Raw genomic sequence first — 288358 nt, 5'->3', positions numbered from 1 at the left:
AAGGATCAAAGAAAAAATTTCAAATGATTATTGATCCTAGAGGTGGACATATAGAACACCTCAAAAAGAGTTCGATCGGTTATTTAATTATATTGTGCAATCAGTAAAAAAAAGGTACAATTATCTATGCAATAATATAAATGATTTATTATACAATAATTTAAAATACAATCAAAGATTAATCAATTTGAAATTCAATAATCTGCAATGATTCACAGTGACAGTACCAAAATTAGCCGCTAGATGGCACCAACACAAATACCAGCGTGTACACAGTACCTCTCAGACAGAAGAATATAATACAATCCGTCTCGACCACAATTATTAGATATAAAAACTTAATAGTGTTCAAGGATAGACACGAACCCTTGCTCTGCACAAACCATGACAAATCTCGGATAATTGGGTAGGATAGTCACACAACTTATAAATTATCAAGCCTGGTATTGACTATGGAATGAAATTATTCCAATCATAGAGTTACCTCTGAAATCAATATTTAGATATTTTATTTAGTAATATGCATCTTCACTGAATAGTGACAATATTGATGTAGCACTTTTAACATACACATCCGCAATAAAGCGGGGAGTTTGCTAAATATCAGGCTGATTCATTTATATCAATACTACACAAAATAAAGTTATACATTACCGAGAATGCAGGGTATGTGCAGAGACTAAGGGAAGTCAGCTCTAAGGTACGATCCTTTCCTGTTGCTCTTTTTGTTTCCATTCTCCTACTCTTCCTCATGTGTGTGTGGTTTATGATCACAAACTTATCAGTTAGACACACCTTCCTAGTTTGGAGTTTTCCAATCATTGTCAGCTAGGCGTGTACATATAATAAGGAATGTGATGTCAATGTATTACCCAAAATGCACTTCTGCTGTTGGTGGAATGTTACTCATTTACCCCTAGGTGACACTGTAAGCTATTAGTATCATTCTATTAAGGGTTAAATATCCAAGTATGACTTTATCTCACATTCTATACACATGACCTCTGGAACCTAAATCAAAGCTAGAGGGAATAATTTTGACACTTCTACCAATTAAGCACAGACTTTTAGGCACCATTTGAATGTTTTCATACTCCTAAATTTATGTTATAGATAATAATGATGAGCCTTATTTTCTCACAGAGATATCTGTGCCTCCTCTACTACACCAACGGGTGATTGATGGTTAGTTAAAATAACACATATTTACAGATACTCATTAACAAAGTCCATACTTAAACAGTTTTTATCATATAATAGGAATATATGCGTTCCATTTGAGAAATATATATGATAACAAATACATAAACATCCTTAATAATAAATACGTAACAATATAAAACTATACATATGTCTTATTGATTTTCACGTGTATATAGATATTACAGATTTTCTGCTTCATTAATAAATATCAAACTATAGGACTAATTAGCACCAGCTGCGTCTAGAAAATATTCTTATCTCAGCCATAAATCCATAAGGAGACAAGAATGCCTCTTTTCAGACTGGTACAGCCATGAGAAGAAATGTTTTTAACAGCGTCCCTCCCATGACCCTCTCTCGGCCATCTTTAACCCCTTAAGGACTCAGCCCTATCTGACCAGTGTCACTTTAAGTGCTGATAACTTTAAAACGCTTTGACTTATCCAGGCCATTCTGAGATAGTTTTTTCGTCACATATTGTACTTCATGACACTGGTAAAATGAAGTCAAGAAAAGTAATTTTTATTTATAAAAAAATACCAAATTTACCCAAAATTTGTAAAAAATTGCAAATTTCCAAGTTTCAATTTCTCTACTTCTATAATACATAGTAATACCTCCAAAAATAGTTATTACTTTACATTCCCCATATGTCTACTTCATGTTTGGATCATTTTGGGAATGATATTTTATTTTTTGGGGATGTTACAAGGCTTAAAAGTTTAGAAGCAAATCTTGAAATTTTCAGAAATTTTCAAAAACCCAATTTTTAGGGACCAGTTCAGGTCTGAAGTCACTTTGCGAGGCTTACATAATAGAAACCACCCAAAAATTACCCCATTCTATAAACTAAACCCCTCAAGGTATTCAAAACTGATTTTACAAACTTTGTTAACCCTTTAGGTGTTCCACAAGAATTAATGGAAAATAGAGATACAATTTCAAAATTTTACTTTTTTGGCAGATTTTCCATTTTAATAATTTTTTTCCAGTTACAAACCAAGGGTTAACAGCCAAACCAAACTCAATATTTATGGCCCTGATTCTGTAGTTTACAGAAACACCCCATATGTGGTCATAAACCGCTGTACGGGCACACGGCAGGGCGCAGAAGGAAAGGAATGCCATACGGTTTTTGGAAGGCAGGTTTTGAGGACTGTGCGAATTACTCATATAGCTTCCTGCCTGTGAGATCCAGGGGGCTGGATCTCACAGGCTCGTCACCGGAAGGCAGCGCGATGCCTTCCTTAGACATCGCGCTGCCTTCCATGCCATCGGGTCCCCCCTACAGCCGCATGGGGACACGATGGCACCGCCGACACCCGCCGCAACCGCAGGTAAAAGCCGCAAACCGCAGGTCTGAATTGACCTGCGGTTTGCGGCGATCGCCGACACGGGGGGGGGGTCACATAAAGTCAATAACTTTGAATGTAAGTTGGTGGTGACGATAGTGTCCTCCACAACGGAATCTAAGTTCGATAAATGTTGCTTCTGATTTTCCATCTCTGCATGAATAGTCATCAGGTTCTTCTTTACTGAACCGATCTCAAGTTTCAATGTCTTAATAGAGATGGAATCTGATACACCGTTGGCAGCGACAGCGCCTACTACGCCAAAGATTATGGCAGCTGCAATCACAGAAATGAAACACTTTGGTCGTTGACTCGTTGAAAACTGTTCCCTGGTCAGGGTTTTTCTTGCCTGCTCCAGGATCTGTGTAATCCGTTCTTGGGAATAACCGACGTGCATTTGATACCACATCTTTATCTCTAGAGACTGAATCTCAGAAACGTTGAACTGTCTTTCAACGGAGATGCGTGGATCCAAACTGATGTAGATCTTCTGGGATAGAATTCTATTATTCGTCAAGATGAATCCCGTGGTATTCTGCAGCATGATCCCAGATGAAGGGCCGGGTACAGCGATCGGTTCAGTGTGGAACTCCTTCCCCAAGACCAGGACGATGTAGATAACATCAACGATCTTTGATGCCATCTTGCCGCCTGTAATATATTGTATGACAAATATAAGCACATACATCTTTCCACTTTTACTTTTATCAACCCTATGCTGAAAGAAATCATACTACCATATATCTTCAATTTGGCATAGTTTTCTTTCTTGAACAGAACAAGTTCAGAAGTGAGTTAATTAGTTACAGAGGAAAAATACATGAGGATAGGTTAGTACACTTGTATGTTTATACTATACCAATCCTGGGTTTCTGCCTTTAGCTGGAACCTTGATATCTCTTTACTCCTCATCATCCAGTAATCCTTCCATTTTGCGAAGCTGCAACCTAGGATGACAAACACGTAATTAATTAATATGCACCAATTTCTCTATAAATCCATCCCCCTTAGGAATTTTGATCTTGTAGACCGCAGGTGACAATTTGTCAACGACGACATAGGGTCCCTTCCAGGAAGGCAGGAACTTCCTTTCCTTCACCTGATCCCGGGCAAAGTTATAGAGATAAACCTGATCGGAAATCTGGTACTCCTTTTGAGTAGTCTTCAGGTCATAGTAGGTTTTGGCGCTTACTGCTGCTTTCTCTATATTCTTCAGGGAAAACGCAAAAGCATGCTGAAGATGCTTGCATAGATTCTTTATATACTGATGAGCTGTTGAAACATTTATCAAATTGTGGTCTGTTGTCCGGTAGAGTAAATGCGGGGGTAACACCATCTTCCTTCCTGTGATCATTTCGAAGGGAGATAGCTTGGTTGCTGCGCTTGGGGTGGCTCTGATGGCCATGAGAAACAAAGGCAACTTCACATCCCAGTCTTTACCGGATTCATTGATAAATTTCTTTAGAATGTTGACAATGGTTTGGTTGTAGCGTTCTACTCCACCACTAGAGGCTGGGTGATAAGCTATATGTAGCTTTGCTGTCACATCCATAACCTGTTGGAAATAACTATATGATAATATAGTGGCTTATGATCCCGTGTCAAGTAAACCCCTAATCGGCCCGATAAGTATATCTTGGAGATAAGAATCAACAAAATATCGGCCTTCAACCTGAAATAAATCACATAAGAAATTAGGATGTTCACTCATCTGACGCTTTTTGAGGATTTGATCCTTTTGCAGCGATGCGACTTTTGGAGAAACCCGGACATTCTCACTGCACGCGGCAGCAGCCCCCACCTTTGGGGAAAACTGGATTATATCACAGTTTACAGCCGGCGGCTCACAGATTGACACTGAGATGATGGGATCACTCACTGGAGAAGACACATTAGTGCACGAACCTACATGGTTAGGCTGCAAGATAGACAACACGTTGGACACCTCCTCTTTGGCCTCAAGTTTAGGGTCAGGAACACTGCAAGGCAATATAGGATTAGAAATCAGATTAGATTATTCTACAACAAGCTCGGTAGCCTTGCGTTGGCTTGGGCTCTGACCCCGCCCTGCCTGCTTTATAGGGCTGAGCTGGGACCTGCAGCCGCCCCAAAAAAAAGCTCAGGTTGTTTTACGATGGACACCTGGGACATCTTATTAACTATTTTAGTTAATTTAGCCACTTGATCTGCCAACTGATCAAACCGATCATTTGATTTGTGCACAGTTTGGTTTTGTGGTATACCCTTACTAGAGGTGGGTGACCTGACTTCTAGATGAAGTAGAGGGTTCAGGCTTACCTTCTCTCTGTTGTCTGGGCCTGTTATTCCAGCGTCTGCATCCCGGGGGACCCCTATTGTAATATTGGGGACAGTAGTTAGACCTTTTGTCACCATTATTATCCCCCTCTGACCCGTTGGGGCTATGAGGCTTTGTTTGCTTGGGTCCTACCTGTTGTCGCTGGGTTTGTTGGGAAGGTCCTGTAGACTGAAGGTACCTGCGTGGTTGCATTTCAAATCCCAGGTTGGGGTTTATTTTAGCTTCTGCTACGTTTTGTTCTGGGGACCTTTTGTATCTCTTCTCACTCGTAGCATGGCACTCACTGATATTATACAGGGAAATTGCAGCCGTCACCAATCTGTCCAAGGGAGCTTTAAGATTGAGATCTCTAGCTAGGCTAAATTTAATTTGCATAGGCATTGCATCATAAAACAGTTGCTTGAATTCCCCAGATTCCCAATTTGGGGACCTATACACTAACCCATAGGCATTTTTAAGGATAGAGAGAAATTCCTGGGGACTTTGATTGGGTCTACATGTGATTTTATAAATATCAAGTTTTGCAGCAGTAATCGTTTGGTAAGGGCCAAATTCTAATTTTACATCATGCAAAACATCCTGCTAATCCCGGATCCCCCTGTCCTTAAAGGAAATAAAGTAATGGCGATACTTATTTTCAAATGCCCATGGTAGGAATCTGATACTGTCCGCATCAGAATACAAGTTTAAAGAATCCATGTCGGACTGGTACAGTTCTAAGTGATCAGCAATTTCAGGAGAACCTTTCTTAGAGAATTTAGGTACAGTGGCATTGAGAAATTTAATGATACTCGAGGAACTCTGATCCCCTTCTGCACACTGAGCTTTTTTCTTTCCAGAGACCACTTTAGCATATGATGGTCGCCTGGAACTCTTATCCCCCTTTTGGGCAAACTCATGCCTGCGCGATAAGAAATAAACCACACGCTTTTCCACATTACTGTCATTATCACTCATACTCCGATCACTTCCATCGTACCCACTTGGCACAGGTGACTTAACCCTAACATCCCTTTCTAGGGGAAGGTGTGAGGGAACACTTCTGTGGCCTTTGGCGTCGCTCGCGCCTAGAAAGGTGGTTATAGCTTGAAACGCCTGATTTAATTGGGTTAAGGCCTCCTGAGTAATCATGCCATCACCCTCGGGTGGCTTAGGGTCTCAGATGGATTCCGCTTTAGGAGCACGTGATGATGACATATCTATATTTTGGGGTGCGAGAGCTGGAGGATCCAAAAATCTCTCATTATCAGACAGATCACTTTCAACATTGATTCACTTAGATATGATAGTCTTATAGACGTACTGTTGAGAAATTATGTTTACTGCCTATCTAAAGTACGTTAAAAACACTTTTATTTGATAATGTTAAAAATAATAAATCTCCACATGAATAGGCTGATAGGGTGAACTGGAATTTTTCAGACTAATTGTATACCGGTTCCTAGTAACACCCTACCACAAGGACTCCTTTATATTTAGGAGTATATAGATGATGGTATAAGTCCTCTAGTGATCCTAAAAAGATATTTCATAAATAGGGCTGTGCACCCTTAGCTAAGTGTTATATAGGATCTCACACTTAGAGGACTAATCAATAATAGGCTCAATATGGAAGCGAGAGTCAGTCTGCATGTATGCCTATACTGCAGTCTAATGCTTGACGCGTTTCCCTATCCGACTCTTGTCGGTATTTCATCAGGAGCATTAGACCTAGTGCTTGGCCGGCATCATGTATTGCGACCCTGATGGTGGGTATGCAATGATTTTGCCAAGCACTTTTCGGTCTGCTGACTAGAAAGACGCTGCACGCCTGACAAGGGGGAGTCATAGCGACGAATGATGTTTAGGAGCAGGCGGAGTCGACACAGATGACTGTGCAATGGACTGTCCGTCCCTTGGTGATGACGACAGTAGCGGGCGCGGCCATCCAGCGATCGTGCACCTATTGGATGCCTGTTAGAGGCTTGGCAAGAGAAGGGAAGGATCCTTCTTCATTTAAACAGCGCACATCTCTCGCGCGCTACGGCCACTATAATGCCGGGAGGCTCGCTGCTGCACGCACGATATCAGAGGCGTGCAGCGTCTTTCTAGTCAGCAGACCTAGACATATATAACACCTCAAAAAGAGTTAGATCGGTTATTTAATTATATTGTGCAATCAGTAAAACAAGGTACAAGCATCAATGCAAAAATATAAATGATTTATTATACAATAATTTAAAATACAAATAAAGATTAATTAATGTGAAATTCTATAATCTGCAATGATACACAGTGATATACAGTACCCAAAATTCACCACTGGATGGCACCAACACAAATACCAGCATGTACACAGTACCTCGACCACAATTATTAGATATAAAAACGTAATAATGTTCAAGGATAGATACAAACCCTTGCTCTGCACAAACCATGACAAATCTCGGATAATTGGGTAGGATAGTCACGCAACTTATAAATTATCAAGCCTGGTATTGACTATGGAATAAAATTACCTCTGAATAAAATTCAACCATATACTCAGTTACCTCTGAAATCAATAATTAGGTCTTTTATTCAGTAATATGCATCTTCACTGAATAGTGACAATATTGATGTAGCACTTTTAACATACACATCCGCAATAAAGCGGGGAGTTTGCTAAATGTCAGGCTGATTAATTTATATTAATACCACACAAAATAAAGTTATACATTACCGAAAATGCAGATGATGTGCAGAGACTAAGGGAAGTCAGCTCGAAGGTACGATCTGGTCATTAGGATCTTTCTCCTGGGTTTTCTTTGTTTCTTTGTGTTTTCCTGGTTCCCCCTTGTCTTTTTCTTGTTGCTCTTTTTGTTTCCATTCTCGTCCTCTCCCTCATGTGTGTGTGGTTTATGATCACAAACTTATCAGTTAGACACACCCTCCTAGCTTGGAGTTTTCCAATTATTGTCGGCTAGGCGTGTACATATGATAAGGAATGTGATGTCATTGTAATGCACTTCTGCTGTTGGTGTAATGTTACTGTCACGGCCTATGGTGTGCTTTGTGACATTTTCCTTCACTTGGTTGCCCGTGACTACGTTTGGTGTTGTATGCATGTGGTGGCAGTGTCTCGGCCTTCTGGCTGATCCCCAGGACATGGTTGCCACGCATGCTGTTGCCCGCGGCAACAGGTGAAGTGTGTGTTTATGTGTGTACTTCCCCTTTAAGTGGCCGTCTTTCCTTGCCTTGTGTTGGAAGGGTTAACTTCCTTCCTAGTATGTGTGCACATGGGTTCCAGGCTTTGTTGTCTGTGGCAGGTGAGTGTGGTGCTTGTTGCATTTACCTGCCATTGCCATAAGTTGTTTCTGTTCCCCTTGTAGCTTGGCCACTTTAGACTCCTGTTTCTCCGCGTCCAGGAGGAACGGGCTGTCTACCCAGCTCCTAGCTCAGGGATCGGCGGAGGGTCAGTAGGGATCCAAGGTTCCTGAGCATGAGCCTTCCTACCTTCAAGGGCGGCTCATGCAGCTAGGAGTCAGGGTCAGATTAGGGAAGCTCTAGGAGGTGACCTGCTCCCTAATTCTGTGGTTCTGGCCAAGTAGCGACCTTCCATCTTCTGGCACCGCACGGCTGAGGGTTTTCCCTATCCTCAGCCGTGACAGTTACTCATTTAACCCTAGGTGACACTATTACCTAAGCTATTAGTATCATTCTATTAAGGGTTAAATATCCAAGTATGACTTTATCTCACATTCTATACACATGACCTCTGGAACCTAAATCAAAGCTATAGGGAATAATTCTGACACTTCTACCAATTAAGCACAGACTTTTAGTCACCATTTGAATGTTTCCATACTCCTAAATTTATGTTATAGATAATAATGATGAGCCTTGTTTTCTCACAGAGATATCTGTGCCTCCTCTGCTACACCAACGGGTGATTGATGGTTAGTTAAAATAACACATCTTTATAGATACTCATTAACAAAGTCCATACTTAAACTGTTTTCACCATATAATAGGAATATATGCGTTCCATTTGAGAAATATATATGATAACATATACATAAACGTCCTTAATAATACGTAACAGTATAAAACTATACATATGTCTTATGGATTTTCATATACAAAAACTAAGGTTGATTACACGTGTATATACATATTACAGATTTTCTGCTTCATTAATAAATATCAAACTGTAGGACTAATTAGCACCAGCTGCGTCGAGAATAGAGAATATTCTTATCTCAGCCATAAATCCATAAGGAGACAAGAATGCCTCTTTTCAGACTGGTACAGCCATGAGAAGAAATCTTATTAACAGCGTCCTTCCCATGACCCTCTCTCGGCCATCTTTAAAATACATACATATAACAATATGGCCTCTTGTAGGTCTAATCAAATCCACTATAATTATGATATTTAGATAAATGTTTTATACACTTATGAAAAAGCACAACTATCTGTGCAAAATATTGTCGCATGGCCATTAAAAAAATGGACTTGAAACATTTTATTTGCCTAAAAAAATTGCAAAGTCCTTAAATGTGCCCCAGTGTCTAAATAGGGTTTGCCACACTTTCAAGTTTGCCCAGGTGTGGATCATAAAAAGAGAGAAACTATTAAGAACAAATATTACTTTCCTTTTTTAATCCACTTCTGGTTTTGGCTTCAAAAACTGCATCTATGAACCTGAGTGCTTGACTGTACCCTAACAGATTTTTAAACCTGCCATGAAAATCCATCTTTTTGGATGCTGGTAACATTTCCTAAATTCAGTATACTGGCAATATAGTCATGCTCTATGAAAAAGGTCATACTTCCTAACTAGTGTTGATCGAGCACCAAAGTGCTCGGGTGCTCTGGCCAAACACATCGGGATGCTCGGGTGCTCTACCGAGCACCCGAGCATAATGGAAGTCAGTGGGAGAACCCGAGCATTAAACCAGGCACCCCCTGCTATGAAGAGGAGAGGGTGCCTGGTTCATAGGAAAAGTTCAGAAAATGATGGAAACGCCACCTAAATGGTTCGGAGACAGCATAGGGAGGATGTCTGGATGCATCTTGGACTCCCAGGTCGCTGCTGGGAGCGATGTTGTCCAAGTAGTACGCCACTTTTACAGACTGACAATAATACGCACCAAACCGAAGATAAAATCGATTTTAGAGGAAAAATTGTTAGGAAACATTCTTTCCTGTATATTTACTTGTATATAAAGTGCAAGCGCTGCCAAAAATTACAAGGAAGAGGCACTCCGATACAACCTGTATATCACATAAAGGAGGGCCTCATTCACATTGTGGTACAATTGTTCAGGTAGTGGGACTCCTACACTCATAAAGCCTATGCACTAAGTGAAAGGGCTGCAAAAAATTACAAGGAACCGGCACTACAATACACCCTTTGTTACACATAAAGGGGGGCATCATAGACAGCCTTGAAAAATTGATTGATGGCCTGCTGGTAACCCTCAAAAACAGCCTGAGAAACAGCTACGGCTACCACATCCAAGCAAGGCATTAGGTGAGGGCCTGCAGGTGAGCTGACCCTGTAAAAGATTTTAGGTGCGGGCCTGCTGCTGAGCTGACCCTGTAAAAGATTGTAGGTAAAGGCCTGCTGGTGAGCTGACCCTCTAAAAAATGATATGCAAGGGCCTGCTGGTGAGCTGACCCTGTAAAACATTGTAGGTGAGGGCCTGCTGGTGAGCTGTAAAACATTAGATGCGAAGGGCATATACACTCACCTAAAGAATTATTAGGAACACCATACTAATACGGTGTTGGACCCCCTTTTGCCTTCAGAACTGCCTTAATGCTACGCGGCATTGATTCAACAAGGTGCTGATAGCATTCTTTAGAAATGTTGGCCCATATTGATAGGATAGCATCTTGCAGTTGATGGAGATTTGAGGGATGCACATCCAGGGCACGAAGCTCCCGTTCCACCACATCCCAAAGATGCTCTATTGGGTTGAGATCTGGTGACGACTGTGGGGGCCATTTTAGTACAGTGAACTCATTGTCATGTTCAAGAAACCAATTTGAAATGATTCGAGCTTTGTGACATGGTGCATTATCCTGCTGGAAGTAGCCATCAGAGGATGGATACATGTTCTCATTCTGTTTACGTCAAATTCGGACTCTACCATTTGAATGTCTCAACAGAAATCGAGACTCATCAGACCAGGCAACATTTTTCCAGTCTTCAACAGTCCAATTTTGGTGAGCTCGTGCAAATTGTAGCCTCTTTTTCCTATTTGTAGTGGAGATGAGTGGTACCCGGTGGGGTCTTCTGCTGTTGTAGCCCATCCGCCTCAAGGTTGTGCGTGTTGTGGCTTCACAAATGCTTTGCTGCATACCTCGGTTGTAACGAGTGGTTATTTCAGTCAACGTTGCTCTTCTATCAGCTTGAATCAGTCGGCCAATTCTCCTCTGACCTCTAGCATCCACAAGGCATTTTTGCCCACAGGACGGCCGCATACTGGATGTTTTTCCCTTTTCACACCATTCTTTGTAAACCCTAGAAATAATTGTGCGTGAAAATCCCAGTAACTGAGCAGATTGTGAAATTCTCAGACCGGCCCGTCTGGCACCAACAACCATGCCACGCTCAAAATTGCTTAAATCACCTTTCTTTCCCATTCTGACATTCAGTTTGGAGTTCAGGAGATTGTCTTGACCAGGACCACCCCCCTAAATGCATTGAAGCAACTGCCATGTGATTGGTTGACTAGATAATTGCATTAATGAGAAATAGAACAGGTGTTCCTAATAATTCTTTAGGTGAGTGTATGCAAGGGCATTATATGCAACGAATAAGCATGTGTTGATGTTCCCTTATAGAAAGGAAGGAGACATCGGGATAACATTGATGTCCACAAGGGTGGCCCTCACTGGACAGATGGAACACCCTGGACTGGAGCAGAGCTCCAGCACCAACAACAGCTGAAGTACAACTCACTCCAGCCAGGAAACCACAGAAAAATAAGCCAAGTGACCACACCCAGTCAGGGAGTTAACCCTTACAGCACCAGACAGAGGAAGGCTACAACTTAAAGGGGAAGTGCACACACAAGCATACCAAACACGTAACCACCGGCAACAGCATGCGTGGCAACCATGTCACGGCAATCACCCAGAAGGCCGAGACACTGCCACCGCATGCTCTCACAGCAACACGTTGTCGTGGGCAACCGCAAGTGTGGCAACAGTGTCACAGCGGAAACCAAAGGCCGTGACGGGTGCCTCCTGCTTTGCGCTTCTTGCCTAAAGGATTATTAGTCTGCTAGCAGCTGCTTCTACATGATGCCTAGTACTGTCTGCCGTATGGAGGGTCTTCATGGCCCCTGCAGCTTCATAGAGCCCCATGGCCCCTGGTGCACATGGCTGTGATAGAGGAAATCTTGTGGTGGTCTTTTCTATCATTTCCTCTAGAATGACAGCTGGATCTGTTCCAGTGTTGCCCTTCAAAAGGCCTCTGTCCCTGGTGCCTAAAGGTGGCAACCATGCTTGAATGAACATGTGACTGCCCATCGTGAGTCACCTCGCTGTACTGCCTGAGGGTCATCAATTACAGTGATTTGATGTGATTGTCACCTAGTAAGTGAGGCTCCTTTTACACGTGGCCAGGGACGAGTGCCGATCGATGATCTACTAGTTGATCACTGTTCTCTAAAAGGTACACAAAGGGCAGGACATTATGGAATGGAGGGACACAGAAGGGATGACATTATGGAGTGGAGGGTGAGAATAGACAGATGTAGCAGAGCTGTATAGGAAGCGGTTCATCCACAGTGCTAATGGGGGAGGGGAAGACAGATGTAGCAGAGCTGTATAGGAAGCGGTTCATCCACAGTGCTAGTTTGGGAGGGGAAGACAGATGTAGCAGAGCTGTATATGAAGCGGTTCAGGGAAGACAGATGTAGCAGAGCTGTATACGAAGCGGCTCATCCACAGTGCTAGTGGGGGAGGGGAAGACAGATGTAGCAGAGCTCTAAATTAAGTGGTTCAGGGAAGACAGATGTAGCAGAGCTGTAAATAAAGCGGTTCAGGGAAGACAGATGTAGCAGAGTTGTATAAGAAGCGGTTCATCCACAGTGCTAGTGGGGGAGGGGAAGACAGATGTAGCAGAGCTGTAAATGAAGCGGTTCAGGGAAAACAGATGTAGCAGAGCTGTATATGAAGCGGTTCATACACAGTGCTAGTGGGAGAGGGGAAGACAGATGTAGCAGCGCTGTATATAAAGTGATTCAAACACAGTGCTGGTAGTATAGAGGAAGACAGATGTAGCAGAGCTGTATATGAAAAGGTTCATCCACAGTGCTAGTGGGGGAGGGGAAGACAGATGTAGCAGAGCTCTAAATGAAGCGGTTCAGGGAAGACAGATGTAGCAGAGCTGTAAATGAAGCGGTTCAGGGAAGACAGATGTAGTAGAGTTGTATATGAAGCGGTTCATCCACAGTGCTAGTGGGGGTGGGGAAGACAGATGTAGCAGAGCTGTAAATGAAGCCGTTCAGGGAAGACAGATGTAGCAGAGCTGTATATGAAGCTGTTCATCCACAGTGCTAGTGGGGGAGTGAAAGACAGATGTAGCAGAGCTGTATATGAAGCGATTCAACCACAGTGCTGGTAGGGGACTGGGGAAGACAGATGCTTTTGGGCTAATGTATAGTAGTAAATTATTGTTTTGCTGCACAGAATGGGTTTGTAAAAGATAAGACTGAGGTTTTGTGTGTAAAACTGTATTAGACAGCAGGACAGAACATGTTACTGTCTACTGAGCTCTCTGACCGTTGCTCTCTGAGTGATGATTCCCCAGCAGGGGGGAAGGGACTCACAGACACTGCAGGCTGCCAGAATGATGACTCATACTATCCACATGAATGAGCACGTAAGGACTGATTTCTTAGTGTGGATGTCACTCAAACTGCCTAAGCCCGCCCAGCCTTAGAAGCAAGAAACCAGGAAGTGAACAGCAGAGCTGGCTGCAGGTGAGGATGAATTAGCAAGATGAGAAAATCCCTTTAAAGTGCCTTTATGTTCATCAGCTTTACTCTGGTGGAGTCAAGAAGTCATGGTCAATCCAGGCCTTGTTCATTTTTATAAGAGTCAACCTGTCAGCATTTTCAGTTGCGCTTATCTGTTATAATGCCACCAGCAGCACTGAATACCCGCTCAGACAAAACGCTGGTGGCAGAGCAGGCCAGCACCTCCAAGGCGTAGAGCGCCAGTTTGTGCCACGTGTCCAGCTTGGATACCCAGTAGTTGTAAGGCACTGAGGGATCATTGCGAAGGCTGACACTGTCTGCTATGTACTCCTTCACCATCTTCCAAAATGTTTCCCTCCTTGTGACACTAGGTCGCGCATCAGGGTGAGGGTGCTAGCGGGGTGTCATGAAACTGTCCCAGGCTTTGGAGAGTGTTGCCCTGCCTCTGTTGGAACTGCTGTGCGTTCCCCTTGTCTCCCCTCCTTGGTTGGCCAAGGAAGTTCGGACTCTGCCTCCAGCGTTGTCAGATAGAAATTTTTGGAGCAATTTTTCAACAAGGATCTTCTGGTATTGCACCATTTTGCTCGTCTTCTCCACCAGAGGAATGAGAGATGAGAAGTTCTCTTCGTAGTGGTGGTCGAGAAGAGTGAACAACCAGTAATCCGTGTTGTCTAAAATGCGTATAACGCGCGGGTCGCGGGAAAGGCAGCCTAACATGAAGTCAGCCATGTGTGCCAGAGTCCCAACAGGCAAGACGTCGGTGTCGTCATCAGGAGGATGACTCTCAATCTCCTCATCCTCTTCCTTCTCTTCTTACCACCCACTCTGAACAGATGGAATTAAACTTCCATGAGTACTACCCTCTGTAGCGGAGGCAACCGTCTCCTGCTCCTACTCCAATTCGCGCTGAGAAGATGAACTGAGGGTGGTCTGGCTATCACCCTGTGTAATGTCTTCCCCCATTTCCACCTCTTCCACATGCAAAGCGTCGTCCTTAATTGTGAGCAGCAAGCGTTTGAGTAGACACAGAAGTGGGATGGTTACGATGATAATAGTGTTATCACCGCTTACCTTCTGTGTTGATTCCTCAAAGTTTCTTAAAACCTCACAGAGATCAGACATCCATGCCCACTCCTCGCTTGTGAATAGCGGAAGCTGACTGGAAAGGCGATGACCATGTTGCAGCTAGTATTCCACTACTGCCCTTTGCTGCTCACAAAGCCTGGCCAACATGTGGAACGTGGAGTTCCAGCACGTGCTCACATCGCACAACAGCCGGCGATCTGGAAATTTCAAGTGCTGCTGCAGCGTTGACAGACCGGCTGAAGCTGTCGATGACTTGCGGAAATGTGCACACATGCAGCGCACCTTCTCCAGTAGCTCAGGCAAATTGGGTTAGGTTTTGAGAAACTGCTGAACCACAAGGTTGGCTAGGCATGGGATGTGTCTGAGCTTGCCGAGCTCCAAAGCCGCCACCAAGTTACGGGCATTATCAGACACAACCATGCCTGGTTGTAGGTTGTGTGGCAGGAGTAGCTCAGTCTGGTCTCTTTTCCCCTGCCGCAGCTCTGCGGAGGTGTGCTGTTTGTCCCCTAAGCATATCAGCTTCAGCACGGCCTGTTGCCGCTTCCCCACTGCAGTGCTACACTGCTTCCAGCTACCGACTGGTGCTGCATGCGGATAATTCGGAGGTGGAAGTGGAGAAGGAGAAGTGGGGGTTGGAGCCACTAAACTAGGTGCTGGCGAAAACCCTGATGGAATTAGGGCCCGCAATCCTCGGCGTCGGTAGCACCTGTGCCATCCCAGGGTACGACTCGCTCCCGGCCTCCACAACATTCACCCAGTGTGCCATCAGGGAAATGTAGCTTCCCTGGCTGAATGCACTTGTCCATGTGTCCGTGGTTAAGAGGACCTTCCCAGTAACTGCGTTGGTCAGGGCACATGTGATGCTATGTGACACATGTTGGTGTAAGCAGGGCACGGCGCACCATGAAAAATAGGGACGGCTGGGGACTGTGTAACGCGGGACGGCCTCCCACATTAGGCTGTGGAAGGCCTCAGTGTCCACAAGCCTAAATGGCAACAATTCCAGGGCCAGTAATTTGGAAAGCTGCGCAGTTAGTGCTATGGCCTGTGGGTGGTTGGCTGGGTATTTTTGCTTGCATTCAAAGGCAAGCAAAATGGTAAGGACATTTGGATGCTGCGCTGAGACACGGAAGTGGATGTGGTCGCTGATGGTGCTTGCGAAGGTCCAGTTGAAGGGCGGGAGGCATCTGGGCCTGCGCCTTCAGCAGGGGATTGGCCAGCATGTAGCATAGTGGAAGAGGAGGCAGTGGTGTGACCGCAGGCACAGATTGTGGACCTAGGCGTTCGTCCCACTTATTACGGTGCTTGGATGCTATGTGGCGAATCATGCTTGTGGTGGTGAGGTTGCTAGTGGTCACACCCCGGCTCATTTTCGTATGGCACAGGTTGCAAACTACTATTCTTTTGTCGTCCGCACTTTCCTCAAAAAGCCCCATACTGCGGAACATCTAACCCTTGGCAAGGGAGATTTCCGCAAGGGGGTGCTCCGTGGGACAGTTGCAGGCCTTTTTGGTGTGGCCCCCCCTTCTCCCTTTTGGCGCCCCACTGCCTCTTCCAGCCTGTTGTGATGCTGCAGATCCCTCCTCCTCTGTACTGCTGTCCTCGCTCGGCTTTCCAGGTTGTGTCAGTGACCTCATTGTCCACCACCTCCTCTTCCACTTCCTCAGATCATCCTCCTGATTTGTTGACCTAACCACAACCTCAGTGATTGACAACTGTGTCTCATCCTCTTCATCAACCTCTTGAGACAGTAATTGCGGTTGACTCATTGGCAACTGTGTCTCATCATCATCCACCTAATTAAACACCAATTGCTGTTCCCCACCGTCATGTTCTTGTGACTGTGTATGCTCAAGAGGTTGGGAATCAGGGCACAAGATCTCATATCCCTCTTCAAGCGTGCTTGGCGAGAGGGCCAAATCAAGTAATATAATATAGGAAAATATGTGGCGCACTGGAGTGACAAAATCGAGGTAGAAGTGCTCACAGTAAAGAGGAATCACCCTTCCTCTATTGGGCTAGTAAATTGTGAATAAAGATACTGGGCACTCTCAATATACATGAAACCATACAGTTTATTTTTAAATAAAAACAATAGTATAAGACAGTGGATAGGTATAGACGTGGCTATCCTAAAATCACACAGTTTCTAGATCTAAGACTATCGCTGTGCTATTCAATACGGAGGCTCTATCCTACACCATCCCAGAATATATAGAGCACATTATGGTTTATACTCACTAATATATAGTATATTTATGACCTGCACTTATATGGATTTAATATTTTTCTGCATTGATTTTAGGTTCAAGCACACCATGCGATTTTAGGACAGCCACGTCTATTCTTATCCATTGTCAGATATTATTGTTTTTATTTAATAATTTATTATCTTAGGTACAGACACACTATGCGATTTTAGGATAGCCACGTCTATACTTATCCACTGTCTTATACTATTGTTTTTATTTAATAATAAACTGTATGGTTTCATGTAGATTGAGAGTGCCCAGTATCTTTATTCCCAAATCAAGTAATGGCGATGAAAAGAGGTCCTCGGAATATCCGAGTGTGGGATCACTTGTTTGGCCACACTTTACATGGTGGGAGGAAGGAGGATCAGGGCGAGGATTGTGTTGACCAGACTCCTGGCTACTGAGACTGGACTTGATGGAAGACAGGGTGGTGCTTATTGGAAGCATTATCTGCTGCAATCCAACCGACCACCTGCTCACACTGGGCTGACGTTGCGAGCATTGTCCTGCGCCACTCTGCAAACTGGGACATGAAGCTAGGTATTGTGGATGACTGTTTTTCTTGTGCTCTGGCAGCGGGCACAGTTTCTCTGCGCCCAGGGCCACGGCCTCTGCGTGCACCATCACGGCCACTTCCCCGTCCCTTACTGCTCGCCTTCTTCATTTTAAATGTGATATATGCTTCAAAGTATGTCACACGTACAGTAGCGTAGGATTTGGAAGTGTATGCGCAAAATTTTTTACAAAGGTTTTTGTGATGAGGAAACGTTATACAGGACAGGTACCTCAGGTAATGTCACTGTTCGCAGTGTCTATGGAAAAAGTACACTGGACATCACTGATATTTTAGGGATGTTCACCCTTTAAACAGGAGATGTGGAGCGGATAATTTAACTGTCCGCAGCGGACACCATCTACAGAAAAAGTGCACTGGATGTCACTGATATTTTAGGGATGCACACACTTTACACAGGAGATGTGGCGCTAATAATTTAACTGTCCGCAGCAGCCTATTACACGGTATTTAGAGCAGGATGCGCTAAAAATATATATTGATACTGTCACACACAGTCCTTAAAAGGACTTTTGGGTCTCTGAAAAGTTTTTTGTATAAAAATCTTCCTATTACACTCCCTACACTGTATGTCCCTTCCTATGCAAAGCTCTCCCTAACACTGAGCAATTTAGCGCAGGTTGCACTACAAACATATATTGCTGCTGTCACACACAATAGTCCTTACAAGGACTTTTGGGTCTCTGAAATGTTTTTGTACAAAAAAATATTCAATTAGATTCCCTACACTCTCTGTCCCTTCCTATGCTCAGCTATCCCTGACTACGAATGAGCCGAACATGCGTCATCGGGTGCTATATAGCACCCGATGAAGCGTTCCGGCCCGGGCCAGTCAATCACTGTAATGCCAGTAGCCAACATGGCTACTGGTATTACAGTGAGGGCAGTACTTACCTGCACGTTTATTGGCTGCGTAGCCAAGAAATGTGCGAGGAGGAGACTCGAGCATGGCGCTCGAGCACATGCGGTACCAAGCCGAACAGGTGTTCGGCTGAGCATGCTCGATGAACACTATTCCTGACGAATAATCATTTGGCTATGCTGCTTGCAAGCACTGGCCAATATTAGGTCCATTGCATGGAGCAGGATGTATCACTTACATTCAGAAGTATTGTCAGTGTTTGGTGTATTGATCATACCTCCTGCAGTGCCAGGGATGGAGCAAGATGAGTATTGCTCCTTATAGCTTGAAGAATTTGCGCATAAGGACAAAAAGCTACTCCATCTAGTCTGATCCCACAGAAGAACTACTGTAGCCCAAATTGTAGTAGTTAATATTGGCGATGACAGAAAGATGTCAGAACACATAGGACATCACAGACCAGTCAGAGGACCCATGCTAAACACTGTCAACGGCCAAAAGTGCCTACAATGGGCATGTGAGCATCAGCACTGGACGACGGAACATTGAAAAAAAAGGCACCTGGTTTGATGAATCACACTTTCTTTATATGATGTAAATGGCTGGTGTATGTGCATCACTTAACTGGGACAAAGATAGCACCAGGATGCACAATGGGAAGAGGACAAGCCAGTGGAAGCAGTGTGAGACAGCAATGTTCTGCTGGGAAAATTTGGCATTCATTTGGATGTCACTTTGAAATGTACCAACTACCTAAATATTGTACGGACCAAGTACACTTCTTCATGGCAGTGACATCCTTCAGCAGGATAATTCCCCTAACCTTACTGAAAAAATTGTTATGGAATAGATTGAGGAACTGTAATGGTCTAATTCATCTGTTTTAAAAATAGAGCTTCTATGGTCAGATTTTGTGCTGGCAGAATCTAAGAGACCCTAGATTTTCACTCCCTAACGTCTGTTTTGGGATCTGGTCTTCACTCTCAGGTTGCAACTGCAGAGTAATTGCTAACTGGTATAGTAAACAGGAGTGGAGCAAAACCAAATAGCAGAAAGAGTGTCTAAGCCAGGCAAGGTCCAAAAACAGTGTCAGAGGCACAGCAGTGTGAAACCAGAGGGAACTTCAAGTGATAGAACTGTTAACAAATGAGAAATCGGATATGTCAATATCTATTCAGAAAAAGAAGAGTTAATCCAAGAGTGTCGTCAAGTAAGAGCCGGGTCAGAAAAGCAAGATACCCAGTCACAATGTAGTTGCACCAGGTTGTGGGACACAATAACTGGCAAAGGTAGCAGCAGAAGCCACATTCACATAGGTCACCCTATTAGCCCCTGATTGGCCGGCAGGATGGCCCTCCTAACTGGTGGTACGGCACTGCCCAGTATGTCCACCATCTCCACTGAGAAGACCATATCGGTGGTGGCTGGTAGGGACAGGCAACACAATAGAGCTGAGAGGTAAATACATTACTGGAACAAAGAATTCAAGGCGTTGATTAGTTTTTTTAATTCCTCAAATTTCATTCCAATCGAGCATATGTAAGATGTGCTGGAAAACAAGTCCCATCCATGGAGTCCTCAATCTGTTGCTAACATGTCTATAAAATGTGACTGCAACCTCTGCTCCCTCTATTGTTACGTTCCTGCTCATATGCAACCAGTCTTTAGGATCAGTTTGCCAGCATTTTAATGTTGGAGACATATAAAGTACATCTCACACACATCCCAGAGTACATACACATGGACTGCAAATACAAAGTGACCCACAAAGTCAATACAGGAAGGAACAAAAAATTTGTATTTAAGAACTGTGCCATTTTATCGAAAGTACCTTCTGCACCCAATCCCTGGTGGCTTTTTATTGCAACTCGTAGCAACATGTACAAGGAACTTTACTATTACAGTAATGTATGGTATGTAGTATTAAATCATTAGATAAAAAAAAAAAAATCAAGTACATTATACCTGGCACCTTCAGGATAGTAAATGAAAAAAATCCAGAGTGGAACAGTTTGTACTAGAAAGAATGAGTCATGTTGGTTTGAACTCTTGCCATTTCATTATTATATCGTAAAAAAAAAATTGTCAGGAACTAAACTGTAAATGCCAACCTTTTTTTTGTTGGTGCGGGGTTAAATTATGGCTTTTTCACACTCCTTACCTTCTTAACGCCTTGAGTCACACATAGTTGATACTGGCAGAGATGGAGGACAGTTGGCTGATATCACAGCGTGAGATCCCAAAACATTGATAAATGACTTCATTTTGGCTAATCTATTCAGAAGATGCCTTCCAAAGGCCAAGGAGCAGCACATGTTCAGCAAAAGCTTCAATGACTGCCTCAGTTGATTACCCTATGAACTGAGATTTCATCTACTTTGGTTAAGGCTTACAGAGGACACACATAATAATCCTTTGTGTCATGCCGGATCACTCTTCAGCACTTTCTGGCTTAAAGGGGTTCCGCCACGAAACACATTTTTCAAACCAGCACCTGGGTCTGAATACATTTGTAATTGCATGTAATTCAAAATTTTGTATAGCCAGTGAGTTATTCAATAAAATGTATCAGTACAGGGCCACCTGATGTTTGTTCTTATCCTTATTTCTTGTCCACCTCACTGAGGTGGTCGCACGCGCTCAGTTTTTTATCTTCAACTGTCACCAGCCATGTCTTCCGTTAGAAGCTGTGTCAGTATTAAGAAAAGAGCTACAGCAGAAAGGACATGCCCACTGAACAGCCGGCTTGAAATAAATCTAGCAGAGCAGTTGGAGCATTTAATGGGGAGATCTCTGGATCCATGTGAGGTACAGGGCTGCTTCTAGCTTTGTTGGCATGGTTGTCAGGAGTGAGACCCCCGCCGATCTGATATTGATGACCTATCCTGAGGATAGGCCATCAATATCAAATTCCCAGATAACCCCTTTAAAAGTCAGGGTGGTCTTTGAAGACAGTATATACTGTAGGCTGCTCTCTGGGCAGATCTCCTGGCGCATGCAAAAGATTATAAAATGGTTATGCTGAGCATTATTCACTGCTTCACCAAAAAGTGATTCCTTTGAACTTGTCCCTAAAAAAAGCCACTGTTTTCACACCCATTTTTTTTGCATTTTTAAACGCTTGTAACCTCAGCCACGCGCTTCAAGCTTTTTTCAGCTGTATTCTTAATTTTATAATTTTTAAACCTTAGAGAGAAGCAAATGGGAAAAAGTGGCACATGTTAGGTTTGTATTTCCGCTGCAACTGATCTAAATTGGTTTAATAATTGAAGACAACTTGACAAGTCCTCATTAGCTCTCTTCAGAAATGTGAATGAGATCTCAAAGATAAAATCAAAAGGAACATAGAACTCAAAAGGGGGGGGGGTTTATCACAATTAGTGAAAAGGAAAACAGGCTTAGTCGCCCAGAGCAGCCAATCAGATTTCACCTTTCATTTTTCAGAGCTCCTTTGGAAAATGAAAGGTGGAATCTGATTAGACAACTAAGCCAGTTTTCCTTTACACCAGTTTTGATAAATCTTCCCCCAAAACTTTGGGGTATATTTATTAAGACCGGCGTTTTTAGATGCCAGTCGTAGGAGTCCGCTTCTTTATCATCTTTACCTGGTTTCGGAATGAGCACAATGACAGCCTCATTCATTGAGGCAGGTAGACGCCCCATTTCCTTCGCCTCCTTACAGACCTCCAGCAACCGCGGCAAAAGTATGTCCGAGAACCGTTTATATAGTTCAGGTGGTAACCCATCTCTCCCTGGCGCTTTATTATTAGACATGGACCCCAAAGCCTCCTCTAATTCCCTAACGGTTATTGGGGCATCTAACATATTTCTATGATCTCCCGACAGAGTACGCAGAGGCAACTGTTGTAGAAATTCACGAATTTCTGTATCTGAGGCAGTTATTTTAGATTCATATAATGAGGAATAAAAGGATTTCATAATATGAATTATCATATCAGGGTCGTCCCTTAGTATTCCCTCTGAATCCCTAAGTGTCGCTATATAGGATGTCTGCTGTTGGGCTTTAGAGATTAAGGCCAGCAATCTTCCCGCCTTTTCGCCCTCTTCATAGTAGGACTGCTTCTGAAAGAATCTCTTATTTTTTGCGTTTTGCATTAGTTTCTCATTCAGTTTTTCCTGAGCCTCTTTCCACTGCGCCTCAGTGTCCGCTGTTGGAGCAGCAACATGTGCTGCCTCCAAGAGCTCCACCGCGGTAGTCAGTTTTTGTACTGTTAGTTTAGTTTCGGTCTTTTTAGCATTAATATCCCTTATTAGTAGTCCCCTGAGATAAGCCTTCATGGCGTCCCATACTACTAATTTTGATGCCGATGGAAGATTAATGACAAAGTATTCCTTAACCACCTCAGGACCGCCGTACGCAGGATTGCGTCTTTGCGGCGGCCCTGCTCTTCTGGGTGGACGCGCCGGTGCGTCCTCTCGCGAGACGCGAGATTTCCTGTGAACGCGCGCACACAGGCGCGCGCGCTCACAGGAACGGAAGGTAAGAGAGTTGATCTCCAGCCTGCCAGCGGCGATCGTTCGCTGGCAGGCTGGAGATGTGTTTTTTTTAACCCCTAACAGGTATATTAGACGCTGTTTTGATAACAGCGTCTAATATACCTGCTACCTGGTCCTCTGGTGGTCCCCTTTGTTTGGATCGACCACCAGAGGACACAGGTAGCTCAGTAAAGTCCCACCAAGCACCACTACACTACACTACACCCCCCCCCCGTCACTTATTAACCCCTTATTAGCCCCTGATCACCCCATATAGACTCCCTGATCACCCCCCTGTCATTGATCAACCCCCTGTAAAGCTCCATTCAGATGTCCGCATGATTTTTACGGATCCACTGATGGATGGATCGGATCCGCAAAATGCATACGGGCGTCTGAATGAAGCCTTACAGGGGCGTGATCAATGACTGTGGTGATCACCCCATATAGACTCCCTGATCACCCCCCTGTCATTGATTACCCCCCTGTAAAGCTCCATTCAGATGTCCGCATGATTTTTACGGATGCACTGATAGATGGATCGGATCCGCAAAATGCATCCGGACGTCTGAATGAAGCCTTACAGGGGCATGATCAATGACTGTGGTTATCACCCCATATAGACTCCCTGATCACCCCCCTGTCATTGATTACCCCCCTGTAAAGCTCCATTCAGATGTCCGCATGATTTTTACGGATGCACTGATAGATGGATCGGATCCGCAAAACGCATCCGGACGTCTGAATGAAGCCTTACAGGGGCGTGATCAATGACTGTGGTGATCACCCCATATAGACTCCCTGATCACCCCCCTGTCATTGATTACACCCCTGTCATTGATCACCCCCCTGTAAAGCTCCATTCAGATGTCCGCATGATTTTTACGGATGCACTGATAGATGGATCGGATCCGCAAAACGCATCCGGACGTCTGAATGAAGCCTTACAGGGGCGTGATCAATGACTGTGGTGATCAACCCATATAGACTCCCTGATCACCCCCCTGTCATTGATTACACCCCTGTCATTGATCACCCCCCTGTAAAGCTCCATTCAGACGTCCGCATGATTTTTACGGATCCACTGATAGATGGATCGGATCCGCAAAACGCATCCGGACGTCTGAATGAAGCCTTACAGGGGCATGATCAATGACTGTGGTGATCACCCCATATAGACTCCCTGATCACCCCCCTGTCATTGATTACCCCCCTGTAAAGCTCCATTCAGATGTCCGCATGATTTTTACGGATGCACTGATAGATGGATCGGATCCGCAAAACGCATCCGGACGTCTGAATGAAGCCTTACAGGGGCGTGATCAATGACTGTGGTGATCACCCCATATAGACTCCCTGATCACCCCCCTGTCATTGATTACACCCCTGTCATTGATCACCCCCCTGTAAAGCTCCATTCAGACGTCCGCATGATTTTTACGGATCCACTGATAGATGGATCGGATCCGCAAAACGCATCCGGACGTCTGAATGAAGCCTTACAGGGGCATGATCAATGACTGTGGTGATCACCCCATATAGACTCCCTGATCACCCCCCTGTCATTGATTACCCCCCTGTAAAGCTCCATTCAGATGTCCGCATGATTTTTACGGATGCACTGATAGATGGATCGGATCCGCAAAACGCATCCGGACGTCTGAATGAAGCCTTACAGGGGCGTGATCAATGACTGTGGTGATCACCCCATATAGACTCCCTGATCACCCCCCTGTCATTGATTACCCCCCTGTAAAGCTCCATTCAGATGTCCGCATGATTTTTACGGATGCACTGATAGATGGATCGGATCCGCAAAACGCATACGGACGTCTGAATGAAGCCTTACACGGGCGCGATCAATGACTGTGGTTATCACCCCATATAGACTCCCTGATCACCCCCCTGTCATTGATCAACCCCCTGTCATTGATCACCCCCCCCTGTCATTGATCACCCCCCTGTCATTGATCACCCTCTGTAAGGCTCCATTCAGACATTTTTTTGGCCCAAGTTAGCGGAATTTTTATTTATTTTTCTTACAAAGTCTCATATTCCACTAACTTGTGTCAAAAAATAAAATCTCACATGAACTCACCATACCCCTCACGGAATCCAAATGCGTAAAATTTTTTAGACATGTATATTCCAGACTTCTTCTCACGCTTTAGGGCCCCTAGAATGCCAGGGCAGTATAAATACGCCACATGTGACCCCATTTCGGAAAGAAGACACCCCCAGGTATTCCGTGAGGGGCATATTGAGTCCATGAAAGATTGAAATTTTTGTCCCAAGTTAGCGGAACGGGAGACTTTGTGAGAAAAAAATAAAAAATATCAATTTCCGCTAACTTGTGCCAAAAAAAAAAAATTTCTATGAACTCGCCATGCCCCTCATTGAATACCTTGGGGTGTCTTCTTTCCAAAATGGGGTCACATGTGGGGTATTTATACTGCCCTGGCATTCTAGGGGCCCCAAAGCGTGAGAAGAAGTCTGGTATCCAAATGTCTAAAAATGCCCTCATAAAATGAATGTGGGCCCCTTTGCGCATCTAGGCTGCAAAAAAGTGTCACACATGTGGTATCGCCGTACTCAGGAGAAGTTGGGGAATGTGTTTTGGGGTGTCATTTTACATATACCCATGCTGGGTGAGAGAAATATCTTGGTCAAATGCCAACTTTGTATAAAAAAATGGGAAAAGTTGTCTTTTGCCAAGATATTTCTCTCACCCAGCAAGGGTATATGTAAAATGACACCCCAAAACACATTCCCCAACTTCTCCTGAATACGGCGATACCACATGTGTGACACTTTTTTGCAGCCTAGGTGGGCAAAGGGGCCCATATTCCAAAGAGCACCTTTAGGATTTCACAGGTCATTTACCTACCTAACACACATTAGGGCCCCTGGAAAATGCCAGGGCAGTATAACTACCACACAAGTGACCCCATTTTGGAAAGAAGACACCCCAAGGTATTCCGTGAGGGGCATGGCGAGTTCCTAGAATTTTTTATTTTTTGTCACAAGTTAGTGGAAAATGCTGATTTTTTTTTATTTTTTTTTTTTTTATACAAAGTCTCATATTCCACTAACTTGTGACAAAAAATAAAAACTTCCATGAACTCACTATGCCCATCAGCGAATACCTTGGGGTCTCTTCTTTCCAAAATGGGGTCACTTGTGGGGTAGTTATACTGCCCTGGCATTCTAGGGGCCCAAATGTGTGGTAAGGAGTTTGAAATCAAATTCTGTAAAAAATGACAAGTGAAATCCGAAAGGTGCTCTTTGGAATATGGGCCCCTTTGCCCACCTAGGCTGCAAAAAAGTGTCACACATCTGGTATCTCCGTACTCAGGAGAAGGTGGGGAATGTGTTTTGGGGTGTCATTTTATATATACCCATGCTGGGTGAGAGAAATATCTTGGCAAACGACAACTTTTCCCATTTTTTTATACAAAGTTGGCATTTGACCAAGATATTTATCTCACCCAGCATGGGTATATGTAAAAAGACACCCCAAAACACATTCCTCAACTTCTCCTGAATACAGAGATACCAGATGTGTGACACTTTTTTGCAGCCTAGGTGGGCAAAGGGGCCCATATGCCAAAGAGCACCTTTCGGATTTCACAGGTCAATTTTTACAGAATTTGATTTCAAACTCCTTACCACACATTTGGGCCCCTAGAATGCCAGGGCAGTATAACTACCCCACAAGTGACCCCATTTTGGAAAGAAGAGACCCCAAGGTATTCGCTGATGGGCATAGTGAGTTCATGGAAGTTTTTATTTTTTGTCACAAGTTAGTGGAATATGAGACTTTGTATGAAAAAAAAAAAAAAAAAAAAAATCATCATTTTCCACTAACTTGTGACAAAAAATAAAAAATTCTAGGAACTCGCCATGCCCCTCACGGAATACCTTGGGGTGTCTTCTTTCCAAAATGGGGTCACTTGTGGGGTAGTTATACTGCCCTGGCATTCTAGGGGCCCAAATGTGTGGTAAGGAGTTTGAAATCAAATTCAGTAAAAAATGACAAGTGAAATCCGAAAGGTGCTCTTTGGAATATGGGCCCCTTTGCCCACCTAGGCTGCAAAAAAGTGTCACACATCTGGTATCTCCGTACTCAGGAGAAGGTGGGGAATGTGTTTTGGGGTGTCATTTTATATATACCCATGCTGGGTGAGAGAAATATCTTGGCAAAAGACAACTTTTCCCATTTTTTTATACAAAGTTGTCATTTGACCAAGATATTTATCTCACCCAGCATGGGTATATGTAAAAAGACACCCCAAAACACATTCCTCAACTTCTCCTGAGTACGGGGATACCAGATGTGTGACACTTTTTTGCAGCCTAGGTGGGCAAAGGGGCCCATATTCCAAAGAGCACCTTTCGGATTTCACAGGTCATTTTTTACTGAATTTGATTTCAAACTCCTTACCACACATTTGGGCCCCTAGAATGCCAGGGCAGTATAACTACCCCACAAGTGACCCCATTTTGGAAAGAAGAGACCCCAAGGTATTCGCTGATGGGCATAGTGAGTTCATAGAACTTTTTATTTTTTGTCACAAGTTAGTGGAATATGAGACTTTGTAAGAAAAAAAAAAAAAAAAAAAAAATCATCATTTTCCGCTAACTTGTGACAAAAAATAAAAAGTTCTATGAACTCACTATGCCCATCAGCGAATACCTTAGGGTGTGTACTTTCAGAAATGGGGTCATTTGTGGGGTGTTTGTACTGTCTGGGCATTGTAGAACCTCAGGAAACATGACAGGTGCTCAGAAAGTCAGAGCTGCTGCAAAAAGCGGAAATTCACATTTTTGTACCATAGTTTGTAAACGCTATAACTTTTACCCAAACCATTTTTTTTCTACCCAAACATTTTTTTTTTATCAAAGACATGTAGAACTATAAATTTAGAGCAAAATTTCTATATGGATGTCGTTTTTTTTGCAAAATTTTACAACTGAAAGTGAAAAATGTCATTTTTTTGCAAAAAAATCGTTAAATTTCGATTAATAACAAAAAAAGTAAAAATGTCAGCAGCAATGAAATACCACCAAATGAAAGCTCTATTAGTGAGAAGAAAAGGAGGTAAAATTCATTTGGGTGGTAAGTTGCATGACCGAGCAATAAACGGTGAAAGTAGTGTAGGTCAGAAGTGTAAAAAGTGGCCTGGTCTTTCAGGGTGTTTAAGCACTGGGGGCTGAGGTGGTTAAGTTTATCCCCTATTCCTCCCATATCTGGTAACACAGATAGCCAGTGCGGGTTCAGTTTCCATATCATATTTTCCCGTACCCTACTGGGCCGAAAGTCAGCGACCGCCAGGACCGGAGAGTGGTCCGATAAGTTACGAGGTAGGTATTTGACCTCCCGTATGTAATGCCCCATGTTTTCATTTCCCAATATAAGGTCTATTCTTGATAGGGAATCATAGGTAGAGGAGACACATGAATATTGTTTTATCAAGGGATTCTTCAATCGCCAGAAATCTAACAAGAGGGATTCCTGCAGAAGCCTTCCAAACGGCGAGAGGCCACACCCAGAAGGATGTGATCCCCCTCCCATTTTATCTAACGCAGGATTGACAATATTATTAAAGTCTCCCATAACTATGACCGGGACATCCGGTACTTCCGCCAAATAGCACAAAATAGCCTTAAGCACTTGCGGTGAGTAAGGCGGAGGGATGTAGACTCCCACCACCACACACGAGACATTATACAGCGTGCAATGCAAGCATATAAACCTACCTTCTTTGTCTATCTTGCTTGAAATGCATTTAAATGCTATGGATTTGTGTACTAGGATACTTACACCCCTCGCATATGTAGAGTATGTAGCGTGGTAACAATGTCCAGCCCAATGCGGACTGAGCAGTTTTGTTTGGTCCTCTAATAAGTGTGTTTCCTGGATGCAGCATATCACAGAGCCATGTTGCTTAACATTATCTAAAATAGCCCTTCGTTTAATACTCTCCTTCACTCCTCTAGTATTCCAGCTAAGGAAACGGACTATTCCTGCCATAATACTATTATAATCATCAGATCAGTATAACGGATGCAGCCTGAGGAATCTATTATAAAAGGACCCGATAAATTTTTCTCCTCATAGTTTAGGACTCTATCTGCAATACTTTGAAAAAACATGGTCATCCCTTCCAGACTCTAACTATCAGCAATAGTACCCCCCCCTTCCCAAACAAAGAATTAAACTATATCCTTCCCTATAAATCGGAAAGAGCACTTAGCCACCACAACGGAGCCCCACTAAAAACACCTGTATTACCAGGCACGTGGGATACAGAAAGCACCCGTCGTCGTAGCCTCCAACCTCTAGTAGGCTTACACCCCCAGTAATAGGTTAGAGTTAGCAACACCTATCTCTATAGGAAAACAAAAAACAGCAGCATCAATTAAATAAAACTCCCTCTCCCCTCCTTTCTTTAAAGTACACGTTAAACTTAGCAAATGTATGACATATACCTTTATCCTCCGCACCTCACACAACAGTAGGTATTAAACCCCATATAATATATTTTCTTCCTCATTACCCAATTTCTAGACAAGAGGCATTGCATTTTACACATTTGACCCCCTAGCTATAATGACAGTTTTACCATCCGCACTATCACCCATACCATCTATCACATCACACATTCTTATCAATGACTATGTCATTTATCACCACCTCTTCTGATCCTCAATTCCCTTCTGCCGCAAGTTGCCCCTCGTGCTGGTCCAGCCACTTCCTCGCCTCTTCCGGATTGTCGTGGAAAATTGTAGACCCCAATGCCACAATTCGTAGTTTGGCCGGGTACATCATGGAGTACGCAATCTTCAAGGATCGCAGTCGCTTCTTGATGTCCAGGAACTTTGCTCTCCGTCTTTGCACCTCTTGGGAAAAGTCCGGATATAAGGACACCTTGTTTCCGTCGATCATAAGGTTTTCCATCTCTCTGGCCTTCCTCAGGATAATGTCCCGGTCCCTGTAATGTAACAACTTCACCAGCATGGGTCTCGGGGGCGCCCCCGGTGGCAGTGGTCTGGTGGGAACTCTATGGGCTCTTTCTATAGCAAAAAATGTTGTCAGCACCTCCTCACCAAACTGGTTCTTGAACCATGTTTCAAAAAATTCTGCCGGATGATTCCCCTCAGCTTTCTCAGGGACGCCAACCAATCTAACGTTATTCCGGCGAGCCCGATTTTCCAGGTCATCTTGTTTGGCAGCAATTATATCCACTCTTCTAGCGTGCTCTCTCAAATCCCTTCTCAAGGGGGGCAAAATGTCCTCCACCGCGCCCATTCTATCTTCCAGGGCCGTGGTGCGCTCTTCCAGCTTTCTCATGTCATGGCGGACTATGGTAACGTCCTCTTTTATGGCTCCCACCTTTTCAGTAAGAGTAGCCAGCGACTTGCTGCAGCTAGTTATGGCCGCCATCACATCTTTCAGAGTGGGTTCATCCACTTCAGATTCTGTAGCCCCCATAGTACTTGCTTCTTTGTCAGGGCATAGGGGAGAGAACCTGTTATTCCGGTCCATGCAGTCTGCAGATGACTCCTCTAGTTCAGGATCGGAGTCCATTTGCGCATCCCCCCTTCCAGCAGCTTGCCTCCTTTGGGGCCCTTTGCTCACCGCTCCTGCCGAGGACCTAGCAAATCTTTCCAGCCTGGCCGCAGCGTCTCGCTGTGTCTCCGTCACCCGGCCCTGTCGGCCTGGAGTTGCCGCGCCGGCGCCATCTTGTGCCTCTCTCACCTCCACTTTCCCGTCCTTTTTAAGTTTCATTGCGCCCAAACCTCAGCCGCCGTCACGATTCTGAGGTCAGCACAGTACTCAGGAGCCGATCCGGAGCCTTCCCACACTGTTTTTAAAGCTTTTTTTGGGGTTTTCAGGATGTTTTTACACTCGGTGCAGAGGAGCTCGGCCGATGTGCTGCCGCTCACATGCTCCGCCCCTAGATGCCAGTCATAATAAGCCCTCTACATAACTTTGGCTTATACAGCGCCGATTCTAAATGTAAGACAGCTTCCTTGCAGTCTTACATTTAGACCATTTTCTATACTTAAGGCCTCCTGCACACGACCGTATGGCTTTTTCAGTGTTTTGCGGTCCGTTTTTCAGTTTTTTGTTTCCGTTGTGTTTCCGTTTTTCCGTTCCGTTTTTCTGTATGGCATATACAGTATACAGTAATTACATAGATAAAATTGGGCTGGGCATCTATTTTCAATAGATGGTTCCGCAAAAAACGGAACGGAAACGGAAGACATACGGATGCATTTCCGTATGTGTTTAGTTTTTTTGCAGACCCATTGACTTGAATGGAGCCACGGCACGTGATTTGCGGGCAATAATAGGACATGTTCTATCTTTAAACGGAACGGAAATGGAATGCATACGGAGTACATTCCGTTTTTTTGGCGGAACCATTGAAATGAATGGTTTCGTATACGGAACGCAAAAAACAGCCAGTAAACGGGGAAAAAAAAGGTTGTGTGCAGGAGGCCTAAACCAGGTGTTGAAAATGATGAATGAGGACCCATACCCTTCACCGCTCACTTTTTTAGACCTGGCATGAGCGAGGACGAAGTAGCAGATCCTGCCGCACCATGGCATGCAACAGAATCTGTGCCAGATATACGCCACAAAAGTGGCGTATATTTGATTATAAATGACCCCCTTTCTGTGAGGAAGCCAGCAGGCTACTTTCACACTAGCGTTCGGAGCGGATCCGTCTGATGTTTCATCAGACGGATCCGCTCCGATAATGCAGACGTTTGCATCCGTTCAGAACGGATCCGTCTGCATTATAACTTAGAAAATTTTCTAAGTCAGAAAGTAGCCTGAGCGGATCCGTTCAGACTTTACATTGAAAGTCAATGGGGAACGGATCCGCTTGAAGATTGAGCCATATAGTGTCATCTTCAAGCGGATCCGTCCCCATTGACTTCCATTATAAGTCTGGACGGATCCGCTCGCCTCCGCACGGCCAGGCGGACACCCGAACGCTGCAAGCAGCGTTCAGGTGTCCGCTCACTGAGCGGAGCGGAGGCTGAGCGCTGGCAGGCGGATGCATTCTCAGCGGATCCGCCTCCACTGAGAATGCATTAGGGCCAGACGGATGCGTTCGGGGCCGCTCGTGAGCCCCTTCAAACGGAGCTCACGAGCGGACACCCGAACGCTCGTGTGAAAGTAGCCTCACCCTCACCAATTAAAGCCTTAAGCTACCTGCACACAGTGCAGATTTGTATGCAGAAAACCCACATGAAAACAGCATTAAAAACGCAAGAAAAAGTGCACATAAATCCGTCCTATTTGTCACTTTTTTATGCAGCTTCTATGTTTTTTATTACAGGTTTGTGTTTATTTTAATAAAATCATTGAATTTTATGGGAAAAAAATATTCTACAGAAGGTGTGGAATCGCATAAATAATTGACATGCTGTAGATTTTAAAGTCTGCACGGCAGGTGAATTTCTGCACGTACAAAATACGCAAAGTGTATCTCATTCACTTTGCTTGTGGTATATTATGATGCGTTTTTCCCCCAAAAAATTAGTGAGGAAAAAACACATGTAATATAGTACCATTAAAGTGAATGGTACTGTACTTTAATGGGGTTGTTAAGTCCTGTCAACAGGACTTTGTTTTCCGTCCTGCATAAAGGAAACCAGACGGACCCGTTATGCTTGCCTATAGACTTCTATTAGGAATGCCTCTTAAAGGCTTCCGTTTTGCATTCAGTCAGGGAATTCCGTTATAAACTGAACCTATAACACAAGTCCGAAGCCACCCTTACTGTTTCTGAGTCCCATCTTACTCCTGCTGCTGCTCACTCCTCCCCATCCCCTCTCTGTAGACTTGTATTGACATTTGTAATATGATACGTCAGCAGAGCTGGTCTGTCTTGAGACTGAATGAAAGCAATTTTAAAAGTGAAAAGCAATTAGTCAGGATGGGGGGGGGGGGAGGTAAACAATTGATAATACCAAATTTATTGTGGTTGCTTCTCTATTTATTTATGCAAAGCTGTGTGAAAAGTTAGTGACAATTTAAGGGCCAAACACACAAATTTTGCACTGCTTGTGTGTCCTGTGTTTCATATTTCCTATAGATCTTTACCTAACATTTGCAAAAAAAAAAAGCAACAAAAATGCAGAAAAACTTCAGCAAAAACCTATGTGTGAAAGCACCCTGATATTTCTCAATTGTGAATCCATGCAAAAAAAGCCAAAACAAAAATGCTGCACTAAAATGCAAACAGTATCACAATTAGGCTACATGCACACAACCGTATGTTTTGCGGTCCGCAAAAAAAAAAAAACGAATGACATCCGTATGCCATCCATTTTTTTTATGCGGATCCATTGTAACAATGCCTAAAACGGACAAGAATAGGACATGTTTTATTTTTTTTGCGGGGCTACGGAACGGACATACTGATGCGAACAGCACACGTTTTTTTTACGGACCCATTGAAGTGAAACGGAAAAAAACGGAATGGACACGGAAGCAAACAACGTTCGTGTGGGACACCTATGAGAATGTTTAGCAGAAATGTGTCCAGAAGTTCAATGTGTGAATGAACAACTGTATGAATATAGTAGTACAATATATATATATATATATATATATATATATATATATATATATATACACACACACACACAACATGCTGAAATGACCTGTTCTTTGTGATGTCACATAGTGATGTCACAGAACAGAATTGCTTGGTGCCTGGTTCATAAAATGCAATAGCAAGACTGAAGGAGGAGTGGGAGGTGACCAGGACATTAATCATCTCAAAGCAGCTCTCAGCTGGACAACCGGGGGAGGGAAGTGAATGTGCAGGTCTACAAGAATGTCTCAGAACATTCAGTATATGAGTCTGCTCGGCCTATGAACAATAGACACAGACTATTTTTAAGACAGTGCCTTAAAATAGTGTTTGCCTCTTCCTGCCAGCCCTAAAATTAGCTCTTGCTTTTTATTACGTAACTTGGTGTTTAACTGTGTGTAGAAGTGGTATGGTGTACGGTATGTTAATCATGGAGTGTGGATGATTCATAAAATTAGTGGCATTCTAAATTTACATATAAACGCCCTTCAACGTCCTTGAGGGTTTTACCTAGTTGCAGCCGTCTTATACACCAGCATGCAATCACCTGCCCAATTAGATCCAAGCAAGTGCAATTACGTGTAATAAGGATGCTAATAATGTGTAATTCATGACATGATGCTAATGTCTGTAAATCGCTGTGGAATATAGCAGCGCTATATAAGTGCATAAAATAAATAGTATTATAATAAAGTATTATTAATTATGCCATTGCAGGGGTTTCTGGGGGTTGTGGGGGAATAAAAAAAAAAAAAAAAAGGAGGACCAGAAGGGATTAAAAATAAGAAACAAAGCATTATTCTCCTCACCGATCCCCCTCCACTGCCATTCTGACCCTGCTCAGGTCCCTGCTGCTCTCCACTTACTGCTCCACACACAGGAATCGGCAGGAGCAGACGCTCAGCCAATCACTAGCGCAGTAGTTACCCGCCTTAACCAGTAATTGGCTGAGGGGGAATTTCCACTGTGTCAACCTGCAGAGAACAGAATAGCAGTGGCAGGAGATCGGTGAGTAATGCTTATTTATTTTAATTTTTTTACAGAATTCTGGCCCCTTTTTTCTCCAATAAAATCCCTTTAAGTTACAGCTAAGTCTACCACAGCATGCCTAAGGCCTCATTCACACGAGCGTGTCCGGATAAGGTCCGGATGCGTTGCGTCAATGCGTTCACCTCACGCATCGCGCCCGTGTGAAAGGGGCCTAAAGGTAATCCAAATTTAAAAAAGACCCTTCTCCCTAGTGCAGTTTTGAAGACCATTGTATCCATCTACCCCTCCTCGCTTCCTAAACAACATCTTTGAAAGATTCCAAGTATTGTCTTTGGACAGTTAATGGTTAGCCACTGTGGATATTTTTTTGTTACAAGGGCCTCCCAATAATAAGCTGATCCCAGTGTAACCTGCTGCTGGGAGCCCTGTGTTCAGCTGTATACTGTGCTTGAAGCCAGTGTTCCTACAGCAGCAGGGCGGAAGCCATCACTAGAACAAGAGTATATGAGTCCCCTGTGTGAACAGAGCGCTAGCATGACCTCGCTCCATTCACTGTCTTTGGGACTGAAGAGTACAGTGCTCGACTATCTCTGGCAGTCCCTAGCCCGAGAATAGGTCATCAACATCTAGAACCTCCAACAGTGGACTACAAAAGAATAGGTCAATGCATTAAGCTTCATTAGTGGATTGAAGGTTTAACCTACTCTTGTATATTAAGGAGCTTCTTATACAAAGATGTCTACTAAATGTATATTACCTGAATTGCTGCCTTTTGAATAGTTCTACTCACAGGCCAGAGAAACCCCAGGGAGATCTTCCCAATAGCTTTCCAGAAGAATACCACCCAAATGATGTTTTACATCAGCATGTGACTGAAGCTACATTGGCATAATACAGGTTGCCACAATAGTAGTCTGCATTCTGCTGTCTTATAGGCCATGGTGGGGACCTGCTGTTGCTCTACTCTATGGTTGCATTATGTTCGCTTTGAAAATAGAAGGGCTGTATTTTTTTTATGTAATCACAATTCTTACCTTGCACAGCTTCTAAAATCCTCCAAAATGGATCAGAAGAATTCCCCCCCCCCCCCCCCCCCACCCAAAAAAAAATATATAATACATTTGGCTATTCCTTGTGTTTTACACTACCTGAAAAAGAAAAAGGAGACCCGGAAAACGTAACACTATTGACAAAGTATACACTGCTAGTGGTACTTGGGTCAATGATTACACAGCCGAGGTGGTGCCTACTTTAGGGCTCAAGCAACGTTGTTTGGTTGGGTCTGTATCAGAGTCACATTTTTTTACTTTCATGGGGCTGCAAAATATGCGGACAGCACTCCGTTCTGCAAAAAAAAATAAAAAATGGAACAATATCATATTCTTGTCCATTTTGCAGACAAGAATAGGCATTTCTACTATGGGTGGCCCATTCCATTCCTGCACACAGCTGGCATCCGTGTTTTGCGGGAAGGGAGTGTGTATGTAGCCTTATTTTGGGTTCTGCAGGAGGGTAGATGATGAGGCACGGTCACATCAATACTGGAAGGCATATCTCCGTGCTGTGATACAGGCTGCCACTCTGACATGGTAACAGTCATACAGATGCTGGATAATCTTCTGTGGTATGTGATTCCAAGCTCTTTCAACCTCAGCCAAGGTGGTTGTGGTCTGCTGTGCACGGGAGATCAGTCACCCCATCCAGTCCCAGACATTGATTGGGGGATTGGGGGGGATTTGGAGATTGTGCTGGTCAGGGGAGCTGCTGGGGACCCTGAAGAGCATGTTGTATAGTGCGGGTGATATCTTGTTGGAACACTACATGCTCCAAAAAACATCAACAAAGAAACAGCAGTAAAAATGCTAAATGCCAAAAGGAAACAACAACAAAAAAAAGATTGTGCGACATCACCAAGAAAGCTATTTCTGAGCTGATGAGCGTTTGTTCCAGGACCTGCCATAATACTGATGTATAGTTATGTTCCTGCCATCTATATTAATTAGAAGTAACTAAGAATGTTATGTACACAGACACAATGACCGATTGTCTTCTCCTTCAGTCACCGCAGGAAGCTTCTTCAGGCACCACGGGGGATACTGGAGACATATAGGGCAATGTACTGTAGCATTTTTAATTATTTTATTATGGAGCTCCTCATTGTGTGGAATTAACAAACACCCGTCCCCGGAGTTACAAATGAGAGATAATCAAAAAGTAAAAGGACATCTTGGAGCAACTTGGCGAATTTCTTTTGGTTGCCAAGTGACAAATGTGGAGTTCTGCAGAGGCGGATGAGCATCTCAATTTTTTACCAGGCTATATATACACACATCCGACATACGATCTCATCAAATTTTCCTGAATTGCATAAAAAAAAAAAAATTAACATCTGACCCCACAGGTAACCATTGCAGGTGGTTCTGGATAAAGGCTCCTCAATGACATGAATTAAATACTGTATATGTGTATACACCTATTCATATACGATATGATACAGGTTTTAGCGTTTTAGGTAAAGCAGCGCCCTCTGCTGACCGATGAAGACAGAAGACGCTGTTCTACATACATTTTATATGCTGGGATTACACCACCAGGCGAGTACAGCTATTCCATCGATACAAAGAGCATTACTGGGAGAGGACCATGTCCTTGCAAACATGTGGAAAAGTTGCTTGGCATTTTGTGCCACATTTCAGACCACCCAGAAATAGTAATTGCTTAGCTGAGACGTCTGTGGTAACCAAACAACGCGTGTGCCTTCCATTCAGGGTACAGCTCTATAAACTATGATAGTTTCATAGTTTACTGATCCAGGACCTAAACGCCTTAATATGCTTAGCTTCTTATCCTGTCCAGCCAGGCGTCATGTGCGACTTTCTCACTAGCGCAGCTGCAGGAGAGTCCCCAGCTATACAGTGGCATCATTTTGTGGGAACGGGAACTTCAGCGTTACCCTGTGCAGTATGATCAGTATTAACAGTGTTTTCCCAGCCCTCAGGCAACTGAACGACTAAAGGAGCACTGTCCAGGGGATCCTCTTCAAAGTCCCACTGAAACCTCTTGGTGAGATGGGCACGGAAGCGGAGCGCTTTCTTCCTCAGATCCTTATTCGTGGACGGTGAGCACAGAAATGAAAAAAGGACCTGAGGAGTGAGACAAAAGCAAAACCTGAATGCTTTAGGAAGTGTTGCAGTCCATTTAGTTGGCATCAAGGGGGCCGGAGCACAACAACCCCAATTAATGTTATATCCGACACATCTAGAACATGCGAGAAAATTAGTTTAGGTATAAACCAAATATAAAACAAAGTGGTTTAGGAAAATTGTGTCCAAAAAATAAATGATGTGAAAAGCCTGTGCCTTAAAAGGGGTTGTCCGGGCTCTTTCTATTGATGACCTACCCAGGATAGGTCATAAATATCAGATCGGCAGGGATCCGACACCCCAGCCGATCAGCTGTATGAGACGGCATGTGCCGTCTCCATTCTCTCTTCCTGCTCACTGCTGTATGTCTATGGGACAGCAGTAGCGGACAGGAAGAGAGAAGGGAGACAGCACGTGCCATCTCCTCATACAGCTGATTGGCAGGGGTGCCAGGTGTCGGACCCCCGCCGATCTAATATTGATTACCTATAAAGGGATTTCCAGGATTTGAATATTGGAGGCTTATACTCATGGTCGTTTAGCTATTTTAGAATAGCTCTGTCTGTTGTGTACTAGAAGGAGCTGGTGACCAGTGCTGCTCCCATTCACTTCAGATGGAGCAGCAGTGAGGTTACTAGCTCCGTCTACTACACAATGGACGGGGCTGGAGATACTCTTGAAGAGGTGATTGGCATGGGTGCAGGCTGTCAGACCCCCAGATCTGTTATTGATAGCCTAGCGTAAGGATAGCCTATCAATATTAAAATCCTGGAATACCCCTTAACGCACAATGTCGTACATGTACAGCATTAGCTGAAGCATCGGTACAGGGAGGAAGAGACAGTCGAGTTTCTCAAGGGGGGCATCTGCTTCTCCTTGGCTGTGACGCGGGCCACTGCGATTGGGCAGCTCACAGCCGGGGAGAAGGAGACACCCCTTGAGAAACGCGGCCATCTCATCCTCCCTGTACTGTTGCTACTAATTAGCACACAGAGCGGCAAAAGTGATCGGGGGGCACAGAGGAGGTACGGAGCAGTGCATCTGAGAGGGGGAAAAAAAAGAAAAAAGGGCCCTAACATCTACTAGTAATGCTCTACACTGCCAGGTATGATTATTGTAACATCAGGACCAGTGAAAGGTCCTCCTTAAGGGTCCATTCACACGTCCGTAAATTGCGGATCCGCAAAACATGGACAATGGCAATGTGCCTTCCGCATTTCACGGACCGCATATCGCCGGCACTATAATAGAAAATGCATTTTCTAGGACACGTTCAATTTTTTTCGGGAATGGAATTGTGGATGCGGACAGCACATAGTGTGCTGTCCGCATCCGTTCCGGCCCCATTGAAAATGAATGGGTCCGCACCCGTTCTGCAAAATTGCGGACGACGTGTGAATGGACCCTTAGCAACGTTTTCCCCTAACATGGAAAATTTCTGTTCAGCGGTTACTTAATTACTGCAATATGACCAGCCAATATGGCTGCCAATACAGCTCTCATATGGGCTGTAGCCCAACTTTCCTAGAATTTTCAAAGGTAAATCTGCCTAGTGATACATCCAACACTCTCATATTGTGTTCTTACAGGAGAAGTTTCAATTTAAAGAAGCACTCCAGCATTTTTTGGGCTATAATAAAAGCAATACACACTATTACTAAAGACTAATGGTGGGGCTCTCGGGTATGTCTTCTGTATAGATCAGTGACAATGAATGTGCCCTTACGTTTTTTTTAGGAGATCGCATCTTTTAAGTGGCACATAAAATCATTGTTTGTGGGCAGCACATTACTCTGTGTAAACAGGAATGTACTGCCAGCAAACCGTATAGGGATGAAAGATTCCAGTAGCTGTTTGTCCCCATACTGTAAATGCAGCGATCACCTCTGCTTGACGATCAAGCAATTATCATGAATGTTTGGTCGGTTTCAGATAATTACCCATGCATCGGCCTGAGTAAAAGTGCCCTTAGTGTGTATCGGGGAGGGGGGGGGGGGTTAAATAATTCCGCAGCTAATCACTGTAGGACCTACAGAATCACTGCAGTCTTGGTCCTTAAATAAGGAAGAAATTATATCACAGAGATAGATACTGAGGAGCAATGAGTGTCTTGGAGGTGTCCGAGAGCTGCCTGAAGAGATTGGCTATCATGTAGTTCACAGAAAGTCAGCCACACAGGAGAGACTGGAGTGCTTCTTTAAAGGGAATCTGTCACCTCATTCCAGTGTATCCAACAAATGGCAATGCATTCCATCGTACCAATATCCCAACTGTACCTTTTTTTGGAGAAAGCACAGGTCCCAAACATCAGTAAATGAAGTTTGATTGATATGCAAATTAGGTTGTAAAGTGGGATTATCGGTTGTAGGAGCCCAAGCTATCATCTTGCAAGTGCTCGAGCCTGTTTCCATGAACTGCCCAAACCCATGTCTTGACGATTTCCCAATGCCACCTCTTGCGCCATTATGTCTGCCCCCTCCTCTAGGACGTCACAATCAGGCCACAACTCCACCTGCCTGGTCCTGGTGTGCCCTGGCAAAATCTTGCACATGTTCAGAGTAGGTCCTAGGATGAAGAAATCACAGGGCTCAGCGCATGCGCACTTACGGCACTGAGTCCGATGGCCTCTGTAGGGCACTCGATGCAAGTAGTGCAGCCAGTCTCCTGCTCTGCACATGAGCAAGATTTCGTCAGGACGTACCAGGACCAGGCGGGCGGAGTTGCGGCCAGATCATGTTGTCACAGAGGAGAGGATCAGACAATGCCGCAAGGGGCAGCACTGGGAACTCATCTAGAGGCAGGCTTGGGCTCTTCATGGAGGAGGCTCGGGCACTTACAAGAGGGCAGGCTTGGGCCACTACAACCAATAATTTTCATATCAATCAGACTTCTGATGTTTGGAACCTGCACGTTCTCTAACAAAAAGGTACAGCTGTGATGTTGGTACAATGAACTAGAATGCACTGCCATTTGTTAGACACACTTGAACGAGGTGACAGATTCCCTTTAAGGTTTGGGGAAAGGTTGATGAATACAGAACAGTCTAAAAATATTTACAATGATAGTTACTGGCAAAAATACCAAGCAGTAAGGAAAAGGTCATAGGATTATTATACCTGCAGAGTACTTGTCAGGAAGTTGTTCTGTGATACAATGTCTATGAAGAAGTCTGTAGGAACCTGTGCCAGCTGGTGATACAGGACCGAGATGACCTCACTGTAGAGATCTGTATGCTGCAAGGAGAACGACTCTGCACGGCACAAAAGATTCAGCAATTGCTTCCATTGTTCAAACCCCTCGTAGACGTTGCCCAAAAGGAAACACACAAAGGAAAACTGCAGCTCAGCTAAAATGTAAAAAAATAAAATAAAAAAACTGCGTCAAAGTTTTAATATTACTTATTATTGCTTAAACAAGTCAGCATAGCATGGGATGTCTGGTTTAGTGGTATCCAATATATTCATAATGGAAATAGCTTCATACTATATCAGTTTTAGCCGCTTTTCACTGACCTAGAATAGCTAGTGGATTTCCTGGATAGTTGATGTCAATCAGTTGTCCAAGGGCATAGGACAGGTCCATGCTGTGCTGTGTAATCTCTGCGGGGGTGGCATTTTTGGGGTACATCTTCTCTGGTAGCTGACTGAATCTGATTTCGGTTCCCTCTTTCTGCTTCATTTGGGGCAGTCTGGACATGCCTTCTTTATAGTTCTGGCACACAGTGTCATACCTGTACAAAACACAACACAACATGGGTTCAATCTATAGAAGAAATGGGCATGAAGGAAGGTAAAAGCATAGAAATTCTTGGTTTCTCTCATCTCAATTAGTCCAGAAGGCACCAGGACTACAAAATACGGTGTCGTAGACAGAGCTGGTAACTGCGGCTCTATCCCCAGTCACTTCAACGAGTTACCAGTATCGCCACTACACAATGGACAGAGCTGCGCAGTTCCAGCACTACATCTAAACAGCTGATAGTCAGGATGTGTCAGACCCCTGCCAATTTGATAGGCCAAAGTGATGGCCTATCCTGAGGACAGGCTGTCAATATCAAAATCCTGGACAACCCCTTTAATAAGGTGGATGTTGTGCTATTGTTTCATATTGAACGGATGCAATAAAGCCAGATAGGATCTCAATCTAAATGGTAAAAATCACCCAGACCAGAATCTATGCATGCAAAAGATGAAGGAACTAAAAGAAAGTGAAGAAGAATGAAAATGGTCAAGTTTCCCTGAACCACATGAAAAGCTGCAATATGTCCTTCCATATTTACCTGGGTAAGTTATGTTTGGCCCGGTCCTCTGTGTGGGTCATATTCTCCATAGGCAAAACCTCTGGAAAGGAGCAGATGGTCCCACAGGATGGCTGTAGGTTCAACATGGCTTCTTTAGATATGTGACTGGTCAGAGACACCCAGCGGCGAAGACTTTCATATGGGTAAGGCCCCAAAGATGGGTCCAATGAGGTCAGCTGTTCCCGTAAATTTTCAGCCTCCTCCTGGGGGGCGGCAACCATCTCCTCTTCTTGAAAGTCCCAGTGCAGGAGACGGATCTCCTTTTGTTCCAAGTAAAAGAAAATCCCTGAACGTGGACCAGTTTCTCCGGGAGCACCTCCTATTCTTTTCACACTGTAGTGAATAAAATGAACCCCTGGAGGCACCATCTTCACGCCTTTGAATCGAGGGCCAATGTGCCAACTGTTTGAGTCTATGCCGAATTCTGAGCCCTCTGGTAGACCGAAGATCACTATTGTTGCTCCTTCAAAAAACAACTGTCGTGCCAATTCTGGATCCATCTCTGTAGATGAACTTTCCATATCTGCACAAAGAGAAATCGTAACAGATTAATCATGGCCCTGGGGATTTAATTTATCTGAACTGACCCAATGGAAACGCGCCGACTGTTTCCCACAGATGTCCTGACCCCCGACTAAACTTACAAATAGACTTCATCAAAAGCTATTGTAAATGTGCTGAAAATAATATTTCTAATGTGCAGTAATTTTTTTAAATAAGGGCTCTTTCACACTTGCGTTGTTGTGTTCCGGCATAGAGTTCCGTCGTCGGGGCTCTATGCCGGAAGAATCCTGATCAGGATTATCCAAATGCATTCTGAATGGAGAGAAATCCGTTCAGGATGCATCAGGATGCCTTCAGTTCCGGAACGGAACGTTTTTTGGCCGGAGAAAATACCGCAGCATGCTGCGCTTTTTGCTCCGGCCAAAAATCCTGAACACTTGCCGCAAGGCCGGATCCGGAATTAATGCCCATTGAAAGGCATTAATCCGGATCCGGCCTTAAGCTAAACGTCGTTTCGGCGCATTACCGGATCCGACGTTTAGCTTTTTCTGAATGGTTACCATGGCTTCCAGGACACTAAAGTCCTGTTTGCCATGGTAAAGTGTAGTGGGGAGCGGGGGAGCAGTATACTTACCATCTGTCGGCTCCTGGGGCGCTTCAGAGTGACGTCAGGGCGCCCCACGCGCATGGATGACGTGATCGCATGGATCACGTCATCCATGCGCATGGGGCGCCCTGACGTCATTCTGGAGCGCCCCGGGAGCCGCACGGACGGTAAGTATACTGCTCCCCCGCTCCTACTATGGCAGCCAGGACTTTAATAGCGTCCTGGCTGCCATAGTAACACTGAACGCATTTTGAAGACGGATCAGTCTTCAAATGCCTTCAGTTCACTTGCGGTGTTACGGATCCGGCGGGCACCTCCGGCAAATGGAGTGCACGACGGATCTGGACAACGCAAGTGTGAAAGAGGCCTTAGTTTTCCTTGTGAAATATGCACCTGAAGTTCAGGTTACGCTTTAGAATTGGTACTCTCATACAGCACTGTGTATCGGAGTACAGACTCCCCTGGGGCCACTCTGGGCGCTGCACAGGCCAAAATATCATTGCTTCTACCTGTACCAGCGCTGCTCTCCTAAAGCCTGGCATAGATGGGCTATGTCAGGCTTTGGCAGAGCGGGCACAGGCAGGAGGAGCGATTTGCTACGCTCCTGTACCGCTGTGGTATGCAGGCTTTTAGCAGAGAGTGTAGCACGCACAGATGACAGGTGAGGGAGCAGATCACCACTGGGGCCAGCGATGGGCTGCTGCGGTCACATGCCCCCCAACCAGATGTTGATTACAGCACAGCAGGGAGACGATGAGCCGCCCATGGAGCGATGGAGACCGAAGCCAGCAGCAGGGACCAAGTAAGTATAATCTCCACTGCGGGTGGACCACTCTGTGACGTCTGTTACGGTCCATTCACACCAGCCACGTGTAGTGTTGAGCGAACTTGTGTTTTAAGTTCGGCGTCTAAAGTTCGGGTTATTGAAGAATCGCGTTATGGATTCCACTACCACGGACCATAAGTTATGGTCCGTGGTAGCGGAATCCATAACGCGATTCTTCGATAACCCGAACTTTAGACGCCGAACTTAAAACACAAATTCGCTCAACACTAGCCACGTGTGTTCCGCATTTGGCAGACTGCACATGGCCGGCACTATGATAGAAATGCCTATTCTTGTCCGTGGCTGCGGACAGGAATAGGACATACTCTATCTTTTTTGCGAGGCCACGGAACGGAAATAAGGATGCTGTCCGAATCTTTTGTGACCCTATTAAAATGAATGGGTCTGCACCCATTCATGCGGATGTGTGAATGGACCCTTATACTGTTGGATAACCTCTTTAAAAGCAAAAACCTGGACAGGCATTTTAATCTACCACATAGTAAGAGGTAACTGTGGAAAAACCCATACTCATCTGGTGCCCACCACTTGGTTCTGGCTCTCTTCACCTGACTTCCAGTCCCGATTTGCTAACGCCACGGACAGGGTCACATGTGACAATGCCTGGCCTCAGCAGTGGCATGTCCCCAAGTGGCCAATGACCCAGCAGTGATATGCCACTTGGTGACACGTCAGCACTGAGACTAGTCATTGGCAGCAGCAGAACATGTGACCCCCATCCAGACTGGATGACCAGTGAACGGAGCAGGGGGGTATGGATTTCTTTACAGCTAGCCTGGACACCTCTTTAAAGACGTTATCCCACTATGGACATGGTGGGATTATTTACTATCCACAGTATTGGAAAAAATAAATAAAACATCTGATGACTGGTGATCAACAGACTGGGGGTCCCGAGGAGTCTGAATATCATAGCGGTCAATCATACGCCCTGATGATCCATTCATTATCTATGGGGCTGACAGAAGCAGCTGAATGCAGCCCTCGCAGTTTCTCCGGAAAACATACTACCTCATCCATCAATAGCGCATGGTGGACCCCGTCCTATTCCGCCAGTGTCCATTATTTTGATGGGAAGAAAACACTGTTGAATGTTGCACTATTCTTCCTGTACATTATGGCTGATACTCCTTATAAAGGCTCCAAGTGGAACCTTGAACAAGCCCTTCCACAGCCCACTGGTGTCAATGTGCGCTGTGTAATGCTTTATGTCACCAGTAGGGGCGCTGCACTTCCTGACAGATTACAGCTGGGGGAACTGGACTGCGGACAAATAGGGAACCCTCCACCTAAACTTCTCATCCGGGTAGATTAGGGGACTGCCACAATGTACAGCCATGAGCGGAGCCCGGAATATTCATCACAGCTATGGCTGCCAGCCATTACCCTCCATTGCAGACTGCTGGAGGAGGATACAGCCTCACATAACACAGGTGACAGATAACGGGGGCGCTGCCTCCACAATACTCCGCATACCTCTCCATGTAGTACTTACATTACGCTAAACCCATTACAGTAACATGAGTTACGTTCTCACCTGTGAACTGTGAGCACTACTTCCCGTGCATCGCAAGTATCAACCCCCCGGAAACAAGCGCCCGGACATGTGGTTCCGCGTACATTTCATTCTGTCTGCCTATCGAGTGTTTCCCGCGCTTTTCAGTCAGGGCCATGAATAATTATCCCAGGACTGTGAGGCAGTAGCGCTGTACTATACCAGAGCTATTGTATGTGAGTCCGTATTCTGATTTGGGCACCACGTAGAAAACTAATGCAGAGAAGAGGGGCAGCTGTCCATAGGAGACAGTCTATGGAGAATAGTATCTGGACACTCATTACTGCATTCAGGTGTGCCATTGTACCTCCCAACTATTGAAAATCACAAAGAGAGACAACAGCAGAGGTGCACATAGAAGTTATGTCTACATTGTGCCCCCTCACAACTAGTTATACCCCCTCACAGTAGTTATTCCCACATTGTGCCTTTTTCATTGCCCTCATTGTGCCTCCACAGTAGTTATGCCCCCCTTTCAGTAGTACCACCCCCATTAATAAAAAAAAAAAACTACTTACCTAGGCGTTCCCCCGATGATCAGAGCACCTCCTTAGCTGCCCAGCAGTCACTACGGCCGCACACCATGCCTGCTGGGTACATAAAGCAAGGTCCATAAAGGTATGGGTGGTAAAGTCTGATGTGTGTTGATCTAGAAAGGAGACTGCGAGCCAGAACTTCTCCAACATCAGTGTCTGACCTCACAAATGTGTTCTGGATGAATGGGCAAAAATTCCCACAGACAAAATTTTGTAGAAAGCCTTCCCAAAAGAGTGGAAGTATCTATGGATCTAGAATGCCGTAAACGCCCCTGTAGGTGTAATGTGCAGTTGACCCAATACTCTTGTCCGTATAGCGTATATCATGCGTTTCTGAGGGTGCTCCCTCAATAGTAGGGTACTTTCACACTAGCGTTTTTCTTTTCCGGCACAGAGTTCCGTCAAAAGGGCTCAATACCGGAAAAGAACTGATCCGTTTTATCCCCATGCATTCCGAACGGTGAGCAATCTGTCCAGGATGTCTTCAGTTCAGTCGTTTTGACTCATCAGTAGAGATGAGCGAACTTCTGTTTTAAGTTCGGCGTCTAAAGTTCGGCTTCCGGTTAGCGGAGGATCCCGATATGGATTCCGAATTCCGTTGTGGTCCGTGGTAGCGGAATCAATAATGACCATTATTGATTCCGCTACCACGGACCACAACGGAATTCGGAATCCATATCGGGATCCTCCGCTAACCGGAAGCCGAACTTTAGACGCCGAACTTAAAACAGAAGTTCGCTCATCTCTACTCATCAGGCAAAAGATAAAACCGCAGCATGCTACGGTTTTATCTCCGACCAAAAAAAGGAAGACTTATTATCAAAATTAGGGTTATTCACGTTAGAAAAAAGACGACTGAGGGGAGATGTAATTACTATGTATAAATATATCAGGGGTCAGTACAGAGATCTCTCCCATCATCTATTTATCCCCAGGACTGTGACTGTGACGAGGGGACATCCTCTGCGTCTGGAGGAAAGAAGGTTTGTACACAAACATAGAAAAGGATTCTTTACGGTAAGAGCAGTGAGACTATGGAACTCTCTGCCTGAGGAGGTGGTGATGGTGAGTACAATGAAGGAATTCAAGAGGGGTCTGGATGTATTTCTGGAGTGTAATAATATTACAGGCTATAGCTACTAGAGAGGGGTCGTTGATCCAGGGAGTTATTCTGATTGCCTGATTGGAGTCGGGAAGGAATTTTTTCCCCTTAAGTGGGGAAAATTGGCTTCTACCTCACAGTTTTTTTTTGCCTTCCTCTGGATCAACTTGCAGGATGACAGGCCGAACTGGATGAACAGATGCCTTTTTTCTGCCATATGTACTATGTTACTTGCCTGAATGCCGGATCCGGCATTTTTTTTCCATAGGAATGTATAAGTGCCGGAGTCGCTTGCACAGACCGAAAAAAAAAAAGGTGAAAAAAATAAATGCCGGATGACACCGGAAAGATGGATCCGGCATTTCAATGCATTTTTATGACTGATCAGGCATTTTTAAGACTGATAAGGATCCTGATCAGTTTTACAAATGCCATCAGTTGGCATACGTTTTGCCGGATCCGGCAAGCAGTTTCTGCGACGGAACTGCTTGCCGGATCACTCTGCCGCAAGTGTGAAAGTAGCCTTCCGCTATTTCGCGGTGCCTCTGGACCGCCGCTCCGTCCCCATTGACTATAATGGGGACTGGGCGGAGCTCCAGCGCAGTTCGCGGTGAGAGGCCGCCGGACTAAAAAGTCGGACATGCAGGACTTTTAGTCCGGCGGCCTTTCGCCGTGCACTGCCATGCTGCACCGGAGCTCCGCCCCTGTTCCCATTATAGTCAATGGGGACAGAGCGGCAGCACGGCGAAATAGTGGAAGGACGGATACGACAGGGTGAACAGCCTGTTGGATCCGTCCTGCCGCAAGTGTGAAAGTACCCTAAGGCTCAATTCACACCTGAGCGTTCTCAAAGGAGCGCTCTGTATGCGCGATTGTACGGGCGTTTACAAACGCGCATACAGAGACAAGCGTACACACAGTGTCGCGCGTTCCCTAAAGTCTATAGTACGGGAACGCGCGACAAGCGCCCAAAAAAACGCTCCTGTACTTGTGTGAGCGTCGGGCGTTTTACAGCGCGATCGTACGCGCTGTAAAACGCCCAGGTGAGAACCATTCCCATAGGGAAGCATTGGTTTCTCCTTGTTGAGCGTTTTACAGCGCGTAGGAACGCGCTGTAAAACGCTCAGGTGTGAATTGAGCCTAAGCTGATCGATAGCCCAGTGCGTAAATTGCAGGATGTAAACAGCAACATGGAAAATGTAAGAAAAAATCTCCACAAATTCTAAAAAATAAAACGTTTAACTTAAAAACACAATTAAATCATTCAGGAACCAGCCTATTATTGTATATATATTTTTTTAAACATCATTTTTAATTTACTATATCTTTTATTGAAAAACAGAAAAGTTGAATAAAAATACACAATTGTGCCTTTGTTTCTGGGATTTCATATTTATGCTGTTTACTGTATACTAAAAATGACATGACGACCATATTCTGCGGGTCAGTACGATTACAGTGATACCAAATTTATGTAGTTTATTATGCTTTTTGTGTCACCAATAACTTTTTTTCTATTTCTACAGAGCTGTGTGAGGACAAGCTGTAGGTATGATGATTTTTTTGATCACTTTTTATTCATTAGTTTTTTTGGGGGGGGGGGGGGGAGGCAAGGTGACAAAAAAAAAAAACATGATTTGGTCATTCTTCCTCTTTTATGGCGTTTCCCCATTTCGGATAAATACCTTTTATATTTTAATATTTTGGGAATTTTCAGACGCAATTATGTTTTTTATGGTTATTGTTTTGTTTAAGTCCCCACGTGGGGTGGGAACGATTTTTATAAATTGAGATAATTTGCATTTATGTTTGCCACTTTTTACATTACATGCATATCAATCTGTACATGATTCCCCACCCCCAAAAGATTATTTCTTCCTGTTTCCAAAGGACATCTATCATGTCATGTATTATCAGGTTGGATTACATTTGTCTGTGTTGCCACCTAGTGGTCATGGCTGGAACTGGAAAATATATGGAATGTTATCCATATTAAAAATAATCACCTAAGGCTACCTTCACACTTGCGGCAGAGGATTCCGGCAGACAGTTCCATCGCAATCCAGATGCAAACTGATGGCATTTGTCAGGCGGATCCGGGTGCGGATCCATATGACAAATGCATTGAAATACCGGTATTATTTTTTTTTGCACTTTTAAAGCTCTGCGCATGCGGTATTTTCTCCGGCAAAAAAAATGTAAGAGGGACTGAACTGATGCATCCTGAACGGAATGCTCTCCATTCAGAATGCATTAGGATAAAACTGATCAGTTCTTTTCCGGTATTGAGCCCCTAGGACGGAACTCTATGCCGGAAAACAAAAACGCTAGTGTGAAAGTATCCTAAGGCCCCTTTCACACTGGCGAGTATTCCGCGCGGATGCGATGCGTGAGGTGAACGCATTGCACCCGCACTGAATACCGACCCATTCATTTCTATGGGGCTGTTCACATGAGCGGTGATTTTCACGCATCACTTGTGCGTTGCGTGAAAATCGCAGCATGCTCTATATTCTGCGTTTTTCACGCAACGCATGCCCCATAGAAGTGAATGGGGTTGCGTGAAAATTGCAAGCATCCGCAAGCAAGTGCGGATGCGGTGCGATTTTCACGCACAGTTGCTAGGAGACGATCGGGATGGAGACCCGATCATTATTATTTTCCCTTATAACATGGTTATAAGGGAAAAAATAGCATTCTGAATACAGAATGCATAGTAAAATAGCGCTGGAGGGGTTAAAAAAAAAAAAAAAAAAAAAAAAAATTTAACTCACCTTAATCCACTTGCTCGCGCAGCCGGCATCTCGTCTGTCTCCTTCTTTGCTGAACAGGACCTGTGGTGACGTCACTCCGGTCATCACATGATCTTTTACCATGGTGATGGGTCATGTGATGGATCATGTGATGACCGGAGTGACGTCACCACAGGTCCTGTTCAGCAAAGAAGGAGACAGACGAGATGTCGGCAGCGCCAGCAAGTGGATTAAGGTGAGTTAAATTTTTTTTATTTTTTTTTAACTCCTCCAGCGCTATTTTACTATTCATTCTGTATTCAGAATGCTATTATTTTCCCTTATAACCATGTTTGGGTACCAAACATGCGCGATTTTTCTCACGCGAGTGCAAAACGCATTACAATGTTTTGCACTCGCGCGGAAAAATCGCAGGTGTTCCCGTAACGCACCCGCACATTTTCCCGCAACGCCCGTCTGAAAGAGGCCTAAGTCTTAAAAATCTTAAAACTTTCAATAATCATATACTCATTGTACTATTTCATGTATAATTCTAATGTTATTTTATTAGCAGATCTGTGATACAAGACAAACCAGCAGGCCTTGTTCACACGGTTCTGTTTGAGGCAGTTTTTAAAAACAGCTGAACCTAAAGAAAAAGGAAAATTATAAAGGTAAAAACGTATTTTCTAGGAGACGTCTAACTGCACAAGGTCTTAGCATAAAATAGAAACAGTAGGACATTTTATGTAAAGTGGGTATCATTCAGATATTACTGATGAGTAAAACACACCATAAGGGTATATGCACACGGTGCGTATTACACACAGATTTTTTTTGTGTGGAAAATATGCATTGTAATACAGGACCAGCTAAAATCTCAACAACATGGTGCAAAAATTTTACCCGTGGAAATCGACCTGTGGTGCAGATTTTGAAATCCATGAAATCCAAAAGTAACCTGTGGATTTGGTACAGAGACGCAGCGAAAACCACACTGAAATCTGCATAACCTTCACTGCTGTAATGTATCCTAAGGTTATATCAACATGGCAGTCTGTAGTTTATGCAGATTTTCTACGGTACCCTGCTCCGTCCCCTATACACAGTGGAGGTCATTTATTAAGGGACTTGTGATTAATTTCGTAAAAAAATAAAATAGTCGCATGTTCCTTTTTTAGGCAGCCATGCAACAGTATTTAGTCACACGACCAGTTTCACACTGTGTTCGGCAGCTGTTTAGGCTGGGCAGAACTCTGGAAACAGGCATAAATGTTGCATGGCATGGTTTACTGGCCAGGCACAAGGACTGCCATAAATGCGCACGCCTCGGCATAAATTAGACAAATTTAATGGCAGCGCAAAGGGGAAAGCCGTAAAAAGCTGTCGTAGTAAATGTGCCCCAATGAATGGAGCTGTAGTGCTGATGCCGACTTCCGGGGCTTGAGCTACTCAGGAAGAGCTGATCAGCAGAGGATTGGGCTGCCGATCAGATATTGATGGCTTATCCTGAGATTCTGCCACCAATATAAAAGGACTAGTAAAACCCCTTTAAAAGGGTGAAGCCACCGCAATGTGTAGTAAAAATAAAATATCACAGTGGTAAAAAAGCCACAAGTTTCTTTTCTTTTAGACAGCTTAAATCTAGATGATAAACGTACAGCGACACTGGTTTTTGGACCAGAAATGCAGTAAATTTAAGTCAAATACAACTGAGTACAATGAATGGTGCTCCTGCTTCCATCTACTACCAACCACCAAAATGGCCCATGCTGTCATTTTGTGAGGTTTCTATAGCCTTTTTTCCCTCACCCAATAAGATATTGCACCCACATTTCTACCGTCCTTACACGCATGCACAGTGTGCACCATGGCACTTTAGAAGCAGGATACTACAGGGAGCCTGGAGGAGATGCAAAGTGCTTGTGGGAAATGTAGTTCCCTGAAAGCGTACAGTCTTGTCACCATCCACTTTTCTTCATACACAAGGAGGAACACAGGAACCAGAGGCAGAGCTAGTGTAAGGAAATGGCGGAGTAAGTTTAATATGGTATATTTGTGTATGTTCGTAAATGTTAGTAGGGTTCAGGGCTTTATGGAAAAGTTAGATTCTGGGATAACCCCTCTAAGCAGGTAAGGGGGAGTTACAGTAAGTAAAAATCCTCAATACATAGCAATTAAAGGGGTTGTCCACTGACTTTGATGTCATATCTTCTTTAAAGGCTAATAACATCTGATTGGTGGAGGTTCCACACCTTGCACCCCTGCCAATCAGCTGTTAATTTTTAGCTCAAGTGCCGGAGGTAGACACCAGTACTACACAGCTGTGTCCATTATACCGTGGTAACTGCAGCGCTGCTCCCATTCAGTAACCAGCTCCATTCACTCCGATCGACTCCCCTCTATCAGATATTGATAGCCACTCTTGAGGATAGGCCATCAGTAGTCAAGGAGCAGACAGTTTTTACCAGTAGGAGGAGCGCCCGGCCGGTCACAGACATCGCAGATAAGTATAATGCTTCTATTGCTAAGTTCTTTGTTTTTCATTATGTGGCATTTTTTCGCATTGCCTTGAATGGGGAGGAGACCTTATAACGTAAGGCCATAGAAGCAGTTCTAGGAACAGTTTGTGAAGTTTTTATGCCTGTCTTTGTGAAGTAGTAGTAATCCCCGGTGAACATCTGGTCATATTTTTGGATTGCAATGGAAGGTGAACGTGCAAGTGGGAAAGCTACAGTATGAGAGCAGTCCAATTATAAGTACACAAGCCAGATCCATTATCTGCATACAGCATGTCAAGTAGCTCTTGGCGTTGGGCTGGGACCACTGCAGCATAAGTGCCGCACTTCACTGAATAGAAATGCAGGTGGCATGTGATCTCAAGAATATGGAACTGTGTTTTCACAGCTTCCCTAGCAAAAACACAGATAAAGAGCATTTCCACTAATTATGTCCTACATTTTTCCTCTTCTGAGAGTTTTCTAAAATTCTATTAATATCTTCTTTATCTCTTTTGTAGGCTGACTGGGACTCCGATCGGAACTCTCCGCTGCCACCAATGATGGGGGAAGGTGATTTTAATTAGAGGGGGGGAGGCCGCACTGGCCACCATTGATGGGGCACATAACACATTAGATTTAGTACACTACATACATATATTCAATGTACAGCACCTCAACCAGCTTATGTTCATATAAAAAACTTGTTAGATTATTTATTATATTTGATGTATCCGTACGGTGGGCCCCCAAAATAAATTTTACGGGTGGTCCCTAGGTACCCCAGTCCGACACTGCCACCAATGAATATAATACTGGGGTGGGAGGGAGGGGGGCCGCACTGGCCACCAATGAATATAATACTGTGGAGGGAGGGGGGCCGCACTGGCCACCAATGAATGTAATACAGGGGAGGGAGGGGGGTCTGCCCCCTCCTGCCTGGCAGCACCTGATCTCTTACAGAGGGCTATGATACGCACAATTAACCCCTTAGGTGCGGCACCTGAGGGGTTAATTGTGCGGATCACAGCCCCCTGTAAGAGATCAGGTGCTGCCAGGCAGCAGGGGGCAGTCATGTACACAGTTCGTAGGATATTCTAACTTGAAGCGTCCCCATCACTATGGGAACGCCTCTGTGTTAGAATATACTGTCGGATCTGAGTTTTCACGAAGTCAAAACTCAGCTCTGAAAAAGCTTTTATGCAGACGGATCTGCGGATCCGTTTGTGTGAAAGTAGCCTACGGCCACGGATCACGGACACGGATGTCAATCTTGTGTGCATCCGTGTTTTTTCACGGACCCATTGACTTGAATGGGTCCGTGAATCGTTGTCCGTCAAAAAACTAGGACAGGTCGTATTTTTTTGACGGACAGGAAACACGGATCACTGACGCGGATGAACAACGGTGCATTTTCCGAGTTTTCAACGGACCCATTGAAAGTCAATGGGTCCGCAGAAAATCACGGAAAACGGAACAACGGACACGGATGCACACAACGGTCGTGTGCATGAGGCCTTTCTAGACCCCTCAAAGAGAAGCAAGTTAAAGTGCAGGAAGAACTGAACAGATTGATATATAGCTTTGTGGGGTAAGATTCATTAGAGTGCTGAGACCCTCACCAACCACTAGAACAAGGAGAGAGAAGAGCTCACGTCAGGGGCGTAGCTATAGGGGGTGCAGAGGTGGCAGTCGCTACCTGGCCTAGGAACCTGAGGGGGCCCAAATACCCTTGTGCCGCATAAGAAGACACTGATATTATAGAAAGTGCATGCTGGTCAAGTTAAACCTCTGGCTGGAGGGAAGGGGTTAGGTCAAGAATTTGTCATGGGGGAGGTGCAGTTTAAATTTTTGCCTCAGGCAGGCTATGTGCACCCCTGCCACTTGCCACAAAGCACTAAGGGAAGGGGGGCCCAGGCTGAACTATTGCACCAGGGCCCATAAGTCTTTATCTCGCTGCAGGAGATGGAATCAAGACGGGCCCATACATTTTCTGTTGAGCCCATCTCTTGCAGTGAAGAGAATATGCTTTATGTTAGAGCTTCTCTGTCCTCGTTCTAACGATTAGTGGGGGTGTTAGTCACCCCTAAACAGGGCAATTAGGATTTGCTCTGTTGCTCCAAGTTAAAATGGTATTTCTCGCTCGGATCATTGGGGAACACAGGACCGTGGGTATAGCTGCTGCCACAAGGAGGCGACACTAGGCTAAAAAGTGTTAGCTCCTCCTCTGCCGGCTATACCCCCTCCAGCCAGGAGAGAACATATCCGTTTTTAGCTTAGTGTCGTAGGGGGCAAACCTCCCTGCTTGCAGGACGGCTTCTTTTTGTTATTTTTTCTTTTTTGTTTTATCTTTTTCCCTTTTTAGGTAGAGGAAACAGAGGCGCCTAGCCCCTCTGTCTACCCCGGGAGCAAGACCGGTGTCGGATTCCCTCACCGCTCGACCTCCCCCAAGAAGCAAAAAGGGCAGCCCAGCTCCCCTGCTTTCCGCCAGCCAAAGGGTCACCTGGATCTGGCGAGACCCCCCGCCATTCCAGTCTCCTGCCACTTCGAGTTCCAGCTGCTGACGAGCTGGTACTCTGAGGAGGGGTGAAGAGAAGAGGATGAAGATGGGGTGAGTAGTCGGGATTGAGTATTCTCCGTATCCCCCCCCCACTCTCAGCCACCTCATTAGGGTAGACAGATTCTACTCTTTAATTCCGGGGTAGGGACACTGGGATACCATGTTTGGGGGGCGCCCACGCTGTTTCAATTTTTCCTGTTGCCTCCCGGCCGGTCACCTTTCACTTTAGGCCCCGGCTTCATTTCGGGCCTACCCGGATTTCGGGCTCCGGACCGCGCTGGTTTATTCCCGGCTCACGGGGTGGGCTCCTGCGGCCGGTATACGCCCAGCCCATGCAGCCGCAAGACCGCCCTGACTGGATGGAACCGGACTGGGCCCGTGCCTTATCTCGGGCAGTGGAGGACCTCTCTAAGATATTTCGATCCACCCTCGCTCTCATGGGTCGATTGATTGATAAATCTCCACCAGTGCAGTCCGCGCCCTCCTCTGGAGAGCGCCTTAGTGCAGTGGTCCCCAACCTTTTTTTGCACCAAGGACCGGTTTCATGCAAGACAATTTTCCCAGGGACCGGTTGGGGGGGGGAGGGGGCGGAGTTCTGGGGCGGGGCTTAGGGGGTGGGCGGGACCGACTGATTCACGCGCATAGCAAAACACAAAGGTGCATATTAAAATATATAACACTATATAATGACTATATAAACTGACTATGGTCTCTGCTGCACTGGTCTCTGCTGCACTGTACCGTATTTTTCGCCCTATAAGATGCACCTAGGTTTTAGAGGAGAACAATAAGAAAAAAATATTTTTCATTACACCTCAGGTCAGACCAGCAATCAGACCCCCAATGTTAATCAGACCTCAGATTAGACCCCCAATGGCTCAGATCAACCACCAAACCTTTAGCCATCTATCAGCCCCCAATGTCAGCCATACACCCCCCCCAATGTCAGCCATAAGCCCCCCATTAGCCCCTCATGTCAGCCATAAGCCCCCCATTAGCCCCTCATGTCAGCCATAAGCCCCCATGTCAGCCATAAGCCCCCCATTAGCCCCTCATGTCAGCCATAAGCCCCCATTAGCCCTTCATGTCAGCCATAAGCCCCCCATTAGCCCTTCATGTCAGCCATAAGCCCCCCATTAGCCCCTCATGTCAGCCATAAGCCCCCCATTAGCCCCTCATGTCAGCCATAAGCCCCCCATTAGCCCCTCATGTCAGCCATAAGCCCCCCATTAGCCCCTCATGTCAGCCATAAGCCCCCCATTAGCCCCTCATGTCAGCCATAAGCCCCCATTAGCCCTTCATGTCAGCCATAAGCCCCCATTAGCCCCTCATGTCAGCCATAAGCCCCCATTAGCCCTTCATGTCAGCCATAAGCCCCCCATTAGCCCCTCATGTCAGCCATAAGCCCCCCATTAGCCCCTCATGTCAGCCATAAGCCCCCCATTAGCCCCTCATGTCAGCCATAAGCCCCCATTAGCCCTTCATGTCAGCCATAAGCCCCCCATTAGCCCTTCATGTCAGCCATTAGCCCCTCATGTCAGCCATAAGCCCCCATTAGCTCCTCATGTCAGCCATTAGCCCCTCATGTCAGCCATAAGACCCCATTAGCCCCTCATGTCAGCCATTAGCCCCTCATGTCAGCCATAAGCCCCCATTAGCTCCTCATGTCAGCCATAAGCCCCCATTAGCTCCTCATGTCAGCCATAAGCCCCTATTAGCCCCTCATGTCAGCCATAAGCCCCCATTAGCCCCTCATGTCAGCCATAAGCCCCCATTAGCCCTTCATGTCAGCCATAAGCCCCCTCATGTCAGCCATAAGCCCCCCATTAGCCCCTCATGTCAGCCATAAGCCCCCCATTAGCCCCTCATGTCAGCCATAAGCCCCCCATTAGCCCTTCATGTCAGCCATAAGCCCCTTATTAGCCCCACATGTCAGCCATAAGCCCCCCCCATTAGCTCTTCATGTCAGCCAGCCCATAAGCCCCCCATGTCAGCCAGCCCATAAGCCCCCCATGTCAGCCAGCCCATAAGCCCCCCATGTCAGCCAGCCCATAAGCCCCCAGGTCAGCCATCAGTGCAAATCAAATAAAATAAAAAAACACTTACCTCTCCTGCTCCTGGTCACCATCGCGATCCTCTTCATTCTGCTGTCGGCTGGCTGTGTATAGCGGCGCACAGCGTGAGGTCACAGAGCGACCTCACGCTGTGCGCAGCCCTGCACAGCCGATAGCCGAGCCGAGGACCAGGAAGCGGTGAGTACAGATCCTTCACCGCTCCCTGGTCCTTCTGTACTAATGAAGCGCTTCCATAATGGAAGCGCTTCATTAGTACAGAGTTAAAGACTGCCCTGATCGCCGCGGCCCGGCTAACAATCCTCCACGGCCCGGTCCTGGGCCGCGGCCCGGCGGTTGGGGACCGCTGCCTTAGTGGAAGACCTTGTCACAAACGGCCCAGAGCAGGTCGTCATTCCTCCTCTGACGCCTCAGCATCTCTTCCCCCCCCCCCATGGGTCACGCTCGGACACATCCTCCCTCCCAGGGGAAGTTCTGTCAGATGGGGAAATTGGTGACTCAGACTCGGATATGGATCTGGAACAATCTTCCAAGGTTGTTTCCATGGTGGACAGCTTAGTTTCTGCTGTCCGTGACACCTTCCAGGTGCAGGATGACTCCCCCTCCACGAGTCACCAGGGAGTGTCTTTTCTCCGAGCCAGGCAAACTCCTTAGGCTGGGTTCACACCTGAGCGTTTTACAGCGCGTTCCTACGCGCTGTAAAACGCTCAACAGGCAAAAACCAATGATCCCCCATGGGCATGGTTCTCACCTGAGCATTTTACAGCGCGTAGGAACGCGTTGTAAAATGCCCTACGCCCCAAGAAGTACAGGAGCTTCTTTGGGGCGTATTGTCACACTTTGCAGTGGGGCTCCACCACTATCAGTTCGTCGCCCTTCCCTTTGTCCTGGCGACGGCACCGCGAGTCTTTACAAAAGTACTCGCTCCTCTCCTGGCACTTCTTCGTACCAGGGGCATCACCCTGATTCCCTATCTGGACGACATCACTCTGGATACCCTGGCGCGGTTCGGGTGGTTGGTGAACTTTCAGAAGTCTTCCCTGCGTCCTACCAGACGGATCACTTTTCTAGGCATGATCCTTGATACAGCCACGGCGTTTGTGCGCCTCCCTCTGGACAAGCGGCTGGCCATTCATCGGTAAATCCGCCTTCTCCTCTGGCGCAGGTACCCTTCAATTTGTTTTTGCATGAAGGTATTGGGTGCAATGGTCGCTTCTTTCGAGGCGGTTCCGTTTGCACAATTTCACACTCGTTCACTTCAGCGGACAATCTTGTCATCGTGGGACAAGTCACCGGATTCCCTGGACCGTCACATTGTCCTACCCCCATGGGTGCATTCGGCACTCAGGTGGTGGCTTTCAACCCCAACCTTGGAGTTGGGGAAATCTTTTCTCCCGATCTCATGGACGGTCATCACCACCGACGCCAGTCTCCAAGGTTGGGGCGGTGTCTTCCGGCCCCGGATAGTACAAGGTGTATTGTAACAGATCTCCTAGCACCCCGACCGGGTACCTCCGTCGATAGATGCTACTAGTGCTTCCCAAGGACTCCAAGCACTCCACTTGACACCGTAAGCGCTGCAGACCCCACGAACCGCTGAAGCTTGGTGGAGGTCTCGCCGTCTCCTACCCACCCTGGACCTACGACAAGGCTCCAGGCTCCAGTGGGTGAACCTCTCCTAAATGCAGAGAGCAGGAACCATGAACAAGCTCTTACAAGAGCTTATACTCAGGGGAGTATTGTGATATAGCAATCCCCAAGAGTGTAGTTATCCCATTCCCCAAACATGAGCCAAAACTTCATGAAGGTATAAAAACAGGAACTCTCTCTTTATTTGAACACACAAGCATTGATTTATACACATCTTCCAACAAGGTTACCACCCACAGGGTTTTGTAAAAACAGCCAATCACATGCATTTACAGTATTCAAACCTTCCGAGCAATTGTACACAAAATCCCCTTCCCTCTGTCTGTAACGCAATCAACAAAATACAATGAGCATTGTCTGTGACGCAATTAACTAACACACTGGCATTGTCTGAGACGCAATCAACAAAATACAATTACCAAACGTAATGAGCTAACTTAATCACTCATAGACAGAAAACACACATTTTTCCCAACACACAGAAAACACCTCAAAACCCCACACATCCCCATAATGTATACATCCATGGATAGCTCTGATCTGGGTGAACAACATATCCAAAAATCACCCAGATCCGAGCAGGGGTTCCCGAATTCCATGGAAGTCACATTTGGCCGGCCGCAAGCATGGCTTTCCTGCCCAAAACAGTTCCACAGATTTAAGCTGTGCGGCCAGTCTGTCTTCTCCTTCAAAGTTAGTATGGGCCATAATCCTGGGGCAGGAGGCTGGCAAACAGCCCCCTCCAAAACACCGTGGCGAGGTTGGTTTCGCCACATGTATGGTCTCAGTCGGACTCCAAACTGCCCATCAACATACTGGAACTCCGGGCCATTCATCTGTCCCTTCTAGATTTCGGGAGTGGAGAACTGGACAGCGGATTTCCTCAGTAGGATGACGGTGGACCCCGGGGAGTGGTCTCTGCACCCGGAGGTGTCCCAAGTGATCTGTCTCTGGTGGGGCCAACCAGAGGTGGACTTGATGGCGTCCAGACTCAACCACAAGCTCCCCGCCTTCTCTCGAACAAGAGATCCCAGGGCATGCGCAGTAGACGCGCTGGTGGCACCATGGGACGGGTTCTCCCTGGTGTACGTGTTTCCGCCTCTCCTTCCCCGAGTCTTATGCAGAATCAAGATGGAGGGCATCCAAACGATCCTCATCGCTCCGGATTGGCCTCATCGTTTTTCTCCTAGGAGACACACCGTGGCTCCTTCCGCTCAGGCCCGATTTTCTCTCTCAGGTTCCTGTCTTCCACCAGCATTTAGAGTCGATACGTTTGACGGTGTAGCTGTTGAAACTGCCATTCTGAAGCAACGAGGTTTCTCGGACAGGGTCATCCACACCATGATTAAAGCCAGGAAACCGGTGTTGTCCAGGATTTATTACAGGACTTAGAAGTCCTTTTTTGCGTTTCTGTGAGGAAGGTAGCCTCCCCCTGCTATGCTTCTTTCTTCCCGCCATCCTTTCATTTCTGCAATCAGGTCTGGATTTGGGCCTTGCCCTGAGTTCCATGAAGGGGCAGGTGCCGGCGCTATAAAAAAAAATTTCCAGCGTCCTCTGACACTACAGGCTCCGGTTAAGTCCTTCCTGCAAGGGGTGTCCCACACTATCCCTCCTTATCATCTCCCCTTGCCTTCTTGGGACTTGATTCTGGGTTCCGGGGGGCGGAGCCTGACTGAGCGCCAAGACGGACGCCTGAGCTGTAGCTCCGGTCACACAGACCGGCTCCCAGCTAGTTATTAAGCTTTAAAACCCATCAAAATGGTGAAGATCGGCAGAGACCGCCCAGATCCCAGTGGGGTTAAGAAGACCCAGGTAGAGATGGCGCAGTTCCTTAAAAAGAAGCCGCTGATTCCTGCAGCACCTGAAGCCAAGATGGTGCCGAGTCCTAAGCGGGCAGCGGGGACGGCAGCAGAGGCGTTTGAATCGGATAGCGCTGCTGAAACCGATGAAGAAGGAACAGTAACAGACACAGCCACCTTCTCAAAGAGGTACCTTAAAAAGACTCTTGAGGGGGCTCTCGCTCCTGTCATGAAAGAGCTGGCAGACATAAAAGCTGAAATGCGACATCATGATGGTTCTGGGTTCCTCCAAGCGGCTCCATTTGAGCCTTTAGACACAGTTTGCCTCCGTATTCTCTCCTGGAAGGTTGCATTCCTGGTGGCTATCACTTCCACCAGGCGCGTTTCGGAGTTGGCAGCGCTTTCAACCCTTCCTTATTCTGCACCAAGACATGGCAGTGCTCCGATATATACCTTCTTATATACCTTCTTTTCAGCCGAAGGTAGTCTCTGCCTTCCATGTCAACGAAGACATCATTCTTCCTTCATTCTGCCCCTCTCCTTCGCATCCTAGGGAGTGGGCTCTCCATCAGCTGGACATGGTTAGAGCTCTCAGGATTTACTTTTCTGTCTTGAGAACTTTCCGCCGTACAGATTCTCTGTTCATTATTCTGAAAGGTCCTCGCAAAGGTTTGGCGGCCTCCAAGGTGACGATTGCCAGGTGGATCCGTTTGGCAATTGCCAAGGCATACCGCTCCTGGGGCAAGGTGGCGCCCCTCTGTATCACGGTCCACTCGACCAGGGCGGTGGGCGTCTTGGGCTTGCTTCCACCAAGCTTCAGCTTCACAGCTGTGCAAGGCAGCGAAGTGGTCATCCTTGCACACGTTCACCAAGTTTTATGAGGTGCATACTTTTGCATCAGCGGACGCTGCGCTGGGCTGCAAGGTCTTGCAGGCAGCAGTGTCTTGAGCTTCCGCGAGGCAGTTTCCATGGGGGTGTGTTCTTCCCGCCCCGTGGACTGCTTTGGAACATCCCACGGTCCTGTGTCCACCAATGATACGAGCGAGAAACCAAGATTTTTGTGAACTCACTTGTAAAGTCTTTCTCGCTTAGTTCATTGGGGGACACAGCTTCCACCCATTGTTTTCCATTATGGCCGCAGGTGCTGGCGGTTTGTTTGCCAGTGGGGTCCTCGGTTTGGTTCGACCCTTCCGGCATTACTTGTGTTCTGGTTGCTTTTATGTATGTTTTTTTTTCTTCTGCTCCTACTGCTTGGGCACAAACTGATATGCTCTCTCCTGGTTGGAGGGGGTATAGCCGGCAGAGGAGGAGCTAACATTTTTTAAGCCTAGTGTCGCCTCCTAGTGGCAGCAACAGCTATTCCAACGGTCCTGTGTCCCCCAATGAACTAAGCGAGAAAGAGATTATACAGGTGAGTTCACAAAAATCTTGTTTTCTGGTATATGTGCATGCACAGAAGAAATCACACTGACTCAGGTATGGTCAAAGTAACTTCTCAACTTTATTGCGGAACAGCTGACATTATATAGGGTAGCAAATATAGAGCAGGAAGAAGTAGGGGGAATGTAGGGTGGCGTATATCTTCACTATTGGCCAAAAGCACTGCATAGATACATATACAGCCAGGTCCATAAATATTGGGACATCGACACAATTCTAAAATCTTTGGCTCTATACACCACCACAATGGATTTGAAATGAAAAGAACAAGATGTGTTTTAACTGCAGACTGTCAGCTTTAATTTGAGGGTATTTACATCCAAATCAGGTGAACAGTGTAGGAATTACAACAGTTTGCATATGTGCCTCCCACTTGTCAAGGGACCAAAAGTAATGGGACAGAATAATCATAAATAAAAATTTCACTTTTTAATAAGAATGAAAAGTTGAATAAAAGAAAGAAGACACATGCAGGAATGAAGGTACTTTATTGCACATTGCTATGTTAACCGTTTTATATGGTCAAAATAGGTGACAGATTTCCTTTAATACTTGTTTGCAAATCCTTTGCAGTCAATTACAGCCTGAAGTCTGGAATGCATAGACATCACCAGACGCTGGGTTTCATCCCGGGTGATGCTCTGCCCGGCCTCTACTGCAACTGTCTTCGGTTCCTACTTGTTCTTGGGGCATTTTCCCTTCAGTTTTGTCTTCAGCAAGTGAAATGCATGCTCAATCGGATTCAGGTCAGGTGATTGACTTGGCCATTGCATAACATTCCATTAAAAAACTCTTTGGTTGCATTTGCAGTATGCTTTGGGTCATTGTCCATCTGCACTGTGAAGCGCCGTCCAATGAGTTCTGAAGCATTTGGCAGAATATGAGCAGATAATATTGCCCAAAACACTTCAGAATTCATCCTGCTGCTTTTGTCAGCAGTCACATCATCGATAAATACAGGAGAACCAGTTCCATTGGCAGCCATACATGCCCACGCCATGACACTACCACCACCATGCTTCACTGATGAGGTGGTATGCTTAGGATCATGAGCAGTTCCTTTCCTTCTCTATACTCTTCTCTTCCTATCACTCTGGTACAAGTTAATTTTGGTCTCATCTGTCCATAGGATGTTGTTCCAGAACTGTGAAGGCTTTTTTAGATGTCGTTTGCCAAACTCTAACCTGGCCTTCCTGTTTTTGAGGCTCACCAATGGTTTACATCTTGTGGTGAACCCTCTGGATTCACTCTGGTGAAGTCTTCTCTTGATTGTTGACTTTGACACACATACACCTACCTCCTGGAGAGTGTTCTGTATCTGGCCAACTGTTGTGAAGGGCGTTTTCTTCACCAGGAAAAGAATTCTTCGGTCATCCACCATAGTTGTTTTCCGTGGTCTTCCGGGTCTTTTGGTGTTGCTGAGCTCACCGGTGCGTTCCTTCTTTTTAAGAATGTTCCAAACAGTTGTTTTGGCCACGCCTAATGTTTTTGCTATCTCTCTGATGGGTTTGTTTTGTTTTTTTCAGCCTAATGATGGCTTGCTTCACTGATAGTGACAGCTCTTTGGATCTCATCTTGAGAGTTGACAGCAACAGATTCCAAATGCAAATAGCACACTTGAAATGAACTCTGGACCTTTTATCTGCTCATTGTAATAATGAGGGAATAACACACACCTGGCCATGGAACAGCTGAGAAACCAATTATCCCATTACTTTTGGTCCCTTAACAAGTGGGAGGCACATATGCAAATTGTTGTAATTCCTACACCGTTCACCTGATTTGGATGTAAATACCCTCAAATTAAAGCTGACAGTCTGCAGTTAAAGCACATCTTGTTCGTTTCATTTAAAATCCATTGTGGTAGTGTATAGAGCCAAAAATGTTAGAATTGTGTCGATGTCCCAATATTTATGGACCTGACTGTATCTATTTTCTGCCACATCCGTGTGAAAAGAGGAGGTTCCCCCCCCCTTGTCAGATGGGTGAAGCCGTTAGTCTTTGTTTGCTTGAAGCTGCTTGCTTGAGGTGAAAAGAAGCTGTAGCTGGATATGGGAGCCATTTTGTCTGTGGAAGCCATTTTCTTCTGTTCTTTTGAGCAGAAGCTGAGTAAGGGAAATTGAATGATATTCACTTCTCTATCAGGGGTCACAGCACTATAACATATCAAAAGTTTTCCCAAGTATAGGGGCACTTTAAGTAAAACATAATAATAAGAGCATAATAACAGAACCAACAATAATCTAACATAGGCATAACCATAAAATACAGAGGCAGCGGTAAAAATAAGTGGTGCTAACCAGCTGGGAGGAAGCCTAGCACCTGAGAAGCATTGTTCATGTAGGACTTACTGTGACTATACACATTAGCTGAACCCACTGATTTCAGTGAAATGGGCCAACCATGGGGGTGGCCAAGCTCTCCCTGACTGTAGATGCTGGGGAAAAAGAAGGATCAGGCATGTGGGATTTCAACATGCGTGATTCTTTGTTCTCTTCGGAGAGAAGCAGTCGCCAGAAATGACTGGAAGTGTCTTATTCCCTTCTCCATATTGAGCACATGTGTATGCATATGGAGGGGTAGAGAGGTAAGGCTTTCAGATAAGCAGAACAAGTTTTTGACTAATAACTACTAAAGGTGTATGGGCATCGAGAGACCAGTTATTTGGTCAGTTATTTCCATCAGTTATTGTGAGCCAAAACCAGAAGTGAAGCCTACACAGAGATAAGGTATAATGGAAAGATCTTTACCTGTTCTGTGTTTAGACCCGCACCTGGTTTTGGCTCACAATAAAGCTTCATTCACACGTCCGTGCTTAAATCCGTGAAAAGTTGGTCAGTGATGCCTCCGTGAAGATGTCCGTGAGGGATCCGTGTTGGGTCCATGTGTCTGTTTTTTGCTGTCCATGTGTCATCCGTGTATCACTGACCCTGCACAGCTGAAAAATAATTTTCAAAGCATCTCTTCCTAATGATCCTTGAAACACAGATGGCATCCGTGTTGTATCCGGGGTTCACAGATGGATCTTGAACACGGACAAAATAGAGCATGCATCCGTGCTAATAAAACGGACCCATGGACCGTGCTAAAACACTGATGTGTGAATACGTACAGCATACAACCGTGGAACACTGACGTTTGAATGAGGCTTAACTGATGGAAATCACTGAGCAAATAACTATAGTGTGAACTCGGCCTAATATGAATAAAAGGAATCTCCATGGTGAGGAGAGTATTTCCTGATATCTATCTAAAGTAGATGATCAGCTTTAGGCCTCCTGCACACGACCGTTGTGTGCGTCCGTGGTTCCGTTTTCCGTTTTTTTTCGCGGACCCATTGACTTTCAATGGGTCCGTGGAAAAATCGGAAAATGCACCGTTTGGCAGCCGCATCCATGATCCGTGTTTCCTGGCCGTGAAAAAAATATTACCTATTTTTTTCACGGTCAACGGTTCGCGGACCCATTCAAGTCAATGGGTCCGTGAAAAATCACGGATGCACACAAGATTGTCATCCGTGTCCGTGATCCGTGTCCGTTTTTTTCTATCATTTCAATGGCAAACTTGACTTAGATTTTTTTTTTCATTTTTCATGTCCGTGGATCCTCCAAAAATCAAGGAAGACCCACGGACGAAAAAACGATCACGGACCAACGGAACCCCGTTTTGCGGACCGTGAAAAAATACTGTCGTGTGCAGGAGGCCTTAATGTAATTAGTATTTTATTCATTTCAATTCCTGCTCATTCTGGGTTTAGGAGTCCAGGGGGCGGTCCTATCAGTGATTGACAGCTATCTATGCAGAGTTATACCGGGAAGGCTGTCAGTCACTGAGTAGGACTGATCACTGCACTACTGAGACCAGAAGGAGCAGGAATTAAAATGAATCAAATACAAATTATACTAAACTATATATCAATCTGCTCAGCTCCTCCTGCCCTATAACATGCAAATATCACAACACGTTCAATGTGACAGGTTCCTTTTAATGTCAAATCTGCCAGAATATGCAGGGATACAAACCCACTTACTCACAGATAGCCCACAACAAGAGGGCTATCTGTTATGGGCAAGCCGCCCATACTATGGGCACAGGGCCAGAGTAAGTGGCTCCATAGTGAGCCTGGTCACCTATATTTGTGTATTTATCAATACCACATGCACTATGGACCCTGGTTTAGCTCTATTGCTTCATTCTGTGTGTTTGGTTGTATTGTTTTCACGGCTTCAGTGGTATGATAGGAGACCCCATTTCCCTATGAAATCAGCTGTTTGAATGACTTTTCTCTTATGGGTATGGAGTCCTTCAATGATTCAAGGAGCACAAACTGGAATGTCCGCTGGTCTGCCATGAAACTGCTTTGGATGGAGATTACAATATAAGCAGGATCCTGTAAATTATTTGATTTTTGTACAGAGAAGAAATGACAGTCAACATTTGTAAGAATTCTTTTCTGATTCTCTCCGAGATAAGTGGCGGCCAAACACCTGGTGTCGCCTTCTTCCTTTATGGTTAGTTATCTTATGTCTGTAGCTGGCTGATACACTAAAGGGTATATTAGACTGGCAGATTTTCTGCCCGATGATCGCTAACGAGCATTTATTGTAACGCTTGTTGGCAATCATCTCGCAGTCTAATACTACCGCCGATTGCACAATGAACTAGCATGTTGAAAGATCAGGATTTGCCGGCGGCAGATTGTGCTGTCTAATTACGATCTGCCGCCGGCAAACTACTGTAGAGCATGGGGACGAGCGATGCCTAGTGATCGCTCCTCCCCCATGTTGCTGAGGACATCACTGCGGATAATAGTATCAGTCTCCTCAGCAAGCGAGCAGGCCATTGCTGGAAGGGAATGCTTCCCTCCCGACAATCGTCTGCGTGATCAGGCTGTGTAATACACCCTTAAGATAACAATTGTCCTAGTATCTACTTTATTTCTCCTAAAGCTGGCTGGACCTGCACCTGTACCCCTTTCAAAGGGGAGAAGGGACTGAAAGATTAGATATAATATATGTCATTTGATCAATAGCTATTTTCCATAAACTCACATTGGGCCCATGACAAGACCATATACTCTCTCTATAATCTCTTGTTTTCTTTTTCTGATAGCTGCACGTGAACGTCTGTTAGGGCCCATAGAAATTCGATTTTTGTAAGAAGATCCTAATGTCTAGATTGGAGCTACCTACAAAACATATACTTTTTGTTCTCCATTTGGTTTGCACAGGTTTCTATCAAAATGGAAGATAGTGGGAGTTTTTAGACAAGTTATAAAGGGTTAAGAAAATAATAAAAACTTTTCAATTATAAAACTTGCCAAAATAATTTGCTGAATAAAGTGAAACCATTAGTCATATATCACATAATTCAGCAAAAAGGGTTGAATTGTGCCCAGAGGCCACTTGTATCTCTTATCTACCTTACTTATTATGGTTCCTCCTCTTTTTTTGGCCATCTTTACTAGTAAAGATGCAATTAGACGGCCCGAGAATTGAGCTGATTATCCGAATGCTTGTTCCCGACAATCTGGCCATGTAAATGTGCCGCTGATCACCCGATGAACGAGCGAAATGCTCGTTCATCGGGTGATCCTGTCACTTGTGCAGGCACCACCAATCATAATTTCTGGGCAGCAGATCGTGTGGTCCAAACAGCAATCTGATGCCCAGAAACAATGATTCTGTATGGGGACGAGGGATCGCAATAAGGCCTCTTTCACACGGGCGTCATATTTTTGGCCCGGATAAGAGGCGGGTGCGTTGCAGGAAAATGCACGATTTTTCCGCGCGAGTGCAAAACATTGTAATGCGTTTTGCACTCGCGTGAGAAAAATCGTGCATGTTTGGTACCCAAACCCGACCTTCTTCACAGAAGTTCGGGCTTGGGATCGGTGTTCTGTAGATTGTATTATTTTCCCTTATAACATGGTTATAAGGGAAACTAATAGCATTCTGAATACAGAAGGCATAGTACAGTAGGGCTGGAGGGGTTAAAAAAAATAATAATAATTTAACTCACCTTAATCCACTTGTTCGCGCAGCCCGGCTTCTCTTCTGTCTTCATCTGTGCTGTGAGCAATAGGACCTTTGATGACGTCACTACGCTCATCACATGATCCATCACCATGGTGATGGATCATGTGATGGACCATGTGATGAACGCAGTGATGTCATCAAAGGTCCTATTTCTCACAGCACAGATGAAGACAGAAGGAGATGCCGGGCTGCGCGAACAAGTGGATTAAGGTAAGTTAAATAATTACTATTTTTTTTGACCCCTCCAGCCCTATTGTACTATGCATTCTGTATTCAGAATGCTATTATTTTCCCTTATAACCATGTTATAAAGGGAAATGATAATGATCGGGTCCCCATCCCGATCGTCACCTAGCAACCGTGCGTGAAAATTGCACCGCATCCGCACTTGCTTGCGGATGCTTGCGATTTTCACGCAACCCCATTCACTTCTATGGGGCCTGCGTTACGTGAAAAACGCAGAATATAGAGCATGCTGCGATTTTCACGCAACGCACAAGTGATGTGTGAAAATCACCGCTCGTGTGCACAGCCCCATAGAAATGAATGGGTCAGGATTCAGTGCGGGTGCAATGCGTTCATCTCCCACATTGCACCCGCGCCTAAGGCCCCTTTCACACGGGCGAGTATTCCGCGCGGATGCGATGCGTGAGTTGAACGCATTGCACCCGCACTGAATACCGACCCATTCATTTCTATGGGGCTGTTCACATGAGCGGTGATTTTCACGCATCACTTGTGCATTGCGTGAAAATCGCAGCATGCTCTATATTCTGCGTTTTTCACGTAACGCAGGCCCCATAGAAATGAATGGGGTTGCGTGAAAATCGCAAGCATCCGCAAGCAAGTGCGGATGCAGTGCGATTTTCACGCACGGTTGCTAGGAGACGATCGGGATGGAGACCCGATCATTATTATTTTCCCTTATAACATGGTTATAAGGGAAAATAATAGCATTCTGAATACAGAATGCATAGTAAAATAGCGCTGGAGGGGTTAAAAAAATAAAAATAAAAAATAATTTAACTCACCTTAATCCACTTGATCGCGTAGCCCGGCATCTCCTTCTGTCTCCTTTGCTGAACAGGACCTGTGGTGAGCATTCATTACAGGAACAGGACCTGTGGTGACATCACTCTGGTCATCACATGATCGATCACATGATCTTTTACCATGGTGATGGATCATGTGATGACCAGAGTGACGTCACCACAGGTCCTGTTCAGCAAAGGAGACAGAAGGAGATGCCGGGCTGCGCGATCAAGTGGACTAAGGTGAGTTAAATTTTTTTTTTATTTTTTTTTTAACCCCTCCAGCGCTATTTTACTATGCATTCTGTATTCAGAATGCTATTATTTTCCCTTATAACCATGTTATAAGGGAAAATAATACAATCTACAGAACATCGATCCCAAGCCCGAACTTCTGTGAAGACGTTCGGGTTTGGGTACCAAACATGCGCGATTTTTCTCACGCGAGTGCAAAACGCATTACAATGTTTTGCACTCGCGCGGAAAAATCGCGGGTGTTCCCGTAACGCACCCGCACATTTTCCCGCAACGCCCGTCTGAAAGAGGCCTAACAATTCCTTGTCCTCATACAGTGAAGCCGACTGTCAGTAAGGAACGCTTCCATCCCGACAATCGGCTGCAGAATAGTCCTGTCTAAATCCACCTTAAGGTCACTGACCCAGATCACTTATGTGCACCTAGGGGAGTCTGATCTGAATGTGCTGATCTGGTCTGCTACATTTGTTTCAGGTTGGAGACCTCACTGGTTAGAGTTTGAGATGGCGGATGCCATTTTGCCCTAATTAAACTTGGAAAAATCAAATGCCAGTTATGCATCCCCATCCTTGACTTATCCTTGTGGGTAAATGTGTGTCCACTTTCTGCTCATGTGAATGGCAGGCAGAGACCAAGAACATAAATGGAAAGCTGCTTTGCAGCCCACTGAATGACTTCTTTTGATGATAGTGATGCTCAACATCTTATGGTAACTGAATTGCTTCCAGTTCATGCAAATGGGAAATGTTCTTGATCACCAAAGAGTGATTAAAAGGGTTTTCCGAGATTTTAATACTGATGATTAGAAATGAGAGAAACTAATCGCACAAAGTGGAATTTGATCCGAATGTCAGGATAAATTCGATTCACCTCGAAGCCGAATTTCTTTGTGCTTCGTGTTAGCAAATCGATTTAGCCTGAAATAGTGTAAAAAAAATAAATAAATCATACTTATCTCCTCCATTTGCTTGCGACGGGCCGCCATCTTGATTGAAGATCTAAGCCGAAATCCTGTGCGCAGTGACGTATGACGTCACCACGCTGGCCGGCGTGATGACGTAATCTCGCGCTAGATCTTCAAGCAAGATGGCGGCGGCAAGTTTGATTATATTTATTTTTTATGATAATTTCACACTGTTTTTACACTCGGATGCCACAATCATGTATGAACGCAGTATCTGAGGGGGACAATGATGGGGGGCGTCGCCATTGCAGCTTCCTGTCATTGCACCCGCTACTTACAAAAAAATGTGCTTCGTAATGAAGTAATTCGTCACAAAGCGAATTTTTTGGTAAAATTAGACGAATCGAAATTATAAAAAATTTGCTCATCTCTACTGATGACCTATCCAGCCGATCGCTGTTTGAAAAGGCAGCAGCGCTGCTGTGAGCGTGACTTTCTCGCAGCTTTTCCTAGGCCGAGTGACGACATGTTCATCGGTCACGTGGCCTAGGCACGGTTCAGCCCTATTGATACCAGGGCTGATGCTATACAAATTACAGCGCTGTGCTTGGTGAGCAGGGTGGAGACCGTGGCATTTACAGCTGAGAAGTGCGGGTCCCAGGTGTCAGAGCCCCACTGATCAGATACTGATGACCTATCCAGAGGATAGATGATCAGTATTAAAATCTCGGAAAACCCTTTTAAGCTTTGCTGATATTACATGTGACAAGTCTAAAGTGTTCATACACATTAGATAGAAGTTGGTTGATGGTTGAACTAACAATCATCTGGTGAAGATTCATTTCACAGGCGCAGCCATACACATTTTAGTCCATATTTTCATTTAAGGGGCATTTACACCATCCAAAGTGCAGCCAATTGTCGGGAAGGAAGCTTTCCATTCAGTCGGCTGCTCATTAAGTGGAGGTGAAGCGCTGCATTTACTGGCCATACATGTCCAATGAAACATGAAAGATCATTCTGTCAAAGAAACATATTTCATTCACAAATGATCTCTCTTTGAACAAAAGATCTTTTGTCTGACTATCAGAAAAAAATATTAAACATGGCTTATAATGTTCTGTCATCAGTCAACTAAAATGATTGTTCTTTGTTAAGTTTCACCCGACAAACGTTTTGATTGAAATCATCCATTTTTATCAACTTTAGACTAATGTGTATGGCCAGTGTCTGGCCTTATGGATACTACAGTTTGTTTCTTTATCATGCAGTATACCTGCCTGTTATGAGCCACTAGTAGTATAGTATATAGTATGAATCACAAGATTTGACCTTGGCATTGGTTTCCATCATTTATGCCATAAATGAACATTTGACAAGGCTGTAATTGCTTTATAAACTTACTTTGGTTACTAGGGACAGTTGCTGCAGTAAATTATAGTAAGGCTACAGAGGGCCATGCCCCTCCCCCCAAGCCATGTGCACTTTTTTGGACGGTACTGTGAGCGATCCGAAAATTTTTGTGCAAATGATGCATGATCCAAAATTTGTGAATTTTAAAGGACAGTTTTGTGGAGTAAATCTAGTGATAAACCTCCCCCATGGTGCTGAAGTGTTGTAGTCTCCTCTTTCAATGTCAGATTCTAGAGTGTTTTAATTTTTTCTGTGAAATGTTTTAATTTTTTTCGTTAAGTTGTGTGAATTATACATCCAGTTATTTAAAGTGGTTGTCAGAAAGTATAATAATTGAAAGTAGCTGCAAAATGCTTTATAACAAACCAACCATAAATCATCTGCCAGATCTAGACAGTGCTCCAGTGCAGTGGTTTGGTAGGCCTCGCCATTCTTATTTATAAATTTTTTCCAGCAATGATGTCATGCATCCACACGACCGCAGAAGCCTGTCACTGGCCTCAGTGGTCTCATGCTGTGAATACTACCATCGTCACTGATGCCAGTGAGTCATCGCTGAAGGACAAGGGTGAAATGTGTAGCATAAACTGACACACACCACAGGTCAGTTCACACCATGGATCTTTTTTGCAGCGTGTGGGTGAGATTTCGTAAAATCTTATCCACATTGCTGGTACTGTAAAACACTGCAGAATTGCTGCATGCAAATGTTCAGTGGCAATTCTGCCGTGTTTCAGTCCTGTGTGAACATACCGTCAATAGAAATTTAGGGGCACCTTATTAAGACCGGCGTTTGACGCCGGCCTTAATAAACCCCTAAGCTGGTGGTAGTTCCGCCGAAGTTATGGACAACGGATTATTTCATATGAAGTATTATCTTCAATATGGTAATACAGGCATCTCTCGTGGTGGCGCTGATGAGATCAAGCCAATTTGGCAACAATGTTTTTGATATTTCCTCCTCGCCTTCTAAGAGCCATTACTTCTTTTACATTTTTTTTGTTGATATTGTCATATGAGGGCTTTCTTTTTGTGGGATAACTTGTACTTTTTAATGGCACCATTTGATATTCCATATATTGTATTGTGTAACTGTCCAAAAAAAAATTTGTGGGTTGAGAAATAAATAAAACACAATTATGCCATTGTTGTTGGGGTCTTCTCGGGTTCGCTATGCAGAAAAGATGAGATGATGACCTTATTCTAACAACCTGTAGGTCAAATGTATATCGTTTTTGTTTTACTATTTAAAAAATAAAAAATGGGTTAAAAAATATTTAATTTGTGTCGTCATAACGTTTTTAATTATTCTGTGGACAGAAGTACAGTGCTCTCCATAATTATTCATACCCCTGGCAAATTTTGACTTAGTTACTTTTATTCAACCAGCAAGTAATTTTTTGACGGGAAATGACATAGGTGTCTCCCAAAAGATAATAAGACGATGTACAAGAGGCATTATTGTGGGAAAAAAAAACATTTCTCAGCTTTTATTTACATTTGAGCAAAAAATACAAGATGTTCCGCACTGTGGAAAATCTGAGAGAACGTAGTCGGTAGCCAAAAGTGACACCTGTGCTGGCCAGGAGGATAGTTAGAGAGGTGAAAAAGAATCCAAGGATCTCCACCAAGGCCATCCTGGTGAATCTGGGCTCTGCTGGTGGCAATGTCTCAAGGCAGACAATCCAACGGACGCTGCACACTGCAGACCAAGGAGGACTCCACTTCTCCAGATAAGGCAAACAAAAGCTCGTTTGGCCTGTGCAAAAGCTCATCTGGACAAAGAAGACTTCTGGTCTTCTGTGTTATGGTCAGATGAAACAAAAATTTAATTGTTTGGTCACAATGATGTTTCCTTCATTTGGCGTAAAAAAGGAGAAGCCTTCAACCCAAAGAACACCATCCCCACTGTCAAACATGGTGGTGGGAACCTAATGCTTTGGGGGTGTTTTTCAGCCAATGGACCAGGGAACCTAATCACAGTAAACGGCACCATGAAAAAAGAGCAATACATGAGGATTCTCAACGACAACATCAGGCAGTCTGCAGAGAAACTTGGCCTTGGGCACCAGTGGACATTTCAGCATGACAATGACCCAAAACCCACAGCAAAAGTGGTGAAGAAATGGTTAGCAGACAACAACATTAACGTTTTGGAGTGGCCCAGCCAGAGTCCAGACTTGAATCCAATTGAGAATCTGTGGAGGGAGCTAAAGATCAGGGTGATGGCAAGAAGACCCTCCAACCTGAAAGATTTGGAGCTCATTGCTAAAGATGAATGGGCAAAAATACCTGTGGAGACATGCAAAAAGCTGGTCTGCAATTATAGGAAGCGTTTGATTGCTGTAATAGCCAATAAAGGATTTTCTATTGATTATTGAGAAGGGTATGAATAATTTTGGACTGGACACTTTTTGCTCAAATGTAAATAAAAGCTGAGAAAAGTTTTTTCCCCACAATAATGCCTCTTGTATGTCGTCTTATTATCTTTTGGGAGACATCTATGTCATTTCCCGTCAAAAAATTACTTGCTGGTTGAATAAAAGTAACTTTAAGTCAAAATTTGCCAGGGGTATGAATAATTATGGGCAGCACTGTATGTGAGGGTTTTCTTTTTGTCCGGTGAGCTGCAGTTTTTGTTGATATCATTTTGAAGAAAATGCAACCTTTTTATAATTTTTTTTATATTCCATTTGGAGCAAAGAATGAGGAGATCTCTGGATCCATGTGAGGTAGAGGGCTGGTTCTAGCTTTGTTATAAAGAGATTGTCATGTACTATATCAGTGATGGCTAACCTCCGGGACTCCAGCTGTGGTGAAACTACGACTCCCAGCATGCTCCATTAATTTCTATGGAGTTCTCAGAACAAGTGTACATCTTGGGAGTTGTAGTTTTACTACAGCTGGAGTGCCGAAGGTTAGCCATCACAGACCTATATGATGTCTGATTTTCATATTTTAAATTAATCATGGGATAACCCCCTTTAAAGAGGTGTAGACCAATATTAAATTGCGTTACAGTTCAGGGGGTACCGAAATAGATGCAGTGATACACGGAGACTTATTTTTCAGGCAGTTCCCAATGGGAAAAGGTATGTTAATTAGTTCATATTAGTTCAGACCATACTGGTTTGGCTGGTATGAACTGATTTGCAAAGTGAGCTTCAAAAACATAAAATAATAAAGTTAAAATACTCCAAATGTGTCATAACCATCCTGTTAAATTGTTACCCACGGTAGAAAGAGGGAAGAAAGCCAAATCTGCTAGAGGCCCAGCTGTGCTGGCAGCTCTCAGGGCGTAGAAAATTGATAGAAGCTGCTCCGTCCTGCAGCACATTCTTGGCTCCAGTAACTTTACTCCTCTCCGCTCTTCAAGTGCTCACATTATATAACTCTATGTAGTAATATACATCCCCTTTAAATGATTGATATTCAGAATCAGGAAGAAGTCACATGTCACATTGACTTTGTTTTTATTGGCTATAGAGCAGTGATCACGGTGCACAGGGAGGAGGGGGGACTGGGGGAGAGCACAGCATTGCAGTGGATCAGGCCTCCCCCTGTGCGACGTTAAAACCTTTTCTTCACACACATGGCTCAGCCCTTTTTCCCCCTCAACTAGCAAGGACGTCTTCTGACTCCGCAGCCGGCAACAAATGGGTTAATTGTGCAGAAAGTCCCACTAGCAGGGTCCAAAGAACGAGAGTCTAACAGCATTTGAAAACCTCGGTCGCCTTTCATTTCCATATTACTAGCTGTGCAGAACAGAAATCGATACTAAACGGGACCAGGGTTAAACATTGTATTATCAGGACAGACTCCACTGCTGCAATTCTATCTAATGTGATCATTTCACTGCAGGTTATAAGGACAGAATCGTACAGCGCTAAGTATCTATATGAGAGATTTCCTGGCTGAGATATATCAGAGAGCGAATTGCTAGGTTTCTAATGCGTATAACAAATGATGAGTTTATGAAGAATTATTAACCCCACTGTCGCTGGAGCGCCCAGAGGAACGTTGAGGGAATCTCTTGGGTGAACTCTTCAGTTTTTTTTTTTTTTTAAGCACAAATTTCCTAAACTGCGCAGGTAAAACTGAGTCTGCAGATGCCACATGCATTCTATTCACGCATTGCTAGGCATGCTTCCCAGAAGAAGAGCAATCGTGGAGAAGAAAGTGTCCCATAGTCTTCTTCACATGAGATGTTACGCTGCTCCATGGAAGGTGACAAGTCTTTCGTTGTCAGGGAATGATGTCAGCATGGTTTCAGAGGCCCCTTGCTGATTTTGAGGCTTTGCAGCTGGCGTGTGCTGTAGGATCAGGGAAGGGAGGATAGTCCTTATTTTATGAGACGGGGGCAGAGAGGGAGATGAAGTGAGGATTCACATCCAAAATCCAAGGTCAAGATTGCTAGAGGATGAAGAAAATTAGAATGATTAATGTGAATTCTTATGCATTTTAGGCACATCTGTGTTGGAGGCTCCGTCAGAGATTGTCAGAAATGACGAACAAGATAGCACAGCATGCAGCACTATGTTGACCAGTTAAATGACCGGCGATGTAACAGGACAGGACAGATCCCATTATAGTCCATGCAGTCTGTTCGGTGCTGTTGGTGTTCGGCATGTGACAGATCAATTTTTTACGTCCATTACCATTTTTCTATTACTCTAACGGAACAGAAAAACAATGCCCGACGGCATGTTTTCATACTGGCCACTAAACCGAATAATCTCATCATCACAGGCAGGATTAGAATGGCAGATATCACCTATATGTAGATCGATAGATCCACCATTCACAATAGCTGGTGGTCACATTTACTCTCCTTTCCTGTACAATGACCTCTGCACAGAGCATGCCTAGGAAACTCTCCCATAGAAGTCAGTGAGTACCCTCCTGTCTATGGCCCATGGTGGCTGCTGTAAAGCATATTCTAAATGCTGTTAACATCTCAGGCAAGATGGCCGTCCCATAATCATGTTCAGAAAATAGAATAAAATCTCTCTCTCTCTCTATATATATATATATAGGGTGGGCCATTTATATGGATACACCTTAATACAATGGGAATGGTTGGTGATATTAACTTCCTGTTTGTGGCACATTAATATATGTAAGGGGGGAAACTTTTCAAGATGGGTGGTGACCATGGCGGCCATTTTGAAGTCGGCCATTTTGAATCCAACTTTTGTTTTTTCAATAGGAAGAGGGTCATGTGACACATCAAACTTATTGGGAATTTCACACGAAAAACAATGGTGTGCTTGGTTTTAACGTAACTTTATTCTTTCATGAGTTATTTACAAGTTTCTCTTTGTTTACAGCCATTGATATGTCGCCGAGGTTAACACGTGAGGAGAGGATAGAAATTGTGTTGATGTCTGGTGAACGCAGTAACCGGGTCATTGCAGCAGATTTCAATGCAAGACACCCTACGAGACCACACATCTCCCATGCTACAGTTAGCAAACTGCTTGCTAAGTTTCGTGAAACTGGTTCAGTGTTGTATTTGCCAAAATGTGGACGCATGAAATCTGTCTCTAATGAAGAAACATCAGTGGCTGTCCTAGCTTCATTCAGCAAGAGCCCACAGCGTAGCACTCGCCGCATGTCACTGGAGTGGCATTAGTCGAACATCCCTTCGGCGGATATTAGCTACTCACAAATGGCACCCTTACAAACTCCAGCTACTGCAGCATCTCAACGAGGATGACCCAGATCGGCGCACTGAATTTGCAGAATGGGCAAAACAAAAATTGGAACAGGACCCTCAGTTTACGCAGAAGATTTTGTTCAGTGATGAGGCAAACTTTTATGTGAATGGTGAAGTTAACAAACAAAACCACCGCTATTGGTCTGACACTAACCCACATTGGATAGATCCCTCCAAGACTGTTGGAACAAAAAAAATTATGGTATGGTGTGGTATATGGGGTAGAAAGATAGTGGGGCCATTCTTCATCAATGGAAACCACAAGGCCACTGGATATGCGAAATTGCTACATGATGTGTTTCCCTCTTTATGCACTGAAGCTGGCACGTTCCCTGAGTGTTTCCAGCAAGATGGTGCACCACCACATTATGGGTGTCAGGTCCGAGCATTCCTAGATGAACAGTTTCCTGGAAAGTGGATTGGTTGTCGTGGGCCAGTTGAATGGCCCCCAAGGTCTCCCGATCTGACCCCCTTAGACTTTTATCTTTGGGGTCATCTGAAGGCAATTGTCTATGCTGTGAAGATACGAGATGTGCAGCACCTGAAACTACGGATACTGGAAGCCTGTGCTAGCATTTTTCCTGCGGTGTTGCTATCAGTGTGTGAAGAGTAGGAGAGGAGGGTTGCATTGACAATCCAACACAATGGGCAGCACATTGAACACATTTTATAAGTGGTCATGAACTTGTAAATAACTCATGAAAGAATAAAGTTACGTTAAAACCAAGCACACCATTGTTTTTCGTGTGAAATTCCCAATAAGTTTGATGTCACATGACCTTCTTCCTATTGAAAAAAGTAAAGTTGGATTCAAAATGGCCGACTTCAAAATGGCCACCACCCATCTTGAAAAGTTTCCCCCTCACATATACTAATGTGCCACAAACAGGAAGTTAATATCGCCAACCATTCCCATTTTATTAAGGTGTATCCATATAAATGGCCCACCATATATATATATATATATATATATATATATATATATATATATATAGAAAAAAACAAAAGTAAAAAGCAGCACACAGCAATGAGGGTGCAAATCCTTCAATATGGACCAGAGACCAAGGTCTGCTCAATAGTAGTAGAAACAAAGGCAGCACTCCCAACGTAACGTGAAAAAAGTGAATGGTTTATTAACCCATCTAGCAGCAACGTTTCAGCTCTACTCAATGGAGCCTTTGTTAAACTGTGTACACAGCTTAACAAAGGCTCCATTGAGTAGAGCTGAACCGTTGCTGCTAGATGAGTTAATAAACCATCCACTTTTTTCACGTTGTGTTGGAGTGCTGCCTTTGTTTCTACTACTACTACTACTATATATATATATATATATATACAGTACAGACCAAAAGTTTGGACACACCTTCTCATTCAAAGAGTTTTCTTTATTTTCATGACTATGAAGGCATCAAAGCTATGAATTAACACATGTGGAATTATATACATAACAAACAAGTGTGAAACAACTGAAAATATGTCATATTCTAGGTTCTTCAAAGTAGCCACCTTTTGCTTTGATTACTGCTTTGCACACTCTTGGCATTCTCTTGATGAGCTTCAAGAGGTAGTCCCCTGAAATGGTCTTCCAACAGTCTTGAAGGAGTTGCTTAGCACTTGTTGGCCCTTTTGGCTTCACTCTGCGGTCCAGCTCACCCCAAACCATCTCGATTGGGTTCAGGTCCGGTGACTGTGGAGGCCAGGTCATCTGGCGCAGCAACCCATCACTCTCCTTCATGGTCAAATAGCCCTTACTTTCAAAGTTTTCCCAATTTTTCGGCTGACTGACTGACCTTCATTTCTTAAAGTAATGATGGCCACTCGTTTTTCTTTACTTAGCTGCTTTTTTCTTGCCATAATACCAATTCTAACAGTCTATTCGGTAGGACTATCAGCTGTGTATCCACCTGACTTCCCCTCAACGCAACTGATGGTCCCAACCCCATTTATAAGGCAAGAAATCCCACTTATTAAACCTGACAGGGCACACCTGTGAAGTGAAAACCATTTCAGGGACTACCTCTTGAAGCTCATCAAGAGAATGCCAAGAGTGTGCAAAGCAGTAATCAAAGCAAAAGGTGGCTACTTTGAAGAACCTAGAATATGATATACTTTCAGTTGTTTCACACTTGTTTGTTATGTATATAATTCCACATGTGTTAATTCATAGTTTTGATGCCTTCAGTGTGAATCTACAATTTTCATAGTCATGAAAATAAAGAAAACTCTTTGAATGAGAAGGTGTGTCCAAACTTTTGGTCTGTACTGTATATGTGTGTCACTATCTGGTATTAACTGGCAGAAAGAATTACTGGCGACACATTCCCTTTAAGTAACCACCCCATTACATTTTACCTGCTGTCGCTCCCCAGGCTCTTCAGGAGAAGGTTCTGTTTCACAGTACACCACTGCCTTGGTGACCAGCATGTCTGGATGTTGCAGCTTTGCCTCCTTTATAGCCATGGCGAGGGCCTAGAAGTAAAGCAGCATAAATAAAGGCCAAGGTTTTGAAAATTATAGCACTGTTTCCATTTTTCTTCCAGTACCGGTACTTTGTTGCGCTGAAGTGCCCCAATGCTTGTTTAAGACCCTAATTTCAGAACCCCAAGGGTCCATTCATATGTTCAGGTTTTCATGAGGATTAGGGCTCATACGCACGACCGTATCCGTTTCTGATACCTGCTGTTTGCGTTCCGCATTTTGCAGATCGAATCGTCTTTCTCCTGTGTATAAATGCCTATTCTTGTCTACAATTACGGACAAGAATAGGACATGCTCTATCTTTTTTGCAGGACAGCGGAACGGCAGTACGGATGAGGACGGCACATGGTGTTCTTTTGCGGCCCCATTGAAATTAATGGGTCCACATGCGGACGGAAATATACGGTCGTGTGAATTGGCACTTAGGTGTAGAATAGATTCCATGCATGCACTAACATACTACATCCAAAGCATGTGAAAGTACAATTTTATACCCCATTCCCATGCAGTAGACAAAAAAAAGTACAGATTCTTGTCTGCGCAAAAAAAAATCATCTGAGAGAGGAATGAGCATGTTCATTCTTTATAAGTTTTTGCCGAGAAATTTCTAATTGAATAAGACTAATCCTCAGGCGGATCCGCTGACACGGCTGCTGCACATCTGTGGTGTTTTGCTTGCGTCGGATATGCCATAGGTATGTCTTGACAGTGTGAACATACACAAATACTTCACAATTACATAATGGCTTCCTCAGGACAATTTGGTCACAAGACCACCTAGTTAACTGAACATTCCCTGATTAGGCCTTATGCACACGACTGTATGTTTGGTCCATATCCGATATGCATTGTTGTTGCGGATTAGATGTGGACCCATTCATTTCAGTGGGGTCTCAAAAGATACAGACAGCTCACCGTGTTTTGCGGATGCATGAATTGCGGACTACAAAACAGACATGGTCATGTGCATGAAGCCTTAAAGTGTATCTCCTCTTAGATTTTTATGTACAGTTCCTACATGAAGCTTTTCCGTTCAGAACTTCAGATATCTAATTACCGTATGTTTCGTCCTATAAGACACGCTGGGCCCCCCCAAAGTGGGGGAAAAATGGCAGTGCGTCTTAAGCCTTATTCACATGTCAGTGTTTTGGTCAATGATTTCAGTGATTGTGAGCCAAAACCAGGATTGGAGCCTACACAGAGATAAGGTATAATAGTAAGACCTGCACTTGGTATTGACTCAAAATAACTGATGGAAATCACTGATCGAACACTGACTGTGTGAATAAAGCATGGGGCAATTACTAATAAGCGCTTCCATTATGGAAGCTCTCATTAGTACAAGAGCACCTGGGAGCGCTCCTCAGGCTCTGTACTCACTGCTTCCATTGGCGTTCTGTGACCTCGCACTGTGCAGCGTCGGGTCACGGCAGGAAGACCAGGAAGAGAGCTGGATCTCAGGAGCGGCGTCCGAAGCAGGTAAGGTAATTTGATTTATTGTTTTTGATCTGAGGTCTGATTTACATGGGGGACTTATTAACTTGGGGGTCTAATAAAAAGTGGGCATCTGATCTAAGATTTGATTGGGTGGTCTGATCTGAAGTGTGAATAGGGGCCTTATTAACATTCGGGGTCTAATCTGAGGTCTGATTGGGGTCTTATTCACATTGAGATTATGATCTGAGGTCTGATTGGGGGTCTGATTAACATTGGGGGTCTGATATGGGGCTCTGAGCTTAGGATTGATTAACATTGGGGGTCTGAGCTGAGCTCTGATGAAATTTTTTTTTCTTATTTTCCTCCTCTAAAACCTAGGTGCGTCTTATAGGGTAAAAAATACGATAACTAATTGTTATCATTGCCTGCCATGCTACAGATAAAATGGAGCTTCAGCTCGGTCACAGTCACTGTTTCTACAAGCGAAGTAGCACATTACTCTTGCTGCTCGTCATTCTTCCTGTCCTTTCTGTTAGTACACTCCTGTGGGCAGGGGTGTATCTATCACGAGGCAAACAAGGCATTTTCCTAGGGCGGCACTTGCCAATGGGGCGGCAAAATGCCTTGTTTGCTTAGTGATAGTTACACAATATGCTAAATATTTTTTTTGCCCCTTGTCCGATCCGGGGGTCATCTTATACAGCTCCGATGGTATATTCTATCCCCCAGGCGTTCCCATGGTGATGGGGACGCTTGCCTGTGGGTTAGAATATACCATCGGATCTGAGTTTTCACGATCTCAGTGAGATGGTAAAAACCCAAATCCAATGGTATATTCTAACCCCCAGGCGTTCCCATGGTGACGGGGACGCTTGCCTGGGGGTTAGAATATACAGGGCCACGCTGCTCACAGGAGTACATTTATAAACTGTAATCAGTAACTTTAACTTTAATCATCGCTGATCTCTTTACTTGGATACCTTACTCTCCGCTCCGGTAACAGCAGGCAGTGCGGGCGGCGCTCACTCACTGACGTCACGCGCCTGCTCCTCCCTCTAGGCGGCGCAGGCGCGTGACGTCAGTGAGTGAGCGCCGCCCGCACTGCCTGCTGTTACCGGAGCTGAGAGTAAGGTATCCAAGTAAAGAGATCAGCGATGATTAAAGTTACTGATTACAGTTTATAAATGTACTCCTGTGAGCGTCGGGGAGGGGGATCTGTGGATGTCACTGTTTAGGGGAGGGGGATCTGTGGATGTCACTGTTTAGGGGAGGGGGATCTGTGGATGTCACTGTTTAGGGGAGGGGGATCCTGTGGATGGCACTATTTAGGGAGGATCTGTGGATGGCACTGTTTAGGGGGGAGATCTGTGGATGGCACTGTTTAGGGGAGGGGGATCTGTGGATGGCACTATTTGGGGGGGGGATCTGTGGATGGCACTGTTTAGGGGGGGGGATCTGTGGATGGCACTGTTATGGGAAGGGGGATCTATGGATGACACTGTCATGGGGTGGATCTGTGGATGACACATATAGCATAAGATGCTATATAGTGTCATCCATAGATTCCCCCCATAGCAGTGTCATCCACAGATTCCCCTCCCCATAACTATGCCATCCACAGATCCCCCTCCCCCTAACAGTGCCATTCACAGATCCCCCTCCTCATAACAGTGCCTTCCACAGATCCCAGTCAGTTCCCTGGACTGGAGAAGATCGTCTTGAAGACAGGGAGGGCTGGGCATTCAGGGGTAGTCTTATACGGCGAGTATAGCCCAAAACCTTTATTTTAAATGGAAAAGTTGGGGGTCATCTTATACGCCCGGTCGTCTTATACGCCGGAAAATACGGTACTTCCTCCCGACCTCCCCTGCCTTTTGCGTCCGCGCGTTGCGGATGTCACACGGAGGTGGAGCCACGGGCCGGCAACGCTAGGGTGAGCCTTATCTCCTCCAAGTGCAGAACGGATCCTGCACACGGTCACCGTGAACAAGTCGCGAGGCCAGGCCCCGGCCACCAATGCACTGATCCCTGAGCCTGCTGTCTTCAAAAACTGTAAGTACTTAAATTACAGTAATTCACAAAAAATCAATTACTTAGTTGTTTTATGGGGTAAGGGGGTTGGGACCCGTTGGGTGGTTAGAGGGGGGAGAATTAGGGAGGGGTTAATACTGTACTATCTCTAGCTGCACATTGTTTTAAAAAAATAAAAAAAAGTAATCTGTAAAATACATTTGTGCTTTTTAAATTTTTAGAATAATGATACAGCCATTTTATTTAATGTATTTGTGCTAATTTCTGTGCTGTTGGAGGGGGTGAGGGGCAGTATTACACTATCTTTATAAAAAAAATTATACAGATTGTGTAATACTGCCCCTCACCCCCCTCCAACCAACACAGAAATTAGCACAAATGTATTAAATAAAATGGCTGCCTGTATCATTATTCTAAAAATTAAAAAAGAGCAACTTCTGACACACATACTTTGTATTTTACAGATTTTTATATATTTTTTATACATCTACAAAATATTTGTGTCTAACTAGGAATGTGCATAGTTTATTTTTTTTAATAACTTTTAGATGAGACATTTTATTTTATTTCATGCATACATTTGTGATGATTCTTTTACAGAAAGGAAGATGTGAAGCTCTAACAGGAAAGGGTGGAGCCTAAAGAGGAAGGGGTGGGGTTTACATAGGAAGGGGTTTGGCCTTGACAGGAAGGGGTGGGTCAAATTTATATTAGGGGGTGCCCGAGTTTAGTCTCGCCTAGGGCAGCACAAAACCAAGATACACCACAGGCTGTGGGCACATACTGTACCCCTCACACAGCACAAAGACTTCTAAGTTGAATACGTGTTTATACTGACACTGTAGTATACAGTAAATAATCGTAAAACCTCCTAACCGAACAGTTTTAATAAAGGCTGTACTACACTGAAGTATACTGTCAGATTACTCTGCAATGAGCTGTCATGTACTGCAGTATTACCTGTTCTTGATCTACATCTTCATCTCCAGTAATAATTATCCTCTTCTCTATCCTTGTCTCAGAAAATCCACCTTTCACTGTCTGCTTGAGCATATTGGACAAAAGATCAAGTAAAGGAGAAATTGGTGAAATCAGAAAACATTAATGTAAGCATAGGAATTTTAATGGTTGCCTGTATTCATATTCTGTGTACTATATTACACATTGTATTTGACATATAGAATACATTCATCGACAAAAAATAAACGCATCCAAATTGCTGGGTTGGATTGCTGCAAAAACTCTGCCTGCAGTTATGTCTCAGGCAGATATGAAAATGATTACAGGTGTGGTTTGATTAGACAATGGATCTTGCCACAAGAGGGCATAGAAGTGCTTATCTGCCCTATAAAATGACTCTGAGGCTACTTTTGGGTAGTGTACCTCTTGGTAAGAGATTACTGACTCTAAGATGCACTTTAAGACTGAAAGGAGGCGCATCGTTAGACTGAGAAAAGCAGGAAGGTCGTTTTGACAAATTTCCCGCCATCTAGGTCGTTCTGATCTAACTGTTAGGAGTTGTTGGGAGCAGGGGTTACATGGGGGCACACACACAGTGAACAGGATCCGGATGCCTCAGACAGACCACCAGTAGAGAGTATGGTTTAATCCACAACAACTTGAGCAGTCCACTATCCAGACACAAGTGGCGCCTCCATTACACACCCCTGTCTCTGCCTGCACCATTTCCAGGAGCTTAGCAGAAGAAAGGTGTCATGGTGCTCGTTACTTGTCCTGTCATTGACAGCCACCGTCGCCTTCGTTTACAGTGGTGTGGTAAATGAGAAACCTGAACTGCTACGGACTGGAAGCATATTGGGGGTCATTTATTAACCTGAAATACACCTACATTAGGTGTATTTCAGGCGCAGATTGCGGCGCAACGGGTAGTTGCGCCGCAATCTGCGACTTTTCTCCGCTCACGCCAGGTCTCAAAAAGTGAGTGGGGAAGGGCACGGGCCAGGAGGCCTATCTCATTCATCATTTTCTACGCCTGGTTTAGGTGAAGAAAATGGTCTAAATGTAAGCCAGCTAGCAAGCTGTCTTATATTTAGAAGCGGCGCTGGACGCGCCAAAGTTATGTAGAGGCCATCGCCTCTACATAACTTTGGTGATCCACTGCCAGAACAGGGGCTTCATAAGACCGGTGTCTAAAATGCTGGCCAGTTGCTGGTATGATGATCTGGGGAGCCATCACATCACAGTCGGTCACCCCTAGTAGTGATAAGAGGGACACTAACAGCTGAGTGATATGTGCAGGACATCCAGGCATTCTTCAGCAGGATAATGCTCACCCACACACAGCAAGGGTTTTCCAGATTGTAACACTTCCTTGGCCTGCCTGGTCACCCGCATTTATGGGAACGGCTAAGGTGTATTATATTAACCTAAGAGTGTACAGGATCTACAGGGCCAGCTGCAACATATTACTATATGGAACCTGTATGCCTCCATGTCCAACCATATCTCATCTTGTATCCAGGCTAGAGGTGGCCCAACAGGTCCTAGAGCCTCCTTTCAACTGGAGTCTTAAACATATCCTTTCGCTCTAATATTGTAATCACTTACATATGTCATCATCACATTCACACATGGAAAGTTTCATTCCATTCCAACGTTTTTTTGGTGCGTTATTTTATTGCCAGTGAGTGTATGTTGCCCTTCTTTGAGTATTTAACAGTGCTTGAAATCATCAATAACTAAGTCTGCTTGGTCGGGATAGACCTAGAATTCTGAACACTGTAAAAGTAGCTTTGCCTAAAATAAGGCTACTATCAGGTAGCAAGTTTTGAGGAACATTTAATGAACTTAATTAATTTCAAGGAAAACTACCAGACTTTTCAGGATGACAAATGTGAACATGCTTTTTACCATCTACTTAGCAGTGTTTATCAGTGCTTGAAAATACAGGTCTAGTTCTGTATTCTGCTGAATAATTTTTGTTTTATGGATTCAGGTCAACAGTCACATGAATGAACACAAATCAAAAGTTTTCAAACCAGGGTGTGGTCATTGATGTGAATGGTGATTTGAATTCACATCTTTTTGACATGATTGAACCAGCAAAACAGAGAATAGGAAGTTTTCATACAGACAGAGGTTCAGTATAACATCATTCATCTGGTCTGTAACTTCAAGTATACATAATTCAGAAACTTTTAGGAAATACCGATTCTCCTTGTGGAGATCCAGCTAGCACACAGTCTTACATGCAATGCTCCCTGGGAAAAAAGTATTCAAATTAGCTCTCTTACAAAAGGAAGAAAACTGTCTCTTTAGTGCCAGTTATACATCGCTACTGTATAAGTCACTGTCAGACCCTTAAAAGAGTCTGGTAAGGCTACTTTCACACAAGCGTTTTCGCTATTGAGATCCATCATAGGGTCTCAATAGCGGAGCAAAAAGCTTCAGTCTTGTCCCCATTCATTGTCAATGGGGACCAAAACTTAACAGAACGGAGTCACCAGAAAGCATTTTGTTCCGTTTCATTGCGTTCTCATGATGCACACAAAAGCGCAGCAAGCAAATTCTTTTAATCACCTCATTATTCTCCTAATGTCAAAGTATTAAAATATATTTCACATTACTATGCATTTTCCAAAATGTCCTCACCTTTGTCACATGGGTAGTTGTGGATGATGACAATGTTTCTGCTGTGCCGTGGGTAATATTTGCAGTATGGGAAACCTGAAGGAATACGTTCTGCACTTGGTAACAATATCCAACTTAATATCAACATGAGAGTAACGCTTTGGTTTCTTGTGTAACTTACATGTTGTGTACGAGCCACATCTGCCTGTAGAGGTTGGATGCTCTCACCAGATGCTTCGGCTTTTCCAAGATCTCCACTTCCGAGGTCTGTCCTGTTCTCCTCCACCTGCCATGTAGTCAAGATGCAACAACAATGACCATAGACAATATTTTACTGATAATATTACTGTGTTTTCTCCATACCATGCAGCCTAGAAGTCACAGACATAAAAATAATATGCTATTTAGTCCCTTGTCATAAAATCCAAGAGCAGCTGCATCAATACATAAAAAATATAAAAAGTTAAATTCCATAAATTTATTTCAGGTCCCATTTGGTCATATCGGATAGACACAATTCAGGCCAAATAAATTCAGTCTGAATCGAGAACTGCCCCCTTTGGCCTGAAAAGTTGTGTATGAGACTTTGAGGTTTCTTAGGGCCATATCCAACCCTTTTCACGATCTTTAACACCAAGACTATGGGTAACAAATTGGGGGACATTTACTAAGTATGTTGCACCAGAATTATAGAGTAAAATGCGCCAAAAAGAATGGTTTTTTGATTTGCGCCAAATATATTAATTTTTATTCAGAATTTTCACAGTTGAAATGAATTATAAATGTCATAGTGGACGGGGCTATCAAATTGACGCATATTTCGCCTCATTTATCATCCTCTTATCTGAAGAAATGGCTCAAATTGTTGAGGACAATTAAGCCAGCTTATGTGGTGGTGTTTTGTGTAAAAAGTTGCATTTATGGAATAAAGATGCAACTTTTTATCAAAAAGTCGCATTTATAAACAGAAAACCAACTCCTTGTGCGAACAAGTGATTAAAGTATTAAAATAGGAGGCATTTAATTTTTCTAACGCTGCTTTCACACTAGCGTTTTTCTTTTCCGGCACTGAGTTCCGTCAAAAGGGCTCAATGCCGGAAAAGAACTGATCAGTTTTATCCCCATGCATTCCGAATGGAGAGCATTCAATCAGGATGCATCAGGATGTCTTCAGTTCAGTCATTTTGACTGATCAGGCAAAAGATAAAACCTCAGCATGCTACGGTTTTATCTCCGGCCAAAAAAGACTTGCCTGAATGCCGGATCCAGCATTTTTTTTCCATAGGAATATATTAGTGCCGGATCCGTGCAAAATACATGCGCAGACCGGAAAAAAGGTGAAAAAAATAAATGCCAGATCCGTTTTGCCGGATGATACCGGAAAGACGGATCCGGCAGTTCAATGCATTTTTCCCCTCCCCCATGGCGGCACCCATGCGAGGAGGACCTCCCATCCGGGACAGGAAACCTGAGGATATAAAAATGTTCACACCACCACCACACCTAGGTTCAGGTTTCCTGTTCTCCGGATGGGAGATCCTGAGGATCCTTACCAAGTTCACATCCCAGGGGCTGGGGAGGTCCAGGTCCGTGCACCGCAATGGACGCATCCCGGGCAGTGTAAGTCTCCTGGGGGAGCAACTGCCAAAGACTGCTTCCCTCCTGCGCCCTCCTGGCCTCTGGAGGGACCGCTGTGTGTTCCGGCGGTCCCTGGTCCTGGGCGGGGCTCCGGCGTGCAGCAGTTGCCGAGACACTATCCAGAGGCAGCACGGCCCTTCTCCAAGATGGCGGCCGGAGCTGACGGTGGCCACTGCGCATGTGTGGACCGCGCAGCTTCCGGCACGTCACTTCCGGTGATGTCACGAATCTGGAAGTACCGGGATTAGGCGCGTTTTTTTTTTTTTTAAATCAGACAGGCGGAGGCGCGCTACAAATGCGGCAGCAGGAGGGGACAGCCAGCCTACAAGCAAAGAATCCGAACAGAGGATGTCAGAACCTGTGGATTCGAGTCGCGCCAACCCCAGTGAACCCTCGAGGCCTTCTAGTCCGGTACTGGTCCTGAGGAGTAGGGGACAACCCCTGGGGATAAGATCCATCCGTATTTCCCATAATTTATTGGCGGTTTGTGTTATTGTTTACTGCAGATTCCCAAGGTTCCTAAAAAGGCGTCAGGAAAGTCCAAGCACAAGGAGTGTGGGGGATGCAGGGTCCCGTTACCTGCCTCCTATGCCAAACCTCTTTGCCAGACATGCATTGGAAAATTGGTAATGGAGGCTCGCCGAGCCTGTCCAAATCTATTAAGGCCTTGGTCAAATCTGAGATCAGATCTTCATTAAGGGCGTTAAGGCATTCGCATCGCAAATCCCCCGTTAAACAATCCGCAGCCTGGGAATCTGACTCAGATCTGTCCGACGTAGAAGTTATAGAATCAGGGGAGCTCTCCTCTGACATCTCTTCCTCTGACCAAGATGCAGCAGTAAAGTCCTTTTTTCCCCTGGAAGACGTGGAACCCCTGTTGAAAGCTGTTAAATCCACGATGCAGCTAGAGGACATAAAAGAACCCAAATCCATGGCTAATCAAGCCTTTGAAGGTTTAGGACCCAGATGTCATAGAGCATCCCCTGTTCACAAGAATATCGAGGCTCTGATCAAAAAAGAATGGAAGAACCCCGATAGGAAATTTTTCATACCTAATTCGGTTAAAAGTAAATATCCATTTGAAGATTCAATTACCAGCGTCTGGGATAAAGCCCCTTTAGTAGATGCTCCTGTGGCTAAAATTGCAAAAAGAGCGGCTCTCCCCTTTGAGGATCTGGGGGGCCTGAATGACCTGCTAGACAAACAAGCGGACGTGTATCTCAGGAGATCTTGGGAAAGCGCGTCCACCAGCCTCAGACCCGCTATTGCAGCCTTATGGGTTTCTAGATCCCTAAAACTCTGGTTGGGCCAGTTGGAATCCCATATTAGGGATAAAACCCCTAGGGAGGATTTACTAGCTTCCCTTCCGACTTTCCACAACATGGAGCACCCCTCATACTTTTTCTTGTCAAATCTCTTCTTTTGCTTTGGTGGTGTTGGCACATTCCGGAGACCGGTAATCACAATCCCTGAGATGTGGTGGGGGTGTGAACATTTTTATATCCTCAGGTTTCCTGTCCCAGATGGGAGCTCCTCCTCGCATGGGTGCCGTCATGGGTATCAAGAAAAACAATTACCGGTAAGCAATTATTGTTTTCTGACTGATCAGCCATTTTTAAGACTGATCAGGTTTCTGATCAGTCTTACAAATGCCATCAGTTGGCAGTTCCGGCGACGGAACTCATTGCCGGATCACTCTGCCGCAAGTGTGAAAGTAGCCTTATATGAGCTAAACAACAGGGTTTTGTCAGTAAATTGACATCCAACAAAAACAAAATAATAACGAAAACGTCCTGAGTCTGAGACAAATTTACCAGTGAAAATGTCGCAAATATGCTTCAAAAGTCGCAAAATATGTTTCAAAAGTCTCAAGAGTGGTCTGGCAGGAGGGTGGCTGAAATGGCGCATTTTGGTTTTAAAAAAGTCGTATGAGAAATAGGCGGATAATCAAGTTTATATTTTAAAAAGTCACATTTTCAAAGTGGTGTGCGCCTTTTGATATATGAGGTAAAATAAATTACCACTTTTGATTTGTAATGTTAGTATTTTTTTGGTGCAAATTACGCAGTTATTGATAAATGTCCCCCGTTGTGTTGTCGGAATTAAAAAATTTTTTTTTTAATAGTCCAAAAATTATCCCTTTTTAGTGGCAGATGTATTCTCTGTCTTCTGATATGTAAACTGGTGGCTCCCATTGTGAGCATTTGTGGTGGCCGAATCACAAAAGTTTTTAGATTCACTGTGTAGAATCTTTTGGGAAATGCATAATAAATTCTATTAGTATAGAATCGATTTGCTCATCTCTAATAAAAACACCATGTAAATAATATTAAAGGGAACCTGTCACCATGAAATGCAGTGCTAGCTGCACCACCTGGTGCTTATGACACATACCCAATATTAAAGGGACCCTGAACATGTCAGCCACCATCTTTCCTTGCTGTTTTGTAGAGCAAAGTGTGGCATTATCCTTAGACTGAAATGAGGGAGTCATGTGTATAGAGCAGAAGGAGCTGAGCAGATTGATAGTTTTGTGAGAAAAGATTCAGCAAAACTTGTATTCATTTAAACCTCTGCTCTTTTTATGCCTGGGAGTCCGGTGGGTGGAGCCACTCAGTGACTGACAGCTAAGGCTACTTTCACACCTGCGTTCGGGTGTCCGCTCGTGAGCTCCATTTGAAGGGGCTCACAAGCGGCCCCGAACGCATCCGTCCAGCCCTAATGCATTCTGAGTGGACGCGGATCCGCTGAGAATGCATCAGTCTGCCAGCGTTCAGCCTCCGCTCCGCTCAGTGAGCGGACACCTGAACGCTGCTTGCAGCGTTCGGGTGTCCGCCTGGCCGTGCGGAGGCAAGCGGATCCGTCCAGACTTACAATGTAAGTCAATGGGGGCGGATCCGTTTGAAGATGACACCATATGGCTCAATCTTCAAACGGATCCGTCCCCCATTGACTTTCAATGTAAAGTCTGGACGGATCTGTTCAGGCTACTTTCACACTTAGAATTTTTTTCAAACTATAATGCAGACGGATCCGTTCTGAACGGATCCAAACGTCTGCATTATAGGAGCGGATCCGTCTGAGCAGACATCAGACGGACCCGCTCTGAACGCAAGTGTGAAAGTAGCCTAACTCTCCATAACTAAGCATAAAGATCACTGTTAGGACCATCCACATGACTCCTGTGCATAAAAAGACCTTAGGTTTAAATGCATAAATTATAGGTTTTACTGAATTTATTCCTGCAAAACTTTATATCGCTCTGCTAAGCTCCTCCTGCTCTAGACTATGTTGCCTGCAGATTGCACTGCATTTTGTGGTGACAGGTTCCCTTTAAGCCAAACATATACATGGTTCTGTACAAAGCAACTGCAATCTACTAGGTGCCAAGCTTGTTCGTTATAGCATCACGGTACTACTCCATCACACTGATTGTTTTCATAGACAAGAGTCCATAGAGTCAACTATTGAGGTGAAGAAGCCCCATATAATAAAATAAGGCCAACCACCTGGTGCTTATGACACATACCCATTGTGGGATAAAGGGACCCTGAACATGTCAGCCACCATCTTTCCTTGCTGTTTTGTAGAGCAAAGTGTGGCATTATTCTTAGACTGAAATGAGGGAGTCATGTGTATAAGTCTAACAAAACAGGTTCATTGTGAACTGCGTTCCATCTCTCCTTAAAAGGAACCTGTCAGGGATTTTTTGCTCTCCAACACACCACCACTAGCTGACTGTTCTGTTCCTGTCTTTCCTTATGGACCAAAGTAGGTGCGGTATTTTGTTTAAAAAAATTAATATATAATACTTTAATCCCCTCTCCCATCATATGCTTATTACCTTGTTGGAGTCAAGGGGGTGGAGACACTTAGATGAGAAGCAGGCCATGCTCCAATCTGACCCAATCTGACTTGATCGACTCTGCTTCACTGTGCATGCACCAGAACTAGAAGACAACAACGCATGCATAGGATTGTGGACCGGCTTCAGATAATTCACCATCTTCAGGAATATCAATTAAGCTAGATTGGGTGGGATTAGGGCATGGCCAGCTTACATTTTCTCCTGAGTGTTTTGACTTCAAAAACTTTAAAGCACATCTGTCAGCAGTTTTGCACCTATGACACTGGCTGACCTGTTACATGTGCACTTGGCAGCTGAAGACATCTGTGTTGGTCCCATGTTTATATGTGTCCGCATTGCTGAGAAAAATTATGTTTTAGTATTTACAAATGGGCCTTTAGGAGCAACGAGGGCATTGCCGTTACACCTAGAGGCTCTGCTTTTCTGCAACTGGCACTCCCTCTGCACTTTGATTGACAGGGCCAGGTGTGATGACGTTTACACTGCTTGGCCTTGTCAATCAAAGTGAAGAGGAAGCAGCATTTGCAGAGAGAGCAGAGCCTATAGGTGTAATGGCAACGCCCCCATTGCTCCTAGAGACTTATTTGCATTTATTAAAACTCAATTTTTCTCAGCAATATGGACAAATATGAACATGGGACCAACACAGGTGCCTTCAGCTGCCAAATGTACATGTAACAGGCCAGTTTCATAATTTTTGTATGAAATAAAGTGCTACTGGAATTTTGCAAAGAAAAGGCCGGACAAACCTCTTTTTGCATTTAGGCCAGTTTCATAGGTACAAATCTGCTGACAGATGCCGTTTAACTAGCACTCAGTGCACTCAAGGATTATAATTCTTTATTAATCCTGCATCTTCTTTGGCTAATGAGCACACCTTTATAAAGCACACGAGTGAAGGAGTCAGTGGTGGCGGTTTGGAGAGCTAAAAGCTTCTGTCATGGTTATACCTCCATAGTGGCATATAGGCATTTTATGAATCCCTCAGAACAGTATGCTGCTGGAAAGACTGTTTGTTAAAGGGATTTTCAGAGTTTTTTTTTACTGATGACCTAGCCTCTGGAATACCCCTTTAAGGGTCCATTCACACGTCCGTGAATGTGTCCGCACCCGTTCCGCAATTGTGCGGAACGTGTGCGGACCCATTCATTCTCTATGGGGACAGAATGGAAGCGGAGAGCACACTATGTGCTCTCCGCATCCGCATTTCCGGATCGTGGCCCCGACCTTACGGTTCGCGGCTCCGGAAAAAATAGAACATGTCCTATTCTTGTCCGCAATTGCGGACAAGAATAGGCAGTTCTGTGGGGGTGCCTGCCGGGTGTATTTCGGATCCTCAATGCACTACAGACATGTGAATGGACCCTAAAGCTATTTTCAAACCACATTTGTCTAGTATGTCTGATACACATCTGGATGCCAAATTACACAATAAATCAACATAAGAATAGTTCCATTTGCTGACAGCAAGCAGATGTCACGTTAAATGGTGATGAAACACAAATTATAATGGAAAGTTGCCAAAGGTTTACAGACATGAGACTGTGGATTCACTAAACAACCAGGTTCAGTCTTCTTTTTTGAAATTGTTACCTGAGTGGTTTGCACAGTAGTAATCTGTGTGTGTGTAATGGTTTCTTCATCTGTCCTGCTAACCGCGTTCACACTAGTGATGACCTCTTTCTGCACTGTCTTCAGATGCGACTGTGTGAAAAAAAGAATAGGGTTACAAACATCTAGGCAAAATACATGGAAAACAGCTTATGAATATGGAAGACATGAATGACCATAACAAACATGCACAGGATGGGTTTAGGATGTTTAATAAAATGATGTACATGAACATGCTAGAAAAACCTGTCGATGCCATGCGTCAGTGGAGATGACATCCTGGAGAATTTTAGGCTGTAAAGATGGAGGTTAAGAGCATGCACATGGTGGTGTCATGGCACAGTGACATGCAATGTCAAGTAACAAGCTGGGGAACATAAACACAACAATAGATGTAGGATGGAAACTTGGACATAAACGTGTACGTATTGGACCGTGACGTGCATTTCCAGCACCTTCGAGGCACTTGACACTTTCAGTGATGTACCGCAGACCTGGACAGCCACTTTAAGATGCCGCAGGTCACATATTTACTGGAAGGAATGACAACACAGACAAGGGTACGTCTGGACACTCCATGCTGAAACTCTGTACCTCCGTTGTCTCCTCCTCTGTCTTATCTCCGTCATGTTCTTCTTGGGGGGCAGTTGTAGGGTTGTCAGTGGTGCCTCCATCACCCTGGTCTCTGTTCAACTCTGGCAGGCTGCGTGTGAAATCTTCAAAGCCTACATTGGAGTGGTAATCTCCAATGACGGTGAAGTCCACCTCGGCCTCCAGACTGGATGTAGAACTGACGGTTATGCTTGAGCACTTCCTCTCAATGCTCAGTTGGTTCTCCTTTAGGAGCCCCGCACTTTGCTCCTCCTCTCCTGCCGTGCGTCCTTCATCTGCTTCCCTGCTGCTCACTCTCTAAGGGAATGCAAAAAGCCATGATGGCGAAAGATCTCAGTGTGACATTACTCAAAGGGGAATGGTGAGTTCAGATGGGCTTGTGATAATGCCCTTCCATAATCATTTGGAAAAATTTACAAAGGATTATTAACAATTACACCCATTATTTTTTATAAGTCTCCAGCTTATCCAAAGGGAATCTGATTTAAGTGGACATAGCAATGTAAGTAAACATCCAACTACTATTATTATGTGAATATGTCCATTAATGGAACGCATTAGGCAACACATTGAGGATTTGACAAGGATTTAGGCACAAATTCTGCACTTAAATCCTCATCAAATCCACTGACATCCCACTTCCAAAGTAAATGAATGCAAATACTGTATGTATTTCCCAGAGAATGAGAACCGTTTCACTAGTGCCACCTATTTCATGTGATTTCTTATAAGTCAACATCTGACTTTAACAATTCTTGGAACGTGATTAAGGAAAATTACCAAGCCACCCATCCATCTGTTGACAGCTGTTTCAGAGTATTTAACCCTCATAGATATGGAGTAGGATGCTGGCTGGCTGAGCGAGATGCCTTCGAGCGCTGTGCTCTCTTCAAACAGCTGATCGGCAGGGATGCTGGGAGTCGGGACCAACCCCGGTCTTATACTGATCACCTGATTGGTCATCGATATTGGAAACCAGACCCCCCTTCCCCAAGCTGCTATCCTACTCTGTACTGATGAAGGAAAAACACCCTGAAACAAGCCTCGCGGAAGAGATGGATGTTGACTTATATACAAGTGAAACCCATTCATATGCAGAGGAAGGAATCCGCATGGAATACCGACTATGCTGCGGACTTTTAAATTTGCAATGGGGCTAATCCTTGTGCGGATACTCCAGCCCATCCATGGCAGAAATAGGAGCGTCAGCCTCTGATTTCTGCTGGAAAATACATATAAAATTTGCTCTATGCATATCCTGAATGTGTGAACCTCGGCACATCCCTTCCTGATCTCTTGAGTTCAGTAGAGGTTATCAAGCTCATTTAGGATTTACATTTGACATCAACTCTTAGTGTACACCTGGTGATGTATCTATGCTGCATTGTGATGTCAGAAGACAACGAATGTTATGCCGATTTCTATGTTGTGTTACAATGTTTAACATTCATGGAGTTTAGCGAAATAAAGATTTTCTTTTTCATTTCATAGATTATGTTTTACTGCATATACACCAAGAGATATAATTTATTATACACCCCTCTGTCAGAAAATGATACTGTGCAAACAGAATCAGGGCAGGCCATAGCCCTGACCTGAAAAAGGACAATCCCGGATTTCCTATAACCCTGGTCCGGCAGGGAGACCTCTCTGAGAGCAGATGGGATGTCCCTTTCCTCCCAAGAAGTTGACTCAAGTGGTTGACTCTAGAGCAGGAGAGAAGGGTTAGAGTGAAGAATTTCCAAGGGGCAGAGAGCAAGACCTTCAGCACAATGCATGAGACTGATGCTGGGCAGCACAGCATCAAAGCGAGGCTTGATGGGATGCTGATTCACTAAGCTGTATTAAATTGTTCCCAAAGGACCATATTGGTTGTATTTTCTATATTTTATACAGTATGGATAAAAGTAGGGGCACAAGAACTAAATGGAAATATAGGGAACAGACTGATGGATATATGAACAAAATAAAACCGTGAAAGAGGCTAAAAAGTAAACCAAAGGCCTACATGAAAGAAGACGTGGGTTGGCTAAGATTGTAGAACATATTTAAGAACATATTTCATCTTATTCCAAGACTTAATACAGCTCAGTGAATCAGTGTCCAAATGCATAGCACAAAAGCAAGAAAACAGCAGCCTCGGTGCAGTGAGTGTGGAGGAGGTGGGATGGAGATTAGTAACTATTTCTTATCCATGAAGGAGCAAATCGCAAGGCATTTCAATCCATTTATGCATTTAGTATGAGACATGAATTGCAGGGTACCTGCCAAGCATTGATTTTCCCAGACGACTAAGAAAATTACTGCAGGAGCCAATGAATCACTGTCATGTCATTGAAAGCGCCTGATTTCCTGGAGTGGGGAAGATGTATTTTAGTGATGTTGCCAGATTAGTTAAGAAGAGGATGTAGCTTCACCTCTCTTTATCTTTTCCACCAGCTCTCCTTCCCGTCTCCTCTTTTGCTTCCATGCTTTTCAGACTGATATTTTTGGGGACGGGGTATTTTAAGCCAGACGGTACTCCAGCCAGAAGCAGATGGTGGGAGAGAATTGGCACAGACAGGCAGACAGATCCCATTATGACACCATGCCCCTTCGTATACACACACAGGGACCGGGCGTGCTAGCCAAACCACAACACTCTAATGCCAAGCAGTTTTGGTGCCTATTTCCCTCCCCCCTAACAAACATGCTACTTCCGAGGATTTAACACAGTTACCGCCACATCGGTGAGTGTTATTTCACAGCCTGAGTCTGGAGATGAAAGGTCCCCAGGAGTGTCTGTTGTGGATTCAGCAGGGCTGGCGGTTCCTTCTTGATAAGGAGCAGCATGGTTCCTAGGATTTGGTTGAACAAGAATTTGTTCACTTTGATTACTGGCTGCAACTACTTCTTGATGACCCCGTTCTCTTGGAAAGCTCACGGGTAATGGTATGATGGTTGGTAGCATAAAGTGAAGCACTGGTGGGCCCCAATCTTCCAGAGATAAATCTTCTGTGCCTCTTTCGGCTGTCATTTGTACACTTGAAGACATTGGTTCATTCGGAAGTTTAGATGTTGAAGCCTCTTCTGTATTACCTGTGCTTGTTGCACATCCGTCTTCAGTCATTTCTTCAGTATGATCATCCGGCATTAGGATATCAGTCGTGACATACTCCCTTAAGGTTTCCTTCACTGTTTCATCTTGCTGCCTCTCCTCTTTTCTACCAGTTAGTACAGAAGATTCCATTTGCTCATAAGGATGCTGGGATGATGCACATATGCTTGTGTCCTCTGCATCATCTGATTTCTTAGGTTGCTGGTATCCTGAACTCTCACACCATATTAAAGTTTTTTGTTGGTCTTCCCAGTGGACCTCGTTGCTCCACTCGCCTTCGGTTTCATCAGCACTGTCATCAGCTTCTTCTTCATCACATAAAATGACACGCCGGCACTCTCCAATCTCCACAATGGTCCTACTCATATCATGAGCTCTTTCTGATGATCCAGATGCTACCGCTCCTCTCTCTGTCCACTTTATGGAGGGTTCTTCTCCATCTACTTCCTCTCCCCTACTCCAGACTTGTCCTTGTTTTAAATTGTCCATCTTTATAGCCCATTCTCGGCTCTCGTCTGCAGGTGCACCATCTGGCGCTGTCCTGGCTTTACTTTCCACTAAATCCCATTCATTAGTTACCATCACCAGGCGCTCTTCCCTTTGTGTTAACCTGATTCTTCTCTCCACTCCCTTTACCATAGGTACTACTTTTTCAGTACCTTTCTCCTCGTGTGGGTCCTCAGTTTCTCTTTTCCCCCTATCCTTGAGAAGTTGTATGTCATCTTCCCTGTTGGGGGACAATTCCTGTCCAGGAATCTGGACAGTTTGAGATTTTGGCACCTCTTCAAATGAAGCATGAGAGTTTTCTGTTCTCCTTTCTATAAAAACCCAATGCTCCATGCCCTGCATGGTAATCAGAGCAAGACGAGTTAGCTACTAATGCACAGTGAGAGTAAGAATGGGCAATATATAATGTCTCATTTGTTTCTCTTGTGTATATATCGTTTACTAATGATACATCAGTAAGGTTCACACTCACAGAAAAGTATACATTAAGACATGGTACATAGCTCTGCCCTATATGCAAGGATGGTGAAAGCAGACCATAACCGGACTAATTACTGTAGATGCTATGAGCCTTCTGAAAGGCGGCCATATTCTAGTGGGACTTTCAGGGAATGTGCTCCTCAAATTAATCAGTTGCACACAAATAAAAAAACAATCTGCGCCTGCATTATGCATATGGATGTGGTGCATTACTTTAGACAGAGTCCTCTGGCAGGTTGGATGCACTAGAAGCAGATTTCAAAACAGAAACCAATTGATCCCTTGAGGAACACAATGCCTAGTCTCACAGGATTGATAAACTTATAATCATCTTGACGTACTTACAGGGGCGTAGCTATAGGGGGTGCAGAGGTAGCAGTCGCTACCGGGCCCAGGAGCCTGAGGGGGCCCAAAGACCCTTGTGCCACATAAGAAGACAACGGTATTATAGAAAGTGCATGCTGGGAGGGCATTGTTATAGATTTTGCACTGGGGCCCAGGAAGGTTATGTGCTTCCCTGACCCTGGCAACAAAGCACTGAGGGAAGGGGGGCCCAAGCTGAACTTGCCCCAGGGCCCTTGAGCCTTTAGCTACGCCCTTGCATACTTACGATAAATGGCTATTATAATTTTATTAAAAAAGCGTCATTGTTAGTATAGTGCCAGATTAAAACCTTTGGACTTTAAAATATTATGGCAGTAGCCTGTGTCATAAGATAACTAGGAAAGGGTTTTTCCCATAAACAACATGTATCGCCTATCCACGTATCACCTGTGTGAATAGAGTGGTATTACACATGTGTGGCCACCGCTCCATTCACTTCTGTGGGATTAACGGAAACAGTCAAGCACTGTACTTATCAGCCCCATAGAGGTAAGTGGAGCGGTGGTCACCACTCCATTCACACAGGCACACCCATTCTCATGACAGTCAGATGATTGTACATTCATCACCTATTCAGTGGGTGGATGACACATGTTGGTTATGGGAAAATCCTCTATAAGCCTTGAATTCGTCTATTGCTTCAGCACTGTCATCCCTGTGGTCCCCTTGCTGGTTTCTGTTAAAGTGCATAGATGATGTGCCATACTTACATGTGGCCAATCACTGAACATAGGTGTTACATGTCATACATACGCCACTGCGGCCAGTGATTGGCAGCACAGATCCTATGTCAGTACAGCATGTCATCACTGCAGTGAACGACAGAGACCATGAGACTGGCAGCATTGGAGTCACTGGGGATTTAAAGAGGACCTTTCACCTTTCCTGACAGGCCTGTTTTAATGGCTACTTACATTCCCCATGTAATAACAATTCTGGAACATCTATTCTTATGGCTCTATGTTGTGCCATTCCTTTATTATTTCTACTAGAAGTTATGAGTGAATTGCTAGCAGTTTGCAGTAAGGGTACAGAGGGGAGGTAACCAGTTGGAGGTTTGTACCTGCACAGACTCACTCCATCCAATCAGTGCTGCCATTTTCAGACTGTGCAGATACACCGCCCCAACTGGTTACCTCCCCTCTGTACCCTTACTGCAGACTGCTAGTAATTCAGTCATAACTTCTAGTAGAAATACTAAAAGAATGGCACAACATAGAGTCATAGAATAGATGCTCCAGAATTATTATTACATGGGGACTGTATGGAGCTATTAAAACAAGCATGTCAGGAGAAGTGAAAGGTCCTCTTTGATTGCTGAAACCCTTCTGATCTGCCTGCAGTGAAAAAGTATTTACCTGACAGATCCCATGATTGGCTGCAGCAGTCACGTGTTGTGGACATGGCATCACAGCTGCAGCCAGGAAAATAGAGAACCAGAACAGCAACATGACATCTGTCAGTTAAGCGCTTACTACTTCATTATTTCAGGCAGATCTCAAGAATTGTCTGGTTTCCTCCTGTAACCGGACAAGCCCTTTTATGTAAAGAGGGATATGTATAAAGAAAATATGTACAGTTAGGTCCATATATACTTGGACACTGACACAAATTTTGTTTTTATTACCTGTTTACTAAAACATATTCAAGTTATAGTTATATCATGGACATGGACATAAAGTCCAGACTTTTAGCTTTCATTTGAGGGTATCCACATTAAAATTGGATGAAGCATTTAGGAGTTTCAGCTCCTTTACATGTGGCACCCTTTTTTTAAAAGGGACCAAAAGTAATTGGATAATTGACTCAAAGGCTGTTTCATGGGCAGGCGTGGGCAATTCCTTCATTATTTCATTCTCAATTAAGCACATAAAAGGCCTGGAGTTCATTTGAGATGTGGTGCTTGCATTTTGAAGATTTTGCAGAGAAGTAAAAATGCGGTCAAAGGAGCTCTCCATGCAGGTGAAAAAAGCCATCCTTCATCTGCGAAAACAGAGAAAACCCATCCGAGAAATTGCTACACTATTAGGAGTGGCAAAAACTACAGTTTGAGTAGATCCTGAGAAAGAAAGAAAGCACTGGTGACCTCAACAATGCAAAAAGACCTGGACGCCCACGGACGACAACAAGTGGTGGATGATCGCAAAATAATTACCACGGTGAAGAGAAACCCCTTCACAACAGACAACCAAGTGAACAACACTCTCCAGGATATAGGCGTACCAATATCCAAATCTACCATAAAGAGAAGACTGCATGAAAGTAAATATAGAGGGTTCACAGCACGGTGCAAGCCACTCATAAGCCTCAAGAATAAGAAGGCTAGATTGGACTTTGCTAAAAAACATTCTTTGGACAGATGTAACTAAGATCAACCTCTACCAGAATGATGGAAAGAAAAAAGTATAGTGAAGGCATGGTACAGCTCATGATCCAAAGCATACCACCTCCTCTGTAAAATACAGCAGAGGCAGTGTGATGGCTTGGCCATGCATGGCTGCCAGTGGCACTGGGTCCCTAGTGTTTATTGATGATGTGACACAGGACAGAAGCAGCCGGATGAATTCTGGGGTTTTCAGAGACATACTGTGTGCTCAAATCCAGCCAAACTGATTGGTCAGCGTTTCATAATACAGATGGACAATGACCCAAAACATAAAGCCAAAGCAACCCAAGAGTTTATTAAAGCAAAGAAGTGGAATATTCTTGAATGGCCAAGTCAGTCACCTGATCTGAACCCAATAGAGCATGCAATTCACTTGTTAAAGACTAAACTTAGGCCCACAAACAAACAGCAACTGAAAACCGCTGCAGTAAAGGTCTGGCAGAGCATTAAAAAGGAGGAAACTCAGCGTCTGGTGATGTCCATGAGTTCAAGACTTCAGGCAGTCATTGCCAACAAAGGGTTTTAGAAATGAACATTTATTTACAATTATTCAATTTGTCCGATTACGTTTGAGCCCCTGAAATGAAGGGATTGAGTTGATAAAATGCTTTAGTTCCTCACATTTTTAGGCAATCATTTTGTTCAACCCACTGAATTAAAGCTGAAAGTCTGAACTTCAAATGCATCTGAATTGTTTTGTTCAAAATCCATTGTGGTAATGTACAGAACAAACATTAGAAAAATGTTGTCTCTGTCCAAATATATATGGACCTAACTTATATACATCTAACTTTTAGCTTGAAAATGTGTGGTTCCAGCCTTTTTAAACCGTCTCTTTGTGATCCCTGGAAGATCTGACAAGTATTTCATTTAATTTTATGTGAAAAACTGACATAGTTCTGTCAAAAACAATCAGATAATGACAAAAAACAATAGTGGTATAATAATATCTGAAAAAAGTTAGTGTACTATCAAAAAAGTTGAACTGTAATGTGTCTCGTTTAAATACACAGTATAAATATGACATTTATATAACAGCAAAAAACAAGAAATAACATGAAATACCTCTACAACAATAAAGCCTTGGTAAATAGAAAATAACAATTTGATTTGCTCACTTTGTTCTATCTGAATGGATCTTTGATGCCTTTCACTCCATACCGGAGTCATGTATATAATTATGTTTTTAAATACACATTTTTACAAGTGATTGTGTGTATGACAATGTTTACGTAGTACTCAGTTGTAAATGAGCCAAAATAAGAGTTTTATCATCCACATATAAATATGTACCACACGAAAACAGCAAAAACAAATCAGCAAACAATAGGCATGTAATAAGCTATTTAAAAAAAACATAAAAGCCCTGCCAAAATCACACTCAAAATTATAATGTTTAAATAACTCTTTTAAACCCTCATTATGTTTACAGTATGTTAACCAGTCCTTTTGACCACCATCACCTTCCGATCATGTGTCACCTGCAGAGTTGTGGGATGCTGTGCTTTGCCTTCTAAATTTTCTATCAGACTGAACAATTATCCGTAATTTACCAGGAACAAACGTTCATAGGAACACTTGTTCGCAATAATTGGCTCATATAATTAAGCAGCCGATAAATGAGCAAATGCCCGTCCATCAGCTGCAACAGGGATGAAAGATGCCCAATTATCAGCAACACATCGCCCTGTGTAACCAGGGATGTGCTGCTGATAATGAATAGAATGGGAAGGAATGAGCCGGTCCTCCCACATTCTGTTTGCATCGGCCTGTGTAAGGCTGGGTTCATATCTGCTCTGTTAAACTCCATCCAGCAGAGGAACAGACTGCCAGAGTTTACCCTATCCGGCACAGCTGGATACCACCGTGCACAGCTGGCTCCCGATTCATTTTAATGGGATCCGTCAACTTTCCAGCATATAATGCTGCGTGTAGTATTTTTTCTCCGGCCGAAAGCCACCATGTGCGCCAGATACAGTGAATTCCTGCAGTCTGTTCCACCACTGGAACACACTGCCCGAATTAAAAGCGCAGATGTAAACCCAGCCTAATCAGGATGGATGTTTTATTAGGCAGTGTAATACCACCTTAAAGGGGTTGTTTCACTTCAGCAAGTGGCATTTATTATGTAGGGAAAGTTAATACAAGACACTTACTAAAGTTATTGTCCATATTGCTTCCTTTGCTGGCTGGATTCCTTTATCCATCACATTTATACACAGTTTGTTTCCATGGTTATGACCACCCTGCAATCCAGCAGCAGTGGTCGTGCTTGCAAACTATAGGAAAAAGTTTCGGCCTCTCTGGTGGCCAAGACAGCAGAAGCACATATAGGCTAGTGCTTTTTCTTATAGTGTGCAAGCGTGGCCACGTCTGCTGGATTGCAGGGTGGTCATAACCATGGAAACGAGCCGTGTATAATGTGATCGAAAAATGAATCCAGACAGCAAAGGAGACAATATGGAGAATAACAATTGTAAGCATCCAAGGGGTGAGGTTATTGGTGGGAAGTATGTGTCACTGAGGCTGCTGCTCTCAGTGATGTTAGATCGCTGAGTTTGTGGTAGCTGGAATTTGGGTCCGGGATTTAGGAGTGACTGAAGAGTTTGGGTGGGAAGGTCACTCCCATACTCCATCTCGTGTGTTACCACCTCACCCAGCTGGAAGCTAATTTAAAAGAGTGTGGATTGGTGGTCTGGAGAGGACTTGGGAACATTCCTCTCCACAGTGTTCCAGAGAAGGCAAAAGACAAGATTCTGCACATGAGGGCTGAAGATAAGTGCTTTATGTGACTGAACTTGGATGGGCTGAAGCCAAGCCACCCTGTTGGAACAATTTTTGTTCTGTTTTTTTCCAGTAAAACCCTTATGTTGCATCCAATCCTGCCGACTGCCTACCATTTGTAAAGCTAACCTCCACACAATACATTAGTAAGTGCCTGGTATTAACTCTGTCCACATGATAAATGCCATTTGCTGAAGTGACACAACCCCTTTGAGGTGGTATCACACTGCCCGATAAAACATCCAAGTGACACAACCCCTTTGAGGTGGTATCACACTGCCCGATAAAAAATCCAAGTGACACAACCCCTTTAAGTGTTATCTAGAAAATTAAGAGGATCATTTACTATCCAGAAATACACCGATATTAGGGTACTTTCACACTAGCGTTGTTAGAATTCGGCAGGCAGTTCCGGCAACGGAACTGCCTGCCAGATCCGGAAATCTGTATGCAAATGTATATCAGTTTTTTCCGGATCCGGTAGACTTATTCATTGAAATACCGGATCCGTCTTTCCGGTATTATCCGGAATAACAGATCCGGTATTTACTTTTTCTTTTTAAGCTAGAAAGAACTGCGCATGCGCAGATTGGAAAACCGGATCCAGTGATGCGGCAATTCCAGAACACTTGGTACTGGATCCGGCATTAATACATTTCAATGGAAATGAATGCCGGATGCGGCAAGTGCGGTAGTGTTCCGGTCAAATACCATACAAGGGACGAAACGGAAGACATCCTGATGCATACTAAACGGATTGCTTTCCATTCAGAATGCATTGGGACAAAACGGAAGCATTTTTTTCCGGTATTGAGACCCTTTACCGGATTTCAATACCAGAAAAGAATAACGCTAGTGTTAAAGTACCCTTAGGCGTACAGCTGGCTCAGATTGCGGCGTAAAGGTTATTGGCGCACCATCTGCCACTTAAAGTAGGTGTGGTGAGGAAGGGGATGGGCCGGCAGGCTCATCTCAGTCATAATTTTCTATGCCTGTGTTAGACATAGAAAATTTACTTAATGTAAGACAGCTCGGAAGCAGGCTTACATTTAGTACTGGCGCTGGATGCGCCGAAGTTATGTAAAGGCCGGCACCTCTTCAGAACTTCGGCGGATCCACCTCCAGATATAGGGGTTATTAGGGTCTTAATAAATGACCCCCTAAGTGTCTGGCAGCAATACACTTGTACTCTAAAGGATTCCATACACATAAGGGCTCATGCACACGACCATATGTATTTTGCGGTCCGCAAAAACGGATCCGTAAAAAATACGGATGATGTCCGTGTGCATTCCGTATTTAGCGGAACAGAACAGCTGGCCCCTAATAGAACAGTACTATCCTTGTCCATAATGCAGACAATAATAGGACATCTTCTGCAAAAAAAATAGAACGGACATACGGAAACGGAATGCACACGGAGTAACTTCAATTTTTTTTGGCGGACCTATTGAAATGGATGGCTCCATATGCAGTCCGCAAAAAAAATGGAACTGACACGGAAAGAAAATACGTTCGTGTGCATTAGCCCTAAGACTATCGTCAGCCGAACCTACCACTTTCTGTGGCACCGGCCAACAGTCTAAAGATGATGTCAGGGAGAGAAGGACCAGGCATGTTGAATTTCAACACCCAATTATTTTGTTCTACTGGAAGATGAGCCATCTGGCATCTGACAGTCTCTAGACACTTCTTCCTGCTCTGCTCTTCCAAACTCCCTGGGTTCAATACAGTTTCAGATCTTTGGTTCCACCCAAATCTGGACTGCCGTACCCTTGATCCCGCTTTAGCCCTTGAAGAAACCGGGATGGTAAAAGTAGTTGGAAGGGGAAAGCGGATCCATTTTAACAACTTTTGTACTGGTTTAGCCAAATGCATGTTACGGGCTTTATTGTAAAGTAAGTAGTACCATTAAAGTTTGTTGGATGTTATCAAAAGGTCTCTTTCTCCTTGATCTCCACTAATGGTGGATTTAGGAGAATGGATAATTGTTACAATTCAAATGGTTGATTCATGTTGAACGATAATCATACAGCGTAAATTAATCTAGGGACTGAAGAATTGTAACAAAAATGCTTATTTCAATGCTTGTAAAATCAATTATGCGAACTAATAAATTATTTGTCATTATTATGATATAATGGTACATCATGTGATCTTGTGAATGATGTAAAAATAAGCGTGTTTTATGAAATTGTTGCTGTCTAGATACAGTGAACGATCCTTCGTTAAGTAAGTAAACAACCTCATGCAAGCAAATTTGTACACAATAATCTTTGCATGAAAATGCTGTCTGTCATCGGCTGTAAATCGCTAAATGCGATTGTGTCGTTAATCGCCTAAACCATTACCCAATCCACCATTAGACTGTGTTGAACCTGGGGAGTTTGGAAGAGCAGAGAAGTGGTGTAGTGCTGCTAGAGATTGCTGACCAATTCCCATTGTGCTCCAGTGGACAGATACTGAAGAAGGATGACCACCTGCACAGTAGGACTGTGCACTACTTGCAATACCGCATGTAGGAAGGGATTATTTTATATCCAAACTACTCTGCATCCACTTTTATAACCCTGTAATTTTGGTATATAAAAGGCTCTAGAACATTGATTTCATTTGCACTTCAGTTTCTGAGGCCTCCCGTTGTACCTGAGAGTACATTCTAAGGGCTCATGCACACGACCGTGTGCCCCCCGTGGCCGTATTGCGGCCCGCATACAGCGGGTCCGCAATACACGGGCACCGGCTGTGTGCATGACTGATTGCGGAACGGAGGCACGGATCAGAAGCACTATGGAGTGGGTTTACTGTACGTGCCTCCGCACTGCAAAAAAGTAGTGCATGCACTGTTTTTTTGTTGTGCGGACTGTCGGATGCAGATCGCGGATCCCATTCAAGTGAATGGGTCCACGATCCGCATGCGGCTGCCCCGCCGTCGGTGCCCGTGCTTTGCGGACCGCAATTTGCGGTCCGCAGCACGGGCACGGAGGCCTTAACTTCGTGGGCATAAACCCTAACACAGCCCCTTTACCTACACTGTAAAAATTATAGGATTAGGAGTTCTCTGGCAGTAGAATTCCCTATGGCACTATGACTGAGAATTCTTGTGTATGACCAGGTTAATCCAAACTGATGTTAGGAAGGTATACAGATGACACATCATTTAGCAATAATAAACTAATCCTGTCTGAGATGTTGGCTGTAAAATTATCAGTTTTGATCTTGGGTCAAACACCGGGAAATCTGTGTAACCAAAAAGCATGTAGAAATGGAAGAATTGTTTTTATAGCAATTTCTCCATCCCAGCAGGCTGTCCCTAGAACTAAGTAAGGGGTACATTACATTAACCAGAGCAAACAATAGGTAAAAAGTATGGTGAGGCACCTCGGGAGATGAGGCCAAGCTTTTCTGGGTGAAAACATCTGAATCCTGGGCAGCAGCATCAGGATCATCCTCTTCTCTTTTTCCAGTGTCTTCTGTGTCCTGGAAATAATAATAAAAAACAAAATAATAATAAAAAATAAAGGCACGAAACAGCAAATGTGTTCCCATAAAATCGGACGTGGACCCTAAGTACTTGGTTGTATGGCTTGGACAGCTTTATTTATTATATTGCCCTAGTCATTTTTAGAGCTCATCCTTTGACGATTCGATCATTGTGAGAATCACTAGTTGTTCTGCAAAACCCATCAGAAGATTATATCTTTGCAAAACATTGGAAACTAGTCATTAAATTGTCAGTAACCATCTGCAAGCCTATTTGTTGTCTTGCTCTGGTTTGTAATATTTTAGTGGGCTCGCTTCTCACATTTTCTATGTGAATACGCAGTAAATGAGTGTGCTGCATTTGTTATCAGGTAAACACTATAAGTATTTACACACTCTTATGCCTTTTGTGGAATCTGCCTTGATCTATCTCCACTTTCAGGGACAAAGTGACCCTTCTGCCATCTGGGCAGTGCCTGAGAATCCATGGCCAGTCTAGAAAGAACCCACAGTTCCCCACAAACTATGGTAATTGCTGGAAGACCATGACCATTATTGTTCAGGAGATTAGACTCTTTCTCTACACATCAGAATTCATGTGCCCATATCCAGCAGGAGGGTAACATATTGCGGGCTTCATATATTGGAGTAAATCTGGTGAAAATAATGTCAATTATTGTCACTGCACAACCACCATATTTACATGGTGGAGCATTCTTACGTTGGACAAACCCCCAATGGGATAAATGTACTGCTGGAAATGCACCAGAATTCAGGCTCATTTATTAAGTGCTGCAGAATGTTTTGTTGCCTTGACCAACAAGGGGGCAGGAAGAGGTATGGTGGAAGGGCTAGCTATTGATGTGCCAAAATTCAGGCACACAATTCTGGTACAAACTAAGGCTACTTTCACACTTGCGTTCGGTGCGGATCCGTCTTGTATCTGCATAGACGGATCCGCACCGATAATGCAAACGCTTGTTTCCGTTCAGAACGGATCCGTTTGCATTATTCTTAAAAAGTCATATTGTGGATCCGTTTGGCTCCGTATCATCAGGCGGACATCAAAATGCTGCAAGCAGTGTTTTGGTGTCCGCCTCCAGAGCGGAATACAGGCGCAACAGAGCCAAACTGATGCATTCTGAACGGATCCTTATCCATTCAGAATGCATTGGGGCTGAACTGATCCGTTCTGGGCCGCTTGTGAGAGTCCTGAAACGGATCTCACAAGAGGACCCAGAAACGCCAGTGTGAAAGTAGCCTAAGCCATCTAGTAGGTGGTAAAAACTTACAGGTAGGTTCCTTTTACATGAATTATCGGAAACAAACCAAACGTTCCTGATAATTTCCTGATCGTCAGTGGAGATTTACATGCAGCAGTCACCTCCGCTGTATGGGGATAGGCGACCATAGAAAATCATTTGGCAACAGATGCCTGTTGCAACAGCCCTATATGCTATCCAGAAATGATGATTTCAGGTGGCGGCTGAAAGACACGATCACCGAATTTATCAGCCGATAGCCGGCACAGGCCAGTTATCTGGAATGAGCAATACTACAAATGCTGATCCCCAACAACTGGCCTGATTATTAGTCCGTGTAAAAGGACCTTTTATATTAGACAGTCCATAGGTGTGCCAGGTTTATCATCCACGTGGATAGTATTATTAAATCTGCCCCATTGTTTGTGGTGTGAACATACCCTAAGGCTAAGTTCACACGAACGTGTGTGATCTGTGGCCGTATTGCGGCCCACAAATCGCGGGCCGCAATACACGGCCACAGTTCCGTGTGGGTCCGCAAATCCGGAATCGCGGAACGGCCGCACGGGACGGGACCCCTCGGAAGCACTACGGAGTGCCTCCGTGGGGTTACGTCCCGTACTTCCGTTCCGCTAAAAGATAGAACAAGTCCTATCTTTTAGCGGAACGGCCGGATCGCGGACCCATTAAAGTGAATGGGTCCGCGATCCGATGCGGCTGACCTACGGCCGGCGATCGTGCATTGCGGCCCGCTATTTGCGGGCCGCAGCACAGGCACGGGTCACACACGTTCGTGTGAACTCGGCCTAAGGCTTATATTGGACCTGCAGATCATCTAGGCGATTGTCGGGGAGGGAAGCGTTCCTTCCCGGCAATCGCCTGTGGAGGATACTTTTTGCTATTACATTCAGCGATCTCCTCCTAAGTATGGGAAGGAGCGAACGCTCATGCCATCGCTCATCTCCATACCGAATTATTGTTTGCCGGCAGCAGATCGTGATTAGACAGCATGATCTGCCGCCGGCAAACAATGATTTTTAAACCTGCTAAAAGATTCCAAATCGGCAGCAGAATTACACTGCCGGATCATCGCTAACAAGCGTTCTTAGGAACGCTTATTAGCGATGATCTTCAGGATTATCTTCCCATCTAATAACCATGTATAACACAATGCAAGGGTTCTCATACATAAACCCCAAAATAACATAGAAGGTTACAGAAAAGAAGATTCTGGCAGGAGGGAGATCTGAGCAACAGACTGTTAAGCCATGGTGCCAAATGTTAATAAGAGCTGGAAAATATAGAACATCGTATGTTAGGAATAACGAAGGCTGAGATGGTTGCAGGGGAAAAGCTACATTTCCACTGCTTCAGTCCAATCAAGACATAGTGAGCTGCTGCTGAGGCCTCCAGTAGAGATCCAGCCCCTAGGTAAACGCTTTGATAAATCTCTGGGGAGACGTAAGAGAAGTAGAAATCTGATCAAGCTGAATTAAGATGTTCCAGACAGAACCTTCAGAAGAAAAGTCTCTATGGGGTTCTGGATTAATGAGGCAATTGCTACGTTATCTTTACCAGGAAGTACGACTGCAATGTGTATTTTTAATATTCCAAACATGTGCCCGAAAAAATTCTGACCTCCTTAGACATCATACAAAAGATGAAATATCTCCAGACTACAGCTTGATTATGTCACTGATGCTGGAGTGAAACGCTATAGGTCACAAAATCCATTTAGATACCTTTCCTGATATGGATTTGGAAATGCCACTTGGGATCAGTCTTTTTTCCCATTAAATGATATTTAATCAGACGACATTTTCATGATAGGGAGTCTGCTTTTATTCATATACATAGAAGAAAGTTGCAGGAATTCAGGGTGTTTTGTAGGAATTATATCGACTTTTTTACCACTAAGAAGTAGTCTAGTCATAGGCATAGTTAAATCATATTCAGTGGAAGTAAAGTCCAAGAATGCTGTTCATAAATCATTATCTTATTGACAATCATTTTACTTTAATAAAAATATCGTATTCGACTTTTCTATCCGTATCTCTCTCTGTCGATATTCACTATTAAGGGGTTGTGCAAAGTTTTAAAGGGCATCTGTCAGCAGGTTTGTACCTATGACACTGGCTGACCTGTTACATGTGCACTTGGCAGCTGATGGCATCTGTGTTGGTCCCATGTTTATATGTGTCCACATTGCTGAGAAAATGTTTTAATATATGCAAATGAGCCTCTAGGTGCAACGGGGGGGTTGCCATTACACTTAGAGCCTCTGCTCTCTCTGCAACGGCCACGCCTTCTCCACTTTGGCAGGGTCTGTTGTGATCACATTTACAAAGCGGAGCATTTAGGTGTAATGACAACGCCCCCATTGCTCTTAGTAGTTCATTTGCATATATTAAAACTTCATTTTTCTCAGCAGTGCAGGCACATATGAACATGGGACCATCATGCTGACAGATGCCCTTTAAAGTTATCCCCAATCCACAATATAGGGAATAACTAACTGATCAATTGGGGTACATCTGTTGGGATCCCCACCTATTCTGCAAACAGGGGTCCCATTCTCCTGTCCTAATGGAGAGACAGGTCGAACTTGGCTCCTTCATAAGGCATGACATGGCCACCTCTACGCTTTCCTAGTCCATTGTTGATTTCTGTTTTCTGGGCTCCAGTGATGGGGTGGTGTGTGGACACGTGACCGCTGGCTGTAGCAGTGCAGTCAGTAATTGGCTGCAGCATTCACATGTCTGGTGCCCGACAAACACAGACTTGCAGAGCAACCAGGCAAGTGCTGGCACGGTAGGGGATTGGTAATGTGAGAATTGCTCATTTTATTTTTAGTCATTTATTTATTTGATTTGATTATCAAATGTTTGCAAAAAAAAAATGCTATGGTGTTGGACAACCTGACACCTCACTTTAGATTCAATATACAGAAATCCAGATATGACATAAATAATGAGGCTACAAAGCTTTTTAGCAAAATGCTTATAGGGAATCATAGGATTATAGGGAGTCACTAGGAAATTCACTGATAAAGAAGGCACAATGGGGGTCATCTACTATCAGAAAGACGCCCATATTAAGCGTATTTCTGGCACAGATTGCAGCACAAAGGTTATTTGCGCTGCAATCAGCGACTTTTCCCCGCTCATGCCAGGTCTAAAAAAGTGGACGGGTGGCAGGCCCACCTCATTCATCATTTTCTATGTCTGTTTTGCGAGTAAAAAATTGTCTAAATTAAAGCCAGCAAGGAAGTTGGACTGGCGGTGGATGCACCGATGTTATGTAGAGGCCGGGACCACTAAATAACTTTAGAGGACCCACTGCCAGCTGGACGCTGGTCTTAATAAATGACCCCCAATGTCTTTCATTTAGCGATCCATTGCTCCATTCTGGAGAAAAAGTACCTGTAATTCATATGCAAATGAGTAATTAAGTGCACTGAGGGTGGCTCTAAGCCACTGCACTCTCTCCACCTGCTTCCTCTGTCAGCCCCTTCCTCCCCTTGACTGGCAGGGGCAGGCAGGATGATGATGCAGGAGCCTAGCCCTGTCATTCAAGAAGGAGAGGGACAGGCTGGCAGGAGAGTGGTTTGGGCCCACCCACTTAATTTGCTCATTTGCATATGAATTCATTTTCTTCAGAATATGAAAGCAATGGATTGCTGAGTTAAAGGTATCATTACATTCAACTGAGCTAGTCCTACAAGGCACTGAAGTAAATTTCCTGGTGACAGAATCCCTTTATAGAGCTGTAGGATCCCTGTTACTTTGGCATCCAGAAGCCCTGAAAGCTAATGATTTATTAAAGGGTTTGTGGCAAGTATTAAAGTTGTCCTGCGGCTAGGTCATCACTAACTGATCTGTGGGGTTTGACTGCTAGGGCCCCAGCCAATCCCAAGCACAAGGTCCCGTCCCTCGGTCTGATGGAGCGGCAGTTCAAGCATGCGCCCTGCCGCTTCATTCATTCCCGATAGGACTGGACTAATTTTCTGATTACACCTTTCCTTTAATATTGGAATCCGGAGTAGAGGTATCTGCCACTGACCTCATGTTTGGAGGAAGAGGATGTAGGCGAGGAGGGCAGCCTCTTTTCCCGCCCGCGCTCTCTGTGGACTAGTTTGCTGTTGGGTTGTTTCAGTGTTCTCTTCAGCTCATTGATGCTGGCCTGATGCTTCAATAGGACATCCTGTGACTTGTCCAGGAACTAAGGAAGGGATATAACAAAGAGGTGTCAGCGTCCAACTCGTAACCCCTTCACTCCACCACATGCTGTAGACCTCTCTTGGCAGTGAAGGGGTTCCTGTAGTTTAAAAAACAAAACTTGTGATTATATGACTATGAGGGATGCAGAGTTTTAGCAGACATGCCCACCATGGATCATCTAAACTGGTAAAATTGTAGTAAAATGGGGAAATAAATGCAGGAAAGATGTAGGGATGGGCAGGAAAGAAAGACAGCGGGTGGCTTAGAGAGGACACATAAGCATTTGCATTGACAACTCTGTGGAGTGTCTGTGCCTAAGAGGTTGACTTGATCAGACATGACAATCCAGTCCTATGGAATTTGTGTATATGGGGTGTGGTTGTACTGTATTCTGTTTAGGGGCATATGCTATTTATGTCCGCGGCTACTAATAAGAACGTTCTAGGTAAAATAACATCATTTAACAAGAATGTCTTACTGCTTTGTGGCTCCTCTACAGTTTGTGGATTGACTTTTCCAAAATTCTGACATTTTCTTTGAATTGGATAGGCCCTTCTGCAATTTATGAATGCCTTGTTGTGTGGACAGGGGCTTCCAGAATCGCCTGAATGTTGTCTTTTCCACAATATTTTATGGAGGAATTTATTAAAGGGGTAGTCTTTCTTCAGCAAATGACATTTATCAGGGAAGAGAAAGTTAATATAAGGCAGTTAGTAATGTATTGTGATTGTCCATATTGTCTCCTTTGCTGGCTTCATTCATTCATTTACCAAGCCATTTTTCTATCACCTTATACACTGCTCGACCACCACCATGCAACCCAGTCACGGTGGTCGTGTTTGCACACTATAGGAAAAAGGGTTGACCTCTCTGGTGGCAGGGACTGTAGGAGTGCTCATAGGCATGCACAGCAACTCTCAGGTTGGCCACCTTGTATCTGCGCTGCAGCGGTGGCTGTAACCCCTGGGGATAAGCAGTGTATAATGTGATGGAGAAATGCATTCAACCAGCAAAGGAGACAATATGGACAATCACAATAGGTTAGTAAGTGCCTTGTATTAACTCTGTCCACATGATAAATGCCATTTGCTGAAGTGACACAACCCCTTTATGACTGGCACCAAAATTATTAAGTGGGGGGATCTTTGGAAGATCCTTGGACCAGAAAATCAATCTATGCCAGCGAGGAGGTGGCATTGATTTCTAGTATAATGTGCACCAGATTTATGTAGCACATATTGGTAAATGTGTTGGGCTGATGAGTTTCTGCCTGCGCCCCCGAAGCCCACTTAATACAAAAGTGGCAAGTGTGTTGGAAAACAGGAGAAGTGTTGCAAATGTTGGTGCAAAATGGAACTCCCTAAAGTTTGCAAGTTTTCTACACAGAAAAAATGACTAGAACTTTAATAAATTCCCCTTTAAATGTCTTATGTGGATAGACTCTTCTTGAAAAGGCCGAATGATGTTCTGTGTGGATATGCTCTTCCACAATAATCTAAATTTCTTGTGTGGATATGCATTTCCAGAATAGTCTGACTGCTGGATATGATCTTCCAAGATACTGTAAACTTACAGTACAGACCAAAAGTTTGGACACACCTTCTCATTCAAAGAGTTTTCTTTATTTTCATGACTATGAAGGCATCAAAACTATGAATTAACACATCTGGAATTATATACATAACAAACAAGTGTTAAACAACTGAAAATATGTCATATTCTAGGTTCTTCAAAGTAGCCACCTTTTGCTTTGATTACTGCTTTGCACACTCTTGGCATTCTCTTGATGAGCTTCAATAGGTAGTCCCCTGAAATGGTCTTCCAACAGTCTTGAAGGAGTTCCCAGAGATGCTTAGCACTTGTTGGCCCTTTTGCCTTCACTCTGCGGTCCAGCTCACCCCAAACCATCTCGATTGGGTTCAGGTCCGGTGACTGTGGAGGCCAGGTCATCTGGCGCAGCACCCCATCACTCTCCTTCATGGTCAAATAGCCCTTACTTTCAAAGTTTTCCCAATTTTTCTGCTGACTGACTGACCTTAATTTCTTAAAGTAATGATGGCCACTCGTTTTTCTTTACTTAGCTGCTTTTTGCTTGCCATAATACAAATTCTAACAGTCTATTCAGTAGGACTATCAGCTGTGTATCCACCTGACTTCTCCTCAACGCCACTAATGGTCCCAACCCCATTTATAAGGCAAGAAATCCCACTTATTAAACCTGACAGGGCACACCTGTGAAGTGAAAACCATTTCAAGAGAATGCCAAGAGTGTGCAAAGCAGTAATCAAAGCAAAAGGTGGCTACTTTGAAGAACCTAGAATATGACATATTTTCAGTTGTTTCACACTTGTTTGTTATGTATATAATTCCACATGTGTTAATTCATAGTTTTGATGCCTTCAGTGTGAATCTACAATTTTCATAGTCATGAAAATAAAGAAAACTCTTTGAATTAGAAGGTGTGTCCAAACTTTTGGTCTGTACTGTATGTTGATAGGCTCTTCTCAAATGCTGTAATTGTCTTGTGGTGTGGATATGCTCTTTCACCATACCAAATGCTTGGTTGTATGGATATGCAACTCTAGAAAAGGCTGATTGTTGTCTAAAAGTGATTGAGATGTGCCAAATGTCATGTACACACTGCGGATTTTAAAATTAGCAATATGTCCATTGTGCGATTCTGCGCCTTATGTAGAATGTAGAAAATAAACACAAAATCTGCACCAAAAACTGCATAAAAACACAAAAGAAATACATAAAAACTGCCTTAAATATTGCAGATTTATGTGCAGTTTTTTGCATGTTTTTATGCAGTTTTCATGCAGATTTTCCGCAGATAGCAGAAAGGCCTTATTACTTGGATAGGCTTTTCCAGAATACTGTCACTTCTTGCTTGTGTGGATATGTTCTTACACAATATCTAAATGTCTTACTGTGTAAATACTTTTTTCCAAGTCCCTGACTAGTTTAGTCCTCAGAAGACACAGTCTGTGCATGTGTTTCAATTCCTTCCGAATATTTTCAGAATTCATCTTTACTTCCAAGAGTGTGACATTTGGTTCATACACTCAAATCCAACAATTTAGCGGATCTTGCACACTGTGGATCTGTAAAACACGGATACCAGCAGTGTGCATCCCACAGTTTCAGCGGGTGCTATTGTAGACATGCCTATTCTTGTCCACAAAACATACAAGAATAGGACATGTTCTATAATTTGCAGATGACATCCGTATGTTGGCCGCATTTTTTGTGGTCCTATAGAAATGAATGGGTTCATGTGCGATCTGCAAAAAATGTGGCGGAGACTTGTATTCTCGGTTATACTAGGCGGAGACTTGTACTCTCGGTTATACTAGGCGGAGACTTGTATTCTCGGTTATACTAGGCTGAGACTTGTAGTCTCGGTTATACTAGGCGGAGACTTGTATTTTTCCTGGGAGTGGGTATCCCTGCTCCTAGCCAGGAAGAATGAGCTCAAGTTCTCTCGAGAATCGCGAGAACTTGAGCGTGTAGACATCCTTGAGCTCATTGAGACATCCTTGAGCTAAGAGCCAGGGAGAAGATAACCACTCCCAGGGAAAATACAAGTCTCCGCCTAGTATAACCGAGTCGCCTCATTATAATATAAGGCACCAAAATATACGGGGCCAACAGCGGACGAACGGGGGGTTCTGTAGAAAAAAAAAAGTGCCATGGCATCAGTGGGGGCCGGCCTATAAGGTAGGATAATAATTAGCCTGATGAAAGGTCCTCTTTAACTTTTATGCAGTTAAAGGGATTGTCTGATTTATTTTAAAAAAATCCACCAAACTACCTACTGTCACAAAGTAATACAAGAATTTATACGTATCCATTTCACACCTCATCCTCCCACTTCCAGCGATGCTGCTGTGATCCTCCCCGCTGACCTTTTTTTTGTTTGGCTGCAGGGATGACATGCCAGTATACTCCATATGACTGCTTCAGCCAATCTGATGTCAGTGGCCTTGTGTTGTATACCATTGAGCCCAGTGATTGACTGCAGCAGTGTCCAGTATATATGCCTGCAGGCAAGATGACCTCATGGCTACAGCTGCGGGGATGATCAGAGTAGTAGCACTGGAAGCGTCAGGGGATGAACTATTACTATACATTTTTTCAGTATTTTATGGCAATTACTTGATTTTTTTTTTTGTCTTACGCTGGACAACCCCTTTAAATGAAATCGAAAATTGACATATTACAACTACATTAAAAGCATCGGCTAAATGTATAGTCGTTTGGATAATGTTTCCTGGGGGTATGTTATGCTTATTTTGTGCAGTACTATTGCTATGTAGTATAATAAAAAAAATACATGTGTCAGCACCCATACATATACTTTCCAGGATGAACTGAAGACTGCAAAGAAGACCCCAATAATCTATTACACTGGCCACCACAGTGCTGATTTAATACAATTAGGGAAAGGGTTAAAAGGTTGATAGAATTTGGGATACATTCTAGGAGAGGTTGATGGGATCCACAGTGACAAAAGTGGTACTGAGGTACATCAGGGGATACAGGGGTACTAGCTGGATGCTAGGTTTGGGGTAGGTAGATGGGAACTAGGATAGGTAAATGAATGTTTAGTTACGGGTGGGTACCTCCTTGTGCCGGGGAGTGCTCTCTTGCTCCGACTGGTAGCAATAGGCAAGAAACAGAAGCAAGCGAGTGAGTGTGAGAAACACATACAGACATATATGGAAACACAGAAGTAGAGATAAGCACCAACTAAACATCTAGATCCAACGCCTGAATTTTACTTGTGGACATATAATGACTTATGACATAAACTTGGTTTACTCGTATTTAAAGATATGTAGCAATGTAAGTAGGTAAGAATGCAGATACCTAGAAACAAATACACAAGATGCATATAGTGCACAAAAACATACAAAATGCATATGAGAAATCTGTTTTTACATATGGTAAGAAATACACAAACAAGATCAAAAGGACGTACACCAGCTTACTGCATAACAGCTATACATTTCTCTATAGGTAATTCAGAAGCAACCAGATACTTATTGGGCCTAGTGTAACACTGGGCGCTTAGGTCCCCGCTACAGAAGAAATGATATCCTTCTTTCATTTACAACAAGTTACATATACTTTATATAGTGTATTGGTTTGGTGCTCCGTGCTTCCTCATGGTGCAAGGTTTTCTTGGGATTTGTATTGCCCGTGCATATATGTGTAGCAAGCATGAGAACGGTGTCTGCAAGCTAGCAGTGCTATGGCTGTGACGCTCTGTTCTTCTCGGCCAGCCGAAATCATGTTTCACTGTTAGTGTGGTGATCTTGCTCTGAGGTTTATACGCTCGTGTTCTGAAGTGCTCTGAACGCATATCTAGCAGCCTGTAAAACCCAACCAGGATTGAAATAGAAGCATTGGAATTAAAGAAAAATGAGTCAGTAAATCAATAAATAAGGACATATTCAATAGCAGTGAAAGCCACCTCCTTATCCTCTGACAGATATTCGGTTCCACTATATGTATCATGCATACTGGCCATCTTCTTTGAGAAGACCACTCATCAGGAGACTATTTTTTAATGCAAATCAGTGTGGTCACTGTATGTAATTTTACAGTTGTGACCTGCAGTACCTTGAACCGGTTCACTGCTCGGTGATAAGAAAGAGCCTGGCTATGGATGTAACACCTAAGGCCAGTTTCACCTAGGCATGTTCGGTCCGGAAAACACGCTTCATGTGATGGCTGCATTTCCCGGACTGGTCACCGCTGCTCTAAGGCTGGGTTCACATAACCGTTTTGATTTCCGTTCTTCTGATCCAAAAGAAGAACAGAAAATACAAAAAAATGGATCATGTTTTCTAAGCGTCCAGTATGCTCAGTTCCGCACACTTTGCATCAGTTTTAGCCATTTCCATTTGCGATCCGTTATTTTAGATGAAAATAATACTCCGTGTAGGACTTTTATTCCATCAAAAATAAGGTCTCTCAGACAGAAATGGCTAAAACGGATGCAAAATGTGGATATCTGTGAAAAACTAAAAAAGAAACGGTGATGTGAACCCGGCCTAAGCCGAACCTACGGCATCATAACAATGATGTCAGTTGCTGCCGGACAGCAGGTCTATTGTACTGTACTCATGGCATTATGGGGGTCATTTACTAACGAGAAATACACCTATATTAGGCCTATTTTTGGCGCAGATTGCGGTCCAAAAGTCCTTTGCACCACAAACTGCAACTTTTCCCCGCTCACGCCAGGTCTAAAAAAGTGGATGTGGCATGGACAGGGAAGGGGACGGGTCGGGAGGCCCGTCTCATTATAGGTTTTCTAAGCCTGGTTTAGGTGGTCTAAATGTAAGAAAGCTAGGCTAGCTCCTCTACATAATTCCGGCAGATCCCCCGCCCGTTATAGGGGATATTAAGACTTGCATCTAAAACGCTGGTCTTAATGAATGACCCCCAATGTGAGTACAGTGCAGTGGACCTGCGGTTAGGCAGGGACTCACAGCATCATAGATCATTATGATGCCGTGGGTTCAGGTTAGAGGATTAGTGTTTGGTCTGGGAAATGCAGCCGTCACATAGAACACGCTCAAGTAAAACCGGCCTATTGCGTATTCTAATACTATAGGTGCTAGAACCCAAAAAGTTTTTATCTGTCATTACTTATCTGTTTGAAATTTGTTTCTAAAACTTCACGAGGACGACACAACATAATCTTCACTCCACCATAATGCAGTAGTCTTCATCTTCATGATTACATTGCGCGTCGTTTCCAAAGTCTCAGCGGCGCAGTATAATTCCAAGTGCTTGTTCCATTCACGTAACTGGAACAAGCACTTGGAATTATACTGCACCGCCGCTGCAAGCGAAACGACACGCAGATTAATCTTGAACAGCTTCAAACAGCTGATCGTTGAGGGTGCCGGGAGTCGGACCCCCACTGATCAGATATTCATGACCTATCCTGAGGATAGGTCATCAATATTAGTGTCTGCACAAGCCCTTTAATGGTACCTGCACACGGTGCAGATTTGCATGCAGAAATTCAGCAAGAAATCCGCTCCAGATACCTCACATAAATTTGCACAATTTATCGTGGTTTTGGTGCATTTTTTGTTGCAGATTTTCTGTTTAACACCACCTGAGATCTATGTGGAAAACCACTCTACAGAAGGTGCGTAATCGCACAAACAACTGACATGATGCAGATTTAAAAATCTGCACAACAGGTCAATTTTCACATGGAAGAAAAAAGTAAAGTGTACAGGAGATTTTTCTAATCTCATCCACTTTGCTGGTACTGTATTACGCTGCATTTTTTCCGTACGAACATCCGTACATCCGAAACCGCACGTAATCCGCATTGTGTGCAGGTATCCTAAGGGTATAATGGTAATAGATGTCTATGCTGAAAGAAATGTTTAGGCAGGGGGTGACACATAGACTTAGTAGCATGACAGCTGTGGTAACAACTGTGACCACTGCATTCCATAGGACTACATACGTCTGCCTTTTATCTTGTAAAAAAAATCATGAATTTCATGCGTTTTTCACTGCATTTGTTACATTTTTGGTGGTGTTTTTTCTATTTATTACTTTATTAACTTGTGGTATTGCAAGCCTCTTTCAACTCCTACAGAGAAGCCTATGGGGAAAAAACACAGCATGCGGCATTTAACAAATACTATTGGAACCAGAAAATGAGAAAAAAAAAGACAGTAAGACACCACAAAAAATATCAAGCAAGACTTGCACACAAGTTGTGTAACCATTACTGATGAAGTTGTCGCAAGTCGAGGCAACAGTAGAAATCAAAGCTGTCATGCTATAAAAGTCGGTGTTTAATCCAAGTATTAAAGCGACCTTCTGGTTCAAGAAAAAAAATCACATTAACTGGGCAACAAATAGAACACTTATCTGGTGACCTCCTTTTCATCTTGTCAGCTGCAGATCCACCAGTTCCCGAGCTCCTCTTTTAACATCCAAGATGGCCGCCGCACAGCTTCTCAGACTACCTGGTGCACACTGTGCATTTGGTGGTCCAAGACACTTCCTGTTTCCCTCGGATTGGTCAGCACTGCTCATGTGAGCAGTGCTGGCCAATCCAAGAGCAGGGCTGGACTAGCAGGAAGAGTCTTGCACTACCGAGACACGGCCATCTTGGATAACAGAAAAGTAGCCTGGAAACTGGTAGATCTGAAGATGAAAAGAAGGACACCATGTAAGTGTATTGTTCTCTCCCCAGTTAAAGGATGTTCCAGGAGTACTATATTGATGGCCTATTTTCAGAATAGGCCATCAGTATCTTATTGGTGCAGATCCGACTCCTGGGACTCTTGCGGGTCAACTGTTCGTACAGACAGCGGAGCTCCAGTGATCGCTGCAGCTTCTATACAGCATACCAAGCACAGAGCTGTACATTGTATATTGTTGTCCAAGGCCCCATTTACTTCAATGTGTCTGGGCTGAAAAATAGGCCATGTGACCAGTGAACGTAATGTCATTGGCCTAGGAAGAGGCAGCGGTGCTCAATGGAGCACCATGGCCTCTTCAAACAGCTGATCCACGAGGATGCCTGTAGTCAGACCCCCACCGACCAGACATGGATGAAAGAGGTTGTCTGGGCTTTTAATATTGATGACCTGTCCTCAGGATAAATCATCAATATCAGATCAGCGGGGGTCCAACACCCGGCAACCCCGCCGACCAGCGGTTTGGGAAGACGGTGCACGTGCCTTCTCTCTTCCTGCTCACCGCTGTATGTCTATGGGACTGCAGCACTGAACAGGAAGAAAGAGAGGAGAAGCGCGCGCTGTCTCCTCAAACAGCTGATCGGCTGGGGTGCCGGGTGTTGGACCCTAGCCGATCTGATATCAATGATCTATCCTGAGGATAGGTAATTAATAGAAAAAGCCCAGACAACCCCTCCAACTTTTCTGAGGATAGGTCATCAATATTGATCTTTGGGAAAATCTCTTTTAATGTGATTTTTCTTTTTTTCTTGAACCAGAGAGTTGGTTTAAAGAGGCAATACATGATACAATTTGTAAGTACGATTTGATGATCAATATGAAAAACCTGAAAGCTGGTAAAGCTAGAAGGCTTAAATTTATATGAAGTACAAATTAGCAAATTTTACTTTTCTTACAGACACCCAATTAAAGGGCATCTGTCAGCAGATTTGTCCCTATGAAACTGGCTGACCTGTTACATGTGCACTTGGCAGCTGAAGACATCTGTGTTGGTCCTATGTCGTTTTTTTGCCATTACACCTAGAGGCTCTGCTCTCTCTGCAACTGCTGCATCCTCTGCACTTTGACAGGACCAGGCAGTGAAAATGGCATCACGCCCTGTCAATCAAAGTGCAGAGGATGTGGCAGTTGCAGAGAGCAGAGCTTCTAGGTGTAATGGCAACGCCCCCGTTGCTCCTAGAGGCTCATTTGCTTATGTTATAACATCATTTTTCTCAGCAATGCAGCCAAATGTGAACATGGGACCAACACAGATGCTTTCAGCTGCCAAGCGCACATGTTAAAGGTCATCCAGTTTCATAGGCACAAATCTGCTGACAGATGCCCTTTAACAAGTCGTTTTCAGCTACCAAACAATAGACAATGTAAGTATTTGTTACTAAGCAACACCTAGGTGATATTTGGGTTGTGTATATTTAAAGGTGGTGTTGCAGCAGAAAGAGCATAACACTGCTACAAATCCAATGGTTAAGTACACACATTTTTATCTCTTTGGTACGTGTCATAATTTTGTATTCATTTTTGACTAGATTTAACCTATTGACCTGATGAGGAAATAATGTGACTAAAATGAGACAAAACTAGGATGACTAGCAACACAGCATTTAATAAACATGTAACAAAATAGCCAAGATGCAATAAACAGTCTGTTATATCTGAATGTACTCTTAAAGATGACCTGTCACCTCTCCAGACATGTAACTACTTTCATCTCCCATGTAATTATTCCTGCTAGAAGTTATGAATGAATTTTTGGCAGCTTGCAGTAAAGGTACAGTTGGGTGTTACCAGTTGGGGGTATGTCCCTGCACAGTCTGACACCGGTAGCACCAATTGGACAGTCAGACACAGGTACATGTGAATCCCCGGTGGGCTCCTGAGCAATGTGGGACCCTAGTCTCCCACCCCCTGCACAAGTGGCACATAGACTTACTGCACTACATACATATATTCAGTGTACAGCACCTCAACCAGCCTATGTTCATATACAAAACGTGATAGATTATTAAAGAAACTCCCCAGTTTATTATTATAGACACGATCAGAGCTGAGATGACTTCTAGGTATAGAGGAAAGCTGCCAGTGTCCTCTTCTCCCCAGGACCTGCCTTCTGATCTGGTAGCATCTTGCTGCTGTGTGAGCAGGTAATATTTGAATGTATGGTGGGCCCCCAAAAATAAAATTTACTGGTGGGCCCTAGGCACTCCAGTCCGACACTGGTCAGACACACCCGCTAACACCCAGCAGTACATTTACTGAACACTGCTTGCAATTTATTTGTAAACTTCTAGCAGGAATAATACAGGAATGGCACAGCATTGAGTCATAAGTATAGATGCTCCAGAATTGTTATTACATGTGGAATGCAAGTAGTTACTAACACAGACATGTCAGGAGAGGGGACAGGTCCTCTTTAAGCCGGGACTTTTACTGATTAGGACAATGCCTGTTCATCTGTCCTATTGGGGCATATTTGATGTCATAGAAGAGGACCTAAGAGGACTCAAAGCCAGACAAACTGAGATCTCCTGCGAAGATCGGTGGCCTCTCTGGAGGGCAATTTATAATGTGGTTGCCCATTCATTCAAAAGGGAACCATGTACTAACACATTTCTCCTGCAGGAAAACTGTGCAGTCACGATAACAGATTATTGCAGGGAGTTTGAGCTCTTTAATGGTGATCAGCTACTTGCCAGTGGATCCTCATTTAGAGGACGGTTTGTCCAGACAGGTAAAATCCCTTTAACAGCAGCCATTGCGTTCCCCCATCTCTGTACTCTAGATATTTTGTTTTTCAAACATCACATGGAAGTTGATTGTCGTATGATTCAATATATTCCTAAAAACCGGACTGCAGCAAGTGCCCAGGCCCCTCGGCGATGTGCCCAGAAAACCACACCTTTTTCAGCCCTCTGGCCCGCCCTGGTTTCCTATTATTACCTCCTCCTCTCCCTCCCAGATCTCGCGCCTGCACCGCTCCACACTTATCCTGAACCTGCGCACTGCTGTGCCCATTATGGGCAGAGGAACAGGTAGTTGGACGGAAACAAGGGTGGGCCAGAGGGCTGAAAGAGGTGTGGTTTTCTGGGCACATCGCCGAGGGGCCTGGGCACTTGCTGCAGTAACGCCACCCCTGGGAACTTGCCGAACCTCATTAGCATAAGTCTAAAAAGTCTTTTCTTAAAGTTCTCTGCGAGGAACAGAACAAATAAAGGTACTATTGCAATGAGGGCAAAGGAGTCTATAACCTGATCTGAGCGGTCTAAAAGGCTCAGATTAGGTGACAGACTCCCTTTAAAAAGTCACCCTTCCATACAGAGGTAAAAAGTTTTAATATTTCTATTGATAAGTAACGACTCCTCTAAAGCAGGGATGCTCAACCTGCAGCCCTCCAGCTGTTGTAAAACTACAACTCCCAGCATGCCCTAATAGCTGTAGGCTGTCCAGGCATACTGGGAGTTGTAGTTTTGCAACAGCTGGAGGGCCGCAGGTTGGGCATCCCTGCTCTAAAGGCTGGCTTATATGTTCCTAACCACCTTCAGCTCACCTTTAGCTCCTTGATTTTGGTTGGAGTTGTTACTTCCTCCTCCTCCTCTTCTTCTTCCTCTCCCCGATGATCAGATGGTTCGTGGTTTTTCTCTGGTGTGGACTCATGGTTTTCATTGACTGCATCCTGTTTTGAAAATCCTGAAGACAGCAATGGGTTGATGTATGTGAATAACAGGAGGCAAAATAAATAAAACATTAAAAGAAATCCCGGAGACTGAGGATTTAGGCCCCCAAATGGCACCAACCTGTAATCCAGGATGGTTATAGGTCAAAGATGATGATTCTGCATAAGGTAGTAAAAGTGCTTTAATATCTGCCCTCTATGTAAGGAGTCATGGGGGTGGAACTGTTCCTCTGAAGAGTCATGCTATCAGTTCCCCTTCCTGGCTTGATTGACCTCTCACAGCCTGAGTACATCACCACAAGCCAGCTCTGGTGGCATCTGGTACATGTACGATGCACAGATAAAGCCGAGGCAACACCCCGCTTCACTGCGCTTGCGCTGCATGCCACTGGATTTAGCTTGTGATAATGAATGTGGGCTGTCAATCAAGCCAGGAGGGGGACCAGCCAGTGTGACTTTTAGGAGGACTCCACCCCATGACTCTTTACTGATTTCATTGTACTTTTTCTATGTTATATGTAATTGGCCACAATATAGATGGGCATCATTGCAATCTTTTACTGTCCTGGATAACAGGTGGGTGGCAGTTTGGGGGTCTAATTCCTAATTACCTACTACAGCGTCAGACTGGCCCACCAGACTACCAGAAGATCCTCCAGTGGGCCCAGGCTCTGATCCCATAGTGGGCCCCAAAGGTCCAGGACAAGAAAAAACATTTGGAGTTGCCTTTGAGGCCAAAACCTGTCTATTTCTTTGAATCCAAATCTATTAGACTTTATTGATTTGGGGTTTGGGTCCCGAAAATAATTTCTTCTGGTGGGCCCAAGGAATCTCAGTCTGACCCTGACCGTCTAGGACCTTTTCATTACATTCAGTCTTCATACATGAACCTTTTCATGATCGTTCTCCACAAGGCTCTGTATCTATACGTACCTTCTTCGTGACTCTCGGACAGCGTGTAGCGTTTGCTGGCGGAGCGCTTAAAGTTAGGGGCAGGTCTATCTATCAAGGCGCTTGCTTGCTGAGTCTGTGCCTGTGTGCGTCCACTGTATCTGAATTTAGAGCCCATCACTAGGAAACCCTTAGGGGCAGGCTCTGGGGAAACCAGCCTGAAATGTGGAAAGAAAGATTTTAATGTTTCTTTTCTTCACACGGCTTAGTGATTATAAAAAAATATTTTCCGCCTGCTGTGTTATTATAGAAGGGGCCTCCTAACAGACAACATTGTCATTCTTCTCCAGCCTACTGTGACCCTACACATGGCACTGTCACTGCAGTGCCATCATCATCTGCATATTAACTCGCCTGTCAGCGTGTCGCTATGAGATATGTCAACCCTCTTGCCCTGACCATGAACAGGATGTCACCTGCATATAAATGCTCTAAGCCGCATTCATTTCATTTCATTTTTTATAGTACAAATGGTGTTCTTAACAGAGAACTAGTGTCTATGAAAGTCAGATTTTGGTAGATGTTGGTCTGTTCGTCTCTGTCCGGTTCAAAGCTTTGTGCATTCAGTATTGCAAAATGTTCTACACTTCACACATGTATCTATTCCCGTATAGCAAGGAACACACTGATGTTCCAAATACTGACTCCTTCCACAAATTGTTATATCACTAGGATATGCCATCACTTTGTCATCTGTGGAGGGTCTAATCTTTAAAGTTGTCCAGGATCAGAGGCGAACATATCCTAATCTTCACCCTTCCGGCTTCCCTGATATGAGTATCGTAGCCTTTCATGCTCTGATGCTCTCCCTTGCCCTGTGCTGTATCGCACAGGGCAAGGGCTTTTTTGTTTATATTTTTTACACTGTTAGGCGGAAGCTTAGGCCCAGTAGTGTTGATGGTGACGTCACCGGCTCTGATGGGCGGGCTTTAGCGCTGCCCTAGCCATTTTAAGGGCTAACGCAGTGCTATAGCCCGCCGATTATTACTGGTGACGTCACCGGGCTCACTGCTAGGCTGAAGCTTCCGCCTAGCAGTCCCCATGGAGAGCTCGTACGTCACCGGATCTCCAAAAAATGCCTTTTCCCTGCGTGATCCAGCACAGGGCAAAGGAGAGCATCGGAGCATGAAATGTCATATCAGGGGGGCCGGAGAGGTGAAGATGGGGATATATGGAAAATGCCTATTCTTGTTTGCGATTGCGGACAAGAATAGGACATGCTGTATCTTTCTTGTGGGGCCGCGGAACGGAACTATGGATGCGGACAACACACACTGTGCTGTCCGCATCTTTTGCTGCCCAATTGAAATGAATGGGTCCGCACCCGTTCCGCAAAATTGCAGGATGGGACCCAGAATTACGCTTGTGTGAATGCACCCTTAGCACCCACTGTGTCCGATTCATTGGATGGGTGTAATCATATAGTTTGCTACTCTATTCTATATAGTAAAAGAAAATGGAAATCTGAAGGATCCCATTAAAGTCATTGGGGTCTGCTGCGCTAAACGCCTATCTCTCACAAGTGGAAACCTAAATGTGAACAGAACCAGCTTGATGAATGTAATATACTTTGTAATACTAAAAGGTAGCGCAGTCTCTTGACCACAGTCCTCCACTCCATGATGGAAATTTCACTACTCACCTGAAAAATGTGTGATGTTCTATGCAGACCTTCCAAAGACGCTTAGCAGCTCTGTGATTCGGTAGTTTGAATCCAATGGTACTTTCAAACTGCTCATACTACAAGAGATGATATGGATATTACTCCAAATGAAGCAGAAAACCTTTATATGGAACCTATAGATATGGCATCCCATTGAAAACATTCTCTCCATGGCTCTTTTCACGCCACTCACCTCCCCTGGTCGGATCTTAATGTAAAAGTTGCTTCTTTTGTATGAAATCTTTAAGATTTTGGGCCAGGCAAACCGGTTTATTCGCAACCTGTCTCTGTAGATCAGGAGCCCATTAGCACAAACTCCCAGCATTATATCTATACCTTCAGAGTCCTGGAGAGCAAATGAAAAAAGAAATATGTCATATAGACAGGTGGTCCTGCTGGTGGGCAGATTGTATGAAATGTTTGGGATTCTAATCAAATTGACATCCTGTACATAATGGGGCAAGAATATCTGCTTCTGTACATTTAGGATGGTGTGTTGTAGAAGGATGACTGCATATAGGGACCCACAGCTGTCTTCTTAACTTCAGCACTGACAAGCCTTAAAGTGATTTTTACCCGCCGCCCCCCCCCCCCCCCTCCATAAAATAAAGTAAAGCATGGATAATATAAATTTGTAATTTTTATCTTTCTAGTCACTGCTATTCTCCCCCTTGGTGCCTTCAAAGTGTCCGTGCCATGCATAGAGAGGACTAGTCCTGGGGTCATCTTCATTATGGGCGCATGCACAGGAGTCCTCTCCGTTGTGCGTATTAGAATTCAAATGCGGTGTCTTTGTCAGCGCCTTGGCAACTCAAAAATTGTACCTTTAAAGAGGACCTTTCACCACTCCTGATGCCTGTTTTAATAGCTTCATGCATTCCCCATGTACTAACAATTCTGGAGCATCTATTCTTATGTCTGTATGATGTTCCATTCCTTTATTATTCCTGCTAGAAGTTATGAATGAATTGGTAGCAGTCTGCAGTAAGGGTACAGAGGGGAGGTAACCTGCACAGTCTCACTCCATCCAATCAGTGCTGCCATTTTCAGACTGTGCAGGTACACCACCCCCAACTTGTTACCTCCCCTCTGTACCCTTAGTGAAGGCTAATAGCAATTCATTCATAACTTCTAGCAGGAATAATAAAGGAATGGCACAACATACAGACATAAGAATAGATGCTCCAGTATTGTAATTACATGGGGAATGCATAAAGATATTAAAATAGGCATCAGGAGCGGTGAAAGGTTCTCTTTAAGTCTGCTGATCAGCTCACAGGGCATCAAATGAAATGCTGCCATACGGCAACAATGGATACCAATAATAACACAATATCGGAGGAATTGCCATTAAAACAGTTCCTTCCTCCGGTTTATGGGGAAAAAAACAAACAAACATTCACGTTGACTGGGAAGCAAACAGAACACTAACATGGTGCCCTCCTTTTCATCTTTTCAGTTATACAGATCCACCAATTCTCAGGCTACTCTTCTGTCATCCAAGGTAGCCTCACGTCTTTTTAGACTACCTGATACACACACACTGTGCTTTTGGTAGTCCGAGACACTTCCTGCTGCCCTCGGATTGGCAGAACAGGATCCGGAGGCAGAACTGGACAAGCAGAAAGGGTTTTGGACTGGCCACCCGCGGGACTCATGTGTGCGGGAGAGCATACGGTCGTGTGCATGAGCCCTAACTTCCGTTTTTTTTGCGGACCCATTGAAATGAAGGTTCTGTATACAGTCCGCAAAAAAGACTGAATGAACACGGAAAGAATATACGTTCGTGTGCATGAGCCCTTACTCTGTAAAAGAAGTGGCAGTAGAGCCCTGGACAATACTGTTCATGTGATGCATCCTGTAAATGATCCCTCAGTACCAAGCGGATCTCTACATCCCATTACCTTGGCGTGATGCAGATCTACTCCATACATTGACAGCTTCTTGGCATTTTCTAGAAAGTGAATCTCGGCCTCAGCTGGAGTCATTCCTCTGGTTAAACATATACAAACATGTAAATTATATGTAAAGGGACAGTATGTTACATATATACAGAACATATCTGTGACAGTAATACAGGACACATAGGTTATAATAGAAGCTATGATTAAAAGCAGGGGCGTAGCTATAGGGGGTGCAGAGGTAGCAGTCGCTACCGAGCCCAGGAGCCTGAGGGGGCCCAAAGACCCTTGTGCTGCATAAGAAGACACCGGTATTATAGAAGGTGCATGCTACAACTCTGGCTGGAGGGAAGGGGTTAGGTCAAGAATCTGGCATGGTGGGGGCGGTGTCGTTTCAATTTTTGCTTCAGGCAGCAGGAAGGCTATGTGCACTCCTGCCCTTAGCCACAACGAGGGAAGGGGGGCCCAAGCTGAACTTTTGCACCAGGGCCCATGAGTAGAGATGAGCGAACTTCTGTTTTAAGTTCGGCGTCTAAAGTTCGGCTTCCGGTTAGCGGAGGATCCCGATATGGATTCCGAATTCCGTTGTGGTCCGTGGTAGTGGAATCAATAATGGCCGATTATTGATTCCACTACCACGGACCACAACGGAATTCGGAATCCATATCGGGATCCTCCGCTAACCGGAAACCGAACTTTAGACGCCGAACTTAAAACAGAAGTTCGCTCATCTCTACCCATGAGCCTTTAGCTACGCCCCTGATTACAAGGTGGCATCAGATACAGTTTTTAGAAAACTAGTTTTTCCATGGAGGTAATCCCAGACAATTCATAGCCGTGACATAGGACAATGAGAAGCTGTGTTCCCCCATCATATCAAACATCTGCGAAAGGAAGGTACTGGGCCTCCAACCTCACTACTAGGTAGAGAAGGCTGATTGTTTCTGGAGGAGCCTCAGGTCTTCCGTATGAGTCTCACTTGGCATGGTATGACTAAACTGTCACTTTGCTACCCTCTTTCCAGCACTGGGGAGCCTAGCTTTCCGCAGCAAACACGTTTCCTCTCTATACTCCTGTGACGCCCGTATAGAAAGTACCATTACTCATCATGGTGACTAACATCTGCCTTATATAAAGATACTGTTGCAAGTGGCGCCAATATATTGTTTAGAGCAAATGTTCACCCCCAAGGATTATTTTCTAATTTACATAAAGATTCAATAAGTATACAACAGGGATGGCCAACCAGCTCTCCTGCTGTTGCAAAACTACAACCCCCAGCATGCCCACACTGCCTTCAGCTGTCAGCCTACAGCAGGGAATGGTGGGAATCGTAGTTTTACAACAGCTGGATGGCCGCAGGTTGACCATCCCTGGTATACAAAGTTGAGTAACTTTGCAAATCCCTTGCCTCACGGATCTTGTATTAGTCTTTATTTACTGCTTGTCCAGACCTGCATTCATAATTATGGAGGCCTCAGAGCTGAACCTTCTCAACATTTACTGTTCACAGTATGTTATGGGGAAAACGAACAGTCCCAGAATGCTTTGCGTCACAGAGCTTTATAGGAGGCTCAAATTAGATTTGTATATTCTGGGAGGGCTCCTGGCACATATGGCGTACATATTTAGTGGGCCCCATGCAACAGAGGCATGTTAAGAGTGTCCTGTTGCCATACGTTGGGCTGGTTCGTAGTCTGCTGTTATTTTGCTATACCGAGGCATACAGCAAAAAAGGCTTACAGCATGGTATATGTCTTGTACAGTAACGGTCAATGAGCACATACGGTGTTATATGTTGCAGCCTTCAGGTGGATGTATGGGTCTACCTCCAAAGATAGGTAAAAATGAAGTATGAATAGAGGCATAGCTGCTTGGGATCTGTCTGTCAACAAGCTTCCTTTGGGTAGGTCATCAGTATCCGACACCTGGGATGCCTGCCAATCAGCTGTTTGAGGAGACCGTGGAGCTCCTGTGAGCGGAGCTTACCAAGCACAGTGCCATACATTGTATATGAGCTGTGTTTGGTATGGTAGCTCAGCCCTATTCACTTGAATGGGACTGAGCTCCGCCTAGGTCACGTGAACGAAGAATGTGCCGTCGATGGCCCTCGAGAAACAGCTGATCGATGGGGTTCTTTGGTATTGGACCCCCACCAATCAGATACAGATGACTTATCCAGATAGGTCATCGGTATAAAAAAAAAAGTCAGAAAACCCCTTTAATCTAATTTGTATGGCCAGCTTAGGGAACAATACAAGACAAATCAAGTTACTTAACTTGCAACATAGATTATATCTACTTCATGTATAAACAGGGAAAGGAGAATATACTCTTCACATAGTCATCCATAGAGCCTCGTCTTAGTGCTGTTACCTGTAGGTTTTGTGCAGCTCCATCACTCGTTCTTCCAGCTCTCTTGTCTGATTAGGGGAAAAACGAAGTTCACTCACATAATTCCCATGATTTTCTTCAGGGTCATAGTCACCAAGCTCAGCTTGTACCGTATAAGACCCCAACAGGGCATGAGTGACAAAGGAACAGGGTAGACGCCCACTGATGATGTCAGCACGTAACTGGAGGCACAGATAATACCTGCCACAAAGATGATGACAATAAGCCAGTGTAGAAAATGTGAGGGTGGACATTGCTGAATAATAAAAAGTCTTATTTCTTCAACTAGAAATGTCCCTTTTGATAATACTACATTTGAATGCAGAATTTGCGGAATTAAACTAAATAAATAGTTAACACAGACACACAGCCAACCGCCATACACGCAGTGCACATGTGGACGTGTACCTGCAAAGAACCACACAAGGAGTATTCCAGTTGCAGTAATGACCACTCACATTGCAGGTAAGAGATAATTCAAGAGCACTATTTCAGTAGTAACTGCAACCTCTCTTAATTACTGACCAGTGGATTATTTTTCCAGCGGTTGTACCGTAATCAAAGATGCATCAACCATCGCTAGGACTGCTCATTGTTGGGCAGAGTGGCTGAATTATCAAGAAGTCTGAAGATCGGGTGAGCAACCTCTGGCACGCCAGCTGTGGTGAAACTACGGCTCCCAGCATGCACACTTGCTTAGCCATTCTCAGAACTCTCACAGAAGTGAATGCAGCATGCTGGGAGTTGTAGGTTCACAACAGCTGGCATGCTGGAGGTTGCTGTCGCCTGCCCTATACATATGCATATTTACCTAAGCTAAGTGTGCATGTGTTTTCAATGGGTAGAGGGGAGTAAGCTGCTGCCAGACACCTCTGGCAGTAACTTATCTCTGATGAGAACAAAGAATAGGGCATTTTAAAATGTAACATCCATCTTTTCCCTGGCTGCATCTGATGGTGGAGAGAAGAGAGGGCCCCATACACATAAGACAGTCAGCTAGTTCTGCCAAAATCAGCAGGACAGACTATCTTTGTACTAATGTGTATGAGCAACATAAAGGGGTTGTCCCATTACGACAACTTATCCCATATCAAGAGTATCTGCCAGAGTCTGACTGCTGGGGTCCCTCTTGATCACTCAATTAGGGGCCCATGTTCGCTGGCGGATACATATGCACTTTGCTGATACCTTCAACTCTATGCAGCTTCGCGAGATCGCCAAGCGCTTGTACTCGGCTTTCTCTATAGAGTCCTATAGAATTGAATGGAGAGCAAAAAGGGAGCCCTGGCGGTCGGACCTCCGTCGATCAAATACTTATCCCCTATTCTGTAAATAGGGGATATGTTGCTACAATGGGACAACCCCTTAAAGTCACCTTACTCTTGATTAGGTTCTGTAGTTTATAGATCCTGATGGCATGGTGATCTTTTTTATAAAAAAAAAAAAAAAAAAAGAGTACATAATTTTATATGCTAAGCAAACACTTTTTTTTGGGCATAATTTTTTATTTTTTTATTAATATATTAGTCTTTTATTAAATTATTATTCATACATACAAGTATTCAAACATAATTTTTCCCCTTTTCCTTTTTTTTGTATTTTTCCCGATATCGGGCGCATATTGCCATATCCCTCCAACCCGCCCTGATGCTTAGTCCACTCCTGGGTGAGATGACAACAACAACAAAAAAAACAACAGTTGCGCTGCCACTCCCCTCCTTACCCCCCCCCCCCCAACCAACGCTCTATTCCAGCCACTTCTGCCACTTTTTAAGAAATTATCTTTTTTCCTATCAAAAATATAGAAAAAGTAACTCAGTGGCACTACACCAAACCTAAAGTTTATCTGGATGCGATACCGAGGAGTGATGCCTTACGGTGGTGCTCAGCCTGTGGCAGCAGTGAATATGCAAAAAAATCTTCAAAGAAGAAAAACAAAACGAGCGGCACTCACCGGTTTGTAGAAAGGTACGCTTTAATCCATAGCAGGAGGGGGGTGCATAAGGTGCTTATGCTGTGTTTGCACCTTATGCACCCCCCTCCTGCTATGGATTAAAGCGTATCTTTTTTCCTAATTGACACTAAATGAAATTCCTCTCTGGCAAGCGATAATTTAGTAAAATTCTCCCACTCCCTAATTGTGACTACCACCCTATCTCCCCAGTGTGCCACAATACATTTCCTTGTGTAAAATAGTCGTTTAGATGCTATTTCTCATCCTTTAACAGTATAAATTTTCTCCATCACCTCCAAGATACATACCTTTAGGCAGGGAGGGATTTTAAATAAATGTTATTTCTCTATTTTTTCATTTACCTTCCCCCAGAATTCCTGGATCTTTATGCATGTCTATAATATATGGACGTCATCTACCCCTTCCTCCCCACATTTTTTACAGCTAAATTGTTTAGTTTTATAATATTTCATTAAAATCTTAGGGGAATAATATAGACAATATACACTCACCTAAAGAATTATTAGGAACACCTGTTCTATTTCTCATTAATGCAATTATCTAGTCAACCAATCACATGGCAGTTGCTTCAATGCATTTAGGGGGGTGGTCTTGGTCAAGACAATCTCCTGAACTCCAAACTGAATGTCAGAATGGGAAAGAAAGGTGATTTAAGCAATTTTGAGCGTGGCATGGTTGTTGGTGCCAGACGGGCCGGTCTGAGTATTTCACAATCTGCTCAGTTACTGCGATTTTCACGCACAACCATTTCTAGGGTTTACAAAGAATGGTGTGAAAAGGGAAAAACATCCAGTATGCGGCAGTCCTGTGGGCAAAAATGCCTTGTGGATGCTAGAGGTCAGAGGAGAATGGGCCGACTGATTCAAGCTGATAGAAGAGCAACGTTGACTGAAATAACCACTCGTTACAACCGAGGTATGCAGCAAAGCATTTGTGAAGCCACAACACGCACAACCTTGAGGCGGATGGGCTACAACAGCAGAAGACCCCACCGGGTACCACTCATCTCCACTACAAATATGAAAAACAGGCTACAATTTGCACGAGCTCACCAAAATTGGACTGTTGAAGACTGGAAAAATGTTGCCTGGTCTGATGAGTCTCGATTTCTGTTGAGACATTCAAATGGTAGAGTCCGAATTTGGCGTAAACAGAATGAGAACATGTATCCATCCTCTGATGGCTACTTCCAGCAGGATAATGCACCATGTCACAAAGCTCGAATCATTTCAAATTGGTTTCTTGAACATGACGATGAGTTCACTGTACTAAAATGGCCCCCACAGTCACCAGATCTCAACCCAATAGAGCATCTTTGGGATGCGGTGGAACGGGAGCTTCGTGCCCTGGATGTGCATCCCTCAAATCTCCATCAACTGCAAGATGCTATCCTATCAATATGGGCCAATATTTCTAAAGAATGCTATCAGCACCTTGTTGAATCAATGCCACGTAGAATTAAGGCAGTTCTGAAGGCAAAAGGGGCTCCAACACCGTATTAGTATGGTGTTCCTAATAATTCTTTAGGTGAGTGTATGTTAAATTGAGTCATTCTATGGGAGACATTTTTTGATACCCTGTTTTTTGACTGTATTGCCTTTTCCCAAAATTCTTCCTGTTGCGGATTTAGTTCCTCTTGCCATCTATGGTTTAGAGTATTACCAAGCAAACACTTCAAATATAACAGATTATCTGGATGCATTATGCACGCCCATAAAAGAAGTAGTAAAGAAGTATACAGCTTAACGCTGTCGTTGGCTATGTCTTTAACTGCAATATTAAAGTAAATTAAAAATTATATCTAACTAGGTAGAGACAGAAATACACCTATCACCCAGCAAAAGGTAGTTTGGTAAATTTTGCTTATCTTTAGATGGTCTAGGCCAGAGATCAGCAACCTACGGACTCCAGCTCTCCTGAAACTACAGCTCCCAGAATCCTTCTTTCACTTCTGCGGGAGTTACAAGAACAGTCTATCAAGTGTGCATGCATGGGAGTTGTAGTTTCACAACAGCTGGAGTGCCAAAGGTCTAGGCTAGAGGCCCTTTACATGGCCCGATGCAGCAATGTAAAAATGTACAAAATGTACAAGATGCAATGGTGCAAATACCCAAAGCAGAAACAGCCAATAGAGATTCCCCTGACAAAGCTTTTGGCAAAACGCGTTAGATGATTGAGCGTTTCTCATGCCGACTTACCTTATGCTCTTTTCTTGCTACTAAGCCATCTTATGTGGCCTGGATTGCCAGGATTCGTTTGTGTCATGTGACCCCGGAGCAGGAGTGAAGCGCTTGCTATTACTTACCGCTCCGTCGTTACCTGACGGCCCGCACCGTGTTGCACTTTTCTGTCACTTCTTCAGGTCATATGACCCGATGCTGTGTGACATCAGGACGACAGTGCAGCGCACAGAGAAGAAGATGGAGAAGCTGTGGAGCGGCGCCCCTACAGGAAAGTTAAGTACTGTTGCTGGGGACATGGCTAGGAGGGGGAGATGGTGGCACTGGGGGGGCAAGCTGGAGGCACTGGGGGGAAGTTGGTGGCACTGGGGGGGGCAAGCTGGTGGCACTGGGGGGCAAGCTGGTGGCACTGGGAGAGAAGCTGATGACACTGGGTAGCAGCCTGATGGCATTGAGTGGGCAGCTGTTGGCACTGGGGTGGCAGCTGGTGGCACTGGGGTGGCAGCTGGTGGCCCTGAGGGAGCAGCTGATGGCACTGACGGAGCAGCTGATGGCACTAGGGTGGGGAAGAGCTGAAGGAACTGGGGGGAACAGAGCTGATGGCACTGGGGGGAACCGAGCTGATGGAACTGATCCACTTGGGCTGATCGCACAGGGGGGAACAAAGGGTGCTGGAGACTGATGGCAGCGGGTCTGATGAGTTTTTATAGAGGAAAAAAAGTGAGGAAAATTGGCTTCTACCTCAGTTTTTTTTTGCCTTCCTCTGGATTAACTTGCAGGATGACAGGCCACTCGATGATGGACAAATGTCTTTTTTCGGCCTTATGTACTATGTTATGTTACTATGTAAAACAGTCTATTAATTAATAATCATAATAATAAAATGTATTTATATAGCGCCACCATATTCCGCAGCGCTTTACAAATTCATAGGGTTTATGTACAAAACAAAAGTAACTGGCTAATTAATATGCAACGCAAACACTAGGAGTCAGGGCCCTGCTCGCAAGAGCTTACAATCTATGAGGAATTGGGGGTGACACATAAGGTAGTTGATTGTGATAAGTAGGATTTGAGCCATTATTGAACTGACAGGAGTGGTGCCGGCCGATCTGCTTTGGGTTTGGGACTACTAGAGGATCGAGCTTAGGCCGGAGGGGGAGGTGGGGGAAAGGTTTAGTCTGGGAAAAGTCATTTTAGGTAGCTTGATAAGTCTGCCTGAAAAGATGTGTTTTTAAGGCATGTTTGAAGGTGGAGAAGTTGTGAACTGACCTAGTATTCCGGGGCAGAGTATTCCAGAGAGTCGGTGCAGCTCGAGAAAAGTCTTGAAGACGGGTGTGAGAGGTACGAATTATGGAAGTTATTAATCTCTAACAGAACGGAGAGCACGAGTAGGGTGGTAGATGGAGATGAGGGAGGAGATATATCTGAAGGTGCAGCACTGTGGAGAGCTTTGTGGGTGAGGGTGAGAAATTTGAACTGTATTCTGTGGTAGATAGGCAACCAGTGAAGTGACTGGCACAGACTAGTAGCATCAGTGTAGTGGCTGGATGGATAGATGAGCCTGGCTGCAGCATTTAGAACAGACTGAAAGGGGGAGAGTTTAGTGAGAGGGAGACCGATTAGTAATGCGTTGCAGTAGTCAAGACGAGAATGAATCAAGGCAACAACAAGAGTTTTTGCCGTTTCCACCACAAGAAAAGGGCGGATTCTGGCGATATTCTTGAGGTGCAGACGACAAGAGCGTGTAAGTGATTGAATATAGGGAACAAAGGAAAGATCAGAGTCAAATGTGGCCCCAAGACAGCAGGCATGTTGCACAGGAGTTATGATAATGCTGCAGACCGAAATTGAAATATCAAGTTTAGGTGAGTTAGTAGATGGGGGAAAGACAAGAAGTTCAGTTTTTGAGAGGTTCAATTTTAGATACAGAGAGGACATGATGTTAGAGACAGGTGCCAGACAATTACTGGTGTTTTGGAGTAAAGCAGGGGTGATGTCAGGGGATGAAGTGTATAGTTGGGTGTCGTCAGCATAGAGATGGTATCTAAAGCCAAATCTACTGATAGTCTGTCCGATGGGGGCTGTATAGAGGGAGAAGAGTAGAGGACCTAGTACTGAGCCCTGAGGAACGCCGACATCAAGAGGAAGAGGAGAAGAAGAATGATACACTAAAGGAGCGGCCAGAGATATAGGAAGAGAACCAAGAGAGAGCAATCTCCTTAAGGCCAATTGAGTGGAGCATGGTGAGGAGCAGTTTATGGTCTACGGTATCAAACGCTGCAGAGAGATCCAGCAGAATCAATAGCGAATAGTCACCATTTCTTTTTGCTGTTAGGAGATCGTTAGACACTTTAGTAAGGGCAGTTTTTATAGCGTGAAGAGGGCGAAAGGCAGATTGTAAGGGGTCAAGAGGAGAGTTTGCCGAGAGATAGCTTATTAAGCGAGAGTAGACAAGACGTTCAAGGAGTTTAGAGATGAAGGGGAGGTTAGAAACAGGTCTGTAGTTAGCAGCACAGGTCGGGTCAAGAGATGGTTTCTTTAGTAGTGGGGTTATAATAGAGTGTTTGAAAGATACCAGAAGAGAGAGAGAGAGATTAAAAATTGCAGTTAGGTGAGTGATGACAGCCGGGGAGAGGGACTGGAGGAGGTGTGATGGAATAGGATCACTGCTACAGGTCGTGGGTCGAGAAGAAGAGCGAAGCCTGGAGACTTCTTCCTCTGTTATAGGGTCAAAAGAGGAGAGAGAGCATGTGGAGGAATTGGAGGGAGAGGGATTGAAATTATTTGGGAACTGGGAGATTATTTCCTGCCGGATACTGCCAATATTGGCCATGCCATCAGCGCAGAGGTCAGTGACAGGTTCTGGAACTTTAGGGCTTAGAAGGAAATAAAAAGTGTCAGAGAGTCGTTTTGGGTTATTTGAGAGTGAGGAGATGAGAGAGGTGAAGTACTTTTGTTTGGCAATGTTGAGAGCCGAATTGTATGTTTTGAGCATACATTTATAATAGAGGAAGTTTGCTGGTATTCGTGATTTTCTCCATAAGCTTTCTGCACATCTGGAGCAGGGCTGTAGAAAACGTGTTTCAGGTGTGTGCCAGGGTTGCCGTGTTCTGTGTCAAGAGGGTCGGATTGATATTGGAGCAACTTCATCTAGGGTGGTTTTGAGGGTCTGGTTGTAATGATTGGCAGCCAAGTCTTGACAGGGGAGGGAAGTGATTGGGGTAAGAGCTAGTTGTAGGGTGTTAATAAGTTGCTGGCCGTTAATGGTGTGTAGGTTTCTGAAGATTTAATTAATTCATTTTTTCTTATTAGATTACTCGATTAGATTACTCGATTAATTGTAAAAAATAATCAATAGAATACTCGATTTCTAAAATAATCATTTACTGCAGCCCTAATCTGCATTGAGTGTGTCCCTCACATGAATTTCTTTCCCTACTGTTGTGTGGATTCCTCCAATTTTTAAACTTCCATATATGTATTTTTAATTGCAATTAATAAATAGAAATTAAGGTTTATACTCTATGGCTGTTTCTGCTTTGGGTATTTGCACCATCGCTTCTTGTAGATTTATTTCTATTTTTGGGTGTGCCCTTGTGATAGGTCTAGTTATTGATAGGTTGACAGTGTACCCTGCAGGAAATCCCCGCCCCCAATTAAACTTACATAGCAAGCCCTGAAAACCTAGCTAGCTGTGCAGAAGGACCTGTGATGATGTCATCAGCATGTAATCAGGGCAGCCATACAGAGTCTGTAGTTTTACAGCTGGAGGATCTGTGATGATGGCATCATCATGTGACCAGGGCAGGGAGCTGAAGCTCCGCAGTGGAGAGGAAAATGTAGTTCAACTACATGGTGAGGAACTTCATTGTGTGTCTGGAGGAGAGGTGAGTGGTATCCTGGGATTGCCCATAACATTCTAATAATGGGAGTTGTAGTTTTGTCCTACTGTATTCCCCTCCATGTAATCTTCACTGATGCCCTACAATAACAGTGTGGGCATGTTGGGAGCTGGTAATATTGGGGATTCTCGCCTCTTTTACCCTTCCACGTATTGCCCACAAATTTTCACCTGTTTCACACTGCCTGCAGTAGTTCCAGCAGGGAACGGAACAACCTGCCGGAGCTCTTTGGCTCTGGGATTGCTTGATGCTATTGGAGTGCCCGCTAGCCCCATTGTACCCAGAGAGCTCGGGAAGGCCGTACTCTGCTGAAACAGCTTACTGGAACTACTGTCAGCAGTGTGAAACAGGCCTAAACTGGTCATGATGAAATTTGTAGTCCTCATATCACTGTTATGATGTTCTGCAGCAGTGTATATTAGGCTGTGCGCTAGTGATGTTCACTGTTCTGCTCTGTCATAGGAGCACAACAGCAAAAATCACGGTAGTGCTGGATCTGGCACATCTGGACATGGAGGCCCAATTTAGATTCTTGCTATTGATTTTTATGTACGTCCCTTTCTCAGGGCATGTTCACACGCCACTAATATGCCACTGATTCAGCAGCAGAAAATGGGTATTTTCAGCTGCTAAATCCACATTCAAAACTCCACCAACAGTTTCCCCATTGACTTTAATGCTAAAAACTCCACCTTGTGCACACAGTGGTAAAATGGTAGAGGTTTTTCAATAGCTGATTTAAAAAAAAACTCTTGAGAAGTGATAATGTTACTTCTTGGAAGCAGATTTGATTGAGGATTTCATGGAGGTCAATGGGGAAGCTGAGAAATCTCAACCAAATACACTCAACCAATATACTCTTGTAAAAACTTATCTAAAACCTCCTCCAAATTAGAAATTAGCCACCAAAACAACCCGTTTTCAGCTAGTAATCTGCAGTGATGGCCAGTTCGCAGTGTTCGCCGACGAACACATGCGATCTGCCATCTTTATTCCCAAGCCCGGCGATGCAGAGGTAAGTCCTTACCTGTGCCTGCGCCGCTCTAAAACACATGTGGTCACCGGGAGCAGGCAGTTCCGAAAACAGCCCGATGAAGGGCTTGGGGCTTGGGAATAAAGATGGCAGATCGCATGTGTTCGTCGGCGAACACTGCGAACTGGCCATCACTGGTAATCTGCTACAGATTTCTCTGCCACTGATTTTGCTGTGTGAACATACTCTCTCAGAGCACCTGCACATGGGTGCGGGCGGAAATTCCTCATGAATTGTCCAGGCTGATTTCTGTGCATTTCTGCACCAAATACGCACCAAAAACCGTGTTTGATGTGGATTTGCTGCAGATCTCACCCATGCATAGCTAAAGTTGATATCCACACAAAAAATAGCGCAAAAAAGCGACATGCTATAGATTTCTAAATCTGCACAGCAGGTCAGTTTCTATATGGATAAAAAAAGCAAAGTGTCTAATCTCATAGACCTACATGAAAATCCGCACAAAAAAACGTGCGTAATCTGCATTGTGTGCAGGTTCCTCTTAGACAGGATTAGTACATCAGTGTGCTTTTACTACCAATTTGAGATAAAATAGTTTTTTCCTACTAACAGGCATAGACAGGCATTTTGCAGTAATACAGAATATAATCACATAACTTCGGAGCACTGTGATATTCTCAGCTAGATGCAAAGTGAATTCAGCTCACAGAACTGGATGTGTCGGAGGCAAAATCAAGCGAGAGCGCGCGTGGTCATTCGTGTCTCCAAGCAACAGTCATACACGCTGTCAAATACACAATCACAGCACATTCACTCAATTCTATGATTAAATACCAGCACAGTAAAGTATAACACCCCGATTATAAGCTTCAATGCCGACTGATGCTACATTCAGTATGTAGGTTTTTTATACATACTTAGGCTACATGCCTTCGACCGTTGTGTGTTTTGCAGTCCGCAAAACACGGATGGCGTCCGTGTGCGTTCTGCAATTTGCGGAACGGCACGGACAACCTTTAATATAACTGCCTATTCTTGTCCACAAAACGTGGACAAGAATAGGACAGGTTATATTTTTTTTTGCGGCCCACGGAACGGAGCAACGGATGCGGACAGCACACAAAGTGATGTCCGCATCTTTTGCGGCCCCATTGAAGTGAATGGGTCCGCATCTGAGCCGCCAAAACTGCGTCTCTGATGCGGACCAAAACAACGGCCGTGTGCATGAGGCCTTAAAGGGGTTGTCTCACTCCAGCAAATGGCATTTATCATGTAGACAAAGTTAATACAAGGCACTTACTAATGTATTGTTGTTATCCATATTGCTTCCTTTGCTGGCTGGATTCATTTTTTTTAATCATATTTCCAGCGGTCACGACCATCCTGCAATCCAGCAGTGGTGGTCGTGCTTGCATACTATAGGAAAAAATGCCAGCCTCTCTGTGCAAGTGTACAAGCACGACCACTGCTGCTGGATTGCAGGATGGTCGTGACCTCTGGAAACAAGCAATACATAATACGATGGAAAAATGAATCCAGCCAGCAAAGGAGGCAATATGGACAATCACAATACATTAGTAAGTGCCTTGTATTAACTTTGTCTACATGATAAATGCCATTTGCTGAAGTGAGACAACCCTTTAAGGGCCTATTAGATGGAGAGATTAGGTTACCTGCACATGTAGCAGAATACGCGTGATTCCCGTGCGGAAAAACCGCAGTGTAGTACAGTACCAGCAAAGTTTGCGGTTTTAGCTGTGGATTTCACCCTTTTCGAATGAAGTGGGAGATCTGGGGAAATCTGCGCTAAACGCCGCTGTTAGATATTGTAGATTTTGGTGCAATGTGGGTGATTTGGAAATTTGTGCAGGTACCCTTATAGTTTTAATTTCCATATGATAGGGTGCTGCCATTAATTTCCATATGATAGGGTGCTGTGTTTTGGATGCAATAAAAAAAATGCCTAAAAAAAAGTATGTTTTTGCAACAACATATCTGGGTTTATGCTGCCATTCCTTCCAGAAAAGGCCTCTTTCACACGAGCGTATTTGCAATCTGTATATGGCGCGTATTTTGTGTACCAAAATACGCAGCTAATGTAAATGAATAGGGCTATTCACACGCGTGTTTCATTTCTGTCAGTATTTGAAATACGCAGCATGTCCTAGTTTTCTTCTTTATTTGCTTTCATTTATTTACTTAGTGTGGGGTTGCGGCCGGGCTAAAACCATTGTATGCAACGTTTTATTTTCCGTCCGAAACCCAGCACTCATGCCGGAAATCGTCCAGATCCCCATTGGGTCCCATGATAGTCAATAGGGTCCTGCAGTGAATGGCAGGATCCAGTCAGCTCCTGCAGGCTGTTCTCTGCCGGATCCGTGTAATGCAAGTGTGAACCTACCCTTACCTATGTAATGTATGTTACATCCATACGGCCATTACTCATCCTGACAGGGACTGTACTTCCCGACATAGGAATTAGATTAATAGACGTTCTGCTAGTTCAGTAGTATTTGTAGGAAGGCTTATGTGATGATTATGCACTGAGATCCATGTTATTGCAGCTGACGCTCAGTAGGGCTTTTAGTACTTACTTGAATGCTTAAAATCTGTAACTGGTAGACCTCTAAATATATAAACCGCGCTTTGTATTATTGTATTCTGGAGCTTAAAGGCTCCTAGACACTACAGGTGTTTAGCGTAGTCCATAAATGAGGAATCCCTGGTGTTGCTAAGCAACCGACTTTCCATCGGATAGGCTGTCTAACGGCGAAATAGGACTCATGCATCTAAATGAGGAATTCATTAGCCTACGTCATCTCAGAATCACTCTTTGATTTGTAGGTCATTCATTTTCAACCACTTAAGATACCGTACACAGCACAGGAGGAAAGCCTATGACAGCTGTTATCATCATTAATATCAATGCCATATGTTCACACAACAGATTCACATCCAATGTGTATTTCCTGCAGCAGAAATCCAAGGCTGACCCTCAGATTTCTGCTGCGGATGTGCTGTGATTCGCCCTGTGGCTAATCCTCACACACAAAATAAGAGACACTTCATTTATTTCCAGGGATGAATAAAATCAGTGTAGAAATTTCCGTATTTCGGAATATGGATTTCAGCATGGGATTCACAGCTGAGATCCACCTCAAAATACTGACTTGTGAATGTACCCTTAAAGGGGTTATCCAACCCCTATGACGACCCCCACCCAATGCCCAGGCCTCTCGTATACATTATACTTACCTGCTCCCTGGCACCCACTTTTCTCTGGATCACTGCTAGGGAGGCTCGTCCCCGTTGTGGCCTGCTATTGACTGCTCTCCCCATCGCCAAATGTTTTGATCCAAGCGATGGGGAGATGCAGCGCCAGCCATGCAGGGATCTGGAGCAAGGTGGGTGTCGGAAAGCAGGTAAGTATAATGTAGACAAGGGGCCCAGGCATTGGGGTAGTCATTATAGGGGTTGGATAACCTCTTTAAAGGGGATGCACAAGAATGGGGAGGGGGGGGGGGGGGGAATTCCCGGCACTGTCTCCCTATCTGGTTTAATATGGCTGCAGCCAATCACTGGCCGCCCCGGTGACCGGCCCCCCTTACATCATCACAAACGGTTACATGACGCAAGGGGACCCAGACACCGCCGTAGCCAATGATTGGCTGCAAGCGATGTCAAATGCAGGTAAGTAAGCTTCCCTCTACAGATTCAGCCATATGGGGGGGGGGGGGGGTTTGAACATTATTGCACAGCCCCTTTAATTTGATACATGGTTAAGCCTCTTTCACACTTGCGTTGTCCGGATCCGTCGTGCACTCCATTTGCCGGAAGTGCCCGCCGGATCCGTAACACCGCAAGTGAACTGAAAGCGTCTTCAAAATGCGTTCAGTGTTACTATGGCAGCCAGGACGCTATTAAAGTCCTGGTTGCCATAGTAGTAGTGGGGAGCGGGGGAGCAGTATACTTACCGTCCGTGCGGCTCCCGGGGCGCTCCAGAATGACGTCAGAGCGCCCCATGCGCATGGATGACGTGATCCATGTGACACGTCATCCATACGCGTGGGGCGCCCTGACGTCACTCTGAAGCGCCCCGGGAGCCGCACGGACGGTAAGTATACTGCTCCCCCGCTCCCCACTACACTTTACCATGGCAACCAGGACTTTAGCGTCCTGGCAGCCATGGTAACCATTCAGAAAAAGCTAAACGCCGGATCCGGTAATGCGCCGAAACAACGTTTAGCTTAAGGCCGGATCCGGATTAATGCCTTTCAATGGGCATTAATTCCGGGCCGGCCTTGCGGCAAGTGTTCAGGATTTTTGGCCGGAGCAAAAAGCGCAGCATGCTGCGGTATTTTCTCCGGCCAAAAAACGTTCCGTTCCGGAACTGAAGACATCCTGATGCATCCTGAACGGATTTCTCTCCATTCAGAATGCATGGGGATAATCCTGATCAGGATTCTTCCGGTATAGAGCCCCGACGACGGAACTCTATGCCGGAACACAACAACGCAAGTGTGAAAGAGCCCTAAGACAATTCTGTGAACTAAAATAATTTGGATACTAAAAGCTTGTTCACACCTGACATTATCATCCATCGCCAGCATCTTTTGGGACTAAAGGTCCCTTTACATGAGACAATTTAGCAGGCGATTGTCGGGAAGGAATAGTTTCTTCCTGGCAAGGCCTTGCATGTCAGTGTAGGAGACCACATTTAAATGCAGCGATCTCCTCCACAGTATGGGGAGGAGTGATCACTAATGCCATCACTTGTCCCCATAAAGAATCATTGTTTGCCAGCAGCAGCGGTTATTTAGACTGCACGATCTGCTGCCGCCAAACGACGATTTAGGTGTCCGCATGAAAGATGCGATTAAGGCCTCATGCACACGGCCATTGGGTGGCCGTATTGCGGCCCGCAAACGGCGGGTCGGAAATCTACGGCCGCCGGCCGTGTGCACCCCGCATCACGGATGCGGACCCATTCACTTGAATTTTGTGTATAGAGCTGAGGACATGGGTTACTAGATGGCCGCTAGCACATCCGCAATACCCAGTCCCCATAGCTCTCTGTGTGTTTTATTGTGTAAAAAAAACGATTTAATACATATGCAAATTAACCTGAGATGAGTCCTGTCCCTGACTCATCTCACGTACAGGACTCATCTCAGGGTAATTTGCATATGTATCAAATCAGGGTTTTTTTACACAATAAAAGCACACAGAGCTATGGGGACTGGGTGTTGCGGATGTGCTAGCGGCCATCTAACAACCCATGGCCTCAGCTCTATGCACAAAATCCCGGTGACAGGTTCCCTTTAAGGATTCACACATCACTGGTGCAGATTTTCTGCATGAAATCCACAGCAGAAAAGGATTGACCAAACTGTTTTTTGTTGCGGAAATGCTGCTGTTTTGAGGCAGATTTCAGCAAAGGTTTAAATCCAGAATTTCAAATCTGCACCACAGCTCCATTTCTGCTGCAGATTTTTTTCTGCAGCATGTGGATGAGTTTAAGGCCCCTTTCACATGAGCGAGTTTTCCGCGCGGGTGCAATGCGTGACATGAACACATAGCACCCGCACTGAATTTTGACCCCATAGAAGTGGATGGGGCTTCAGTGAAAAACGCATTGCATCTGGAAGCAAGTGCAGATGCGATGCGGTTTTCACTGATAGCTGCATCAATGTGCATTTCACCCGCGCAAATAAACTGAACGCAATCGCAGACAATACTGACTGAACTTGCTTGCAAAATGGTGCGAGTTACCCTGATCGCACCCTGAACGCATCCGGACCTAATCCGTCACGCTCGTGTGAAAGAGGCCTAAGTAAACTCTCATACACTTTGTTGAAACTGTAAGGACGCCTTCATACATGGCAGATTTTGTTGCAGAAATTTCTGTAAGGCATTTGCGGATCCGCAATACACGGGCGCCGTTCCATGGACACTCCGCATCACGGATGTGGACCCATTCACTTCGCAAATCCGTAGATGCAGAATGTTGCGGAACGGAAGCACAGAACGGAAACCGACGGAAGCACTACGGAGTGCTTCCGTGGGGTTTCGTCCCTTACTTCCGTTCCGCAAAAAGATAGAACATGTCCTATCTTTTTGCGGAACGGCCGGATCGCGAACCCATTAAAGTGAATGGGTCCGGGCTGCGCTGCCCCATGGTCGATGTTTGTGCATTGCGGGCCGCAGAACGGCCACGGGGCACACAGAAATGGCAAAATGGATTCCATTGATTTCAGTGGGTTCCATTATGTCCCAAAATAGGTTATCCTTTCACCATCATTGTCACATTCTCAAAGACTTCACAAATGCCACCATTGTTAAATGCCTCACACCTTGTGATGTCTTCTGTGAGCTGAGCTGGATCAGGGGGATAAAACTTTACCGTGAAACCAAAAGTCCAGGGACCACCTGAAGAAACAAGTAGAGCTGGTTAGATGGATAGGCAAACTGGACGAGGAATATAACGACTAGAAAGAAGTGTATAGTTGAAAGAGACATCATCAGTAGAAAGAAGAAAACATGAAGATGGTTGTGAAAGCTAAGAGAAATGTCCAAGAGGTAAAGGTAGGGTGAGAAGGCAATGCCACGTGTGAGTTTTAGCACTCACTTCTGATCTGTTTTTTTATTTCCTTGGAGGGATCCAGCCAATTCTGTAAAACCAAAGTTACAGCAATGTTAGTACAGAAGAATCAATCAATCAATCAATCGCTGCTTGAGGTGTCTTAGCATATCTAAGTACACACATAAATGGGATCAGCTAAAGGCTCCTTTACAGTTTCCCTCCAATGTGGCACAGAAATGCAGGGAAACTGGTGCCAGAACTGATGCTATATATTTCTATGGAATAATTCACATTATCTGGGGTACTGGTACTATCCGGTATGTCTGTGAAGCTTCTTATTCGCCCAGGTCATGATATACCAGTAGTTATAAGTCAGAACAACTGGGCTGTTTTTTTATTTTTCTTGAATACATTTTGCTAGTCATCCGACTGATTTTCTCAATTAGAATGGCTTGTACAAGAAATCTCCATCATTGAATACTCCTGCTTCAGTCATGAAGGTAAGATGTTGATTGCATTTGCATGACTGAAGCTATTAGATGGGATAGTTTAATCCCTAGAGAGCTGTTAAAACAGCATTGTAAGTGCTAACACCTGTGGTCAGGACTCTGTGTACAAAAGGACACTTGTAGGCTACTTTCACATATGCGTTTTTGCTGGCGCCAGCATGGATCAGCAAACCGCTTCCATCTAGATAATACAACGGACAGAATGAGCAGATCCGGTAGTATTATCTTTAAAATAGCCATGACGGATCTGGCACTAAAACCACTGTAAGTCAGTGGGGGCCGAATATGTTCTCTTTTGTGTCCGAGAAAACGTCTTGCTCCACATCCCATGCCGGACAGAAAAACACTGCTTGCAGTGGTTTTCTGTCCGGTATGGGAATGCAACCAAACGGATTCTGATTCTGGTGCACTCTGTTCAGTTCAGTTTTATCCCCATCGACAATGAATGGGGACAAAACAGAAGTGTTTTCCTCCGGTATTTAGTACCTCTGCCTGATTTCAATACCGGAAAGGGAAAACGCAGATGTGAAAGTAGCCTTAGACACAGAGGAGGACTGGTTCAACAGGAGGTGATAAAGAAGATATTTATGTTAAATTGGAGAAACCAATCGTGAATAGAGATGGAGAAGTGCAATGTCTACCACTTACCATGCTGTTTTAACACCTCTTCAGAGGCAGTTTAATCACACCTAATAGCTTCAGTCATACAAATGCTATCGACATCTTACCTCATTGACTGAAGCATGAATCGCCAATATTTAATGGCAGGGATTTGTCGTACAAGCCATTCTAGTTGAGAAAGCCAATTGGATGACTAGCGAAATGTGTTCAAGGAGAAGAAAATACAAGTTCAATTGCTCAGACATTTTACTACAGGCTATGGAGGCCAGACTGGTCATATCATTTGTGCCTGGCTCTGACAAAACAAACAACCCACTGCTACTTGTGTGCCCTGCGTAATTCAGTAATCTCATTTATATTGTTACTAGTAGTTGCACCATTTTTATTATTTCCTGACAAATCTAAATTAAAAGGGTCCTTCCCTTTGCACTGTCCCTCTCTGGTAGAAGTGTCCCCCAACAATAAACCAATCAAAGTGCATCAACTGTAATCTGCGAGGAAACCCATTTAATTTCCCTGCTGCGCCACCACAGGGACAATGAAGCATTACACAGTTTCCATTTAAGTCAATGAGCTGCCCATGTAAAGCATGGACATGTCGGATCCTCCAGAGAGAGTAGCACTCTTTGTAGCCATTTCCTACTTTGCCTAATGGATGATGGTCCTAAATGCAAAGACTTCCTCCCTATTAACTCAGAATTTTCATGTGAAAGTAGGTTTTCTAAATTGAACAGCCCTTTTAAGACAGTGAATAGGAATTAGGTGTCATCTGGACTGATGACTAAACTACCAGCAAATAGGAGGTCACTGGTCAGCACAGGATATAATGATAATGGAGGGTGACCAGATGTTAAGTGCATCCGGTCCTTCGAAGAGTACACCATTTGGTGGTCTCAAGTGAGGAATATACTGATCACAATGGGAAGACCTCTACACCCTCTGGTAATTTTGTTACAAGCTTAAGAGCATGTTATAGCGGTTCTGAGTCCTAGTCTATTTTGGAAGTACCTCTTCATTTCTTGGGGGGTCTGGATTTTATACAACCTAGCTTTTTGGAGGCATCAAGTATAGATAATGGCATAATATAACAGCTAGAAGCATAACGAACTGTCTCGTTACAAGCGCACTCACTTGGATTTTACAAGCATTACCTTCTGACTGTCAGTGTCACAGAACGTAAGACCAAAGTAATCTTTCTCCAGCAAGTTGAGGTGTCCACATACTGTATCGAACAGGACCTGCCCCCTGGCATGTTTCTGAAAAACAAGAAGCCAGCAGACAAAGGAGCCGTCACAATATTGATCGGAGCTGTAAATTATTAAGTCATTAAAATTCTCCTCTTCCCTTCGTTTAACCCCATAAGGACTGCAGCTATGTCTTACCTCTATTTCACACTCATAGTTGGAAGAGTCCAGGAGCGTCACAATACAAACTGTATTTTTGGGTTTTCTAGACGTTTTCTGCGGTGATCTCTGATTGTGAGAGGGTGTCATTCTGTCTTGTGCTATTTCAAGCCTCTCTTCACTCTACAATTCACAAAGATAATAAGTATTCTGTTAAAATCAGAAACATGCAAAAACCCATTACAGAGCATGCAAATTGGCATACAGAGGCGTCTTAATTTTTCAAACAGCACCAAGATCTGAATACTTTTGTAATTGCATGTAATTAAAAATTTAGTACAGCCACTGAGTCACTGAAATCTATCTGATTAGCGCCACCTGCTGTTTGATCTTTTCCTTATGTCTTGTCCACCTCACTGAGGTGGTCGTATACGCTGAGTTTAAATCTTCAACTGTCACCAGCCATATCTGCTGTTAGAAGCTGTGGCAGTTACAGGGAAAGAGCTGCAGCAGAAAGGACACACACCCTTAGCTGCAGTAGAAGGACACGCCCCTGAGCTACCAGCCTGGTCTAGCAGAACAATTGGAGCAAGTAGATCTCTGGATCTCTGTGAGGTACAGGGTTGGTTCTAGCTTTGCTAGAAAGTGATTTTCGTGTACTGTATGATATTCCAAAACAGTAAGAAGAACCGTACAAAGAGCTGTACATCCAATATGTAAAATCAATTAATCTTTACTGAAAACCATAAAAGCAAAAGCTAAAATATTGTATACAATAGATACCCTATGTAGGACAAAATATGTCCATACACAAGCATGCACATTCAGTCCCAAATGCAGACAATCAGAAATAACCATACAAACCCAAGCACCTGTGTCCCCAGTGTTCCCATGGAGCGCAACCGAAAATGTGTGTCACTTCGAGCCATCTGCATCACATTACCCCTTACCTCCAGACAGGTGATTATTATGTTTTTGATTTTATTGGGTATATAAATGTGAACCACACTACATTTTTAGAGACCACTGAGGAAGCTGGGTGTTCCCAGCAGTAAGCATGGGGCGAGGTAGATGTGCACATTTTAACCAGGACACCCTTTATTACTGTGGGTGTTGTCATGTTTTCAACTTAGTATCTTTATTATGCATATCATGCTTGGGTTTGTCAGATTATTTCGGATTCTCCGCATTTGGGACTGAATGTGCACATGTTTGTATATAGACATATTTTGTCCTTCACAAGGTTTCTATTGTATATTGTATTTTAGCTTTCGTTGAATGGCATTGGTATTAAGGTCTGTTTGCTGACACTCCATATTATTAAGGAGTATGCCCCCTTGTCATCTTGTACAAATGTACTATATGATATCTCAATTTCAGTTTGTACATCAGTCATGGCATAAGCCCTTTAAAGAGAACCTGTCAGCATGACATTCAGCATGTTATGGAGCAGGAGGAGCTAGGCAGATTGAGATATATCTTTTTGTGGGAAAAGCTTTAGCAAAACCTGTAATTTTTACATTTAAATCGTTGCTCTTCCTGACTTCAGTTGTACACGGGGAGGTGTTGTCAGTGATTGATAGCATTCTATGTGTAAGTATGTACAGTATATAGAGATAGCTGTCAATCACTGAAAGTTTTTCACAGGGGTCATCTTATCACGTATTGATAGCATTTTCTGTGTAGATGTACATTCACAGATAACCATCAGTCGCTGATAAGTTGGCCCCTGTGTACAACTGAGCTCACAAAGAGCAGAGATTTAAATGTATAAAATTACATGTTTTACTGAATCTTTTCCCACAAAACTATATATCTACTCAGCTTCTCCTGCTCTATAACATGCTGCTCACAGATTGCACTGGATTTTGTGGTGACAGATCCTCTTTAAAGGGGTTATTCCACAATTCAGTATCTTTTTCATTGTATAGGTCATTGAGGAGGTTATAAAATTACTGAACATCACCTAGAGGGCCTGTCAGCTCTCCTGACATATATTTAAAGCCGCATTCACGTTAGTGCTTGTATTTTCATTGTTCTGCACCATTATAGGAGACGAATACTGAAAATAACATAAGCGCTGGAACGGTGCCCGACGGTGCCTGACTATAATGGGGTCCGTCAGGTTTCCGTCATGCTCCCCGACATTTTACTAGATATAACACTTGCATGCTGCACTATTTTGTCTTGCATTTTTTACAGAATCTACAATAGAGGCCCCTAATAGAGCTTCTGAGGCAGATGTGAACATGCCCTTAGCTAATACTTGCATTCTTCATAAAGTAATAATATTTGAGGATATTTCCATAGATCTCTGCATTTTGCCGTTACTCTGTTATCCCTCCTGGTAATATATTACCTATTGACAGCTGGACATAAGCTTTCCTTTTGTTAATAGGTTTTATCCATAAACAGTCTGATACTCTCAGCATCGCTTGGACTGTGCAGAAACACATCCCAATGAAAATGAGAATTATGGCACCCAGTTATTCACATATTTCCAGGAGAAATAAAAGAAGGATGCTCCATGGAAGTAAAAGTACTGTATTTACTAAAACAGACAAGTCAGGAGAGGTGACAGAACCTTTGTATACTTACATCCACAGCTCTCCTTAAATTCTCATTGACTCCTGACCGGTCCACATTGTTAGCAGGGGTTTGCGGGGTGTCGTGGGGAAGTAGTGCGGGATTATGTACCCCATCCTGGGCATGCCCATCTGCGCCAGGATTGAGTTCAGTTTCAGCCCCCACCTCTGTGGTCATTGTGACTCCTCAGATTGTTGTAGGCTGCAAGAAAGGAGAAAGTGATTGTTCAGTACAAAATGGAAGTGACTTCAGTACAACACTGCAGAATATAATGGCCCTATAAAAATAAATGCAGTTATATAAAAGTATATCCCCATATAACACGGGCTCCCAGAGCGAGCCACAACCTTACTGAAGACTCACCTCCTCCGCATTTCCCAGATATTACAGTCATCCTCTGACCTGTTACATGTGAGCAGCCTGTCTACAAACACTCACATGTAAATTCCTTTTCCTGAACTAGAGGTCGGCAAACAATGAAGAAGTCCTTCAAAAAGTGATGTGAATGTCATCAGAAGCGTAACTTAAAGATCCTGGGGCCAGTGCAAAATCTATAACAGGGCCACTCACCTACAATTTGCATTCTATAATTCTGATGTCTTCTTATGTGGCAGAGGTTTTTTGGGCCCCCTCAGGCTCCTAGGCCTAGTAGCGACTACTACCTCTGCACCCCCTATAACTGATTGTTTATGTATAATAACCAATATAATAATGTAACAATTATTACTAATATTTACGACCATCTCAATAGAAAATTTGTATTGTCTGATAATCTGCAGTCAGGAGATCACTGGACATTATATAGAAACCCAGCACTGTCTGATCCTGTCCTGATAATCTGTAGTCAGGAGATCACTGGACATTATATAGAAACCCAGCGCTGTCTGATCCTGTCCTGATAATCTGTAGTCAGGAGATCAGTGGACATTATATAGAGACCCAGCGCTGTCTGATCCTGTCCTGATAATCTGTAGTCAGGAGATCACTGGACATTATATAGAGACCCAGCGCTGTCTGATCCTGTCCTGATAATCTGTAGTCAGGAGATCACTGGCCATTATATAGAGACCCAGCACTGTCTGATCCTGTCCTGGTAATCTGTAGCCAGATCACTGGACATTATATAGAGACCCAGCACTGTCTGATCCTGTCCTGATAATCTGTAGTCAGGAGATCACTGGACATTATATAGAGACCCAGCGCTGTCTGATCCTGTCCTGATAATCTGTAGTCAGGAGATCTCCAGCACTGTCTGATCCTGTTCTGATAATCTGTAGTCAGGAGATCACTGGCCATTATATAGAGACCCAGCACTGTCTGATCCTGTCCTGATAATCTACATCCAGGAGATCACTGGACATTATATAGAAACCCAGCGCTGTCTGATCCTGTCCTGATAATCTGTAGTCAGGAGATCACTGGACATTATATAGAGACCCAGCGCTGTCTGATCCTGTCCTGATAATCTGTAGTCAGGAGATCTCCAGCACTGTCTGATCCTGTTCTGATAATCTGTAGTCAGGAGATCACTGGCCATTATATAGAGACCCAGCACTGTCTGATCCTGTCCTGATAATCTGCAGTCAGGAGATCACTGGACATTATATAGAGACCCAGCACTGTCTGATCCTGTCCTGATAATCTGCAGTCAGGAGATCACTGGACATTATATAGAGACCCAGCACTGTCTGATCCTGTCCTGATAATCTACAGCCAGGAGATCACTGGACATTATATAGAAACCCAGCGCTGTCTGATCCTGTCCTGATAATCTGTAGTCAGGAGATCACTGGACATTATATAGAGACCCAGCACTGTCTGATCCTGTCCTGATAATCTGTAGTCAGGAGATCACTGGACATTATATAGAGACCCAGCATTGTCTGATCCTGTCCTGATAATCTGTAGTCAGGAGATCACTGGACATTATATATAGACCCAGCACTGTCTGATCCTGTCCTGATAATCTGTAGTCAGGAGATCACTGGACATTATATAGAAACCCAGCACTGTCTGATCCTGTCCTGATAATCTGTTGTCAGGAGATCACTGGACATTATATAGAAACCCAGCACTGTCTGATCCTGTCCTGATAATCTGTAGTCAGGAGATCACTGGACATTATATAGAAACCCAGCACTGTCTGATCCTGTCCTGATAATCTGCAGTCAGGAGATCACTTGACATTATATAGAGACCCAGCACTGTCTGATCCTGTCCTGATAATCTACAGCCAGGAGATCACTGGACATTATATAGAAACCCAGCGCTGTCTGATCCTGTCCTGATAATCTGTAGTCAGGAGATCACTGGACATTATATAGAGACCCAGCGCTGTCTGATCCTGTCCTGATAATCTGTAGTCAGGAGATCTCCAGCACTGTCTGATCCTGTTCTGATAATCTGTAGTCAGGAGATCACTGGCCATTATATAGAGACCCAGCACTGTCTGATCCTGTCCTGATAATCTGCAGTCAGGAGATCACTGGACATTATATAGAGACCCAGCACTGTCTGATCCTGTCCTGATAATCTACAGCCAGGAGATCACTGGACATTATATAGAAACCCAGCGCTGTCTGATCCTGTCCTGATAATCTGTAGTCAGGAGATCACTGGACATTATATAGAGACCCAGCGCTGTCTGATCCTGTCCTGATAATCTGTAGTCAGGAGATCTCCAGCACTGTCTGATCCTGTTCTGATAATCTGTAGTCAGGAGATCACTGGCCATTATATAGAGACCCAGCACTGTCTGATCCTGTCCTGATAATCTGCAGTCAGGAGATCACTGGACATTATATAGAGACCCAGCACTGTCTGATCCTGTCCTGATAATCTGTAGCCAGATCACTGGACATTATATAGAGACCCAGCACTGTCTGATCCTGTCCTGATAATCTGTAGTCAGGAGATCACTGGACATTATATAGAGACCCAGCGCTGTCTGATCCTGTCCTGATAATCTGTAGTCAGGAGATCTCCAGCACTGTCTGATCCTGTTCTGATAATCTGTAGTCAGGAGATCACTGGCCATTATATAGAGACCCAGCACTGTCTGATCCTGTCCTGATAATCTGCAGTCAGGAGATCACTGGACATTATATAGAGACCCAGCACTGTCTGATCCTGTCCTGATAATCTACAGCCAGGAGATCACTGGACATTATATAGAAACCCAGCGCTGTCTGATCCTGTCCTGATAATCTGTAGTCAGGAGATCACTGGACATTATATAGAGACCCAGCGCTGTCTGATCCTGTCCTGATAATCTGTAGTCAGGAGATCACTGGACATTATATAGAGACCCAGCACTGTCTGATCCTGTCCTGATAATCTGTAGTCAGGAGATCACTGGACATTATATAGAGACCCAGCACTGTCTGATCCTGTCCTGATAATCTGTAGTCAGGAGATCACTGGACATTATATATAGACCCAGCACTGTCTGATCCTGTCCTGATAATCTGTAGTCAGGAGATCACTGGACATTATATAGAAACCCAGCACTGTCTGATCCTGTCCTGATAATCTGTTGTCAGGAGATCACTGGACATTATATAGAAACCCAGCACTGTCTGATCCTGTCCTGATAATCTGTAGTCAGGAGATCACTGGACATTATATAGAAACCCAGCACTGTCTGATCCTGTCCTGATAATCTGCAGTCAGGAGATCACTTGACATTATATAGAGACCCAGCACTGTCTGATCCTGTCCTGATAATCTACAGCCAGGAGATCACTGGACATTATATAGAAACCCAGCGCTGTCTGTTCCTGTCCTGATAATCTGTAGTCAGGAGATCACTGGACATTATATAGAGACCCAGCGCTGTCTGATCCTGTCCTGATAATCTGTAGTCAGGAGATCTCCAGCACTGTCTGATCCTGTTCTGATAATCTGTAGTCAGGAGATCACTGGCCATTATATAGAGACCCAGCACTGTCTGATCCTGTCCTGATAATCTGCAGTCAGGAGATCACTGGACATTATATAGAGACCCAGCACTGTCTGATCCTGTCCTGATAATCTACAGCCAGGAGATCACTGGACATTATATAGAAACCCAGCGCTGTCTGATCCTGTCCTGATAATCTGTAGTCAGGAGATCACTGGACATTATATAGAGACCCAGCGCTGTCTGATCCTGTCCTGATAATCTGTAGTCAGGAGATCACTGGACATTATATAGAGACCCAGCACTGTCTGATCCTGTCCTGATAATCTGTAGTCAGGAGATCACTGGACATTATATAGAGACCCAGCACTGTCTGATCCTGTCCTGATAATCTGTAGTCAGGAGATCACTGGACATTATATATAGACCCAGCACTGTCTGATCCTGTCCTGATAATCTGTAGTCAGGAGATCACTGGACATTATATAGAAACCCAGCACTGTCTGATCCTGTCCTGATAATCTGTGGTCAGGAGATCACTGGACATTATATAGAAACCCAGCACTGTCTGATCCTGTCCTGATAATCTGTAGTCAGGAGATCACTGGACATTATATGGAGACCCAGCGCTGTCTGATCCTGTCCTGATAATCTGTAGTCAGGAGATCTCCAGCACTGTCTGATCCTGTTCTGATAATCTGTAGTCAGGAGATCACTGGCCATTATATAGAGACCCAGCACTGTCTGATCCTGTCCTGATAATCTGCAGTCAGGAGATCACTGGCCATTATATAGAAACCCAGCGCTGTCTGATCCTGTCCTGATAATCTGTAGTCAGGAGATCACTGGACATTATATAGAAACCCAGCGCTGTCTGATCCTGTCCTGATAATCTGTAGTCAGGAGATCACTGGACATTATATAGAGACCCAGCGCTGTCTGATCCTGTCCTGATAATCTGTAGTCAGGAGATCACTGGACATTATATAGAGACCCAGCACTGTCTGATCCTGTCCTGATAATCTGTAGTCAGGAGATCACTGGACATTATATAGAGACCCAGCACTGTCTGATCCTGTCCTGATAATCTGTAGTCAGGAGATCACTGGACATTATATATAGACCCAGCACTGTCTGATCCTGTCCTGATAATCTGTAGTCAGGAGATCACTGGACATTATATAGAAACCCAGCACTGTCTGATCCTGTCCTGATAATCTGTGGTCAGGAGATCACTGGACATTATATAGAAACCCAGCACTGTCTGATCCTGTCCTGATAATCTGTAGTCAGGAGATCACTGGACATTATATAGAGACCCAGCGCTGTCTGATCCTGTCCTGATAATCTGTAGTCAGGAGATCTCCAGCACTGTCTGATCCTGTTCTGATAATCTGTAGTCAGGAGATCACTGGTCATTATATAGAGACCCAGCACTGTCTGATCCTGTCCTGATAATCTGCAGTCAGGAGATCACTGGACATTATATAGAGACCCAGCACTGTCTGATCCTGTCCTGATAATCTACAGCCAGGAGATCACTGGACATTATATAGAAACCCAGCACTGTCTGATCCTGTCCTGATAATCTGTAGTCAGGAGATCACTGGACATTATATAGAAACCCAGCGCTGTCTGATCCTGTCCTGATAATCTGTAGTCAGGAGATCACTGGACATTATATAGAGACCCAGCGCTGTCTGATCCTGTCCTGATAATCTGTAGTCAGGAGATCACTGGACATTATATAGAGACCCAGCACTGTCTGATCCTGTCCTGATAATCTGTAGTCAGGAGATCACTGGACATTATATAGAGACCCAGCACTGTCTGATCCTGTCCTGATAATCTGTAGTCAGGAGATCACTGGACATTATATATAGACCCAGCACTGTCTGATCCTGTCCTGATAATCTGTAGTCAGGAGATCACTGGACATTATATAGAAACCCAGCACTGTCTGATCCTGTCCTGATAATCTGTGGTCAGGAGATCACTGGACATTATATAGAAACCCAGCACTGTCTGATCCTGTCCTGATAATCTGTAGTCAGGAGATCACTGGACATTATATAGAGACCCAGCGCTGTCTGATCCTGTCCTGATAATCTGTAGTCAGGAGATCTCCAGCACTGTCTGATCCTGTTCTGATAATCTGTAGTCAGGAGATCACTGGTCATTATATAGAGACCCAGCACTGTCTGATCCTGTCCTGATAATCTGCAGTCAGGAGATCACTGGACATTATATAGAGACCCAGCACTGTCTGATCCTGTCCTGATAATCTACAGCCAGGAGATCACTGGACATTATATAGAAACCCAGCGCTGTCTGATCCTGTCCTGATAATCTGTAGTCAGGAGATCACTGGACATTATATAGAGACCCAGCACTGTCTGATCCTGTCCTGATAATCTGTAGTCAGGAGATCACTGGACATTATAGAGAAACCCAGCACTGTCTGATCCTGTCCTGATAATCTGTAGTCAGGAGATCACTGGACATTATATAGAGACCCAGCACTGTCTGATCCTGTCCTGATAATCTGCAGTCAGGAGATCACTGGACATTATATAGAAACCCAGCACTGTCTGATCCTGTCCTGATAATCTGTAGTCAGGAGATCTCCAGCACTGTCTGATCCTGTTCTGATAATCTGTAGTCAGGAGATCACTGGACATTATATAGAGACCCAGCGCTGTCTGATCCTGTCCTGATAATCTGTGGTCAGGACATCACTGGACATTATATAGAAACCCAGCACTGTCTGATCCTGTCCTGATAATCTGTAGTCAGGAGATCACTGGACATTATATAGAAACCCAGCACTGTCTGATCCTGTCCTGATAATCTGTAGTCAGGAGATCTCCAGCACTGTCTGATCCTGTTCTGATAATCTGTAGTCAGGAGATCACTGGACATTATATAGAGACCCAGCGCTGTCTGATCCTGTCCTGATAATCTGTGGTCAGGAGATCACTGGACATTATATAGAAACCCAGCACTGTCTGATCCTGTCCTGATAATCTGTAGTCAGGAGATCACTGGACATTATATAGAAACCCAGCACTGTCTGATCCTGTCCTGATAATCTGTAGTCAGGAGATCTCCAGCACTGTCTGATCCTGGCCTGATAATCTGTAGTCAGGAGATCACTGGACATTATATAGAAACACAGCACTGTCTGATCCTGTCCTGATAATCTGTGGTCAGGAGATCACTGGACATTATATAGAGACCCAGCGCTGTCTGATCCTGTCCTGATAATCTGTGGTCAGGAGATCACTGGACATTATATAGAAACCCAGCACTGTCTGATCCTGTCCTGATAATCTGTAGTCAGGAGATCACTGGACATTATATAGAAACCCAGCACTGTCTGATCCTGTCCTGATAATCTGTAGTCAGGAGATCTCCAGCACTGTCTGATCCTGTTCTGATAATCTGTAGTCAGGAGATCACTGGACATTATATAGAGACCCAGCGCTGTCTGATCCTGTCCTGATAATCTGTGGTCAGGACATCACTGGACATTATATAGAAACCCAGCACTGTCTGATCCTGTCCTGATAATCTGTAGTCAGGAGATCACTGGACATTATATAGAAACCCAGCACTGTCTGATCCTGTCCTGATAATCTGTAGTCAGGAGATCTCCAGCACTGTCTGATCCTGTTCTGATAATCTGTAGTCAGGAGATCACTGGACATTATATAGAGACCCAGCGCTGTCTGATCCTGTCCTGATAATCTGTGGTCAGGAGATCACTGGACATTATATAGAAACCCAGCACTGTCTGATCCTGTCCTGATAATCTGTAGTCAGGAGATCACTGGACATTATATAGAAACCCAGCACTGTCTGATCCTGTCCTGATAATCTGTAGTCAGGAGATCTCCAGCACTGTCTGATCCTGGCCTGATAATCTGTAGTCAGGAGATCACTGGACATTATATAGAAACCACCAGTATGCATTCTGTCACTAGGCTGTACAATAAACTCCACTGCTATGCAATCACTTCTTTATAATCTGTAACCTATATGCTATTATTAATATTTATTATTATGGTGCACTGCACATATGAAAAGGGATGAACATACATAAAGCAAAACAAGTACAATAAGCGTGAACAAGACAAGTTACAAACTGGCACAGAAGGAGAAAGGACCCGGCCGGCGAGGGTTTACAATCTGCGTGATACATATATAAGTGGTTCTGTCATTGAATATATAAGTATTCTTGATTCATGTCAAAGACTGAATAAGGAAACAACTGCCTTGAATTTCAGAATTTTCATGCCTTGTTCTTGTGCTGTCTTTTACCCCAGATTGGCACAGCAAAAAATATCTTTACTACACCCACACAGATGTCTTTGCATAGCCGGGTGGGGGTGGTGTGAAAGAACAAGATCCCCCTCCCCCTTACCCATCCTTCTTAATGCATGCTGCAGTGGGAGCGTCACTGTCACCGGCTGTGCTGCCTGACACCTCCCATGTATACATGTATACCGTGCAGTGCCTCTCTACCCCCATTAGTGAGCTCTGCTATTGCTCATTTCACTTTGTGCTGTTTTCCATCTACATACCCACCTTTCTTCATGCCTCTTGTCTTATCCCTCAACCTACCACCCATTTTCTGCCAATTTTTTATTTATTCTCCCACGTCTTTTTATTTTTTTCTATTAGAGTATACAGCATTTTGTGCCAAGCAGGGTGTGAGGTGAGATGGCGGTCATTCATCACTCCCAAACCTCAGGCAGTTAGTTATGGAAGAACTATGACAAATCCTCCCATGAATCCTCATCTTTCTACACATGTAATGTTAGCAAGCCATGGGGAAAGAAAAATTAGCACAGTGCAAAGCGTTAACGCTATCCATCCCAATCACCTTATATATCCCTATTTTAATAAAAGTTATCAACACCTTACAAGACACGTAGATGTCTGCCATTTGCATGGAACCAGAGGAAAGGTCCAAAGGTCCAAATCTTTATTTTCCACAGCTAGGAGCACCTACAGTAGGTAATGAATCCTAATGCGTTTTTATGTTTCTGATAAGGCCTCCTTTTTGTAGCCAATAGAAATAAAAAGCCACTTATGGTGTTTCCCTATAGCTTATATAGCACAAACATAGTCTGCAGCAGTGTACAGAGATAGTTGTCATTCACATCTGTCCCTACCTCAGGCCCTATTCACACAACCGTGGGGCCCACCCTGCCTGTGTTGCGAACCTCAAACCGAGGGTCGGCAAAACACGGGAATTGGCCGTGTGCACTACACATAATGGTGCGGACCCATTGATTTCAATGGGTACCCGATCCGCAAGATGTATCCTATCTTTGGCGGCGCAAAGGCACAGACCCAAAAGCACATGAAAAGACACGTAAGCCGTGTGTTTCCGAGTCCGTGCCTCTGCGCTGCAAAGGATCGAACATGTTCCATCTTTCGCCGCATCTTGTGGATTGTAGACCATTGAAGTCAATGGGTCCGCACCACAATGCAGAGTGCATACAGCCGGTGCCCATGTTTTGCTGACCCGCAGTCTGCGGTGCTCAATGTGTTGTGTGAATGGGGCCTCAGACACATATAGGGGACGATTAACCTATTAGAATCTTTTTGGAGCATAGAAGGAAACTACACTGAACAAAAATATAAACACAACACTTTCGGTTTTGCTCCCAGGTTGCATGAGCTGAACTGAAAGATCTGAAACATTTTCTACATACACAAAATACCCATTACTGTAAATATTGTTCACAAATCTGTCTAAATCTGTGTTAGTGAGCACTTCTCCTTTGCCGAGATAATCCATCCCACCTCACAGGTGTGGCATATCAAGGTGCTGATTAGACAGCATGAATATTGCACAGGTGTGCCTTAGATTGCCCACAATAAAAGGCCACTCTGAAATGTGCACAGTTTTGCCTTAATGGGTGGGGGTGGGAAAACCAGTCAGTATCTGGTGTGGCCACCATTTGCCCCACGCAGTGCAACACATCTCCATCGCATATAGTTCAGATTGTTAATTGTGGCCTGTAGAATGTTGGTCCACTCCTCTGGAACACGCTGTCGTATACGCCGATCCAGAGCATCCCAAACATGCTCAATGGGTGACATGTCCGGTGAGTATGCTGTCCATGCAAGAACTGGGATGTTTTCAGCTTCCAGGAATTGTGTACAGACCATTGCAATATGGGGCCGTGCATTATCATGCTGCAACATGAGGTGATGGTCGTGGATGAATGGCACAACAATGGGCCTCAGGATCTCGTCACGGTATCTCTGTGCATTCAAAATGCCATCAATAAAATGCACCTGTGTTTGTTCTCCATAAGATACGCCTGCCCATACCATAACCTCGCCGCCACCATGGGCCACTTGATCCACAACGTTGACGTCAGCAAACCGTTCACCCACATGACACCACACGCTGTCTGCCATCTGCCCTGAACAGTGAAAACCGGGACTCATCCGTGAACAGAATGCCTCTCCAACGTGCCAGACACCATCAAATGTGAGCATTTGCCCACTCAAGTCGACGAACTAAAGTCAGGCCCAGACCCCGATGAGGACGACGAGCATGCAGATGAGCTTCCCTGAGACGGTTTCTGACAGTTTGTGCAGAAATTCTTTGGTTGTGCAAACCGATTGTTGCTGCAGCTGTCCGGGTGGCTGGTCTCAGACGATCATGGAGGTGAACATGCTGGATGTAGAGGTCCTGGGCTGGTGTGGTTACACGTGGTCTGCGGTTGTGAGGCCGGTTGGATGTACTGCCAAATTCTCTGAAATGCCTTTGGAGATGGTTTATGGTAGAGAAATGAACATTCATTGCACGGGCAACAGCTCTGGTAGAAATTCCTGCAGTCAGCATGCCAATTGCACGCTCCCTCAAACGTTGCGACATCTGTGGCATTGTGCTGTGTGATCAAACTGCACATTTCAGAGTGGCCTTTTATTGTGGACAGTCTAAGGCATACCTGTTCAATATTCATGCGCCCCGTTGCCGTAGTCCGTGGGGGCAGCCGCAGCGCATCGCAAAAAGATAGGACGTGTTCTATCTTTTTGCGGAACGGAAGTACGGTTCCGTAGGGTTCCGTTCCGCACCATTCCGCATCTCCGGACCCATTCAAGTAAATGGGTCCGCATCCGTGATGCGGAATGCCCACAGAACGCCACCCGTGTATTGCGGATCCGCAAATGTGGTCCGCAATACGGTAACGGGGAGCACACGCCAGTGTGAAAGAGGCCTAACACAGATTTTTTTTTAAAACTGTTTATTTTTATTGAAATAAACATTATCACATAAACATCAAAAAGGAGTTCTTAGTTTTTTGTATAGTTGGAAATAAGTACAACAAGATACAAAGATATTGGTGTACGCAGACACCTAAAGCAATTATGGGAAGTCAAGGTTTTTATATGAACAATACAGCATTGAAATGATTGAAGTATCGTAACATTGTATTCAATAACACAATAACACCCTCCCCCCCACCAGTGCCATCTTAAGAGCATTATAGGCCCCCGGGCAATACAGTGCACTGGGGCCCTGTCTACACAATCACGCACTAGAATAAAAATGCAAATTATCAATAAGGCGATATTTATTGGTACTTTCAACAAAATCAGTGTTTAATATAGGAATAATATATAGGGGGGGCACAAAGATACCACAGTCAAAAATGGGGGGGCAAAAACAAAATAAGTATATATAAATAAGATTACAAAATATGAGAGAATTGCGGTCTGCAGGGATACATTTATAATAAAACTATTTACTTACAAAAGAAGCTGTTCAATCGTCTGCTGTGCCGTCCTCTGCTTGCTTCCGTGGATTCTTTCCCCTTCTTTCTGTCTCTCGTCAGTGCGCAGGCGCACTGTTATGGTGGATCTGTGGAAGACACACTGTTATGGGGGCATCTGTGGATGACAGTGTTATTATGCCTCTCATTAGCCCCCATATGCTGCCTCTCATCATTAGCCCCCATATGCCTCATCATTAGCCCCCATATGCCTCATCATTAGCCCCCATATGCCTCATCATTAGCCCCCATATGCCTCTCCATTAGCCCCCATATGCCTCTCCATTAGCCCCCATATGCCTCTCCATTAGCCCCCATATGCCTCTCCATTAGCCCCCATATGCCTCATTAGCCCCCATATGCCTCTCCATTAGCCCCCATATGCCTCATTAGCCCCCATATGCCTCTCCATTAGCCCCCATATGCCTCTCCATTAGCCCCCATATGCCTCTCCATTAGCCCCCATATGCCTCTCCATTAGCCCCCATATGCCTCTCCATTAGCCCCCATATGCCTCTCCATTAGCCCCCATATGCCTCTCCATTAGCCCCCATATGCCTCTCCATTAGCCCCCATATGCCTCTCCATTAGCCCCCATATGCCTCATTAGCCCCCATATGCCTCATTAGCCCCCATATGCCTCTCCATTAGCCCCCATATGCCTCTCCATTAGCCCCCATATGCCTCTCCATTAGCCCCCATATGCCTCTCCATTAGCCCCCATATGCCTCTCCATTAGCCCCCATATGCCTCATTAGCCCCCATATGCCTCTCCATTAGCCCCCATATGCCTCATTAGCCCCCATATGCCTCTCCATTAGCCCCCATATGCCTCTCCATTAGCCCCCATATGCCTCTCCATTAGCCCCCATATGCCTCTCCATTAGCCCCCATATGCCTCTCCATTAGCCCCCATATGCCTCTCCATTAGCCCCCATATGCCTCTCCATTAGCCCCCATATGCCTCTCCATTAGCCCCCATATGCCTCTCCATTAGCCCCCATATGCCTCTCCATTAGCCCCCATATGCCTCATTAGCCCCCATATGCCTCTCCATTAGCCCCCATATGCCTCTCCATTAGCCCCCATATGCCTCATTAGCCCCCATATGCCTCTCCATTAGCCCCCATATGCCTCATTAGCCCCCATATGCCTCTCCATTAGCCCCCATATGCCTCATTAGCCCCCATATGCCTCTCCATTAGCCCCCATATGCCTCTCCATTAGCCCCCATATGCCTCATTAGCCCCCATATGCCTCATTAGCCCCCATATGCCTCTCCATTAGCCCCCATATGCCTCTCCATTAGCCCCCATATGCCTCATTAGCCCCCATATGCCTCTCCATTAGCCCCCATATGCCTCTCCATTAGCCCCCATATGCCTCTCCATTAGCCCCCATATGCCTCTCCATTAGCCCCCATATGCCTCATTAGCCCCCATATGCCTCTCCATTAGCCCCCATATGCCTCATTAGCCCCCATATGCCTCATTAGCCCCCATATGCCTCTCCATTAGCCCCCATATGCCTCTCCATTAGCCCCCATATGCCTCATTAGCCCCCATATGCCTCTCCATTAGCCCCCATATGCCTCTCCATTAGCCCCCATATGCCTCATTAGCCCCCATATGCCTCTCCATTAGCCCCCATATGCCTCTCCATTAGCCCCCATATGCCTCATTAGCCCCCATATGCCTCTCCATTAGCCCCCATATGCCTCTCCATTAGCCCCCATATGCCTCTCCATTAGCCCCCATATGCCTCTCCATTAGCCCCCATATGCCTCTCCATTAGCCCCCCATATGCCTCTCTCCATTAGCCCCCCATATGCCTCTCTCCATTAGCCCCCCATATGCCTCTCCATTAGCCCCCCATATGCCTCTCCATTAGCCCCCATATGCCTCTCCATTAGCCCCCCATATGCCTCATTAGCCCCCATATGCCTCATTAGCCCCCATATGCCTCATTAGCCCCCATATGCCTCTCCATTAGCCCCCATATGCCTCTCCATTAGCCCCCATATGCCTCTCCATTAGCCCCCCATATGCCTCTCTCCATTAGCCCCCCATATGCCTCTCTCCATTAGCCCCCCATATGCCTCTCTCCATTAGCCCCCCATATGCCTCTCCATTAGCCCCCCATATGCCTCTCCATTAGGCCCCATATGCCTCTCCATTAGCCCCCTTATGCCCCCAGCAGCCACATTTTCTTATAAAATAAAAAATCACTTACCTCTCCTGCTCCTGGACGCCGCCTGCCTCTCCTCAGTCGACTCTGTGCTCTGAACTGGCGCGCACAGCGTGAGGTCACAGAGCGCCCTCACGCTGTGCGCAGCCCTGCACAGCCGACAGCCGAGGACCAGGAAGTGGTGAGTACAGAGCGTTCACCACTTCCTGGTCTCTCGGTTCTAATGAGCGCTTCCATAATGGAAGCGCTCATTAGTATTCAACTGGGGGGGCAACCTGTGTGTGTTAGGCGGCCGTTCCCGCGGGTGGTGGGTTCACTGGGCAGGCGGGCCCCCAGGCAAGTGGGGCCCCCGGGCAACTGCCCAGCGTGCCCATTGGAAAAGACGGCCCTGCCCCCCACCCCTTCCCAACTCGAGCAGAGAGACATCAATGTCTGTAGATTTAAGGACAATCATACATTTGGCATCAAGACAGTTCTGTCTAGCTATATTGGCTCAGCCGTTCAAACATTACACAATAACTATGTAGATCCCCTGGAAAGTGAGTGTAAGAAGGACATTTGTCCCCGTATACAATCTTGAACTAATGCCTGTGAAGCTAGTTGCGCTGACTCAACGCACCCCTGCCATAAAGATAGGAACTTATTTGGAAAGTTTTGTTTAGCATATACTCCCTTTTCTAATTTCAGGATTACATTCATCCCATTAAACTCTTGCCTTATGGGCACTAACACAGATTTAGACAGATTTGTGAACAATATTTGACAGTAATGGGTCTTTTGTGTATGTAGAAAATGTTTCAGATCTTTGAGTTTAGCTCATGCAAAATGGGAGCAAAACCGAAAGTGTTGCGTTTATATTTTTGTTCACTGTACATTACCTAGAGGAAACCCACACAAAAACACAGAGAACATACCATACAAACATACGCAGGAGCCACGATTCACACTTGCTCCATTGACATTAAATGGACATATGGCTTGGGGGATCAAGACTGATAAGTGATCATTCAGTGTATTGTAATACTAAATTTCAGATAGAATTGTGTGTAAAAAGAAAAAACAAAGGACACAGGGACACAACGCACTGGGCTACATTTCACTTCAAATATACAAAGAGGGTACCATACTCTTCTGCTTGTACTCACATAACTGGAACTTGGAGCTCCTTGGGCCTTGCACAAAAGGTGTACCCACAACATCCACTAATGATGTGAACTGCCGCCATATTTAATGACTTTGTGATAACAGGATTGGTTGCTAGTGAGATAGCGTTGTCTTATATTCTTGTATCTTTACATTCGCATGGACAGGACTACCTTCAGTGGAGGCAGACCGCACAATTGCCATGGGGCCTGGGGGGGAGCCCAGCTCTGAACTCCTTCTTTTTTTCCCGACAAGAAAACACAGCATTGCAATGCAGCCGTCACTAGGGGAAGCTCAACTCAAAGAGATTATTTCAGCTTCCATTCTAGTAAATGGTAACCATGTAATGCACTGAGCTCCCCCTAGTGGTGGCTGGAGGCCACCAGATTTGTAACACACGGAAAGCTGAATTATCAATGTAATTTTGCCAGTTGTCTGGTGTGAATATATTGAGAAATATGGTATTCAGAATGAGAGCCATGTTTATAAAACACGTATACCCAGAAGTCGGATAAAGTGGGTGAGGTGGAGGATGACTGTTTATTACAGCTTTTTTTTTTTTTTTTTTAAATGTCTTTTGCGTAATAAAAAAAAAAAGCTTGAATTTGTCATAAATATGTGCTTCATGCTTTGCATTGCTTGGGAGCAATTGTTGCACGCGTCCTGGGAAACTGGATGGGGCAAGGAGGCCCACACTCAGATCTGTATACGCCCCTGTTTGTATGTAACTAGTATAAAGCAATGCATTAACCCATCACTTGGTAAAGCTCCAGAGTCCTCTTAGGTTGGGGTGGTCTGGATGCCTACCGATGCTAGACCAACATGTTCCCATTAGAACGCCCTTAGGGACAGGACAAGCAGAGCTCATCTAAGTATTACAAACTTAATAAACAAAAAAACCTTGCCCAGCATTATTACAATGTTCACAGCGCTGCCGCTACCAGAGCCAACTGTCATAGCAACGGCAAGAAAATATGCATGAAAAATGCTTTTATACGAAACATTAACTTGTTAAAGTCTTTCTATAGAGCTTCAGAAAGAAGGCTGCACGGTTGTTGTCTAAGTATGTTAATTAATTTGTAGGACATTTTGAAATACAAAATACATGCACAACCAAAAATGTTTTAGGAATAAAACATGCTAAAAGACTACTAAGAAGATACATACTTGTTATGCTCTACACTATTTACCTACAAGGGCCTACAGTCAACAGACAGAACACACGCTCACTTATAATTACATTCTAAATTATGGTTTTATAAGTACAGGTCGTATTCTAACCTGACTCGTTTTTATGAGGAGAGGCCTAGACAGAGGGGCGGCTGTGGATGTAGTGTTTCTGGAGTTTGCAAAGGCATTTGTTACCATCCCTCATAGATGTTTAATAGGTAAAATAAGGTCTATAGGCTTAGAAAGTATAGTTTGTAAATGGATTGAAAACTGTTGTGGTCAATGATTCCTATTCAGAATGGTCCCGGGTTATAAGTGGTGTATCCTAAGGTTCATGGCGGTCCCCTAATATTGAAAGAGGTTTTTCGAAAGTTTTTTCTACTGATCAGGGGAGGTCCGACACCCGGGACCCCCGCCGATAAGCTATTTGAGAAGGCAGCGGCACTTGCAGTAGCGCCGCGGCCTTCTCCAGTTTTTCCTAGGCCATGTGGGCTAGACATGGGACTCCTGCCTGGGGTCTGATCCACCAGCTGTTCTCCTTGTAGCCAGTACATTAAAATCCAGAACAAGGCTTCCGGTTTTGCAGTCTCTGGAATTCTGATAATGCAAGCTACCAAGGACATACTGTACTGACATGTATTGAGCTTCACAGCCGATGAATTTATAAACAGACTAATGGACAAAGCTTGGTGTCGGGCATGGGGAATTTTACGGTACTATAATTAAATAGGTCCCTGTGTAAATAAAACAAAGAGGCTCTTGGCATACGTGGGGTGTCGGCATGCCATATTTGAATAATTACTTTGTGATTGTCACCAGCTTCTACAGATTGCTTATGACCATTTTTTGTCCCTTAGACTGCATACAGGTGCCCGTAATTCTACTTTCTACAACCTCAGTTGTGTGGAGCCAAAATACTGCGCCTGAAGAAGTGTATGCGACCTGATTGCATCTCCATATACCTCTAATTACATCCGGAGGCAATCTGTTGGAGACTATTACGTAAATATTCTATTTTAGGGGAGAATATCTCTCAAATATGATAATATATTGAGCACTATAAGGTGGCACATGAAGTGCAGGGACTTCGCTTGTATGGGAGCTATGGAGACGGTGTAGTACAGCCTCATAAAATGTTTCTGTAGTTCTGACTACCTCTGGTCGCTGCTTTCAGTTGGGATTGGTTTGGGGTGGTAGTCCTGTTCTAGTGATAGGCAGGGGCAGACTGGGACCTTAAAGTGGCCCTGGAAAAAAACTTCTATATCATCAATAATGTCTAATAAGTTGTGAATTACAGAAGTAGACCCTAGTGGCAAATGATTATCCCCACAGGCAGCTCCAAATGTTTTTTTTTTTTCTCCTAGAACTTTCGGGACCACTACTGAATCAGAGAGTCTGTGCCCACCGGAAGATCCTCTTGTACTGATCCTACTGGTGGGCCAGTCTGACACTTGGGGCTGATCTCAGAAATGCAGACTGCAACTATCAGACATTTATGGCATATGCTGTAATTATGTCATAAATGTTAGAGATGGAAACACCCCTTTAAATGGGATTCAAGGAATTTTTTATTTTTTAATCCAGCCCCAGTGGTATCTGTGAAGACATCTATAGTTATCTGCTCCCCTCTGCTCTGTTTCCAGCCTTCTGGTCTCTGTCTGTCAATGGATCACATGTACCACAGCAGCCAATGACCGGCCTCAGTTGTGGTGTTTCACTAAGCGGCAATTCACCCAGCATTGAAGTGCCTCTTGAGGATACATCACTATTGAGACCACTCATTGGCTGCAGATGCCCACGTGACCCTGTCCATGCAGTAGTTGACAGACCGGGAACAGGAGCGCAGTAAAGACAGCCCAGGAGCCACAGACCTGGAGTAGAGCAGGTAAGTATACATCACAAATACCGTTGGGTGGGGTGGGTGGAATAAAAAAATATCTTGGACAGCATTGTTAAGCCTGAGACATACAGTTTTCTGTTCCTGCCAGCCTCAATATGTGCTGCGTTATTCCTCTCCAACTAATGCCATGTTGCCCCTGCCCACCACACCACCACACTAATCTCTATTGTATCTGCCGTGTCCAAAGCACCAGCCATGAATGACATGTTCGTAACAACACTATTTCACCTCCACTTCTTCTGTTCATTTTCTCCAATATTAGCTATTTATATGGTTACTCGAGTCAGATAATGATCATTCCTACAATCCAATATCCTAAATTACATGGAGATAAATATGGTGGTATGAAAATCATAAACCGTGGAAAAGGAGCACCAAAATGCATTGCTGGAAATCTTTCTAAATGTTCCCAATTATTACTAGTAACACAACACTATCATTCCTCATCAGCTGCTTTCACTCTCTCAATAACGCCTCACTTTAATTAGTGAGCTATATAAAATCAATTACAGGAGAGGTAGCTTATGCCGACTATAAATATTTTCACACTATGTTAATTAAATTTTATGTCTCTTATTGAGTGGCATTAAATTTAATTGATTTTTTGACAACAGGCATTATACACAATTTTTCACGTACTCTGTTCTTGTATGATATAGCAGCTTCAATTTTTTTACGTGATGTCATCAATAGTAAATCTGTGTGAAAATAATCTGATACTTTCAAGTGAAATTTTTGGGGAGATTTCATGATTGCAGTAGTCATATGTGTATAGCGGTGTGCAAAGTGTTAAAAAAGATAATCTACTAGTCATTGAACGTAACAGTCTATTCCACATAGACGATTTTCAGCAGATGAATAATTGTATAAGCACTAATTGACATCATTATAAATAATAATTATGTCCAGAAGATCACATGCGCATTGGTAAAAAAAAAAAAATTGCCATGTTCTGATGTAATTAAAAGGTAAGGGAGAGATCAGTTTCCTAAAATTGTAGGCTAATTTGTGTCACTTGTAGAGCAAGATGGTGGCATTAGAAGAACAGCACACAGACATTGAGTTCTTGGCTTGCCCCAGGGTAGGTCCACTGGTGTACTGCTATCGATTACTAAATAATCAAAGTTTCATTAACAGGGAAAGCGTATATATTATTTATATGCTAATTAAATTTAGAGATGTAGGCACACATTTAGAAGTGCTCCTTCCTTAGCAAAGCAGCCAATATATGAACTTTATTTTTAATGGTAGGCCTGACTACTGCACTAAAAATGGGAAGTCTATGCAGTGTACCCATCTAACCAAAAACATTAAAAAAATTTCATTCTAAGCCCTGTCCATTTTCTTGGTATGAAAAAGGATGGCAGGGAACTTCAGTTTCTAAGTAAGCGACCAGTGTCGGACTGGGGTTCCCGGGGCCCACCAGAGAAAATTATTGTCAAGGCCCATCCCCTATATCATCACTAAAGTCTGACAGGTTTTTAATCAAAGAAATAGACCCTAGTGGCAGGTGTTTGGCTCTAAAGGCAGCTCCAAAATCAAATCCAAATCATGTAGCAATACAGCTCATGTGCCGAACACACTCCTGCGAGACTTCAGGGCAAGGCATACAGGTGCGGACTGGGAACTTAAAGTGGCCCTGAAAAAAAACTAAAAGTGGCCCCATTTTGTATCCAGATTGACAGACGACGGGGCAACACAACTAGGCAGGGGCCAGCAGTACCTGAGGGCAGCACAAAGTAGTGCCCTAGCAGAACCAAATACCAAAATGCGGCATAAAATACCGGTCCAGCAGATCAATATACCACAGGGCAGCACAAAACACTGCTTCAGCAGAACCATGTCACCACCAGTTCTGTGAAAAGGTCTGGCAGACGTCTTTCTCTACTTCTTGCATGATGTTCTTTGTTCTGGTTTCACTTTGTCATCTCCTTTCCTTCTCCCAGGTGTCACCTATTTAGACTAATCGTCTCCCTTTATATTCCCTCCCATACTGCCTCACTTTGCGGTTTATACTACTTCCTGGATGAAGTGTTCACTGCTGGAGGCTGCTGCTGCTGTTTACTCAGATAAGTCTTTTCATGTATTGTGTTTCCTTGCTGGCTTGATTCTAGGTGACCCTGACTCCGTCTGTATTAAGTGCAGGGAGCCGGTGGTCGTGTCCCCTCACTATTATAGGGTTTTCAGGTGTCGCACAGTCTTAGGTACGTGGGCATGCAATCGTCTACCATTGAGACCCTTGCATGGGCATAGCAGTCTGGGAGAGCTCTTAGGGTTTTATAGGGCTCACCTATATGCTTCTTAGTTTGGGATCAATCCAGTCGGACGTTTATTCATAAGTTCCAGCTATCTGCAACATCATCTGTGACAAACCATATACCACTGTGCAGCACAATATACTGGTCCAGCAGAACCATATACCACAGTGCTGCACAAAATAATGTCGCCCGCGACTCAGTATTCAACTTTATGAAGCCTCTACCTGAGGACGTTGATACAGTTTAATTCAGGACGGCACTTGTGAATGTTAGTCAGGTACATAAGTACCTGATGATCCTAACATAAATTTATGCTTAGAGTATCAGATCATTATGTATACAGACGGCAGCCGTGAGGAGGGCTTGGGCGCCCCCCTGGGCATCGGCCCACCGGCTAATTTCCCTGTGGGGTCTATGGCCAGTCAACCCCTACAGGTGTGAATATGCTTTCACTATTTGGACTGTCTGTTACAGTGGTAGGGGCGTTGCATATGAGAGGGAGCGAATCCTCCGGATGCAATGGCACCACCTTAGTTGCACCTGGGGGGTAATTTGCATATTATAAAAAGCCTTTTTCCTACCGATTGCCTGGAAATATGGAGATACCAGAGATATCATCATCGTCTATAAGCACCAATCTACAGTAGCCAACCATTTCACCTACTGGTAAGTGATGACAGATGTTTTTTTAAGACCTCATAATCTTCTCTGGTAGACTGGGCTCATCCATTTATTACATGGTTGGTCATTCATTTGAATGGCTGACATCTAGAACTACGGTAATTTTCTGCGCAGTGGTCACTGCAGGCAAATGTCTGAACACAACAACTCCTTTAATGGCCGTTTCTAAACTTCTTACCAGTCAGAAATGTAAACTGCAGTATTTTTCTATTCTAGCAGCTTTTTTAATGATACTGAGAATCCCTAGTCATTTTACTAGATATTAATGATTACTTTAGTGTACACACAGCTAAATGTAAATTTCATTTGTACTGACATACACAAGGACACATATCAACTCTTCTACCCAATCTGCCAGGAAACACCCATCGTGCTCTATCTGTAGATAATCACTGATATCACATGCTTATGAGTCCACAGTCACAACAATGATTTTTTGTCCTACAAAAGGCTCAAGCTTATTCCACGCTGGGGTTGGTATGGAAACTTCTTGTAAATTAATATAGACATAACCACCAGTATGCTGAATAACAGGATATTAGCAAAATAGATATCTGGGCCAGATCTTGTCTTCACTACACATTTACCAAGATGACCTAAGACCCTTCCAGACCAAAATTATTGCGGCAATCCCCCAAAGATTACTGTTTATTGCTAGGGAAAGGCAACCAACAGCATCCACAGAGGTTATGAAATAATATAATTAGAGATGATCGAATTTCTCAAAAATTCGATTCGGCCGGTTCGCCGAATTATTCGAAAAAATTTGATTCGATCCGAATTTATTTGCGGCGAATTGCGTAAAAAATTGATATTTTCTGGCTGCAGAGAGCCTTTATAGTGGTGTAGAACACTGTGTCTTGCAGTAACACGCATAGGGAGTCTGCTGTGGTAGTGAAACAATACTGTGAGTCAGTATGACATGCAGATGGCAGGCGTCGCTCTTAGAATCACTGCACACTTCACTTATTTGGGCAGTCACGGGGTCAAAACTGACCAAATAACTCAAGTGTGAACCCTTTTACTCTGTCGGCAGCTGATTCCACATAGATGTCTGCAGTACCTGTTCTCTTAATCGCTTATACAAGTAGAGCCCCCCGACAGAGTGGAGAGGGTGTCAGCAGTAAGTTTGTGTTGATGTCACTGATTATTTTGCCCTTCCTCTGATCCGTCAGAACAATAACCCCCAAAAAACGGATCCTGTCTGTGGAGCATCCGCCTTCACTCGGTCAGCATTTGGTCAGTAATCCATCAGTATTGCTAAAGCCTAAAAAACAGGAGTGGATCCAAAACAGAGATGACACATGAATGGAATATTTGCATGTCTTCTGTGTTTTGCCAATTCTGATGCAAAATAGGGACCATGTCATGCAGGCCTTACAGCTGTTGCATAGACAGGATCCGTTGTGCATCTCATTTTTCCTTCCTTCTGACAGATCAGAAGAAGGGTCAAATAAATGATGATGTCAGCCAGGCCGAAAGGCAAAATAGTGGCCCAGTCATGAAGTGGGTAGGGTGGGAACAGCATGAGAAGTCCACAGAGTGGCCCTATGACAGTGGTGAGGTGGAAGCAGCATGAGGAGACCACAAAGTGGCCCAATGACAGAGTGTGGAGGTGGCAGCAGCATCATCAGGAGGCCACAGAGTGGCACAATGACAGAGTGTGGAGGTGGCAGCAGCAGCATCAGGAGGAGGCCACAGTTTGGTACAATGACAGAGTGTGGAGGTGGCAGCAGCATCAGGAGATCACAGAGTGGCAAGGTGACATAGTGTGGAGCTGGCAGCAGCATCAGGAGACCACAGAGTGGCAAGGTGACATAGTGTGGAGGTGGCAGCAGCATCAGGAGACCACAGAGTGGGGAGGTGGGTGGCAATACCAGTACTAGCTGAAGATGGTGGGTCAAAGAAGGAGCACTTGGCATCAGATGTGTGGCATCAGGCGGGTGGCAGCATCAGAACAGTAGCTAAGGCAGGTAGCCACAAGAAACCGGTCTCCTTTGTCAAAGTGTTGGTGTGACACCATGGATGATCTAGTCTGATGCATCAGGCATTGGTGGGTGGAAATCCTGGCTGATCCACACCTGATTCATCTTGACAAAGGTCAGTCTCTCCACACTACTGGCCGGGCAGGACAGATTTTCCAGGGCAAACTCTGCCAGTTGCGGCCACAAATCCAGTTTGGCTGTCCAGTAGTCCAGCAGATCTTCAATGTGGGGTGGCAAGGTGCTGTCCAAGTATGCCACCACCTGCTGGTTCAGGTCCTGCTGCAGGTCTAGCTGCTGCTGCTGCTGCTGGTGAGTAGTTTCTTCACTAGGCGGGTGAAGAAAGCTGCTTATCAGCGACTAGACTCAAGTTGCTGCTGATGGAGCTGGAACTGCTGTTCCAGGACATGAAGCAGTGGAATGACGTTGTTCATCCCGTAGTCCTGGCGACTGACAAATAACGTGGCCTCCTCAAAGGGCCTGAGAAAACGGCAGGTGTCATGCATGAGCTGCCACTGGCTGACATCGAAGTTACACAGGGGAGTACTCCTGTCCGCTTAGATCCTCAAGAAATCGTTTATGGCCTTTCTCTGTTCGTATAGTCGGTTCAACATATGGAGGGTGGAATTCCAAGGGGTGGAAATGTCGCATATCAGCCTATGTTGGGGGATGCCGTTCTGCCGCTCAAGGAGGGTGTGCTCTGCAGTGTACGAGTTGCTGAAGTGCATGCAAAGTTTCCTGGCCATTTTTAGGATGTCTTGCAGATGAGTGGAAGACTTCAGGAACCGCTTGACAACCAGATTGAACTCGTGTGCCATGCAGGGCACATGGCTCAGCCCTCCTTGACGCAGCGCCAACACCATGTTCTTCCCGTTGTCGGTCACCATGGTTCCGATTTTGAGTTGTTGCAGATAAAGCCAGGATTTGATTTCTTGATGAAGGACACGGAACAGTTCCTCCCCTGTGTAACTCCGTTCGCCCAGGCAAACGAGGTGCAGAACAGCGTGACGCCACCATGCCTTGCACATGTGGTATGTTGGAGGGGCACTGTGAATTGTCCCTGCAGTGGAAGCTGAGGACACGGTGAAAGATGAGAAGGCAGAGGCGGACATTGTTGCAGGACCAATGGCGTGAGAACGCGGAGGCGTAAGCGGCGTCACCTGGCCAAGTTGCTGGTGTGGCTGTGCAGGAATCACCCAGTGGGCCGTAAATAACATGTATTGTCCCTGACTGTAGTTACAGCTCAACACATCTGCGCTGCCGTGCACTTTGGCAGACACCAACAGGCTCAAGGACTGGTTCACCTTCTGTTCTACATACGTGTGCAGGGCTGGTAACTGCCTTTTTGGCAAAGAATTAACTGCTTGGGACTCTCCACCTCAGCTCGGCACAAGCCATCAGTTCTCTGAAAGGTGCAGAGTCCACCACTTGGAAAGGCAGGGACTGCAGCACCAGCAACTTGGCCAGGAGCATGTTCAGCTTCTGCCCCGTTGGATGAGTGCACGCATACTGTTGTCTCTTGGCAATCGCTTCGGTCATCGATTGCTGACGGAATAACTGAAGAGGAGTAGGAGGAGAAGCAGGAGTATCAGGACCAGCAGATGATGGGAAGGACAGACAGCTCTCTTTGGCTGAGCTGGTGGAGCCTTGACTTCCTGAAATCGGGTGCATGCCACTGGGTGATGCAGCGATTGCTGCGGCAGGCTGGACCACCACATCGGAGCCACAGTTCTCCCAGGCCACTTTATGGTGATGCTGCATATGTTTACAGAGGGCCGTGGTGCCAATATTGGCACCCTGGCCACGCTTTACCTTCTGCCCACAGATTCTACAAATGGCCATGTTCACCTCCTCCGGTGGCTTAACAAAAAACTGCCACACCGCCAAGTAGGTGATTTTACCCCCAACACTCCGCACTGACTGACTGCTACCGCCGCTGTTTCCGTGAACCCCTGCACCACTACTTTCCGGGCAGGTAGGCTTCTGTGAAGCAGGTGGTCTACCCCGGGCACGTTTGGCTCCCGACCTCCCACTGCTGTCACCCTGCCTCACAGGCAAGCTGCCACTCTCTTCTCCCGATGATGATGAAGCCCCTAATTCACCCGCCTCCCAAGTGCCATCAGCTACATCATTATCATCGAGTACTGTCTGCACGTCACTGATGTCCTCCTCAACGGTCTCTGGGTCAGGAGCCTGACCGCTCGCAACACCAGCTCCCATGCCACTCTACTCATCACTACTTGCCCGCCTACTGGGGGAAGCAGCGGATGTCTCCTCCACATCTTCGCTGGCCAGTAGCTGCTGACTGTCCTCTAGTAGCTCGTCTTCGCTGTATAGTGGAGCTGAGCCCACAGCATATAATACTTCTCTGGCTGAGGGAACAGAAAAGAACAGAGGCAGGTTGAGGACAGGTAAGGGCACAGGGCCTGCTCCCGGGCCATGCCAACTGAGGGTTGTGTCGGACGAACCCACTGACTCTTGGCTGGGGGTGTCTGATGTCACTGCTGAACGGCAAATAATATATATATTTTTTGCCACTAATACACGCCAAAAAGGGCTTTAGAACATATAACTGCACCGCCGAACGGCAAATAATATATATTGTTTTTACACTAATACACGCCAAAAACGGCCATATAACTGCACTGCTGAACGGCAAATAAGCCCTTTTTCCCACTAATACAAGCCAAAAAATGCTTTAGAATATATAACTGCACCGCACAAGGGCAAATAAGACGTAGAAATATTTCCTGGTAATAAACCCTGTTAATGGCTGTATCAAACAGCACTTGCACCCCAATAACAAGAACGGTTTGCTGGAATTACAGAGCTGTATAATGGCAATTTGGATCCGCAGTCAGTGCAGCAAGGTGTAATAGGATTGTTCCTATTACCCAGGCTGTAAACTCCCCTACTGAACCCTGTTCTGCTTCAATACTGTGGAATAATTCCTCCCTATCCTTTCCCTGAACTTCTAATGCTCTTTCCCTGAACTTCTATTGAGCAAAATATACTTTTTTTAAGTCTTTTCTACCACTATCCCTAGCGCCTGCTGACGTCTCTACCTGCACTAAGTACACTGGAAAATCGCTGAATCCAAGATGGCTGAGGCTATTTATAGGGCTGTGACATCACAGGGCTGGCTGGCTGCTGATTGGCTGCATGCATGGCATTGTGGGTGATCCCTCGTTCCCAGAGTTCTTTGCTCCATGTCCTAACATGTGCATCAGCCATTTTAGGAAAAAATTTGATTTGTTACCACGAAGCGTGAAGAAATTCGGATTCGCTCATATCTAAATATAATGTATTGGACAAAAGTATTATCTCGTTATGTCATAAGAACAATCACTTTGGAGGAAATACAATTCGGGGTTAGGTTTTATGACTGCTTCCCACTTGAAGATTCAAAATGATAGCTGCCAGTATAATATTCCTGCATAAAACTAGTTACATGACCATATATCTCTACAAAGGCATTTCCATGAATGTAACAAGACTAGTGAAAGTAAATCAGCTAAGGCTACTTTCAGATTAGCGATTTTTGCGTATCCATCATGGATCTGCAAAAACGCTTCCGTTACAATAATCCAACTGCATACATCCGTCATGAACGGAACCGGTTGTATTATGTCTTCTATAGCCATGGCGGATCCGTCATGACCACCATTGAAAGTCAATAGGGGAAGGATCCATTTTCTATTGTGTCAGAGAAAACTGATCCGTCCCCATTGACTTACATTGTGTGTCAGGACTGATCCGTCTTGCTCCGCACCACATGGCGGACAGAAAAACGCTGCAGGCAGTGTTTTGGTGTCCGCCTCCAGAGCGGAATGGTGACTGAACGGAGGCAAACTGATGCATTCTGAGCGGATCCTTTTCCATTCAGAATGCATTAGGGCAAAACTGATCCGTTTTGAACCGCTTTTGAGAGCCTATGACGGATCTCAGAAACGGAAAGCCAAAACATTAGTGTGAAAGTAGCTTAAGGAAGAAGAAGACAGCGACATAGACCATCACGTGATATAGATTTAATGTCTGAAATAACAGCGTACGCAAACTCATTATTTTAATTGGCCTCATAATGATAGCCACGGTGATAATAAAAGAGGAAAGTCAAGGACGGTTTCATTCTTTTAAGCACATGACCGATCAAAGCGCATTCACTTTTCCATTAATGAATATAACCTATTATTAGGAAGATGGCAAACATAATATTGAAGCAAAGGTAGTTTCTGATACCGTGATCAAGGCCTTTGGGCTCAAAGGTGCAATTTAATAAATGAACCACGCTTTGTCCTAAGCATTGCTTGTTTGTGCAGATGTCAGGATTTGGAAATGTCACAAAATGACGGTAATGGGGGTACCGGTCACTGTTGCCCTCAACTATACACAAACAACCTTCACTCCATTGAGATTAATGGGTTTTCAACTTTTTGAAAGATATAGAAGTATCTGTGTTAAAGGTCGATAACAAAAGAAGGGTTCAGATATTTGAGGAGTTCTTAGCATCTTATAGATTTCATTTTTTATTATGTTTTAATGACTGGTGAATTTCCTATAAGAGAACCTGGATTGAGTCCACAAAACCAAACCTGCTCATAGCAAACCCATTCATCCCTGCAATGAATAGTAAATGAAAATGGAACTTGCTAGGAGTTGAGTGAGGGACTAAGTGGTGTTGGACAGTTGATGAAGCCAGAAACGGTACATTGTTTCACTGTGCACATCCTCGGCTGTATTGGCACAGCGTGCTACGCCCAAAGACAATGGAGATAAGTCCCAGGCTCATCTACTGGTAAATGGGGCAGAATGGGAACTTAAAGTGGCCTTGGAAAGAAAAACTAAAAATGGGTCCCATGTTTTAGGTGGGTCCAAAATGACAGAAGACGGACCAACGCAAGTAAGCTGGGACAACAGAAGTAGGTGGGGCCAGCAATATCACAGTGCAGCTCAAAATATCGCTTCAGCAGAAGCAAATACCACAGTGCAGCACAAAATACTGCCATCCTCGCCACTGTATTCAACTGTATCACAGTCCTGAGGAGTTGAGTTCAAGACGGCATCTGCGGCCGTTGGCCAGGTAAATAAGTACCTGACGCTCACAGCGTTAATTAATGCTGAGAGCATCAGATCATTATGTACCCAACCAGTGGCTGTGAGGAGGGCTTGGGTGGACCCGTGGACATCGATCTACCGGGACATTTCCCTGTAGGTTCTGTGGACAGTCTGGCCCCTGACAGGGTTCCATTTCCATTTACTATTCTTTGCAGGGATGGATGGGCTTGCTATGGGCATGTTTGGGACCCTAAACCCCAGCTGTTTAACAGCAAGCTGGTGGTTTTGTGGCCCCAATCCAGTTGATTGGTACTCTTTAAATGTGTCAAACAATGTACCCTTTATGTCTTTGCAGCTAGTAAACAAGTTCATTATGGACCCAGTGGTAACATGCGTAGAGGCAGTAGTAAATGCACTCAGACTTTAATGGTCTGAGGGCCCTATCTACCAAAGCTAATGTGTGTTATATAAAAAGAAAATAATGCAAGGAAAAATGTTTATTCCTGCAGGATTCAAGTGATGGTAAATGTGGAAACCAGCTAGTTGGGCACTTTCATTAAAGTTCTTGTACTTTTGTTCTTTACACAGTATACTGTTCAAGCAATTGTCTAATTAAAAAGGACAGCTTGAGGCCACCAGAACTCTTTGTTCTGACCCATGGAGGCGGTCCATGACGTCCATATGCTTTTCATGATTCAGCTTCTTTACGTCTTCCATCATGCGCCGTACATCTAGGATTAATTGGGCTTTGATCGCAAGTTCAGTTGCCCTTATATTAAGTTCAGTATGTCCTTAATTATAATGTCTGTAGTGTGCAGATGCTAATTTCCTCAAGAAACTCTAAATGCATAGACCTAAATGTAGCAATACAACACCAAGACCAGTACCAGTATTGAACCATACTCCAGAGTGTTGGACTCAGTCCCATAATGGTAGCTCTGCAGCCTTGTAGTCATATCATCACAGAGTTTATCACTTTGTCTGTAGGCATGTCTGGACGCATGGCGCACCCACACCAGCCAACGGGCATACAAAACCGCGTGCAGTCACACTGTTAGGCTTTACTTAAAGGGTTTAATGTATCCAACAGACTGTAGGTAATTACACAGTTAAACTCCTTGGTTGTTGGCTCAACAAGCTAGTCAGACAACTATATGGTTTTGGTAGTTGTGAGAACTGTGCATGCTCCAATGGTGATGCAATGGCCTGCAGAGTCTCAGCATGGCCCAACCAACTGACAATCTGGGCCAAGGTTTCCTAAGTACTAATATAGTCCTCAGGCACTGGGAAACTTCCAGGGAGGAGGCTACAAGATGTTTCCACTGAACCACCAATAGTAAATCCTACGTGACTGACCAGTCCTGGCTCCACCAAGTGTTCCTTGCTAGGGAGTGGCACCATCATTGCATGCCCATCAGGTCATTTTGTAAATTTATTGCCATTCAGCATTGTTGATTTTCCAGGACGTGACCTAGAAAGTGTCATTTGCAACCTGAAATGCGCTTTCAGATGAACAATGTTAAACTCATCCATGTTCTGGCATTTATCTGGTAGATCCATTGATTTGAATATGTGAGTCTTGTGGGAAATATGAGAGGTGGATGGTGAATATAGTGATATTCTCTGCATGTATCAATGGTCCATGCTGAAAGCGGCACATGGGAATGGCCTCATTTACTTTAGTTAGGTGATCATTCTACACTTTTTAAAGCACCCAGATGGGAAAATAGTTCATCTGAATGAGCCCTTCTGCAACAACACAGTTTATTCTTCTATAAAATGCAACTTTCTCTCTTTATTAGGCCACATCTAAGAGATATAACCTGTATGGATCAACACGGCAGAGGTTTTCAGGCACAAGTACTACAACCCTCCAAAGAGATGACACCTTTCATGTCAACAGGAGCATTAGGTTCCAGATTCTTATTACATTCTTTTGAATAATAACAAGAAATATGAAGATCTCATGCATCTCCTCCATGTAGCCTTAAGCTGATCTTACAATGCAGTCACTGACAAATGCATGTCTTAATGGACAATGTGACTTCCTGCATTACAGTGTCACCTAACTGGTTCTGCATGGTCAAATGATGTGTCTCTCAGGGACACAACTGTCACAACAATCCTAGATCTTGGGTTCTAGCTTTGGCTGCCTCTTATAGATAACATAAATGCACAAAAATAATGCATTGCTATGTTACTATGTATTGTCATGTGAATATTATATTAAAGGGGTTATCCCATGATTGATGTAAAGAATAAAAATCAGACAGTCTCTTTCAAACAAAGCTGGAACCTTTCCTGTACCTCCTATGGATCTCCCCAGAGCTTTGCTAGATTTATTTCAGCAGATCAAGAGGCATGTCCTTTCTCAGGGGGCATGTCTCTCTCCATGTATGGTCTCATGCACACGAGTGGTTCCGCATACAGGCTGCAAAAAAAAACAAAAACTGAACGGACACGGAAAAAAAATACGTTTGTGTACATGAGCCCTAACTGTCACAGATTCTAACAGCAGATAGCACTGTTGCCAGTTGAAAGATGGAAATGAGCATGTGCGACCACCTCAGTGATGTTACTGAAGTGGACAGACAAATAAGCAAAAGACCATTCAGCAGGTGGCGCTACGCAGATACATTTTCTTGAATAACTCAGTGACTTTACTACGTTTTTACTTAAACACAATTACAAAAATATTCAGATCCAGGTGTTGGACTGGTTTAAAAAATTTGGAATATTAACTTTATTATTTGTAAGGAGACTCTTGGGTGGTAGGTTCACTTGACACTGTTCTTTGCTGGATCCATGTTTAAAGGTTCTGAACTGCAACCAATGGGACACCACTGACTTCTAACGGTTGCTTAGGGTTCTATCACAGTTTCCATCATTTTGACGGCAAGAATAGTGACGTGTGCTGCACTATTCTTGCCGTTAAAAAAGATGGAAAACCTGATTGAATCCCATAGCGCAGGTGTGAATGGAACCTAATTCAGGATATTTTACACAGAATACGCGTTCCTGATCGTTGCCCACTGTAAACAGGACGGATTTTTCAAGTGAGCAGAAAAATGCTCGCCAAACAATCAGCCGAAGGGGGACGACTGATCTAATTTTTTACCCCTTCGCTTTGCATCAGACTGTCTAAAAGGTCCTTTAAACGCGTGTCAGTCGGCTTGTTATATTGTCAACTGGCGCTTATTCAGGGCTATAATCAGCCTGTCTAAAAGAACTGTTAAAGAAAGCCATATTTCGTTTTTTCCCGTCTATCGACCACATTAAGCAGTGACATTAAGTAACTCATGTCATATTATCTTGGAATCATTTTTTTAAAACATGACATTAGGTGCGGGAGCCTTGATTGTAATAGGAGCATTATGGCAGAGGACTGAGTAGGCGATCTGTTTTATTTTCAGCATTTTCTGGATGATGTGCACCACATACAATCAGATCATTCTGCAATATCTAATGCGTGGAACAGAAAAGGGTGGTAAGATACCGGTATATTATGAAATTATTTAGCTAGGTAAGGCATGGATACACGCGCTGTCCTTGTTTAGTTCTGAGTTAATATGGTCACCAGCTGAATGCTAATATAATACATGGTACTGCTACCTTTTAAAAGGGGTTGCCTAGCCTTTTTTAACTGATGGCCTATCCTCAGGACAGGCAATTGCCAACTGATCAGCGGGGAAGGGGGGGATGGGGGGGGGGGGTCTGTCTCCGGAAGACGGAACTGGAGCTATAAAGCGCCGTCAACATTGTAGTGGGCATTGCTAGTCACCACAGCACTACTGCCATTGACTTTAATGGGAGGAGTGCTGCATTGATGAGCGCTGTCCACTACTGCAGTGTAGTTCTGGTGCCGACTTCCAGCAACGAAGCTACAGAGAACAGATGAACGGCAGGGATGCGGGGTGCCAGATCTCCCGATCGGCTAGTGATGACCTACTTAAATGGCCATTATTTAAAAAGGCAGGACAGCCCCTTTAATAACATTTCTCTAAAATGATGGTATCTAAAAGTACTCGGTTTGTGAGTACAGTAATTCACTAAGCAGTCGCTTCAATTTCTGATCATGACGGGAGGAAAAGTCTACAGGTAAAATTTATAATGTCCATACACATTTGTCGCCCTCCCCCAAAAAAACGTCAGCACGTCAGTAGCACCGACTGACCATTTAATCTGTATGGGACACTCCTGACTCTCCCCAGATGACAGATGTTGGGAGAAATAAGGATCAAGCTGCTGGATTTCAACACACCCCACCCATTTGTTCTTGCAGCTTTCTCCCCTCTACCCGTTGCGGACACATGCATGCTCTGCCGACAGCTATGTGTATGGCCTAGAACTGTGTGCAGGAAGCAATAATGGCACCCAGAGTCCCTGTTGCTCTATACCACGGAGCCAAAGGCACTCCCAAGTACTACTATATTCTGCTCCATGTGATGCAGCCTTGGTAAAACCTATTCGATGGTGCATACCATTTTTGTTTTTCTGTTGGAAAGGTATATATAAAGTAGTGACCCAGATATGTCTAATACAGGTGTTCTCACAGGGGGGGATCTGATCCCATCCTTGCCTATAAGGGTATGTTCCCACAAGGCGAAAGTGCTGCAGATTTGCAGCAAAGCGGAGAAGATTTCATAAGATCTCATACACATGCTGCAGAAAAAAAAATCTGGCAATTTATGGTGTGGATTTCATCACTTGCAATGCACAGGATGAAATCCATGCCAAAGTAAACAGCTCAGGCCTGATTTACACAGTCAGTGTCTTACATCAGGGATAGTGAGCCAACACCAGGAGTGGCTCCTCCACCAAGATAAGCTATGAATAGAAGGATGGACTCCTGTTCTGTGTTATTTACCCACACCTGGTTTTGGCTCACAATCACTGATGGAAATCACTGACCAAACATTGGTATGTGAATAAGGCGTCATGCACACGATCGTATGTATTCTGCAGTCCGCAAAACACAGGTCCGCAAAAAATACGGATGGCGTCTGTGTGCATTTTGTATTTTGCTGAATGGAACAGCAGGCCCCTAATAGAACAGTCCTATCCTTGTCTGTTATGTGGACAATAATAGGACATATTCTATTTTTTTTGCGGAAATGGACATATGGAAACAGAATGTACATGGATAAACTTCAGTTTTTGCGGACCCATTGAAATGAATGGTTCTGCATACGGTCCGCAAAAAAAAAAAATACGGAAAGGATGCGGAACGAAAATACGTTCATGTGCATGAGCCCTAAGGCCTCATGCAGAGATCCTCTGGCAGCTATAAGGAAAGTAAATCCCCTGCAGCTGCTCCTCTCTTTCGATCACTTGTTGCAGTGCCGGTTTGGATAATTAGAGTATACTAGGCAACATTTTAATTCTTTATCCCATACTCCTCTAAGGGTAGTTCACACTTGCATTTGTCAGATCCAGCAGGCTGTTTGAGCAGAAAACAGCTGTCACAGTCCTGTCTGTGATGGGGACTAGAAGATCGAGGAGACTGGCTGCACGTGATTGACAGCCTCTTTGGTTTTATCTTTCTGTGTTGTTGTTTGGGATGACCACACCTCTTGTCTCAGGTGTAGCTTAAGTGGTCTTTCCTTTTCCTCTATTTAGTCCGGCCTCACCCATCATGCTATGTGGTTGATAGATCCTTTTGGCTGTGGAAGCGCTGGTGTTGGTTCTCCTCTGAGTTCCTGCTCGTCCGCATACATCGGAGTTAAGTGTCATTTTCTTCCTATTGATTGTTGTCTTCCACTACCATCTGGTATTAGGCCTGGGGGGGTCTCCTATTCCTTTCTCATGGGAAGGAATAGGCCATCCGTGTCCTGACACTATCTGCAGGGCCCTGTTAGGCTGATATAGGGCTTAGGTTCCTGCATATGAACATTCCTACCATCAAGGTCTGTTCATACTGATAGCAGTCAGGGCTCGGTGCAAGGACTCACTAGGTGGTGACATTCCCCCATCCCTAGTTTCCAGGCCTAGTACCTTTTACCTTCCCTTCTGTGTTTGTTGTGGAGTGTTTTCCCCACACCGCGCCGTGACAGCCTTCCAGAGTTCACCGAATCCAGCCTAGCCAGATACTGCCTTTCACCGCCGGCCCTCGTTGACTATAATGGGATCTGGTGAGGATCCGGACACTTTGGTTTCAGACGAACAGAAACCATTGAATGGGATGCGTCAGCTAACAGAAGTATGTCACTAAGACGAATCCGATAAATTCAAGTGTGAACCTACCCTTAACCATGTGCAATATATTGTAATAGGCAAGTATTATGGTGCTCTTAATCAGTATTCTAGGATATCTGTACAGTACACAGCAGTGTCATCACATGCAGTCTCTGCTGTCCTGTACATTGTGTTATATACCCACCATTTTTATAATTATCAGGAACTGAATACCTATGTGCACTTTAGGATATCAAAATTGACTAATAGGGCACATTGTAAGAAGCAGCTGAAGAAATATTCAGCATCAGGATGAGCCTTTAAAGGGGTTGTCTCACTTCAGCAAATGGCATTTATCATGTATAGAAAGTTAATACAAGCCACTTACTAATGTATTGTGATTGTCCATATTGTCTCCTTTGCTGGCTGGAATCATTTTTCCATCACATCACAAACTGCTTGTTTAAAGGGTTTGTGACCACCCTGCAATCCATCTGCGGTGGCAGTGCTGGCACACCATAGGAAAAAAGTGACGGCCTCTCTGGTGGCTGAGACCATGGGAATATACAGAGGTCAGAGATTTTTCCTATATTGTGCAAGCACACCAGCAACAACCCAAAATATACACAAGCAACAGATGGGTGCTACACGCTTTATTAAAGTCCCAAATGCATACCATATATAACTAACACCATATAAACATTTGCAATGAAACACACATGGGGGTTGCAACGAGCGCTGTGTGTACAGATCAGGAAGCGCTATGCGTTTCCTGTCCTGGCCTGGCGTCATGTGACCGCCGGGGCCGGGAGAGTGCAGGAGTTGTTGGGTCTTATACAGACCTCGATCAGCCCTGCACTGAGGCTGTACAGCGTTGTATAGTGCTGTACAGCCTCTCTGGGGGGTGTATTTCCCCTGTAACTGGGTCTACTATGTCAGCCCCAGTTACAGGAGAAATCAATAGTGAAGGGAAAAAAAAAAAGTGAAGTTAAATGTCCCCCAAAGATCTTGTATGACCTTATGGGGGACGCAAAGTGTAAAATAAAAAAATAAAAATAAAGATTTCGAATGTAAAAAAATTAAATTCCCCAAGTAAGGAATTAAAAAAAAAAATTTAAAAATAGAAAAAATATAATAAAATAGACATATTTGGTATTGCTGCGTCTTTGACGGTCGGCTCTATAAACATATCAATGATCCACCAAGTCCGATAAACACCATAAAAAATTATAAAAACTGTGTCAAAAAAAGCAATTTTTGTCACCTTTACGACCACATGTGGGGTGTTTCTGTAAACCGCAGAATCAGGGTAATAAATATTGAGTTTTGTTTGGCTGTTAACCCTCGATGTGTTAAAGAAAAAATCTGCCAAAAAAGTCAAATTTAAAAATGTCATCTCCCATTTTCCTTTAATTCTTGTGGGACACCTAAAGGGTTAACAAAGTTTGTAAAATAAGTTTTGAGTAACTTGAGGGGTGTAGTTTCTACAATGGGGTCATTTATGGGGGGGTTTCCACTATGTAATCCCCACAAAGTGACTTTATACCTGAACTGGTCCTTAAAAAGTGGGTTTTGGAAATTTTCTTAAAAAATGTTAAGAATTGCTTCTAAAATTCTAAACCTTCTAACGTCCTAAAAAAATAAAGGACATTTACAAAATGATGCCAACATAAAGTATACAGATGGGGAATGTTAAGTAATAAATATTCTATGAGGTATCACTTTCTGTTTTAAAAGCAGAAAAATAGAAATTTTGAAAATTGCGAATTTTTCTAAATTTTGGTAAATTTTGGATTATTTTATAAATAAAGGTGAAATATATCGACTCAAATTTATCATTGTCATGAAGTACAATGTGTCACGAGGAAACAATCTCAGAATGGCTTGGATAAGTAAAAGCGTTCCAAAGTTATTACCACATAAAATGACACGTCAGATTTGCTAAATTAGGCCCGGATGTGAAGTGGTTAAAGGGGAGCTGTCACCTCTCCTGACGTGTCTGTTTAACCCTTTAAAGGGAAACCTGTCACCAGGATTTAGTGCATAGAGCTGGGGACATGGGCTGCTAGATGGCCACTAGCACATCTGCAATACCCAGTCCCCACAGCTCTCTGCGCTTTTATTGTGTTAAAAAACCTTTTTGATCCATATGCAAATGACCTGATATGAGTCCTGTATCCGGAGATGAGTCAAGCGGAAAGGAGCCCAGCACCGCCCCGCGTCCTCCGAATCTCCTCCTTGCTGGCTGACGTCACAGAGCTGGAGCGCCGAAATCTCGCGATGCGCGAGCTAGCGCATGCGCAGTGTCGGCATCATGTTCATTCCCTGTGCTGGCATCAGCACAGGGAACGAACTACGCATGCGCTAGCTCACGCATCGCGAGATTTCGGCGCTCCAGCTCTGTGACGTCAGCCAGCAAGGAGGAGATTCGGAGGACGCGGGGCGGTGCTGGGCTCCTTTCCGCTTGACTCATCTCCGGATACAGGACTCATATCAGGTCATTTGCATATGGATCAAAAAGGTTTTTTAACACAATAAAAGCGCAGAGAGCTGTGGGGACTTGGTATTGCAGATGTGCTAGCGGCCATCTAGCAGCCCATGTCCCCAGCTCTATGCACAAAATCCTGGTGACAGGTTCCCTTTAAGGACTCAGGACGTACCGGTACGTCCTAAGTTTAAAAAAAGATTGCGGCGCAGCAGGGGTTAATTGTGACAGGATGCCCGCTGAAATCATTCAGCAGGCATCCTGTCACAACGCCGGGGGGGTCATGTGACCCCCCGTATCGGCGATCGCCGCAAACCACAGGTCAATTCAGACCTGCGTTTTGCGGCTTTACCCTGCGGTTTGCGGCGGCGATCGAGCGTGCCTTCGGGTCCCCATGCGACTGTAGGGGGGACCTGATGGCATGGAAGGCAGCTCGCTGCCTTCCGGTGACGAGTCTGTGAGATCCAGCCCCCACACATTATTACTCATACAGCCAATGCATTCCAATACAGAAGTATTGGAATGCATTGTAAAGGAATATACCCCCCAAAGTGGGACAAAAAATAAAGTGAAAAAAAAAGTTTAAAAAAATAACGTTTTCCCCCCAAAAATTTAAAGTTTCAAGTAAAAATAAACAAAAACGTCATTTTCCCCAAATAAAAGTAAAAAAAATTTGGCAAAAAATAGAAAAAATAAATAAAAAGTATACATATTAGGTATCGCCGCGTCTGTATCGACCGGCTCTATAAACATAGCACATGACCTAACCCCTCAGATGAACACCGTAAAAAATAAAAACTGTGCTAAATAAACCATTGTTTTGTCACCTTACATCACAAAAAGTACAACAGCAAGCGATCAAAAAGGCGGTTGCCCACCAAAATAGTACCAATCTAACCGTCACCTCATCCCGCAAAAAATTAGCCCCTACCTGAGACAATCGCCCAAAAAATTTAAAAACTATGGCTCAGAATATGGAGACACTAAAACATCATTTTTTTTGTTTTAAAAAAGCTGTTATTGTGTAAAACTTACATAAATAAAAAAAAGTATACATATTAGGTATTGCCGCATCCGTGACAACCTGGTCTATAAAAATATCACATATATCTAACCTGTCAGATGAATGTTGTAAATAACAAAAAATAAAAACGGCGCCAAAACAACTATTTCTTATCTTGCCTCACAAAAAGTGTAATATAGAGCAACCAAAAATCATATGTACCCTACACTAGTAGCAGCAATACTGCCACCCTATCCCGTAGTTTCTAAAATGGGGCCACTTTTTTGGAGTTTCTACTCTAGAGGTGCATCAGGGGGGCTTCAAATGGGACATGGTGTCAAAAAACCAGTCCAGCAAAATCTGCCTTCCAAAAACCGTATGGCATTCCTTTCCTTCTGCGCCCTGCCGTGTGCCCATACAGCGGTTTACAACCACATATGGGGTGTTTCTGTAAACTACAGAATCAGCCATAAATATTGAGTTTTGTTTGGCTGTTAACCCTTGCTTTGTAACTGGAAAAAAATTATTAAAATGGAAAATCTGCCAAAAAAGTGAAATTTTGAAATTGTATCTCTATTTTCCATTAATTCTTGTGGAACACCTAAAGGGTTTAAAAAGTTTGTAAAATCCGTTTTGAATACCTTGAGGGGTGTAGTTTCTAGAATGGGGTCATTTTCTATTACGTAAGCCTCACAAAGTGACTTCAGACCTGAACTGGTCCTTGAAAAGTGGGTTTTTGAAAATTTCTGAAAAATTTCAAGATTTGCTTCTAAACTTCTAAGCCTTGTAACATCCCCAAAAAATAAAATGTCATTCCCAAAATGATCCAAACATGAAGTAGACATATGGGAAATGTAAAGTAATAACTATTTTTGTAGGTATTACTATGTATTATAGAAGTAGAGAAATTGAAACTTGGAAATGTGAAAATATTTCCAAATTTTTGGCAAATTTGGTATTTTTTTATAAATAAAAATTTATTTTTTTTACTCCATTTTACCAGTGTCATGAAGTACAATATGTGACGAAAAAACTATCTCAGAATGGCCTGGATAAGTCAAAGCGTTTTAAAGTTTTTACCACATAAAGTGACACATGTCAGATTTGCAAAAAATGGCCTGGGCAGGAAGATGAAAACAGGCCCGGGGTTGAAGGGGTTAAACCACTCAAGTGTTGCTTTAGCAGTGTGTTTGGGGTCATGGTCCTGCTGGAAGGTGAACCTCCGTCCTAGCCTCAAATCACGCACAGAGTGGTACAGGTTTTGCTCAAGAATATCCCTGTATTTAGTACCATCCATCTTTCCCTCAACTTTGACCAGTTTCCCAGTCCCGGTTGCTGAAAACCATCCCCACAGCATGATGCTGCCATCACCATGTTTCACTGTGGGGATGGTGTTCTTTAGGTGATGTGTTGGGTTTGCGCCAGACATAGCGTTTTCTTTGATGGACGAAAAGTAAAATTTTTGTCTCATCAGACCAAAGCACCTTCCTCCATACATTTTGGGAGTCTCCCACATGCCTTTTGGCAAACTCACAACGTGCCTTATTGTTTTTTGCTGAAAGTAATGGCTTTCTTCTGGCGACTTTGCCATAAAGACCAATTCTATGGAGCGTACGGCTTATTGTCGTCCTATGTACAGATACTCCAGTCTCTGCTGTGGAACTCTGCAGCTTCTCCAGGGTTACCTTAGGTCTCTGTGCTGCCTCTCTGATTAATGCCCTCCTTGCCCGGTTCATGAGTTTTGGTGGGCGGCCATCTTTTGGCAGGTTTGCTGTTGTGCCATGTTCTTTCCATTTGTTTATGATAGATTTGATGGTGCTCCTGGGGATCATCAAAGATTTGGATATTTTTTTATAACCTAACCCTAACTTGTACTTTTCAACAACATTGTCTCTTACTTGTTTGGAGAGTTCCTTGGTCTTCATGGCAGTGTTTGGTTAGTGATGCCTCTTGCTTAGGTGTTGCAGCCTCTGGGGCCTTTCAAAAAAGGTGTGTATATGTAATGACAGATCATGTGACACTTAGATTGCACACAGGTGGACATCATTTCACTAATTATGTTACTTCTGAGGGTAATTGGTTGCACCAGAGCTTTTTATGGGCTTCCTAACAAAGGGGGTAAATACATACGCACATGCCAATTTTCTGTTTTCTATTTCTAAACAATAGTTTTATTTATATATTTTTCTCATTTCACTTCACTGACTTAGACTATTGTGTTCTGATCCATCACATAAAATTCAGATTAACAAAACATAGAATTAAGGCTGTAATGTACCAAAATATTAAAAAAGTCGAAGGGGGGTGAATACTTTTACAAGGCACTGTACCTCTTTGACAAAGGGAACAATAACACCCAGTTATCAATTTCTTCAGATACACTCATTGACAAAAAAAAAAAACGCACCAAGAAGTAGTTGCTGGAATGGAATGAATACACTACGGACGTGTGAATGGACCCTAATGATTATATATGTAGGTGATTACAATATGAGAGGGAAAGGATACGTTTATTAGGGAAAACTGTACAATTAAAAGAAGACTCTAGGACCCTATTGGCCACCTCTAGCCTGGATACAAGATGAGATACGACCTCTAGCCTGTACACAAGATGAGATACGGCCTCTAGCCTGGATACAAGATGAGATGCGGCCTCTAGCCTGGATACAAGATGAGATACAGCCTCTAGCCTGGATACAAGATGAGATATGGCCTCTAGTCTGGATACAAGATGAGATACGATCTCTTGCCTAGATACAAGATGAGATATGGCTTCTAGCCTAGATACAAAATAAGATACGGCCTCTAGCCTGGATACAAGATGAGATACGGCCTCTAGCCTGGATACAAGATGAGATACGGTCTCTAGCCTGGATACAAGATGAGATACAGCCTCTAGCCTAGATACAAAATAAGATACGGTCTCTAGCCTGGATACAGTATGACATACGGTTGGACATGGAACTGTCCATGTCTGTATGGTATCCTGTGCTACATTTGCCCACAGATGTTACAGCTGGCCCCGTAGATCCTGCACACTCATAGGTTGCTGAAGCTGGCGTCCCAGCTGGTCCCATAAATGCTCGATTGGAGATAAATCTAGTGACCGGGCAGCCAAGGAAGAGTGGAAGTTTGCCAGACACATTCCTAGGAAACCCTTGATATGTGTGGGCGACCATTATCCTGCTGAAAAATGCCAGTTGGAAGCCCTACCATGAGAGGCAACACATGTGTCTGCAGGATGTCCTGCACATATCGCTGAGCTGTAAGTGTCCCTTGTATCACTACTGGGGGTGACCGACCTCTGCAATGGCTCCCCAGATCATCACACCAGCAGTTGCTCCAGTGCAAAGGCAGGATTGAAGCGCCCACCATGAGTCCTCCATACCCTAACCTGACCGTCGATGGATCCCAAACGGAACCTGGATTCGTCGCTAAAGACGATATGGTTCCAGTCCATAGCCGTCCAGGTTTCCTGGTCACAACACTACTGCAATCAAAGGTTGACTGGCTATCAATGGTAGTACATGGGCATTGTGACACCAAATTTCCTTCTACTAAGCGCTGGGAATGACTGGAGGAGAATCCTGGCACAAAAGGAGTTTTAGTATCCATGTATGAGTGGTGTGTTCTGATGGGTCAGGTGGATGGCATTTGCGGTATTTGGTTCCATTGAGAACGGTGGACTGCTCGGGTGGAGGATTACTTCGTACGGCTTCTTGAGACTTATTGGACAATTGGGATTTTGGAATACATATACATACAATACTTATTTATTATGATGCATTTATTATGATATGCCTATTATGTCATTTACATATATATTGTGGTGTACCCTTATATGTATTTTGATATTCCTGTCAACTTAGGGCCCTTAACTTCACTATATATTTTTTATACAGTTTTTAATCATCACATTTCTAGCAACTACTGTATATAAAAATCCTTTTTTATAGGAATAATATATGTCATATTATGTCATATATTTGTTATTATATATAAATGACTAGTACTTACATGCACATTGTTATTCCTTCTAATACGGTTTAGTCATCATGTATCTAGTAATATAATCTTAATAGGTGTATTATTTATTATCTACCTTATATAATTGCATTATTATGTATTGGCACTTTATTATAAAATCATGAATATGATCAATCACATGAATTTTCTATACTCACTTTCTTTTCTTGTTTCCCTTTTTTTCTTATTTTTTCACGTATCACGTATTCACCTTTATCACTACTTTCACTTACTTCACCTTCACTATGCTTTATATTACTGGCCCTTTGATTTAACTTGTGCAATTCTGTATTATCATGCTGCTCGATATAAGGAGGAGGTTCTGTATACGTTCCGATCATGTGACTTAATGGTTCGGTGCGTCATGTATCATGTGACCTACTTCCCTCCCCCTTTTCTCTTCCCTCTTTTCCCGTTTCTTTTTGTATTTAAGGATCATAGTATATATATTATACTCTTGGAGACTGTTCCGATCTCTTTTTCCATAAAGGGAATTGTATTTGGATTTGTATTATGATGGCCATCATTGCTGCTGTTATTTGTTAACCGAGCGGCCTATCAGCACACTATCTGAATGCTGGTGGGCGTAGCCAGTGTGACGATGTGCTGACACAGCGGTCACTTGTGTGTCACGTGACCTACCTGTCATGATGACTGCACGTTGAACTCCAATGACCCTTATTGATCTCCTCCTTTCCTTACCACCTGACCTATGATGCAAGTCCTCATTGGTGAGTTAAGCTCCATCACACACCAAATGAGGATGATTGTATTAACTTACACCTGTGAGAGCGATATATAAGAAGGTAGAGTTCTCATTAGTTTCTTATCCCCGGAAGAAGCCAGGTTGCTGGCGAAACGGCGTTGGGAGAGGGAGACTGAGGGATCGGCGCGCCTACCTTGGGTATTTTTCTGAACTTCTTGAATTCCACATTGCCTACTGATGCCCCTATTGGATATCTTGTCCAGGGTTCTCTTGTCTTTTTTGGCTTTATGTGGCGTTCCCCAATACTTTATGCATGCCTATGTGTGTTGATCCCCCAGTCCCCTTCAGGGTTTTTTCCTCGCTGAAATATGCCTGTTCACTGCTGTATTTATACTTATATGTGATTATATGTATTTAATAACGTTTTTTTCTTACTATGAGATGGAGCTTTAGTTCTATTGTTTGGGTATAACTTTTGTATAGTGAAGGCTCTCTTTACGTTATCATTACCCGGTGCTTATAATTGGTGGGTAAGCGCTGGGAATGGTCTGGGCAGAGACAGGGTTGTGTAATGAAGAAGCCACCTGTGTCCGGATGGTGGACAAAAAAACTGTGGGAGCTTCTCATACTTGTTGGGTGGTAAGACTATCCTCTCTACTTGTGGTCTGTCTGAGCTGTGTGGAGCCTGTTCTCAGCGTATGTGTCCTTATGTAACAACTGCCCCCACACCTCCTAACATCTAGGTCAGAACGGCCTAGGTGGTGGGCAGTTGGAAATTGTTTAAATGCACATACCAACTGTACGTAAAACATGAGTATACGCAGTGTCCCTACTTGTTCCCTTCCGTTTTATGAAGCTATGGTAGCATAATTAAAGGAGTTCTGCAGTTTGTTTAAACTAATGATCTATCCTCTGGATAGATCATCAGCATCTGATCAGCGGGGGTCCGAAACCCGGGACCCCCGCCGATCAGCTGTTTGAGAAGGCAGCGGCGCTCCAGTGAACAGAGCTTAGCCCCGCCCAGGCCAGTTGATACTAGTCGTGACGTCAGTGGGCCAGCGGTAAACAGTGAGAAGGCCTCAGCGCTGCTGGATCGGCGCTGCCTTCTCAAACAGCTTATCGGCGGGGGTCCCGGGTGTCGGACCCCCGTCGATCAGATGCTGATGATCTATCCAGAGGATAGATCATCAGTTTAAATAAACTGCAGAACCCCTTTAAGGACTGCATACGGAACTTTCACTGAAGGGCTTTAATATAAGGCTACTTTCACATCTGTGCTGTCCGGATTAAGATCCGGCACGGGGTCTCAAAACCGCAGCACAACGTTTCAGTTTTGTCACTGGGGACAACTGAACAAACTGGAACGGAGTGCACCAGAACGTATTCCGTTCCGGTTTGTTGCGTTCCCATGCCGTACACAAAACCGCTGGAAGCAACATTTTTGTGTGCGGCATGATAAACTAAAAAGCCAGCACCAAAAATCATGTAAGTCAATGTTGTCAGATCAGTTTTTTCGGACACCAAGGTTTTAGTTCTGAACTGATGCAGCTAGTTGTATTATTCAAACGGATGCGTTTTTCTAGGGTTTTGAGATCCCATGCCGGATCTCCAAACCAGAGAATAAAAACGCAGATGTGAAAGTAAGCCTATGTCAAGCAACCTAGTACTATTTTTTTTTCCAGTCCTCACAATTTCCAAGATCTCTTCTTGCTGTCAGTGAATAGGAACTTTCTTCTTTACATTCAGCGGCTGAGAACTTGAACTAACCATGTCCACTTGGCGCAAGACTCGTGAAAAATACAGCTCTGAAGCCATGCTTCTGAGTCAGTTGGACATGATCAGGGCTCTGGATCTAAAAAAGAATGTTTCCATTTAAAGGGGTTGTCACTGAAGGTAAATTGCCATGTTCCATGAGAGAAGCCATAGTTGTAGTGATACCCAAGCCGGGAAAAGACCCTTCACTCGTGGATTCATATAGGCCCATCTCACTCCTAACGGTGGATGTGAAAATTCTGGCCAAAGTCCTGGCTAATCGTTTGTCTAGGGTCATTCAGTCTATTATTCATGATGATCAATCTGGGTTCATGTCTGGAAAATCCACGGCATTGAATCTTAGGCGCTTGTTCATAAAGGGGTTGTCCCATGAAAAATATTCTACATTTTTCAAACCAGCACCTGGATCTGAATACTATTGTAACTGCATGTACAGTAATTAAAAATTTAGTATAGCCACTGAGTTATTCACTGAAATCTATCTGTAAAGCGCCACCTGCTGTTTGGCCTTTTTCTAAATTCTCTGTCCAGCTCACACATTCGCAAGTGTGGTCTGCATCCGTTCCGCACAATGCGGATCCATTCATTCTCTATGGGGACGGAATGGATGCGGAGAGCATACTATGTGCTCTCTGCATCCGCATGTCTGGAGCGCAGCCCCGAACTTCCGGTCCGCAGCTCCGCAAGAAAATAGAGCATGTCCTATTCTTGTCTGCAGCTGCGGACAAGAATAGGACTTCTCTATTTAGTGCCGCCCATATGCGGCCCGGTGTATTGCGGATCCGCAATACACCACGGACGTGTGAATGGACCCATACATGCTTAGTTCCATCCTACAACTGCCACCAGCTGCAGCAGAAAGGACACACCTTCTGAGAAAGGACATGCCCCTGAGCTGCCAGCTTGAAATAGATCTAGCAGGGCAATTGGAGCGATGAATGGGCAGATCTCTGTATCCATGTGAGGTACAGGGCTGGTTAGAAAAAGACTGGCACATACTATATGATACATTTCTCATGGGATAACCCCCTTTAATGACTTGAATGGTCTTGAAATCTTTAGAAAATTGAAACCCAAAGTATAAATCAAAGTTGCGTAACGTTTCATTGTACAAAGATTGATCTTTACTTACAAAAGAATGGAGAAACCGATTACATGAACTGGTCTGTCATGCAAGATTCTTGCCCCCAGGTGCATAGCTACAGGGGTAGAGGCTGCTTTGGGGCCCAAACTCAGAAGGGCCCCACCCAGGAGGAAGAGTAAAAGATTTTATTGTCAGGGCCCCCTGACAATAGGAGGGGGTTGAAAAGAAGTCGCTGAGGGGCGGGGGATCCGTTCAAAAATTTGCTGTGGGGCCCAGTCAGTTTTAGCTATCCCACTGCTTGCCCCCAACATTAGACAAACTTTCTAGTATTTTTTGCCTTCAAGATGCATTCAAGCAGAGGCCGGGATAATGACAAATACCATCCCCTTGCGTTAACCAGCTCTGACTGATAGCTTAACATTGTACGATACGGCTTGGTTGATGGACTTATGTCATATTTCAGCCGTATTAACAATGTAATGCTATGAACATAATGATCATCCCTTAAGTCATTAATTACCACCATTATGTCTAAGAAAGCCATCTTAGGTTACTTTCACACTTGCGTTAAAGTTTTCCGGTATTGAGTTCTATCCTAGGGGCTCAATACCGAAAAAAAAAACTGTTTTATCCTAATGCATTCTGAATGGAGAGCAATCCGTTCAGGATGCATCAGTTCAGTCACTCTTACGGTATTTGGCCGGAGAAAATACCGCAGCAATTCCAGAATACTTGCCAGAATGCATTATTTTCCATTGAAATGCCTGATCCAGCACCAAGTGTTCTGGCAAAACGGATCCGGTTTTCCGGTCTGCGCATGCGCAGACCTTAAAGAATGCAACAACAAAAAATACCAGATCCGTTTTTCGGGATGACACCGGAGAGACGGATCCGGTGTTTCAATGCATTTGTTAGACGGATCTGCATCCGGATCCATCTACAAATGCTATCCGTTTGCATGCGGATTTCTGGATCCGGCAGGCAGTTCCGGCGACGGAACTGTCTGTCGGATCTTCACAACGCAAGTGTGAAAGTACCCTTAAGATGAAACAATAAAAGTAAATCAGTGACATCAAATACAGGGATTAAGGGATAATGTAAAACAATAGGGAGGGCGGTATTTAGGTGGAAGTTATGTCATCGGATACATTGATAGTAATTCTATAGTCAGAGGGCAGAAGACACCCAGAAATGTCAGTGCAAATGTTACTTACAGCTCCCGTGCTCCACAGGGCTCTTCTCAGGGGCTGCAGAAAACAAGAAGAAATCATTAGCTCCCAGTTAAGATTCCTCTCTTAATGTACAATAAAGCACTTGTCTGAACAAGAGCTGCCATACCATCACAGGCGGTAATAACGTCACAGGCTGCTCAATATTAGGGATCAGATTATAATATGGGTGAATCAGACCCTTGGCAATGAAGGGGTGAACCCTACCAATAGACAGCAAAGCAGTGGGAGTGTACAGGAACTAGAGAGTGATCCTCAAACAGGTTCTGGAGGGCGGTGCTGCAGACCGTCAGAAATCTGCACCAGCTGCACTTGCCGAAATATTACCTGAGGAACAACTCCACCCCCCAGAGTGACCTTCACATGCCTGTGACACACAAACAGCCTCACACCAGTACTTCACCTTCATAAACTCGCCTGGCAATGTAACACAACAACTGACAGCACGACCACTGGCTCCAAATACAGTAAAATCAGGCCTTCAGGTCCAAATCAGTAATGGCCACCCATAGCACCATCAGCTGCTTGAAGGAGCGACACTGCAACACAACAGATTTACAGCTCCCTAAACGTCAGAAAAGTGGGCACTGTGCAAATGAAGGTGGAACGGACTCAGTGGATCTGCGATTTCCGAACCGCAAAACAGATATGGTCGTCTGCATGAGGCCTTAACCTAATTTTCTAATAAGAACTATGTAGATTGTACTCGAAATGCTCAATCCAAGTTGGTCCATTTAAAGGCCATAAGTCAAAGGTGTCTCTTTCCTCTATGGCGGGGTTTGGAACCTACGGCCCCCGGGATCAATTCATGTGGCCCCCTGCCATAACATATGGTGAAAATACTAATGACCGCTTCCATAATCGAAGAAATCATTAGCATGCGGGAGGCAAGGTAGGTGAAAACAGCACTGTACAGGCTGTACTTACCTTCCCTGGTCTTCTTTCGGCCCCGCTCTATGTCCTGACACGTATAGTGTAAGGACGTAGTGCATGTAGACGCGCACTGTGACCTGACTCTGTGCGCTGTCAGATCACAGTACAGCGCAGCGGGAAGAAGACCAGGGAGGGTAAGTGAATCTGCCAAGTGGCAGCGCCGTCCAGAGCTGGAGAGGTAAGTTTATATATTTTTTTTAATCGTCTGACCTAAGGTCTGATTGGATGCTTTGGGGTCTGATCCGAGGCTAAATGAGGGTGGGGAAGGTCTGATCTGAGGCTGAGGGGTCTGATGGGGGTTGATCTGAGGCTAGGGAGGGTCTGATGGGGGTGTGATCTGAGGCTGGGAGATCTGATGGGAGTCTGATCTGAGGCTGGGAGGTCTGATGGGGGCTGATCTGAGGCTAGGAGGTCTGATGGGGGCTGATCTAAGGCTGGGGGGTCTGATCTGAGGCTGGGATGTCTGATGGAGGTCTGATCTGAGGCTGGGCGTAAACGGCTCCCTGCTTCACCATTGCAAACAGCTGTGGGCCCTGGCACGTGCCTGTGTATGCCGGGTGCTAACGCTGGCCCTGCACATTACCATCCATCACCACCATTTAATGGACAGGACACAGCGACATTTAGGCCTCTTTCACACGAGCGTGTCCAGATTAGGTCCGGATGCGTTCCGGTGCATTGCGGTAAACCCACGCGAGTAGGTACGCAATTGCAGTCAGTTTTGACTGTGATTGCGTTCCGATGTTCAGTTTTTATCACGCGGGTGCAATGTGTTTTGCACGCGCGTGATAAAAAACCGACTGTGGTACCCAGACCCGAACTTCTTCACAGAAGTTCGGGCTTGGGTTAGTTGTAGTGTAGATTGTATTATTTTCCCTTATAACATGGTTATAAGGGAAAATAATAGCATTCTGAATACAGAATGCTAAGTAAAATAGGGCTGGAGGGGTTAAAAAAAATAATAATAATAATTTAACTCACCTTAATCCACTTGTTTTTTTTAACCCCTCTAGTCCTATTTTACTTTGCATTCTGTATTCAGAATGCTATTATTTTCCCTTATAACCATGTTATAAGGGAAAATAATAATGATCGGGTCCCAATCCCGATCGTCACCTAGCAACTGTGCGTGAAAATCGCACCGCATCCGCACTTGCTTGCGGATGCTTGCGATTTTTTTCACGCAACCCCATTCATTTCTATGGGGCCTGCGTTAGGTGAAAAACGCACAATATAGAGCATGCTGCGATTTTCACGCAACGCACAAGTGATGCGTGAAAATCACCGCTCATGTGCACAGCCCCATAGAAATGAATGGGTCCGGATTCAGTGCGGGTGCAATGCGTTCACCTCGCGCATTGCACCCACGCGGAAAACTCGCCCGTGTGAAAGGGGCCTTATTATAATGATAGTAAAGGGTGTCGCACTGATGCGACATGCTGCGACTTCGACATGCCAGTCACAAAAAATCCATCTAAGTTGGATTTCTGTGCGACTGTCGCAGTCGCAGCATGTTCCAGTGCCACACCATTGATTATCATTACAAAAAATGTTGTGCGACATATGTCACAGTGTAGCTGTACCCTTTTTGTCACGTGACACATGTCACCGTGTAGCCATAGCCTAAGGGTACTTTCACACTTGCGTTAAACTTTTCCGGTCTTGAGTTTCATCCTAGGGGCTCAATATTGGAAAAAACTGATCAGTTTTATCCTAATGCATTCTGAATGGAGAGCAATCCGTTCAGGATGCATCAGGATGTCTTCAGTTCAGTCACTGTACGGTTATTGGACAGAGGAAATACCGCAGCATGCTGCAGTATTTTCTCCGTACAAAATTCCGGAACACTTGCCGGAATGCCGGCATTATTTTCCATTGAAATGCATAAATGCCGGATGCGATGCGGTGTTCCGGAAAAACTGATCTGCGCATGCGCAGACCTCACCGGATCCGTTTTTCCGGATCCGGTATTGCAATGCATTTGGGAGACGGATTCGCATCCGGGTCCGTCTACAAATGGTATCTGTTTCCATACAGTTTGCCAGATCCGGCAGGCGGAACTGCCGTATTTCCGTATTTCCATCCTTCAGTACCGTGGACTTGCATGTTTACCATATCATGGCTATCCATTTTCAGCTCTCTTCTGATGTGCATATTCCCAAATTTATAGCAGATTCCAGTACTAGAGTAGTGGTTTACTAGATCTGTGTCAGACCTTGCTGGTAAACTGGACTTGGATGCGAGATTATAGCTTTCTATCCGGCCAACAGACAATCAGACAAAAAAAATGATCTGCCATCTTGAAGCTTTCAGTCTAAGGCTTCATGGGTATGACATGCATGGCACCTATATGGTGGCACACGGGATCTCTATGGCTTCATATTAAAGAGTCTTAGGCACTTAGTGTACTACCATATGCAGCTTATGGCAGAGATATTCTCCACAGCTTTGTTTCTAGGAGACAACACTTTTGTAGTGTGGCATCCGATGGTGTCCTTTATGGATGTCGTACTACAGCTCTGTAAATTATTAAGAGCTGGAATAAAGCAATGTGTATGATGACTTACAGGGCATCTGTCAGCAGTTTTGTACCTATGACACTGGCTGACCTGTTACATGTGCACTTGGCAGCTGAAGTCATCTGTGTTGGTCCCATGTTCCTATGTGTCCACATTGTTGAGAAAAATTATGTTTTAATATATGCAAATTAGCCTTTAGGAGCAACGGGGGCGTTGTCATTACACCTAGAGGCTCTGCCCTCTCTGCACTTTGATTAACAGCGCCAGGCAGTAAAATCATCATCACACCTGGCCCTGTCAGAGAGGGCCTGGTAGTTGAGGAGAGAGCAGAGCCTCTAGGTGTAATGGCAACGCCCCCGTTGCTCCTAAAGGCTAATTTGCATATATTAAAACATAATTTTCCCCAGCAATGCGGGCACATATAAACATGGGACCAACACAGATGCCTTCAGTTGCCAAGTGCACATGTAACAGGTCAGCCAGTTTCATAGGTACAAATCTGCTGACAGATGCCCTTTATAGGGGTTCATTCACCAATGACGCTCATGAGCAGTTATCTAGATGCTCCAGCTTTGTTCTAGCAAAAGTTGAAAGTTTCAGTAGTCGGATAAGAATCTGTGGTGATCCAACCTCTTTAATCATACATGTGCATACTATACAGGCAATCAGGCATTATAAAAAAGCACCCACAGGGGTGTTTCATTTTTTGCAATTAACTATTTAGTCTGCTTGTAATGCTATTGACCCAATCACTCTTGAGGGCCCATCAGATGTTCATCTAATGGTGGTTTTCCATCTCCATGGTAAGTTTTCTTGTGGAGTGGAAATGACCACAGGAGGCCCCTACCAGCGTGTATGAGGACATTTCAGATGATATATTGATATGTACTACCTCTCTGCTTGGCAGAAGAGGCCATTACTTTCTATTGACTGATACATAACACATAGGAAGGAACAACTTGTGAATTAAAGCAAAGGATTTACTCATTATAGCAAGTGTTTTTTTTTCCTCTATAGATAGTGTTCATGAAAGGAGGCTGCCAATAAAAAACCTGTCTGTCTTGGTAATTTTATAGCACAGAAATGTTGAGCGGTGGGGTGAGACCTTGACTTAGTTTGATGTCTGGCTAAAAAGAGAGGATTGCAACAGAAAGCAATATACATATATGCAACAGCCTCATCTGCACACAAGTGGTAGTGTTAACCCCATGCAATACTCTGCTTTAAGAAATTGTAAAACAAATTACAGCATATTTGTATATATGAAGATTAGAAACTGGTTTAGGCTACATGCACACGACCGTATGTGTTTTGCAGTCCGCAAATTGGTGATCCGCAAAAAAAACGGATGACGTTCCGTATGGCATCCGTTTTTTTTTGCGGATCCGTTGTAATAATGCCTATCCTTGACCGCAAACTAGAAAAAAATAGGACATGCACTATTTTTTTGGCGGAGCAACGGAACGGACATACTGATGCGGACAGCACACGGTGTGCTGTACTCGTTTTTTGCGGACCCATTAAATGAATGGGTCCGCATCCTATCCGCAAAAAAAACGGAACGGACATGGAAACAAAATACGGTCGTGTGCATGAGGCCTTAGAATTAGGCTAGGGCTCCATGGGGAAAAAGTAATGGACAGTTATAACCATATGTTAGCTAACCTAAGGGTATTACGGGTATTAATGTCTAAACGTGTTCTCCTTAACAAATGTAAAGCTACACTGTACAGTTATATATTAAAGGGAGTATTAATGGTGAAAGGTATGCGAGAATTTGTAAGGTAAAGGTCATGGAAGCAAGTCAACGTAACTCAACCGGTCCGCACAAATGATCTCTCTTTACTTGAGGCCAGGATCATAGCAAGAATTATTATTATGGAGCTGACCCACCTGGTACCCAGAGCTTGATATGCTATCCCTACCCTTGCATCCAGTGCCAGCTGTCTATAAGACAAGTATACAAGTCTTGTACCCTGTTACAGCTGCCCAAACTTTCCCAGGTCCAGGAGAGAGACACATTAACCTAGTAAGAAGAACAACAACGTGGCCACCTCATAGTTTTTCTAAGACCTTAGGTCTCTATGACCCTTATGTCACAAAACCTTGTCTGGAGTCTCGACATGACACATGGGAAAATGCACTAGATTAGGGTTTGAAGGACAACTCCAACCAAACCTTCAAGTCCATGACTGAATTGAGTTAATCTCCCATGCCTCACCACCCCCAAAATCATACAGTGATACTAGAGGCCTAATTTTAGGGTGCTCTAATGCATACCCCCACATTTAAGAGCTCCCTTTACCTGCCCCTGCGATCTGAATTGACAAGGAAGGCACAAGTTGGTCACTACTTTATTAGGGAATTTAATTGTCAGGTGGTCACCATGTTTCCTTCATGTCAGTTCTGCAGGTCACATAGAGAAGCTCCACTGATGAAGTACTCAAAAGAACAACCATCATGTAATGCCTGTCAGTAGGGACAGTCAAGGACAGTGAGCCCCAACCTAGAACCCAGTCCGCTTTCCCTACCTACTTGCAGTACAAACCCTACTTGGCAGAAATGTAACTGGACAATGGTCCCTACTGTAAATAAGTGCAGATATGGACAAACACCAACAGACAAAGAAACACCAAAACAGAGAAATGGGTCAGAACTAGAAGGGCTACGCAGTACCGAGAAACAGACCATTGCACCCATCATCAGGGGTTGTGGCTCAGCAGCACATCTCTCCCGACTCGTCCAGGCCTAAGGATCGCAACGATGGAGCCTGGACAGGTACTGTACGTTTATTACACATCCACTCTGTAAAATTCAGTTTTTACAAATGTACATAGTCTGTGTGTATGACTGCAATGTCAGGCTGGTATTCCTGGGCCCACCAGAAGAAATTATTCTGATGACCCACCCAACGTCTATGTAGAACATGTGCACCTCCACTTTTTTCATCATAATCTTCTTTGTTCTTGCACACACAGGACATATAATTAACAAGGCCTAAGTCATTTTTGTGGCAAATGATTGGCTCCAAGTCAATTCTAAATGAGGTTATCTTCTGCTGGTCAAGTGTGAAGCCAAGCGTCCTGTCACACTTCGGTGTGGGAGAGATACACCACACCAAGCATAAGAGGGAAGGGGGAAACAGGGAATCAGGCCTGAGAACTAGGGAAGGAAGAAGGACACCTCCTAGTAAAACCCTAGCCAAGATCCTGACTGACTACCAGTATGAACAGACCCCAGATGTAGGTGTGTTCATACACAGGAATACCTAGAGTCCTATCTAGCCCTATAGGACCCTGGTACTAATGGCAGGGACAAGACTACCTGTTCCTCCAAATGAAAGGACGAACAGGAGTCTCCTTCAGGCCTAATACAAACAATAGGGAAAAGCAACACACATAACCCAAATAAAACACAAGAAGGGAAAGGAAAGACTTAACTTGAAAGTAGCTATGGAAGCACCAGGAACTCCGCCGAGATCCACACACCAGCAATCCACAACTGAAACTAAAGCTATAAACCGTACAGCATAGTGGGAGAAGCAACTATAAATAAGGAAGGTTAAATGACCACATTAGCAACACCTGAGGCAAGGGGTGTGGCCATTACCAGAAACAACACAGATGCCTATTGATCCACAGGGAAAACCTGAGATCAAACCACGTGTTGCCAGTCTCACTGATCTCCTGCCACCTAGTAACATAGTAACATAGTACACAAGGCCAAAAAAAGACATTTGTCCATCCAGTTCGGCCTGTTATCCTGCAAGTTGATCCAGAGGAAGGCAAAAAAAAAAAACTGAGGTAGAAGCCAATTTTCCCCACTTTAGGGGAATAAAAAATTCCTTACCGACTCCAATCAGGCAATCAGAATAACTCCCTGGATCAACGACCCCTCTCTAGTAGCTATAGCCTGTAATATTATTACACTCCAGAAATACATCCAGGCCCCTCTTGAATTCCCTTATTGTACTCACCATCACCACCTCCTCAGGCAGAGAGTTCCATGACAGGTCCATTTAAAGGGCTTCTTCCCCCTCACAGTAATATGCCTAGTTGTGCCCCCTCACAGTAATATGCCCTGATATTTGCCCCCTCACAGTAATATGCCCAGCTGTGCCTCCTCAGAGTAATATGCCTAGTCGTGCCCCCTCACAGTAATAGCTCCTTCCTCAGTGCGCCTGCGCCGGGTGTAGATGTGACGTCATCAACGCAGGCGCATTGAGGAAGGAGCGGCCGAGCGAGCGTCCTCCTCTCAGTGCGCCTGCGCCGACTGAAGACCGGTACAGCGCAGGCGCGAGATTTAGGACGCAGACAGGGCCAGCCAGAGGAAGAGAGCGCTCGCTGGCCCTGTCAATCAACATGAGGAGGGGGCGTCTTTATGAAAGGAGGATGCGGCTGCTACCAGCAAGTAGCCGCCCTACTTGCTGGTAGAGGGGTAATTTACATATTATAAAAGTCAGTTTTTTTAAGAAACTACTGAACGAAAAAGAGTAAGAGCACTATATATTGATAAATCGCAGTATAAGGATTTTAAGTAGCCACAAAATGAAAAATGACTGTAGGGGGGTGACAGAAGCCCTTTAACAATATTTAAGATCATGGCATAAAAAATAAAAAAAAAAGCTGAGCAATAAAAAATGCTAAATCATGGTTTATTGTATTCCCCCCCCCCAAAAAAAAACAACAACACAAAACAAAAAACAAGGCCTCATAAAGCCATGCCAGAGTAATTATAAGGAAGTTATGATGGTCAGACCCTATGAAGGCATACCAGTAAGCATACCTCATGCACATGACCGTATCTGCTTTGCAGTCCACAGACTGTGGTTCCACAAAATATGGATACTGGCTGTGTGTGCCCCATGCTTTCCTGTTACAAACATCCCGCACTATTGTAGAAATGCCTATTCTTGGCAATAAGGACAAGAATAAAACATGTTTTACAATCCTGGGCATATTACTCTGAGGGGGCAAATATCAGGGCATATTACTGTGAGGGGGCACAGCTGGGCATATTACTGTGAGGGGGCAAATATCAGGGCATATTACTGTGAGGGGGCACAACTAGGCATATTACTGTGAGGGGGCAACTATCAGGGCATAACTACTGTGAAAGGGGCACATATGTGTCCCTTTCACAGTAGGTATGTCCAGATACAGTCAGGTCCATAAATAATGGGACATCAACACAATTCTAAGATTTTTGGTTCTATACACCACCACAATGGATTTGAAATGAAACGAACAAGATGTGCTTTAACTGCAGACTGTCAGCTTTAATTTGAGGGTATTTACATCCAAATCAGGTGAACGGTGTAGGAATTACAACAGTTTGCATATGTGCCTCCCACTTGTTAAGGGACCAAAAGTAATGGGACAGAATAATAATCATAAATCAAACTTTCACTTTTTAATACTTGGTTGCAAATCCTTTGCAGTCAATTACAGCCTGAAGTCTGGAACGCATAGACATCACCAGACGCTGGGTTTCATCCCTGGTGATGCTCTGCCAGGCCTCTACTGCAACTGTCTTCAGTTCCTGCTTGTTCTTGGGGCATTTTCCCTTCAGTTTTGTCTTCAGCAAGTGAAATGCATGCTCAATCGGATTCAGGTCAGGTGATTGACGGCCATTGCACAACATTCCACTTCTTTCCCTTAAAAAACTCTTTGGTTGCTTTTGCAGTATGCTTTTGTCACCGCCACTTCTGTGAGAAGGTCTGACAGACGTCCTTCTCTACCTCTTGCATGATGTTCTTTGTTTTGGTTTCACTTTCTCATCTCATTTTCTTCTCCCAAGTGTCACCTATTTAGACTAATCCTCTTTCCTTTAAATTCCCTCCCATACTGCCTCACTTTGCGGTTTATACTACTTCCTGGATTGAAGTGGTCACTGCTGGAGTCTTCTGCTGCTGGAGTCCTTTCATGTCTTGTGTTTCCTTTCTGGCTTGATTCTAGGTGACCCTGACTCCCTCCGTATGAAGTGTAGGGAGCCGGTGGTCGTGTCCCCTCACTATTATAGGGTTTTCAGGTGTCACAAAGTCTTAGGTGGGGCATACAATCGTCTACCTTTGAGACCCTTGTATGTGCTTAGCAGTCAGGGTGAGCTCTTAGGGTTTTATAGGGGTCACCTATATGCTCCTTAGTTTGGGATCAAGCCAGTCGGACATTTATTCATAACTTCCAGCTATCTGCAACTTCATCCGTGACAGCTTTGGATCAATGTCCATCTGCACTGTGAAGCGCCGTTCAATGAGTTCTGAAGCATTTGGCAGAATATGAGCAGATAATATTGCCCGAAACACTTCAGAATTCATCCTGCTGCTTTTGTCAGCAGTCACATCATCAATAAATACAAGAGAACCAGTTTCATTGGCAGCCATACATGCCCACTCCATGACATTACCACCACCATGCTTCACTGATGAGGTGGTATGCTTAGGATCATGAGCAGTTCTTTTCCTTCACCATACTCTTCTCTTCCCATCACTCTGGTACAAGTTGATCTTGGTCTCATCTGTCCATAGGATGTTGTTCCAGAACTGTGAAGGCTTTTTTAGATGTCGTTTGGCAAACTCTAATCTGGCCTTCCTGTTTTTGAGGTTCACCAATGGTTTACATCTTGTGGTGAACCCTCTGTATTCACTCTGGTGAAGTCTTCTCTTGATTGTTGAGTTTGACACACACACACCTACCTCCTGGAGAGTGTTCTTGATCTGGCCAACTGTTGTGAAGGGAGTTTTCTTCACCAGGGAAAGAATTCTTCGGTCATCCACCACAGTTGTTTTCCATGGTCTTCCAGGTCTTTTAGTGTTGCTGAGCTCACCGGTGCGTTCCTTCTTTTTAAGAATGTTCCAAACAGTTGTTTTGGCCACGCCTAATGTTTTTGCTATCTCTCTGATGGGTTTGCTTTGTTTTTTCAGCCTAATGATGGCTTGCTTCACTGATAGTGACAGCTCTTTGGATCTCCTCTTGAGAGTTGACAGCAACAGATTCCAAATGCAAATAGCAGACTTGAAATGAACTCTGGACCTTTTATCTGCTCATTTTAATTGGGATAATGAGGGAATAAAACACACCTGGCCATGGAACAGCTGAGAAGCCAATTGTCCCATTACTTTTGGTTCCTTTAACAAGTGGGAGGCACATATGCAAACTGTTCCTACACCGTTCACCTGATTTGGATGTAAATACCCTCAAATTAAAGCTGAGTTGAACGCATTGCACCCGCACTGAATCCCGACCCATTCATTTCTATGGGGCTGTTCACATGAGCGGTGATTTTCACGCATCACTTGTGCGTTGCGTGAAAATCGCAGCATGCTCTATATTCTGCGTTTTTCACGCAACGCAGGCCCCATAGAAGTGAATAGGGTTGCGTGAAAATCGCACCGCATTCGCACTTGCTTGCACGGTTGCTAGGAGACGATCGGGATGGAGACCCGATCATTATTATTTTCCCTTATAACATGGTTATAAGGGAAAATAATAGCATTCTGAATACAGAATGCATAGTAAAATAGCGCTGGAGGGGTTAAAAATAAATAAATCATAATTTAACTCACCTTAATCCACTTGATCGCGCTGCCGGCTTCTTGTCTGTCTCGTTCTTTGCTGAACAGGACCTGTGGTGACGTCACTCCGGTCATCACATGGTCCATCACATGATCTTTTACCATGGTGATGGATCATGTGATGACCGGAGTGACGTCACCACAGGTCCTGTTCCTGCAATGAATGCTCACCACAGGTCCTGTTCAGCAAAGAAGGAGACAGACGAGAAGTCGGCAGCGCGATCAAGTGGACTAAGGGGAGTTAAATTATTATTTATTTATTTTTTAACCCCTCCAGCGCTATTTTACTATGCATTCTGTATTCAGAATGCTATTATTTTCCCTTATAACCATGTTAGAGAGAAAATAATACAATCTACACAACCCCGATCCCAAGCCCGAACTTCTGTGAAGAAGTTCGGGTTTGGGTACCAAACATGCGCGATTTTTCTCACGCGAGTGCAAAATGCATTACAATGTTTTGCACTCGCGCTGAAAAATCGCGCGTGTTCCCGCAACGCACCCACACCTTTTCCCGCAACGCCCGTCTGAAAGAGGCCTAAAAGCACATCTAGTTTGTTTCATTTCAAATCCATTGTGGTGGTGTATATAGCCAAAAATGTTAGAATTGTGTCGATGTCCTAATATTTATGGACCTGACTTTATGTGCCCCTTTCACAGTAGGTATGTCCAGATATCTGTACATACCTACTGTGAAAGGGGCACATACAGGTGAAACTCGAAAAATTAGAATATTGTGCAAAAGTCCATTGATTTCAGTAATGCAAATTAAAAGGAATTGCATTAATGCAGCTTAAAATTATAATTTTGCGAAAAGATCCAATATTCTAGTCTCAGAGTGTCACACTCTAGTCAGCTAATTAATCCATACCCCCTGAGCAAAGGGGACCTGAGATTGTGACTTTGGGGTTTCATAAGCTGTAAGCCATAATCATCCAAATTATAACCAATAAAGACTTGAAATATCTCGCTTTGCATGTAACGAGTCTATCTCATATGTTTCACCTTGCACAATATTCTAATTTTTCGAGTTTCACCTGTATCTAGACATAACTACTGTGAGGGCACATATGTGGGCATAACTACTGTGTGGTGGCAAAAAGGGGGAATAATTACTATGTTTAGGGAATTTAGGGGACTGGGTGGGATTAGGAGTATAGTTATGTTTTGGGCAGAGTTAGAGTGCCTAGTGTGGAGACCTGCATTATAAATGTAGGCCTGTATTATGTTTTGACCAACTAAAAAAAAAAAAACAACATGTCAGAAATCTATTGCTCATGTACTGTCTATGGCAGTTCTGTAGGTATGCTGCTGTGTGTATATCCATGTAAACCCGCATGAATAGACAGAGGAAAACATCAGCATCTGTGGTTCTGATGATGTATGCAAGTGTAACCAGAGGATCTTTTGCCAAAAACAATTATAATCACAGCACTGTACAAATGGAAAGGACAGATTTGCTTACAATATGGTCAAATTGAGACTGCACTTTTTTTTCCAGTTAGAATTTAAGGTGCCATTGTCATGATCATAAAGGGTTAAATAAAACATGTTCAGAGCTCCCCCCACACAGTAGCTCAGATCCTTACATTTGCCTATTTCTCCTGCTTCCATTACATCAACAAGAACTGACTACTTACCTTTTTGCCTAATATAACCCACCCTTTGGCAGATGCCAGTCTAACCAATTTGCTTTACCTTATGTTATGGCTGATTGCTTTGTATGCCATACCCTCAAACACATGGGCCACGGGCTGCATACAGCCTCCGAGGCAATTATCTGGTGCCCGCGACCATGAGGCGAGATGCTCAAGGCAGCGGTCAGCAGTTTACAGCAGACCAATGGAGCCTATGGCTCCGGTCCCTGCCGTTGAACCTCAGGCCACTAGGCCTGAAGCCAGAGAGACAGTAGAACTGTGCCTAAGGTTGCGATGACATCACTGCGGCCTCCTGCAATGAGTGTCAGGACGCTGGCGTTCATGACCATATCATTCTGCGGCCTGAGCCCCTGCACAGGAGGCTGTGGTGATGTCGTAGCATTGCGACCTCCTGCGCTGGGATGCAGCAATTTGGGCCACAGGCGGCAGAGAGCAGGAGTCAGGTTAGTGATTTTTTATTTTTTTATATAGAGCCATTACTGGGGCATTAATATAGGTTGGAGCACTAAAGGAGGGGGGGGCATTATAATACAGGTGAGTGATGACGCTAGAAAAGAGCGCAGACTTGCGCACTAAGCTATTGGCTCGAGGAAGCGCAGTTAGCGTGAAACGGCCGTCGCCATTCAGCATTCTGTGTAGGAAGAGTTCGCCAAAGCCCTGATGCATACATTCAACTTGTATTCAGCATATGTCAAGAATAAAGGAATGAACCCCGCAGCGGTGAGTGCTGTCTACTTTCTTTTATCTACTTACCTGCATTATAATACAGGGGTCACTACTTGGGGCATTAATATAATTAATATAGGCCAGATGACTACAGGTAGCAGTATAATACAAGGTTGCATTATAATATAAGGGGGAGGGGCACTACAAGGGGGCATTATAATACAGGGGGCCTTACGGGGGTTATAACTGCAGGAGGGCAATACAAACAAATATTTTTTAGTTCCAAATTGTCAATCCTACTATGAGCGCTGCAGGTCTCAGGCGCAGTGGGTCCTGTTCACACCAAGTTCCAACATAAAATAGTAAAAGACCGTGCTGCTCCCAGTAGATACAGATCCAGCCATTCCAAAATATATAGACAACTTTTTCTATGTAGTCAATCACTGGTTCATCAGGCGTGGACTCCACAATGACTCCTATCCGCCCCTCCTGTATTAAAGCAGACAGAGCGGCAGAAGATAGTGAAGTACCGCAACCACTTTTGCAAATCCAGCATTTATTGTACTTACAAAGTTGTACTTACAAAGTTGCTTAAAACACAGGCATATCAAATTTAAAACCGGTCTCCCATCATGTGCCCGACCTGAGTTTGACCTCTGCTTCATCAGGGGCATGTGGACCACCTTTAGGGGGCATGTCCGTTATACCTAGCAGGGAGTAACTCCTCCCTCTCTATTTCATATTCACATGCTATTTCTTTGTTTCATTTTTCATCATATCCACATTAATTTCTGTCCATAAAATATATACTTCATTGTCTTATCATAAAAGTAAAAAAATGACAACCCTCGGAAAGGTATAGAGGAAGAATGAATACCTTTCGGAGGGTTGTAATTTTTGGTTTTATGATAAGACAATGAAGTGTATATTATGGACAGAAATTTATGTGGATATGGTGAAAAATGAAACAAAGAAGTAGCATGTGAATAGGAAATACAGAGGGAGGAGTTACTCCCTGCTAGGTATAACGGACATGCCCCCAAAAGGTGGTGCAAATGCCCCTGATGAAGCAGAGGTGAAACCCGGGTGGGGCACATGACGGGAGACCGATTTTAAATTTGATATGTCTGTGTTTTAAGCAACTTTGTAAGTACAATAAATGCTGGATTTGCAAAAGGAGGGCAGTATAACTACACGAGGCACTGCAGGGGGGAATTATAAATAAGGGGTCACTACAGGGAGCATTTTACCTACTCGAGCTACTACAGGGGACATAATAAATACTGGGGCCACTATAAGGAACATTATAACAACTGGGGACATTATAAGGGGCTTTATTACCACTGTGGGCTCCATAGAGCAGCTTTATAGATCAGTCTTATTACTATTGGGGGTTCTAAAGGGGTGCCTCATAGAAGGGCCTTGTTACTGCTAGGGGTATGAGAGGGAGGATGTTTTATTTCTACAGGGGACACCATGGTGGCATAATTACTACTGGGGGTACTGTGGGTGCATTATTATTGGGAACAATATGGAGGGTATTGCTACTAATGAGCATTCTCACTATTGGCGGTGCTGGAGGGGGCACTATTACTATTGAGGGCAGTCTGGGAGCATTATTACTATGGGGGACTATCCTATGGCACTGTTATTTTTGCAGTATAATGTCTGTGGGCACTGGGGGGCACAGTATTGGGGGAGGCAGCAGGATGACAAGGTTGGGGCACCAGGAGAGTGAGTATGATGGAAAAGTGAGGAACCTAAGATGTCTGTGTGCCATATTCTGCAGAGAGAAGAGACGTGGCTGAAAGAAGTTGTCAAGGTGGTCTGGTCCGAATGGAGAAGATGAGGAAAGAGAATGTCCACACTGGATGTAAGAGGAATGTGGAGCTATGTTCTATTAACAATAATTTTGTATTGTATCACATTTGAAATAAACGCAGCCCGTTAATTGGAAATTTTTCCTATGTGCTGCCCATATATCCGGCCGAGTTTGGGACCCCTGCCCAACAGCATTTCAAAATGGTTACAAAAGAGAGAAAACATGTAGAAAGGTATACAGCCAATGCGGCTTCACGCTTTAACGAAATTATGAAAAATAAATTATGTATTTTTAAACTATTTACCAGCTTTGCCAGACTAATACAGCAATGTTGTGGGTCAAATTCATCAAATTCATTATACCAGGGATGCCCAACCTGCAGCCCTCCAGCTGTTGTAAATCTACAACTCCCACCACAACCCTGCTGTAGGCTGATAGCTGTAGGCTGTCTTGGCATGCTGGGAGTTGTAGGTTTGCAACAGCAGGAGGGCCGCAGGTTGGGCATCCCTGCATTATACCATCCATCCCTCATATTGGTTTACTATTTCTGTACACTAGAAAGGATTTCACCTAGATACACGTCTGTTGGAATATAAGCATGTTAGTCTTCAGAGATGTGCAGCACAATGACTCAATGCTAGGTTACTGTCCCCAACAACCTCTGACAACTCTGCATAAACAGGGCTGACAGCTAGCAGAAGCAAAAAGGAGAGCAGTTACCATAACAGCCAATGAGATCACTTCTTTAAAGGGGCTTTTTGGGACTAGAATATTCATGTCATGTAATGTAATTAATATCTGATCATTGGAGGTCCAGCTCACGACACGCCCACACCTCCTCTTCATCTGTTTGAAGAGGCTGCAGCACTCTCTGGAGCTCTGCGGCCTCTCCCTAGGCCAGCAAGGTCGCGTTCATCAGTCACATGACCTAGGCCAGTGGTGGCAAACCTATGGCACGGGTGCCAGGGGCGGCCCTCAGAGCCCTCTCTGTGGGCACCTACGCCCTGGAAAAAGTCTATGGTGTACTAATATCTTTAGACTTTTCCTGCCATTCATCAGCACAAGGCGCACTATGAATGGCTCAGGCAGCGTGTACTGAAGGTAGGAAGGCTATTATAGCTAAATGATAAAGTACATGGAAGATATACTATATTAGATTGTAGTATTCTGGGTAAATTGCCATGTTGGCACTTTGCGATAAATAAGTGGGTGTTGGGTTGCAGTTTGGGGACTTGGCCTCTGAACGGTTCGCCACCACTGACCTAGGCAATACCAAGAGCAACCACTATACGTTGAACGGAGTGGTGCTTGGTATGCTGTGAGGAGGCTGCAGCCTCTAGAAAAAGCTGATCGTTGGGGTGGCAGGTGTTGGACCCCCACCAATCTGATATTGATGATCTATCCTGAGAATAGATCATCAATATTTTGCTCCTGGAAGACCCTTTTAATCTAACCTGAACGTATCCTATGGGCAACAGTTCCACTGATGTTTTCACTTATACAAACGGAAAATACAAATGTGATAGCAATCTACATCCAGCATTCCTCCATGCTGGATGAGGCATTGGTGTACATTTTGGCCAAAGCGTAATAAGCCACTCACCACGTCAAGGTCGCCTCTAATGAGTGGTCCCTAACACTAGTTCCTACCTGTTCATGGGCCTTGACAGCCACACAAAGTCCAGGGAATGCAGGTCAGCATGCACGCCAAGCACACTCTGCTTTTAACCCCGTCCGGTGCCATTACAGCTTTCATCGGATCCAGGGATGCAAGTACCAACATGCACGCTGAGCCCACCATATACTTCTCCTGGAGTCAAATGGCTACTGGTAGGTGCTATATAAGCAGACTCAGTTTTATACTGACTTTAAAACCAGCCTCCAGGACAGATTGACTGGTCAGGTGTGCATGACTCCAAGGAGATCGCCACGCCTCCAATATATGCTACAAAGAAAAAATGTGGGTGATTGAGTCAGCACAACCTGTATGTAGGTGCACATCACTATGGCGAAATACATATACAAACGGAAAATACAAATGTGATAGCACTCTACATCCAGCATTCCTCCATGCTGGATGAGGCATTGGTGTACATTTTGGCCAAAGCGTAATAAGCCACTCACTACGTCAAGGTCGCCTCTAATGAGTGGTCCCTAACACTAGTTCCTACCTGTTCATGGGCCATGACAGCCACACAAAGTCCAGGGAATGCAGGTCAGAATACACGCCAAGCACACTCTGCTTTTAACCCCGTCCGGTGCCATTACAGCTTTCATCGGATCAAGGGATGCAAGTACCAACATGGAGGAATGCTGGATGTAGAGTGCTATCACATTTGTATTTTCCGTTTGTATATGTATTTCGCCATAGTGATGTGCACCTACATACAGGTTGTGCTGACCCAATCCCTCACATTTTTTCTTTGATGTTTTCACTTGTTTTAGAATATGAGGCCTAATGTACGCTGCTATATTTATGGTCTATATACATATAGATATATAGCCACAGGGAAGCTATTAAAGGGCATCTGTCAGCAGATTTGTACCTATGACACTGGCTGACCTGTTACATGTGCACTTGGCCGCTGAAGGCATCTGTGTTTGCCCCATGTTCATGTGTGTCCACATTGCTGAGAAAAATTAAGCATTATTATATGCAAATGAGCCTCTAGGAGCAATGAGGGCGTTGTCCTTACACCTAGAGGCTCAGCTCTCTCTGCAACTGCCGAGCCCTATCCGCTTTGATTGACAGAGCCAAGCAATGGAAACATTATCACACCTGGTCAATCACAGTGCAGACGGTGTAGCAGTTAAGAGACCTGAGCTTCTAGGAGTAATGGTAACGCCCCCGTTGCTCCTAGAGGCTCATTTGCATATATTAAAACATCATTTTTCTCAGCAATGTGAGCACATATGAACATGGGATCAGCTGCCAAGCGCACATGTAACAGGTCAGACAGTGTCATAGGTACAAATCTGCTGATAGCTGCTCTTTAAAGTGACTGTATAGCAAAGGCAAATCAGGTCAGGTGTACATTGGACTAGCCTCCATGACAATATAACTAATGTACAGTCGTCGAGTTGCAAACAAGAAACACTGAGATGATATATACAGCTCGGCTACATCTGCATGTATTAGTTACAAATGATATGATGTATGCTGTGTCAGTGACAAGCAAACATCAGTACAGACTGATCTGCCTGGAGGTTACTGGCCGAGAGAATATGTATACTCAAAGTCTGCAAACTTTCCAGGCTGTAAAACTGACTAATGAAGCACTGATACATGTCTCTGTATGTCAAAGAGAGACCGATCCATGTATCTTTCATGTACATACACTACTGTGCGCATAATACACAGACCAATATACACAATCCTCTATACATGATATAAAAAACGACACTCTGACAGTATACAAACTGCTATGTGTATAGTATAGAAGCACACGCTGCTCCACGTATACGGGCTTGCAGATATACACACACTCAGGGATGTAACTACAGGGGGTCTCACCCAGACCATGGTGTCTCGAGGGGCCCTACAGCCTATCTATATCTCTGGCATATAAGGGTACGACCACACGGCGCGGTTTTGCTGCAGTTAGGGAACACGTGCGGCCGACCACTTGCAGTTACTACAGGTATGATCAGGGTTTTAGGCTTTTCGTGGTTCTTCAGCATTCTGAATAACTTCAAATAGTGATGCATGTGGTAAAATATGTCAAACATATAAAACGCAAGCAGCAGATCAACTGTACGTAGCCCAGCTGTACGTGGACCATGGAAAGTGCTGTGTCTGTCTCAAAATAATATTTCTCCATTGACTTGAAAAATAAGATGCTGCGGTTCCTAACCGCATTGTGACCGTGCTGTGTGGTCATACCCTTAGAGGGCTGCAGTACTTAAAGGGGTTGTCCGAGTTCAACAAAAGCTCAAGCAGCCCCTGTAAATGTAATAAAATAACAAAAGAATCAAAACTCCTCCCTTATCCCCCACTGCCACCTCCAGGGGCACTCTTCAGTCCTGACTGCAGCAGTTACGTTATCCTGCTGGCTAGGGAGGCCTGTGATAGGCTGCAGCGGAGATCTACGTGCACGGTTTGTACTGCAGCCAAGAAAACAAATAGTTGCGAGGAGGTCCGATGTACATCGCTGAAAGCAACAGGGGAGCATCAATTATTTTGTTGCTTTTGACCATTTACAGGGGCTAGCCACACTTTTTATCTAATTTGGACAGCCCCATAAAGGGTTTTCCGGTAATAATTATATTTTATGTAAAGCTCGCAGCCTGCCTCCTGAAAAAGACACTTCATACTTACGTTCTCCACGCCGCTCCGGTCCTCCTCTGTCTCCATCTTCCGGTCCCGGCGCCGTTTACATCCGGCTGGCCATGGGCATGGACATATGCAGCATTCCAGCCAATGACTGGCTTCAGCGGAGACGTGCTGCTTGTGGCCAGTTGTTGGCTGGAATGGTGCACATGACCACGTCCACATTGCGGGGACGGGAAGCTGGAGACAGCGGAGGAACGAAGCAGCGTGGAGCAGGTAAGGACCAATTTTCTATTTCAGCAGGCAGGCTAAGGGAATTCCATAAAATATCATTATAACCGGAAAACTTCTTTAAAGGTGCCTTGATAGATTTTGCAGCAGCGCCTAAGTGCTTTAAGTTATGGCCCCTCACATGCTTGCTTTGTGTATAATACAGATACGATTCATAGACTGCTCATGTATTGCTCTATATCTAATACATGCACACAAAGCTTTGTGTCTAATAGCTAACCCCACACTACACTGTTATACGGATACACACTCTGCACTGTATAAAAGGCAGATAAATAACCCTGTTTATAATACAGATACAAACAGTGCTCTGTGTATGATACAGAGATAAATACTAACATAGCTCCCAAGAATGATGTAACCCAGTGACGCCGTCTCCGCGCGCTCGACCTTGCTGTTAGCTTAGTAAATGTTTTACACAACTTTTGTAACCTCAGTTAAAAGGCCTAGTAAATGTCACCGCTTCTTACCATAACACATAAAACATAAGCAGTGCCTGTCAGCAGAAGAATGTCAAATGATATGTCACATGGTACTTTCAAACTGAAATTCCCAGAAGCTTTTGATGACCCATTAGTTATGACCACATATAGTGGACACTGCAGATTTGATGAGGATTTTGGTGCGGATTTGCTTGCATTGCAATTGTCAAAATCTGCACTGGACATCTACAGCATTAATTGAACCACAGGTAGATGTATGCTGCACTTTTTTTTTCCACTGGGTGTGGATAAGATTTTCTAAAGGGAGTCTGTCAGAAGTTTTGACCATGCTAAACTGCTGACAGCACCAGTTAGGGGCTTAGGAGAACAGTGCAAACATACCTTTTGTGGAACTTTTACTCACCAGGAGTAGTGAGAATATAACGTTTTATTCTGCCAGTTCTCTCGTGTCCAGGAGGCGGGGCTTCCTTGTGAAGTGCTCTCTGCATTGAGCTGCTTCACAGCCCCTCCCCTCTGCTCTAAGTGGCAGATGTACTGGTCTCCTGGTTAGATGAGCAGAGGGGAGGGGCTGTGAAGCAGCTCAGTGCAGTTTAATTCACAGTGAAGCTCCACCTCCTTGGCACTTGGCAGAATAAAATGTAATATTCTCACTACTGTTAATGAGAAAAGTTCCACAAAAGGCATGTTTATACTGCTGTCCTCATTCCCTACCTAGTGCTGTCAGCAGTTTAGCATGGTCAAAACTGCTGATAGACTCCCTTTCAAATCTTATCCATTTCGCTGCAACATCTTTGATCATCACTTGTTCTACTGGAGAGAGAAAATATGAAATCTGCATCTTTTTAATATATCTTATTTACCTTTATTTTACAGTTAATGTTTCTTTTACCCTGCGTAGTGTACAAAATTCCAATTGCTGTCAACAAACTGCTATTGTCAAATCTGCTATTGTTATGTGACTCTTTATTAGGGCTCATGCACACGACCGTATTTTCCTTCCATGTCCATTCAGTTTTTTTTCAGCCCGTATGCGGAACTATTCACTTCAATGGGTCTGTAAAAAAATCGGAAATGACAGTGTGCATTCCATGTCCATATGTCCGCAAGTCTGTTCCACAAAAAAATAGAACATGTCCTATTCTTGTCCGTTTTGTGGACAAGGACAGGCATTGTTACAATGGATCTGCAAAAAAAAAACGTATGCAACATGGACATCACATGGATGTTTTCCGTTTTTTTTTTTTTTTTAAATCCGTGTTTTGCGGACCGCAAAATACATACGGTCATGTACATGAGCCCTTACTTAGTGAGCAGGCGGCGGGATTGATTTGTTCACAGCATAAAAATGACACTGTGGATACGACCTAATATTATTATTATTATTATTATTATTATTATTATTAATATCATTATTATTATTGGACAGCATCGCTGTCTTTACCTTACAGTCTGCGCAGAGGGAACAGGAAGCATTCTGTCCAAACTGAGGGAAACCTTTGTGATTACATTTGTATGCGCTCCAACCTTACAATAGCATAATTGGTAAAAATCCCTGTTTTGACTGGGCTGTCATCAGAGAGGGCAGGGCCTGTCATATATATTCATATGTACAGGTTAATGAACATCAGGTATTCATAAGATGACTGATCCTGTTAATTTACACAACCCAAAAGAAAATACAGCAGGAAGCCTGCTTGCAGATAGTTACCTGGTTTTTATTTAGTGCACAAAGTAAAAATAAATAAAAATAAAGGGTGTAAATACCAGTGAGTACAGGTAATAAAGATACATTTCAAAAATGCTCAATTTTTTAGCTCCATTTTTAACTCTTGCCATTTTCACTAGGACATATTCCCACATGGCAGTTGTGCTGCAATTTCTGTGACTGCCCCATTTATCTGAATGGGGCTTGCAGACCTCCATGTGCTTGCTGCACAATCAACCCAATTTAGATGTATGGAAATTATTTTCAACCTAAGAAATTTCTGCAACAAATCTGCCATTCGTGATATGGTTTGCAGTCCTGTTTTTCTCCATACTTACAGACTGCAGTCAAAACCTGTGTAGTCAGACCCTCTTCCACGTGTCCCCGACCTCTTGGATATGTCGGTTGATGGGAAGTAGAGGACGACTGCCCACACACTGAGTTAATAAAACCCCATTTTGTGCCCCCACAGATCACCGAAGTGGCCTGATCCTACACTCTAAGGGCTCATGCACACGACTGTATGGATTTTGCGGTCCGCAAAAACAGATCTGCAAAAAATACGGATGACGTCTGTGTGCATTCCATATTTAACGAAACAGCTGGCCCCTAATAGAACAGTCCTATCCTTGTCCATAATGCAGACAATGATAGGACATGTTCTATTTTTTTGCAGAACGGACATACGGAAACGGAATGCACACGGAGTAACTTCCTGTCTTTCGCAGAGCCGTTGAAATGAATGGTTCCGCATATGGTCCGCAAAAAAAACAAAACGGAATGGACACGGAAAGAAAATACGTTTGTGTGCATGAGCCCTAAGTGTAACAGCAATGCCCCCGTTGCTCCTAGAAGCTCATTTGCATATAATAAAACGTCATTTTTCTCAGCAGAGCGGGCACATATGATCATCGGACCAACACAGATGCCTTCAGCTGCCAACATACAGGTCGGCCAGTTTCATAGGTACAAATTGGCTGACAGATGCTCTAAGATCATCAAGATTATCCTTTACTAACAAACTACGTCCTTTCTTTCAGGACATGCTGGAAGTTGGAGTTTTGTAACAGCTGGAGAGTCACAACTTGAGGACCAGTGCCTAAATTCTTCATTTCTATTCCAAAATATTGTTAGGCACGTTGTTCTGAGTACACGATCACGCGTAGGGCAGATCGCGGAGAGCATAGTAAAGCTGGATTCTGTATACATAAGACAGGTACGTTGCTCCTTACATAATAAAGGCCTAAACTCCTTACACACCCTGAGATGCCCCTTAAACGCCCTCACTACACAGGTCGGAACACGAGCAGCACACCTGGTGCCAACCATGGAGATACACCTAAAACTTACGCTGTCAACAAAGTACACACCCTTCATCCAGTTTCAGGTATTACTTTTTGGACCACTGAATTCCCTTAATGCTGTCTTTGCAGTTATTATATTACACACATTTTGGAGAAATAAAGGTCCAAAAATAAATGTGTTATGTCACTGGCATACAGTGGGGGTCATTTACTAACACCCCTACATTAAAAAAAAAGTTGCGACTTTTAAAACCCCTAAGCACAGGAGCTTTTTTACTGTCCTCGGGGCGGGAGATCAGCCCGGGCAAATTTACTAACATTTACCTCTGGAAACAGGTGTAAATGTCGGTGAAAAACTACTCCAGTCAGGGGCCGAAGTAGTTTTCACGCCAGGCACACGGACTGCCAAAAGTGCGCCTAATTTATGATGAGGTGCACGTCTCGTCATAAATTAGGAGCACCCTTTGGCAGCGCGGGGGGAATCAAAGATCGGCATAAAATGCCAGTAAATGACCTCCAGTGTATTTTGGCTGGTTTATCATTGTTTAAGGCCCCTTCCACACAAGCGAGTTTTCCGCGCGGGTGCAATGCGTGACATGAACACATAGCACCCACACTGAATCCTGACCCATTCATTTCAATTCAGTTCTGCGTTGCGTGAAAAACGCAGCATGTTTTATATTCTGCGTTTTTCACGCAGCCCTGGCCCCATAGAAGTGAATGCGTTTTCCACTGACGGTTGCTAAGAGATGTGATTTGTAAACATTCCGTTTTTTATCACGCGCGTGAAAAACGCATAAAAACGTATTGCACCCGCGCGAAAAAAAACTGAACAACTGAACGAAATCGCAGACATAACTGACTGAACTTGCTTGCAAAATGGTGCGAGTTTCACTGAACGCATCCGGACCTATTCCGTCACGCTCGTGTGAAAGAGGCCTTAGGGGTCGTTCACACAGTGTTCTGTGCAGGCAAAATTTGGCAAGGATTCTACACCAAAAAGCCACCAGCCGAGCGAAATCCACCTCCCAGTGTTTTACTGGAGGCTGCACTGTTGTTGATACAGCCGTGGTTTATAGCGGAAACGTGCCAAGAAAGTACTTAAAACAATGGGAAGGGGATTTTTGGTGCAGAATCCATGCCAAATTCTGCCTGCACCAAACGCTGAGTGAACAACCTCTTGCAATAGAGGGACAGCATTCAGGTTTGACATGTCTCTAGTAAAACTAGCCATACACATGTTGATTCAGAGATGTAAGGAGAGCTATAGGGCAGATTTATTTTTCAAGCCCTGCATTCTAGAATTCAGGCTTCAAAAAGTTGGCAAAGTTTTCCAATTTTGGGGCTTATTAGTGCAAAAACTGTAGGACATTTAGCATTTTTACACCACTCCCCCCAGTTTTAAAAAGTGGATGAGAAAGTGAGTGTAGTTAGTCTGTTGAGCTGAATAAAGCCAAATTTATCAACTTTGGGGGAGATGTATCAAAACTGGTGTAAAGAAAAAAAAAACTGGCTTAGTTGCCCATAGCAACCAATCAGATTCCACCTTCCATTTTCTAAAGGAGCTATGGAGGATAAAAAGTGGAATCTGACTGGTTGCTAAGGGCAACTATACTAGTTTTCTTTTATAACAGTTTTGATAAAATGCCCCCTTTGACATTCTTAAAAAGTTGCAATAATTATCACAAATCTTACGCCTCATGCACACGACCATTTTTCGGGTGCGGACCTATTCACTTCAATGGGCTGTCGCCAGCATCTGTTGCTCCGTTCCGAGGCCCCTCAAAAAAAATATAGCATGTCCTATTCTTGTCCGTTTTGCGGACAAGAATAGGCATGTCTACAATGGGCCGCCCGTTCCGTTCCGCAAACTGTGGAAGGCACACGGGCGGCTTCTGTTTTTTTGCGGATCTGCGGTTTGCGGACCGCAAAAAACTGCACGGTCGTGTGCATGAGGCCTTATTCCAATTAATAACATCTCAAGACAGCAGTATTAGACTTAGGCCTCTTGCACACGGCCGTTGCCCCGCCATGGCCGTCCACGATCCGCATGCGGTTTCCCCACGGTCGGTCAATACAGAGTCCTGCAAAACTGACTTTAAAAATTACCCTCATGAGTTTTTGGGATCAGAAGCACTCTGTTTTTCCCAAGGAGATTTTCAGTTTTTTTGTTTGATACGTACAGTGCTCTCCATAATCATTCATACACCTGGCAAATTTTGACTTAAAGTTACTTTTTTTCAACCAGCAAGTAATTTTTTGATGGGAAATGACATAGGTGTCTCCCAAAAGATAATAAGACGATATACAAGAGGCATTATTGTGGAAAAAAACCCATTTCTCAGCTTTTATTTACATTTGAGCAAAAAATACAAGATGTTCCGCACTGTGGAAAATCTCAGAGGACGTGGTCGGAAGCCAAAAGTGACACCTGTGCTGGCCAGGAGGATAGTTAGAGAGGTGAAAAAGAATCCAAGGATCACCACCAAGGCCATCCTGGTGAATCTGGGCTCTGCTGGTGGCAATGTCTCAAGGCAGACAATCCAACGGACACTGCACAATGCAGACCAAGGAGGACACCACTTCTCCAGATAAGGCACACAAAAGCTTGCTTGGCTTTTGCAAAAGCTCATCTGGACAAAGAAGAAGACTTCTGGTCTTCTGTGTTATGGTCAGATGAAACAAAAATTTAATTGTTTGGTCACAATGATGTTTCCTTCATTTGGCGTAAAAAAGGAGAAGCCTTCAACCCAAAGAACACCATCCCCACTGTCAAACACGGTGGTGGGAACCTAATGCTTTGGGGGTGTTTTTCAGCCAATGGACCAGGGAACCTAATCACAGTAAACGGCACCATGAAAAAAGAGCAATACATGAGGATTCTCAACGACAACATCAGGCAGTATGCAGAGAAACTTGGCCTTGGGCACCAGTGGACATTTCAGCATGACAATGACCCAAAACATACAGCAAAAGTGGTGAAGGAATGGTTAGCAGACAACAACATTAATGTTTTGGAGTGGCCCAGCCAGAGTCCAGACTTGAATCCAATTGAGAATCTGTGGAGGGAGCTAAAGATCAGGGTGATGGCAAGAAGACCCTCCAACCTGAAAGATTTGGAGCTCATTGCTAAAGATGAATGGGCAAAAATACCTGTGGAGACATGCAAAAAGCTGGTCTGCAATTATAGGAAGCGTTTGATTGCTGTAATAGCCAATAAAGGCTTTTCTATTGATTATTGAGAAGGGTATGAATAATTTTGGACTAGACACTTTTTGCTCAAATGTAAATAAAAGCTGAGAAATGTTTTTTCCCCCACAATAATGCCTCTTGTATGTCGTCTTATTATCTTTTGGGAGACACTTATGTCATTTCCCGTCAAAAAATTACTTGCTGGTTGAATAAAAGTAACTTTAAGTCAAAATTTGCCAGGGATATGAATAATTATGGGCAGCACTGTATGTGAGATATGAATGCAGTCAACACTAGAGGGAGCTGCAGAGCTCACCGAATACTGTGAGCTCAATATATACCAATGTGCAGTAACCCTCTAGGCGCCCCCTGGTGGTAGCTGCAGTTCTCCTGTATCTTTAAATCTATGTATCTATGTACGTACAGGGCATTTGGAGGTCTGCACTAAAAAAAATTAGCTCAGACCGATGTAAACATAACTTTTAAGTAATTAATCAGCACTGAGGTTTTTTAGATAAACATACAAAATGGTATTGAATGGTGAACATTCACTGCATTTTATTTAGAAATCCTGGGTACATGAAAACACACAAAGAAACTAAGACCCAGCTATCATTTTATAAGGTTCACTTACTGCCATAGGTGCAGTGTATTTACCTAAGACTTACCTCTTTGGAAATAACGAAACAATTGCCTAATAATTCACCGATCCCTGCTCAAAGCTGCTCTAAATTGTATCTACAGAGCAGCTATTTACTATAGTGATAGTATGTTAAAGGGATTGTCCATAGATCACAAAATGGATGGTCTGTCCTTAAAATAGGCCAGTGATTGCTAACCTCCGACACTCCAGTTGTGGTGAAACTACGACTCCCAGCATGCTCTATTCATTTCTAAGGAGTTTTGAGAAAAGCCAAGCAAGTGTGCATCTTGGGAGTTGTAGTTTTTCCACAGCTGGAGTGCCAGAGGTTAGCCATCACTGGGATAGGCTTTCAGAATTAGATTGGTTGGGGTCTGGTTCTCAGCAGCCTGGACAATTAGCTGTTTGAAATGGCTGTCTAAAGATAGGCTGTCAGTATTGTGATCTTGGACAACCCTTTAGACCAGGGGTGTCAAACTCAAATTCATCGGGGGCCGCATCAGCAGTTTGGTCACCCTCAAAGGGCCGGAAAACTTAGTTACTTGGCTTGGCCCTTGGGGATCTCGGACGCCACTTCCACACTTTGGCCGGGGGCTCGGTGGAGCTGATGAGGTGTTTTATCCTAATGAGAAAGATTTCATAATAAGTATTTGGAGAAGGTGCAGAGGGATAGCAGAGCAGGGAGAGGCTGGTGCTGCTACTAGGGGGTCATACCATGGGGGAGTAATAAAGCCCACCATAATGCCCCCCCCCCAGTAGTAATAATTCTCCTTATAATGTGACAGTGCAAAAAATACCCCCTTGTAATGCCCCCATTTGAGCTAATGTCCTCATAGTGCCCCCATAATGTGCCAGTATAAAATACCCCTTCTTAGTGTCCCCCGTAGATGACCCCATAGTACTCCTCTCCCCCCTTCCCCATAGTACCCACCATGTGTCCCAGTATAAAATTGCACTGTACAGAGAGCCCATATAAAATACCCCTTCTTTGTGGCCTCAGTAGATGCCCCTATAGTGCCCCCAATCATGTGCCAGTATTAACAGCCCCCCCGTGCCAGTAATAATAGCCCCCTATGCCAGTAATAGCAGCCCCCCTGTGCCAGTAATAGCAGCCCCCAGTAATAACAGCCCCCAGTAATAAGAGCCCCTCTGTGCCAGTAATAACAGCCCCCAGTAATAAGAGCCCCTCTGTGCCAGTAATAACAGCCCCCAGTAATAAGAGCCCCTATGTGTCAGTAATAACAGCCCCCAGTAATAACAACCCCCAGTAATAAGAGCCCCTCTGTGCCAGTAATAACAGCCCCCAGTAATAAGACCCCATCTGTGCCAGTAATAACAGCCCCCAGTAATAAGAGCCCCTCTGTGCCAGTAATAACAGCCCCCAGTAATAAGAGCCCCTCTGTGCCAGTAATAACAGCCCCCAGTAATAAGAGCCCCTCTGTGTCAGTAATAACAGCCCCCAGTAATAACAGCCCCTCTGTGCCAGTAATAACAGCCCCTAGTAATAAGAGCCCCTCTGTGCCAGTAATAACAGCCCCCAGTAATAACAGCCCCTCTGTGTCAGTAATAACAGCCCCTCTGTGTCAGTAATAACAGCCCCTCTGTGCCAGTAATAACAGCCCCCGCCAGTAATAACAGCCCCCCCCTTTGCCAGTAATAACAGCCCCCCCTTTGCCAGTAATAACAAACAGCCCCCCCCTTTGCCAGTAATAACAAACAGCCCCCCCCTTTGCCAGTAATAACAAACAGCCCCCCCCTTTGCCAGTAATAACAGCCCCCGCCAGTAAAAGTATTGTACATAATAAAAAATAAAAAAACCTCCATGTCAGTGATGCGATGCAGGCCTCTTCTGGCGTGTCCCACGCTGTATGGCTCAGGCAGCGCGATGACGTCATCGCGCCGCCTGCGCCGGCCTCTGATAGGCTGCAGGCACTAGGCCGGCAGCCTATCAAAGGAAGGGAAAGGGACACGCCTCTCCCTCCCCTACCGCAGCACAGGCAGGCATCTGGATCGCTGTCCTGAGGACGGTTATACAGATGACTGGAGATGAGCGCTTCCACAAGGTCCGCGGATTCGGCCCGCGGACCTTGTGTTTGACACCCGTGCTTTAGACCAACACCCTAGGAGCCAATTACTCACCTGACTATTAAGGCTTTATAGATGATCAGATTCAAATGCAATTAGCCTAATTATAAATAATATGTAACCTGCGGGGATGCATGACTGCTTCTGTGTGCCAGAAAAAACTGTCTAATCTATATTTACACCAACAAAAATTTGGCCTAGTTTTAGGCACATTTTTGGTGCATGGCGCTGCATTTAGGCCATGTCCCCTTTTCCAGCAAAGCCATGCCCCCTTGTAAAATGCTTAGAAAAGATTGTAAAACAGTTAGTAAATATGATGCAAAGCCTGCACTCCAGTACTCTGGCGTAAAGTGCGACAAAAAACTGGCGCATGTTAATGATATCATTCACTTAGTGATAGATAAAACTGGCAGTCTTAGTGTAGTTGCCAAAGTGATGGGCTAGTCCTACCCCCTGGTTAGAGGGTCTTTGCTGATCAGGCCTACAGCGAGGACATGCTTGTGTGAGCTCCTTAAAACTACGGAATCTTCATGCCTGAAACTAAAAGATGCCAGAGAAGCAACTGACTGAAAGACTATCCCTGAGAGAAGGAGAACGTACATTTATAGATGGTTGAGAACCAAGGCTGTGCTGGACAGGTAATGCTCGTTTATGGCAAAAGACTTTACTGCATGTGGATAACACTTTGGAGACGGACTGGGCATTTAGAGTGAGATTAGGGTGGGTTCACATCACGTTTAATGCCTCAGTTTGACGTATACATTAGAAAAAAAAAAGGATACAAAAACGCAGCACACCACGTTCTTGTATCCTGCACAGTCCGGCAAAAAAGTATACCTTTTTTTTTTTTACAATGGAACTCTATGGTGAACGGATGCCACTGTATGGCATCAGTCTGAGGCATCCGTTTAACATATACTTTTTTTGGGGATATGTTAAACGGATGGGAAAAGCGTTATGTGAACCCACTCTTACTACCATCATTGCTGCTCCTATACACAGCTGTTGGAAAATGCCTACTATGTAATATATCTCAGAACTGTGCCTATTTTTGCTATATGCACTGCAACGCCCAACATCTATTCTGTAAAGAAAGACTTTATTTATCAAAACCAAAAGTGCCTGGTCATTGACTTCACCATGATGCACCAGCCAGGAGAACCAAAGAGCTGTCTGATAGCAGAGGAGAGGGGTCGGGAAGTTTTCAGTGCAGAAATTCGAGGGCTCTCAACATGAAGGGAACGCTTCCTCGGCTCTCGCAATTGCGCCACTGAGAGGATAAAATCGTGGATTTCTCAGTCATTCAACCTGCATGACCATCACCAGAGGCACAGGTATGTTTACACTGCTCTCCCTGCCACCTATAGGGTGCTGTAAGCAGTTCTCAGGGGTCAAAACTGCAGACAGACTCCCTTTAAAAATGTAACTTTACCCAGAACTGGAAATGTATATTTGGGTAGAGTTTTTCACACTTTATCAGGGGAGATATCTTGTGGATGTACAAATATAGTGAAAGAGTAGGCATAGCAATCTGAACTGCATATAGGACACAATATAAAAAGCAATGTACAAAAAAGTTTTCCTAAGAAGTCTGTAATCAGGCCGCTATTCCTGGACACGTGTGGGATGGCATATTTGAAGTATAAGTGGCTTGTTTATTTTGTGCTGAAGAAGACTATTACAGCTCTATGAAACCCGAGGAGTCACTGGAGAGCAGGTAAATGATAGCAGTTTTAGTTATGTGAATCTTAAAAAGGATCTGTCACCTCTCCTGATATTTCTGTTTTAGTAAATACTCTCACTCGCAGACCTGTTGGGAATGAGGATCTGTGTTTGACCTCATTCCCAGGGCGGCTTTACTAGCTGGGTGGCTCCCTGCTCCTAGTCTGCCTTGAGCGCCGAGCTGATCACTCGGTGCTCGACTGGTTAGTCTGTCGGTCATGTGACGCTGGCCACGTCACATGACCCTCACTCCCCACTATAAATACAGGCAGCCTGCTGGCTACAGGTTGCCTGTTAATTTCTAGGTTCCTGGCTATTTGTTGGACTGCTGAATACTCACCTGATCCTGTTCCCTGACGATCCTTTGCCTGCTCCTCCTGTACTGCGCATCCCTCCTGGTATTGTGACCTCGGCTCCCACCTGACTACTCTCTTAGGACTCCTCTTGTACTTCTCTGCTCTCCTGGTATTTGACCCCGGCTTCTCCTGACCATTCTTTGCTTTATCCTTTGTACTGCGTAGCTCTCTTGGTTCTGACCCGGTCTGTTCATGTTCCGTATTTTGTCTTGTCTGTCTTCCCTGCACATATCCTAAGTTAGGGACTGTCGTCCAGTTGTCCCCTGTCATCAGGACTCGTGAGGCAAGTAGGCAGGGCCAGGGGTGAGGGTGGAGCGCAGTGGTCACTATCCTTCCCCCTGTGTGTGTGTGGACGTGACCGTTACAGATATATTATGGAATTTCTTAAATCTCTTTGTTCCTCTGCTGTTCCTCCTACAAATGTATGAATACATTAACAAGTAGGTGATACCAGTCGGGAGTTTGACACGATCCAATCATTGCTTCCAGTGTCAGATTGTGTAGGGACACACCCCTTTGACAAAGGGAATGGTAACACCCCGTTTTCAAATTATTTATAAACTGCTAGGAGGAATTGCAGAGGAACAGCACAATGCAAAGTTAGGAGAAAAGATGCAAGCCAGTAACAGGTCCACTTTAATGTGCATACAGGGTAACCTGTGTCATCATATTGTGAGCTCTGCGTGGGAAGTACTGAGGGTGATGAAGCATTACCTGACCCCCGCTGATATCTTTGGGCCATCCGTTTAATGCATGGATGAGTCGGGAATGACACTTTTTTCAGGGAGTCTGCTTTCTGGCTAATCCATATGCTTGACAGGGGTCATCCATAGCTTACAGACATTTAATAGGAGAATGGGGTGCCCCCTGACCCCTGTTTGGTAATTCATGGCTGCGTCTGAGAAGAGAGGTATATGCTCAGCTCCGAAGTGGATGGGACACGACCGTATGGCTTTTTCAGTATTTTGCGGTCCGTTTTTCATGGATCCGTTATTCCGGGGGGTTTTTTCCGTTGTGTTTCCGTTTCTGTTCCGTTTTTCCGTTCCATTTTTCCATATGGCATATACAGTATACAGTAATTACATAGAAAAATTGTGCTGGGCTTAAAAAAATGTAATAGATGGTTCCGCAAAAACGGAACGGATACGGAAGACATATGGATGCATTTCCGTAGGTGTTACATTTTTTTTGTGGATCCATTAACTTGAATGGAGCCACGGAATGTGATTTGCGGGCAATAATAGGACATGTTCTATCTTTCAACAGAACGGAAATACAGAAACGGAATGCATACAGAGTATATTAGTTATTTTTTGCGGAACCATTGAAATGAATGGTTCCGTATACGGAACGCAAAAAACGGCCCGTAAACGGGGAAAAAAACGGTCGTGTGAAAGAGGCCTTACAGAAAGAATCCGGCCAGCTCTCTGCCACTACTCCTCCTGTATGCAGACGGCTGGGATTGTCACACTGTAGCTTGGGATCCTACGCTTTGCCAGTATTTGGGACCCTAGCCATTATCCACAAGTAATGCCGTAAATGCCTGTAGTCAGAATACCCACTTATAGCAAACCTGTCAACTTGAAAATGCAGTGCGATCTGCAGGCAGCAGGTTATAGAGCAGGAGGAGCTGAGCAGATTGATATATGGATTTATGGAAAAAGATTCAGTATAACTTGTATTTCATTCATTTAAATTCCTGCATATTCTGGACTTTCGCTGCAAGAAGGCTGTCCTATCAGTGATTGACAGCTATCTTTGCATACACAGTCATATAGAGAAGGCGGTCAGTCACTGATAGGACCGCCTCCTGGACTCCAAAGCCCAGAATGAGCAGGAATTTAAAAGAATGAAATACAAGTTTTCCTATAAAGCGATATATCAGTCAGCTCAGCTCCTCCTGCTCTATACCATGATGTCTGCAGCTTAGGCATCATGTTAATGTGACAGGACCCCGCGGCACTGAAAACTTTTATAGAAGGCCGATAGGATATGCAATTCATTTCTGAAGGCCGATAGAATATGCAATTCATTTCCGATTGTGTGGAACCACCATCCCAGGTATGATATTGCCCTTTAAGGCCTCTTTCAGACGGACTTTGCGGGAAAATGTGCGGGTGCGTTACGGGAACACCCGCAATTTTTCCGCGCGAGTGCAAAACATTGTAATGCGTTTTGCACTCGCGTGAGAAAAATCGCGCATGTCTGGTACCCAAACCCGAACTTCTTCACAGAAGTTCGGGCTTGGGATCAGTGTTCTGTAGATTGTATTATTTCCCCTTATAACATGGTTATAAGGGAAAATAATAGCATTCTGAATACAGAATGCATAGTTAAATAGCGCTGGAGGGGTTAAAAAAATAATAATAATTTAACTCACCTTAGTCCACTTGATCGCGCAGCCCGGCATCTCCTTCTGTCTCCTTTGCTGAACAGGACCTGTGGTGAGCATTCATTACAGGTAAAGGACCTGTGGTGACGTCACTCCGGTCATCACATGATCCATCACCATGGTAGAAGATCATGTGATGGATCATGTGATGACCGGAATGATGTCACCACAGGTCCTTTACCTGTAATTAATGCTTACCACAGGTCCTGTTCAGCAAAGGAGACAGAAGGAGATGCCGGCATCGCGATCAAGTGGACTAAGGTGAGTTAAATTATTATTATTTTAACCCCTCCAGCGCTATTTTACTATGCATTCTGTATTCAGAATGCTATTATTTTCCCTTATAACCATGGTTTAAGGGAAAATAATAATGATCGGGTCTCCATCCCGATCGTCTCCTAGCAACCGTGCGTGAAAATCGCACCGCATCCGCACTTGCTTGCGGATGCTTGCGATTTTCACGCAACCCCATTCACTTCTATGGGGCCTGCGTTGCGTGAAAAACGCAGAATATAGAGCATGCTGCGATTTTCACGCAACGCACAAGTGATGCGTGAAAATCACCGCTCATGTGAACAGCCCCATAGAAATGAATGGGTCGGTATTCAGTGCGGGTGCAATGCATTCAACTCACGCATTGCATCCGCGCGGAATACTCGCCCGTGTGAAAGAGGCCTAAGATTTACCATACACAGCCAGTTTCTATGCCAGAAATAGGAAGCTTGGGCTCTTGGGATTGGTGATGTCCCAATGATTGGCATCCCCCCCCCTCCCTTGAATCAGACAATTAAAAGTGGTATTCTGGTAATGTGCGGGTGCAATGCGTGACGTGAACAGATAGCACCCTCACTGAATCCTGACCCATTCATTTCAATGGGTCTGTGTACATGAGCGTTTTTTTTCACGCATCAGTTCTACATTGTGTGAAAAACGCAGCATGTTCTATATTCTGCATTTTTCACACAGCCCTGGCCCCATAGAAGTGAATGGGGCTTCAGTAAAAAACGCATTGCATCCGGAAGTAAGTGAGGGTGCGATGCATTTTTCACTGATGGTTGCTAAGGCCCCTTTCACACGAGCGAGTTTTCCGCGCGGGTGCAATGCGTGACGTGAATGCATAGCACCCGCACTGAATCCTGACCCATTCATTTCAATGGGTCTGTGTACATGAGCGTTGTTTTTCACGCATCAGTTCTGCGTTGTGTGAAAATCGCAGCATGTTCTATATTCTGCGTTTTTCACGCAGCCCTGGCCCCATAGAAGTGAATAGGGCTGCGTAAAAAACGCATTGCATCTGCAAACAAGTGCGGGTGCGATGCGTTTTTCACTGATGGTTGCTAAGAGATGTTGTTTGTAAACCTTCAGTTTTTTATCACGCGCGTGAAAAACGCATCAAAACGCATTGCACCCGCGCGGAAAAAACTGAACAACTGAACGCAATCGCAGACAAAACTGACTGAACTTACTTGCAAAGTGGTGCGAGTTTCACTGAACGCACCCGGCACCAATCTGCAACGCCCGTGTGAAAGGAGCCTAAGGCCTCTTTCACACGGGCGTTGCGGAAAAATGTGCGGGTGCGTTGCGGGAACACCCGCGATTTTTCCGCGCGAGTGCAAAACATTGTAATGCGTTTTGCACTCGCGTGAGAAAAATTGCGCGTCTTTGGTACCCAAACCCAAACTTCTTCACAGAAGTTCGGGCTTGGGATCGGTGTTCTGTAAATAGTATTATTTTACCTTATAACAGGGCTTGACAAATTTCCTTGGAATCTAGGAGCCAGCTAAAAAAGTTAGGAGCCAGGCGGAGACGCGTCATAAAATCTATATTGCGATATAATTTTAAGCATGTATATCGCAATATATTGTTTTCTATATTTGGGGGGGGTGTTTAAACTTTTTTTTTTTTTTTTTTACTTTATTTAATAACTATTAGCCTTCTTAAGGGCTAGAACCCTTGTCATATTCACCCTAATAGAGCTCTATTAGGGTGAATAGGACTTTACACTCTCCCTGCTGCCCTGTGCATAGTACACACAGCAGGGAGCTGACCATGGCAGCCAGCCTCTGATCAGCCCCTCCAGCCTCTGATCAGCCCCTCCCCCCTCCCTCTCATCAGCTCCTCCAGCCTCCCTCTCATCAGCCCCTCCAGCCTCCCTCTCATCAGCCCCTCCAGCCTCTGATCAGCCCCTCCAGCCTCTGATCAGCCCCTCCAGCCTCTGATCAGCCCCTCCAGCCTCTGATCAGCCCCTCCAGCCTCTGATCAGCCCCTCCAGCCTCCCTCTGATCAGCCCCTCCAGCCTCCCTCTCATCAGCCCCTCCAGCCTCCCTCTCATCAGCCCCTCCAGCCTCCCTCTTATCAGCCCCTCCAGCCTCTGATCAGCCCCTCCAGCCTCTGATCAGCCCCTCCAGCCTCCCTCTGATCAGCCCCTCCAGCCTCCCTCTTATCAGCCCCTCCATCCTCCCTCTGATCAGCCCCTCCAGCCTCCCTCTGATCAGCCCCTCCAGCCTCCTTCTGATCAGCCCCTCCAGCCTCCCTCTTATCAGCCCCTCCAGCCTCCCTCTTATCAGCCCCTCCAGCGTCTCTGATCAGCCCCTCCAGCGTCTCTCTGATCAGCCCCTCCAGCCTCCCTCTGATCAGCCCCTCCAGCCTCCCTCTGATCAGCCCCTCCAGCCTCCCTCTGATCAGCCCCTCCAGCCTCCCTCTGATCAGCCCCTCCAGCCTCCCTCTGATCAGCCCCTCCAGCCTCCCTCTGATCAGCCCCTCCAGCCTCCCTCTTATCAGCCCCTCCAGCCTCTGATCAGCCCCTCCCCCCCTCCCTCTTATCAGCCCCCTCTGGTAACAAACCCACCCCGCCTCCCTCCCCAGTATTAATCATTGGTGGCAGTGGCCACAGGGTCCCCCTCCTCCTCCTCCCCCCATCATTGGTGGCAGTGGGCAGTTCCGATCGGAGTCCCAGCAGTGTAATGCTGGGGCTCCGATCGGTTACCATGGCAGCCAGGACGCTACTGAAGTCCTGGCTGCGATGGTATGTTAGTGAGCAGCATTATACTCACGTGCGCCGTGATCGCCGGGAGCTCCTTCTTCTCATAGGTCTGTGCGGCGCATTGCTAATGCTATAAGCATTAACAATGAGCCGCACAGACAGAAGAAGGAGCGACCGGCGGCCACGGCGCACGTGAGTATAATGCTGCTCACTAACATACCATCGCAGCCAGGACTTCAGTAGTGTGACTCCTGGCTGCCATGGTAACCGATCGGAGCCCCAGCATTACACTGCTGGGACTCCGATCGGAACTGCCCACTGCCCACCGATGCAGAGAGTCGAGACTGAAGAACCCGGCACCCGACCTCTGACAGGACGCTGTAATTCGCGCGAATAACCCCTCAACTGAGGGGTTAATCACGCGGATCACAGCGTGCAGTCATAGGGGCCGGGATATGGCCGGCACATTCATTGGTGGCGCAGTGGCTACAGTCCCTCCCCTCCTCCTCCTACTCTGTTCTTAGTGGCCAGCGGCAGCCGCGCACAGTGGGGAGGGAGGGACTCCTCTCCTTCTCCACTGTGCCGGCTCAGGAAACCATGGTGCGCGCCGAGAGCGCATCTTTGAAAACGGGCTGACAAATACCCAAGCGCCAGGACCAAATTCCTGGTCGCCATGGCGACCTGGCGCCCAGGATTTGTCGAGTCCTGCCTTATAACATGGTTATAAGGGAAAATAATAGCATTCTGAATACAGAATGCATAGTAAAACAGCACTGGAGGGGTTAAAAAAAATAAAAAATCATTTAACTCACCTTAATCCACTTGCTCGCGTAGCCGGCATCTCCGTCTGACACTTTTACTGTATAGGACCTGTGGTGAGCATTAACTATAGTTCAAGGACCTGGGATGACGTCACTCCGGTCATCACATGGTACGTCACATGATCTTTTACCATGGTGAATCTATACAGTAAAAGTGTCAGACGGAGATGCCGGCTACGCGAGCAAGTGGATTAAGGTGAGTTAAATGATTTTTTATTTTTTTTTAACCCCTCCAGTGCTGTTTTACTATGCATTCTGTATTCAGAATGCTATTATTTTCCCTTATAACCATGTTATAAGGGAAAATAATAATGATCGGGTCTCCATCCCGATCGTCTCCTAGCAACCGTGCGTGAAAATCGCACCGCATCCACACTTGCTTGCGGATGCTTGCGATTTTCACGCAACCCCATTCATTTCTATGGGGCCTGCGTTACGTGAAAAACGCACAAAGAGGAGCATGCTGCGATTTTCACGCAACGCAAAGGTGATGCGTGAAAATCACCGCTCGTGTGCACAGCCCCATAGAAATGAATGGGTCGGTATTCAGTGCGGGTGCAATGCGTTCACCTCCCGCATCGCATCCGCGCGGAATACTCGCTCGTGTAAAAGGGGCCTAAGAGATGTTGTTTGTAAACCTTCAGTTTTTTATCATGTGCGTGAAAAACGCATCAAAACGCATTGCATCCGCGCGGAAAAAACTGAACAACTGAACGCAATCGCAGACAAAACTGACTGAACTTGCTTGCAAAATGGTGCGAGTTTCACTGAACGAACCCTGAACGCATCCGGACCTAATCCGTCACGCTCGTGTGAAAAAGGCCTTAGTGGACTTATGCCAGGACCCCCCATGTTATTTTTCTGTTATGTTTCATTATAGCTGGAAGAAATCTGTGCTATGAAACCCGTATGAGCACATAGACCGCTCACCTGCTACAGGCTGCCCCTTTAACCCTTTCTATGCCCCTGACCCCGAATTGAATAGACGGATGAGTAGTTTATCTTGTGTAAATGTTCTTTTATTTGCACAGTGGAAAACTCTCTCCACACCGTACAGGGAAGCCAGAAATGCAGATTACAAAAACGCCTTTCAGACATAACCCTTCCTAATATAATAACCTGCATGACTCCATCCTCGCTTATCTTTTTTTTTTTACGCCCTCAGAAGCCGCACTGATCACGCCTTTTGCTGTCAAATTTGACAGAAAAGAAACACCAATGGATCCTTTTTTCGCTGGAGGGGATATTTAAAGATGGCTGACGTTGTGTTTGAGTCTTGTGACCTCAGCTGCAGGCAGCTAGGCCGGCATAGCAGAGACAATCAGACGGCAGATGCTATATTAACCTCTGACGGAAAAAAATGAAAGATTTCACCAACGGGTGATGGTTACGCAAGCCTGTGGAGGCACCTCTGTGGGATTGAATCATTTATTTTAGACCTTTATACAGTCTTAGTGCTATTACTATATGGAAATTTGAGAGGGGGGGGGGGGTTATGCCATAATTTTTTATAGGATTTTATAATAAATCGCATGATTTCATTTTACAATGGTGCATTATTATTATTATTATTATTATAATACCAACGCACTACCAGAAAAAAGGCGGTAAGGGGGTGAATCCCATTGCTGGGAGTACCCAACATGAGCACTTGTTGTCACCACTGTGTAAGCGAAGAAACATTGCATGATGTCCATGAAAAAAAAATGGATGTGCAGTGATTAGAATGGGCGGTGGAGGTCCTTCAGAGACAATGTGCTGGCGGCAGCTCTAGGTAAGGCTACCTCCACACCAGACAGGGGCAGACTCGGAACTTAAAGTGGCCCCATGTCCAAATTGACAGAAGGCGGGACAGCAGAAGTAGACAGGGCCTACATTAAAGAGGACCTTTCACCATAATAAAACATCTAAACTAACTATACAGACGTGTAGAGCGGCGCCCAGGGATCCCCCCTGCACTTACTGTTATCCCCGGGCGCCGCTCCGTTCTCCGGTTATAGCCTCCGGTATCTTCATAGTTAGGCTCCACCCAGGGGAACCTGACGCCGTCTCTTTCTCCCATGCTGTAGCGCTGGCCAATCGCAGCGCTCAGCTCATAGCCTGAGAGGTTTTTTTTTCTCTCAGGCTATGAGCTGAGCGCTGCGATTGGCCAGCACTACAGCATGGGAGAATGAGACACCGTCAGGCTCAACTGGGTGGAGCCTAACTATGAAGATACCGGAGCCTATACCGGGAGAACGGAGCGGCGCCCAGGGATAACAGTAAGTGCAGGGGGGATCCCTGGGCGCCGCTCTACATGTCTGTATAGTTAGTTTAGATGTTTTATTATGGTGAAAGGTCCTCTTTAACGTAGTGCAACAAAACATACTGCCACAGCAGGACTAAATACCACACTGCAGCACAAAATACTGCCACCAGTGCCACAGTATGAGACTGTATCATCGTCTTGAGGACTGCAATACAGTTGAATTCAGGAGGGGACCTGCCGCCGCTGGCCAGGTGCTAAAGTGCCTGATGCCCCTACATTAATTAATGCTGAAAGCATCAGATCTTTACGTACCTGGCTGGCAGCCAAGAGGAGGGGTTAGGCAGCCCTCGGGGCATTGTTGGCCCACGGGGAAATTTCCCTGTAGGGTCTATGGCCAGTCCGCAGAAAAACCACAGCGTGATACAGTACCAGCAAAGTGTTTGGGATTAGAAAATCCCATGTACACTTTGCTTTTTCCTTCCGTGTGGAAACTGACCTAAGCATGTCAATTCTTTTTTCTGCGATTTTTGGTGCCGATTTCACCCTTTTCAATGGAAGGCTGAGATATGTATCAAATTTGCAAGCAGATTTTAATGCAGATTTGGTGGAAACACACAGAAATCCCCCCCCCCCATGGAAGTTTGTGCAGAATTTCTGCAAGTCTACCCACACAGGTGTGCAGCTAGACTTAGGCCTGGTTCACACTTGAGCGTATTTGTTTTACGCGCGTTTTTGTCTGACGTTTTCGGGCGTATTACAGCGCGTTTTTGGAAATAGGAAACCGTTCTTGCGATTGACCACAGGGGCGTCCAATGAAAAACAGCCATGTCTACACTGAACACGCGACAATACGCCCCAAAGAAGCTCCTGTACTTCTTTGGGCGTAGGGCGTTTTACAGCGCGTTCGTACGCACTGAAAAACGCACAGGTGAAAATCATGCCCATAGGGAAACATGGGCTTTCGCCTGTTCAGCGTTTTACAGCGTGTAGGAACGCGCTGTAAAACGCTCAGGTGTGAACCAGGCCTTAGGGTGCAGGTGCGGATTTGACAAAGTTGCTTTTTTTGTTGCAGATTTAGTTGCAGATTTTTCCGCAATGGAATAGGATTGGTATTTTCTTTGTGAATTAGGGCTCGTTCACACGACAGGTTTTTTTTCCAGTTTACGGGCCATTTTTTGTGTTCCGTATACGGAAACATTAATTTCAACAGTTCCGCAAAAAAACTGAATGTACTCCGTATGCATTCCATTTACGTATTTCCGTTTTTCCATTCCGTTGAAAGATAGAACATATCCTATTGTTGCCTGCAAATCACGTTCCGTGGCTCCATTCAAGTCAATGGGTCCGCAAAAAAAACAGAATGCATACGGAAATGCATCCGTATGTCTTCCGTATGTGTTGTGGAACCATCTATTGAAAATGTTATGCCGAGCCCAATTTTTTCTATGTAATTACTTTATACTGTATATGCCATACGGAAAAACTGAACAGAAACGGAAACACAACAGAAACAAAAAACGGAACAACGGATCCGTGAAAAACGGACCACAAAACACTGAAAAAAAGCCATAAGGTCGTGTGAAAGAGGCCTTAGGCTCCATTCACACGTCCGCAAATGGGTCCGCATCCGTTCCTCAAAAAAGGTGTGGACCCATTCATTTTCTATGGGGATGGAATGGATGCGGACAGCACACAGTGTGCTGTCAGCATCCGCATTTGCGGAGCACGGCCCCGATCTTCGGGTTCCGCAGCTCCGCAAAAGATAGAACATGTCCTAATAGGCATTTCTGAAGGGGTGCCGGGCGGGTGTGTTGCGGATCCGCAATGTGCGGGTCCCCAACACACCACGGACGTGTGAATGGAGCCTTATGTTGTGGATTTCTGTGCGGATTACATCTCCATTGAAATGAATGGAGTCATTCAGGTACAGGAAATGTGCAACAAAACATTATTTGCATTTGCTGGTATTGACACTTCTCATCCCCATAGGCTAACATAGGGGCTGTCTTTATGTTGCAGATTTTGTTGCAGAAAATTCCGCAAGTCTGAGAGTACCCTTATAGAGTGGAGGTCCCAGTCAGAGGAATCCCTCTAATATCTTAGATTGCCCTCTATCAGACAACACCATCACCCAAAATATATATACAGTATTTATCTTATCCACAGTCACCTTCATTCATAGTGGGTGTCATACATTGGGATGCGGTATTTATCTATTTCACTGGATATATCCAATGTCCTTGCATAATTCGTATTGAAATGAAATGACGGCCATTTTACAGCAAGACTTAAAATATAATATATCAATTTAATATATTTCTGTAGATGAAACTCAAAGGGAATCAGTCCCATTGACGATGCAGCACAATCTGCCCGGACCTTCAGCTGTACAGTAGATTTTGTGGGAAAATATTCAGTAGATCTTGTAATGTATTCATTTAATCTCTGCTTTTTCTGTGCTTAGGAGTCCAGTGGGCGGTACTACTGAGTGACTGACAGATTCAGGACCGCCCACTGGACTCCTGAGCACAGAAAGAGCAGGAACTACAGTGAATACATTACCAGCAATGCTGAATCATTTGTCACAACACTATGTATATATATATATATATATATATATATATATATTGACCTGCTCAGCTCCTCCTGCTCTATGACCTGCTACCTGTTCCTTTTAATGGATTTATATCATTTACACTTATTTTACCAGTATCTTCCCGGCAAAGGACACAATCTTGATTTTGCACGTATTACCGGGCTGTACGGCGACATAAGACTGCAGTGTCATGCTACCACAACGCAGCTAAGGATGGTGAATATGGCCACGTTGTGACCCACAGGTTGCCGCGACATGGCAGTCGTCAGAGACCCACACCACAACATGACATTTGCCATTTTATTGCCACCGTGTACCCCCAGCCTAAATATTTTGCTGCTTTTTTTTATAGAATTTGAGCATCGGTATTAACAGCCCTGAATATACATACATATAATAATCCTAATACATGTCTAGCACGCATGCTGTATGACGGTTGATTTTATATACCATGAATGCAGAATAAATGAATCCATTCATTGCAATAAGAAAGAGTACATTTAATGAATGTAATATGCCTGGCTTGTGTTGTGCAAGAAAATCGTGTTGCCTGTGTCACACCCTATGTGTACAAAGACTATCTCTCCCTCTCCTCTTCCCACTAGATTGCACAGGGAGTGGTTGGGAGATTACATGCGTGCAATGCTGGCCACTGTACAATCAGGTGTGTAAAAAGTGCCCCCCGTACATGTGTCGAGCTCCTGTTCATGGGTGTGGAGGTCCGCACACAGCAACGCGCAACCTAATGACTTTATAATCATTAGGGCTCGTGCACACAAACGTGTGCAAAAAATACGGATGACGTCCGTGTGCATTCCGTATTTTGCGGAACGGAACAGCCGGCCCTTCACAGAACTGTAATACGGACAATAATAGGACATGTTCAACCCCTTTTTGCGGAACGGACATACGTTAACAGAATGCACACGGAATACCTTTCGGGGTTTTTTTTTTCGGACCCATTGAAATGAATGGTCCGCGGAAAAAAAAAGGGGCGGACACGGAAAGAAAATACGTTCGTGTGCACTGGCCCTTAGCAAAGCAATCAATAGGCAGGAAGGCAAAAGGCAAGGCAGATTTGTGTCATTGTGCCTGCCTGATCACTGTCTATGAAGGGTGTGTACCTACCTCAGCACATAGGTAGGTGTGTGCATGTGTGTTCCCAGCACATTGTGGTGTTGCACAATGATACAGTATGTAACAAATAAAATAAAAATGGCAGATTTATAATTAAGCAGCAGAGATTCCCAGACAAACGGTGAAGTGCCAGCGGGTAGCAAGTGGGTGACATGGATAGGGCAGGCTGGTGTGGGTGACATGGATAGGGCAGGCTGGTGTGGGTGACATGGATAGGGCAGGCTGGTGTGGGTGACATGGATAGGGCAGGCTGGTGTGGGTGCACTGCAGCCTCAGACAGATGTGCAGGATCCAGGGTGGGGGTCTGACCATGGATCCAGACACTTTCATCTCATCATCGGGGAGTTCCCTTCTGTCACCCATATAGAGGGATCGTCAAAATCCCAGTCATTTCCAGTAACGCCACCAGTTGGCATCTCCATTTTTAGGTATTTACAAAAATTCTATTCTTATTACGGATGCTCGCAAAGGGTTGACCCTGGACCCCTAATCGCTCCCTTTAAATGGGCAGATCAGAGGAGAGGCCTGCGGCGGAAAGGGTTAAAGTGGAACCTTTGGGGGGGAGGAAATAGCACCTACCCCGCATATGTGACAGCAGCTGACTAAAGCCGTGTACACCCCATGCCAAAGGCTGTCACTTACCTGTCAGCAGACAGAGGGCTCTGGGTGGGCTTCCCTTTCAGCGAGCCATAGATCTCGGTCTATAATGCATCCTCCGCAGGCAAAGCCTATGTGGCAAATGGGAGCAGGCGAGCAACCCGTGCACGGGCTTCTATGGGGACCCTCCTGGGCTCCCTCCTCCCCCCCAAAAAAAACACAGAAGAAGCCTCCTCTTGCTATAAAATGAATAAGAGGAGCTGGAATGCAGCACGGAGAATACTGCAAAAGGTAGAAGAGGCTGGGCAGTGCAGGAAAACAAGGAGGCTGGAGCAGAGAGAGAAAGAGAAAGGAGAGAGGGAGGGCGAGAGGGAGGGAGGGAGGAGAGGCAGATCCAGCCTCCACTGATAGAAAAAAAGATATTTTCTTTGGTGTGTAATGCTGAAGTGCAATACATATACATGATGCCCCACCTAGTGCATGTGCGGGGTCAGTGCCCTAGCCAGAGCTGCGCTGATGTCATGGGCTGTCCCCTGCTGATTCAGCAGGCTGCGAGGGGTTAACAGCCTCATCTGGATTGCAGGGACTCACAATGACTGCAATCAAGCTAATAGGCTCTGCAGCTGAACTGCTGGCATCCTAGGTCCCATCTATGTGCAGCAATGCTACCAGTACTGTATATAGATCTATATAGTGTAACATTCTATATATCCTATTGGGCTGGCATGAAGCAATGCTAATATATTCTTTTCCTCTGGTACATCGGATGGTGTCCAGGATACAAACACAAAATGTATAGGTGTCTCTACTCTAAAATGTCCAGAGCCTCTCGGCATACAGTAGGCAGAAGACCACTGAAAGTTGTTGGGTCAGTGTTTCATGGCATGAAGTTGACCAGTCGAGGTCATCTTTATATCCATGGACCTATCAGTGGCCGGTATAACATAGACTAACCTCCTAACATCTGATGTGCATATTGTCATTCTTATGGTATCTCTACTCTAAAATGTCCAGAGCCTCTCGGCATACAGTAGGCAGAAGACGACTGGAAGGTGTTAGGTCAGTGTTTCATGGCATGAAGTTGACCAGTCAAGGTCATCTTTATATCCATGGACCTATCCGTGGCCGGTATACAATAGACTCACCCCCTAACATCTGATGTGCATATTGTCATTCTTATGGTGTCTCTACTCTAAAATGTCCAGAGCCTCTCGGCATACAGTAGGCAGAAGACCACTGGAAGGTGTTGGGTCAGTGTTTCATGGCATGAAGTTGACCAGTCGAGGTCATCTTTATATCCATGGACCTATCGGTGGCCGGTATAACATAGACTAACCCCCTAACATCTGATGTGCATATTGTCATTCTTATGGTGTCTCTACTCTAAAATGTCCAGAGCCTCTCGGCATACAGTAGGCAGAAGACCACTGGAAGGTGTTGGGTCAGTGTTTCATGGCATGAAGTTGACCAGTCGAGGTCATCTTTATATCCATGGACCTATCGGTGGCCGGTATAACATAGACTAACCTCCTAACATCTGATGTGCATATTGTCATTCTTATGGTATCTCTACTCTAAAATGTCCAGAGCCTCTCGGCATACAGTAGGCAGAAGACCACTGGAAGGTGTTGGGTCAGTGTTTCATGGCATGAAGTTGACCAGTCGAGGTCATCTTTATATCCATGGACCTATCGGTGGCCGGTATAACATAGACTAACCCCCTAACATCTGATGTGCATATTGTCATTCTTATGGTGTCTCTACTCTAAAATGTCCAGAGCCTCTCGGCATACAGTAGGCAGAAGACCACTGGAAGGTGTTGGGTCAGTGTTTCATGGCATGAAGTTGACCAGTCGAGGTCATCTTTATATCCATGGACCTATCGGTGGCCGGTATAACATAGACTAACCCCCTAACATCTGATGTGCATATTGTCATTCTTATGGTGTCTCTACTCTAAAATGTCCAGAGCCTCTCGGCATACAGTAGGCAGAAGACCACTGGAAGGTGTTGGGTCAGTGTTTCATGGCATGAAGTTGACCAGTCGAGGTCATCTTTATATCCATGGACCTATCGGTGGCCGGTATACTGTAGACTAACCCCCTAACATCTGATGTGCATATTGTCATTCTTATGGTATCTCTACTCTAAAATGTCCAGAGCCTCTCGGCATACAGTAGGCAGAAGACCACTGGAAGGTGTTGGGTCAGTGTTTCATGGCATGAAGTTGACCAGTCGAGGTCATCTTTATATCCATGGACCTATCCGTGGCCGGTATACCATAGACTCACCCCCTAACATCTAATGTGCATATTGTCATACTTATGGTGTCTCTACTGTAAAATGTCCAGAGCCTCTCGGCATACAGTAGGGAGAAGACCACTGGAAGGTGTTGGGTATTCTGAATGCTATACCGGCAGTCACATCGTTTGGGGTTCACTTCCATACAACGGCTGTTCTCCTGACTCTCTTTGTACTGGTCTTGGATTCTGTGTCTATAATGTCAGTGGGGCGTTTGCTTTGCCTTCAGTATACTGGGCACATTATGTGTGCCCTGCAAAGTGTAAAAATCCAGGCGTTCTGCAAAAGCGTAAGTCCTGGACATCTGTAGCTGTGAATGTGGCCATCAGATGTTGCGGGGGAAAAAAATCAATTCCGTCCTACCCTAGGACCACTGCCCGAGCATTCGCACTGAATCACATTTCCTTCTGCAAGCATGGAAATCTCTGACAGTAGTAAATTCATTTCCTGCCTTGTGACTTTATCAGCAGTCTGTGTTTCAAGGCTGTGTGTATTGAAAGAATCCATGACAGCTGCTGTATGCATGACGGTGCCTTTCAAACATTTTTCACAAAGAAATCTGAAAAATGTAGATAGGTAATGCCATTCATTCAGCAAAAAGAATGTTCTGAATGACCTTTTCTACGGCCACAGCTAGTACATGACAATTGAAGACAGTAGTATTAGCTTAAATTTACATACATGTGCTCTGATCCAGTGCCACTGGTGTTCATGGCCGTGTACTGTTTTAGGTAGAATCTGGTCCTTCTGCCACCAAGGTTTTTGTGCTTATTCATGCAATGGCCCAACACAGCCTGATGATCTCAGTATTGGCTGGTTATAGAAACCTGATTAGGCTACTTTCACTTCTGCGTTTCAGTTTTCTGTTTTTGAGTTCCGGCAGAGGAGCTCCAAAACAGAAAAAAAAAGGATCAGTTATGTCTCCATGCATTCTGAATGGAAAGAGATCCGTTCAGGATGCATCAGGATGTTTTGCGTTCCGTTAGAATCGCATTTTTTGACCGGACTCAAAAACAGCTGCTTGCACACCCATACTGTAAGATTGTAAGCTGTTGTGTGTACCGCAGACTAGCCCGCACCACACACCCATACAGTTATTCTTGTTTTTTTAGGGTAATAACAAGTAAGGTGTGGCAGTTTAGTTGTGCCCGCCAATAGGTAAATTATCGCACTTTCCTCCTGCATCCATCGGAGGGCGCCGTGCTGTCCAGCACAAGGGTCTCAGCCTTCGGGCTTGGTGTATGTAAATTTAGTGTATGTTCCCAGCATTTGTGGTTGTGATCATTACCACATTTAAGTAAAATTCTGTTTTGGCAAAAGCTGGTGGTGGAGTTTTTTTTCTCGTTCGTGGCTTCGCTGTATCCTGGGGAGCCCACCTCGGTACACGGTTATATGAGTATAATAAATGACCCCCATAGAGTCGTATGCATGAGGCATAAGATATACAAATTCTATAGCCATATTTTCGTAGGAAGCCATTTAAGCCTCAGTATGTATTAGATGTGTGGGAGGAAGCATGAATAGTATAGAACATATACAGAAGATTTGGTAAAGTTAGCCTCACATCTGGCTGCCTCCATTGTAGATTTAGACATATTTCACAGGAAAAATAGCACTGCAAGCTGCCTTGTTTTCTCAGTCAAAATGATGGACACCTTGTGGAATCTGAGGGTGCTGGTGGTGGATCTAGTACTGCATTCTAGTTTCTGTGTCACATTGTCACATATGGACGTCCCGGCGACAGTGAGTGACAGGAGATATGTGCGACAGGCAACACGTGGTTTGATCTGACAGGTTTTCCTTGCGGATCAATAGGTGTCAATGTTATTTCTGTTAATGGCCACACCCCTTGCCTCCAGGTGTTGCTTATGTGGTCATTTAACCTTCCTTAATTATACAAACCGGATTCCAAAAAAGTTGGGACACTAAACAAATTGTGAATAAAAACTGAATGCAATGATGTGGAGATGGCAAATGTCAATATTTTATTTGTAATAGAACGTAGATGACAGATCAAACGTTTGATCCGAGTAAATGTATCATTTTAAAGGAAAAATACGTTGATTCCAATTTTCACGGTGTCAACAAATCCCCAAAAAGTTGGGACAAGTAGCAATAAGAGGCTGGAAAAAGTAAATTTGAGCATAACGAAGAGCTGGAAGACCAATTAACACTAATTAGGTCAATTGGCAACATGATTGGGTATAAAAAGAGCTTCTCAGAGTGGCAGTGTCTCTCAGAAGCCAAGATGGGTAGAGGATCACCAATTCCCACAATGTTGCGCAGAAAGATAGTGGAGCAATATCAGAAACGTGTTACCCAGCGAAAAATTGCAAAGACTTTGCATCTATCATCATCAACTGTGCATAACATCATCCGAAGATTCAGAGAATCTGGAACAATCTCTGTGCGTAAGGGTCAAGGCCGTAAAACCATACTGGATGCCCGTGATCTCTGGGCCCTTAAACGACACTGCACCACAAACAGGAATGCTACTGTAAAGGAAATCACAGAATGGGCTCAGGAATACTTCCAGAAACCATTGTCAGTGAACACAATCCACCGTGCCATCCGCCGTTGCCAGCTGAAACTCTACAGTGCAAAGAAGAAGCCATTTCTAAGCAAGATCCACAAGATCAGGCGTTTTCACTGGGCCAGGGATCATTTAAAATGGAGTGTGGCAAAATGGAAGACTGTTCTGTGGTCAGACGAGTCACGATTCAAAGTTCTTTTTGGAAATCTGGGACGCCATGTCATCCGGACCAAAGAGGACAAGGACAACCCAAGTTGTTATCAACGCTCAGTTCAGAAGCCTGCATCTCTGATGGTATGGGGTTGCATGAGTGCGTGTGGCATGGGCAGCTTGCATGTCTGGAAAGGCACCATCAATGCAGAAAAATATATTCAGGTTCTAGAACAACATATGCTCCAATCCAGACGTCATCTCTTTCAGGGAAGACCCTGCATTTTTCAACAAGATAATGCCAGGCCACATTCTGCATCAATCACAACATCATGGCTGCGTAGGAGAAGGATCCGGGTACTGAAATGGCTAGTCTGCAGTCCAGATCTTTCACCTATAGAGAACATTTGGCGCATCATAAAGAGGAAGGTGCAACAAAGAAGGCCCAAGACGATTGAACAGTTAGAGGCCTGTATTAGACAAGAATGGGAGAGCATTCCAATTTCTAAACTTGAGAAACTGGTCTCCTCGGTCCCCAGACGTCTGTTGAGTGTTGTAAGAAGAAGGGGAGATGCCACACAGTGGTGAAAATGGCCTTGTCCCAACTTTTTGGGGATTTGTTGACACCATGAAATTCTGATTCAACATATTTTTCCCTTAAAATGGTACATTTTCTCAGTTTAAACTTTTGTTCCGTGATTTATGTTCTATTCTGAATAAAATATTAGAAGTTGGCACCTCCACATCATTGCATTCAGTTTTTATTCACGATTTGTATAGTGTCCCAACTTTTTTGAAATCCGGTTTGTAGTTGCTTCTCCCACTATGCTGTGCGGTTTATAGCTTCTGTGCCTGTGGATTGTTTCTGGTTGGATTTCGTCTGAGTTCCTGGTGCTTCCATAACCCCTTTGAAGTTAAGTCTTTCCTTTCCCTTTTGTATTTTGTTTGGGTTCTGTGTGTTGCATTTCCCTATTGTTTGTATTAGGCCTGAGGGAGACTCCTGTTCGTCCTTCCTTTTGGAGGAACAGGTAGTCTCGTCTCTGCCATTATTACCAGGGTCCTATAGGGCTAGATAGGACTCTAGGTATTCCTGGGTATGAACTTACCTACCTTTGGGGTCTGTTCATACTGGTAGTCAGTCAGGATTTTGGTTAGGGTTTTCACTAGGAGGTGTCCATCTTCCTTCCCTAGTTCTCAGGCCTGATTTCCTGTTTCCCCCTTCCCTCCTATGCTCTGTGTGGTGTTTCCCTCCCACACCGAAGCGTGACACACACATGTGAACATAGCCTTATATAATCACAGAAATATCATGTAGGCCCAGGACTCTGCATCTTGACTTTCATTTAATTTAACAAGGGTTTACAGGAGTAGACTATTGATGGTTGGTCCCAACTTCCCCTCCCATCAGATATTTGATAAGGTCCACGCAATCCGGGGAGTTCTGTGGCCTCTTCCTATAAGTTGTTCATCGGTCATATGGCTTTTAACCTTCGGCACTCCAGCTGTGGTGAAACTATGACTCCCAGCATGCTCCATTCATTTCTATGGCGTTCTGAGATCAGCCAAGCAAGTGTACATATTGGGAGTCGTAGTTTTACCACAGCTGGAGTGCCGGAGATTAGCCATCACAGGCCTATATGCATCTCAGTCCCATTCAAGTGAATGATCCTAGGCTGCAATACCAGGCATAGCCACTATACAATGTATGGCGCTGTGTGTGGTATGGTGTGAGAAGGTTAGAGCGCTCATAGGAGCATCGTGGTCTCTTTCAGTAGCTGATCGGGGGGACGGGGGGCAGGTGTCAGGAATCGTATCCCCACTAATCATCAATAGGTCATCAATATTCTAATCCCAAAGAAACCATTTAACATCTGCCTATTATGTGTTTAATAGGTAGATTCATGTGTGTGTAATACTGCCTTTACATTTCGGTTTTTACAGTGGTCTTTTTTTTTAAAACATACGTTTTTTGTTGTTTCTTAATTTTGTTTCAAGGTTCCTGCTGATCCGATTATAAGTAACCCTGCCACAGGGGCAGCCTATGTTGCCTCCACAGGCAAGGAACGCATACATCTGGATCATTTGCTTCCAATGGTTCTTTTCATCTGAGCTTCAAACACTGTGATGTTATTCGTGTGGAATACCAGATATGCAAACAGCAGGGATGCAAAAGAAGAGAGAGAGGCAGCGCCTCATGTGAAGAACCGCAGGATTAAAAAGACGCTAAAGGTAAGTATTTTGCTCACCTTATGGTGTCATTGGAACCACAACACCTGAACAAGCTAGATATCAAACAAGGTATTCCAGTGGGTGAACGGGACCGGTGCCGGCCACGCTGCTGTGGATCTTCAGTGGTGGGACTCTGGGAGGATCCAGAGAGGTAAGTATAAAAATCTCGAACTTGAAATCCAAATGTCAATGAGCCAATATATTGGTGCACTGTCATAGTGCCTGTGTTGTATTACCCCAGATGTCTTTGTGGCTATAATTATAAACCAGCTAAAATTTTGGACCTAAAAACCACATAAAGATAAAAGTCCAACCAAGGACAACACCTGAATGAAGTCTGTGTTCTTCCCATGTTTGCCTGAGTTTCTTCCTGGATCTCCAATTTCCTCACACAAAAACATATGGACAGTTTAGTTGGCTTCCTATGAAATGGACTTTGTGTGTGTTTGGCAGATTAGATTGTGAGCCCAGTTGGGCAACAGGGACTAATGTGAATGATGATGATCTCTGTACACCACTGTAGACCTTCTATAAGGAACACAAGTAAAATATGGTGGACATTTACTTGAAGGTGCACAAGTCCATTCTTCACTTCTGAATGGAGATGAGCAAATCCTTTAAAGGAGTATTCTGGGAGTAGGATATTAATGATATGTCCTCAGGCTAGGTTATCAATATTAGATCAGTGGGATCTGACTCCAGGCACTCCCACCAGTCAGCTGTATGGAGACGCAGTGCTCCGCTGAGGGGTGCAGCCTTTTCTTAGGCCAGTGACGTCACGTTCATCGGTCACATGGTGTCACCGCCAGATCTCTGAGAAGTTCTGACAGACGTTCTTCAGTACCTCTTGCATGATGTTCTTTTGCTTTGGTTTCGTTTTGTCTTCTCTCCTCCCTCTCCCAGCTGTCATCTATTAGCTGTGATTGCCTCCCTTTATATCCCCTCCCATACTGCTTCACTTTGCGGTTTATACCACTTCCTGGATTCTGCTCACTGCTAGATGCTGCAACTGCTGGTTCCTCAGATAAGTCTATTCCTTTATTTGTGTTTTCCTGTTGGCTTGATTCTAGGTGACGCTGACTCCCTCCGTATTGAGTGCAGGGAGCCGGTGGTCATGTCCCTTCACTATTATAGGGTTTTCAGGTGTCACCCTGGCTCACTAAACATAACCCCACCATTGATTGGAAAGCGAGGCAAATAAATGGTTGGAGTGACTTTTTCAGAGAGAATTGCCTCTCGACGTCTCTTTCAGAGCTTTCTACTAAGACGGTACCATCTTTTCTCTACGAATTTTCAGATGTGTTTTCAGAGAGTGGTGTCCAGGAGCTGCCCCCTCACCGGGAGTACGATTGCCCTATTAACCACCTCCGGACCGCCTAACGCAGATTCGCGTTCCGGAGGTGGCAGCGCTGCGCACAGTCACGCATATACGCGTCATCTCGCGAGACGCGAGATTTCGCTCAAAGCCGGCCCGCGCATGCGCATCGCGGGCCGGCAAAAGTTAAAGAACAAGTTCGTCACCAGCCTGCCAGCAACGATCATTGGCTGGCAGGCTGGCGATTTTCAAAAAATCCAATCACAAGCCATATAACAGATCATATTAGTAAATATGATCTGTTATACAGTATGGCTTCTCTGCTCCTCTGCTGGTCCTTTTCGTTGGTTGGATCCAGCAGAGGAGCAGACTGAACTGTGAGTAGCACCAAACACTTCACTGTAGCCCCAGATCACCCCCCTGCACCCCAATTAACCCTTTGATCACCCCTTTGATCGCCCCTGTCAATCACTAGTAAAAGGAAAAAAAGTGATCAGTGTAAACTGTCACTTTTTGTTTTTTCACTGGTATTGACTGTTAGGTTTTAGGGATAGTTTAGGCCCCTTGGTTAGGTAGTTTAACGTGAGTTAGCGCCCAGCCCACCGCACCGCAGTCACTTATTCGCTGTTTAGCGTATCGCTAATCAGCATTTGTACTTTTATAGTATCTGTAAGTGATCAAAACTGATCACGGTCAGATCTATAATTGTATTAGTGTCACCTTAGCTCGCCCTCCACCCAAAACGCAGTGTTTGCCCGATCAGGCCTGATCGGTCGCCCACACGTGCGTTCACCCACGCCCGCCCCACCGCAGTGACAAAAAATATATATTTTTTTGATCACTGCACATTCATTTTACACGCACTGCGGCGATAAAAAAATCTGTTTTGATATTTTTTATCAACCGCAGCGGCCTCCGGTACTTCGCTAGCCTCCCCTTTGTAAGACAGGCTTGCTTTTTTTTCTTGGGTAGTCTCAGGGAATACCCCTAAATTTAGTAGTCCAAAATGTCAAACAGGGGGTATTCTTCTGAAGAGGCCTACAGGATTCTGACCCAGTCGGATGAGGAGTGGGAACCCTCATCTGACGAATCCAGCGGGTCAGAATATGAACCTGTGGAAAGCAGTGGCAGTCTGACCCAAAGTTCTGACGAGGAGGTGGAGGTCCCTGATAGCACCAGGCGTACCCGGCCCCGTGTCGCTAGACCACAGGTTGTGCAGGATCCGCTTCAAGAGCAGCAGAGTGGGGCTGTCGCTGCCGGATCACGCGGTAAGGCATACACCAGCAGCGCAGCCCTCCCTGGACCTAGTACCAGCACTGCCGTACAACATGGTGACGTGGTGAGCACCAGAAGGGCAGTTGAAGCTGGTACGGTGGCACGTGCAGTAGTTACCCCGTCGCAGCCACCGCACAGACAGGCCCGTAGAGCCCCTAGAATCCCTGAGGTGCTGGCAAACCCTGATTGGCAGTCACCAACTTCAGCCGCACCATTAGTTCCCCCTTTCACCGCCCAGTCTGGAGTTCGGGTTGAGACGGCTCAAATCGGTTCGGCCCTGGGATTTTTTGAGCTGTTCTTGACTGCGGAGCTCTTGGACTTAGTCGTGGCAGAGACAAACCGGTATGCCACACAATTTATATCCGCCAACCCGGGAAGCTTTTATGCCCAGCCTTTCCGGTGGAAACCAGTCCAAGTTTCCGAACTTAAATTTTTTTTGGGCCTTCTCCTCAACATGGGTCTAACTAAAAAGCATGAATTGCGGTCATATTGGTCCACGAACCCGATTCATCACATGCCCATGTTCTCTGCTGCTATGTCCAGGGCACGATTTGAGGCCATCCTCCGTTTCCTGCATTTTAGCGACAACACCACCTCCCGTCCCAGAGGCCACCCAGCTTTTGACCGGCTCCACAAAATTCGGCCCCTCATAGACCACTTCAACCAGAAATTTGCAGATTTGTATACCCCAGAGCAAAACATCTGCGTAGACGAGTCCCTAATACATTTTACCGGGCGCCTTGGCTTCAAACAATACATCCCAAGCAAGCGTGCCCGGTATGGGGTCAAATTGTATAAGCTCTGTGAAAGGGCCACAGGCTATACCCACAAATTTCGGATCTATGAGGGAAAAGATCAGACCCTGGAGCCGGTCGGTTGCCCTGACTACCTGGGGAGCAGTGGGAAGACAGTCTGGGACTTGGTGTCACCCTTATTCGGCAAGGGGTACCATCTTTATGTGGACAATTTCTACACAAGTGTGGCCCTCTTTAGGCATTTGTTTCTAGAACGGATTTGCGCCTGTGGCACCGCGCGAACTAGTCGCGTGGGCTTCCCCCAACGGCTCGTTACCACCCGTCTTGCAAGGGGGGAGAGGGCTGCCTTGTGTAACGAAGAACTGCTCGCGGTGAAATGGAGAGACAAGCGTGACGTTTACATGCTCTCCTCCATTCACGCAGACACGACAATACAAATTGAGCGAGCAACCCATGTCATTGAAAAGCCCCTCTGTGTCCACGACTATAATGCGCTCATGGGAGGGGTGGACTTCAATGACCAGATGTTGTCTCCGTATTTAGTTTCCCGCAGAACCAGACGCTGGTATAAGAAGGTGTCTGTATATTTAATTCAATTGGCGTTGTATAATAGTTTTGTTCTCTACAGTAAGGCTGGGAGAACACGATCCTTCCTCAAATTCCAGGAAGAGATCATTGAGAACCTCCTGTATCCAGGAGGTTCCGTGGCCCCATCCACCAGTGTAGTTAGCCGTCTACACGAGCGACATTTCTCCAGTGTCGTTCCTGGTACCTCAACCCAACCGTCACCCCGAAAAAGATGTCGTGTCTGTAGCAGGAGTGGAATAAGGCGTGACACCCACTATTTCTGTCCTGACTACCCTGCCCTATGCTTTGGTGAGTGTTTCCGGAAGTACCACACACAGGTACACTTAGCATAGGGATTGCATCTCACAGGACAGGCACACAGGGCTATTAGGGCCCTTTTACTCACAGCTGCTGCAAACCTCTCCTTTCACCTGGGATAAAGTGCATAACGTACTTCGCCACATCTTTGGGCGATTTGCGCTTTGCACATTGTTCCATGGGGAAGGAGAGGTTTGTTCTATAAAGGTAAAAAAAACTAAACAAAAAAAAAAATACCGGTAAGTAAAAAAGTTAAACGTTCAGTTAAAAAAGTTAAAAAAAGTTTATATGTTCTGTTCAAAAGTTAATAAATTTATTGCGTTGCGGCCTGGTTTTTTCTTTTTTGTTTTGTTTTTTTTACCTTCCAGGTGGATCAACCGATCGACTAGCTGCAGCACTGATGTGCATTCTGACAGAAGCATTGCGCTGCTGTCAGATTACACGCAAGTCGGTGTATGCGGCGCTGCAAGACGAGATTTCTCCTCTGCAGTAAAAGATACGTTTGCCGAGGCATATGAGCTGAGGAGGTGGCGGTGTTCATATACTTTGGCAAACACTTTGTATATATTAAAAAAAAAATCCCGGCAATGATTTATTCATCCACATCGATTGATGTGAATGGAGAAATCTGGTTTGCCAGGGCATACGAGCTAAGTGGGTATGGATGTTGGGCGGAGCTCCTATGTCCTGGCAGACGCCCTTCCCCTCCTTTTTCTTTTTTTGGCAGAGATTTTTTCATCCACATTGATTGATGCGAATGAAGAAATCTGTGCCGTTCATTTTTTTCTTTCAGCCCAGAGGCTGAACGGAAAAAAAAAATCTCATTACCCGTATGCTCAATATAAGGAGAATAGCAGAAACTCCTAATGCTGGCCATACATGTAATGATTGCGGAGACCCTCAAATGCCAGGGCAGTACAAACACCCCACAAATAACACCATTTTGGAAAGAAGACACCCCAAGGTATTCGCTGAGGGGCATATTGAGTCCATGAAAGATTGAAATTTTTGTCCCAAGTTAGCGGAAAGGGAGACTTTGTGAGAAAAAAATCAAAAAAATCAATTTCCGCTAACTTGTGCCCAAATTTTTTTTTTTCTATGAACTCGCCATGCCCCTCATTGACTACCTTGGGGTGTCTTCTTTCCAAAACGGGGTCACATGTGGGGTATTTATACTGCCCTGGCATTTTAGGGGCCCCAAAGCGTGAGAAGAAGTCTGGTATCCAAATGTCTAAAAATGCCCTCCTAAAAGGAATTTGGGCACCTTTGCCCACCTAGGCTGAAAAAAAGTGTCACACATGTGGTATCGCCGTATTCAGGAGAAGTTGGGGAATGTGTTTTGGGGTGTCATTTTACATATACCCATGCTGGGTGAGATAAATATCTTGGTCAAATGCCAACTTTGTATAAAAAAATGGGAAAAGTTGTCTTTTGCCAAGATATTTATCTCACCCAGCATGGGTATATGTAAAATGACACCCCAAAGCACATTCCCCAACTTCTCCTGAATACGGAGATACCACATGTGTGACACTTTTTTTCAGCCTAGGTGGGCAAAGGGGCCCACATTCCAAAGAGCACCTTTCGGATTTCACAGGTCATTTACCTACTTACCACACATTAGGGCCCCTGGAAAATGCCAGGGCAGTATAACTACCCCACAAGTGACCCCATTTTGGAAAGAAGACACCCCATGGTATTCCGTGAGGGGCATGGCAAGTTCCTAGAATTTTTTATTTTTTGTCACAAGTTAGTGGAAAATGATGATGATTTTTTTTTTTTTCATACAAAGTCTCATATTCCACTAACTTGTGACAAAAAATAAAAACTTCCATGAACTCACTATGCCCATCAGCGAATACCTTGGGGTGTCTTCTTTCCAAAATGGGGTCACTTGTGGGGTAGTTATACTGCCCTGGTATTCTAGGGGCCCAAATGTGTGGTAAGGAGTTTGAAATCAAATTCTGTAAAAAATGACCAGTGAAATCCGAAAGGTGCTCTTTGGAATATGGGCCCCTTTGCCCACCTAGGCTGCAAAAAAGTGTCACACATCTGGTATCTCCATATTCAGGAGAAGTTGGGCAATGTGTTTTGGGGTGTCATTTTACATATACCCATGCTGGGTGAGAGAAATATCTTGGCAAAAGACAACTTTTCCCATTTTTTTATACAAAGTTGGCATTTGACCAAGATATTTATCTCACCCAGCATGGGTATATGCAAAATGACACCCCAAAACACATTCCCCAACTTCTCCTGAATACGGAGATACCACATGTGTGACACTTTTTTGCAGCCTAGGTGGGCAAAGGGGCCCACATTCCAACGAGCACCTTTCGGATTTCACTGGCCATTTTTTACAGAATTTGATTTCAAACTCCTTACCACACATTTGGGCCCCTAGAATGCCAGGGCAGTATAACTACCCCACAAGTGACCCCATTTTGGAAAGAAGACACCCCAAGGTATTCCGTGAGGGGCATGGCAAGTTCCTAGAATTTTTTATTTTTTGTCACAAGTTAGTGGAATATGAGACTTTGTAAGAAAAAAAAAAAAATCATCATTTTCCGCTAACTTGTGACAAAAAATAAAAAGTTCTATGAACTCACTATGCCCATCAGCGAATACCTTAGGGTGTCTACTTTCCAAAATGGGGTCATTTGTGGGGTGTTTGTACTGTCTGGGCATTGTAGAACCTCAGGAAACATGACAGGTGCTCAGAAAGTCAGAGCTGCTTCAAAAAGCAGAAATTCACATTTTTGTACCATAGTTTGCAAACGCTATAACTTTTACCCAAACCATTTTTTTTTTACCCAAACATTTTTTTTTATCAAAGACATGTAGAACAATAAATTTAGAGCAAAATTTATATATGGATCTTGTTTTTTTTGCAAAATTTTACAACTGAAAGTGAAAAATGTCATTTTTTTGCAAAAAAATCGTTAAGTTTCGATTAATAACAAAAAAAGTAAAAATGTCAGCAGCAATGAAATACCACCAAATGAAAGCTCTATTAGTGAGAAGAAAAGGAGGTAAAATTCATTTGGGTGGTAAGTTGCATGACCGAGCAATAAACGGTGAAAGTAGTGTAGGTCAGAAGTGTAAAAAGTGGCCTGGTCTTTCAGGGTGTTTAAGCTATAGGGGCTGAGGTGGTTAATCTCATCCCAGGAGCCAAGCTGCCTAAAGCTCGTTTATACAATCTCTCTCAACCTGAAAGGGTTGCTATGCGTATTTATATCTCTGAGAGACTGAGAAAGGGACACAGATCCAACCCTCGAAGTCCCCTGTGGCAGCTGGTTTTTTTTTTGTTAAGAAAAAAGATGGTTCTTTAAGACCATGTCTGGATTTCAGGGAGCTGAACAGTATCACAATTCGTGACCCTTATCCGCTCCCTCTGATCCCGGACCTGTTTAACCAGATTGTTGGGGCTAAAGTTTTTTCTAAGTTGGATTTAAGAGGGCATACAACCTGGTCAGGGTCAGGGAAGGGGACGAATAAGACGGCCTTCAATACCCCTGAGGGCCATTTCGAGAATTTGGTTATGCTTTAAAAAAGTTTTTACAAATATATAAAAAATAAATAAAAAAATGTTCAAATCACCCCCCTTTCCTTAACCTCTTGGGGACACATGACGTAAATCAATCAGCAGGCACCCTGGGACAATGCGCGGGGGGTCCTGTGACCCCCCTGTATCGGAGATCGCGGCAAACCGCAGGTCAATTCAGACCTGCGGTTTGCTGCGTTTCCGGGTTATTCGGGTCTCTGGGGACCCAATAACCCGGAACAGGATGGTGATCGGTGGTGTGATAATACATCACCTCTCAGGATCGCTTCTGATTGGCTGCAGGGCGGGTGGGAGGTTCAAATTATTGCAGCGCTCCTCTCCTCCTCCTTTATGTGTCCGGATGTCCAGAGCCAGCACCCCCATCTGTGCTCAGCACCCCCTTCTGACCCTCCACAGTGCCATCTAGCACTAAAAGGTATTTAGGGAAAGGTTAGGGACAGGTTAGGTTAGGCAGGGACATTCAGGGAAAGTTTAGTGAAAAAAAAAAGTTTTAACTGTTGCATCACCCTAATCGGGTGTCTGGGGTCCACAGCACAGCTGTGTGACCCTAGACCCCCCAGGGGTGCAGCAGCTTGCCCCCCTGCCCCCCCCCCCCCCCATTTTTTGGGTCGCAGGCAGTTTTTTTTTTTTTTTCTGCGTACGCTGACTGTGGCCGGCACTCTTAGCGTCTGGCCACTGTTAGCGCATCGCACACCCCACCGCTGATCAGCGAGTTTGAATTTTTTATTTTCACATTTTTTGGCCTTTTTTATTTATTTATTTTTATTTTTATTTTCTGTTAGCTTTAGGGCAAAGTCCGCGAACACCCGTGCCCCCACACACGCACACACACACTCCCCTATGGACCGCCGGATGTTCTCGGCCGAAGAGGCATACGCCCAGCTTGCCTCCGACTCCGAGAGCCCCAGTGAGGACGAGGATGACCCCACTTTCCTTTTGTCATCCACGTCCTCCTCATCATCTAGCGATGATGATGAGCCCCCAAGGCGGCGGAGATGCCACCAGGCGGAGCAAGGGGACCGCCATGCTAGGGACCCTGTGGCCCACACTAGTACGAGAAGCTCTGGGGCTCGTACTAGTTTTCCGGCCCACCAGTTAAGTCCACCGGAGCCCCCTACCGGTGAACTTGCATGGTGTACCCCAGAGCATTTTGAGCCTGCAATTCCTGATTTTGTTGGTCAACCAGGAATCCAGATTCCCACAGTAGGCTTCACTGAATATGACTATTTTAATCTTTTTTTCAGTGACCACTTTGTGAATCTGATGGTAGAGCAAACGAACGTGTTCGCCCAACAGTTCATTGCTCAACACCCGGGCTCCTTTTTGGTTAGGGCCGGTGGCTGGACTCCGGTCAGTGCAGCCGAGATGAAGACGTTTTGGGGCCTCGTGTTGCACATGGGCCTAGTCAAAAAACCCAGTGTCAGGCATCAGTCTCTACCAGACCCCACTTTACAGTACCTCCATGACACGTACCCGGTTTGAGGCCATCCGGAAATGCCTGCATTATGCAGATAATGCAGCATGTTCCCCCACAAGGTGATCCTGCCTATGACCGCCTGTACAAAATCAGGCCAGTCATCGATCATTTTTGGGCCAAATTTTTGGAGGCCTATGTACCTGGAAGGGAGGTCGCGATTGATGAGTCTCTCATTGCTTTCAAGGGGAGACTCATTTTCCGCCAGTATGTTCCCTCTAAGCGGGCAAGGTATGGCATGAAGCTGTACAAACTTTGTGAGAGTACCTCAGGGTACACTTACAAGTTTCGTGTGTACGAGGGGCGAGATTCCCGTATTGAATCCCCAGAATGTCCCCCCACTCTGGGTGTTAGCGGGAAACTTGTGTGGGACCCTATGCACCCACTGCTAGATATGGGTTACCACCTGTACGTGGATAACTTTATACTAGTATCCCCTTGTTCCAGTCCGCTTGTGGGACAGTGCAGAAAAATCAACGTGGCCTCCCTACCCACCCCCTCCAGGTACCTATCTCCAGGGGTGAGACCCGTGCCCTTACCAGTGGAAACCTGTTGCTGGTCAGATATAAGGACAAGAGGGATGTCCTTGTACTGTCCATAAATCACGGTAACGGCATCACCCCTGTGCTAGGTACCACGGCAACGGTCCTCAAGCCCGATTGTATCGTCGACTACAATCGGTATATAGGAGGAGTTGATCTCTCTGATCAAGTCCTCAAGCCATATAATGCCATGGGCAAAACCCGGGCATGGTACAAAAAAGTTGCGGTCTACTTGGTACAGGTTGCCTTGTACAACTCTTTTGTGCTGTCCTGGAGCGCTGGCAACACAGGGAAATTCCTCCAGTTTTATGAGGCAGTCCTCAAGGCGCTGATCTTTTCTGATCGGGAAAGAACTGGAGGCACCCGGATCGTCCCTGGCCAACACTTTCCAGGTGTGGTCCCCCATACTGAAAAGAAGGGACGGACCCAAAAAAGGTGCAGAGTGTGTCACAGGAGGGGGATACGGAAGGACACCACCACTCAGTGTGACACTTGCCCCGATCATCCGGGCCTCTGCATTATTGGTTGCTTCAGGGAGTACCACACTTCCACGGAGTACTAAATTTATAATCCCCTTCCCCAATTTTAAGATTTGAGACACAAAAAAAATATTATTTTGTAAAACTAAAATAAAAAATAAAAACCTCAGATGAACACGGTCAAAAAAAGAAAATAAAAACGGTGCAAAAAAAGGTTTTTTTTTGTCACCTTACATCACAAATAGTGTAATAGCAAGCGATCAAAAAGTCATATGCCCCCCAAAATAGTGACACTAAAACCAACTCTCATCCCGCAAAAAATTAGCCCCTACCTAAGATAATCGGCTAAAAAAAAACAAAAAAACGGACTCTTAGACTATGGAGATACTAAAATGTTTTTTTTGTTTATAAAAGGATAATATAGTGTAAAACCTAAATAAATGTAAAATAAGTAGACATATTAGGTATTGCCGCGTCCGTAAGAATCTGCTCTATAAAAATACCCCATGACCTAACCCCTCAGATGAACACGGTCAAAAAAATTAAATAAAAGCGATGCAAAATTTTTTATTTTTGGGCAAATTTTCCATTTTAAACCGTTTTTTCCAGTAACAAAAGGGTTAACAGCCAAACAAAACTTAATATTTATTACCCTGATTCTGCAGTTTACAGAAACACCCCATTTGTGGTCGTAAACTGCTGTATAACCAAACGGCAGGGCGCAGGAGGAAAGGAACGCCGTATGGTTTCTGGAAGGCAGATTTTGATGGCCTTTTTTTTGGCACCATGTCCCATTTGAAGAACCCCTGATGCACCCCTAGTGTAGAAACTCCATAAAAGTGACCCCATCTAAGAAACGACACCCCTCAAGGTATTCAAAACTGATTTTACAAACTTTATTAACCCTTTAGGTGTTCCTCAACAGTTTATGGCAAATGGAGATGAAATTTCAGAATTTCTATTTTTGGTAACCTTGCCTCACAAAAATGTAATATAGAGCAACCAAAAATCATATGTACCCTAAAAATAGTCCCAAAAAAACTGCCACCTTATCCCGTAGTTTCCAAAATGGGGTCACTTTTATGGAGTTTCTACTCTTGGGGTGCATCAGGGGAGCTTGAAATGGGACATGGTGTAAAAAAAACAGTCCAGCAAAATCTGCCTTCCAAAAACCACACAGCACACCTTTCCCTCTACACCCTACCGTGTGCCCGTATAGTAGTTTACAGCCACATATGGGGTGTTTCTGCAAACTACAGAATCGGGGCAATAAATATTGAGTTTTGTTTGGCTGTTAACCCTTGCTTTGTTACTGGAAAAAATGTATTAAAATGGAAAATTTGCCCAAAAATTAAAATTCTTACATTTCATCTCCATTTGCCAATAACTCTTGTGGAACACCTAAAGGGTTAACGACGTTTGTAAAATCAGTTTTGAATACCTTGAGGGGTGTAGTTTCTAGAATGGGGTCATTTTTGGGTGGTTTCTATTAGGCCTCATGCACACGACCGTTTTTTTTTTAAGGTCCGCAAAAACCCGGTCCATGATCCGTGTCCATTTTTTCTTCCGTGGGTCTTCCTTGATTTTTGGAGGATCCACGGACATGAAGAAAGTCGTTTTGGTGTCCGCCTGGCCGTGCGGAGCCAAACGGATCCGTCCTGACTTACAATACAAGTCAATGGGGACGGATCCGTTTGACGTTGACACAATATGGTGCAATTGCAAACGGATCCGTCCCCCATTGACTTTCAATGTAAAGTCAGGAGTTAATATACCATAGGTATATCTGAGTTTTCTCCTATCCGATGGTATATTTTAACTTGAAGCGTCCCCATCACCATGGGAACGCCTCTATGTTAGAATATACCATCGGATTTGAGTTAGATCGTCAAAACTCAGATCCGACAGTATATTCTAACACAGAGGCGTTCCCATAGTGATGGGGACGCTTCAAGTTAGAATATACTAAGAACTGTGTACATGACTGCCCCCTGCTGCCTGGCAGCACCCGATCTCTTATAGGGGGCTGTGATCAGCACAATTAACCCCTCAGGTGCAGCACCTGAGGGGTTAATTGTGCGTATCACAGCCCCCTGTAAGAGATCAGGTGCTGCCAGGCAGGAGGGGGCAGACCCCCCTCCCCTGTATTTAACTCATTGGTGGCCAGTGCGGCCCCCCTCCCTCCCTCCCCTGTATTTAACTCATTGGTGGCCAGTGCGGCCCCCCTCCCTCTCTCCCCAGTATTATATTCATTGGTGGCCAGTGCGGCCTACCCTCTCCCCCCCACCTAATTAAAATCACCTTCCCCCATCATTGGTGGCCAGTGCGGCCTCCCCACTCCCCCCCCTAATTAAAATCACCCCCCCATCATTGGTGGCCAGTGCGGCCTCCCCTCTCCCCCCTCCCTAATTAAAATCACCCCCCCCATCATTGGTGGCCAGTGCTGCCTCCCCTCTCCCCCCCCCTAATTAAAATCACCTTCCCCCATCATCGGTGGCAGAGGAGAGTTACGATCGGAGTCCCAGTTTAATCGCTAGGGCTCCGATCGGTAACCATGGCAACCAGGACGCTACAGCAGTCCTGGTTGCCATGGTTACTTAGCAATTTTAGAAGCATTATACTTACCTTCGCTGTCTGTGACCGGCCAGGCGCTCCTCCTACTGGTAAGTGAAATGTCTGTGCGGCGCATTGCCTATAGCACAGACCTGTCACTTACCAGTAGGAGGAGCGCCCGGCCGGTCACAATATGTGACGAAAAAACAATCTCAGAATGGCCTTGATAAGTAAAAGCATTTTAAAGTTATTCACACATAAAGTGACACTGGTCAGATTTGCAAAAAATGGCCTGGTCCTTAAGGTGAAAATGAGCCCGGTCCCTAAGGGGTTAAAATATAAATACTTAACCAATAAAAAAAATAAACATCATGGGCATTGCCGTGTGCGAAAATGATAATTAACAATACTAATGGCATACGGCAAATGGCGTAACGAAAAAAAAATAACAACTGCCAATTTGCCATTTTTTTATAAAAAGTGATCAAAAAGTGATTGGTATCACTGAAAAGAACAGATCGTCCCATAAAAAATGAGCCCTCACCCAGCCCCGTACTACAAAAAAGTTATAGGGGTCAGAAAAGGTTTTAATTTTTTTTCAGTATTCGGTCTCTTTCACACTACTGTATGGCTATTTCAGTGTTTTGCGGTCCGTTTTTCACGGATCTGTTGTTCCGTTTTTTTGTTTCCGTTGTGTTTCCGTTCTGTTTTATTTTTCCATATGGCATATACAGTATACAGTAATTACATAGAAAAAATTGGGCTGGGCATAACATTTTCAATAGATGGTTCCGCAAAAACGGAACAGATACGGAAGACATACGGATGCATTTCCGTATGTGTTCCGTTTTTTTTTTGCGGACCCATTGACTTGAATGGAGCCACGGAACGTGATTTGCGGGCAATAATAGGACATGTTCTATCTTCAACGGAACAGAAATACGGAAACGGAATGCATATGGAGTACATTCCGTTTTTTTGCGGAACCATTGAAATTAATGGTTCCATATACGAACCGTATACGGAACGCAAAAAACGGACCGCAAAACGGAAAAAATAAACGGTAGTGTGAAAGAGGCCATAAAATGCAAGAAAAATTATGCAAGTGTGGTATCGTTGTAACCGTACTGACCTGGAGAATGAAGATAACAGGTCAATTTTACCGCATAGGGTACAATGTAAAAAAATAAAATAAAAACCTTTATCAGAATTGTGTTTTTTCCCAATTCTACTCCATTTGGAAAAAATATTTCCGCTTTCTACTACATGGTATGCAACCGTAAATGGTGCCATTAGAAAGTACAACTTGTCCCACAAAAAATAAGCCCTCATAAGGCTATGTGAATGGAAAAATAAAAAAGTTAGGACTATTGGAAGGCAGGGAGTCAAAAACGAAAACGCAGAAATGGAAAATCTCAGGGACCTTAAGAGGTTAAGGGACAGGGGACATTAATGAAAGCTTTTATTATATGGTAATTACAGATCTTTTGACAATCATTGACAGACTAAGGCCTCATGCACACGACCGTATTTTGTTTCCGTGTCCGATCCGTTTTTTTGGCGGATAGGATGCGGACCCATGGGTCCGTGGAAAAATCGGAAAATGCACCGTTTTGCAGCCGAGACCGTGATCCGTGTATCCTGTCCGTCAAAAAAATAGGACCTTTTTTTGACGGACAACGGTTCACGGACCCATTCAAGTCAATGGGTCCGTGAAAGAACACGGATGCACACAAGATTGACATCAGTGTCCATGATCCGTGGCCGTAGGTTACTTTAATACAGACGGATCCGAAGATCCGTCTGCATAAAAGCTTTTTCAGAGCTGAGTTTTCAGTATTCTAACACAGAGGTGTTCCCATGGTGATGGGGACGCTTCAGGTTAGAATATACTAAAAGAACTGTGTACATGACTGCCCCCTGCTGCCTGGCAGGTGCTGCCAGGCAGCAGTGGGCAGCCCCCGCCCCTGTAGTTAACACATTGGTGGCCAGTGCGGCCGCCCCCCCCCCCCTCCCTCCCCTGTAGTTAACTCATTGGTGGCCAGTGGGCCCCCCTCCCTCCCCTGTAGTTAACTCGTTGGTGGCCAGTGCGGCCGGCCCCCCTCCCTCCCCTGTAGTTAACTCGTTGGTGGCCAGTGGGCCCCCCCTCCCTCCCCTGTAGTTAACTCGTTGGTGGCCAGTGGGCCCTCTCCCCTCCCTCCCCCTCCTAATTAAAATCTCCCCCCCTATCATTGGTGGCAGCGGAGAGTACCGATCGGAGTCCCAGTTTAATCGCTGGGGCTCCGATCGGTAACCATGGCAACCAGGATGCTACTGCAGTCCCGGCTGCCATGGTTACTTAGCAATTTGTAGAAGCATTATATTTACATGTGAGCTGCGATGTCTGCGTCCGGCCGGGAGCTCCTCCTACTGGTAAGTGACAGGTCATTAAGCAATGCGCCGCACAGACCTGTCACTTACCAGTAGGAGGAGCTCCCGGCCGGACGCAGACATCGCAGCTCGCAGGTAAGTATAATGCTTCTACAAATTGCTAAGTAACCATGGCAACCGGGACTGCAGTAGCGTCCTAGTTGCCATGGTTACCGATCGGAGCCCCAGCGATTAAACTGGGACTCCGATCGGTACTCTCCGCTGCCACCAATGATAGGGGGGGAGATTTTAATTAGGAGGGGGAGGGAGGGGAGAGGGCCCACTGGCCACCAACGAGTTAACTACAGGGGAGGGAGGGGGGCCCACTGGCCACCAACGAGTTAACTACAGGGGAGGGAGGGGGGCCCACTGGCCACCAACGAGTTAACTACAAGGGAGGGAGGGGGGCCCACTGGCCACCAACGAGTTAACTACAGGGGAGGGAGGGGGGGCCCACTGGCCACCAACGAGTTAACTACAGGGGAGGGAGGGGGGCCCACTAGCCACCAATGAATTAACTACAGGGGAGGGGGGGGGGCGGCCGCACTGGCCACCAATGTGTTAACTACAGGGGGGGGGCTGCACTACAGGGGGGCGGTCATGTACACAGTTCTTTTAGTATATTCTAACCATGGGAACGCCTCTGTGTTAGAATATACTGTCGGATTTGAGTTTCACGATGTAACTCAAATCCGACGGTATATTCTAACATAGAGGCGTTCCCATGGTGATGGGGACGCTTCAAGTTAAAATATACCATCGGATTGGAGAAAACTCCGATCCTATGGTATATTAACTCCTGACTTTACATTGCAAGTCAATGGGGGACGGATCCGTTTGAAATTGCACCATATTGTGTCAACGTCAAACGGATCCGTCCCCATTGACTTGCATTGTAATTCAGGACTGATTCGTTTGGCTCCGCACGCCCAGGCGGACACCAAAATGACTTTTTTTTCATGTCCGTGGATCCTCCAAAAATCAAGGAAGACCCACAGACGAAAAAACGGTCACGGATCACGGGAAAACGGAACCCGTTTTTGCGGACCGCAAAAAAATACGGTCGTGTGCAGGAGGCCTAACTCAGGTATACATGCCTAGCTCTAATACTAGACTAGCAAATAAAAAAAAATATGACAGTTACACTTAAACCTATATTTTTCAAACCATATTTTTCCATTCACACTGCACACAATAACCTACAAAATCCTACCGCATTGTAAATCACATCATATTCTTTGCAGATTGCACATAGACCTTCTTCCCTGCTTACGACCTTTCCCTTCCTTTCCTACCACAGAGTGAAGCTTGTGAAATATTATATAAAAGTATATTTACATAGAAGGCTCCAGATATAGGTAGAAGAGATAACATGCTTATGCAATACTGTGTCACAGGATCATAACTGACCCGGAATATGCATTATGCATTCTAGAATCAGTAGCGCTTGAGTTTGAAAGCAGTTTTTAAAGCAACCCTCCAGGCTCCCCCTTACAAAGGCTCATTTACCTCACTACCAGGGTTGAGCGAACCCGAACTGTAAAGTTCGGGTTTGTACCGAACTTTAGAATTTTTGGACCACGAACCCGAACATTTCAGTAAAAGTTTGGTTTCGGTGTTCGGCTATTATATGGCGCTTTTTGAAAGGCTGCAGCCAATAAACAAGCGTTTAACTCTATGCCCTTAGAAGCCATCACAGCCATGCCTACTAATGGCATGGCTGTGATTGGCCAGTGCAGCATGTGACCTAGCCTCTATATAAGCTGGAGTCACGTAGCGCTGCACGTCACTCTGCTGTTACTCCCTGTAGGGAGAGGATGCTGCTGCCGTGAGGGAGAGAATAGGAAAGAATCTATAATCAGAAGTGCTTGTGTCACGGCTGTATGTGAGCAACAAGAGCATACACAGTAAATAGAGCTACTGACCGGACCCAAACTAGGGAGGATAAAGGGTGACCCCTGTCAGACCCTCAAAGCTCTCCCTATGCTGCTAAGCACATGCCCGGATCCAAATGGTGGAACGAGGCATGCCCGCGTACCTAAGACTGATGACCACTGTAACCCCTACAATAGTGGAAGGGGCACGGCCACCGGTGCCCTGCTCAGTATATGGACGGCCCCGGGGTCGCCTCGGATCCAGTCAGAAAACAAACAGAAACACTACAATGTCTGCACACTTAGCTGAAGGAGCTGCAGCAGCCATGAAGACAGATCCAAAGACAGCTGGCAATATCCGGAGTACTTGCTGCAGCAGAACACAGGTCCAGTGAAATGATAGCCCACAAGTGAAGATACTCAAGCAAGAGATACAACTCAAATGAGAAATATAATCTGCTCCCTACAAAGGAGGAGGGGTGATTTAAAGGCAGAGAAATCAAACAGAGGAGGAACAGCTGGGAGGAAGGAAACAGGAAGTAAAGACCTCATCACAGGGGCGGAGAAACAGAGCAGTGAGAACTCCTCCAAGCTCTAGTAGCGACATCATCACAGGGGTGGAGAAACAGCTGTGAGAACGTCTCAAAGCTCTGGTAGTGACAGTACCCCCCCCCTCTACGGGTGGACTCCGGACACCCAGGACCCACCTTCTCAGGATGAGCCCTATGAAATGCCCTGATGAGGCGAGTGGCTTTAATGTCCGACACCGGAACCCACATCCTCTCCTCAGGACCATAACCCTTCCAATGAACGAGGTACTGAAGAGAACCGCGGACAATGCGAGAGTCCACAATTCTGGAAACCTCAAACTCCAGATTGCCATCAACCAAAATCGGAGGAGGAGGCAAAGAGGAGGGTACCGTGGGCTGGACATATGGTTTTAAGAGAGATCTGTGAAATACATTATGAATCTTCCAAACCCGTGGAAGATCAAGACGGAAGGCAACAGGATTGATGACTGACAAGATTTTATAAGGCCCAATAAACTTGGGACCCAATTTCCAGGAGGGAACCTTCAGTTTAATATTTCTTGTAGACAACCACACCAGATCACCCACATTCAGGTCCGGACCAGGCACACGTCTCTTATCAGCCACACGCTTATACTTCTCACTCATCTTTCTAAGATTACTCTGATCTTTTGCCAAATGGTAGACAAAGACGAGGAAAATCTCTCCTCCTCAGGTAAACCAGAAGGAGCCCCTCCCGAGAATGTCCCAAACTGCGGATGGAACCCATATGCACCAAAGAATGGTGACTTATCAGAAGATTCCTGACGACGGTTGTTCAGAGCAAACTCAGCAAGAGGGAGAAATGAACACCAATCCTCCTGGTTCTCTGCCACAAAACAGCGCAAATATGTCTCCAGATTCTGATTGAGGCGCTCAGTCTGACCATTCGACTGCGGGTGAAAAGCAGAAGAGAAGGACAGCCGAACCCCCAGGCGAGAGCAGAAAGCCTTCCAGAATCTGGACACAAACTGCGTGCCTCTATCGGAAACAATATCAGAGGGAATGCCATGCAATTTAACAATATGGTCGACAAAAGCTTGCGCCAACGTTTTAGCATTGGGTAAACCAGGGAAAGGTACGAAATGAGCCATCTTGCTAAAACGGTCCACCACCACCAGGATCACTGACTTACCTGAGGAACGAGGAAGATCCGTGATAAAGTCCATGGACAGGTGTGTCCAAGGACGGGAAGGTATGGGTAACGGGAGAAGGGAACCTGAAGGCCGTGAACGAGGGACCTTAGCGCGAGCGCACGTCTCACAAGCAGCCACAAAACCCTCCACCGACTTACGAAGAGCCGGCCAACAAAATCTCCGAGCAATGAGATCTACTGTGGCTCTACTCCCGGGGTGACCAGCAAGAACAGTATCATGATGCTCCTTGAAGAGTTTGTGACGTAGCTCAGGAGGCACAAACAACTTCCCAGAAGGACAACGGGCAGGTGCCTCAGTCTGGGCAGCCTGGACCTCGGCCTCCAAATCAGAATATAGAGCAGAAACAACTACCCCCTCCGCCAAAATGGGACCCGGGTCCTCAGAGTTTCCTCCTCCCGGAAAACAGCGAGAGAGAGCATCAGCCTTCACATTTTTGATCCCAGGGCGGAATGTAACGACAAAATTGAATCTGGAGAAGAACAGAGACCATCTGGCCTGTCTCGGATTCATACGCCTGGCCGACTCCAAGTATGCCAGATTCTTATGGTCGGTAAAAACGGTGATAGGGTGCCTGGCCCCCTCCAACCAATGGCGCCATTCCTCGAAAGCCAACTTGATGGCCAACAACTCCCTATCTCCCACATCATAGTTTTTCTCTGCCGGGGAGAGTTTTTTAGAGAAAAAGGCACAGGGTCGCCATTTGGCAGGAGAAGAGCCCTGGGACAAAACCGCACTCACACCCACCTCGGAAGCATCCACCTCAACAATAAAAGGTAAGGAAACATCGGGATGCACCAAGACGGGAGCAGACGCAAAACTCTCTTTAATCTTAGAAAAAGCTGCAAGCGCCTCCTCCGACCAAGAGGAAAAATCCGCCCCCTTTTTTGTCATGTCAGTGAGGGGTTTGACAACAGAGAAATAATTCAAAATGAACTTTCTGTAATAGTTCGCAAAACCCAGAAAGCGCATCAATGCCTTCTGATTCTCAGGAAGCTCCCACTCAAGTACAGCACGGACCTTCTCCGGATCCATGCGAAAACCAGAAGCAGAGAGGAGAAAACCCAGAAATTGAATCTCCGATACCATAAAAAGACATTTCTCCAGCTTGGCGTACAATTTATTTTCCCGCAGAATCCGCAGAACCTGAAAACCATGCATGGCTACAAATTGAGTGTCAATAAGATTGACGGCCGCTCCACTATCGACAAAAATCTCACAAGAAATGACTTTGCTCTCTAGCGCCTCCCTGGCAGACAAGAGAAAACGGGAACTGCAGGTCAGAGGAAAAGCATCAATTCCTACATCAACTTTGCCCAAAGTAGCAGATGAAGCAGAGTTTGATGATTTGCCTTTTGAGGTTTTTCTCTTATTATCGCTCTTAGTACAGTTCAAGAATCTCTTAGACGGACAAACATTTGCCAAATGACCTATGCCCCCACAACAAAAACACACCATACTCTGAGGACTAAATCCTCTTTTATCAGGGGCAAGTCGACCTAGCTGCATGGGCTCCTCCTCAGAGGGGACCGAGACAGGATGAGGCCCCTGCACACTGAATGAGTCCGCACCACTGCCCCTAGACTGACAATGGCTGGACAGAGAGGTCTCGTTTCTTTCTCTTAGACGCCTGTCAAGGCGTACCGCCAATGACTGTCACGACCGCTATCCCAGCAGCAGTCGTGTCGCACCAGACGGAGGGGAAGGGGGACCCTTATCTACGGATGGGAAATAGAATGGCCACCCCTGAGTCACCCTAAGCTGGCACCTGTCTGCCCTGATACCCTAGACGGGGTGTGAACCCGTGCGGCGAGCTGGATGCCTAAACCCTCAGTCGCCCTAACACTGGACTGGGGAAAGGCCGATGGGAGCGCTATTCACCATCACTTACGTCTAGGAGAACAACAGGGGAAGACAACAACAAACAATCTACAGCAGATAGACTTATCCAGTCACGAGCAGAGAAGGCGATCCCAAACACAACAGTCCACGCCGGACAAGAGCTCCACAGCAACACCATCAATCGATCTCCTTCCAAGGTCAGAGTAGCACTGGAAGTAAGGACTATATCTGGCAATGACTGCAAGTGAAACTGAAACTAATATAGTAGCTGGGAGTGGCAGACAGGACTCACCTGAGAAGTATGCCTACAAACTCCCAGTCAGGACAAAAAGGTTCACAAGGCAAAACCCAGATGACATACCCTGAACCACGGAGCAAACTCACAAGCTATCGCGAGTAGCAAGTCGCTGCGACCTTCTCCTCCCAGACCTGTCTGGATCAGTCACAGTCGTGACAGTACCCCCCTTTCTACGAGGGGCCCCTGGACCCTCAAGACCAGGCCTCTCCGGATGGGAGCTATGAAAAGCCCGAATGAGTCTGTCCGCTTTTATCTCTGATGCTGGAACCCACATTCTCTCTTCGGAACCATAACCTTTCCAGTGCACCAGGTACTGAAGAGAGCGGCGAACATATCGTGAATCAACAATTTTTTCTACCTGAAACTCAAGACTGCCATCAACAACCACCGGTGGAGGCGGTAGTGGCAATGGTTCAGGAGGTTCTACATATCTCTTAAGCAGAGATCTGTGGAAGACATTATGGATCCTTAGAGTCTGAGGTAGCTCCAGACGAAAAGCCACCGGGTTAATGATCTTAATTACCCTATAAGGACCAATAAATCTCGGACCCAATTTCCACGAGGGAACCTTCAACTTGATATTTCTGGTAGACAACCACACCAAGTCATTCACTCCAAGGTCCGGACCTTCAGAGCGCTTCCTATCAGCCGCACGTTTGTATCTACCACCAATTCTCTTCAAACTTTCTTGCACACTCTGCCACACTGAAGAAAGTGAAGACGCAAATCGTTCCTCCTCGGGAATCCCAGACGGCCCCCCCTCACTAAACGTACAAAACTGAGGATGGAAACCATACGCACCAAAAAATGGTGACTTATCAGTGGATTCTTGACGACGATTATTAATGGCGAACTCAGCTAACGGTAAATAAGATGACCATTCCTCCTGATTTTCGGAAACAAAGCATCTCAAATATGTCTCTAGGTTTTGATTGGTACGTTCAGTCTGACCGTTGGACTGTGGATGGAAAGATGAAGAAAACGACAGATGAACCCCTAAACGAGAACAAAAAGCTTTCCAAAATTTAGAAACGAATTGGGTACCACGATCCGAAACAATATCGGAAGGGACCCCGTGAAGCTTCACGATGTGGTCAATAAAAACCTGAGCCAGTGTGTTAGCATTAGGCAATGCGGCAAGAGCAATAAAGTGCACCATTTTACTGAATCTGTCAACAACTACCAGAATAACAGTCTTCCCCGCTGATACTGGTAGATCCGTAATGAAATCCATTGACAGGTGCGTCCAAGGCCTGTTGGGGATGGCCAGAGGTAAAAGACGCCCTGCCGGACGAGTATGATCTACCTTAGAACGAGCACAGGTAGCACATGCAGACACAAAATTCAACACCTCCTGGCGCCATTTAGGCCACCAGAACCGACGAGACACTAACTCAGAGGTTGCCCTACTACCTGGGTGTCCTGCCAGTGTGGAGTTATGGTGTTCTTTTAGTATCTCCAGTCGTAAATTTTCTGGCACAAACAGTTTACCCGAGGGGCAGGAGGCCGAGGCGTCCCCCTGGGCTTCCAACACCCTCCCCTCCAAACCTGAGTGTAATGCAGAGACCACCACCCCCTTTTGCAAAATGGGCTCTGGTACCTCAACATCACCCCCTCCAGGAAAACTACGAGACAATGCATCCGCCTTAGTATTTTTTGCCCCCGGGCGATAGGTTATTACAAAATTAAACCTAGTAAAAAATAACGACCACCGAGCCTGTCTAGGGGTAAGACGTTTAGCAGACTCCAGATATAATAAGTTTTTGTGATCAGTAATCACCGTGACGGGATGAACCGCCCCCTCCAAAAAATGACGCCACTCCTCAAAGGCCAACTTAATAGCCAAAAGTTCCCTGTTGCCAATATCATAGTTCCTTTCTGCAGTAGACAATTTCTTCGAAAAGAAAGCACACGGACGCCATTCACCAGAGGACGGGCCCTGAGATAGTACCGCTCCCACCCCCACCTCTGATGCGTCAACCTCTACAATAAAAGGAAGCGAGACATCTGGCTGTACGAGAATAGGGGCCGAGGTGAACCTCTCCTTCAGAGACGCAAAGGCAGTTTTGGCTGCATGTGACCATTTGGAAAAATCGGATCCCTTTCGGGTCATGTCCGTCAGTGGTTTGACCACCAAGGAATAGTTCTTTATAAACTTTCTATAAAAATTGGCAAACCCCAGGAAGCGTTGCAATGCCTTCAGGTTCTCAGGCAGATCCCAGTCTATAATCGCCCGGACTTTCTCTGGATCCATGCGGAAACCTGAATCTGACAACACATACCCCAGAAATGGCAGTTCTTTTACGGCGAACACACATTTTTCTAACTTAGCAAACAATTTGTTGGCCCTTAATATCTGCAGCACTTGTCTCACATGGACCTTATGTGTATCCAGATCTGGGGAATAGACCAGGATGTCATCAAGATATATCACAACAAATCTCCCGATAAGGTGACTAAAAATATCGTTGACAAAATGTTGGAATACCGCAGGCGCATTAGTAAGACCAAATGGCATGACCAGATTTTCATAATGCCCTTCCGGAGTATTAAAAGCCGTCTTCCACTCATCCCCCTCTTTGATGCGAACCAGGTTATAGGCTCCTCTGAGATCCATTTTGGAGAACCATTTAGCACCAGCAACCTGATTAAAGAGGTCGGGAATGAGAGGAAGAGGATAGGGATCTCGGATAGTTATCCGGTTTAATTCCCAGAAATCCAGGCAAGGACGTAGGCCCCCATCTTTCTTTTTAACGAAAAAGAACCCTGCAGCCACAGGTGAAGAAGAGGGTCTGATGTGTCCCTTAGCCAAACTCTCCGAAATATAATCTTTCATAGCCTTCCTCTCCGGGCCGGAAAGATTGTATAACCGGGTTTTAGGTAGTTTTGCCCCAGGTAATAGATTAATCGGGCAATCATATGGACGATGAGGTGGTAACCCCTGACAACCCTTCTCAGAGAACACATCCATAAAATCTGACAAAAAGGCAGGTAAAGATGTTACAGAGAGTGTAGAGCACCTACTACTCAAGCAGTCGTCCTTACAACGTTCACTCCACTCCACAATCTCCCCGGCCTGCCAATCCACCACTGGATTGTGAGTCACCAGCCAGGGAAGCCCCAATACTATAGGAGCCGGAAGACCGTCCAGGACATAACAAGAGATATGCTCTTTATGGAGGTCCCCTACCTGCAGATGGATATTATGGATGATCTGAGTTAACTCTCTCTGAGTAAGAGGGGAGGAGTCGATGGCAAAAACAGGAATAGTTCTGCTTCTGCATACCGGTTCCGGAGTAAAACCCAGAGCCTGAGCAAACCGTGAATCCACCAAGTTGACCCCCGCCCCACTGTCCAAAAAGACGGAACAGATCTCAGTTTTATTGCCCGCCTCAACGGTAGCGGACAACAAAAACTGAGACATGCGTATGGAGGAAACGAATACGCCCAGACTGTTCTCCTCCGCACAGTCTGGGGACTCTAGTTTTCCGGCGGCTCCTTTGTTTGTGGTCTCTTGGGTTCTGAGGGACAAACCTTTACAAAATGACCCCTCCCCCCACAACGAAAACAAACCTCTGACCTACGGCGGAATTTAGGAGGATTCACCCGTCTAGTGCCGCCTCCTATTTGCATTGGTTCGACTGGACCATAACAGACCGATCCCTGCCCTATAGAGGCCTCCGTAAAATTTAATAGTCTCTCCCTGAGTCGTCTGTCGATTCTTATGGACAGAGACATAGCAGCCTCAAGAGACCCAGGGACCTCGTATATCGCCAGCGCATCTTTTAATTTTTCAGACAACCCCTGGCAGAACTGACTCCTAAGGGCCGAGTCGTTCCATAACGTATCAGTAGCCCACCTACGGAATTCGGAACAATATAGTTCAGCAGACCGGTTCTCTTGCCGAAGTCTACGCAGCTTAGACTCAGCCAGTGAGACCCTGTCCGGGTCATCATATACGAGACCCAGGGCTTCAAAAAACTCCTCCACTGATCGTAAGGCCGGAGAGTCTGATGGTAGGGAGAAAGCCCAAGCCTGCGGATCTCCTTGCAGGAGAGAAATTACAATGCCCACCCGTTGTTCCTCACCGCCGGAGGATCTAGGGCGTAACCTGAAGAACAACTTGCAAGCTTCTCTGAAGGTTACAAATTGGTCTCTCCCTCCTGAGAACCTATCAGGTAAAGCCACTTTTGGCTCAGGAGTACCTTGGTTTCCCGTAGCAACGGTGGAACCCAAGGATTGCTGCTGCAGCACTGTTGCTTTTAATCCTGTCACTTCAAGGGATAACCCCTGTAATTGTTTTGCCAAAACCGAAACTGGATCCATAGTGGAACAGACAAAATACAAAGCAAAACAGCAAGCAAAAAAGAAAAAAAAAATGAAATGTCTTTTTTTTTTTTTTTAAAAGGCCAGATATACTGTCACGACCGCTATCCCAGCAGCAGTCGTGTCGCACCAGACGGAGGGGAAGGGGGACCCTTATCTACGGATGGGAAATAGAATGGCCACCCCTGAGTCACCCTAAGCTGGCACCTGTCTGCCCTGATACCCTAGACGGGGTGTGAACCCGTGCGGCGAGCTGGATGCCTAAACCCTCAGTCGCCCTAACACTGGACTGGGGAAAGGCCGATGGGAGCGCTAGTCACCATCACTCACGTCTAGGAGAACAACAGGGGAAGACAACAACAAACAATCTACAGCAGATAGACTTATCCAGTCACGAGCAGAGAAGGCGATCCCAAACACAACAGTCCACGCCGGACAAGAGCTCCACAGCAACACCATCAATCGATCTCCTTCCAAGGTCAGAGTAGCACTGGAAGTAAGGACTATATCTGGCAATGACTGCAAGTGAAACTGAAACTAATATAGTAGCTGGGAGTGGCAGACAGGACTCACCTGAGAAGTATGCCTACAAACTCCCAGTCAGGACAAAAAGGTTCACAAGGCAAAACCCAGATGACATACCCTGAACCACGGAGCAAACTCACAAGCTATCGCGAGTAGCAAGTCGCTGCGACCTTCTCCTCCCAGACCTGTCTGGATCAGTCACAGTCGTGACAATGACATGGCAGACTCTAAGGACGTTGGTCTCTCATGGAAAGCAAACACATCTTTCAATCTCTCTGAGAGACCATGACAGAACTGACTCCGGAGTGCAGCATCATTCCAACCTGAATCAGCTGCCCATCTCCGAAATTCAGAACAATAAAGCTCCGCAGACAGTTTGTTCTGGCATAAAAAACGTAAGTTAGATTCGGCCAGAGCAACACGATCCGGGTCATCATATATCTGCCCCAGGGCCACAAAAAATCTTTCCACGGATCGAAGGGAGGGATCCCCTGATGGCAGCGAAAAAGCCCAAGTCTGAGCATTACCCCTGAGCAGGGAGATGACAATCCTCACCCTCTGCTCCTCCTTACCAGAGGAATGGGGACACAAGCAAAAATGGAGTTTGCATGCCTCTCTGAAGCGAACAAAATTCTCACTGCCCCCGGAGAACGTTTCCGGAAGTGAGACCTTTGGCTCGCAACAGACTCCATGGGCCGGAACATAGCCCAATGCATGAAGCTGAGTCATAGATTGACGGAGATCCGCTACCTCCAAAGAAAGACCCTGCATGCGGTCAACCAGGCCAGAAAGCGGATCCATGTCAAAAAGGACGGTTTTGGCGGATTATAATGTCACGGCTGTATGTGAGCAACAAGAGCATACACAGTAAATAGAGCTACTGACCGGACCCAAACTAGGGAGGATAAAGGGTGACCCCTGTCAGACCCTCAAAGCTCTCCCTATGCTGCTAAGCACATGCCCGGATCCAAATGGTGGAACGAGGCATGCCCGCGTACCTAAGACTGATGACCACTGTAACCCCTACAATAGTGGAAGGGGCACGGCCACCGGTGCCCTGCTCAGTATATGGACGGCCCCGGGGTCGCCTCGGATCCAGTCAGAAAACAAACAGAAACACTACAATGTCTGCACACTTAGCTGAAGGAGCTGCAGCAGCCGTGAAGACAGATCCAAAGACAGCTGGCAATATCCGGAGTACTTGCTGCAGCAGAACACAGGTCCAGTGAAATGATAGCCCACAAGTGAAGATACTCAAGCAAGAGATACAACTCAAATGAGAAATATAATCCGCTCCCTACAAAGGAGGAGGGGTGATTTAAAGGCAGAGAAATCAAACAGAGGAGGAACAGCTGGGAGGAAGGAAACAGAAAGTAAAGACCTCATCACAGGGGCGGAGAAACAGAGCAGTGAGAACTCCTCCAAGCTCTAGTAGTGACATCATCACAGGGGTGGAGAAACAGAGCTGTGAGAACGTCTCAAAGCTCTGGTAGTGACAGCTTGTTAACTCAGCGATCTACCTAGATTTAGTTTTGTGGGTGCAGTGCACAATCTTTTTACCCTCCCCTGAGCCCCGTGACAGAGAAAAATAACTTTTATCCGTCTGTTAGTTAGGTGGGCGGCAGCGGCCATTTTATACAAGCTCAGTGCACCAGTACAGCATATGTGCTTTTGTGACATTCAAATCCAAGCTTGAAATACTGCAATAATAATCTGGGTTTAAAAAAAATAAAAAATAATTGGCAATATCCTACATTTGGTGCCTTTGCAGTATTTGTCAGTGTGCAATTTAAGCTAGAAATACAGCAATAATTTTCAGGGTTTTTAAAAACACCCTTTTTGGGCAAAATACTCAATTTTATTACACGACACGGAGGCTCCTATTGCTTTCTCTTTCTTTACTAAATCTTATAGCAGCAAAGAAAAAAGCATCAATCAAACTGATAACCATGGCAACCAACTCCTCCCCACTGTGCCAGTATAATAGTCTCTGACTCTGCTAACTCCTCCTCTTTCTTTGCTGCTCCCTCACAGATAAGTACTTCTCCTTATGTCTGTGGGTGGATGTATATGGTTTTATGCTTTAGGGGATATTTATGGTACTTGTCAGTGTTTATTGAGGTATCCTCTTAGTTTTTTCTAGGGTTTTGCCCTCTGGGCTGTAGTATCCTTGTTTTATTTGATCATTGCCTTTTTTCCCATATTTCCTTTTCAGGTTTTCTCCTCATTTATTGGTTGTACCCTTGATCGTTTATCTATCCTGTACCTCGCCTCCGTTCGATTTTCCTTTCATTCAGTTCCGTCTGCGGCGTTTTCTTCTAGCTGCCCGTTCCTCTGTGCGCTTCATGTTGCAGCCGAGATCTCGCGAGATCTCGGCCGCCGTCTTCTTCCCCGTCTGCAGCTGGTTTTCGCGCTCCCCGCAGTGTTCTCGCGGGAGCGCGCGAGACTTCCGCTTGTCTCAGCCGGCTGCATCTGGAGTTACTGCGTTGCAGCTCCGTCCTCACTCAGGTCACTTCGTTTCTTTGGCAATTGTATGAGCCCCCTTTATCCTCATTTTACTGCCTCGGTCTGCCCATACTAAGATTGCTTGTTAGGTCTGCCATATTAAGACATATATTCTTTATTTATACATCAATTTATAGCGCTTTACAGGTATCTAGCCCTGTCCCTGAGGGCATGGATTCAATACCTCATATACAGGATTTAGACACTGTTACTCCTGATGCACAGTCCTTAGCAATACAGCGCTCTGTGACTGCTGCAATACAGGCCGCCATGGGGTCTATGTCCTCGGCCATTTCTAGTTCAATTACTGAGGCCCTTATGGCCGGCCCTTCCTCCTCTGCACCTTTGGGGCCCTCACCACCTGAAATACCGTTACCTGCCTCCAGAACCACTATGACTGGTGGAAATATAGCCACCCTTGATGGCGCGCATCATTTGCGCAAAAGAGCCTACGCCCGCCAGGCAGAAAAGGCGAGGCAATGGAAATGCGCCAGAGCGCAACATGATACCAAATCGGGTTCCGAACCCGATTCTGATGAGGAGGCTCAGTACCAGTCTTTGGACTTGGTGGATATAGAGGAGGAGGATCCCTTGGATTCGGACCTGCCAGGTCCGTCTTCGGGGTCGGCAGCGCCCATTGAGGTTCCTTTTGACGCCTCGGCAATCTTGGATCCTGCAGGGGAACCCCTTTTTGACCCGGATGCTCTCCACCATCCGAGGTCGGCGGAATGGCTTCCGTCTTCACATATTGCCAAATATTTGGAGGCCCGTATACGCCAACCTCTATCTAAAGAGGCGCGTAATAAACTAAAGGCTGAATGTCCCAGACCTATTATACCTAGCAAAGTCTGTGAGACGCCCGTAGTTGACCCAAAAATGTGTCAATTTTTAGCTAAGTCGGGCTGGAACCCCAGGAAGGGCCTTGAATCAGCCCTAAAGTCCTGTCAGGACAAATTATTAGACCTTTTGGGCCCATTGACTAAAATATTTGAATTGGCTGAGTCAGCCAGAACCCAGAACACTCTGGTAGACCCGGAAGAACTCCGGGGATGGGTACAACGTTCCGTGTGTATCACGGGCAACGTAAATACTTCGCTCTCGATTGAGCGTCGTAAGGCAATCCTATTTAAAATAGAGCCTAAGTTATCCAATTTAGCCCTGACGAAGACAGGCAAAGAGGCTCAAGGATTGCTCTTTGGGGATTCCTTCATTAAGGATCTCTCCCGATTTGTGGGGGCTTTCACTGCCCTCGATAAGGCTCAAACATCCATGAAGAGAGTGTTCCAAGGACGGGTCTCTAACAGGGCCGGCAGCTCTAGGGGCTGCCTGTCCGGCCGTTCATCATACCAGACCCGCGGGTCCGGCAGAGGCTCCTTTTCTTATCGACCCTCCAACCAGGAATTCCGTCAACCGCCTGCTTTCTTCCCCTCCCGAGGTTCGTCTTGGCGTTCACGTGGAGCCAGAGGTTCATCTTCCAGACGTCCTTTCGGTAAGTCTAATGTCACCGTTTTCTTTGACTCCTTGTGTAGGGGGCAGGCTCTGTCTTTTTTCCCATGTGTGGAAAACCATCACGGCAGACCCTTGGGTCCTTTCAACTGTCCAGGGGTTTCGCATAGAGCTAGTTTGCCCCCACATCCAGATTCCGTCCCCGTATCCTACGGTTCTCCCAGCCTCATCACAACTGCTTTTACATCAGGAACTGTCAGCCCTGTGTCAGAAGGGCGCCATAGAGCGCGCCCCCCCTTCCTCGGAAGGTGTTATCAGCAGTGTGTTCTTGGTGGCCAAAAAAGGAGGCCAGATGAGACCCGTGATCAATCTCAGGGCTCTAAACGCTTTTGTAAAATATCGGCACTTCAAGATGGAGGGTATCCACCTCCTCAGGGATTTGCTCCTCCAAGGGGATTGGATGGTCAAATTAGACTTGAAGGACGCCTGCCTGACGGTTCCGGTGGCCGAACCATCCAGGGATCTCCTTCGTTTTTTCTGGGACTCGGAGATTTGGAGGTTCACCTGTCTGCCCTTCGGTCTCTCTTCCGCCCCTTGGTGTTTTACCAAGCTCCTTCGCCCGGTAATTTCCTGTCTCCGCAGTCAAGGAATTCGTCTGATTATTTATCTGGACGATATCCTTATATTGGCTCAGAATCCTTCGGTTCTTCTGACCCATCTACAGTGGTCCATGGACCTGTTATCCCGGCTGGGATTCCTCCTCAATTTGGAGAAGTCGTCACTTACCCCGGCCCAGTCCATAGAATTTTTGGGATTCACTCTCGATTCTTCCACAGTGTCTCTCAGCCTTCCGTCTGCCAAGGTTCGTTCCATCCGCAAGGAACTTCTTCATACTCTGCCTCTCCAACAGGTTCCCTTGCGACATCTTGCCCGAGTCATAGGCCTCCTCTCCTCGTCCATTCAGGCTGTGTTTCTGGCTCCCTTGCACTACCGCGGCATGCAGCGTCTCAAAATTGCTCACCTCCATGCGGGAGCGTCTTACGCGGATTTAGTCACCCTGGACGAGGACACCAGAGAAGAACTGATGTGGTGGATCCACAACTTGGAAACCTGGAATGGAAAGGCCATAGTTGGTCCCCGTCCGGACTTCACGATAGACTCGGATGCCAGCCTTCTCGGCTGGGGTGCTTACTGCGAGGGTGTGATGACAGGAGGGCCCTGGTCTCCGGAGGAATACAAGCTCCACATCAACGCCTTGGAACTTCTGGTGGGTTCTTTTGCAGTTCGCAGTTTTGCGAGCGGCTTGTCCAAGATTTGCATCAGACTGCGGATGGACAACATTTCCGTAGTTCGGTATGTCAATGCCATGGGAGGCACGCATTCAGCGATTCTGTCCAGATTGGCTCGGGATTTCTGGACATTCTGCCTGGCCAGAGAAATCACAGTTACGGCGGAGTATTTGCCGGGACTCCACAATACTCACGCAGACTGGAGCTCACGTTTCCTTTCGGACTCGGGAGATTGGAAGTTAGATTGCACGGTGTTCTCATCCATATCTTCCCATTGGGGTCCGTTCTCTTTAGACCTCTTTGCATCCCGTTTGAACGCCCAACTTCCATGCTTTTACAGCTGGCGTCCGGATCCGGACGCGGAAGCAGTCGATGCGTTCCAGGATTGGACCGGCCACCTCGCGTATGCTTTTCCCCCGTTTGTGATGGTGTCTCAAGTATTATCTCAGATCCGCCGTCAGGGAGCGGATCTTGTGCTCATAGTTCCGTTTTGGCCCACGCAGTCATGGTTCCCTCAGCTTATGGAATGCCTGGTTCAGTGCCCACTACTTCTTCCGATTTTTCCAGGCCTCTTGTTGGATCCAGCGGGTCTGGATCACCCTCTCATCCTCGACGGCTCCCTTCATCTCCTGGCATGCAGAATTTCAGGGAACCCTGGGACATCGCTGGAATTTCGGAAACAGCTCGACGTCTTTTGGACGAAGCTTGGGCGCCGGGAACCAGACAAGCTTATCGATCGGCCTGGAGGTCTTGGGCTGATTGGTGCCTAGCTAGGCACCTGGATCCCGTATCATGTCCTGTGACCGAAGTTCTTCAGTTTCTCGCTTCACTTTTTGAGGACGGTAAGGCTTACCGTACCATCAATTTGTACCGTTCTGCCATTTCCGCGTTTCATCAAGGGTTTAGCGGGTGTCCTGCCGGTCAACACCCTCTTGTTTGCAGACTTCTCAAGGGTTCCCGCCTATCCCGCCCTCCAAGGCCTCGTTTCTCTTCAACTTGGGACGTCTCTTTGGTGCTTACCTTGTTCTCCTCGTGGCCGTCTAATGCGGACCTTTCTCTTCGTCAACTTGCAGCCAAGCTGGTTTCCTTATTCTGCTTGATATCGTGCAAAAGGGTGTCAGACGTTCGTGCTTTAGACCACGACGCTCGTTCGTTTACTCCTGAGGGAGTCACGTTCAACATCTCGCGTCGCACCAAAACCAGTATTCGGTCGGTGTCGTACCCCTGTTTCCCGGATTCTCCGGCTCTTTGTCCGGTGTCGTGTCTTCAGGAATATGAGGCTCGTATGGCCTCTCGTCGTTCCACTTCTTCTCCGGAACTTTTTCTATCTTATAGGCGTCCTTTCCGTCCGGTCTCCACTATCACCTTGGCCCGTTGGGTGAAATGGGTTATGGCTTTGGCAGGTGTGGATACAACGATTTTCACTGCTCATTCCACTAGAGGAGCCTCCGCGACCTCTATGGCGGTGTCTGGAGCACGTTTAGACGATATTATGAAGATGGCGGATTGGTCTCGTGTATCTACATTCCGTGAGTTTTATTTCAGGCCTACTGTTCACGTTTTTTCCTCGGCTGTAGGTCAGCTTTAAACTCGCAATAGGAGCCTCCGTGTCGTGTAATAAAATTACATGATTTTCCTATTTTTATGACGTAAAGTCATGATTTTATTAAAGACACGGAGGCGAGTATTGCCCCTCCCATTTTGTATACCCTCCCTGAGAGTTTTTTCTCTGTTATGCATTGTTTATTTGTCGTTGTACTTTGATTTTATCATCTGATTATGCTGTATGTTCATTACTGTGCACTGATGACGATCTTTGATACGATATTGGGACGTTTTTTCTACCTTTGTCTTGTTTCTTTCATAGGATGAATATACTGTCTTCTGGGTGTGGATTGTGTTTGAATTTCCAGCTTCCTTCTTCCGTTGAAGAGCCGTGCTGCTTACCGTTGGATTTCAGTTTCCGTGTTTGGAGAGTTTGGTTCTAGTCTTCAGAGTTCTGGACATCGGTCGTCAGCAAAGAAAGAGGAGGAGTTAGCAGAGTCAGAGACTATTATACTGGCACAGTGGGGAGGAGTTGGTTGCCATGGTTATCAGTTTGATTGATGCTTTTTTCTTTGCTGCTATAAGATTTAGTAAAGAAAGAGAAAGCAATACTCGCCTCCGTGTCTTTAAAGGGTTTCTATCACTTCATATGACATAATTAGCTGGCAGACAGTAGCGATCTGCTAGTGTCTGCTCTGGCCAACCATCCTACTATAATCACTTGTGGGGCAACGGTTTTGCTAAAAAACTAACTTTTATAAATATGCTAATGAGCCTCTAGGTGCTATGTGGGCGTCATTAGCACCTAGAGGCTCCGTCTACCTTCATACACAGCGGCCGCCCAGCACGTCCCTCCAGCCCGCCCATGTCCTCCTCCGTGTGACGCAGCGGCCGAATTCTCGCGCATGCGCCGTGCGCGGCTGTATTCGGCGCATTAGAGATGTCTGAGCTCGGAGCGGTCAGACATTCAATGCGCATGCGCCAGCCGCGCATGCGCATTGAATGTCTGACCGCTCCGAGCTCAGACATCTCTAATGCGCCGAATACAGCCGCGCACGGCGCATGCGCGAGAATTCGGCCGCTGCGTCACACGGAGGAGGACATGGGCGGGCTGGAGGGACGTGCTGGGCGGCCGCTGTGTATGAAGGTAGACGGAGCCTCTAGGTGCTAATGACGCCCACATAGCACCTAGAGGCTCATTAGCATATTTATAAAAGTTAGTTTTTTAGCAAAACCGCTGCCCCACAAGTGATTATAGTAGGATGGTTGGCCAGAGCAGACACTAGCAGATCGCTACTGTCTGCCAGCTAATTATGTCATATGAAGTGATAGAAACCCTTTAATAAAATCATGACTTTACGTCATAAAAATAGGAAAATCATGTAATTTTACAGCCCTTGCTGCATCTGTCAGTGTGAAATTCAAGCGTTATATACTGCTGCCATATTCTGTTAGTAAAAAAAACACCCATTTTGAGCAAAGTACTTAATATTGCATCCTTTGCTGCATCTGTGATTGTTAAAAACAAGCTTGAAATACTTCAATAATTTTCTAGGTTTTAAAAAACACAAATTTTTGGCAATACTCTCCATCTGGGGCCTCTGCCGCATTAGTCAGTGTGCAATTTAAGCTAGAAATACAGTTATAATTTTTCTGGGTTTTAAAAAACACCCTTTTTATGCAAAATACAATATTTTACATCCCTTGCTGCATCTGTACGTGTGAAATTCAAGCGTTATATACTGCTGTCATATTCTGTTAGTAAAAAAAAACACCCATTTGGGCAAATTACTTAATATTGCACTGCATCTGTGATTGTTAAATACAAGCTTGAAATACTTCAATAATTTTCTGGGTTTTAAAAAACCCATTTTTGGCAATACCCTCCATCTGGGGTCTCTGCCGCATTAGTCAGTGTGCAATTAAAGCTAGAAATACAGCTCTAATTTTCTGGGTTTTAAAAAACACCCATTTTGGGCAAAATACTTAATTTGCTGCCTTGTCTGCATCTGTACGTGTGAAATTCAAGCGTCATATACTGCTGTCATATTTTGGTATTTAAAAAACACCCTTTTTGGGCAAAGTACTTAATTTGCGGCCTTGTCTGCATCTGTCAGTGTGAGATACACGCTTTAGATACTGCTGTGCTATTCTGGTATTAAAAAAACACCCATTTTGGGAAAAAATCCTTAATTTGCGGCCTTGTCTGCATCTGTACGTGTGAAATTCAAGCGTTATATACTGCTGTCATATTCTGGTATTAAAAAAACACCCTCTTTGGGCAAAGTACTTAATATTGCAGCCTTTGCTGCATCTGTGATTGTTAAAACAAGCTTGAAATACTTCAATGATTTTCTGGGTTTAAAAAAAACACCCATTTTGGGCAAAATACTTAATTTGCGGCTTTGTCTGCATCTGTACATGTGAGATACACGCTTTAGATACTGCTGTGCTACTCTGGAATAAAAAAAAACACCCATTTTGGGCAAAAATCTTAATTTTGCAGCCTTTGCTGCATCTGTCATTGTGAGATACACCCTTTAGATACTGTTGTTCTATTCTGCTATTAAAAAAACACCCATTTAGGGCAGAAATCTTAATTTTGCAGCCTTTGCTGCATCTGTCATTGTGAGATACACCATTTAGATACTGCTGTGCTATTCTAGTATTAAATAAACACCCATTTTGGGCAAAAATCTTAATTTGTGGCCTTGTCTGCATCTCTACTTATGAGATACAAGCTTTAGATACTGTTGTGCTATTCTGGTATTAAAAAAACACCCATTTTAGGCAAAAATCTTAATTTGCGGCCTTGTCTGCATCTGTACGTTTGAGATACACCCTTTAGCTACTGTTGTTCTATTCTACTATTAAAAAAACACCCATTTAGGGCAACAAAAATTATTTTGCAGCCTTTGCTGCATCTGTCATTGTGAGATACACGCGTTAGATACTGTTGTTCTATTCTGTTATTTAAAAAAACACTGATTTTGGGCAAGATCCTAAATTTGAGAAATATGAGGAGAGCGTCAAATAAGGGACGTGGCCCCGGTCGTGGTGCTGCTGGTGGAGCTTCTGTTGCAGGGAGAGGACGTGGTCGATCTGTGCCAGCTACACACACAAGTGAAACACCTTCCTCAGGTGCGAGTAGGCGACAGAACCTTCAGCGGTATTTGGTTGGGCCTAATGCAGCTCTACGAATGGTGAGGCCAGAACAAGTACAGGCATTAGTATATTGGGTTGCTGACAGTACCTCCAGTTCCTTTACATTTTCTCCCACCCAGGCTCCTGCTGAAAGATCAGAGTTGGCACCTGCAGCCGATGTCCATCAGTCTTTCACCTCACCCCTTTGCAAATCAGCCAAGTAGTCTGAGCCCCAAGTCATGCAGCAGTCTCTTCTGCTTTTTGATGACTCTGCTAGCAGGGTTTCCCAGGGCCATCCACCTAGCCCTGCCCCAGAATTGGAAGAGATTGAGTGCACCGATGCCCAACCACTTATGTTTAAAGATGAGTACATGGGAGGACCATCGCAGCACTTCTCGGATGATGACGAAACACAGGTGCCAACTGCTGTGGCTTTCAAAAGTGTGCAGACTGACAAGGAGGGCAGGGGTGAAGACTGGGTGGAAGATGATGTGGAGGACGATGAGGTCCTCGACCCCACATAGAATCAAGGTCATGCGAGTGACCTGTGTAGTTCGGAGGAAGAGGCGGTGGTCGCACAGAGCCACTAGCACAGCAGAAGAGGCAGCAGGGTGCAAAAGCGGAACGGCCGCCCCTAGACAGTAGACCCGAGCACACCAAAGCCAGCTCTAAGGAGTTCCCTGGCGTGGCAGTTCTACAGACAATGTGCTGACGACAAGAGTGGTTTGCACGCTGTGCAGTCAGAGACTGAAGCGAGGCATAAACGTTCTCAACCTGAGCACAACCTGCATGACCAGGCATCTAAGTGCAAAGCACGAGCTGCAGTGGAGTAGACACCTCAAAAACCAAGAAAGGTCTCTGGCTCCTCCTGCTTCCTCTATTGCTGCAGTCTCGGCCTCTTCATCCACCTCTGGAGTAACAGTGCCACCTGCCACCCCACAAACAGAGGATCTGCCAGCAACACCACCACCTGGGTCACCAAGCATCACCACAATGTCCCACGGAAGCGTTCAGCTCTCTATCTCCCAAACACTGGAGTGGAAGAGGAAGTACCCCCCTAAGCACCCGTGATCCCTGGCCCTGAATGCCAGCATTTCAAAATTACTGTCCTTTGAAATGCTGTCATTCCGTCTGGTGGAGACGGAGAGTTTTAAAAGCCTTACGGCGGTGGCTGTCTCACAGTACGTCGTGCCCAGCCGCCACTACTTTTCCAGGTGTGCCATCCCTTCCCTGCACAACCAAATGGGGGACAAAATCAGGTGTGCACTGCACAATGCCATCTGTGACAAGGTCCACCTGACTACGGATACGTGATCCAGTAAGCATGGTCAGGGACGTTATATCTCCATAACAGCACACTGGGTAAATGCAGTGGCGGCTGGGCCTGAGGCGGATAGCAGTTTGGCGCATGTCCTTCCACCACCGAGGATTGCAGGGTGCTTCAGTTTGCCTCCTGTTGCTTCCTCCTCCTACTTCGCTTCCTCATCCTCTACCGGCTCCTCATCCAGTCAGCGTAACACCTTCACCACCAACTTCAGCACAGCCAGGGGTAAACGACAGCAGGCAGTTTTAAAACGTATCTGTTTGGGGGACAAACCCCACACCGTGCAGGAGCTGTGGACAGGCCTTGAACAACAGACCGATGAGTGGTTGGTGCCAGTTAGCCTCAAGTCCGGCCTGGTGGTGTGCGATAATGGGTGAAATCTCGTAGCAGCTCTGGGACTAGCCGGTTTGACTCACATCCCTTGCCTGGCGCATGTGCTGAATTTGGTGGTGCAGAGGTTCCTTACAAATTACCCCAATATGTCAGAGCTGCTGCATAAAGTGCAGGCCGTCTGTGCGCGCTTTCGGCGTTCTCACCCTGCTGCTGCTTGCCTGTCAGCGCTGCAGCGTAACTTTGGCCTTCCCGCTCTCCGCCTCATATGCGACGTGCCCACAAGGTGGAACTCAACCTTGCACATGCTGGCCAGACTGTGCGAGTAGCAGCAGGCGATAGTGGAGTTTCAGCTGCAGCATGCATGGATGAGTTGCTCTGCGGA

At 44.9% G+C, this 288358-nt stretch overlaps 2 protein-coding genes across 7 annotated transcripts; both read right to left on the bottom strand.

Annotated features, from left to right (window-relative positions):
* Positions 1-37097: 37097 nt before the first annotated feature.
* Positions 37098-45718, bottom strand: AAR2 (AAR2 splicing factor). Of its 2 annotated transcripts, none has more exons than XM_040437378.1 (5): positions 45657-45718; positions 42141-42684; positions 41374-41591; positions 40978-41207; positions 37098-37861 (listed from the first exon to the last, which is right to left on the bottom strand). In XM_040437378.1, exons 2-5 carry the CDS (start codon positions 42680-42682, stop codon positions 37640-37642), a joined length of 1212 nt encoding a protein of 403 aa, XP_040293312.1. In that variant the 5' UTR covers positions 42683-42684; positions 45657-45718; the 3' UTR covers positions 37098-37639. The 2 variants fall into 2 exon arrangements, with proteins under 2 accessions (XP_040293312.1, XP_040293313.1); XM_040437379.1 differs by lacking the exon at positions 45657-45718 and adding an exon at positions 45615-45656.
* Positions 45719-75149: 29431 nt separating this feature from the next.
* EPB41L1 (erythrocyte membrane protein band 4.1 like 1) lies at positions 75150-243701 on the bottom strand. 5 transcript variants are annotated; one of them, XM_040436502.1, is made up of 24 exons: positions 243383-243701; positions 199370-199402; positions 152838-153026; positions 150279-150422; positions 150048-150152; positions 147812-147854; positions 147537-147612; positions 132112-132330; positions 129739-129826; positions 128028-128180; positions 127814-127911; positions 126154-126329; positions 125095-125234; positions 113135-113293; positions 107709-107807; positions 97409-98629; positions 96285-96395; positions 94672-94986; positions 94060-94170; positions 87142-87246; positions 86982-87056; positions 84330-84410; positions 79776-79892; positions 75150-76117 (listed from the first exon to the last, which is right to left on the bottom strand). In XM_040436502.1, the coding sequence occupies exons 3-24, from the start codon at positions 153000-153002 to the stop codon at positions 76109-76111; spliced, it is 3810 nt and encodes a 1269-aa protein (XP_040292436.1). In that variant the 5' UTR covers positions 153003-153026; positions 199370-199402; positions 243383-243701; the 3' UTR covers positions 75150-76108. The 5 variants fall into 5 exon arrangements, with proteins under 5 accessions (XP_040292436.1, XP_040292432.1, XP_040292433.1 ...); XM_040436498.1 differs by lacking the exons at positions 96285-96395; positions 97409-98629 and having other exon boundaries at positions 243383-243697; XM_040436499.1 differs by lacking the exons at positions 96285-96395; positions 97409-98629; positions 243383-243701 and adding an exon at positions 199494-199620.
* Positions 243702-288358: the final 44657 nt, after the last annotated feature.

The sequence above is a fragment of the Bufo bufo genome, chromosome 6, assembly GCF_905171765.1.
Source record: "Bufo bufo chromosome 6, aBufBuf1.1, whole genome shotgun sequence".
Classification (NCBI taxonomy): Eukaryota; Metazoa; Chordata; class Amphibia; order Anura; family Bufonidae; genus Bufo; species Bufo bufo.
The sequence above is the reverse complement of the archived record's forward strand: the minus strand, read 5'-3'. Positions and strand labels throughout refer to the sequence as shown.

Coding starts and splice junctions, on each gene's coding strand:
- AAR2 (XM_040437378.1), bottom strand. CDS start 42,682: ATGGAAAGTTCATCTACAGAGATGGATCCAGAATTGGCACGACAGTTG. Junction 41,592..42,140: donor GCCAAACATAACTTACCCAG/GTAAATATGGAA, acceptor TGTTTTGTACAG/GTATGACACTGTGTGCCAGA. Junction 37,862..40,977: donor TCCTGACAAGTACTCTGCAG/GTATAATAATCC, acceptor CTCACTCCTCAG/GTCCTTTTTTCATTTCTGTG.
- EPB41L1 (XM_040436502.1), bottom strand. CDS start 153,002: ATGACCACAGAGGTGGGGGCTGAAACTGAACTCAATCCTGGCGCAGAT. Junction 125,235..126,153: donor GTCCGAGAGTCACGAAGAAG/GTACGTATAGAT, acceptor TGCTGTCTTCAG/GATTTTCAAAACAGGATGCA. Junction 98,630..107,708: donor GCTTGGCCTCATCTCCCGAG/GTGCCTCACCAT, acceptor ATTACCATGCAG/GGCATGGAGCATTGGGTTTT.